This window comes from Epinephelus fuscoguttatus, linkage group LG13 (genome assembly GCF_011397635.1).
Source record: "Epinephelus fuscoguttatus linkage group LG13, E.fuscoguttatus.final_Chr_v1".
Lineage (NCBI taxonomy): Eukaryota > Metazoa > Chordata > Actinopteri > Perciformes > Serranidae > Epinephelus > Epinephelus fuscoguttatus.
The window spans coordinates 24,011,203-24,299,560 of NC_064764.1; the positions used below are offsets into that span (position 1 = coordinate 24,011,203).

Genomic DNA, 288,358 nt, shown 5'->3' on the forward strand with positions numbered 1-288,358 from the left:
TTTAATGAGAAGGAATGATTTCCTCCTGCACACTCACAACCACACTTGAAGTGAGTGAGCTGTAATGCCATCAATTTCCCCTCTCCCTGTCTCTCTCTCTCTCTCTCTCTCTCAAATTTTTTTTCACGAACTTATTAAAATGAAATATTGCCAACATTAATTCACAGGGATTATTTATTACATTTTAACAGGATTATGGTGTGCAAAGCTTGATTTGGGATTCACACCCTGTATTGTGATATCGTGGTTTAGCAGTCAAATTCTGCAGACTTGTTGTAATTAACGGTGGCAAAATAGATCATTGCCAAATGATACGTTGCTCCATGGCTAATCTTTGTGTACGGAAATGTTGGAATACTGAAGGATGCGTTCGGTGGATGGAAACTTGGATTCCGTCTCCATTGGTGGAGGGCGGACTGTCAGTCTGCATGCAGTACTTTTCTGTTAGCAAGGGCGTAGGTTTCATTTTAACACCGGATGGGGGGGACACATGAAATGGGGGGTTTGGAGGTCCTTCGCCAGAAAATTTCTTGAGCACCAAACAATTAATTTCCTGCATTCTTGTAAATTCTTATGCACCTGTTTGTGCCTTTTTTGCACCAATTTATGGTGTAGAAGTCCTCTGCTACTTTCAGGTTTTTAAGGAGGCACATATGCACATGTTCTAAATATTGAGGGGGACATGTCCCCTGCGTACCCCCCACAATCTACACCCATGTCTGTTTGAGATTCAAGTCCAAATTGCAGATTTCCTCTGTTTATGTTATTGAATTTTAAAGCATCAGGTGTAGAGGTGTCTAATAGAGCCGACATTGATCTCATGTCTTGCTGCTTTCCTTCACACACAGCTCTGCAAACATGGTGTAATGCACTGGAACAACCATATAGATGTCTCAGTAATGACGACTTAAAGAATACAAGTGTATGTACCTCGATGACAGCAAAGCAATAATTCGTATGGACACCTTATCATATTCAGCAGAAAATCCAACACGTCTTTAATCTCGAAACATGGCTGCTTCATGAAACGTACCATTAGTTATACTGATGAAGGAGCATGACTTCATACCTTAATTGGGAAGTAATGTGAAGGTCCTCAGAGCAAATCTATTATAAATGGTCCTAGTGCACATCACATGCAGGGGTCCTTCAGACATCCCTGTACTCTTAGCCACATCATCATGCTGCTCCTGGTCACATTGTGTTGTAGAAATTTTCCATGTTCTTTTGTTACCACCGAAAAAGGTTACATTGAAGGTAATGGCTTTTGAACATTGTATTTATACTTGCTTTGTTTGCTTGTGTGTGGGAAGAAAATGGATCTATAAAAGGATGTGAAACAGGGAAAGCAATCAAAAGTGTGGCCTTCACTCTCACTGTGCAGGTAACAAAAATGTTACAAGCTGCTGAAGTACCTGCAGACAGAGAGACATCTCTGTATCTCTCTCTTTCTGTCTCTTTGGAGCCACTGAGAGGTTCTTCTCTCTAAATGTTTTTCTTTATTGTTCCACATGCAAGATACATGGCTTTATTCAGCCTCCTCTTCTGCAAAGCAAATAGCTGCCCAAGTTACAATAGCAATTGAAAGTATTGGTATAAATCCTGAATCTTCAACAGGGGGTCCGAAGAGTTTCTTTGGGGGGTGGGGGGTTGCTAAATTACTGCTTGATGATTCAATTTAAGTGTTTTTGTGATTTTTGTGCCTATTCATGTGAGCTAGCTAATGCTAAATCACTGTGTTGTCGTTTTGTTTCACTCCCAGCATCTGTCAATAACACGGAGGTGAACTTCTTAAGTAATATTTACGTACTATTGAAACATATCACCTAGTTAGTGGAGGGTATACAGGGTATTTTTTTCTGGCTGCTTACATTATACCCCCCTATCAGCAAAAAAGCAACTGGAATATAGGAGAGCACTAACTTCCTGCTTTGTACTCCCAGCGTATCACCTACCACTACACCTCTGGCTGTATCATTATTCCAAATGTTGGATATTCTTGTGAGCCACAGTGGATTATTTTCCAACTTTTGAGCAAGAGCTTCTGGCACATCGTCGACCTTAAAAACCACTGGTGAAAGTGCAAAGGGTGAAGCTATCGCACCTAGCCTTGCCACAGCTTCTGCTGGCTTCACAGCTACAGGCAAACAAAAGAAGAGCCAAAAATATTCAGAGAATTATCTCAAGTGCAACTCAATTTTAGTCATGTAATAGGGTCCCTTCTCTGTCTGTCTTTCAGCTAAGGCCTGGGCCTTCATCAGGAGGTCTTCGACCCCTAGGGGTCCTCAGAGTTACTGCAAGGGGGGTGCCAAATTACTGCTTGATAATCAAAGTATTCATTTAAATTCAAAATCAATTAAAAAATTAAAATATGTCTAAAACCACATATTCACATTTACATTCGTCCAACATATTATTAGCAAAGATAAATTTGCCTAATATAATGCCCATTTAATTTACACAACATTAATGGTAGACTATTTGTTCGCCATGAGTCCATGAATCCTTGTGCAATCATGCAAGCTAGCTAACCCTTTTTTAATCAATGTGCGGCACCTATCCATATCAGTGAGGTGAACTCGTTAGCTAACAGTTATGCTCTATTGAAACATGGTAGGGTGACCATATTTTGATTTCCAAAAAAGACGACATTCGGCCGGCCACGACATAGCCTATTTAAATGATACTCGCAGTTTACTCAAAGATGCCTTATAATTTTAATATATTTAAAATTTATATGTATGGATAGAAAATTCAGTTATATTGCAAAATAATATCTCTCAAAGACAGAAATTCAGATAGACCCCAACAGGGGACACATACACACTCTAGAGTGTGGCGACGGTACCCGACAGGTCGGGACGGGTTTGGTCAAAAATGTAGCTATAAATTGTATTCGGGCTCAGGTCGGATACGGTCAGTTTTCAGTGAAAATGTAGTGTAAAAACAAATAAAATCCTATTGTCTGTCCTGTTTATTGCTTGGGCACTGTTATTTACATGACAACACCTGAACATAACACACACAGACACACATTGGCTGTTTGTTTCTACCTCTCCCCTCGCTGGAAGTCTCGGATCTCCAGCCGCCCGCCTCCACCTTGATTAAACGCTGAAAATAAAATAAAAGAGGGAGACAGGTTTTTCCTATTTTATCTTATTTTGTTTTATTTCTCCCTCTCCTCTCGCCTCCCACTCCCGTCTCAAACACGGAGGTCTCCCTCTCCGCAGCTGAGCACCCATGGCTCACGCCCAGCCTGTTAAATAGCCTGTAACCGTAACAACTGTGTGACACAAACTCAGTGCTTTGGTCATTAAATAATGTCGGGCTCGGTTCGGGTTCGGACAGAAATATGCGGCCCATGCCGCACTCGAACACACACACAAATACACGGAAAACCGGACATTATCATCAGTTTATAAAAAAAAAACCCGGACACCCCGGATGGGACGTGAAAAGTGGACATGTCCGGGCAAAAGAGGACATTTGGTCAGCCTAAGCCCAGGGGTCTCCAACGTTTTTCAGGCTATGGACACCTTAGCTGAAATAGAGATGGTGCAGGGACCATCTAATACATACATTGTATACAACTAAGTTGCACTTGATAATTCTCTGAATATTTTTGTGTCTTCTCTCATTTACGCTTGTCTGTAGCTACTAAGTTAGCAATCGTTGTCGTATGGCTAGGCGCATTAGCCTCACCCTCTGCACTTTTGTTGGTGGTTTCTGTGTGTCAGACTCTCTCGCTTGAAATCTTACAAAACAATCCACTGTGGCTCACAAAAATGTCCATACACTTGGAATTATAATACATCTAGTGGGCCAATATGTTTCAATAGTATGTAACTGTTAGCTAACAAGTTCATCTAGCCGTTATGGATAGGTGCTGCACAGTGATTTAGCGTTAGCTAGCCTTCATGAGAGCACAAGGATTCATGGATAACATTAGCCGATCATCAATGCTGTAAATTAAATGAGTCTTTTAATGAATAGGCCGAATCATCTTTGCTAATAATATGTTGGATCCATGTTAATATGTATTTTCAGACACATTTTAACTTTTGGAAAAAAATAACTTAAAACCAAATTATCAAGCAGTTATTTGGCAAGCTGTAGCTGCTAAGTTAGCAACAGGGATAGCATGGCTAGGTGGATTAGCCTCACCCTCTGTAATTTTGTTGGTGGTTTTTGAGGTGTGTGTGAGAGTCTCTTGCTTGAAATATTACAAACAATCCATTGTGGCTCACAAAAATGTCCGTACACTTGGAATAATAATACATAGACTATAAAAGGCCAATATGTTTCAATAGTACGTAACTGTTAGCAAACGAGTTCATCTCGCTGTTATGGATAGGTGCCGAGCAGTGATTTAGTGTTAGCTAGCTCACATGATTGCACAGAGATTCATGGCTAACAGTTATCATTAATGTTGTAAATTAAATGAGTTTTTTTAAAATAAATATGTCGATTTATCTTTGCTAATAACATGTTAGATTCATGTTCATATGTTTTGCCATTATGTATTTTAAGACACATTTTAACTTTTGGAAAAATATAACTTGGACCCACTGTTGAAGACCCAGTTGCCAATGAGTCCTTGGACCATGGAAAAATGCTGAAGGCCCCTGGTATAAATAGTAAAAGCAGACGCATATTGTACTGAAATGTAGCTACACATGACAGATGTGTGTAAAAGTCTGGAACTTTTAGCATTTTTTAATTCAAGCACACTGAAGTTGTATGAAAAATAAAATGGGTCAAGTGGAACAGTGCCCTTTGACAGTCCTTTTCAAAATGGAAGGAAACCTGGGAATAGCAGCATTTCTGTTTCTCAAAGACATGGCACCCATGCAAACTCTTAGAGGAGACACAAATGAACTTGAATGTCTAAAAGCAGACCTCTGCACTTTGATATTAGTGCAGACAGGTGTAAAAATATACATAGCCAACACAGAGCAATAATAAGAGATTTATGTATGTAGGGTGCAAAGGAAATGCCGAGCCGCTGCCTGCTGCTGTCAGGTTCATTTTCCTGTTGCGTCATTCACCGTGCCAGCGCACACTGAAGCCAAATATGGCAGAATCCTCTATTTCTCATACCACGTGCATCATGATCTCTTGTCAGGCAAACAGATGTCAGAGCACCATGGATTGTTGGATGTTTGTATGTGCATGTAAGAAATGAGTAAACAAGTTGAAATATTTCCCTCTTAATTTGATGCACAATGCATCCTGACAGCTAATTCAATTCATGCAGATTTAAGATCCAGTGTCACATGTCAGGTCCTTTCTGCTCAGATAAATAAGTTAGTTTAGTGGCAGGCGGCTAATAAGTCCGTATCGCCGCTCAATGCGGCGAATCAGGCGTTTCTGTTTGTCCTGTAATATTATCACCTCATTCTGACCCTATCTAACCTTTTACCTGTACAGTCAATACACTCAGAGGTGATAAAAGACCATGAGTGAATGGAGTATGTGTAATGTTGCAGCCAGCAGCGATTACAGAGGTAACATGAACACTTGGAAGCGATACTGAGACAGGGCTTTTTGTGCCTCCTAAATTGCTGGACAGCTCCAGGGCTGACATTTAAAACATAACATCACCAAACAAAAACACATTAAAAGAGAAAAGCTGAGCAGGGGGCTTTAAGCAAAACCTGAAATTCAAGTTTTGGCGAAGGCAACTGACCCAAATTTCCTGCCCCTTCTTCTCCTTAACATGCTTCTGCAAGCCTGGGCCCTGGGGTGACGTATCCCTTACACAGGGATTGCCAGTGCATTTACATAGCATGGTTAATGAGAGATCAACACCAGGAAAGCGCCTTGAATATAAAGCTTTCTTGTAAAAATAATGAGCGAGCGATTGATCCATACTCAAACAAGCCGGTTTGCTGAGTTAATACCAAAGGCAGATTATAGCCAGTGCCAAAAGTGCCCTGGCGTGCGACGCCTTTTGCTTAGAGGGTCCCCAAACTTGTCATCACATTAGCACATGGTCAAGGAGTACATCCTACCACTCTCATAATCTGCTTTCCTGCACAATTAGCCTTCTATAATAAGGCAGCTGCCTGACAGCCGGCAGGGAGAAAAGAGGAAAATCACTGAGTTTCACATAGGATGGATGGATCGTTTACTGCCACTGAAATTTAGACTCTGAGGCGATTCTCTCTCTAACTCATCACCTACTGCTGGTCCTCACATTAGCTCTGAACGTTATGACAACATGGAGGCTTGCTCTTCTTTATTGTGCCAAGCATCTATTGCACTTTGATGAAGCCAGACAAAGGAGGGTAAGGAGGGTGGAGGGGTGGAGGAGAGAGAGAGACAGAGAGAGAAAGAGAGAGCACCCATGGCCAGGGTAGATGTAGGGTGTTTTTTTTTTTAGCTCAGAAAATCTGAGAGAATCAGATGTTGGAGAGGGTAGAATGGCAGGGGATGGCAAGTTTTCTGAATAAAATAATAGATAATTTCATTCTGACAAAGGCGAGGAAACTATGGGCAAGAGAACAAAATAGCAGGAAGGGATGGAGAAGGGAAGGGGTTTGAAAAGAATAAGAAGAATTCAGTGCTGCTTCTTGCAAGGGAAAAGAAAAAAAAACATTGATGACACCCGGTTCCATTCTTCCGCTCTCCCCTTTCTCTGCTCCTCGCCTCGCAGCACGGCGGGCTAAGCTGGGAGCTGTAATGTCATTAAATTGCAAATGCTTTTTTTTCATTTCCGACACACACTGTTTACTTATCTGGCAAAAACATATGTTGGAAGGAATCCGTTAAATTCTGCCCATTGCCTTGGGTGAAAGTGCAATAGAAACGGGCCCACTGAGCTCCTTCTGTCGTCTCCTTTTAGCACTTTGCCTTATCTACAAGGCTGCTTAGCAGCAAACTGGCGAGTTCAATGAAAAATGAAGATACAGTGCAAGATTAGGGAAGAACAGTGAGGGGAGAAATGCTTGGAGAGAGGGTCATCCCATTGCAAATGATTTCACTCCTCTCCATCTGCATAAATGACTATTTTTAAGGCATCTCCAGCGTCTGTATATTTTTCTCACTCTGCCACACATTTAATTTCACGCCCCGTGTTCTGAATATGCTTAAATGCATATCTCTGATGCACCTTTAAGCCAGAGGAAAGAGGATGGGGGGGAGTGGGGAGGGTACGAAAGCAAAATTAAAGATAAAATGGTGTGATTTGCACTACAAGTCTATTACTTTATGGCATTTACATATAGTTTACCTCTGCAATTCCAAGATTTTTTTTCTACCACCTTCCTATCAGTATTTGGGCTTGTATAAATATGTATAAATCTTTGTTGAGAAAAAATAGAATTCCTAGCACTGCACTGGAAAGTTTGAAGGGTGCACTTTCTTGCTTCAACTTCTTCTCTTGCTCCCATGAGACTGTCAGCATATCTGCTGGGGGTGTTCTCTCCCTGCTTGCCCCAACAAAGACACAGGCTTCAAGCACTTTGTGCCCCATGATCCCCAGATACTCCTCCCCTCAGTGGAACGAGCGGGGAGAGGGATCCCGGGTCAAGGCTTGGCCATGGCTTTAGAGAAAGGGCCTGGCAAAGCCTGATGCAAGCGAGGAGCAGCATCCTTGTCAAACAAGTGGCTGAGCAGCTCTGTGAAACATGGACTCCAAGTATGTCCTGGAGATTGCCATATTTACAGAGGACCCCACGCGCACCTCTCTCACAGTGACATGATGAATAGTGGCTACATGTGTGCTGCTACTGCTATCAGGTGAATGTGTTGTTCTACAGAGGAAGTTTGAGCTGTGAGTGGAAAGCCCGCCCCTAACAGCAGAGGAGAGGAAGGCTGTGAATTGGCCTGGGAATGAAAAGGAGAGAGAGAGAGAGGCTATTCAGAGCACGATTCCTTTCCTTCATTGTCTGCCCGCTTAGATTTGAATACGCTCACTCAAAGCAGACGAGAAAAATGCTTCAGACCCTCGCATTGTTGGCTTTCTCTCTCTTCTTTTCTATTTGCAATTAAATGCATTTCAAATGGAACAACTGTACAGAAAGCATTTGTGATAAGAAGGAATTCCATTGCCTTTAACCTCCTTTGTAATGGCTTTGCAATTTCTGAGCACTCTTATTATGAGAATTGCACAATCAAAACATATCTTTGAATAGAAAATGCCATACAACTTAAGTATTGCTTCATTGAAAATTAAATTGCATTTAAAAATCATTTTTAGTCCTCTGTGTTCCTCGTTTCTTAAGCCAATCTTAGTGTTTCTGTTTTGTTGCTTTGTGTGTAACATTGTGCCTTGACAGGACCCTTGTGTCCCGAGCAGTATCACACACACTGGTCCTAAGCATGGGATGAGATCAGTCAATTAGAATTAATGTCATCTGGTCATTTACAGCTAAACACCCTCCGTATGCATTGTGTTTGCTTTGTGTGCAAAGCATCAACTGCAAAACCAATCTCATCCTCCAGACATGAATTTTTGAAGGATTTGAACGCTGTAAATAACTCCAAACCCTCTCTTACGAGGTTTACCCCTGGAGCACTTTGTAACTTATCAGGGCTGCCTTGTGCCTCCTCTAATGCTTGCATTATGCTCAAATGTAAATCGGTAAGCTGCCAGAGAGGTGGGCGGGAATCACTGAAGAAAGAATCACTGAAGGGTCTAGCCAATATTCTGATTGGGGCATAGCAAAATAAACAGTATAGTTTTGTTTTTTAAAAGCCAAGATGTTTAGTTTTTGTTGTTGTTTATGAACAAAAATCTACCACACTACTCTGTTATACTCACAAACAATAGTTACACAAAGTGACACCCCCACCCTTCGAAATATTACGACATTTGAAAAAGTTTCAAGGGTCGTAGGTTTTCATTTTCAAAATGCCAACACTAGTATTAAAGGAAACTCTAATATATTCTGAGTGAATGATGCCCAGGGGTCTGTTTTGTGTTTCTAATTTCCATCTCTAATGGTACAAGAGACTGATTAGTAATTAGGACAGACTCATTTAAACGCATGTAATGAGCATTATAGGTTTCCCATATACTGCGCACTTCATAGGGGTGAAAACGGATAGCATCTTCGTCAATTTGAACGCGTGTTGACCTTTAATGGATATTAATCTACTACACAATTCTGCATTCTGCGTGTCCTCGAATTGGCTTTATAGTGTAATGAGTATATCATCGGCATCTCCCAAATAATTGACCCCGAGCATGTTTCGCAGCATAACTATTAATCTTATTTTCCAGTGAATAATTTGATCACTTTGCCAGAGAAGTGGGTTATACAAGTACAAACTGGTGCAGAGGGATATGTGGCCCCTAGATATTAATTTGAAGATGGATAGGAGCCTTAAAGAGGATTAAAACTCTATGCAGGCAAGTCATTTCATACGGCTGCATACCACCCAGCCCACTGTATATACTGTCAGTCACCGCCTGGCATGGTTGAGATTTGAAATGGTGACAGTTAAAGTACAAAGATGTCCAATCCTAGACTATTTCATGGCATATTTCTTGGAGCATCCTGAAGGAAATGCAAACTGTTAGGGCCAGTCATTCCAGTGAACCGGGGCCACCAGAAACAGCAACACTGCCCCCCTGCTATTGTCTACGGACACTGCATCTCCCCCTCCGTCTGCACGGTATCACTCCTCCTCTCACACTAGAATGTACTGTCATAGGGAACGTAAAGGAGGCATGCTGCCACAACTACTGGTAATATTTGTATAGCACATTTTTAGATCTTTTTTTTTTTTTTACATTTGTGATTTCTTAATGCACATAATAGATTTTTTTTTAAAAAGCCACAAGTAGAAATGTCAACATAATTTCAGAAAAAGCATCACAAAAAGAGCTTTAAGAGATTTACACAGTGTTTTTTGGGTATATAAACAGAGGAAGTCTGCTATAAATATAAAAAATAAAACAGAGAAATTGATCAGACAAGTGGATTTAATGTTTTCTATCATAAAATAATCATTTTCAGTGGTGGAGACAGACGTGGAAGTTCTTAAGAATTAGGCAGGATGTTGATAAAATGCAAGGTTTTCTCTTAATGTTGGAATAATTACAAATATTCATTAGCTAAATGTATCTTTATAATTAATTAATCAGTTAGAGAAGCTGAAATAAAAGTGTTGTGTGGCATTATGCAATTTACAGGTGACCACATGACATGTTTTTTAAGCTTATTATGAACACAGGCAGCTTTTATTTTGAAAATCACCATCATATCTTATCTTATCTGTTTGATTTATTATAATTTTATCTGTGTATAGGTGATGTGCCATGCTGGAGGTGAGTCACAGCATTAACATGACCCCTTTAAGTTTAGTTTATGTGCATTTTTACAGGTGTTAAAACACATTTAAAAGAAATAAATTAAAAAGAATTTCAATATGGAGGAGAAATTCAAAAAGCCCAGCAGAGGCTGTGGAGTGGCTCCTCACATTACACATCATTAATGAAATAATTCCAAAATAAAAACAAGCAAAAATGTGAATGGGCCACTTTTCACCAGCTTCTGGGACCCTGAGCTCCGCTCTCTGTAAATGTACCTGAAGTGGGCCCAATTAAAAATTTAAAAGGGCCTTCTCTTATTTCGCACATATTCCTATGAAACATATGCAGAGTGGGTTAGGTGTTAAGTGCAACACTCACAGAGCTGTTAAGAAAATGGATGCATTTCTCCCTCCGCATAGTAACAAGTAGTTAATTCAAAAATGAATATTCACCTCTGTGTGTAAATCTCTTTGAAAGACTATTAACAGGATGGTGTCATTTGTCCTGCTTCAAAGATACATCATGGACTATTATGCACATCCTTATGTTGAGCTCGAGAGGGGGGACTCCATATGAAAAGACGATGAATAGGTGAAATGAGTTTCATAATGACTAAGTGATATGCAAATCAAAATCTGCTCTTTCCACTATTCATTTTGTATTTTGGTATAAATATCTTTCCATGATGTCACCTTAAAACATTCTTAGGTAATCATAAAAATATGTTAATACTCATTCTTATTATATTCTTAACTTATCAGCAGAAGTTTCCAATAATAATATATATATTTTTTATTAACACCCATCTCCCTTTTATTATAAAAAATATTTGGCATACACACAAACACATCTTTCATGCCATTATATGTGGTAGCTTGTTTCTTCATGGCTCTCTGGCACCATCCTGTGTTTCAGTAGGAATAATGGATTCTGTTTATTTGCACGTTCTGAAAAAAACATTTCTGGGTAGAAAAAAATCCCAACAGTCAGTTAAAATAATGCAAGCAAAAGTATCTGAAATAATAGTAATAATTTTGTTCAGATGATTTGACATTACATGGATATTTATGCAACACGCTGCAGTTTCATAAGGGGTTAATCTAATCAGATGACCGGTTCAATTCAATGTTTTTAATTAATTCAAATAATTTTAAATAAATTACTAAATTAAACCTATGCTTAATTATCACTGTTAGTTAATTATGTTTATTTAAAATTATGGTTCTGCTCTAATCTTTTGTATTTTTGAACATAATGATACCATTCAGCTGCTAGTATCTTTTTTAAGCATGAAAATACTCAAATTAAAGGATAAATCTTAAATTCAGTGACTTTTGCCTTCAAAACTGTAGCATTTACTTGCAGCATGTCTTTGTTCATAAGCACCGGTGTGTATTTGAAGTGCTTATTCAATTTAATTGTATTTTTTTAATTTCCCAAAATGTGTGCTAAACCTTTAAGTATGTTTTCATTTGATAACATTTGATTTGATCTCGTCTTTAATTTGATTTATGAATTTCTCATGCTCAAATTTATGCTAACATGCCAAGCCTTGACTATGATAAACAGCAATCAAGTCAAATTCATTAGGCTCACACACACACCCAGAGTCTGAGCTTTACTTTTCCTGTCACTTACACATTCACAGACGTTTTTTTTTTTTTTTTTTTTTTTTCTTACTGATGTTAATGTGAAATCATTTCTATAGAGACATTCCATCCGACTCCTTCCAGGAATTCTGCTCACTAATCCCATCAGGTGCAGTGAACCTCACAGGGTCTGTTGTGTAAAAGAATCAGTGGTCACACATGAGCTTTCTCATGAGGCCATGTTTATATGGACTCTCGTGTTTATCTGGCGCTTTAGAGGTATTTTGTTCTTGGACACTGATTTTAAATCTGTTCTCCAGTCATATAGGCTAATGACCCTGAAAAGAAGATTCGATGTGAAGATTTTAATGTGACCGAGGGATTCTGTGACCTAGATGGTTTGATGGTTGGTTGATGAACAGATGGTTCATCAAGGAGAAGAGTTTCCGAATGTTTTTGTATCTCTAAAGTTGCCTCAGTAATGAATTCATAGCTTTTATAACAACAATAATAAGTAAAACACTCCATAGTTTTCTCTCTGGTGCGGTGGAGTACAGACTCCCCTTAACTGTACTTAAGCTATCAGCAGTCACATGCCAGGCCACTGGAATGCATCAGAAGTGTGGAGTCAAAGAGACAAAGCATCAGGAGTTTCTCCCAATGTAAAGCTTCTTTGATGGGTGTGGAGCTCCTGCCTCCGAACAAAGACTGCTTACACAAAACTTGAGCTGAATCATATTCTCTCTTATTCATAAGGACAGGAAGAAAAAAAAAATCACGTCCATTCTCCGAGATCATGCCCTTCCACCATGACGTCTGACGAAAACACAGAGCAAGTGATTATCTTGTTTCTAGCCACAAGTACAACCTCATGGATGCTCCAGTGTGAGTGTGTGGGTAGTGGTGGATCTGACCTTTATGGCTTGAGTGTTAAAAACAAACAAAAAAATAAAACATGAGAAGGGAATAGTAGATGAGGGTATTCCTATTTATTTATCTGTGTTTTTAGCCCAAAAGGATTTCGTAAATTATTGATTTCCCCTCCTGAACTTGTTGCTCCAAGTCAAAATGAGCTCGACTCCATTTTTCAAAAAGGAAATTAATCTAGTAGGGGGTGCAAAGGCTACACAAAAACAAAATACACACAGATAATAATGCAACAGGGACAATCCATGAAAACTGTGTGTCCCGTTTCAAACCCGTATTACTGTTGGTGTTGAACGAGACGCTTGGTCACATGAAATCCAGTAACGTCTCCTCAGGATCATCCACTTGATTCTTCGAAGAATTCTTTGACGCAGTCAGATTCAGTTTTCTGCTAATCATAAACAGAGGAGGAATAATCTGGCTTCAGGGCGTTTTTGAGGTTCAGACTCTTTGAGCTCTTTGTTCTGAAATTTTTGGTGTAATCTAATCCATTGACAACAAATTGCACAATATTTACATTACTACTAACCCTCTCGAAAGTCAACACCATGTCTTCTTTAACTGTTGTCAAAATTCCATTATGCATGCAATGCAATATGTGTCAGTGCTGATTGGCTTTTTGCTAACTCTGTGTTGGAGTTCTTCAGAACAAAGAGCTATTTCATTAAACAACAATCTTCCAGTCATTTCTTAAAACTCAGTTTTACGGCTTCCCATGTATTTCTGTAAATGACATAGACACTATTACAAATTCACATGACTGATTTATTCGCTGAGACAAATTGAGATACCCAGTGGGGGAAGAAGTCATCAAATCCTTTACTAATTAAAAAAGCACCAATACAACAATGTGAAAATACTCCATTACAAGTAAAAGGCCTGCATCCTGCTGATATAATGATTCAGAAGTATTATAAGCAAAACATGCTTAAAAGTATTAGGAGTAGAATTACTGTGACTGATATATCATCATATGTGGCATTAATAGATTGTTCACGCCAATGCAGCAGTGTGTAGGTATCCGGTATAGCTCCAGTTTGGTTGCCACAACACGGCTGGAAATGTCCTGATGTCTTATGAAAAAAATACCTAGTTAAATTGCTGCAAACAAGGCTGGGAATTTCCCAACATCTCCTTATGAATACCCAGTTCTGCCCCGCTAATGTCCCAACCTAGTTCCACAAACATGATTGGAAATGCCTCGAGCTATACATATATATATATATATATATACATATACAGGTATACTAGGTTCAGTTGCCACAAACACGGCTGAAAATGTCCCAGTGTTTTGTTAAAAATAACCTGGTTTAATCACTACAAACATGGCTGGAAATGTCCCAACGTCTAGTTACAAATACCCTGTTTTACCCCACAAACATGGCTGGAACTGTCCAAATGTCTTGTTTAAAAACCTGCTTTTGTTTCTTGCCTATGTGTCACACCATTCACTATTCCCCTCTTTTCCTGATTAAAAACTTAGCTCATGTAATCCTAATCAGAACTACATCACTGTAGAGATGTTGATATGATACGTATAAAACATACAAATATATACTGTGGTTCATCATGGTTTGCAGAAATGTTTAATACCAACATTTTATTTTGGGGACTGGGCTGAAGATGATTAATGGAGTAGAAAGGAAGACAAAGGATTTGCCTCTCAAAATTTTAAATTTAGTGGAGTAAAAGTATAATGTAGCATCAAATAGAAGTAAAAGTGCCGCAAAATTGTACTTAGTCACTTTTCACCACAGTATATATCAGTATGGATAGTGTATGAAAAACGAGAAAATGATATTCTTTAAAACCAGAAAAAAGACCTACAGTTCCTACAGCTGCTCTTTCGTCATCTCACATGCACAGCACAGGGTGTCAGCTGAGACCTGGGGTGAAAAGTTTGATAGATGGAATATAAAGATGAGAATAAACCCGCTATAATAACAAGTTCCAAAAAAATCTTAAAACTGTAACTCCTCGCTGGATTAAAGTGATAATCCTTCATCATAATTTACATAACAGATTTACAGTAGGGGATCTGGCTCCAAATCTGATTTCCTCAGACAGTTCTCTTAATACAATAGATGAGAATGACTCAACGATGACACACTGTTTCTATTTCAAACGTGTTATCAGACTAATCTCTAAATGGTGTTTGTTCACACATCAGTACACCGTTTATTTTGTATTTGACCAATGTCTCCACAGGTGGCTGTACAATCTGCTCTGTCTGAGGCAAACTGGACTATTTTGCTTATTTCTTTTTAAATATTTGTTCTGATTTACTTAAAGTATAAATGAGACACAACTTAGTCATTGTAGTCATACAACACTTATTAGTTCCTTCGGGCACTTCCTTGGTATCCAGCCAGATCTTAGTCCAGCTCACAGCTCTGTTGTCAAGTGATGATCACAAGACCCAAGGCTTAATCCTCCCCAGCTCTACAAAAGCAAGAACAGAAATTACAGCCTTTCTTAATGTGCATGTAACCAGCTGGAACACAACATGATTTGGCTCTGAGTGTTGTTTCCACAGATGTTAAAACTATCACTGAATCTAATTTGAACATACACAACTGGGGGGCCGTGGCAGACTGAGATTCCACACTCTCGCGGGGGAACTAATTGGTCGTATTACCGCTGAAAGTTGATGTACAAACTGATTTGTCGCCACTGACTGGAGGAAACAAACAGGTAAAACATGAGAAACGCTCTGGGTCTTGGTCTTCTTTGTTTGCTCATCTGGCCTGAGCCTGCAGACGCTCAGTTTCCTCGAGTGTGCTGCACAGTTGAAGGCATTGTGTCCAAGCAGTGTTGCCCCGCTCTGGGCTCAGATCCTTCTAATGTGTGTGGCTCTCTGTCGGGGAGAGGAAGCTGCTCGACTGTTCGCGTCGACAGCAAACCCTGGGGAGGACCGTACAGGCTGAGAAACGTTGATGACAGAGAGAGGTGGCCGACCAAGTTCTTCAATCAGACTTGCAGATGCACCGGTGAGTCACGGTGTTATTAAGTAGCTCTTACGCTGAACCTTGCACAATCACCAACAACATCAACATGCTCTCTGTGTTGCAGGTAACTTTGCAGGGTACGACTGTGGTCAGTGCAAATTTGGCTGGACCGGATCGAACTGTGACCAGAGGAGAGCCCCTGTTGTACGGAAGAACATCCACTCCCTAACCCCCGCAGAGCTCCAGGAGTTCCTCGACGTCCTGGAACTGTCTAAGACCACCACCCACCCAGATTATGTCATTGCCACCCAGCACTGGCTGGGACTCCTGGGACCAAATGGAACTGATCCCCAGTTTGCCAACATCTCCATCTACGACTTCTTTGTCTGGCAACATTACTACTCTGTCCGAGACACTCTCCTGGGTAAATGAGCACATTTCTTGATAAAACATTATTGTAAATGGTTAGTTGATATTGTTGACTGGAATATCTTAATAACCACCACTTATTAATATTAGCTCTGGTGATGTACGACAGATAGTCATCATATATAGGAAATCACCTTTTTCCACTGGGTAACAGCCTTTTTAGCCCTGTTTAGGATTGTTCTAAATAATATATCTATATAGTTTTAACATTAATTTGAGGTATATATAATTATAGTATTTATAATAATATGCTTCAGTATTTTTTAAAGGAATCACATTTAGAAAAGCATCAGTAATAAAAATAAGTCATTTAAGTGGGACAGTGAGTTGTTTTGATTTTTGGTGGGGTTTTTGAACTGTGACTTTAATATCATTTTCTTGGTGATGTAACAAAAGTATTTTTTTTTTACTCATACATGAACTCAATAGTATCAATATTTCTTTTACATATATCAGTGTGTGATGTGCACTTTATTGTCTTGTGGTAATATAGCTCTCATCAAACACTTTGTTCCCCTGCAGGTCCAGGTCGTCCGTTCAAAGCCATTGACTTCTCACACAAAGGACCAGCGTTCATCACCTGGCACAGGTATCACCTCCTCAGCTTGGAGAGAGAGTTACAGGTATGTGCAAACAAATATCACAGTGAAACTTTCCCAGTTGATTACTTACATTAAGACAGTTATTTTTTGTATTAAAAGTTTTCTGAAATGTTATGTTTAACTATGAAAATGAGGCATTGTGTAATTAAATATGCACTGACTTGGATGAATTTCCATAACAGAAATCTAAACATAAAGACAGGTTCAAAATTCTTGTTTCTGTTTGTTGACATATTTAAGTCAATGGTTTTTAAAGAGTGGATTTGTGATATCTATTAATCACTTCATAAATCAGAAAATACTGTCAACAGCCATTAAAATAAATTTTAAAAAAAATTTTTTAGGGATACAATGTTATATAAATCAGGCTATGAATGATATATGAACCACTTAGGTAAAACCATTAGAATATGGATAGGAATAAAATTGGAAAGTCTGGTGCATGTAAATGCTGATGAAGTTGAGATTTTTGGTTCTAAGTATATGAAGAAAAGCTTATTTTGAGAAAATAGCTTTTAAATTATATGTTGTAAAATTCCATACCAAAAATAAGCCACTTCAGATAAAGGGGGTAAAATTTTAAGTAATGGATGTCACTAAAAACATCCCCCAGATTTTTAGTATAACAAGTTTTCTAAACTTTTATGTTTAAATATACAAATGAGGAATTATCTGATGAAGTGTGTGCTTTTTGCATAAATTTCCATAACAGAAATCTGAACTTAAATAAACTCATAAATGTGTATTTTGGATCTTTTCTTTACACTAGTTGAAAGAAGATGGTATGAAAGCAAAATAGCCCAAATTTTCAAAATTGAGCAGCACATTTAGATCTATGCTCTTCTCTTAAACTCATGTTTTTGTTGTTTGTTTTTTGGCATAAGTGGATGGGATCAATTAAAGTGCAAGGGATTATTTCTGATTAAACCAAATAACTGGAAATACAGAAGCTGACTCTTGTCACTGTGAAACCTCATATTTGTCATGTAGGGTGATCAGCTTTTCATTGTTTTATATATAATATTTGCTCATCATAAATTCAGCTATTGCTAAATACATTAGTGTCTAATACCTTGGAGATTCTTTGCAGACCACGGCTACATAAAAACCCTCTACAAATTGTTGCATTTCCTACACAATTTTTCCATCCAGTTTATCAATCAGTCACATTTTTGTGTTGACGTTCTAAGAAGCACAAATACATAGAATAACCTTCATGAAATAAACCTTATTTATATCACGTACAGGAGTTTTCTAATGTCACACTGTCCTTCGAGGAACAAAAACTTTAAGGGAACAGAAGATATTTATAATTCATGTTATACTTATGAATGTCAAAGACTTATAAGATGCACAGAAAGTCTGAGAGACAGGAAAGCTCAGGGAGGAGAAATCCTAGACCTGATCCAAACTGAAGTCACAGTGTAGCAATCAGAACTTGTTTATTTGCTGTCAAATGTGTTGATGTTGGTGACCAAAATAAACATTTTTATTAATAATGTAATATTAGTAAAATATGTGTGTTTCCTTGCAGAGACTGACCGGCAATGAGAACTTTGCAATCCCTTACTGGAACTTTGCCACGGGTCAAAGTGAGTGTGACGTGTGTACTGACTCTCTGCTGGGAGGCCAAAACCCCGACAACCCGTCCCTCATCAGCAACCAGTCCAGATTCTCCAGATGGGGGGTGGTATGTAACAGGTCAGCACAAGATATGGATGGGAGGGGACTTCATTATAATTGGTTGGACTGTGATGAAAAAAAACAAAAAACATTGTGGGGCAAATTAATATGTGTTTTAATTGGTTGAACTAGTGAAACATGTTAGTATTTTTCTCTTCCAGTTTGGACGAGTACAATCGCCTGGTGACTCTTTGCAATGGCACCGGTGAGGGTCCCATTCAGAGAGGGATAATGGATGGAGGTAACATGTCTCTGCCTACCATGAATGACGTCAGAAGCTGCCTGGGACTCAGGAACTTCGACAGCCCTCCGTACTTCACCAACTCCTCCTTTAGTTTCAGGTACAACTGTCTTGTTTATCATCAATAATAATTTTAAATGTTCACCTGCAATTCGCTCTGATTGAAGTGGTCAGAAATTATTTACATACTTTTTTCCTACTAATTTTTTAAAAAAAAACAACAACAATGTATTGAAGACATTTCTGGGTGTGTACCCCCACAGCGCTCAGGTGAGATTGAGGCTTTTTAAAAAGGTAGCAACCAAACCATGAGCACACGCATCCAAGAGGAAGTTAAAAAAATTGTGGACATAACGCCAAAAAACGCATATCGAGTTGTAACGTCGAGTGAAAATGCTCACTCCAAAATCAGATTTAATCTGGGGTTGGCTTTTACTTTTATTTTCCAAGCAGCAACCTCCGTAGCGGGAAAAATAAAGCCAACACGAAAGTGCAGAAAACGGCAGTTCCTCGAATGGCCACTTGAGGCTGGCTCCAGAAGCCAGTCAAACCCCATAGACCCCCGTGTTAAATGCCCCACTTTACAGCAGAAATAAACATGTTTACAGCCTGGTACAGTTTTGTTCTCAATAGCTAATTTCCCTCTTCATGATAAATGATAGATGTACAAGGGGTGAAGGAGTGAAACTCAACTTTTTACATTTTATTAAGGCCCAAAGTTAAGCATATTTAAGGGCGGGGCCGCTCCCCCACAGCTCCAACTTCTCACCCAAAAATGGTGACTTGTGACTCCAAAAAACCTAGATGGCAAATGCTGAAATGCTAATCTCAAGGCTTCAAATGGTAGCCCACAAGCCCATGGGTGATGTTACGGTAGCTGCATCTATTATTCATACAGTTTATGGTTTTACTGCTGTTCACATGCTGTGATTGGCATGATTGACAGCTGCATTACATACTAGTAGGGGTATTATACCAAACCTGAGGGTTCAAAATAGTTATCTACAAACCAATCGCTGATGTATGGTGGCTATATAATCTATGATTTGCATATAGTAAATCAACAATTCCTGCATACTGTACCTTGAACTTTAGAGACTTTTAGAGCACTTGGAGCAAAACTATTGTTTAACAGACTTTGTGCTGTGTGACCAACAGAAATGCTCTTGAAGGGTACGAAAAACCAGATGGAGAACTGGATGAATCGGTCAACAACCTCCACAACCTTGTCCACTCTCTGCTCAATGGAACCAGCTCTCTGTCCCACTCTGCTGCCAACGACCCCATCTTCGTGGTCAGACTCTGATTTCATGGTTTACCCTGAAATTATACAGCTGGTGTCTTTAAACTCACAGTGATTTTTCCTTTTTTTTTAATATCGCAGTTGCTCCATGCTTTCACTGATGCCATTTTTGACGAGTGGATGAGAAGGTTCATTCCATCCAACGCCACCTTCCCAGATGAGATGGCCCCCATTGGTCACAACAGGGACTACAACATGGTTCCTTTCTTCCCTCCGATCACCAACGAGGAGATATATCTTCCAGCTGATCAGCTGGGATATTCCTACTCCATTGCCCTGGATGGTGAGCAAGTGTTAAAATAATTATCTTAAAGGAATACTTCACCAAACAACCATTTGTACATTAGTAAATCATGCCCTGTTACCTTTAACGCCTCGATTCCACTTACGTACATGTACAGAGACGAGGCAACCGGAAGTCCATTCATTCCTATGGGAATATCTGTGATATCTGATGTGCCTGTGAAAGTCCTCCCCTCTGTGTTAGCTTAGCTAATAGGCTGCTAACTGGCTAATGGGCTATTTCCTTCAATTCAGTTACCTGTGTTGATTGTCAAGTGAGTTTGTGTAATGAAAAACAACTTGTTTATCTAGTCTGAACACATTGTGAATCTGAGTAATTTTATCCTGCTAAAATATGGTTATACATTATATACAGTCATATCGTCATTATGACTCATTCTGCCATTCATACGTCTTTTTAATTAAATATTTCAGAAAACATGCCGCATACGTGGCAGGTCATGTTATTGTCCTGGTAATGTTCCAAGCGCATTTTCCAAACTACTGGATGGCAAAAAAATAGCTAAAATTAGCCTCTCCCCCATGGCTACAGATAGTTTCTTTTAGGTTTCTAGCCATCCGTAAAGAAATGCACTTCCTTGCGTTGGACACTAGAGGCATCATCCGTATTTTTACTGATCTACAGACACTTGTCACATACATAAGTGGATATGAGGCGTAGGTCATGAAGAAACTTTTGTTTTCCCACTCCATGGATAACGGCAAACATATTACTTTAGGGACTGATTGGGGATCCCATTCATCAACAGCAAAATTAAATCAAAACATCAGTTTACAAAATCTCACACAACAGCAGAAACCAAGTCTCTTTTATCCGGTCATATGCTCAGTGCTTCCCAAACACATGCATTTTTGCAATACCTCAGTATTGGAATCTGGCTTTAAAGAGAGCATAGATAAGTTTCACTTTTAGTTCAGTTTTAAATAGTAAGGTTTTAGCAAAAATGCATGTGTTTAAGAGGTGCTTAGCATATGACTGGATAAATGACACTTGGATTATAGTGAAGGAAAGTTTTCTTCATGAATTCAAGGTAACACTGCATGACTAATTGACATACAGACGGTCATTTCGTGGGTGAAGTATTCCTTTGAGGAATGGCTTGACATATTTGGAATAAGCTTACCTTCTCTCACAATGTTAGATGAGAAAACTGTTTCTGCTCTCATGTGAGCACAGTAAACAAGCTAGGTTAGCTGATATTCGCATAAAGACTAGAAATAGCTAGCCTGGCTGACTTAACGTAACAAATCTGCATGGTGGCACCACTAAGGTTCTCCTACTGAAGTGGAAACAGACGACTTTTCAACTTTGCCCCCTCTCTAGCGTGTCCAAGTTTTAGTATTTTTGGCGCTGTTGTTACATAGAAATCGAATCACTTTCCGTTTTCCTCCGAGCCTAACTATCACAGTTTGCAAAGATACTTTGGTTGTTCCACCGTCTGCCATTTCTGCTACTGGGAATAGTACTGCAAAGAACTTTCACTGATACCTTTAGTAAATTGGGATATCTGCTGATAACAGGGAAAACAAAAGCACTGTCCTCTTTCTGTTTTGGTTACGCACTAGTTGACATACATTTATTTGTGCAAAAAAATCGAACCCTCATTTTCCTGGGAGATCGTAGCCAATGGCAGACAGATTCCATAATGGAAGTGCAGCTTATAGGGAACCAGTCTAGACGTTGATGGTGCCATTATTCTATACTTATTACATTGTGCAATCAATATTTGCTTCATAAACTTGAGTATTTCAACCTTAATAAGTCTGTTTAATCCATGCAACAAAATATCGAACTATTTTTTAGATAATCCATAGTAATCTTTGAAGTTCATTGAGCTCTTGAGAGCAAAGAAAAAGTCTTTTTTTGAGACGGCTGATGAAGTAGGGCAGAAACTCAAGTGTTTCCGTTGTTGTCTTATTCTTTATCTTTACAGTACATGCTTGCTAATGGCATCATCCTCTACTGTTAAAGTTGCTATAGATAACAACAGTAAGAGCTGTAAAGTTAGTTATGAAGTCAGATATGTCAGCTGAGTAATGTTGAGTCACTGATGTTGATCCACAGCCTCATCAAACCCTCATTTTAAATAAGACACATAATGACTGACACTTGCATATTGTTTTTTTTCCGCTGCAGAAAGGTTTCTATGAATATGTCTACCTGTGCTTGATCTTTACAGACGCAGATGGAGGGCCAGCTGTGTTTGTGCTGGGCTCCACTCTGGGGGGAGTCTTCATCGGTCTCCTGGTGCTTCTCCTTATCTTTGTGCTCTACCTGCGTCAGCGGAGAAACAGAGGCTTTGAACCTCTGATAAAAGCAGACTTCACAAATAGAAAGTACACAGAGGAAGCCTAGATTTCCCCTGTTGTTCTGAAACGCACTTCAATACTTATACATACCTAAGAGAGATGAAGCAGCCAATCACCGATGTTCTGTGCGCCTCACTGTGATGCGAGAGGAAAATTTTAATCCTGCCCATGAACTACACTTGTACTTTTTGGATGTCAAATCTAACATCATATAAGCCCAATTACTTGAATCATGTAACATCCAATTGAAAAATATGAATACAACTTAAAATGAATGTACACTTTAACTGGATTGGTAACGTTTGCTTTAGTGAGCCCATCCCCGTCACTGCCTGTTATTATAATGTACCTTTCTTAATTTCTCTGTAACAGCCACCACAAATACAATTCTATTGGAATGTTTTTAATAAATATTTATTCTCAAGAACAGTAACAAAACACAAATGCAATCATTGCAATTGCACCAGAAAACAATAAGGCATATTTGCTCAACTAGTTCTTCTTCCCCACTCAGTTTGAAATCAGATTCAAACTCCAGACAAACTTATTAGGATTCGACTTCATACAGAAATACATTGATCGTAAAAAGTGTTGACTTATAGCGTTTCCTGCTAATTATATTTTTCAGATCATTTGTCTGACCAGACATCCATTTTCAATATTTTATTGCAAAAATATTACCATTAAAAGTTCAATGATACAAAACATAAAAAGGGCATCCTGTAAGATCGATATTCATAATAAAGAATCCTTTTAAATGACACATTTGCCATATTTTCTCTATAGTTTTGTTCTTGCAGTGTGGATGCAAACGCTGACTCAAAATGCAATAAAGAAAAAGCTCAACAAATATTCACTGATATACTGCGAAGGGCGTAACACTGGCTAATTCCTTGGATATGTAAGCTTAGCTGGCTTGGTGGTTATGGAGCTGACGGGCTCTCAGAGAACAGTGGACGTGCATACAGGCTGGTTTTGTCCGCCCCCCTCAGCAGTGCCAGGCCTCTCACATTCTCTGTAAGTACGCTCTACTGAGGAGCTTCACTGAAGCATTCAGGCCTGTCCGGTCTCCACAGATTCTCATTTCACAGGTGACTGTGGTCGGCTTCAAGCCTGTCTGTGCTGCAGACATAACCATTCAAGCTTTACAGATAAATTTAGGGGCCCTTTCTTTGCATTTCCAGTAACCACTGTGTGCTGTTTGCTACTTCTTCTCTTAATAATTCCCTCACCTTTTAAATAACTGTGGTAATACATTTTCATTTAACTTTTTACTACTGTCTGACAGTATTTCAGTATTGTAGCATTTTAAATACTACAATGCACATTTAAATCACTATTTATCCAAAACTGTGAAAGCAGTTACAGGATAAGCTTTGGCTGTTCAATCACATATGCAAAAGTGGCACCTTTTTTTTTTGTTGCTGCACATATAAATCCAGAATTCCTAGAACTTCTAAAAACGTGTAATATTTGAGGAAGTACTTGTAGACTAGTCTGAGGATTCAGAAGAAAACAGCACCTCCTCTGTGTGTCAATAATTGCTCCATATTAATTCAGTCCAGGCTGTCTGCTCCTGAAGCCAAGCCTGAGAAACCAGCATGATATGAGAGTATTTTGCAGATAATAAATTTGTTGCAAGGCAAATGAGTATATAAAAAATGTCAGTCTTATCCCTTTTGACAAAATGCGAGTTTTAGCACAAGGCGGCTGTCGAACAGAGCAGATCCATGACCAACCCATGATATACTTAACCTACAATCTAGCCAGACATCATGGTTGAAATTGCGGTCAAACATAAGATGAAGCGACATGACAAAGTGGCTGCATCTGATCCAGAAACAAAGATGGATTTATGATGGCTTTGATGAATATCAACACAAGTCAATGATTGGCACATGAGTTAATGGCAATGGAACACGGGTTCAATTAAAATTTAAGATTTAAAGCACGTGTTCCTGGATGTTATTTATTTCAAAATATAATGTTAAACATATCTTCAACTTATTGTGCCTCTTTTAGGTGCATCAAATAACCACATTCTCAACATTTCTTCAACACACAAACAATTTTTGCATAAAAAAATCAAAACAATCAAAGTGCGTGTTATATTTTTCCACATGGAGACCTACATTAATACCTGCCATATGTGCAAGAAATCTCTGAAGCAGAGTTTGTCGGGTCGGCATCAGCGTTAGATGGTGAAGTGATGCCACAGAATGTCAAGTCTAAGGATGGCACTGCACGATCTTTGGGAAAGTGGGAAATCATGATGCATGACTGCTCTCTTTTTCAGAGCAGACTCCTCTAGCCTCCAGGCTGGCAGCCCGAATACTGTCTGCTTGACTGTAGCTCCAATCTGCCTGAATACAAAAACTGCAAAAAAAAAAAAAAAAAAAAAAAGAAGAAAAAAAAAGAAAAAGAACAGAAAGAAAAAAAACCCTGCTGTCCATGTTTAGCCGGTTCCTCCAGCATTATCTCCATTGTCGGTGGAGTGCCAGGGCTGAGAGGGCCAGAATGGTTGGCAGGGCTACAGAGGGTGCACGGAGCGGGGCAGAGTCATCCACAGGCCCGCTCCGGTCGGCTTCCACCACCGGGGCTTCGGTGGCAGCACCGTCCATGTCTGTAGGGCAGACTTCTGTGCAGCCGCTGCCACTTCCTGAGCCGCTGCCTTCATCACCTGCAACACCGTAACAAAACCCAGCCAGACTGAGCACATCACTGAAAATGTAAGCTTAACAATCCAACCAGATTTTACAATCCCAAGTTAAAAGTTAACTTTCTTATTTTTAAACCTAGACCCCATTTCCCGTGTGTTTGTGTCAAAGTGACTAATGGAGATAACAGTTTTTGAAAGTGGCCCAGTATTGAGCGAGAGCACTGCAGCCAACATCAGCAGAACAGGCTGCAATGAAACCGCTCGAGGCATTTGTGCACTGTCAATTTACGTCCATTAAAAGTGCTTTTTTTTGCCACTGATAGGCTCAGATTGTCTTTGCAAGTGTAGTACACTACAGAGATTTTTGTATTAAAGAGTAAGATCCTTTTCTGTTTAACCATAAACAGCCCGAAATTGCCATTTACAAACCCAGACTCTATTTAAATAAACAGTAATTTTAGGGTGTATAGATCTAGCACATTTTCACATCCAGCTGGGTGAATTAAGGGATTATTTCAACGAAACCAGCGTGGTTGATTGTTGGAACTATGGAAGGTGAACCGAGATGGTTTTTGTGAGGGTTTTTTTTTTGTTTCTGTTGACTTTAAATAAAGTGTGTTTTACAATGATACAATTATCATTTACTTAAATGGAGTCTGATGGGTTTGGTAAGAGCTTTTACTTTGGTTGATACGTGGCTGGTCACTGTTTTAGTTTAACAGTGCCCAGTGGTGTCAGGGGGAAACTAGCCGGGATGAGTATGAAAGTTATGGCGGTGAAAGTCCAAGTATGGCAGGTGGGAGGGGTGTTGGATAGGTCCAGCAACCAAGCCAAACCCTGTTTTTTTTTCCTAAATCCAACTACATGCTTTTGTTGCCTAAACCTAAACAACTGTGCATGAAGGCAAAATGTTGAGGGGAAAAAAAAAGTCAATTCACCGCATTGTACCGATGTAGTGCGTTTATTTTGAAAGAGAAACGGTAAATTTCCTGTGAAAACGGAAGTGTATTTTGACACAGTGTCCCAGAATGCCAACAACCAACGCACCCAGGGTACTTTTCACATTGTATCCGGACATTGGAAGACCTCTGTAAAGATGCTTTCCATATTATGCCACAATAGCAATCTAGAAAAATTGACTTTTTGTGGATGTAAATTGATGGTGCACAATTGCCCATTTATGTTACATGCATCACTGCGGTCTGTTTTGCTGTCTGCAGCGTTTTCTTTCAACACTGAACCAGCTTCAGAAACTGTTGTCTCCATTAGTCAATTAGACACAAAAGCATGTGAAATTAGGGTTCAGGTTGAAAAATACCAGAGTTACCCCTTTAAAGCTGCAATAAGGAGCATTTTTATATTAATGGTGGATCAAAAAATGATGTGTATGTATACAGGTGTCCTTAATAATGATGAACCCACAAAAAATTATCACCCAAGTTTGCAGATCCCTTCAGCTCTATGGAGCATTTTAGTGTCTTTCAGCTAATTGTTTTGGTTTTACTCTCATCAATCTCTAGCCTGGAAATCCAGACTCAAATCTAGAAAGATTTTGAGTCTGGCTCTCACCGATACACCCTTCCTACCCAAGGGGTGGCACTAACTGAGGCATTTCAAATGGCACTGCACGCAATTAGGTAGCATGATGGCCAATCAGAGCAAAAAACAAGATGACGTATTCATTGCACTAAGCCCCATTTGTTTGCCGAACAGTGGGGCTAACTGATATATTACACTTTTGCCGTATCCCTTCGGCAAACAGCAAAAACATCCTTCCTAGAAACAAAGGCTTCTAGGGCAGTCTTCTGTTCCTCTCTCAAGGAAAAAGATAAGTGTCGTTGGCTTAGCGTGTCTTCCAAAGCTAAACTGAATGGATGCGGTCCTTCGGCAGCTGCCATCTTGGCTGTTTACTTTTAGACTCCTACGGCTCAGCGCTGTTGTCATCATGTTACGCCCGCCCAGAGCCCGCGTCTGTCAGATAGACTGATCTGATTGGTCCGATAGGCAATTCAGCGGGCTCTGCTCGTCGGCATCTGGATTTCAAGGTTAATCAATCTCATCATTCATGATCATTCTCATCATTAGCGTCATTTATGGACGCAGTCTACCCAGCATCAAGCAGCAAGCAGAAAAAGTTAGCAACAAGCTGGTGAGCATATTGGAGCATTCAGACAGATATTTGTCTCCAGAGGTGGTCGAGACCCAACACAGAGCTAAAAGGAGAGTACTGAACTTCATCAACTCAGCACAAATTCCAAATTGTTGCTAATGCTGTTCTGCTAACAAGCTCACCATATCAGCTCCAAAGGTAATAATACAGTATGTCAGTGTTTTGTTCACAGCTTGTTTCTGATGCCCCCAAGTAGCTAAAAAAAATCAATGAATGGAGTTTCAACTATAAAATGACATATACAATATCAGTCTGTATTTGTTTGTGACTCAGTGCTCTCTGCAAATCCCAGAATGACTGTTGAAACAAATCTTTTCCCTGTGATGGATGGGCTTTTTTCGCAGTGAATTTAAATGAAGGAGAATTCTGCACATCCAATACGCTGCCTCCAAATCTTTCCATAACTGTCTTCATCAGAGTTTCACCACCTGTGTTAGTTATTTGCTCCTTCAGTGCCTCTTGTGGCTTTACTGATGTTGATTACCTCCGCCTCGAGATTGGGTAGTATTTCAAAGTAGACAGCTTATCAAGATGAGCGACAAGTTGGAGCACAGACTTAACCAGCCTGGGTGGAGCGGGCAAAGACTAAAAATACATTTCCTGCCTTAAGACAAAAACAAGCAGCTTGTCAGTTTGTGCATGGAGAAAAGGCAAATTGCTTACTTGAGTCTTGAAAGTAGATATCATTGCCGTTGTAAGCATTTTTCAGTTTGTTGGTCATCACTCTCAGAGCCATGATCTGCTGGCGGATGAAGGTGTCTGGGCGAGTGATGTCCACGACCACCTCTGGGTTATTCACCTGGTTGGTCAGTCCATCCTTTTGGACTTCAGGGAAGTACCTTTAGGTTAGAGATACAACAAATACAATACACTTGATGTCTTATCTTTGACAAGAAACTTGTTAAACATACAAAATGTTATTTTCTGCCATTAGGGTCTCTTAATCTAAGCAAAAATAAAAGACGTAGCAATGCTGTTGTTGCAGTCAGTTTCTCGTGGTTAGGACTCCTTCAGGTTTATTGTTCCAGAGCCAAATTTGCGGCAAACACACGGACCTGGTGATTCAAATCAGTAAAAACACTGAAGAAAGCATATTTATGTTTCTCCGATGCTGTTCAGCTTGTTGTGGAGGCGGTGCGAGCCCTCTACCTGCTAATGTATGCTCATCTTTTTTCTCTGACAACTTAAGATCCAAGTGTTCAGGAGCTTTTTGCCAGGAGCTGAATTATCACAGAGGTCTCCTTTACAAAACAAACAAATCCTGTGATTTAAACCGGTAAAAACACTGAATAAAGCAGTTTCTTGTTAAAAATGAGTGTTTCTCTGGCCCTGTTTGGAACGGGAGGGGCTGGAGCCAGGTTGCGCTAACGTTGTTTCTTTGGTAATTTAACATTTAGCCTAAAATCCCAGTATTTTTAGAGCTTTTTGTAGGCAGTTACAACCCTGATGCATGCATATGCAAAGGGCATATGACACCAAATCAAACAAACCATGTTCTTGATTAAAATGACAGATTTCTCAGGGTTTAAAAATGGTTGGAAACATATGGAATAATGTAAGTACGCTACTAAAAAAATATACATAACATTGGCCTTATTGTTTTTTGAGAGAACAGTTACAGTAGGGTGACTATATATATATCCAAGTTAAATTTAAGACTTTTTAAGACATTTTTAATACCACCTTATATGGAATTTAAGACCAAATCTACAATGGAAACACACATTATATAGCATATATATATATATGTGTGTGTGTGTGTGTGTGTGTGTGTGTGTGTGTATATGTGTTTGACACACATGTGTTTCCAAGTCAACACGCTGATGTCAGTTCAAAATGAACAGTAAGGAAAAATGACAACATTTAGGTGAGTTTAAGTTTAATTTGTTTAATGTAAAAAGAAAACAAAACCTTATCGCTGTCGTAAATACAATTCATTATTGCAATTATTTAGTTTGTCCAATGATTGTAAACGCTCACTGGATCTGTCAGGCTGGAGAAATTTTTGTGGTAATGTGCCCAAAAATATTTAAGAACCATTGAATCTGAATTTAAAACATTTTAAGACTTTTTAAGGACCTGTAGACACCCTGTGTATATTACGTTTTTAAAAAGGAGAAAGAATCCACTGAACACTCCAGACAAACTTATTAAAGACTCTGAGCTCTCTGAATTCTCATAATCTGAAGTCTTTAAGAATGATCAGAGAAAAGTTGAGGGTAGCCTGAGGACAAGACGTTTTGTTGTCTTAAGCTATGCGTGTAATCCTCATACAGTACTTGAGAATAGCTCTTTGAGGTTGTAACGTTTGCAAAACTTGACCCAATCATGTGGGCTAACGTTCTGACACACTTGGGAGACATTTCTCTGGGGAAAACATGTCAGCTGCCCGCATTCCTGTCTGATAAATAAGCAGTAGGCCATCATGTGAGGGCATTCCACACAACAGCATTTGTTTCCCATAAGCCCAGGTCACTGTGGGTGATATACACCTCTGAAATCTTGGAAACATTTCCACTGGTGATAGTTTTTTGTTCACAGAAAATAGCAGCAGCTTCCAGATCCAATATCAATACGCAGGGTTAAATGATCAGCTTTAAGCTTTATTCAAAGAATTTAAAATGTGAATGCTGAGTGAACGTCTTTTGATCGTACCGTTGATGTCATGAATGAAAGGAGCAGAAATCAATTCACTGTGACCTCAGCCATGGCTGCGGGCATTTGGAGCACTTACGCAAATATTTAGTGAAATCAGAACCGGGGTGCACCATGCTGGTTGCACATTTTAAATAAGAATAAAAACACAGTTTCATAAAATAACACTGACAAGCTTTTAAGAAGCAAGCTTTTAAGAAGCAAATTATAACATACACTAAAGAGAGAATCCAACGCAGAATGATCAGCTTCCTATCTGTTTAGTTGATGAATAACAGGCCAAGTATGCCAAGCTCTTGTGCAGCTTAGTTTAAATCTGTGAAAGTAAATAATCTGGCTCTTAATTCCAGGATTAGACTGATTAACAAAGCTGAACAGACTTTGGACTTCTCAGCAACCTTTTGTGTTAGTCTGTATTCGCCCCCGGGCCCTGGTGCACTTACCTGCCCTTGGTGTGTCCATTCCAGCACTCCTCATCGCTGGCATTTCCAGCGGTCACTCTGTCCTCCACGCACATCGCCTCGGGCAGGTTGGACCAAAATTTCTTTGACAGCTTCAGTTTTTCTTTTATGTCGACCACCTAAGCAAAGACAGGGGTCGTTACAATACGTGGAAACAAAGTCTGTGTTCCAGTGTAGTTGCAGCAGCTGGAAATATAAAAAAGAAACACGCACATTTGTACACAATCTGTTTAATAAGACATTATTTATCCCAAGCATGAACATAAGTAAAAAAGATAGCACAGAGTGTGACTGATGCCTTTTCTTTAACAAGTTGCTGACAACCCTCCCACACACCCTCACTCCTTTATTTACGCTGTAGCCCTCAAAGCATTACAACAATATTCCTAATTACCATATATCCTTGCAAACGCATCTGAGAGAAAATACACGCACTGAAAGATAACCTTGAAGTTTCTGGTAGATGACAAACGTTAGGTATGAATCTCGCATTTGTGTCGACTTAACCAGCTGAGCTTTAGTCTTTTCAGAAGTCATCTCATTTGTGAACTCATTATAAAACTGCCCCATCGTCACTTATTACCGCATCTTATCAAAGGGATTATAAATCTTGGGATTTAACCCTGAGACATCTTAACTGTCTCTGACTCCCCAAAAAAATGATTTGGGTTTAATTTTCCCTCCGCATCGACTATCGAATGTTTGCATCATGAAAAGTAAGACCATGCAGGCTCGCAGCAATAATTTCAGCTTGAATGTCAGACTTAAATGCTCCTTTGCATCCCGGCCATGTGACACAGTCAGATATCGTTTCCTGACTTGAGCCTGTTGAACTCCAATCTTTCATCAAACACAGAATTTGACATATTTCAGTGAAGCTGAGGGAAAGCCTGATAGCAGCAGGTTGGCCCCATTATCTTTTTCCGTCTGACTTGCTGTTGGCTTATGTGAAATTGTAGTGAACCTGAGCAGAACATGAAAGGTGCTGTACTGACTGTGTGACGCTGCTGTAGGCCCCGACTCTGCTTTTGATGTGTTAATCCTGTCACACTGATGCCAAAGCACTTCAGCAGCTCTGATACTGCCCAGAGGGTCAAGGCTGCACTCAATGCAAGAGATTGACTGGCAATGTTTGACTAAACCTCGCACATTAAGTTTAGTTTAACAAGTGAGAGATTCGCAGTATTTCTCGGGATCTGCTGGCAAAACCAGGACCTGTGAAAAGTGTGAATTAAACCGGGAATGACAAACTCACCTTTAGGTAATGCAAATATTTAATTAGCACCTCCACTAAACACAGCACTGCCATGTTTAATGTGGCTAAAAATAGATGAACAGTTCCCTTGATTAATGGGCTGAGATGGCAAACAGTGGCTTAATTATCACATTTCACAATATCCTATAATATCCTACATAAAGCTGTACTCAGAGTGACTGAACACTTAAGGTCTCCTATTGCAACGAACCACAACAAACACATAGTCTTAGCAGTTGTATAAAACTCCCAATTGAGACGGATAACTGAAAGAAATCCACTGAGATCTAAATAAAAGTACTTGAAAAAACCTCAAAAGTCCAGTGCTTAAAGGAGAAGAGTTTAAAAAGAAGAGAGAAAGCTGAGCCCTTTCTCACAATAATAAATATGCCTCTGGGAAAAGTCTGCCTCTCACTTCATTGCGCATTGGCCATGAATAAATAATACGACTGCAACAAGCAGCCCTGGCATGCAACCAGCTGCAGTGCTCACTAGATGGCACTATGTCTTTGAGGAATGGGCGACACATGAAAGCAACCAAAACGGGGAAACACAGAGGGAACCAAAGTGAGAAAATACATTTCAAATTGAACCCAATTATGTTTACTAATGATGTTTCTTTCACGTCAAACGTCACATTTACATGAATCTGCATGTTGTCTCATGTGAAGACTTCACTTGCCATGGCAACAGATGCAATTAGGAAGGCTAATGAAAGGCTTGCCTCCACACAAATCTACAGTATTAACAGGGAAACAGTGTCCACATTATCAACCCGGTACGGTGATGGTATGTGGGGAAGGAGAGAGCAAGTGTGTGTGGAGCAGCCGTCCTCATTATAATCAGCCTGCCTATTACTGACAGGGTTGATATTCTCATTAAAAATCACAATGAAGATCACAGGCAAAACAGCCCCCCTGTTCCCCTCACGTCAGGATATTACAGTGTATTTGTTTTCAGTGACAACGGAACAGATGACTATTATCATCAAGTGTGATAGCTATCTCAATTCATGGTGACATTAAAGGTGTTATTAGTGCGTGATACCTATGGTTCTCTAATAAGGGCTGACAAGGCAGTTGATAGAAACACTTACGCACTGGATGTGCGAGCCATGATCATATGTATTATAATTTTCCCCTTCAAAGGACCTCATGAGCTTGTGAACTTCGTTAGTAAAATATTAAAACACTGCCAATGTACAGTATGCATCTTAAGGTATTAGAAGTGCTGGGGAAAGACTTCTTTATGCATAAGCTGCGCAGATGTTTTCCACTGAGTTTGCTCTTATACTGATAGAGTGATGTTTTAAATATGACACATACCCATATTTCCACACACACTCCTGCTTAGCACATAAATGTGCTTATCGCTGTCAAGTGAAAAAACATGAGTCTCCAAATTTGGTAATTTTGAATTTTCTGAAAAACTGAGGGATTTGGTTTCCTGTCATGCTTTGATATAAACTCTCATATTTCTTGTTTGACAGCAAATGGGGGAAATGCATTAGGTTTACTGGAACAAACAAAGAACACTGACACAAATATTCACCTACATTAGCTGCACTATTGCTTCATATGATGTACATTATTGATTATTATACATGTAATATATTACATCAACACTTTTGACAGCCAATAAACAAGTTCTGATTGCTACACTGTAACTTCAGTTTGGATCTAGTCTAGGATTTCTCTTCCCTGAGCTTTCCTGTCTCTCGCTTTCATTTTTCAAATCGTCTTATAAGTCTTTGACAGTCATAAGTATTGCATAGATTATAAATATCTTGTGTTTGCTCTTGGAAGGACAGTATGACATTAGAAAACTCTTGTACATGATATAAGTAAGATTTACTTGAAGCTTATTCTCTGGTATGTACAGTATTTGTGCCTTTTAGAATTCATTCATTCTTTCCTGTTATCCTGTTAAGGGTCACAAGGGGGCTGGAGTCTATCCCAGCTGACACTGGATGAGAGGTGGGGTACACCCTGGACAGGTCGCCGGACTATCACAGGATTGACACATAGAGACAGACAACCATTCACACTCACATTCACACATATGGACAATTTAGAGTCACCAATTAACCTGCATGTCTTTGGACTGTGGGAGGAAGCCGGAGTACCCTTAGTCTCTTACACAGACGCTGATGATGTCAGCACGCTGGCTGAGGTAATGGAGGCTGGTCACGCGAGACTGATCACGGAGAGAACATGCAGAGTCTGCACAGAAGGGCTTGTTATATCATATTCAATATGACGTTGATTATCGGGTGCAGTCTGCTTTTTCCACCATTTTAGTTCACTTTTTGTAACTCTTACAATTATCTTACTCCTATTGTTACTCTATTAGGCACTGGTTTTGCTTTTGCTCCTTGAAAACACTTCTTATCTAGTATATTTTGCCAGATATTTAACTAGGCCCAGTGAGTGACCCTGACCCGGGGAACTCACTGGTTGTTCTGGTTGTGAATGTTAAATTGTGGCTACTGTACTTAGTGTTACTGTAATTTGAAGCCTTCTCTGGAACAAGAATTTCCTTAGGGATAAATAAAGTTCTATTGAACTGAAATGAATTGAATTCTTTAAAAATAAAAATATTGGCAATATTTAATTTTAATGACAAGTACTGTATTTTGCATTACAAGTTAGAGTAACTTTGTTAACTAAGAGTAACTTCCACGTTACAGTTGTAGTTTCGATTGTATGCTTTACTTGTGAGTGTATGAAGGCTATAAAGATTAAAGTGATCAAAAAACAGATAACACTTTCTATGAATGTCATGTTTTTAATGCATTATAAGACCATTCACGAGACATAATGCATTCATAGGCTTTATAAAACTCATTCATTCATTCATTCATTTTCCGTAACCGCTTAACCTGTTAGGCCGGAGGGAACACACGCTGACATGAGGAGAACATGCAAACTCTGCACAGACGGGCTCCCCTACACTGGGTTCGGACCAGGAACCCTCTGTAGCGAAATGAAGACTTTGAACAGGGTTTACAGAATATCATAAGTGATGGATATATTGTATCATACGTTCAGAATTTTTCCAAAACATACAATTCACATTTTCATTAAACTGACAATAACACCATCACACTAAACACTGTAGCCAATAGCAGAGAGACTGAGGTACTGGGAAACCTCCAAGGTCAGGTGTGCAAAAGAGAGTGAAGCAGTGTGCTATGGTAAGTCAGCATGTGAGCTCAGCCAAGCTACACATGGTAAAAATAAACTGAAAAATAACTCTTTCAACCCAAAATCAGTGCAGTCACAGTTTAAGGCTTTTATCCAGCAGCGAGGAAAGGCTGTAAACTTCGCTTTTTAACAATTACAAACCGAATATTACCTCAAGTCATTCAACCGACAACCAATAACATGAAATCTATGTTTTCTGCTCAGCCTGTATTCCAAAATTGGAAAATAAAGATGACTTTAATGATCACTATGGGTTTTTTATGTCTTACACTTTACTCGCAGCCAGCAAATACTGTAAATACATCCTCATAACTCTATTAAAGTAACCTTACACAGTGCTGTCCCTTTACTTAAAGCTCACAAAGTCATGCTGCAGCGTATTATTATTTAAGTGTACGAGCCATTATTCCTTTACAGTAACTCAGAATGTATAAACTGTTATGATAGAGCAGTTCTCTATGTGTCTATAACTCTCTGAGGTGATGGTAGTTATAATGTGGTGTGTAAAACAGGATTTTTTTCTCTTTTAACTTTAAATACATTATGTCTGCCTTATATAACATTAAATAAACCTTGTCATGCATGATTATAAACATGTGTAAAGCCTTACATATGTATTACAATGTCTCTTAAATGTGCTTATAATACAGACATTAACCATTATCGGAAGTGTTCCCAAAAATACTTGTATATCTTAAGATAAACAAATCTTTTAAAAGTCCATTAGACTATCTGAAATATTTAACATTTTGCTTTATGTCCCCATATTAAGTATTAATGAGCTGTCCACAAACATTTCATAAATGGTTTATAATACAGTATAATGCAGTGGTTCCCTATTGGTCCAGCCACGGGGTCCAGATTTCTCCTTAGTCATTAGTTCAAGGTCCACACAGTTTAATACATTCAGCGTCATACTTGCATTTGGCCATGTCATCGAGCTAGTTTGCTGTGTCTGTCAGGTAGGTGTCCATTAGTAACTTGCTCGACAGCAGGAAAAGGCACTTCAAAATAAAAGCTCTGTGCTGGAAATTCACTGTACTTAAAAATAACTGTGTTTTTTACAAACTTGACACGTTTGTGAGTCACTTCAGTCCATACGGAATGGACCCGGGACCTACTTTTGGACCATGACCCACTAGTTGGAAACCACTGTTAAAATGTACAGTATATGTCACATTTATAACTGTATGCTGTCATTCATTCACCAGACTCCACTTGGGAGTTACACAGGAGTTATATTTGTTGACCAGTACTGTATATTAATAAACACTAAGATCTGCTTACATTATAGTGTTTATTAAATCTAATATCCCACTTATGAATGCTTAATAGGAGGACTTACTCCAGTGCTGCAGGAAAAAAGACCTGCTCATTGGAGAAGTTTTGGTTTTCACAGTGATAAATGTAATTAAATAATTGATTTTACCTACAGTACAACCCCACTTACCTTATCATACTTCTTATTTTTTTTCTTTTACATAACCTAATTCCTCTCTTTTTATCTCTTTCGCAAATGACTATAATAGCACCATCACATCTTTGTGAAGTCACACCTTAATGTTGTGTCAGTTTCTGTCTTCTACTGTTTTACATTAAAAGAAAGAACAGAATAAATCTCCGCTTTGCCAAGGTCTTTACAAGGGAGGCTCATCCTACAGGGCCTCACATGGCCTTGCTCTCATTCTGTTTAATGCATCGCATCATCTATATTCTATATTTCTTAAAGGCATGATATATAATGTTTCCTGCAATTTTGTAAAAATGCATGTCTGGAGATGTCTTAATGAACAAACTGCGATACAGTATTCTGCTACACATTAAGGACTGTGAAGGTTCTCAGTCATCTGGATAGATATTTATTAAGTCAAAGGCACCTGGGTTTACCATTTTAGTATTAACAGTTTAATATAATTTTCATTCATTATAAAACAGAGAACCCAGTTGTCTTTGACTCACAGTATAGTAGTTCTGCTACATGTTCACATTAGGGATTTAGGGATTTGTCTTTCACTTTGCACAATATACTGAACACATCAGTGAAAATTATAATGTAAAGGAGAAGTGTGGCATTATTCTAGCATTATCAGTCAATAAATCCCAACAAAAGATCAAAATTAACACTGCTTTTATCTTGTGTTCAATACTTTCTGACTCCTGGAACCCATCTGTTGGATTTAGCATCAAACCCATTGGTCCCTGCTGAAAAATGTATATCTTTAAAAACAGTTTACACATATATAGTTTCATTGTAAAGAAGAAAAAAAAGGGCTCTGTGGTATTCAGCAAATGTTACTCAAACAGGAGTAAATAGCACTTTTGTTGGGGACTATTTTTAGCCGTGGATTAATACACATTTGGTGCTCAGGTGAGTATTCACAGGTACAGGTTGGTGTATGTGGGATAGTGTCAAAATCAAGACATATTAAACGAGTCCGAGACATGTCCAAGACCAGAGTGTATCGAGACCGAGCAGTCAGGCCAAGTCCAACACTGCAGCGCACACTTACGATAAAGTGTGGAACGATCCACATTCACACAAAAACATCCACAGAAAACAAAGATTCTGGGACTGGGTGATATGAAAATATCACAATATTTTTGACTAAATACCTCGTTTATCGATGTTGCAACAACACTGTAGCGTCAACTATTGGTGCTTTCACAAAACATTTACACAATGAGATTCTTTTTTTTAAAACAAATTATTACCAGTAATGTAGATATATTGACCAGGAGGGTAAAGCAAGGCTGCAACTAACAATTATTTTCATCTGTTGTTTATTTTCTTAATTAATCGTTTAGTTGTTTGGTTTATAAAATGTCAGAAAATGGTAAAAAAATGTTGATCAGTGTTCCCAAAAGCCCAAAATGACATCCTCAAATGTCTTGTTTTGTCCACAACCCAAAGATATTAAGTTTACTGTCATAGGGGAATAAAGAAACAAGAAAAAAAATATCACATTTAAGATGCTAGAATCAAAGATTCTTTACTTTTTCTTTCTTAAAAAACTACTTAAATTGTTGCAACTCTCAACACTTACAACTGCAATACAAAATCAACGGCGATATCAAGTCTCATGATATCAACAGTAATCAAAGTCTCAAATTAGAAATGAGTAAAGTTATTGGTTATATACTGATATCCCTGCAGTTGTGGTCTTGACTGGTCTTAAAATAAAATCCCGAGTTCTCTTTGACTGAAGCCAAGACAAGACCAAGTTAAACTGCGGCCAAGTCTGAGACGAGACCTCCAAAAAGCGCGCTTAAGACTGTGACTGATTTTGTGTACTACAACACTGATGTGAGATTGACTCAAAATTAAATACAGAAGCTGTGTTTATTGTAATAAAGGAATATGTCACCCAGTGCGTCCAGCTGATGTGATTTTAATAGTTTTTGGACAACAATACTGCTTCAGGGTACAGAGGAATACTGTGAGCTATATCAGGCTTTTTCTACAGAGATAATGAAAGGATTAATTCATTGTTGGTTCACATCTTTTCACGGGACTTGATAACAACGCCAAAAATACAAAATCTCACCAGACTTATCCTTTGAATGTTCTTGTGTTTGGCTTAAACAAGGACGGAGGCATGATTAAGCACCATTTTAAACCTTGAGGATGAAAAGCTGCAGCAAGGTGTAACTTTGCCTGCTCTTCTCTCCTTAGTCATATTTTTTCTCTTTCGCCCTCTGTCTCCCTGCTTCCTGTCAGGAACCATATATTACTCCATGCTGTTTCTCCGCTGGCCCTCTTGCTTTGACGCTGGTCTCGTCTTTCTTTGGTCTTCCTCTCTGTTACCATAGTCCTAAGTGAAAGTGAAGTTTTCATGGCTAGCTGACTCGTGATCTTAGACCAGACTTCTATTCTAAAAAGCTTTGTGGGAAAAAGGCCCCCGGTCTTTCTTTCAACTGTGATATAACAGAGTGCGCTCAGTCGTCTCTGGACTGTACAGCATCTGTCCTCTTCCATCTTTTCTCCTCCAGTACAACAATGGAAATGAGCTGCAGAGCATAATGGTAATTACTCGTATTTTTTCTGCCACATAAAGGTCCAGTGTCCAGGGGGATATATTGTCAGAGAAGGCATATTATATAAGTATGTTTGAGCCGTATATATATATATCGACATAGGGAGCGTCCTCTAGTCCACGGAGTCCACCATGTTGTACTGCCATGTTCCTACAGTAGCCTGAAATGGACAAACTCCTGGCTTTACATAGGGCCACTGGTGTTCTTGCATCGGCCACTGTAGTCAGCAGCCCTTCTGCATCGAGCAGAGTATGTGAAACTGCTTTATTATATACTGCGTTAGTTTTAGGTGCTTTCAGACGTAGAGTTGTCTTGCTTTGGTCTGAATCAGGGACTAGTTTTGTTACAAAGATGCATAATTGCCTAGAGTTGGTTCGTGTTCTCACAGCAGCATTTACAAGCGGACCGGATAATATACCTTGCATGAGAAAGCTGCTCTTGATTGGTCAGAATTTCCATGTGGGAAAAATCCAGGAAGTAAACAAAACGTTGAAGAAGAGTCACTTTCTAATGTCACAATGGAGGGACAACTACGCAGGTTGATTTTAGCGCTGCTCATCGTGGACTATATTGCTGTTATTGTTCATTTTAGTCAAACCATACAGTTTGAAAACAAGGCGCGGCTCCAACTAGAAAACAATGTTTTGATGCATTGGATGTGCTGAATGTGCATATTAAGGCAGTACAGGAGGAGGTGCACATTAATAATCCTCCAGGACTGTAACATGCTCATGTTTAACCCAAACAATGTGACATGTGACTGCAGTTGGTTCAGATCGAGGTCGGAACATGTTCTCACCACAAACAAACCGCACCAGAGATTGTTTGTAACCGGACCGAGACCACCTCTTCAAGAAAGTCTCAGTCCGGTTGTTTTGGTGTGCACCCGAGTGCGATTGCTGTGTTCACACCCGCCCAAACAAACCAACTTAGGGGGCAAACAAACTCGAGTTGGATTGAACCAAACCAAACAGGGCAGGTGTGAAAGCACCCTGTGAGGGGAAAAGACCTCAGCAGATAATTAGATTCTTAATGTCTGGATCTTAAGTAAGGAAAAAAGACGACCACTCGAGAGCAGGTGCTGGGCTACCTGCCCATCCATCATATGCTGAACAGAGTTGGAGAAACACTGATTTCTTCAGTAATTCAGCAGTATTCAGTGAGTTTACCTTTTTTTGCCTCATCCATTTGTTTTGAACACATAAAGACCTCTGCAGATAATCCAGCTCCCAATAAAAACTTCTTCTGAGCAATGAACATTGATGGAATTCTAACCAGGACAAGTTTCAGCTGGTTGCAATCTGCAATCCTCACCACTAGATGTCATTAAATCCCCCTAAATCTGACACACTGTTCCTTTAATGTATGATTCAGTTCAGTCATAATGCACTCAAATCAATCATCTAGAATTTCCTTCTCTGTCTATACCTGCTTTGTCTCCTTAGAAGCAGGGAAACAGGAAGTTTACCAAACAGCCAGAAGATTAATTCAGCTGTAAACAGAGCTGAAAAGTAGCACATAATGTATTACAGCTCACACAGCTTGACGTGCCATGATCCCAACATATCCTCACCTTTGCTTTTTTTCCCCCCATCAAATACATCCACCCAAACATACTGGATATACAGTACAATGTTTACCGGCTGTAAAAAAGTAATTGGCTAGCTTGAATGGACAAACATGAGGAAATGTTGACGGAGAATAATTATTTCCAAAAACAGCAGCATGAGTCAACGAGATAATGGTGTGAGCAGGCTTAAAGTCTGTGTTTACAGATACTCCAAGCATTTCTTGCAATATTTATCATCGGTCTTGTTGTCGCACGCAAACAGGCAAGTCATGGGTATTTCTGTTAACGGGGTGGCAGCTGTGCGCCACCTTTCAGCTCAGCACAGACGTGTGAGCGAACTGTGCTTTGACCAGTGGTTTTCAGATGCCCTTGCCTATTCTCAGATCAAAAGCTGACGTGTCACCGGCTTTGAAGCTGCAGTCACACTCCTGGCAACAGCACAATGTCAGCCGCCTAAGCTCTTATCTGGTTGTGGGATGATGCCCGGACGTGCTATCTGCCTTTCAATAAAAAAAAAAAATGTGGTCAGACTATCTCTGTAACTTTTAGTCTCAAAACACATCACGCTCACAGCGCTGCCAAAGCTGACCTACAGTGTTCAGCTGGCTGCTCTGTCAGCTGCTAAATCTCCCTTTCTCTCGCTCTCTCTCACACACACACACACACACACACAAAAACCCCAGCTTATCAGGCATTCTGTCTCACTCTAGTTATAACACCTCTATCTTGTTAAATTAACAATTAGTCCTTTTTCAAGCAACTATCTGGGGATGTCGTCGCAGCTTGACACAGAGTATATCCCTCTGCTGCAAGTCTGAGCTAAATTAGTGCATGTTCAATCTAATCATAGACTCTGCAGCAGGTCTCACCACTAAACCACAAGGGGCAGACAACTCCTCGATCAACTTATTTTCCCTGGCAACTGCTCCTCCTGTCTGCGTTAAAATAGTTTTTCATTTGATACGAATGCAGTATTCTTCCTGCATCTCAATTACAGAGGTCAGGGAGTCGGTTCTGCTCATACCAAGACCTTGGCCATGCAGTGAGTCTCTCCCTGACCAGTGACCACTTTGAGGACGGGCAGAATAGTTTCTCACAAGGAGGAAGGCCACAGTAAGAATAACTCTGCCTCTTCATCACATTCTTGATCACGTTATATTGTTGACCGAGCCAGTCCGAAAAACTAATACACTCTCCTGTCTCAGCCCGGGAGCGCTGTGTGGTCATGTAGCCAACAGATCGACTGCCACAGTGTCGAGTATCAGGGTGCTGACGCCCTGTGGGTGCATGTCCCTGGACACGGCTATTTAATCTGGTGTCTAACACGTCATAAAGTCCTCCTCATTGGTTCAGGTCTACTCATAAACAGCAGATCCTCTCAACCAAGACCTGCCATCTGGACTCTAAAGCACTTTTAGCACATTAAAAATCGGTAGAGTAGAAATAATATTGGCTAGGCCAAAGCATACCAAGTAAATGACCTCTGTGATAATGTTTTCAGTAGCAGCCCCCCACCCCCCTTTGTCAGGTCTTGTTTTGTCCTTGTCTGGATACATTCACCTCAAAGGTGACTGGCAGTGTTGCTTGGAGCAGGTAACTACCAGAGTGCATATAGATGTGGGCTGTTTTCATCCAATCAATACCCATCAACAGGGGACAGAAGCAAATATGTTTCCCCTCTGCGGCTTCACAATAGATGAGACTAGAAAGACATTGCCCAGCTGTTTATCTTGCACTACTCACACAGATGGGAAAGCTACACCAAAGCAAATCATGGTTAGAAAACAGCACGATCACTTGCAAACTAAAAATGTGGTTGGATATGACAGCGCAGCGGTGGCTTCTGTCCTCTGCTGCCGGGCCACACTTCCATGTGTTCATGATAAAGCCATTTTTAGCATCGTTCTGTGGGCCATTGCCCTTTTTTCAACTCTCAGCCGGAGCCACCCTCCTTGTTTCCCTTGATTACAGCTGATTATGTGCTGGCATAAATCTGCCACAGCAGAATACAACGACATGATTTAACACGGACATCACGACAAAGCCTCAGCGGCGGCAGTGCATATATCTTTCTTATATCTCCCGGTGACAGCACTGTCACTGACAGTGCTGCGAGATTGTTATTATGCTGCTTCCTGGGAGTGGATACTTGACATAAAGTGAAATTCTATTGTTATTCAGAACTGGCCATTATTTTGCATTTGTTTTGATTTTGCAGCCCAGGTTGTGAACAGTAGCAGAAATGCTGCGTGATCCATTTTAATGGTATATCTGACAGGGACTGAGGGGAGGATACAGATACTGTTGAGGCAACAAACAAACAAAAGAAATGAATATTTATTACTTATCAGTCTTACACTTATCTTACGATTTAAAAACTGCTGCTTTACAGCGCATTGATGTAGTTGCAAGCGTACATTATATTGCTGCCATACTGTCTGGCCATGTTGTCAAATTTGTTTTTGATTCCACACTTTCGTGAGAGAAAGCCGGATACTGAATTGAAATGCTCAGTCCTGCGACACCCTGGAGGCATAACTTTATTTTCAACTTCTACTTCGTAACTGTTATAGGACAAATAATTCATCATGCCTTTAATTTAATGTGACGGTGAATCTCTGTGTACCTTGAAAAACACACACAAAAAAGAAAAAGATAACGCTGTTTCCAAAAATAGATGCAGAAGCTGTGTTGTTACAAGAGATGCATAATTACAAACCCACTTTGGTCTCTTTAGGCTAATTTGATCAGGTTTGATCACTCTACTGAGTAATAATCCCCCAAAATGCATTACATTAAAAAAAAAAGTGGCTGAAACTAATGACTTGCAGCTATCTGTTGTGATTTTAGGAACATCTGTGGTAACCCAGTGGCTAAAATGAGTCAATACACAAGTGTTGGTGGAGTCCAACCTTAACTGGCCTCTAGCAAATTGCATTTTTGCCCATTTTTCACATGTCACAATCAGGCCTTTTCTCTTTTAAATGACAAATTGCTCTGTGTTGTAGTAGCTCATGTAATATTTACATACTGTCAATGGACAATAGGACATTCTCACCGGCCTGTTTTACATAATATTGCCTCAAACCATTTGCTCAGTCCCAAGGTATCTCCACACTTAAGCAACATGGTGTATCATAGTGAGCAGAATGCATCACACAATGATCCCACGGTGCAAAAAAAATGACAGAATATTGATGAAACAGTGGTGAGTCTGCGCTGGTGATTCGCCCAAGGCCACGATAGGAGAAGTTTGAAAAAGGGAGATGATTAAAGGGAAGCTATGCTCTGTGGAGAACAGAGCAATCATCGGCAGGCCTGCTTTCTCCCTGCTGCCCTTGTTCCCCAGAGAGGCAGGCAGCCTAGAGTGTAATGGGGCCAATGTGCCTCATTAATGTATTGACAGATATGAAAAGTAGCAGAGCCTTTATGGCACCAGCAGAGAAAGAGGGGGGACGATGCATGGATGATTTGAATAAAATCACTGAGCTTCTTTTGTGAGAAACTGTAGTCTTGGCATTATGACTGCTGGCTGACTTGGCCTCTGATTTTACTTTAAGAGGGGAGGAACTGTGAGATTCACAAATTGTACTCATAATGGTCAAGATGATGGCAAATTACAAAAAGAAAAAACTGAATCATTTTCATCAAGTCATTATAAAATAATGACTGTATTTTCAGAATGGGCAAATTAACTCTTAACCTCCTCATTATTTGCTCTCACTAGAAGTGACAGTTCACCCCAAATCCAAAAATGAATATGTTCCTCTTACCTGTAGTGCTAGTTATCTTGTTCTGGTGTGAGTTGCTGAGTGTTGGAGGTATCAGTCGTAGAAATGTCTGCCTTCTCTTTGTTTTGGAATAAGAGTGCACTTAACTTGTGGTGCTCAAATAATACATTTGAAAAACTGAACAGCAATGTCTCTTTTGAAAAATCATGACCCGGTTACCAATGGACAAGAGGATTGTGACTGTGCAAGATACAAACATTAATGGTGCCCTCCTCAGCTGAGCTGTAATATTAGTTAGCTCACTGGTGCTAGGTGAGCTAGCAGTAGATGCACGCTCACTTTTGCACAGTGTTGGCAAGTGTAGTTTGGTAGAAAGAAAATAGCTCCTACATGAAACTACTCACAACAAAGTCTGTGGATTATTTTGAGTAACCAGACGATGATTTCTGCCAAGAGACATTGCTGTTGAGTTTTTCAAATGTATTTTTTTGGCGCTTTGAGCACCACAAGCAGAGTGCTATATTCGAGAGAAGGTGGACATCTTTACAACTCATATCTCCAACACTTCACAACTCACACAAAAACAATCTGGATCAATAAACAGGACTACAGATAAGAAGAACAACATGTTTTTGAATTTGGGGTGAATTGTCCCTTTAATACACCATGTTAGTGGGTTTTCAACATTAATTTGAAACGGCAAAAGTTTCCAGAGCAGTGCAATCCAACTTCAGCATTTGGTTGTTTGTGGCTCTAGAAACCTAGACTCCATTTATGATTGTCATATCAAGTGTCTTACATTCACTTGGATAAAAATCCAGCATTAGAAACTCTTTTGTTAACACTTAAACACAAATGTACGTGCCTATATAAGCTGATCGTAATATGATTTACGAGTTTATAGAGCAGTGGTTCCCAACTGGTCCAGCCACTGGGTCCAGATTTCTACTTAGTCATTGTGTTGAGGTCCACACAGTTTAATACATTCAGCATCATACTTGTGTTTGGCCATGTTGTTGAGCTAGTTTGCTGTCTCTGTCAAGTAGCTGTCCACTAGTCACTCACTCTACAGCGGGAAACAGCACTTCAAAATACAAGCTCTGTGCCGGAAATTCACTGTACTCTAAAATAAAATGTTTTTTTACAAACTTGACACATTGGTGAGTCCCTTGCAGTCCATTCAGAATGGACCCATGACCCACTTTTGGATCCACCACTTGGAAACCACTGCTCTAAAGGGTTCCATCATCTGTGAACTTTTAACCTGCGGTGTATAATAAAGATGAGGTACAAATATATTCAACAGTCTTGACTTCATACAAAACTAGATGACTAAAGCACGATTTAACATCTGACACTGCTAAACTTTTCCATTCCATTCGGGGTTTGTATTCTTTGCTTTAAATGTGACGCCATTCAGATTTATAAAACTTTTAAATGCAAACCTCTGGATGTTATGAAATTGTACTTTGAACTAAAAGAGAGATTTCCAAAGCACTCTGAGTGCTTTAATAGAAAGCCTTTAATAATGCATTGCTGACACCTACAAATTCTCAGTAAAAACATTAACCAGGGTGTTAAATTAATTTAACACTTAAGAAGCACATGTCAATGAATTTCAGTGAGGATGGAAACCAGCAGGCAGATGTACTTCCTCTATCAGCAGCAGCCTTTCCTTCTCTGCTCTAGTTTAGTTTCCTTTTTTTTTTCATTATGGAAAGTGTGTTATAATTCCATCCCTATGGCTACTTGTGAATTTCTCATGGTAACTGCTACTCAAATGCACACAAATGAAATCAACTTTAAAAAAATAAATTGTAGAGCCATTTGCAGAACCAGTAGGATCAATAAGTAAACAGTATATATATATATATTTATATCTGCTGTATATATTTACATCTTACGTTATTCTTATCTATAGCCCTTTTGTATTTTTATTTGTTATTGTTTATCATAATCGTGTAGATCATTAACATGCTTTGGCAACATTGTATTGTATGCAATCATGGCAATTAAGATGCTTACAAGGGAGACACTGCAGATTTTCAACCAGCTTTGTATCATAACAGTGTGGGCAGCATGTGAAAGTGAACAGTGGTACACTTCCCTCCATCTTACCAGCACCCAGATCTCTCTGCTCATTTGCCAGCAAAAATCTGGTCAATTTTTTTTTTTTACTGGCTCTCGGACTATTGCTCAGACTACAGACATTACTTCCTCAGTTCTGTACACCCGCCACCACGGACACAAAGAGTATGGAAATGGATCAAGAGAGAGACCTGCCCCTATCTCTATATATCTTAAACTCTGATCAACAATAGATTTAGACAGCCCTGATGAAATATAAGCCAAGAATTTGTAACTGTATTGCCTAATTCTTACCTATAACACATATTTTAGTGCACAGCTTATCTGTACTATGACAGTCTGTGAATAAGAAATCGATGCCATACTATTTCCCGTACTGTAAAATTGGAGGAGGGAAAAATCTGAGATCAAACAATAAAACAAAGCATTCATTCATTCATTCATATTTTTCTATCCCAGCTGACATTAGGCGAGAGGCAGGGTACACCCTGGACAGACTGCCAGACTATCACAGGGCTGACACATAGAGACAGATAACCATTCACACCTACGGGCAGTTTAGTCTCCAATTAATCTAACCTAATGTCTTTGGCCTGTGGGAGGAAGCTGGAGTACCTGGAGGAAACCCACGCTGACATGGGGAGAACATGCAAGCTCCACACAGAGGGGCTTGAACCCCTACCCTAGGTTTGAACCAGGAACCCTCTTGCAGTGAGGCGACAATGCTAACCACTGTACCACGTGCTGCCCTATAACCAAGTAGTGCTGATAAAATATGAACCAAGATTCTGTTACTGCGTTGCCCACTTCTCACCTAAAATGTTTTCAGAAACAGAATTTAGTGCACTGTTGAACTGTAGTAAGAGATAGTTTGTTATCAGATTGCCGCCATATTGTTTTTCAGACAAACAACCCACATTTCATCACCCACCAGCGGGAGTGTTTATTGGTCCAGTGCTGCCCAGAGCACTCTAGTAGTTGTAGCACTTTACCTGTTTTCTCTGGTCATGTAGCACCAATATTCAAACATACTTGCATCTGTCTGCGGCATAGAGAGCTCAGTTTTATGAAAAGACTATCTTTCCAGCAGTGAAATACTTCTTTAATGTGAAACTGTTAAGTGCCTGTGTATGACTGGCCATTCCTCTCTGAGCATACTGACTACGGCTGCAACGATTAGTCGACTAATCGATGACTAATCGACTATCAAAATAATCAGTTACTATTTTAGTAGTCGACTAATCAGTTTGAGTCATTTTCATAGAAAAGTACTATAAAAGTACCCCAGAATACTCTTATGGCAGCTTTACACACTCTCCCATAACGGTGAACTAAAACCCTTTGGCATGAGTATGAAACAAGACATTAGATGACATCATTTTGGGGTTTGGGAGAGACAAACCGACATTTTTCAACATTTTAACACATTTTTTGATAAAATGATTAGTCGACTAATCAAAGAACTAATCGACAGATTAGTCGACAATAAAAATAATCATTAGTTGCAGCCCTAATCCTGACATGTGATCAATCATGTGATTGCTTGTTACTCCTAAAAGTTACTGCTACGCTCTGCTGTAAGTAGGACTGAGTTGCTGGACGAATGTGTCTTATTCTTCACTTTTGATGCAAAACTTTTTTTCTCCAGCTTTCTTACTGTACTTCACAGAACTTTGATCAATATGAGCCCAGAACTCACTTTATGACACAGAGCCCAGTTCCTATCCCTTTAAAGTTTACTTTCAACCACCTTGGGCCAGAGCTTAGGAAATTGTGAATGGTTTAAAGTTTAAGCATCTGAAATGCAGACACCTGTGCATGCATTTCATATATTTGGATTTGTTTGAGAGAAGAAATCGATATGATAAAATATTAATAGTGGTGATTTTAATGACTTCTATAACCCCTCTCTCCTAATTTCTAAGATACTATAGACGCCTGTGAGTTATTTATTTAGCACTAGGCTACAGCTTTCTGATTCTGTCAGTCTCCCCTGAAAACATTGCTTGTGTTGCCTTGTGAATGACAACAGTGAACTGTGGATGATAAGTATTCTATGGTTGTTGCACCTTTTGGCTTAGTACAGCATGTGTGATGTCTTTATCTCACTACAGGACCAAGGTCAAAAAGCTTTGGAGTACTGTAACGGCTGTAAACCCACTTCTCCCAGAGACTGACTGAAATGTGTCACTGTGGGATACGTCTCCTTGCATGTTCGTCAGACACATTATTTAATTATGCCCTTCCACCTGACACAAAGTGATGGCTGTGTAATAAGGGAGGACTCTGCTCTCTATTCAGCTACATACACAGCTCCTTTCGCTCTCTCAGGAGGCAAAGACTTTTTAGTCATGCAGTAAGAGAAGCACGCTCACTGCCACAACACTATCTGCTTTTTGTTATGATGTGTAATACATTTAGAAAGAGTAAGACCATGAAGTGTTCCTCCTCGAATTCATCTGCTATGGTGGATGTGATGATTTGTGGTTACTGGTTACCCTAAACAGGTTTTGATATAGCATAGATCTCTGAGGTTTATTCAAAACAAAGTGTGCAGTCTTGACTGAACAACTAAAGGCTCTTTACTGTGCATGAGGAGAGACTCATCTGCATAGTTAACACACCCACACACACTGGCCTTTCTCAAAACCTTTAGCGAGATTCAATAAGGTTGAATGCTCTTCTCAATGAAAGTCCTGCTCCACACTTACACAAGTACAAATACTGACAACTGAAAGCTGTCCAGTACAATGTCAGTCTGATCTGTTGGTCACTGAGCAGCTGCACTGGAGCAGTTGGAGGCTGCAACATGTTTTCACTTTCAACTTCAAATATGGCAGCTTGGTCAGTGTCTCAACACCTCCAGCTATGACCCTCTTGGTACCCCTCTTGCTTCACTTTGGACGAGTCAATTTCTGCTCATAACATTCTTAGGTTAAGCAACAAAACAACAAAACTACTTGGACAGGTTTAGAAATTTTGATGTGGGTTAAAGTAACTTTAGTTTGTAAAGTAAATTTGTTACAGTAACTAAACAAGTACATCGTGTGACATATGCCAGAAATTTCTTTACATGATTCAGAATCCTCAACATGACTTTTGGTTTCACAAGGGACACAAACACTGGTCTCCTGGGTGACTGTTGTGTGTTCATCCACCACCCTTCCCTCCAGCCCTGCTCAGAGTCTCTCGCACTTTCTACTACCTTACTGCCATGCACAGGGTTACACTGGAGTTAGAAGGGTGCCTTGTGTGTTGGTAACAGGAGCTGAGGGCCACTGACCAGGCTGGGAATGACAACAGATTGGGATGGTGAAGATTGGCAGTTCGATCCCTGGCTCCTCCAGTCCGCATGTCGAAGTATCCTTGGGCAAGATACTGAACTCCAAATTGCTCCTGATGGCTGTTCCATTGTTGTGCGAGAGTGTGTGAATGGTTATTGAGTAGCAGGTGGCACCATGTATGGTGGCTTTGAATGTGACATGTAGTGTAAAAGTGCTTTGAGTGGTCAGAAGACTAGAAAGGCGCTATACAAGTGAAGTCGATTTACCATTTACAATTTGTATGATAAAGTTAAGGATTAACTCTTAATGTAGGTCTGGTTAGTGGTGGATAAAATATTCGGATCCTACCTCTATAAGGTAAAAGTGGCAATACCACAACATATAAAGACTCCATTACATTACTCTCAGGTGGCTGCCACTTGGTCTTACCACAATGGTATTGAAAGATGTCCCATAATTTTAAAATGATTACTTACCTACTTAATTAAATTTTGACCATAAAACTGCAATAAAAAAAACAACACCTATAAAATGTTTATTTTAATTTTCTGATGTCTGTCTTCCATATTCATTAGTTTATGGGGTAGTAAAACAGCAAATTATTTTAAGAGTCGACTCTTTGAGGTGGAGAAAAACAAAACACTGATCTCTGATTTTCTGCTGAAAATAAAACTCTCCCGACAGCTGTGTTGGAGCTCAGAACCCATCCTGAGAATGTTACAAACTTTTATCATAAAAAAAACAATGTGCTAAATGCCAAACATCCAGGGTTCTTGCTGGTATTTTCCCCGGGAAACGGCACCAAATTTTAGGGAGAAAATCCTGGGAAGTCCCACAACCTCATTTCCTGGCATTCAACTGTCTCCCACACCAACTCCACCCTAGCACCCCTGCTTCTCTAACTGGCGATGAGCAGTAAACCTACATCAAGTTTTAAAATGTCCCTTTAAACCCTGTGGGTGATGGACACTGAGTCAGTAGATATAAGTAGATAATGCTTCAGCATGCCGGCTGTTTTGAGGCACTAATGTGCCGCTTGAAAAAAAAAGAGAACATTCAGTCCTATCCCTCCTGTGTGGGAACAAACGACGCAGATGCACATACAGTATGCCAGCGCCTTTAGGAATCTGCCTATTGTGAAATGTAGAGTGTCTGCATGTGGTGTACTGCCACAGTGCTGCACCACATGCAGACCACAGCAATCAGACCTGACTATCGATGTTAGAAATGGAGGTTACTTTTTCTTTCACTTCACCAACAGTAAACACAGCTGTTCGACGGGTAAACTTTGGTACACTCTGTGTTTTGGTCTTTCATGCTTAAAATACATCAAAAAGACCATCACTAGTGTAGAAGCATGACTAGTGTCTACTGCAACTGCACAGATGGTTAGCTTTAAAAGAGAAGTGATGATGAATTTAAAAAGCGAGAAATTATTGACCTTCAAATAAACCCGTGCACAATACCCAGTCACCAATGTACCTTTTCAATTACAGTTTGTTTTCCATGTTTCTCTGGTAATAAATAATTTAAGCTGGGCATAAATTGTATGATCTGAGCCTGTTTCTGACATAATTTTGGAGCCACGTGACGTAAAAGTCTGATTAAATTTCAGCTTCGTCTGGCATCTTTTGTCCTGTTTGATGCCTCATAATGTCCTCATATTGAGGACCAATCATGGCCCGATCAACTGCTGGCCGGCCGTCAGACGTTCAGATGAATTCCTGTGTCTCTGAGTTTTGGTCAGCCTTCATTAGGCTCTTGCACACTTGAAGTAGAGCCACAAATTGATTCACCAAGATTAGTGTCTTTTTTTCTCACTTGATCAATCGTACTATACACACCCAGCTGGTATGTTAGTGCTAATAACTTGCTAACATGTGTGTGTGTGTGCGTCAGTGTGACGTGTATATGAGGACATTCACTGGTACTCGCACCGACCTTATGAGGACATCACTGACTTATGAGGACAGTGCCCATGTCCTCACAAGCCAAGGGACAGAGAGAGGGAATCAGAGCTTTGACTGACACATTTTTGCAGAAATACACTTTTAAACTCTTTTTGGGACATCTGTATTAACAAAATTGTGAACGACACGTCCACTCGGAAACAAAGTCTTGCCTGCCCACAGCCCTGGAGCTGTCAAATTAATCATTATTGAAAATTATAAATAGCCAGAACAGTCTGCAGGGGCTGATGGGCCATTTTATTTTCTATTTCACATGTAGAGTGCATGTTCAGGTCGTGGTTTGACGATCATACCGTACAGTGTGAGCACATAAATCGTGAGCTTTGGCTGTACATTGCAGACAACATACTCCTACAGTAGGAGTTGGAATTTAACATCATTTCTAAAACAGGCTCAAATTGTAGAGTATATGCCCAGCTTAAAAAGTCAGAACAAATCTGTTTCTGCTAAAGGGGTGATTTACATTCAAAGATATATGTGGAATTTGTCAGCTTATCATTTTACAGCAGTCGTATATTTACGCTTGAGTGCCACCCTTCACCGCGGGAACTGTTTAATTTTTGGTAAAACAATGCCCTGAGCTGTTGTGCCACATATGCACTTCTGGACTATTTATTTTTGTGTGGTCTCAGAGAAAGTACAAGTTATGTTAGAATCTGTGGAATCTACATAATTGCATGGCTTGGGTAAGAGTCAGTAGATACAACAACTCAAGAGAAAGGAGCTGTGGACAGGCCCACTTTGCTTCCATTAAGCTGTATCCAAAACAAGAATGTTTCAGCGGCTTGACATGTTCCTGGACTGCAGCATTATAATGCCAGGGTCGAGATTTTGGGAAAGGAGTGGTTGCGCTTTTTTCCTGACAACTGACTTCACAAACCACGCACGGATGTTTTACTCAGTGTTTCCTACCGAACATGGCAAAGAATGAGAGAGGAAAACTATTGTGTGCATGAATATTCAGTTTTCCTTAATGTTATACTATTACAAGCTACCCGTGTACTAACTTTATGAATGAATAGTTCATCCTGACATAAAAGTGAGCAGAGACTAAAGGTGATATCGCAGTTTCTACCCCACACCATAAAAAAACTCAGCTTGATAGACTGTTGAGGGCAATCCAGTCTGATCTCTTACACCTAGCTGAAAAACTTCTACTTTTATTTTACACCCTTCACACACTTTCTCCTAATCGGAGTCATGGAAGGCTGAAGCCAAAGCACGGAAAAACCCTGGGCAGATCACTTGTCTTTCACAATGCTAACAAACACAGACAGACAATCACAGTCACACATAAGAGCACTGTATTGACCTGCATTTCTTTTTTTTTTGCAGGAAACTACCCAGAAAAAAGCAAACATGTTGAAAACCAAGATTAAACTGCAAAACTTTCTTGCTGTAAGGCAGCAGTTCTAAGCATTGATCCACCATGCAGCCACCTTTTCTTACTGAGAGGGCTAGCCAAGAGGATGGGAGTGATTGTCTCTTTCGAACATGAACCAACTACTGAAAGGCACATTGGCACGATTAGACAAGTAGCAGACCTGAGGATATAACGCACAACAAACTGTCCTTGATCTAATGTCACAGTAAGAGGAAGCGGCTTTTGGCTATTTTCAATAAAGTCCAGCTCTGCTCAGAAATATTTTAAGCCCACTTGGATGTTTGGCCTTCACTGTGCAGAATGATGTATGTGCAGAGTCGGACACTAGAAGGCTCTTTTCTTATAAATCAGCTGAAGGTTCCTCTGTGTTCACCCTAAATCTGAGTTTACAACATGTACACGAGGGCAAGATTTGTGACCTGTAGCTGTTATACAACAGGTACCAGTCTAAAAAAACAAGAGTGCACAGCTCAACTAAGGAGGTTTTTCTGGTTTCAGATTGTTTTGTTTGTAAAATCACCAAGCTGAATGCTCAGAGAAGTAAAACTATGCAGAAAAAAGCAAAGGTTTCGACAAAACCTCGAAAAATAAACACACAATTTTCTGTTTACCTTGTTAATCCTTATTTAGCAACCCCAGCATGGAAACCACTGTGAGTGTCTCGCCGTCTACATAAAAACTATTTCCTTCAATACTATGTAAAGTGTTTTTCTGTCTCGAATCGCTGCGGCAAGTTTAGACTAACCTTGAGGTGTATGCCTCAGTGCATGCTGGATAGCCACTGTTGATTGTTGACTTTGGTTTCCAAAAATGTTTATTTAAACCAACAGTACAAAAATGTGTGACAGGGTGAGACGGGCAGAGAGAGGAAGAAACGGCAGGAGTAATTTATATCTGCATGGATGCAAGGGAAGCTATATAATTTGTTGACGATTATAGCTTAGTCGTCACAGTCATCGAGTATCAGTGTGTACAGAAAAACATATGTATATATTTTTGAATATTGAGAGGCAGGTAAAAATTGGATTGAGAAAATTCTTGTAAAAATCTGATTTAGAAACATTTGTAATGCAGCAACAGACTCTATGGTACTATATTAACTAGCAAAGTGCACTAAGTAGAGTGCAGATCTCTGCCAGGCAGCTGCCAAAACTGACGGATGTGCTGCAGCACGTTTCAGAAGCATCCCAGAAAAATACACGTAGTTGTGTATTTGTGATGGAGCTGTGGCATGGTGCACAGAGCAGATAGGGTTCCTCTGCTAATAGGCACTGTATGCAGAATATAGATACAATGTAATTAAGAGGATTAATGTATCTTTAATAATAACAACACAGCGAGAAATCTTCAAGTCATGTCATATCTGGACTTTGAACTGTATTAACTTAATCTGTAGGCTACAGCACAACAAAGCAGGAAATAACAACAATAAACACAATTAAAATAGACAAAAATGAACCCATTAACCTCCATAGCCTACTTACTCACTTAGGGCAGAAGTCAAATATAAAGGAAAAATGGCAAAATCACCAAAATCAGACAGGCGAAATGCTCTTATTTTGAAACACTTTTGGTGTGGGGAGTTATGACGATGGACAGCAGACAGAACAAGAACGGGTTGCAGCCATGGTAGCCGAAACGCAGCACAGATGCGCCTGGTGAAACTGCCCCTCCAGGCTCCCTTACAGTTAGCCATAGATGTGTTGTGCAATGGACAGCGTGCAATTTGTTGGCTGATAGCGGTCTGTACATGTACTGTATGGAACTGAGTGTGCAGGACTGTGAATAGCGACAGCTCTATGTATGGACTGTATATATGTAGGAACTGTATGTATAAACTTTTTTTTGTATCTTTTAATGGCAGGTGTCGCATGTATCCAAGACAAATGTCCTTCTGGACAATAAACTCTATCTTATCTTTTCTTAAGATGGCAAACTTTAGTCGATCATATATATCGGTTATAGAATTAATCTACAAATGCTCTGGTTTGAAATGAGACCAAACTTTTTTTTAAGGATGAGTTTTTTAGCCATCAAGAAGGCCAAAATGTGTCCTACTACAGACAGTAATTCTTGTTTTTAGCTGAGGCAGTTTCCGGGTAGCTTGCCTCCCCTACCGGCTGATTAAGCAGAGTGAGGAGTCAGCAGTCAGTGATGGTATAAAACAGTCAATAAAACAATTTTTCAACAATTGTGAATCACCGCATCCACAAGAGGTCCTTGAGCATACAGTCATACTGTACATATGCGCACAAAATATTAGACTGATTGGTCCAGTAGTACTTCAGATTAGCTACGGACAGACAGATACACACATGTGCACACACACGACCCAATGCACAATATGATGATAATAATAATTATCAGGAGCTCAACTATATTTTCTCCTGTGTCGTCTCATTTTCTGGACAGTACTTGCAGCAGGATGACCTTGTTTAATGTGAACTGAGAACAGTTTTCTTCCTGTGCCAGTAAACACAAAAAGGGGAAAAAAAGATGTGAAAACCAGTTTGAATCAATGTTGTCCCTTTGAAAAATTCCAGGTATTTTCCAGTGAAATTCTGTGGAACCCCAAAAAGACATACATCTTATGTTGCATTAATGAAGAGAACGTTCTGAATCCATCAAGGATGTTGGAGCTGGCTGTTGAGAACTTGGGTTTCATTATTAATAATCAGGGAGTAGCGTGTACATGAATAACCATGTAATCACTGGTGATGTCTTAATTACTTATATAAAATATATTTGACACAACTATTTAAGAAAAATCCTCTGACATCTACATGGAAACAGGATCCACTGCTATTAACGGACATACAGTTACGGATCACAGGATTCATTTATTACAAACATTGTTCCCTTCAGGCTCCTTCCACCGCCTAGTCCTGTTTGTGTCTTGCTCTTATTGTTTATAGTGCCATCCTGCTAAAATGCGAAGCATGTATTACACCAGGGAGACAAAAAGGACCAATAAAACCACATGAAATTGAACTGCACCAAACTTGTTACAAATGTCAAATTAAAAGCTCCACCTCTTATCTATAATGCGCCTCAGAGCCTGACAGTTTGTTGTGCCTTTATCCCCTCTTTGGACTTTCAAATCTCCATTTCTCTCAGAGCTTTGAGGGCGTGTGCTCTGACAGAATGTCAGGCAATTAAACAGTCATGGCTCATTGAGCTGGAGGTGGGCCCGCTCCTCCAGGCTTCTCTATAGGCAACAGAAGAAATGAATGCAGGCACTCCTTGCCATCCCTTGCACATTCTTTGACTCACAAACTTAGCGGTAAATCCAGACAAGAAGTTCTTATCAAAGGACACTTTAAACAATTGTCAACCTTCACATGGCTGAGTAGTGTCACTGTCACAGGTAATTATCTTGTGCCAGGATGTAAACGGGGATGGTGTGTGGGACAACAAAGATGTAGCAGTCATGTCCCTGCAGCAAGATAAACACATACATGCTGCCACATTAATGATGGCACGAGGCGGCAGCTACACGAGACCAACAGCTTCACACCTATTCTGCGTGCACAGCACAGAGGTGTGAAAAAATAACAGGCAGCAGTTTCAATTAAGACATATACAGAGACAGAAAGCTTCAGGTAAACCACAGAATGGTTGTGTTTATGTGATATTTTGTCTGGTGTACCAGGCCTCCAAGAGCAGGTCAGAACCTGCATTTGAATTTTTGTAATTTGTTCATGCTGGACATGAAAAGAGAACCAAGAACCGTGGCCAAACTCTCCCACAGAAGTTACAGACTGACACCTATTTGTTCAAAGTGTGAGACCCTTTCAAAGAGATTACTAACAACCTACTGGGGTTCTGCAGTGCTGCTATATTACAGGGAGGAAGAAAGAAATGAGCTCATGAATAACAATGACTAATAAATTGCTTTTCATGAAAGACACCCACTGACCACCTGCCTCACCTTAACCCTAAAGAACCCCAGAGATACAACAGTAAGTGATGGGTAAGACATGTATTGCCTGATGCCACTACTCAGCTGTTTACAGGAAACGAATAATAGCATGGATCCTAATGCGACCTCAAATCAGCAGGACATCGAACAACCACTCTGGGTAAAGTAAAATCAGAGCTCTATTTCTAAGCACATTATACATGTTAGAAAATACTTGCTGAAAACATGAAAAGACTGGGATCATAATAGTACTGAGTTGTGGCTTGATGATGCACTTGAGCTGTCCTTAACATAACCCCTTTCCAATGCTACATAAAAACTCGAGTGCACAGCAACAGTGTTGTTTCGTTTACTCCCTGTGGGCATTGAGCTCACTATGTTTCACAAGCTCTCTAAGCTCTTTCAGTCTTATAAATACATTAATAAATAACTTTTTTAAATGCCACAATCATATGAATACAAGCAAAATAGCTGCCATTAATGTACCATTCATTCTTTCAGCTCAAAGCGGCTACCCGGCCCAGCAGTTATTGCTAACTGCTTTGGGTGTGTGCTTTGTGTAGTCCCTCCAGGATTCAGCAGGCTGTTTTTATGATTGCTGCCGCCTGAGTGCTTGGCAGTTATTCTAAAAAATTAAGATGCATGTTGCGATAGGCTTATTTTAAGAATTTTTTGCAGTGAAATGGTGGGGGCAAAATAGTTGTGCTGTTAAGAATCCATTAGCTGCTCTCCTCCTACTCTCTGCCTGGTTAGCACATGCTAACACAACAGCAGCAGCGAACATCTGACACCAAGCCATCAAACGGTCCCAATAATCTCACACTGAAACAGTCTGAGTGTCATTAAACCCATTAAAGGGATAGTGCACCCAAAAATTAAAATTCAGCTATTATCTACTCACCCATATGCTGAGGGAGGCTCTGGTGAAGTTTTAGAGTCCTCACAACACTTATGGAGATCCGAGGGGGAAGTGGGTAGCAGCACAACTGCACACCTAATGGCTGACGGCGACCCAGATTAAAACGTCCATGTCTCACGGTCTCCCGCAAGCGCACACATGTCAGCGCAGTGTACACAGAGGCAGTTAGAACTACAGGCTACATTGAGGTTAAAAGCAGAGTTCAGATGACGTTTTTCCAAACAACTTTTTATGTCGGGGCTTCAGGACACTTAGATCACTACGGACGAGCAGTATGGAGATATTTTGTGGTTTCAATTCTGTGTTCTTGGACGTTTTAATCTGGGGCACCGTCAGCCATTAGGTGTGCAGTTGTGCTGCTACCCACTTCCCCCTCGGATATCTGTAAGTGTTGTGAGGACTCTAAAACTTCACCTGATCCTCCATCGGCATATGGGTGAGTAGATAATGGCTGAATTTTCATTTTTGGGTGCATTATCCCTTTTACAAACACTGGGTAATGTTAGCTACGTGACGCTAACAGTTAGCCCTGTGGATGTGTGTGTGTGACTCCATTCCAGGCGGAGCAGTAGTCTCAGAGCGGAGCAGGGAAGGACTGAACAAATCAATAAGCTGGGTGCAGCTCTACAAAGAATCGAGATTTTATCCATTTCAAATGGTCAAATTTGCAGTAAAGTTGTGGTTATTGGACAGAATTGCAAGGTTGCACAAAATTCACAGGAGTCGGCTGAATTTCCATAAATTGTTGTCATCTTAAAGGAAAATTTCGGTTTATTTCAACCTGTCTCCTATCGTCCTAAATTTGTTTCAAGTGACTAGTGACATAAAAATAATAGTTAGCATGTTAGCCGTTAGCCTAGATACAGCCGGGGCGCATAGTAGCATCAGACCTGTTAAAATGTAAGTGAAAGGGCATACTTCAAGTGCAAAGTTAGTCCACTAAACAAATTTTTTTTTCCACAAAGACCGCCTCATATCGTTAGGATAAATGTCAGAGAACATATAGAAAACGACATGTAAATGTGTTGTCTTACCTTACTGGTGTGATGCCATGTTTGTTAGCTCTGCTTTCCAAAGCGTGGCTGAAATATCAAGAGAACATGCAGCGATCTCATACTGTGCCTGAAATCTCGGGAGCTCTAGATAAAGCCCAGCTGGATACTACTACATCCAGACCTTGAAAATAAGGCTGCAACCGGTCCCATTCCTTGCAACAGAGGCATTCCTCTTCTGTGGGCACTGGGGCACAGCATTCACAGGTACACCACCAATCTCCAGAGCAACGCAGCCTTGCAGCAGCCATTCCTCCTCTCTCATCCTCTAGCTGTTGCACCTCTCTCTCTCTCTCCTCCTCCGTTATTCAATTTCACGAAGCTCTTCATCAGTGTGTTCTGGCTCAAATAAATAAGGGCAGCCATCAAACTCTGCAAAATCAAATTCCTCCTCCACAAAGTCGAAGCCTGGCAAAATGTCAGCCATTATTCTATAAATCTTTCATAAAATAAATGAATGAACTTTTCAGGCTACTGTCCGGTTCTGCCTTCCAGCTGTTGCTGCTTGTTCTGGCGAGATTTCAGGCACAGTATGAGATCGCTGCTTGTTCTCGCGATATTTCGGCCACGCTTTGGAAAGCAGAGCTAAATGGTAAACAAACATGGCAGCACACCAGTAAGGTAAGACAACACATTTACATGTCATTTTCTATATGTTCTCTGACATTTATCCCAACGATATAAGGCGGTCTTTGTGGGAAAAAAAGCTTGTTTAGTGGACTAACTTTGCACTTGAAGGTTGCCCTTTCACTTACGTTTTAGCAGGTCTGACGCTACTATGCGCCCTGGCTGTATCTAGGCTAACAGCTAACATGCTAACTGTTATTTTTATGTCACTAGTCACTTGAAACAAATTTAGGACGATAGGAGACAGGCTGAAATAAACCGAAATTTTCCTTTAACATCCTGGAGGGAGTGTTGGTGCTAATGTTAGCTGCTAAGTGAGAGGCTGTCACTACTCACTCATCCTTCCGTTAATAACACATTATTTTGTGGGGTGACACACTCATAACACATATTCATTCTTGCTTTACCTGGACTTTAAATCATAAATATAACAAGAGGCTACTAATGAGTCCACACCACCTCTGCTGCTTAATTAGTGCATGCAACCATAATGAAGATCACTCCCTGCTGCAGGCTTCACTGGACCATAGCAAGTGGACAATAATTCTAACATAATCAACACCAGCAACACATGTTGCTGTTCACTGACCACAGTTTAGGGTTTAACACCTTAGTTCCCTCCAGGCTGGTCACAAAGCTTTAAGAAGCTGGGATTAAACATCTCACTGTACATGTGGATCCTTGAATTCCCAACAGGCAGACCCCAGGTGGTAAAAGTGAGCAGACACACATCTCCCACCCTCATCCGTAATACAGGAGCACCCCAGGGCTGCATTTGAGTCCCCTGCTGTACTTCCTGTACACCCACGATTATGTAGCCACTTCAGACTCCGACACCAACATTAAGTTTGCCGATGACGGAGGAGGAGCTTCTACCCTCGAGCCACATATACTGAATGATGACCCTGGCTTATCTTATGTATTTCTTCCACTAATAAATATTGAAGGAACTGATTGGTAAGAAATAAACTGGAATTGATTGATGTTTTTGGCAAAGTTGCACTTGTTACAGGACCAGTGATGATGCAGACCCTGTTGTGTTTGATATCAGTTTGCCTGCCTCATTGTACCACACCTTTTGTCACAAATCTTCTCTGAAGAACGTCATTGCTTTTATTTTTAAATGATTATTGCAAAAATGCTTCTTCCATTCTGTCAGTCTTTTTATAAACATGTCTGGTACAGTAGTAATTTCCTTTGATGAGATTATCTTATGTGAATCAGCAGTCTCAGCAGTCAGTAATAATGTGCCTATAAGCAGCAAAGACCCAGAGTAGCACATTTTCTACCTGCCAGTATGGTGGCTGTTAGATGCAGTCATGTCAACTGCAGGACCTCAATAGAAATACATCAAACATTTCATAAGCCACTGTGGGCTACACCGTAACTAGGCCACTCATGCATTTTCAGGACATTTTGCTGCGTGTTCTTGCCATGCCTTTGCTTTGCTCGCTATATGTTAACAACCACTGTTACTGTTAGGTGTGTGACAGCTAGAGGTAAGCTGCAGGGGTGACTTCACAGCAGATGTGTGTGGTATCTAGCATATGACCTCATCCAGTGTAAGTCAATGTTAGCTGAGCAAACCACTGCCACCATTAAAGGAGTTCAATATCACCACAGCGTGACTCATCACAACGGTGAGGGCTGACTCACTGCCTGAGTATAACTTTTACTATCTTTAGGTGAGAATAATAAATGCTGACTGGCACTTGACCACTGTGTTCTTTAATGCAATCAAAAACTATTCCAAACAAGCCCTTGATCTGCTTTAATTTATAAGATTAAACAGTGTAATGCTACTCATATTAAATACTCATGAGTTTCTAAACTGTTGAACTGAAGTCTTATGTTGTATTTAACACATATGAGGACAGTTTGAACAGCTGTTAAAGACATATCATACAGTATTTAAGGTAAGAATGGTGTTCTGTTCTGACTCTTTTTTTTAGCAGATTTTTATGACATTTCTGCCCTTACTCGATACTAAGAGAGACAGGAAACACGGGGAGATGAAGATTCTAAGTCATCCAGGTCATGGTAATCTTAACTGCTATATTGCAGGCAACTGGACTTGCTTGCGTTTCTTGAAGATGTTTCACCTCCCACAACGACACATAACATGGCCGGGTGGGTCAACAACTCACATGTGACCTTAACAACTCTGAAACTCAGAGCTCACACGTGACCTCAACAAGTCTGTAAGGCTTCACACCCACACAGAGCATAAAGCCTGTGGCTCCACAGCAGTCCATTAGACCTGAAGAAGCCTCTTGAATGAGAGGTGAAATGTATTCAAGAAACTCAAGCAAATCCAGTTGCCTACAATACGGCACTTAAGAGAAACACAGGAAGAGAGATGATGTGATACCGTGCAACTAAGGCTCACAACTTGAATCCAATCCTGAACGTTCTTAACCACTCAACCCAGCAGGATGCCCCTTTGCTAATTATTTCACCTAGCCCCTCTCAGACATGCACTGCAAACCAGATACCAGACCAGATACCAGATGAAGACATTACCCAGAGGAACTGCATGTGAGCACGCAAATGTCTGAATCAGTTGGATCGGACATTAAACAGACTTCACCCTGCCAGCTCCCTATTGCATTGTCCATGTAATGTCCGACGAGTGGGTGTGTGGATGACGTTTCTATCATGCAGTTTGCTTGAAACCAGAAGAGACAAACATCCAAGGGAGAAGAGGAAGGGTCATTTACACGATGATGATGACGGGAACTTGAACATGACTAAGCACCGTTGCTGACATTGTCAGAAAAATTCAAGGAACAAGAGTTTCTATTGTCAATGACTAAATTACGAACTGGCTATGTGACTGCGGTGTAATCTGCGTCATGTCCTGCCTCCTGCATGCTCTTTCCAGGCACCACCCCTCACCAAAACCATACAGAGTATTTCAAGTAGGTGAGAACACTTTTGGCACAGACAATCTCCTGTTGTGTGCTACACAGGAGAGTATTGACATTGTCTCAGTTCATATGAGGAAAGAGTCTTAATCTCATGTTTGTTGTTATGTTCATGTTTATTCAATATTTCTTTTGACAACCCATTATCAGAAAATTAATTCAGAGGGACCACAAATTTGCCACAAAAAACCCCCCACAGCAGTTGTTAGCTGTTTTATATTTCTTTGACTTTAAATATTGAAGTTATCTTACTACTAGTCCATACCTGAGGATGTGTTATGTATAGAGGAATAAGAAATCAAAAACAGTATATTAGAGGAGATGCAAAATGAGAGCACTGTAAATGCACTGTGTAATAAATATTAATGTAAGACAAACAATGCACACTGTATTTAGAAACATGCTTTATGGCAAACTACATGGAGCATAGTTTTGGCTGACGGCACGGAGGCACGCCGGCACAGGCACAGGCACAGGCACACACATACACACAACACGGAGAAAGAATGAAAGAAACAGTGCAAAGCGCAATGTTTAGTTTGTAATGTAATGTAATGTAGGCTAATGTCAGTAAAGTGAAAATACGTAACGGCTGGCTCGCACACACAGACATAGACACAGACGCGCGTTCGTTCAGTAAAATAATTACTTTACTCTTCAGCAAGTGTTGGTGCTTGAAATTGCATGTCCCAGCCATAAACTGTGGTCCGAGCACAGGTGTTTTCCAAGTGGTCTCCGCACATGTGCAGCTTACACTGCTATTGGTGCTAACAGTATGAATGGGTAGTGGAAAAACGTGAATATAAACAGTGGAAATGTGGGGAAAATGCAAAAATGGCATCGTGGCTGTCTGCACATGACCAAGATGAAAGCCTGTGTGCAAGTTCAGAGAAATAGGTCAAAGCAGTGAGGAGGAAAACAATGACGACAGACGGACGGAGGGACAGAGGGACAGAGGTTTCTCCATTTAATAGTAGAATATAATGACGAAAACTCTGTCTCTCTCTGTCTGTTCCACATTTTTTCCTCCTCACTGACTTGGTCAATCCATGCGAATTTTGGCACAGTGGTAGAGGGTCATGGAAGGATGGGAATGAAGCAATATTACATCAATTGGACCAAAGGGGGGCACTATATCAACCGACTGAAATTGCAAACTTTGAATGGGCATATCTCATGCCCCGTAGGTCTTAGGGACATGAAACTTGGCACAGAGATGCCTCTCCTCATGAGGAACAAATTTCCCTCTAGAACCCATAACTTCTGGTTATATAGAATTTCCGCCATTTTGATTTTTTTGAAAAACACTTAAAATGTAAAGTTCCCCCTTGGCAAAATTTGGAAAACTTACTAAAACTGAGCTTCTATAAGGCAATGAATATTGCGGGGGGGGGCTCATCACATAAAGGTGTATAACATCTCAAGGGTTTAGCCGTTCATCACGCAACTTTGTAGGCATATGACCACACATAATCTGAGGGGGCCCCTCCATTATTGACCTCATAAAACAAAATGGGGGCGCTAGAGAGCTAATTTCTTATCTAGGCCTAACCGCCACATCGATTTTTACTAAACTTGGTAGATATGTAGAACAGGATGCCTCAAGGTGACTGGAGAAATTTAACTCTAAGTGGCAACTGGGTGGCGCTATAACAACAGAAAAATGCTTAAAAATGGCTAAAATGCGACCAATCGCTGTGGCTCCCCCTGTGGACCAATGTTTGTTTGTTTTTCTAATTTTTGTTATGACTAAGTCATGGTATGGTATGCTGTACATAATCATGGAAACTGTCAGTGTGTCATTCTGTCTGTTCCACGTTTTTCTACTCGCTGACATGGTCAATCTATGTGAAACTGCACATAGGCGTTGAGGATTGGCATAGGTAGAAGGTGACAAAGCTACCAATGGGTATGGACTAGTATATAAAAAGTTACTGATATTGCATTTCTTGGACCACATGACGACTTGTATTACTAGTATGTAAAAGGGGTCTTTTATAATGATGATCCCATAGAGAATTATCACCTTGTTCTGCAGCTTCCCTCAGCTCAACTGAGCTTTGCAGTGTATTTCATCTCATTGTTTTGGTTTGAAGTCCCTGCAACTTTACTGTTTTGGTTCTCTCTCACCGCTCTGATCAGCAATGACTTTTGCAGACACAGCGGGCAGCTGTTTTCAGAGAAAAAGCTCTAATAAACCCACTCTACACTCTACCTGCTCAGCACCAAACAGCAGGCACACAAAGTTTAAAACTAGCTGGTGAACACTGTGGAACATTCAACAGCTAAGGAGACAGACTTTTTTTTCCCTCAAGAATTAGTGGAGACCAGAAACAAAGCTAAAGGCGGAGTGAATATTTGTCAAGTTTTCTGATCCGTGACTTAAAATGAATGCTAATGCAGCTCTGTTGTGATTTTCTCCTGACACCTGACTGCAGCTACATTGATGGATGTGAACCAGATCAAGCAAAAAGACAAAACAAGCATTTTCTTTTTCCACCCATAAAGCAAATAACCCCCCATTCCAGCGTATTACAGACATGTCACGATTTGCAGCTTCCTGCGGCCACTATAATCAGCATGGATCCCTCTGGCACACGGATGTTGATAATAGATTGTGCTCCTCAGGTACACTGGTCTAGTTATCGCATGTTAAAAATAAGCTGCTGTCACTGAGCTCCATCTTGTGAAATTTTCCGAGCAGGCTAATTGCCCAGTTATTCATGAGCAGTCTGGAGCCCCCACTTCACTGTACCATTACAGCAGATGCTGGTTTCAACACCCCCCCACTAACTCTTCACAGCTCTCCCCTCTGCCAGCTCTGACGAAGCAGGTCACCTGCTGATTGGTTGGCTTCCTCGAGGAGCTGACTCTATTAGCTATGGCAATGAGGGTCTTGGACTGGAATGTGTCTAGAATAGATGTGGTGGTAGACGAAGGTCCATATTGGATCTCAAGAGAGGAATCCTCAATAGCTGAGGACACCGTGGCATGTGTTTAACAATCCCTGTGGTGTTAGCAACTCAACAGTAAAATGCCATGTTTAACAACCGGTGAGTTTGATGCTATAATAAACCACAGCGGCCATTATCGAGGTCAGGACAGTTCCTGCTGTAGATCCCCTAATAAATTAAAAGACAGAATGCTCCTTCATTGCAAATATAATGAGACTAGGTGACACTGACTCCCATGTGAGATGGAAATGAGACGGTGACTGACTGGCACACCGAGTGCTGCATACCACTGGGATTTACAGGTCACGCTGCTTGTTTGCTGTAAACATCTAACACTTACAACACAATCCTACGTATCCCCCGACCACACAGTAATAAAACATCATAATGCATAAAACACTTTCAGAGTTCCAGCAAGAAAACAACTGAAATGAGTGTAAAAATGTTGAACCTTACACTGTGTTGCATCGCATTCCAAACAATCCTCTGGTTCGCAGCATAAAGGCAGGGAAACAGAAAGTCTTAATTAATTCAGTGTAGGTGGAAGAAATCGTTGACGGACATGCAAAGCTAGAAAGGCAACTGCTGTATATGAGACATCAAATATGTGTGGAGAATGAATTAGATTGTACAAAAACATAATTAGCATGGAATAAAACAAATAACTCATTTATAGATGTGGGATTCAGAGACCCAGATGGCAAAAAAATATGCTGCTTTTCAAATGAAGTGTTTATTAACTAAATAACCTATTATTAACCTGACGGAAAGCTCTGAGACTTTTGAATTAGCGTGTTTAAAACACTGTGGGCAAAACCGCCTTCCCACTACAGCGAATTAATAAATTTGCTCCTTTTCAAAGGTCAATAATGCAAAAAAATATTTGTTGGATTTCTAGTCGCTCTAAAAGCAACATAACTGAGACACAATTTGAAAAGATTTACTTGGAGAAGGGCTAGAGGGAAGAAAGGAAGGGCGCCGTGGCTGCAAAGGTAATCCATGATGAGAACTGTCTCTCAGCTGAATTGGTCTGTCAGCTCCGTGTTAACCTTTACCCTGATGCAGCATTTTAGGTTTCAAGGTTGTTTTAAATGGAAATCCATGTATCAAGATCCAATCCGACAAACATACAGCTAATCTGATAGAAAATAAAGGTGTGCTTTACAGCAAACAATTGATATGGTCAGCCTCACAAAATCTATCCATCTCTTCTTTCATCCCTTTCTTCTCTGTTTGCCAAGCACACAGAGATGAGAAGGGCACTGAACGCGGCGCACCACACCTTCCACTGCCCTCTTGGGGTAAAGCTGTTGATTCGTTAACAAACACAAATCGATAGAGGGGCCTGAATGGAGGACAAGTACAAAGAATTAATTTCCGGCTCCAGGGGCTTACGACGGCAAATCACCAGCTTTAATCAACAGTGTCAAGTCAGAAAGACAAATGATGTTTACACTGAAGCAATGTCTCGCCTGAAAACAGCAGCACTGGCTCTGTCTCCTTACCAGTCTGTCTAGGCTTGTGCCAGCTGCAGTGGTAGGCCGCTCCTCAGGGCTGTATGGCCTGAAGCGAGCGTTGAACACATCCGAAACACCACGGGTAGACCTAGTCATTCCTGCGGGTTTTGGCTGGCCACAGCCTTGAAAAACCTGCAATTACAAAAACATGGGCACCCAATTGTCAGGGGTTTAAATTACTTGGGAAGCGGAAAATAGGAAAAACACGCTGTTTTGTTAAGGTTTCGTGAAACATTTACACCACATTACCAACGTGACAGTGCTCTTCGTCAAGTTGATATAACCACGTTGATAGGTGATTCAACTAGGAGCTGTGACCAATGCTATTTAAGATGACAGAGTTAAGTTTTTACAGGCTTTTGGGAAAATACCACATATACTTAAACCATAAACTAAACAGCATCTGTTGCATGGGAAAGCCAACAGAGCATTTAGCTTTGAATGAGAACAGGCATTCAAATCTGCGTAGGCAGAAAGAATTCTTCACAACCACCTACATTTTTTTTTCTTTCTGACTACAATTTTGTGGGTAAAGAAAAATGCAGTAAAACACAGGAAACACATTAACTACTGTTAGTTGAACTAAGATTATCTGACCAAATTGAAACATATAATTCAAATTCAAGAACTAAACTTGGACATAATAAGAACGTGTTGTACTACACACCTTAGACACAGGCCAGTGCGACTTAGAGAAAGCTCCCCCGTTAGTTTTTTGCTTCAGCAGCCTGTCTGAGGTGTTACTTTAGTCGTGTGGAGGATAAACCTAATTGACATACCCTGTAGGAGACCTGGGCACTGTTATCTTGCATATTCATGATGGCCTCTGAAATCTTGACATCAATAGGCTCCATGACAGATTCAATGTTGAAAGGTCCCTCCAGCCTCTGTGCCACCAGCAGCAAAGCATCTGTCAAAACAGTGGTAAAAAAGGGTGGGGTGTGGGAAGGAGGGAGGAGATGGACACAGGAAGACATTCAGTTAAAGAAACACTTTTCACTGGTTTCTAAGTGGTCAAGTACTCCAGCCCTGTCACTTGGAAATTACTCTCAAATACTAATTAGAAACAGCAAATATGTTTTTGAGGGAAACGTAATGCTGAACGAATTAAGTTGTATTGAGGAAATGTTGCTAATCAATGTACCCCATTTTGGTGTGATCCTTGATTCAGATCTAAGCTTCAAGTCCCACATTAACAAGGTGACGAAAACATAATTCTCCCACCCCAGAAACATAGCTAATGTACGACCATTTCTAAATGAAAAAGATGCCGAGATGTTGATTCATGCCTTCATTTCAAGCCGCCTTGACCACTGTAACACATTTTTACTAGCCTCCCTAAAAATACCACTGAGAGACTTCAGCTCATTCAAAACTCTGCAGCTCAGTTATGAACCAGAGCCAAGAGAATAGAGCACATCAGGCCTGAGCTGCCCTGCACTGACTTCCTGTCACATTTAGAATTGATTTTAAGCTCCTCCCCCTTGTATACAAAGCCCTACATGGGCTAGGACAAAGCTACGTTGCTAACTCCCTTGTTAACTATTTGCTATCTTACTTGATTTTATGATTTATAGTTTTCCAACTCTATGATTTTATCAATCAGCTCTGTTTTATGTCCATTTTGTCTATTTTCATTTGAGCACTCAGGGTTTATACTGTCCACAATGTAAAGCATTCTGTGCTGCATTTCTTGCGTGAAAGGTGCTTTACAAATAAAGTTCATTATTATTATTATTTGTACATTATTTTGTAGCAGGTATGATGAAACTTTACGTTTCTCAACAACCTTGTGATGACGGTGTGGTTAGGTTTAGGTGTTTTTGCTTAAAATACCCACGTTTAGTGGAACAAAATCTGTTGAAGAAGCAGTGACAAGTTGGTGAAAAACACCCAGATTTGGTGGCTCAAATGCTGCTGGGAAATGGAGCTATGTGTTTGTGAAAGACACCCAGGTTTGGTGCCACAAACACATGTGGAAGCAATGTGATGGGCTGACCAAAAACAACCACTGATGCTGGTTTCAAACATTGTTCTGCAGTAGTCTGCAGCTTGGCAGGTATCTCACCTACATGACACGCCATCCAGCTTCCCCTCCAACTTTCAATGACAAAAGTCAGCTTATATATTACTCACTTTAGAAACACTGATTTGATATGTACTGTAATAAACAGAAACATATATTGCAAACATGTTCTTCTGGCTACTGTGCTGAGATATGTGGCAAGTTGCAAAATGTTAATACTAAACTTATCAGCAAAATGTCCATTGGCAACATATTTCATTTGTTTATATTTCATTCTTTTTTTTTTCTTCTATTAGGGCTGCTATGAAACTGCGCCTATTTGAGGTGACAAAAAAAAGTTTATCTTGGGTGCACTGGTACAATGGACAACCAAGAAAGGACAGCAGAGGAGATACCCACACACCAATGCAACTGGGCTGAAAACAAAAAACGTTCACAGGCACACAAAAAGTCAATTTATTTAATTAAATTTAATTTAATTTTAATTTTATATACTTTATTAATCCCTGAGGGGAAATTCAGTTTTTTCACTCTTGTTGTCAATTACACACAGGTCTGAAAGACACACACATGCACAAACAGGACCTATACATGCACTAAGTGGAGAGATCTCAGAGTGAGGAGGCTGCCCTTGGTCAGGTGCACCCAGCAGTTGGGGGGGTTTGGTGCCTTGCTCAAGGGCACCTCGGCAGTGCAGGAGGTGAACTGACAGCTCTCCAGCTACCAGTCCACACTCCATATTTGGTCCGAATGGGGACTTGAACAGGCGACCCTCAGGTAACGGCAACCCAAGTCCCTAGGGACTGAGCTACTGCCGCCTGAGCTACTCAATGCAAAACAAAGTCAATTTATTCAGGACATCTATGCACAAAAAAGGTGCAAAACGTAATACGAAAACTGAATAAAAACAGCAGCAAATGTTTCAGTCCTTAATTTTGACTTGACCAGTAGCACTGATAACAGTCAAGGACTGAAATGTCTGCTGCTGTTTTGTTGCACCTTCTTTTTGTGCACGGGTGTCCTAAATAAATTGACTTTCTTTTGCATTGATCTCAGCCTGTGAACCTTTTTTGTGGCTGTCCAGCCCAGTTGCATTGGTGTGCAGGTATCTCCTCTGCCATCCTTTCTTTCTTTATTCTATTAACATGTTATTGAAATCGCGACCTTTTCCTGACCTTAACAAAAGTGCCTCTCTTGCCTTAGCCTGACCACAGACAGGAGTCTGGACGTGAACCCGGAATTCTAGTGTCACAGTCCAGCGCTCTGTATGTCCGCCAACAACCCCAACCACCTCCCTGGGAATCCAGCACGGTTCATAACTGTAGTGTTTCATTAACTCCAAGTAACGTTGTCTCTGAACATAATCCAGGCAGCGATTACATAATCACCACAACGTAATTATGAATGTAATTTAGTGATATATAAACGTAATTTCTGGGAGGCAGGGTTGAGAACTCAAATAACCTTCAACATAGCAATTATTGTTACTTTTTTTTTTGTTTTTTTTTTTGTTTAAGCACTCCATGCAGCTATTTTAATTTACTTGGGCAATGGCTGCATTGGATGTATCATGTGGTCCTGCTCATATGCTTAGTTTAATACATTCCTGTCATGTCTGATGCGGCAGGATGTAATATTAGTAGCACTTGAGAGACTCAAGACTCGTTTTCTTTAAATAAGATTCACCTTTACTGTTATTGCAAAGAGTTCAGGGACTGAAACAACAAACTGCAGTTTAGCATCTAACCAGAAGTGCAATTAGAGTAATGCACATAGTATAGTGGTAATAGAATAAACAGCAGGGGTAGGTGTGAATAGAGACAAGATATTCACAGTATAAACAGTGTGAATATGTGCAGCAGTGACCAAAATATAAAGTGCAGGTGTGAGTATGAATACAATACACAGTGTGGACAGTTATTTAAATATGTAAGGGAAGAACATCTGTAGTACAGGTAAGTGTATGCACTTAAAAGGTAAAAATTAACAAAACCATCATATTCGCAGTGTTTCTGCATTTGCTTGTATTTTCTGTCTCTGCTTAATAATTGCTTGCATTTTGTTTATGTGGGTTTTCTGTATTTGCTGGTGTTTTTCTGTATTCAAAATGCTGTCCGAAATGCATAAGTTGTCAGACCGGTGTGAATGTTTTCTTCATTTGTTTCTGTTTTCTCACATTGCTTGTGTTTTCTTAAGTTGCAGCGTGTCAGGCTCTGTCAGCTCGCACAGAGAGTACAGAAACAAAAAGAGGGAGCAGGTTGACTCCACAGACAACTAAAAAAAATAGCATGTTAATTTCCACATTGCAGAGTTTTATTTCTTTGAGTTTTGTTAAAAGCTAAAATGCTATATCTACCTTATCCCCCTCCAGACATATTTCAAAGTGCGTAAAATTACTATGACTGATATATTATTTACCATGGTTTTCCCAAATTAAAAGTAAAAGAAAACGAACAAAAAACATGGAAGCCCTTCTACTATTTCTACCTCATTGAGAAAGAGGTGCGTTTGAATCTTAGATTTTAGGGAAGTGAGCAGACATCACCTCTTTCATTAGAGGAATGTGAAAACACCTCTCTAGTGACAATCTTGCACAGATACAAGTCAGTATTTTGTCCCATTTTTGGGGACACAACCATAAGAAAAACATATTTTTGAGTGGAAGGGGAGCAAAATTGGTTCCAGGTTTTCAAACGAGAGGATGCTGGCTTTCTCTGTCTTATAGTCTCACTGTAAACCAAATACTTCTGGGCTCTGACTAGGGCTGGGTGATATAGACAAAAATCCTATCTCAGTATTTACAGGCTAACTGGCAACACACAGTATATATCTCGGTATTTTCTATGACATGGGCTACATGTTTTCAGTTGCAAGTCACAAACACTTTTATAAATACAGCTGTGATCAAAATAAAATGCAAGGACAGGGATTTTATTCCTGCTTGAAAATACACAGCTGCACAACATATACATGACAAATTATGTGAAATAAATACCAGGGCTGTACGTTACTGATTTAGCACATAGCACTGCAGCACAAAACTATAGCATGAGTAGGTCTAAATCCATTGCAGTTTGGAACAACTAAAAATCTTTTGTGTGGGGAATTAAAACGTCATTTACCATGGCCTTTCAAATGAATCTAGTGCTGGAAAATGATTTAAAAAAATGTTATTAATTTAGGCTATTAATCTTATTTATGCACATAGCATCAACAGAGAGGCCAAGAAGGAATGAGAGACACTTCTGCGTTATATGTCTTGTATATGAAACGTCTGCATCCAGGCGCTGTCTCAGTGTCACACAATAGACTACAACTACCAAGAAGAATGGCGAAGCGCTATGATCCACCTCACACACAAACTAGCAGTGCAGCACTGGATTGCACGTGTGCTACTGCGGTAATTCCATCTCACAGAATGATTTAGCGTAGCACGTTCAACATATACATCGATGTCGCACTTTAGACTCATGAACAGATAGATGAGTAAGTGGGGCGGAGCTGTGTTGAGAATGAGAGAGGAGAGACGCACACTGGTATGTGTTACGTGACACAAACAGTGTTGTCTAAATTTATATCTTGCTTGAAAATATACCGATATATTGTACACAGTCATTGCAGTATATCGCCGAGCCCTTGTTCTGACTGTATGTTGAATAAACTAAGCAACTTCAAGACACCCATTTGAGTTTTGGAGAATTGTGATGCATATTTTATTATATGTTTGGATATTTAAAAGACTTAATTAATAAAGTGAAAAAAAAACAAGTGAAATAATAATGAAAATAATTTTTACCCTTCTAGACACTGTTTCACCAAAGGTCAAAGCTTCAAACAGCAAACTATTGTGTCTTGCCTTCTGATTACTCGACAGTGTTGTCAATTATCTCCTCCAACTCATCACAGTCCACCAACACACACTCATGAAGCATGAATGCTTCTTGTGGCAAATTCAATTTTTATGTAAATCAACTCAATCAAGTCAACAAAATGTTGTTATGCTGCATGCAACAAATAGTACTGATGAGTCATTGATTTAATAAAACATCTGAAAGCCAAGCATTTATTTACATGCGCAGCGGGCAATGAATACTATAAGGTCAATGGCTCATTAATATCCCTTTGTGGACACATGCCAGAAGGCCTCGCTGAACATGAGACACTTGCCATCATCACCTCCACAGAGTACATTTGTTTTTATTCTTTTCAAGTAACACCTCTGATCATTTTTAAAATGAATGCCTTGCAGTTGTACGTCTCCACCAACCAGTCAAGTTGCAGTTTATATCCATGTCTGTCCAGACTCATGTGCAACTATGACAGCTGACAATGCTTCAAATATGGATGTTGCTGCAAAGAAGCTACAAATTCTGAAATGTGGATGCTTCACACCCATTTCAAAACTGGCAGCACAGAATATCTTAACAATCAGCAAAGTTATAAGGTGGGCACCCAAGATTAGTGTCACCAATTCAGTATCTGACCAAATGTCTCCCCTTCTGTTCTGAGATACGAAGCTGAATAACGGCCAGAAAAGTGCTTTTGCAGAACACTGTGATGTCACCGTGAAGATGACCTTTTACCTTTTGATATAAGATGTCATCACTTCATCATTTTATCCCATCAGACATTTGTGTGAAGTCTTGTCATGATAAGCATATGATTTCTTGAGTTATGGCCAGACACGTGTTTTGTGAGGTCACAGTGACCTTTGACCTTTGACCACCAAATTCTAAATAGGTCATTTACATTGCCTAGAGTTGGTTTGTGTTCTCACGGCAGCATTTACAAGCAGACCAGATAAAATGCCTGCATGAGAAAGCTGCTCTTGATTGGTCAGAATTTCCATGTGGGAAAAATCCAGGAAGTAAACAAAACGTTGAAGAAGAGTACACTTGCAAGATAAATGTGACACTTTCTAATGTCACAATGGAGGGACAACTACGCAAGTTAATTTTAGCGCTGGTCATCGTGGACTATATTGCTGTCATTGTTCATTTTAGTCAAACCATACAGTTTGAAAACGAGGCGCGGCTCCAACTAGAAAACAATATTTTGATGCATTGGATGTGCTGAATGTGCATATTAAGGCAGTACAGGAGGAGGTGCACATTAATAATCCTCCAGGACTGTAACATGCTCATGTTTAACCCAAACAATGTGTCATGTGGCTGCAGTTGGTTCAGATCCAGGTCGGAACACGTTCTCACCACAAACGAACCGCACTAGAGTTCATTTGCAACCTGACCAAGACCACCTCTTCAAGAAGGTCTCAGTCTGGTTGTTTTGGTGTGATTGCTGTGTTCACACCTGCCCAAATAAACCGCACTCAGGGGGCAAACAAACTTGAGTTTGATTGAACTGAACCAAACAGGTGTGAAAGCACCCTAAGTGGACATTTTGCCAAATATATGAAAATCTCTCAAGGCGATTCTGAGATATCACCTTCACAAGAAGACCCTCTGACATTCAAAATCAAATCAGTTCATCACTGAGTCCAAGTGGATGTTTGTGCCAAATTTAAGGAAATTACCTCAAGGTGTTCTTGAGATATCACACTCACTGGAATGGGACTGACAAACAGAGGACCAACTTGGAAACATAATGCCTCTGGCCACAGCTGTCACCACATAAAAAGATGCATAAAAAGATGTTGCTTTGAAAATGTTCAATATTTACAGCTTTGATGGTTCAGATCTCACAGTAGCTCGAAGTAGATAAGCAACAGCTGTTGCCCCTTAAAGGTTAAGTGTGTTAATTGATATTTCTATGAAACAGAAACAGTGTTAAAGTGCTCTCAAGCCCACTGGATTTATTCACTAATGTGCCACAGTTTTTGTAATGGCAGTCCTGCATTTGAATGGTGTGCCACAGGGAGTTGGACATCACAAAACCACTAACTCATAACTGAGCGAGTCCCAGATCTGGAGACAGTACTTAAGTAGTCTGTCAGGAAAGGTTTCTCCATCCGTGGACCTCCCAGGACAAGACCTCACCAGCGGGCTGTCGTAATGACTCTATAATTACCTCCATACTAAATAACGTCATCCTGTCATTTGGAGACAACGGAAACAATGGCTTCTCACTTGACGCTTGTGACTGCCTTAACTGTTTATTTAATCTGCAGTAAAATGCAGTGAGCAGGAGTACTTGACATGTTTTTATTGACTTGCTGCTCCTATCACTCCACCCATCATTAGAGAATGCTATAATTTATTCCCAAACTGTGAAGAGATAGATAATATTCCAGAGACCGGACCAAAAAGCAATGTCTGAGCAGTGTGTAAAAACCATGCACCTTCAGTGAAAACAAAAGACTAACGAAAGACTCTGTGCAAAAGGAATCCAAGGACTTAAAGAGGATATAAGATACAAATACTGTACATTAACAAAAGAAAACAAATTATATTCCTGTTCTTTGACAGCAGGCTTGTCCAGCTTTTCATTCTGGTGGGACGTGAGATCACTAATGGCTGAAGAAAAGAGCTGAGAGACATTAGCGCAGCTCTGGCTCGATTTCCTTTCCAATTATGTCAAAGTCTGAGCCTTTGAAGAGCTCCTCTGTTTGTTAACATAGAAAAAATCTAATAGCCTGTGATGCTTGCAGAGATTTTAATATACAGACTACATCGGTGCCAAATGGTTTCCTGCAGTAGAACTTCAATCGCACCACTGTGCAACCATATGGTCTAAATGTAGACGACACCTGTACCGGCAGAAAAATCAAACACAAAAATTAAGATTTGCTACTACTAGACTATTGATCAGCTGCTACGTGTTTCTTGACACTGCACTGCAATTAAGGCCAAATGCTTTCTTTGTCTTCTTGTATTTCTTGAAAATAATCTGAACTTGGCATTGCCATACTGCTCGCTGTTTGATGTGATTATGATGTAAATTCATTCAACTGCCTCAGGTATGTCTGCTTACTTGATAACAAACACACACATAAAAAAAATGAATAAATAAATAAATAAAATCTCAATTCAAGCATAAGCTTGAAAACTGTCAAGCGCAAATACTGAAAATTTAGGTCAAGGGAGCCAACTGGGAACAACTCATATTTCATAATAAGAGAAAAGAAGAGTGCCTCTAGCATCAGAGACGATGGAAACCATGGTGACTTATCTGCAACTTATCAGATGGGCTTGACAAACAGAGAGAGCTGGGAACTTTGTCTTCATACATAACTGAGGGAGAGCAGACAGGGAGCGACAGGAACAGAGAGAGAGAGAGGGAGGAAGAAGGGAGCAGGAGGATGAGAAGTGCTGCTGATTGGGTTGAGTCAGGCCACGGTACGGCTCTGTCCCAGAGGAAGAGCTCCTGCACCGCATGTGGAAAAACTCTACCTACATAGAGAATTAATGACCGTCATTTATGAAGAGTGCATGAAGTCCGGTCCGCTGTGGCACGGCTGCCACTTTGAGCCAAATTTTCCCTGCATCACTGTTGCAGCGCTCAGATAGGCCACTGGCCAGCCGGAGGAAATCTTTTTATCATCACGACACAGCCATGCAAATAAACGCATCTCATCCTATTCTGAGCTGAGGGTTTAAAACAACAACTGAGACTGTGCCTGGATATAAAGACACCATGCCGTGAAATCACAGTGTGATCCAAATACTTTGTTTCATATCTGAGGTTAATATTTCAGTTTGTGATGTGAAACATGCTTATTTGTGCTGTCTTGCTAAACAGCCAAGAAAAAAAAAAAAAAAAAAAAAAATCGGAGGTAATATTACTCTGGCTCTGCCTCTTTATCGAGATTGATGTCCACTTAAATTCAGGCTATGTCAGCCAGCGGCAACCTCCAGCAGACAAGGACAAATAAGGAAAGTGAAAAGGCCCATCTATGGCTCTTTGCCTGTAAAGAGCTCCCCAGGATGAAAAATGGCTCTAGTGTAATTTGGATTCTGTAAAGCATAGCTCATCTGTGCTTCAGTCAACCAACTAATGGTGCTATATGAAACGGTATGAAAATGGAAAAGGAAAAAAAAATGCATGTTGTTCCTTGGTCACACTTTATCCTGATCAAAAAGTCCTTGAACATACACATATGTGCACAGACACACAGACACATTTCAACATGATGTTGAAAACAAGCTTTCACTTTTAAAGTACTAACGGCCATAAAACACAGACGTCACACGCAGACTGTCAAGAATTAATTTCTCTTTCGAAACCTTAAAAGCTGTTTCAAAATGATAATTTCGTCTTTTATATATATTAAAACATCTACAATAGAGGCTGAATTTCTCCATGGCTACCACTGACAGGCCAGTGGTAATTCTTGTCTTCCTTGTCAACCTCCAACGACTTGTTAAGGGCATTCACAGAAAATGACAAAACACTGCATATCAAAATACAAAGAGCATGTCATGATGTGGAGAATCAGCTTTGGCCTGACAGAGCTCACTGGCCTTACTTTAAATATACTAATGAATACTGAGCTAAAAGATCCATATTAAACACATCATGCTCTATAACACACACAACAGCCTGCATGTTGGAAAATGGTGGGAATCTTGGAGAGGTATGGATGGCGATGCTGGTCACTTTGGTCCGGACCAAAATATCTCAACTGAACTGCCCCTGAAATTTTGTCCAGGCATTCATGTTCCCCTGAGGGTGAATCCTACAGACATTTTTTTTTGTAGCAGATCAAAGTTTTCCCTGTGTGAAATATCTCTGGATGTACAGATGTTCATATTTCCAAGACAATGTATGCCAAGATTTTGATGATCCCCTGACCTCTTCTCTGGCACCTTCCTGGAGTCAACATTTGTGGTTCTGGTCGAGGTATCTCAACAACTACTGGATGGACTGCCATGAGATATGGTGCAGACAAACATGTGCATGTGGGGCAGCACGGTGGTGCAGTGGTTAGCGTTGTCGCCTCATAGCAAAAGGGTTCCTGGTTCAAACAGGGGTTGGGGGAGCATGTTCCTCCGTGTCAGCGTGGGTTTTCTGTGGGCATTCCTCCCACAGTCCAAAGACATGCAGGTTAACTGGTGACTTTAAATTGTCTGTAGGTGTGAATGTGACTGTGAATGGTTGTCTGTCTCTATGTGTCAGTTGGATATGAACAAATAAGAGCAGTACCACCAGAGATTGTGGGGGCAATGTAGTGTAGTTCAAGCAAGATAAGACTGTAGGACACAACCTAGACATTTTAAAAATGGTGGAACGAAACGGTATAGAAGTATATCAGCAGTATAGTGAAATGAATTCTCTGTCCAAATGCCGCCATGTATTTAATGGCCTCACAGACCACCGTCATCTACAATGCTGCCTACGTTAAAGGGTTCATTAATATGACTTCCTGCACCATCACCATGTTTACTTTAGTCAGAAACTTTTGAGTCTGCCCTTTAGTGTTGTCTATTGGATGTATCTACGCCTACATAAAGGACACATGGAAGTATGTCATCAGTGGCAGTCACAACATTTAAAATGTATGTATTTGCGTACATAAAGGGGGTAATAATGAGCCTTTCAGAGGATTTGCAATAACTTTGGTGATCCTCTGACCAAAATTACTATTTACCCTTTATCTTGTTTATAAGCAAATACCTGCAACTTTAATGCAGTAATTTGTGTTTACTGTTAATCAGCAGAAAATAGCATGCTAAAGTAAAATGGTGAACATGGAAAAAATCCTGCAAAACATTAGCATGTTGTCACTGTGAACATGTTAGCACGCCCTTGTTAGCATTTAGCTTAAAGCACAGTTGTATGTACGTACAGCTTTAGAGAGCTGCTAGCCTGTAGACACTTAAGGCCTTTGCACAACAAGTCCATTTTTTTCATATGCATTCGATAAAAATTGTTATGTTCAGAAACCAAGGCATTTTATTGGTTGGTTTTCTTCAAGAATTTACAAAATGGGAAAACACATTTCCTCCCTTGCTTCTCTCCTCTGGAGTTACCTCCCTGTCTGCTGCCACTCTCTACTTGCATCTTATTTATTTACTTAACCAGAAAAACCTCTTGAGAGTAAAAATCTCTTTTTCAAGAGTGTCCTGGCCAAGACAGGCAGCAATAAAAGTTACAGACAACACAGAGCAAAAATGCAGAATAAAAATGTACAGCTCTAAAAGCAGAAATATAAAACACAAGATAAGATTACTACAAAGAAAAGCCAGAAAGTATGATAATGAAATCTAGAAATCAACCATTAAAATGCAAGAAAGTCAACTACACATGAATACAAAGACCAGCTAATATACACTGTAACACTGACATATAGAAGATTGTGTACAAAAATCCTGCAACAGTGTTTTGAAACAGCCGAGAGGAACCAAAGAGTGCAACTAACTCCTTCTGCAGAAGATTCCACATATAAGGAAGTACAGACATAAATACTTGCTTAACAAACTCTGAATGTACCCTCAGTACAGACAATAAAAACATGTTCTGAGAACAGAAAGCATAGCTTAATGTACAGACATGAGTGTGCTGGAAGTGGGCCAAGAATAGCTCTGTAAACAAGAGTACGCCAATGAAAAAGTCTATGAAACTGTGAAGAGAACCAGCAAACCCGAGCATACAGGATACATTTGGCCCCCTGGCTACCCGAAGAGGCTGAGCTATCCCTACTCTGTCTTCACACTTAAGCTCCACATCAGTGATATCCTCCTCCTCGTTATCATCATCCATCTCAACAATACTAGTACTAAAGATGCTGTGTGCCCAGTTCCTCTTTATTGTTTTGGATGCATGCATCCCACAGGTTACAACAAATTGTCTTTGCTCTCTCTTGGTCTAACAACTCTAACAGCTTTTGATGGATGCGAACAAACGCAGAAAATAGAACCTGTTTCAAAAGCTAATAACAGATGAAAGTTCTGGAGATAGTGTGCAAGGGTGTTTACACATTTAGTCCCTTTAAAATGAACTGAACTCAGTCCTCCTAAAGTGCACCAAAAAGTGAACTGACAGAAAAGGGACTCAGTTCTTTTTGTGTTCACATTGCCAGTTCATTTGAAAGAGGACTCAGTTCTCTTACTGTTCAACTTCAGCTCTGATGGTGCCTCAGTCCTCTTTCTGTTCACACTATAGCCTATAATATTGGCGTAGTTTTGTTTTTACTTTGTTGTGGCACTGCAGTGCGGTTATGAAGCAACTTGCTTTCAGATGAACTTAAAATTGGAGTAAAACCTTTGTGTTTCTGTGCTGTAGACTGTTGCCATTTTAAGTGTTTTACATTCCACATCTGGAGACGTGCAGTTTCTTCCGCTCTGTGTTCACAAGGCACAGGTTGCGTGAACCGCACTGCGGACTTCAAGTGGACCAAAGTCAGACCAGCTATGAGTTCGGTTCACTTCAGAGGGGTCTGAGTTCTCTTGGAGTGTTCACATATGTCCATAAAATGCTGAGTCACAGCTCTGAGTGAGCTTAGAGGGCTGAAAAGGACCAAGTGTGAAAACATCCTAAAGGCGCATTCACACCAGGATAGTCCTGGTGACTCGGTTCAATTGGGCGGGAAATGCCGAAATATTTCACACCCTCATTTGGTTCAGTTCACTTTCACACTGCACTTTTTAAAGCGGACCCATTCGCCTGGACAACGTCACACAGTTACAACAGCTGCTTGTTTGAGGGCAGTATTGCTCGAAATGACCACTGACTAGTGGAAGAAAAAAAGCGTGAGGAAGAAGAAAACCCAACTCGTTGATTGGCAAGGACTGAAAATGGAAATCCATCCCCTTCAGCCGGCTTGGTCACCACAAAAACAAAATGCACTCTATGTCACTTCCTCTATTTGATTCACTTCCTTTTGTTAGTTCACTGGATAGTCCCTTTTGCATTTCCCACTGTAAGTGAACCGCCCCAGGGTTCACTTGCAAGTGAACCGAGACCCCCAGTTGTCAAGCGGACCAGGGCTCGCTCGTTAGGTCCGCACCAGAATGAATGAACCGAACTATCTGTGGAAGCGGACCAGGGTTTGTTTAAAGTGGACCAAATACTGCCAGTGTGAATGCATCCTGAATGTGACTTGTGACATGTGAGGTCATTTTTCTTTTCACCGTGCAACAATTTCAGATGAAAAATACAGACTGGGCTCGCAAAGGCCTTTAGTCATGTTTAAAAGTAAAGCATCGCAGACTCATCATGATTGTTTTCCATTATACCAGTACAGATCTGTAATGGAGTGATAACATTACTCTAAATAGGATGCAAGGCTAATAATGTAAAAGCCATATACTGGAGAAGCACTGATACTGTACTGCACTGCTAATGAAACTAAACAGCATAATCCAATAATGAGCCATTCTCAGGCAGATCGTGTTACTAATGGGGTCGGAGATGCCATGGAATTTCAATCTATGAACGCTGACAGGAATAGTTCAACTATTTTGCCCACAAATAGGTCGAACAAGTTCTTCCCCCAAGTCAGTATCCTTCCTTTCACTTTGTAAAATCCACGTTACAGGCCGCAGCACCACCCCAAAACTCAGACCTGGACAGGTTCAACAGCGAAGACAATGAAGCAGCTCGGAGCAAAGACAATGTTAGGCCTGGCTGCTCATAAATACACCACGGAGAATAATTCCCCTCTCTTCACGAAATTTCTCTCTTTCTGCAGATTCATAATTGCACAGGTGGGAAGTGAGTCTGTAATTAGATCTACTCAACCACATCTTCATGTAACTGTGAGTGATTAGGTAAGCAAAGAACTATAAAACAAAATGGAAATTAATGTTGTCGCTACAGATGCCTTTGCACATAAAACACAGCAAAAGCACAATGCTCATCCATTGCTGCCTTGTAAAGGAGCACAATATGCTCCGCAATATTTGTCTGACACCTTCACACAAATGATGTAAAAGGGTGGCACAGGCTGGGTCTATACTCTGCCAGAAATAACTCCAAAGTGTGGAAGCTATATAATGTGATGTAATTTTCTCAGCCCTCAATTTCACAGTTTTCTCACAGCTGGAAGCACTAATGGAAGACTTTAAGTTTTATTAATGGTCTCTACATGCCAAATATACTGCCAAAGGGGCAGTTCTAAAAGTAGCCTACACTTATTTAAAGGTGATTTCATATATTTTTACAGGATCAACAACCTTGTCAAGTGCCATTTCAAACCTGTCTCGAGGTAAATGGCCTTGAATTTTCAGACATTCACTCTATTATTAGTGAGGGCTGAGACTCTGGAAAGTAGCTTGCATGATTTTCAGACTAATATCCTGAACAGTTAGGAAGAAAACTAGAAGGCTTTTTTTTCTTCCAGGACAAAACAACACAACAAAGTTTGTTTCTGAACTGCAGAAATTAAATACTACAGTAAGCAGGATGGCTTTAAAGTCAAAAAACTATGGTCAGGCCAGCACCTTGCATGGCAGCTCCCTGCCAGTAGTGTGTTTGTGTGTGCATGAATGGGTGAATGACGAGTGGCAAAAACCTTTGCTATGTCTTAAATGGATTACTTCTATACTTACACCTTCTATTTTGAGTGCATGAGTGCATTCACACTGAGAAGTAAGGCAAAATGCAGTGCACTGTGAGTACCCTGGATGGTGCATGCGAGTGTGGACACTTCTCATCCTCAATGGTCACCATCTTGCCTACATAGTGGATGTGGCAGGACCACAAACACATTTCAGACTTGGGAAATAGCATCCAAGGAGACTACCACAGTGAACACTGAAGCATTGTACAGTTATACATGTGTATTTTTCACTTCCACGACACTGTTGTCAGATGAGACCATCAGTTTGGTCCCACAAATGATAACACAAATGCTAGTTAGCTAACAGTGGAATATTCAATCATCTGCCACTGATGGTACATGTGTTGTGGTGTAAGCTATATGAATAATTAAAATTCAATTAACGCCTGGTGGTTGTGCAAGTTTGGTTGCAATTTGCCAAGCAGAAGAAAAACTGTCAGATCTTGTAATCAGTCATTTCTGGTAAGTGCACAATGGCCATGTTTGATTTTAAACAATAATACCCTGTCAAAATTTGTGCATTACACTATGCACATAACGTCCAGCGTGCACTACATTTATGTGTGCTAATGGAAGCATCCAATTTTAGACAAAGTACTTGTAAAGCACTATATACATGTGGCCATTTGGCATTTACTGTAGTTGCAGCTGCCAGGATATTAGCTTCTGAACTTAAAGGAATAATTAACCATTTTGGAAGTATTTGACTTCTGGTGGAGAGTTAAATGGGAAGATCAATATCATTCTCATTACTGTCTGTTAAATACAAACTACTGCAAGCAACTGGTTGCCTTAGTTTAGCACAAAGGGCGAAAACGTCTGCCTACCAGCACTGCTAAAGTTCAGAAATCAACGTTATATCTTATGCGTTTAATCTATACAAAAACTGAAATGTATAAATGACAGTTCTATGATATATGGGTGGTTATATTACAGATTATTTCTTGGCCAAGACTGACAACCTCCTGGTACAGTGGATTTGCTTCCATCTTTTACAGTGTGGTTGCTTTAGTGAGGGATCACTTCGGCAGAACTGTGTCTGTCTGCTGATAAGTGCTGAGCAGGTAGTGTACTGTTGGCCTTTATGAAGTCTTTCAATTAAAACTGCTTCCTGCTATGGCAAAGAAAAAAAAATTGTATGAGAGCAGAGAGAGTGAACCAAAGTCAAGTTGCGGCTGGGCAGCTAGTGTAAACACTCAGCTGAAAATCATATTGAGCTCTGTAGAGCTGAGAGGAGCTACAGATTTGGGTGAACACTTTCTGTAGGTTCATCGCTATGAGCAACCATTTTTACAGTGTTGCATGTTTTTACATATTAATTTGATGCATTGTTATTATAAAAAAAAAATGATTATAGCTTTAAGACAAATTGCTTACTTGTAGACTTTTTCTTAAGGAAGCCTTACTTTAAGAGGACACAGCTTCTGCATGGCTGAAAAGTTTAAGGCTCACTGTTAAATTTCACCCTTCTGGTGAAATTCCTTTTCATTTAGCAGAAGTAATGTCTAACATAAATGTATTATAGCCTAAATTGCACTCAGAAAGAACAATAATCTAGATTCAAGCACCTTTATCTTGAATTTCTGAAGTTTCAACAGATTTTTTTAATAGATATTTTGTTTATACTATCAAATTTTACTAGTTTGTGGAAGATTTTTGCAGAGCAGCTTTGTATTTTCTTAACCCTTTGCCCATGGGTGGTGAAACAAGCCACTAAGATTAGGCAGTGCAAACAACCATTATAAATCCATTTAACTCCAAGGTGTGGGTGAAATGGCTTTTAGGCACTGCTGTTCTAAATCGCTGCTGTTCAAAAGCAACTATCCTCTGAATGGAAAATTCAGGTATACACAGGAAGGTAAAACATAGAACAGTGGCTGCAGCTAGACCGCAGGTGACACTAATTTTCTTTTGACATTACATCACATATTGGACCCCAAACAGGGCAAAGACAATGATGGCGAGCCGTATGAGTCTACATACTCAATTAATCTCCATTCCTTTAGCTGTGGGTGTCGCGTTTGTTTGAGGAGCTGAAATGTCAACTCAATATAAAGACCTGTGGCTGAATTTTGCTGCCTCTAAGAGTTCAAGCTCTCTGATTTCAAATCCACTGCAGCTCTCACTGCACAATCTGATGTGTTATTAGACACTCATCAGATGCAAGGCGGCTTTCCATCTCCCTATTTCTTGGAGGCCATCTAATAAATCCTTCAGGATGCAAAATACAGGATGAGCAAAGCGCAGAGGCTCATCAAGAAATCTGCAGACAATCATAGAAGTCAGTGACAACATATGAGACAACAGTTCTTTTAAAACAGGCAGAATAATTGAATATGTTTTCAACATAACTCATTATTTCCAGTGGTTGAATGTTGGGTACTTATATTGTAAACTTGGACTTCGCCACATTTCAGAAGGAAATACTGTACTCTAATATACACTAACCTGACCTTCCGACACCCCCCAAATTAACATCATTAGCTCTGTCATCACTACTGCTGTTGATTAGTGCTATTTTGTTTTGCGGAGTTAGCTGCTAACCTCTGGCTCAGCCACCTCCATGTTGAGAGCTGTGTACAGACAACTCAAATGTTCAAACTTTCATTTAAAAGGCCCCTTAAGATATTTTGCATACACAACATATGGAGTGCTTATAATGATATATATAATGATATGATACCTCGCTTGTTAACAGTATAAACAAGCAAGCAGCCCAATCAACTGATGGAGCAGCTGGTTGATGGAAGGGAGTCAGCTGATAGATCACATGATTCCTTTCTGTGCAAGCAACTGGTGAATCTCATTCATGGCGCCCTTTTTAAACTGCTCTGGCCTGCCTACTGTTGCTGCTTCCTCTGCAAGCTGCTTTGTAACCCACCTCCACCCCAGCTCCTCCTTTTCATGCTGTGTCTGACTTATCAATGTCATTTCTGTTTGTCATTGATGCTGCTCTGTTCTGTTCCCGGGGGGGTCTTTGCTGCTGCTCTCCCTGCCTTAGGCTTTCCATGTAGGTGCATTGAAGGGCAGGGAGGTTTGCTCTCTTTGCCTCAGGCTTTCCATGTAAGCACGTGGAAGGGCAGAGAGGTGCACTCTCTCTGCCTTAGGCTTTCCATGTAAGCACGTGGAAGGGCAGAGAGGTGTGCTTTCTCTGCCTTAAGGCTTTCAACATCGGCACATGGTGTGTACTCTTTCTGCCTAAAACTTTCTGCGTAGGCACATGGAAGAGGCTTTCTGCGTAGGCTAAGGAAAGGCAGAGAGGCCCCAGAACAGAGCCATACCGCCAAATATTATACTGCAAGTGGAAATAAAGTTTTCTTTGACTGAAGAGTTCCTGACTGAAGTACATTAATGAATTAGTCGATCGACAAAAAAAATAATAGGTAACTACTTTGATAACTGTTAAAGTCATTTTTTGTTTCATGTTTCCAGCTTCTCAAATGTGAGGATTCACAGTTTTATCGTTTTAATTATTTTAATATTTTTATCTGTTTCTAATAATTTTGAGGTTTGGACTGTTAGTTGGACATAATAAGCATTATGAAGGTTTCGCTCTGGGCTCTGGGTAATTGTAACAACATTTCTCTTTCTTTTTTTCCTCCCAGTTTTTACAATCAGTCCATTAATGGAAAAAATAATAAGCAGATTAGAAGTTGCAGTCCTGTAGTTTAAACTCACTCTACCTCATCCCACTGCAGTTTTAAAATGCTGCTCACACATTATTATACAGTAAAAATAATCTAATGATATAATATATGATAGTATATATGATAGTATTTTTTTGATGCAGGACTTTACTTGAAAGGAAGTATTTTTACAATGTGGTATAGTACTTTTACTTACATATAGGATCTTAATACTTCCTCTGCTGCTGATTATTTAATAATATAATTATTGTTTAATTAAAGGAGACTGCTGTCACAAGTTAATCAGTGGCTGTCACCATTCACAGAGACTCAGGCTTGCCACTGTAGTTCCATACGTACAATTACATTTCACAGGTACCAAACAGAGATGAGTTTCAGCTCTTTGTTTGCACTTGCTCTTTCACTCGCCCACTCATGTGCTCTCTGTCTCTCTCTTCCTTTGTCAGATCAGTTGGAGAGTTCGTTAAATCTATTTTAAACATTAATAATGCTGAATTAAACTCCTCTGCTTAATAGAAAAGCCTGATCGCTAAAGCTGAGCATTATCTGAGCCACTTTCAACTCTGTGGTCGGGACGAAGGTCTCTAAGCCAGGTCGGGTGATGTGTTTTGACCTATTCAGATTGGCTGCCAACGCATGTTTAACTCACGTCACTGTGTAGGAGTGAAAGGAGTATTAGTTTGCCATAATTATGGTAAAGTGTAAAGGTGTGAAATATATTCAGTGTTTGCTGGTAAAAGCACTGAATTCAAAACCCTTCAGCATCCTTGTGAGCAGAAAATATTTGTCTATTTGTGTGGTCTGACTTTCAGCCATAGGCTGTCCACTCACAGTGTGTTAGGGAAGGTTTTTCCACTCAATATTTTATTCATGAGGAATCTTTCACAAAGCAGAGGATATGTTGCTCTAGCTTGAATTTTCATAAACAGTGAGGTTGTGGCTGGCTCCAGTTACCATGTGAAACAAATCACCTAATTAAAAAGAAACGAGCAGATAGAATCGATGCAGATCACTTCCAATGTGGTGACATGTCTCTCCGGGGAGAACAGTAACAGCCTGTAAACACCAGTGCAACAAGACTGGGAAAAAAAAGACGTCAAGCAATTCACTTAAAAATGACTTTAAACCAATCTCCAGTCTCACTGTGGATATTATGAAGGTGCTGGAGGAAAAGTTCCATCACACATGTGACACTACCTGTCAACACACACACACACACACACAAAAAAAATGATAATGACACAAGGGGTGTAAACTGCAGTGGACAATATTCATCACCGCAGCATGTGACTGGTATTCAAACAACTTGAGAGGAAGAAGACATTTGTGCAGACAGCCTGATAAATAACATCAAAAAATGGATAAAAACAGACGGCTTCAGAACACGCTCCAACAAAAAGAATACCCAACCGGAAGAGTTTTTTAACAACACAAAGACACAAAGTAAACACGGTCAAAGTGATCATCTTAAAACAGATATCCAGTGATTTATGCAGACAACGTAATGCTCTATATATCCCAGAGGAGCTGGTGTGTGGGTCCTGATTATGTTCAGGTGCGGTGAACAGACTGACAGCTGTTCATCAGGCGCTCCATGCTTCAGCTAATTCATGTAATTAAAATCTAATACTGCTCTTAATCTCATCAAATTGTACATGTAATGTTTTTTAAAAAATGTTTATAATGATAAGCAAATCACTATTTATCACTGAAACCAAATTCTGGCATTTGCAATTTAGAAAGCATACAAATATACTGCTTAAAAACATACTGTAATTAGCATCTGGCTCCATAATGAATGCCATGAGCAAGTCACTGGAGGTCAGCAAGGATTTGTCCTCCAGTGGGAACAAATGGATTAGAGACTGGCTACTCAGCAGAGCCCATTTAATCCACTGTATGATTTATTCAGATTTGATTTATTCAGTGTAACATTAAGGAAGTAATACACATTACAAACTGACTCTTATAGGTGTCGTTGTAGCTGCTGCATGAACAAATACTTAGTAACATGACTGAGCAAAAATGTTTTATTTTAATATTAATAATGACATGACCCTCTGGAACAAAAGCTTTATTAGTTCCGGGAACAGCACCTTTCAGAATTAATCTAAAATGGCAAAGTGAGACAAGCGTATTTAAAATTGACCTGGGCCTCCTGGAGCATACAGTCGGCTCGTGTTTTAAATGAAAATTTTTGGTTATATCTTATTTACTTGTCGATTTAACCTCTTGCTCAGGGGCAAGCAAAACAAGCATATGCGAATGGGTATTTGATCTAAGGTTGTTAGTGGATACTTAAAAGCTTAGGCGGAGCAACCACAGCGACCACGCTCAGGGGTGCCCCCAACATAGATTCTTACAGCTGGGTTCAAAAACTGCAACACTAATGGTTTAAGCTATTAACCAGCCCACAAATTACAGTTACCAAACCACCATGTTTTGAAAGGCACATTACAACCACTAACAAAAATCTGCATTTTGGAACTAATAACAGCAAACTGTACAAACGACTTCATTCAGCACTAGGCATGATGGGAAATTTGGGTCGTTCCTACAACATGTTAGTACAAAGCCTTGTTTTGATCTGCTCCACTTTGCTGTTTGTGGTTTTTTTTTTTTTTGCTGTAAAATGGAGAGGAAGTACAAATTGGGTGCATTAAAACGCCGGGACACAAAGAGTAAGTAAAGTTTAATTCCATCCCGTGCTCCTCTTACATCATACTTCTTGTCTTTCTTGTCCTTTCAACACAACCGTGAGTAGGATGAAGTTTTGAGAAGTGACTGTCCATCTATCCATCTATTTTCAGCCGCTTATCAAGGACTGGGTCGCAGGGGCAGCAGGTGAAGCAAAGCACCCCAGACATCCCTCTCCCCCTGGGGGACCCCAAGGTGTTCCCAGGCCAGATGAGATATGTAATCCCTCCAGCGTGTTCTGGTTCTGCCCTGAGGCCTCCTACCAGTGGGACATGCCCGCAACACCTCTGATCCTGATCATGACCTGATCAGATGCCCCAACCACCTCAACTGACCCCTTTGACGCTAAGGAGCAGCGGCTCTACTCCAAGCTCCTTCCGGATGTCTGAGCTCCTTACCCAATCACTAAGTAAGCCCAGCCACCCTCCACGGAGGAAACATTTTGGCCGCATGTATACACGATCTCATTCTTTCGATGACTACCCAGAGCTCATGACAATATAGGTGAGGGTTGCGACATAGATGGACCAGTAAATCGACAGCTTTGCCTTCCAGCTCAGCTCCCTCTTCACCATGATGGTCAAGCGCAGAAGTGACCACGATAGGTACAAAATTTGTTAACCTGTTTGTATTATTTTATTCTATGGAGGATGGGGGAATACACAAATGGACTAGGCCAGAGACATGGTACTGAGACAGTGCACCTGGCCTGTCAGCATTCAGTATAGCGGCTACTAGACAGCTACATCCATCATAAGACAAAGCCATTTCACACCAAGCACAGATTGTTGTCTGAAAAATTTGCACAGAAACTTACAAAAACTTTTGTTGGTTCTTTGCACACACCCCTGTGGAACATCCTCTGGGGGAAACATTTGCAGACAGACATCAGATTCAGCAGATCTCTGCCTGCAAAATTATGTTTGACCAGTGAAATCCTTTGTTCTAACCAATGTCATACTCCAAGGTCAACCCGTTCCCACTCCGAAGTCGTTGAAATCTGGCGCTTAGGCATTGACTTGCAGCATCAGACACCAACGAAAAAGGTGTACTTTAATGTTGGCATGATACGTGGCGGGTTGCCGTTATAGTTTCATAAACACCAACTTTTACCCAGAAGAGCGGTGTTAGCATCCAGTAAGATTATAAAACCAAACCCTGTTGTTTTTTCTAAAACCTAAACACGTCCTTTTGTTGCCTAAACCCAACCATGTGCCTTTGTTGTTGAAGGAAAAAAAAAATAAAATGAATTTATTTTGAAAGAGACTGTATGTAAACATTACATTTCCCAAGAAAACGGAGGTGTATTTTGAAAGAAGACAATGCATGTCACAGGGAAACTTGACACAGTGTCTCAGAACCCAGGGTACCTTGCACGTCGTATCTGGACGTGGAAAGTCTATGGCCAAATGCCAATATGTGACAAGGTCAGAGTGAGAAATGTGTTGTCCACGTCATAGCTTGCTAACAAGATGGTAATGTAGCTGGTAAGCACTTGCTAGCTAGCATTATATGTTCGTCACGGCATGGGGCTAGCCACAACAGCTAGCGTTAGCATCAAATTTGGGGTCCAGTAAATTTTTTTTATTGTGTAGTTAATATTAACCCCTTAGACATTCTCTGTCTGGATAGTTTTTTTGTAGGGAAACTTTTTTTGTTTGTTTGTTTTTTTCTTGCAAAAATGGACGGAGCATGGCAATGCAGATAATTGACCACATTCACAGACCACATTTTCACATCACAAAGCTGAAAAATGGCTTTTATGATGGCAATTTTTCCATAATTCACTGCACACAAGCCTCAGCAACAATTCATTAATTTCAACTTAAGTGGAACATCAAATACAAACATTCAAAAATAAAACATTTAAACCAGTTTTTTTTTCTGTCACTATGAAAGTGCAGCACAGAAGCAAGAATTGCCAAATCAATTCAGAGACATTCTGAAACATTTCACAAGTCGGAGTCTATATCAGTGCAGCTGCTCTTCAAACACACATCTGTAGTAGCTTGCTTCTTCACTGCAGCACACTTATTATTATGGATACATGAGGGTGATGCCTGGTTAATATGAACTGGCGCTTTTTTGTGGTCTGAGTTCTGCCACAAGTTGGATTCATTAAATCAGAAGGTGTTATTTCCTGCAAGTGGAGTTGTCCAGTGATGTGTTGTAGAGAAAAATCATTGCTATCATGTGCACAGCCTCTAGGTTTAAAGGATTTCTCACTCTTTGGTTGGATTAGTTTTCACCTCCCCAATATCTTCTCTGGTCAGTGGAGCAGTTATATGATGTCGGTCTGAATGGATGCCACAGGAATCAAGATAAATATCTTTGCTTCATGTCTGTAGCGGCTCTGTGTCAGGACTCTTAGGTGTTTTCTCTATGAGCCTCTTTCGCCAAATCTACTTACTCTTCTTCAGTGAGCTGGTGTAACCCTTTTTTAGTTGACCTTACAAACAACAGCAGCCATGTCTGATTAATAATCATTTACTGTTATGTACAAGAACAACACATTTGCACAACACGATTTATATCAGCATCATCTGTATGGCATTACACATTAGACTAATCTGTCTGTGCTGAACATGACAGAGCCTTCCTGACAATTTAACACCGAGAGCCAAGTCAATACCTTTTTTTGTGGTTAGACCTTAAGATAATTGAAAATCCTTCATCCTATAACAAGCATGAAATGTCAGCGCCAAATGATATAGAAGTGGCATTTTATCTACACTGAGGAACAATAATCCAATTGACAAGAGCCCCGATGAAGACAGAGTGAACGCGGCTCCTCGATTAATGGCAGAAATGTAAAATTGTCAAATTCAAGTGGAGCCGTGTCGCAATTGTATTCCTCATTAGTGGAATGAATGTAGGACTTTCTAGTTAGACTATAATACACTTTGTCTTTCTGTGTAAGCATGAAGCGAGCTATTTTACTGACACTTAATTTATATTGTAATATATTAGAGGAGACACAGAGAGTGTCATGACACTGAAGAGGATAACTGTTTTTTAAATAGATGGATAGAGATTAAAGCTGGAGTGCTGAACTTTTGTCTCCCACCCTCTGGAAGTTAGAGTAATTACATAAACACTTTTGACATGAGCTTATAATGTATGGCTCAGGCTGAGCTTGCTTGAGTGTAACGGACGTGCATTTATATATAAAAGCAAAGCACTCCAGCTTTAACGTCACATAACCGACAGAGGAACTTAAAAACCCACTGACAGGTAAGGTGAATATGCAGTTTGGCCCATTGAAACTGTTACTGTCAGACATTAATTCAGCTTATGATGGTGCCCTGTTTACTTTGTTGATTGCTCATTGAGTGTGCTGTGACAGCTGTTCCTTGGCAACCAATTTTCTACATTGCTGGGCTTCAGGAGCAACAGGAGCAAAAGTAATAGCAGACCTGCAGTGAATTAATTTGCAATAGTTTTGTACTACAAATGTATTCAGCATTGGAGTTTTAAAATAAACACTTCAGGCAATGTCTTCAACTTTAACCATTTGTTGCAATTAGGAAATATGACACAAGAGTTCTTGTTTTTAAGTTTCTTGGTGTAAAGTTAACTGCATTTTTATCCCACTAACCCTGGTACAGCATGTAAAATTCATGACTGAGTCTCTGAACGTTCTCATTTGCAAAGCAGACACATCATCGTCTTCCTTCTACCGCTCAACAAGTTGACATTCGGTACAGCAAACTTGCCTCACTTTTATTTTTCTTGCTAATCATTAGGGATGCATGATATGGATTTTTCTCAGTTGGTACTGACAACTGATAATTACCTGCTTCTCATGGCTGATACAAATATGGAAACCGATAATTTCACCATTTTGGGATTTTAAAAAGAAGTTTATAACTTGCAGGTTATGCACACCTGAAGGTAAGACAGGCGAAGATGTAGTGAGCAAATATGGATGATTTATATTCCATACCTCTGACCACACCAAAACAAACAACAGTTCTGACTGTTCAAATGTTCTGTGTTTTTCTTGTTAAGTACATCAAAAAACTCCTCAAACATGCTTTATAGATAATACATTTTGCCAAGAAAGTCAAATGAAATGTTTCAAAATAATCCCTTAAATAAGAGATGTCAACACATTATACAGGAGTAATTGACACAAAAAGTAAACAGCATCCCTCAGTAGAAACGTTTTGTAGCGGGCGGTCCCTCTGCCTCTCAGCCGCTGGGAAACTACTGCTGCTGTGTGAGCTCTGCGCTAGCGACTGGGATAAAACCCTTGAGATGTACCATCTTATTTTCAAAGGGTTCCGAACATTTATCACAATCACCCCGGGTTTGACCCAGGAATTTTTCTGCTGTGAGGCGACTATGCCAACCACTGCACCACTGTGCCACCCACACTGTAGATTAGGGATGCACCGATCCAATATCTGGATCGAATATCGCCCTCAATATCATCAAAATAGATGGATCGGGTATCGGAAAATGCAACCTATACCTGAGGCGGTCCTTTCCCTTCAAATCTATTGCAACGCGAGCTACGTCACACTATTTCAACTGCTGTTGCACTTAGGAAAGTACTGTGTAGTCATCAATACCTGATGCCTCTAGTCTTTTCTGTTCTACATGTAAAGGTATATAGCTTTTTAGGTCAACCATGGTATCAGATCGGTATCTGGTATCAGCTGATACTCAAAGCATCGGGATCGGTATCGAAACTGAAAAAGCTGAATCGGTGCATCTCTGCTGTAAATTAATGAAATAAAATTTAGAAGTATGGTCATTTTACTGTACAGTAATCACAAAGGAATCCTTGCATGTTTATTACTGCATGTTGGTTCAATCACTTCTACAGTTGTGAATTTAATAATGAAAGGTCATGCGCTGTTGCTGCCACACAAAACAAGCCTAGAGGATATTCTATCTAAGCCTATCATGCTCTGCTGATATGCAGTGTGAGTTATTTATAAGTTTAGTTTATAAACTACTGAGCTAATACAATAATGTCACTTAATTAAAAAGACTGTCACTGTGAAAGTTTAATAAAACATTTTCTCACAAGGAATCTACATAGAAGATATTACATACTCTAAAGTACATAGTGCATGTATTAACAAATGAAATACAAGATAACTAATGTCAAACAAACAGAGGATTAAATAAAACTGATGGATCAGTGTGAACTAACAAACGCATCAACTAGCTGAACAGATATATCGAGACTCCATGTGTCAGATGCAGATAACTCTTCCTTCCATGAGAGTTCGTAAGGCAGTGGGCCAACTCGTGTATTTATCCACTCTTGTATGCAGTTTTATCGACTTCTGACTGAATTCTTTGGAATTTTAAACAGACATCAAATTTTTAATGATGTAGGTCAACTCGACACACAACACACCACAAATTTCCAACGTGCCTCGATGTGTCAGGAAAGATCAAATGTGGCACCCTGTGGTTTCTTTTAAGGACTTGAAAAACAGAGAAAGCCATGTTAAAATCTTAAATGAAACACATCAAAATAACGTTAGCAGCCATAATTAAGAATCCCATAAAACACAATCTATGAATTGACTGAATTAGTCTTGTGTATGTGCACTGTATCTCTTCACTGTTTTCCACAAGCCCAAGATAAGCTCAGAAATACAGTGGTGTCCCCATACAGGGTGACATGCTTGAGTCTGAATATGCTGTTTCATCATGGTCTTCCTCAAGTATCTTGGGGTCTGTTCACGAGTGAGGGTAGAATGGCGCGTGAGATGGATTTCCAGTTTGGTGCGGCATCCACAGTGATGTGCCCGCTGTGCTGGGCACTTGTCGTGAAGAGGGAGCTGAGCTGGAAGGTCCATCTACATCCCTACCCTCACCTATGGTCTTGAGCTCTGGGTAGTGACCGAAAGAATGAGGTTGCAGATATAAGCAGCCAAAATTAGTGTCCTCCATGGGGTGGCTGGGCTCAGCCTTAGAGATAGGGTAAGGAGTTTGGAGTTCTGAGCTTGGAGTAAAGCTGCTGCTCCTTCCCGTTGAAAGGGGCCAGTTGAGGTGGTTCGGACATCTGATCAGGATGCCTCTCGGGTCTGCCTCCCATTAGAGGTGTTCCTGGCACATCCCACTGGTAGGAGGCCAGGAGGCAGACCCAGAGCACGCTGGAGGGATAACATATCTCATCTGGCCTGGAACACCTTGGGGTCCCCCAGGAGGAGCTGGAAAGCGTTGCTGGGGAGAGGGACGTCTGGGGTGCTTTGCTAGGCCTGCTGCCCCCGTGACCTGGCCCCGAATAAGTGGATGAAAATGTATGGATGGATTTGCTATGTTCAGGATTTTAATGAGCGTGTACCCCCACAGCACTCAGGTGATGTCGGGGCTTCATAAAGCAGCAACTAGGCGCCAGACTATAAGCAGTAGCCATCCAACAGAGACGGTGCCAAAAAATGCAAATATAGTGAGGCAAAACACCAGCAAGAGTGAATCAGGGGTTGTCTTTTACTTTCACTTCAGCTGGCGCGTGTCTTTGCAAATAGTAACCAACAGTCCTGCGCAGTAAACCTTTAATTAAAAGCATGTACTGTATGTGTTTTCAGAAACATGTGTAGGCTTGTCTATTCTAAGAAATACATACTAAATGAGGTCTTGTGTAACAAGATGGAGTGGGCAGATAAAATATGTATTTGCGTTTATGGTTCATTTTCATAATGCTCACATATGCAGTGAACTATATCAGTAGCACGCAAGCTGCTGGAGTTGGTGAAGCTTGATCGTTCAAATAACACTGTGCTGAATTTACCCTCATTAAATACCAAAATGATCACTGAATTAAACACAGTAGGACATAGTATGAAGTTGGCTTTAAAGCCAAGCCTGCACCAAGCTATTTAACCTACCTCAGTGTTTGTCGACTTGGTTTAAAATCCAAGGATGTTAAACAGCAGTTGCCAGTTTTAGAAAACTTTGGCAGCACATAAATTAATGATAGCCTTTGTGATCTTTTTATTCAACCAGCTATCACTGCATGTTTCAAACAGTACAAAATGTCCACCAGAACTGTCGACTACCGCACTGCCCCAAAGTTAGCAAACTTCATTAATGTATGTTTACTTTCACTACACCCCCGCTTTTAAAAGAAAGTTCCCCAACAACTCCTTTCTCCTTCCACACTGCTGCTACACTGTGCTTGTTGAACATAAAGAACATTCAGGCCACCACAGATCATTCAAACAGATCTGCTTCCACATCAATAATAGTGGCTGTATGCATCCACAGCAAACACCCACAAATTCAGCTTTTTTCCCCCCTGCCTGTCAACCAAGGTACGGTCACAGAAATAAACTGTCAGACACCATGGATAAAGGTGTAGTACATACTGTGTTCTATCATCACAGTAATCTGTTAACAAGGTTATTCTCCAGTGCTTTGCAAAACAAACAAAACAACCCCTGACCTCACTGATTACCTGGGATGTGCGCAATTAGCTGACTAGTCCATTGCTACCCTCACTAGTCGGCACCAGAAATACAAGTCAGTTGAGCTTATTATTAAGATGCCCAGAGGGAAGCGGAAGGACTTTGGATCAGCATGCGAGACTAATCATGGGATCTTCAACAGCTCTTCCTCTCTGTCTCTTTCACACACACACGTACACAAACACACGTGCGCTCTCACGGATGCAACTGTGTGCAGGATGAGGCTGCAGCTGTCCACGGACGTTCAGCGTGGAAAGCATGCCCCAGCCTTTTTACACACAGTCAGGCTGAACAAGAGAAGTGCTTCTGGGGCCCATGGGAGATTGAGAGAGAGAGTAGCCTGGACGTATGTTTGTGTCAATTTGTGTGCACACTTGTGCAAGATAGAGTTAACGCATATTGTTTTTTGAATGGAAATGAATTGGGAGTTGTGATATTAAATACACAGTGAATAAACATTAACAGTTATTTGGTGAGTTGTCATATTTTGTTGGATAATTTGCAGTGTTCATAAAGCATGGAGCAAAGTGCTGCGTGTTTCGGCTACATTTAACATGCATTTTGGTTACTGAAAATGTGATTAACAATTTCAAATGGCTCTTATAATATGGTATCAATATTTTTCTTCACTTTTAATCAACTATTTACTATAATTTATTAACCTTTTAGATTAAAATGTGTCAAATTTTGACTGTTTTATGAGTGTTTTCTTCATTTCAGACTAGTTGGCTCGTCAGCTTCCATTTGAACATCAGGTAAATTAGTCTGCACGAACATCCCCAATGATTACCAACAAAACTAAGACTTAAACAAGAGGTCATATGCTTTGATAGATATTAAATTAAACAGTTTAATTCACTGAGGGTTTTTTTTTCCATTATGCACTTGTCATTTTCTCTCTGTCGTGAAACTCATTCCTCACATCTGTCCTCGACATCTACATCAAATATACATTAAAAGCACCACTGAGATATAGCTTCGATAATAAGACTGAATCAAATGACTGTGTAACGTGAATATGTTGGTAGCGCTGCTGATCCAACTGAGAATCAACCCTCTACCCTACGGCTCTTTGCAGCTTTCCACCCTCTTTGAGCGGCTCATTGTTTTGGTTCGTTGGTCCATATAGTCCCAGTGGCTCTCAAAAAGACTAGCATGAAACTTTTTGCAGCTGCTCTAAGGTCACAAGCTTGCAAAAGCTGGTTGTACACTACATGCCCCATGTAAAATGGCAGAGAGCCAAAGACGACGAGGGACTGGTGAGGAGGACCAAGAAAAAGAAAAAAACAAACATGAGGACCAACAAGAGCAAAAAGGGGAGTGAATACTTGAGGTACATTCATCAAGTGCTGGGAATCTGCTGGACATATAAGTAGGCGTTTGTTACTACACGTCTGATAAGCGAATAAAATATGAGGACTCTGCTGCTGTGAGTTTTAAGTCTTGGACTTACAGCTCCAGTTGGTAACTTTTATGAAAATAACTTTTTGCCATATTGTATGAAACTGACACAACATCCCTATAGTGGTACATTAGACAGTTAATCTGTGTAAAAAAACAAAACAAAAACATGCTCCTCTGAACCCTACTAGTGCTCTTAATTTGCAGGAATCAACCACAGCTGAATGAAAACAACCAATCAGAGCCAAGGAGTCTCTAATGCAGCTGTCAATCATATCAATCACTGCTTGTGAACATATTTGATCAGTGCTGCCTAGTTTGACAGTTTGACCGTGTTCACGAGTAATGATTGACATGATTGGAGGATGCGTTAAGCCCCATTTCCACCAAACACTTTTGGTATGGTACCTCTGGAACCATAAGTAACCCTTCAGACATGGTACCCAGACCCTAGGTTTGCTTAGCATTTCCACCGCAAACAGTACTCTTTCATGTGGGCTGGGTTGTTGTCACTTACTGCTCCGTCCAGCACTCACTGTATTTCCTCCTTTATCAGTCTGCACCTCATTTATCGTCCACAGAACGAGGTTGCATGCCGACGTTTTCAGAACTGCAGCAAACATTGCTGCAGTGAGAGACTCTCTCCATGGAATATTTAAAAATAGCGTGTTTGTGCATTTAGTCCTTCTCAGGCAAACTCAGGGATTTAGTGTCGCCGGAGCCCACAGGAACGACGCACCGCAACGCTTTTTTTCTCAAAGGATTAGAATATATGTTCAGTTCACATAATCTGGTTGAAATTAATATATATTTTTAAATGCTTGTAGATCCACTCATTACTAAAAGAGTATGTCATATAAAAACTAAAGTAATGGTCAAAGTTGCCACATTGAAATTTAAGGTGTGCTGATGGATCCATGTCATTGACTAATGCTTCAAGTAACTTTAGAAGTTAACGTTCCACCATAAAAGTCGCCGGCAGTCGGCCCAGTGAATTTTTTTTTTTTTTCTAAGACTCCACCTGCTGCGAGAGGCAGCATAACATCCTCTCATTTTATAGTTACAGTCTATTAATAAAACCCTCTACGGTATAAACAGTGGTTACGTGAGTATCAAAACCCGCCACAACTCAGCCCTGAGCAGAGTAGTCTGATTGGGCGGAAGTTCGCTGCATAGATCAGCCTCTCATTGGGTGGAACGAACCACCCGCTGAAGTCCCGCCCTACCACCTCCAGTTGCAGATTTCAACACGTGCTTTACTAACTTTTGCAGTGTTTGATCTTGCGGGGATGTAGCCATTTTTCTGCCATGGTTCGCTTCCTGTAGGCGATATTTTTGTGGGCATGTTACACCAAAACCTGTTTCCCCCGGGCAATATTTTTGCAAGCACACCGTTGCTGTGGCACGGCCCAGAACGATTGTGATTGGCTGAAAGAAATACAAGCAGCTGGGGCGTTTTTTTCTCCAATCTTAAAGTGAGAGTCGGCCCAGCCAGACCTTTCTTTTCTTGAGAAAGGTCTGGTGAGCGAGACTATGAGCAGAGTGACCGTCCTCTATTGACCAATCAACAGACTGCAGTGTTCACAGCTCCACCTTTCAGTACCAGATCTGTGTGCTAGGTACCCCAACAGAGGGGGGACCAAAAATGGGGACAGTAAAGAACTGTTCCATTGGTACCATCCACAACTTTTCACAGTGGAAATGGGAAAAAAGCAAACCGAATCGTATTGTACCGTACTGCTTGGCGGAACTCGGGGCTTTATACTCTGTGGCTCTGATTGATCCTTTTGTTGAAGCGTGGTGGATTCTTACAAATGCCAGTAGGAGCACTAGGAGGACGAGGAACATGACTTTTTACCATGGATTATCTGTCTCATGTACTGCTGTGTGGATATGATAGTCGCAGCAAATATGACAAAAACATATTTCTATTAAAGTTACCAACTACAAATTTAAGTCCCAGTGAAACACACTTAGAGCATCTTAATCTTCTGTTATATGAAATATTATGACATTACATATAAATGAAACCGAGTATGTGAGTAAGGGAATACTTTTGAGATGGATTTAATCAAATCTTTTGGGGCTTTTGATCGCTCAAAAGTGAGCATGACTTGCGAGCATTAGTTGTTGGAGAATCCTTAACCAGTGATGTTTGATCAGGAGGTGGAGGATGAGAGGAAATTAACAGAACAGATCTCAACAGCAGTCTATTGGAAATGCCAACAAGAAATTGTTTGTCAACTGCCATATAAACACACAGCTCTGATCCATGATATTACTCTGCTAGCTATAACAACCATTAGGTTCCACACTGGATTTTATATGAGGTGAGGGCTTAGCTGGTTACCCAAAATCCTGATTGATTGGAAACATTTGTGTAAACATCCTGGTATGCAGCATGAGTCATAAAAAAATATTATTATGTTTTACAAGAAGAGAAAAGAACATGATTTTCAAATTTAAATGCACAAACATGCCTTATGGTCATATATTTGGAGTATAACAAAATGGACACACAAACAGAACTTGCATTTTAAATTTTACTGTACCTTTAACTCTTCATTTGTGGATTTTAATGCTTTATTTGCCACAGGCTGGTGAGTAACAACCAGAGCTCTTTCTCATGTTCCTCACAGCAGCCTAGTCACGTTTTCACTGTCACCACTTCAGTTCAACCCTACAGGATGAGCCTATCTAAATGACAGCAGGAGTCATCCGTGTTAGGCATTCTATGAAATATTAAATAAATATATAAATATTACATTCATGTTTGTACTTTTTGTCTCTGAGCTGAACAAGTTCCCATTGAACTCCTCCTCACAAAACTTGACACTCCCCGCGGTGCACTTCTGCCCTATTACAAGTCCCCATTTAGCCCAGCAGGAGAGCAGAATCCCATGAATAAAATCTTTTCATGCCAGAAAACACTGATAGAAGAATGACAAATAAAGCAGCCTCTTATCTGAGGTCCCAATGTGTGTCAATGGAACTGATGTTGTCAAAACATGATAACAAGGCAGCACCAGCTGTAACCTCTCTTAAAATAGCAAGCCAAACTCAACAACGTAACACACCCATTTCTGCAATCCTGCAGGCTTACAAGGTAAACATTCTGACCTGAGGCGTATTTTCTACACTCTGTTTCTCATATTGATCCAGTTTGAACAAAACCATTGTAAAATGCTTTTCTACAGTTACATACATCCAGCTTGCTTGGGCCGAAATTAACACCAGGTATTGTGGAAGCAAAGAAAGGCCATTATAAATTGAGTCCTATTAGTATCTCAATACCCAACTGTGAAATGACATTGGGTGAGAGGCGGGGTACACCCTGGACAGGTCGCCAGACTATCACAGGGCTGACATATAGAGACAGACAAACATTCACACTCACATTCACACCTACGGACAATTTAAAGTCACCAGTTAGCCTGCATGTCTTTGGACTGTGGGAGGAAGCCACAGTACCCAGAGAAAACCCACGATGACACGGAGAACATGCAAACGCCACACAGAAGGGCTCCCCCACCCTGGTTCAAACCAGGAACACCCTTGCTGTGAAGCGACAATGCTAACCACTGCACCACCGTGATATTCAAATTCCAACACTAAGTATTAGAGGTTGACTGGTTATAGCTTGCAGACTGCAAAATTGGACAGGATGTAGTAGAACATCCTGGTATTTCTGGCATTCTGCCCTTGACATACTATGTAGTGGGACATACTAAATATTTTTCTGGCATGCTATACAGTATGGTAGTATGGGTATTGGAACGCACAATTTGACTGAGTGAATGCAGTCACCTCCTGTTTCAAATTAAAAGCTTTCATTCCAAAATAAAAGCCTCTGAGTGTTTTATACAAGGTCCAGCCATTTACAAGGTTTTGACCCAGTCTTGTATTTTATGGCTCATGAATCACTGATAAGATATTTTAAGTGAAAACACAAAACTATTTCATATTTAAATATCATGTTTCAAATTACACTTGCATTTTTTTCACCCCTGTCAAATAAGCCTTAATTACCAACTATTAAAAAGTAATCACAGTATTCATATACAAATATATATAATATATAAAAATGAGTCCGTCCTAGATTTTTTACAGTTAGTTTGATGTTCAGTTCCAGATTTATTTATTTATTACTTTGATATGGATTTTCAGTTCCAGATTTATATGATTATTTATGTATCTATTGCTTTGAGTTTAACATTCAATGATTCAGTTTTATTTTAAGCATTCATAACTTTGACTCAGATGTTCAGCTGAACAGTTATTCAGTTACTAATAAAGTCAAAGATTGTTCATTTCTGCATTTTTCTGCAGCGTTGGGTGATATTGGCTGATTAATCCGCAATTTTTTTTTTATTTTTTTTTTATTTATTTATTTTTTTGCTGGGACAAATTACTGTTATTATATCGGCCTTTAAAAATCCACAATCAGTCGACCTCTATTAAATGTTCAGTGGTGGCTCTGGTAAAAATATTAACATCTGTCTCGAAACACCCAAATCATTCATTTTCAAACTGTAAGGTGTCTACCAGACAAAAGGTGTGAAGCCACATTAAGTGATATTTGTGAGATTAAATTGAATGAAAAAAGGTTGCCTGCAGCTAATCTCATCCATTCAACACCCCTCTCTGCAGCTTTAAACTGCTTTCAGCTCTATTATACATTTGTTTGTCGGTCCAAAACACGCAGCTTTAAATATTATTTAACTCAAGCCCATTCTCAGAACAGCTTATACTGTTTTAAAGTCATTCTTGTTACTTACTGGTGTCAGCCTTCTATTAACATGCAACACTGTGCAAAGCAACACAGTTATAGCTGTTACACAACGGTGAATGGGAAGATTCACTCTAGAAATATCTCATTATCGCCACCGCTGATATAATGTTCTTTTTCCTCCCCATATCCATTACTCATATCCATCCACATCCATTAGACCAATTTCACCATACCGTAGAGCCATACATGCAGGCATTAATACATAGAAAAACATTTAATTGGTCTGATGGGAAATAACAGAACAGCAGGTGGAAAACAGCTGGAGTGCTGCTTGCAAAGACTTACCGATGTACAGGTTCCACTCTGGATCCAGATCAGCTTGATTGGCCAGGCAGCCCTTCATAACGTTCAGGCAGTAGTTCTTACAGGGTTTAACTGATGGCATGCCCTGACAAAAGGGGCAGTACAGCATCTTTGTCAGTGCTCGAATACATGCTGGAGTGCTGCTTACCTGCAAGAAGAAAGGGAGTGACAGCACCCATTAGCACCTGAACAGCTCCTTCAAAATCCATTATAAGCTGAATTATATTCAGTCAGTCAGTAACTGCATTATTTCCAGGAGGATTTAAATGTTTTCTTTTTACTTAATATAAAACTTAGTTTGCCAGATTGCACTTCAGTTAGGAGTCTTTGTCATTTTTAAATTTTTATCAGAATACTGCCATCTATTAAAAAAGTTGCCACAGTGCCACGAGAGATGAGACAAGAGAGACGTTCTACTGACCCAAGACTTCTGAACATTTGTTAGAGCTGTCAGTCACACTGTGTGTGATCACTGACAAACAATTTAACCCGCATTTAAATGTCTAAATATTTAATTATGAAAAATAGTTTTTTGCCCACTCATCAGCCAGAGTTAGCTGTCAAGCATTTTGTACTCCAGTTATTCATCTTTCTCTGTTTTTTTATGTCTAAGACTTCACATTCAAAAAGGATATGATACTAATGTGTGACCAGTGGAGCTTGAGAGGTTTCATCAGTCATCACACTAACTAATAAACAGCACTTACTATAGACAAGATCAGCATCAATACCACAGACACAATCTTTCTTCACAGCAATGAAATTTGATAAATCATGTTTAACACCTAAATTGAGCTACTTGTTCGGCTTGGGAGAAAGTAAGCATACAAAAGGAATAGATCTTTAACAGCATAACAACACACTGAAACATTTGATTGTTATGTTGTAACTAGACTGGTGTATAGATTATTGAGGAGACAGGCAATCTTGGAGCACACGTTTGATAAAACGGAGTTAAATCTCTCGGCATTTCAAGCTCTCTGTGTGTTTGCGGACGAGAAAAGGGGGAACACACATTTCCAGGAGGGCGTGTCCTTTTCAAAAATGCAAGAGGCGTTGCTTTGTTGCCGGCCGTTTTCGCCGGTGTGTTAAACGCACTTTAGAAAGGAGTGTCCCCAGACTATCAGAAGGCAGAAATCTCTGATTGTCTGGTGGCGAGACTAGGGTGCAACAGCCAATATTTTGGGAGATCTACACATGCGGGCCAAGACATCCTCTTTGGTGCACTGGACATTGTTTACAGTTCAATTAGCAACTTGAGACAGGTCCAGACAGCATTTTATTTATCTCCATAGTCAGATATCTGCATATGAATGCAGATTAATTATTAAAAAGCTAATAAAAAGCTGCAATGCTGTAGCCGATGGGTTCCAAGATGGCATTTTGGCCGATGCGTTCTCTTTTGCTCTCCACATTAACTGTTTACCTGCAGGTAACCTAATGATTGGTGATTGGTCAATACTACTCAAGCTACAAACAGACACCATAGTGCTTCGGATACCCAATCTGTACTGTCTCCTAGAGAGTCTGCTGTTGGGCTGCCCCCTAATAGTTGACCAAATGTTCGTCGTGCAGAAAGGTCATTAGTTGGCAAGTTTTCATTGGTCGCTTAGTTGCAGAAGAAAAGAAAAAAAAACCCATGAAACTCTATTAGGAGCTGCGCCTTGTCAACACAAATCAAAACCTATATGACTGGACCATGTGGGAATTTAATTTGAAAGGACAGACACAGGAAGTGACCACGCTCAGCAGTCAGAGAGGAGTCACGTTAATTTCCAGGGCTGGTACCTGCGGTTATTCCACAGGCTAGTTAGTAACATGTCGGGCAGGAAATCCAAAGTGTGGGATCATTTTGAGAAGGTGAAGGACGAACCCAAGGTGATATGTAAACTCATCTTCATTGGTCGACTACAAACATGATGTATCATCTGAAACATGTTAGTAGCTACATGTCTATTAGCCCACAGCGACATTAACAGGCGGCTCGCTCAGTGTGTGACGTGCACTTGTAGATAAAATATAGGCCTATATTAATGAAGTACGGTTTTGGATTTCTCTGTAATGTAGCACAGTGTTAACAATGTTACTGATACTATTCTTTCTCACACCTTTAACTCAAACCATTGTGTTGCCCCACCTAAAATATATCATTTAATAATTAAATTAGTATCGTAAACATGCGGGTGACTAGTCGACTAATGGCCTAAATGACAACTACTGGTCCACTAGGATAATTATTAGTCAGGGGCAGCCCTAATATGCTGATCGGTTTGTAGAAAGAAGTAGAATGGTAATGGAGTGGGCTACCAGAGGCTTCTCTGTTCACTTTCTCTTTATATTGGCTTTTGGTTTTAATTTGCACTGAGATCTCAAAACGCATAAATTGGGAAAAAAAAGATATTCAAAGCACAGCTGAATTGGGATAATGTTAATAATTCAAGGAAATATTTGGATGTATAAATCAACAATCACACTTGCATTGTTAGAAAAATTTGATTTAGAAATGCTGAAACTAAGTATTGCATTTCTGGACATGTGACCAATACAAACACAGATGTCTTACTTACAGTATGTTGTGTTCAAGAACTCCCTATGTATCTTACTACAGTATCTTAGTTCACAAGTCACAAATATATTAGTGGGGGAAATGTAAAGTTGCAAGTTTCCCAGATCACACCTTGCTGACACTTTTCAAATGTTTTTCAAGATAGATTATCACTCCAGACAGATTGATAACCATGAGAAAGTTGTGCAGTTCTAGAAACACCTTTGTCTTTTTAGGGAGAAGACAAATTAGAAGAATTTGCAGCCTAATGGGGCTCTGGGGAACAATGACTGAATAGCTGCTGATTCCACGTAGCTGATTCAAACCGAGCATTTATCTCATTCGGGCTCTTTTCTTGAAAAAGGCCAATGTTTGAGTGGCTAACTGTCCGAGGATGATGTATGGTGTAGAAATTGTAAACCCCTGGCTGAATCAGCTGTTCTCCAGCCGTGTTACATTCAGGCCATATGTCGGCTGTGTGTGTAAAGTGCAACATTTTATCAGTAATCCTCTGTTTTGCCATGTGTGAGCTAGTATGGTGACATTTCAGATGGCAAATAAAAACTTGACTGCTTGACCTAGTGAGGCTGATTTTATTAGATGATTTCCAAAGTGTGCTGCACTCACTATTCTTATCCTCAACAATCAAATGCCCTGTCAAGATGTCTGCAGTGAAAGCTCCTGGGTAGCAGCTAATGGACATTTTTCCCATGTTCCATGAAGCCTCAACAAGAGTCTTATTAAAAGTCTTTGAGTATGAAAACCCACCTTTTCAGAAGCACCCAGACTTCTGTCTCATTTTCTTTAAAACTATAAAAATGTAACTGTACTGTGGTGCCGAGGACACTCTTACTGTAGTAGTTTTATTAGAAGTGATGCACTCTTGAAGATGTCTAGCTCTTGATATATAGATACTGAATACACTCATTGTAAACTACTTTGGACAAAAGCTTTTTGCTAGATGAATTCAATATGAAGACCCTGAAGAGTAGAAGTTCCTATCACATTTTATAGCCTTATTGACTTTTGTGAATACACGTGTACATGCACAAGAAGATGGACACAAAAAGTCATTAAATGATTACATATATATATTTTTATCTAACCTTTATTTAACCAGAATAGGTCCAACTGAGATTATAAAGAAGAACCAGCTATACTATACTATAAATCATCGCAATGCAGTATGAGCTATGCATCCGCGTATCCTGTCTCCTGTCTTACCCTTTCCCCATATTCTGTACGAACATTTAGCACACACACACACACACACACACATCAAGATGACATACATCAAGCCACACAAAGACAATGCATGCGTTCAGTATATGAAATAGAAACTGAATGTGACTGCATTATCCAGCAGGATGAGGAATGTCATTCTTCTGTCACAGTGGAAACCTACAGACCTGACCACACAGGGATGCAAAGCTGCCATTCCTGTTTTAACTTGTAAAGCAGACCGACAGGATTGTTGTGTTGTTGTTGCTAGGCAAACAGAACGAGCCAATGGTTGACCACACAGAAAGCACTGAAATAAGCAGCCACATAAAATGTTATCAAATAGGCTGTGTGTTTTTACTTGCTGCACAACCAACTGCCCTCTCCATGGACAAAAATAAAGTTGAAGTTAAGTTGCATGGGACTTTTAAGTAGGGCTGGGTAATATATTGATAACACTGTGGTGGTACGGTGGTGCAGTGGTTAGTGTTGTTGCCTCACAGCAAGAGGCTTTCTGGTTCGAACCTGGGGTGGGGGGTTCGACCCCTGTGCAGAGTTTGCATGTTCTCCCTGTGTCAGTGTGGGTTTTCTCTGGGTACTCCGGCTTCCTCCCACAGTCCAAAAACATGCAGGTTAACTGGTGACTCTAAATTACCTGTAGGTGTGAATGTGAGTGTGAATGGTTGTCTGTCTCTATAGCCCCTTTTACACTGCCAGATTTTCCGCGAATGTTGGGCCGTTTTGCCGGCAAGCTGTGAGCGCTTAGATACACAGAGCCGGATTGGCGAGTTGATCCGAGGTACCCAATTTTCCGCCTCGTAGGGTAGTCATATTGGCGGAACTCTTTTAGTTTAAAAAGACCGAGGCAGCCTTCTGCAACGGGAGGGGCTGTTGATGACTTGTGGGAGGAGCTGTTGATGACGCCGCACGTGCGAGCCACAGGAAACAGCTGATAGCAGGAATTAGCAAGCAGCTAGGAGCAAGAGGGAAACACAAACCTGACAGACACTGTAAAGAGGAGCAAGTGAGGAAACAAAGAATTGCCCTCCTTGTCCTCGCAAATGAAGAGGCCATTAACTGTCAGATGACAGGAACGGTGAAGAACAGGCTGACTTACGAGAGAATCACCGAAGGACTGACCAGCCGCGGCTTACCTTGGAGTACGCTACTGTTTACGGCGCTGAGCTACACGTTTTGTTACTTGCTCACACCCTGCATTGCCCCAAAAAAGGCACATTCTGTATAAACAAAAGTAGGTAGGCAGCATTTTGCCACACTCCCCGATTTTATTTTTATACTGCCAATGCTGAAAAAAGACTAATTGGGCTTTCCTGCAAATTTGCACAACTCCTATCTAAAAAGGGCTTATGTGTCAGCTCTGTGATAGTCTGGCGACCTGTCCAGTGTGTAATCTAGCTCTTGCCCAATGTCAGCTAGGATAGGCTCCACGTCCTCCGCAACCCCTAACAGGATCAGCGGTTATGGAAAATGAATGAATTAATGAATTGCCATTATTGTCTCCTATGTTGATTAGATAGGTTGCTGGTGGTTGCTGTGGTGAAACAACACGTGTCACGTAACAAGTAGCTGGTTGAAGATAACATGTAGCCTGCAATAAAATAATAGGAAAAGCAGGAGTAACCTGCTATTCTCAAGATCTTTATCAGTACTGGTATATTTCTAATTATTTAAGTAAATAGATGTGTTGTTGTAAAGTACGTTGCTAAAGCTTAAAGGGGTTAGTTAAGTTAAGGGGAACTGCACAAGAAATATGTGAAATGAGTGGAAAAATTAACACACTGCTGAAGTTTCACTCTCAGTGGCATCTGACTGTGATAACTCATTTATCTATAAAGCAATTCTCTTAACAATGTAACAAGCCATTTACAATGAAACAGGAAGAATACAGCAACAGATGGTTAAAAAGCAAACAAAATCAGAATTGGATGACGTTTAAAATTCCATTAACTCCCCCCCAAAAGACCAGATTCAAAAGACGACTGAACGGCAAAGGCTCAGCCACTTTGTGTATTAAACAAAGATTTGGGACCCACTAAAAAGCTAAAAGGCTTTGCCAAAATATCTCAAGCAGCAATGATGCTTGTGGCGAAATGGCTGATCACACAGCAGGATCTTTTAAGCAATCTTGAAAATCTATTCTAAAACAGAGAGTTGAGTATGGTCAGAAAATATTTTATTATGATAAGCTTTCTTGGAATGTGATAAAAGTCTGGCAGCAGCATTTTGTCTTAGCTGAAGTCGCTGGATATTTCGCCTGGTAAGACTAAAATAAAGCAAGTGACAGTGGTGAGGCCTGGAGGAGATAAAAAAAACACTGATGACCTTCCCCAGGTCTGCAAATTACAGACGTGACCTGATCGTGGTGATATGTGTTAATGTTTGATGTGCCAGGACCCCTACCTCTACCTCTGCCCCGTGCTAAGTGTCATAAAGAGAGGACTGGAGGTATTTTTGTAGCTCTACAGAGTCAAACACACCCGCCCTGACTAACAGACAAACCTCACAGAGAACTGGTGTGACTTGTTACATATTAAGCTGACACCGAATATATTAAAAATGTTCCTGCCAACAACAATCACACCTGCAGGGCAGACTTAGAAAACAGACAGGAATCTGTTCTTAGCAGATTTAGAGGACAAATAATCATTGTTATCATTATTACTACTACTGTTATGATGATTATTATCAGTAGTAGTTGTAGTAGTAGTTCTGGTAACAGTAGTAGCAGTTACAGCTGGTTCGATTTCTGGATTTCCCTGTCCAGGTCCGATGTGTAAGCTTACATCAGTTTGATTTTATGTAAACCGGCTGATCCAGCATTTGATGTTATAACATGTTCTGGCAAATCAAGAAGTAGCCTACATCATCAACCTGTGCTGACGGCATCACAGTGCTGAATGCTACTCACATTGCATTAGCAATAAGCAACATGACAACGTGATTAACATGATATCATGTTTATAAATGGACTAACGGAGCCACTGGTGTCTGACAGGCCGCGTGCAATTTACTGCTTAGCTCAGGCCGATGTCTGCAACATGAAGGAGATCAAATTTTAGTAGAGGTGGGAGAGCGGCCATGCTATATTTGTTTACTGGAACGTTTATGTGTTTTTTAGGGGTGATGAGTTGAGTTAGTCTCTCAAGAAACTATGAACACATTTTGGATCTGAAGCAGATGATGTCCTAACCGGCTGCAAGCGCTGTTTTGACCTAAACTATCGCCAGATGACACGTTTCTTTTTGTTGTTTTTTTTTCCACAATTTTTTGGGGGCTTTTTGCCTTCAATGACAGGACTGTTTTTGAAGTGTGAAGGGAGAGGGGACGACATGCAGCAAAAGGCCACAAGCTGGAAGGGAGCTGGAAGTGCAGCAGGGATGCTGCCTTTACATGGGGAGCCCACTCTACCCACTGAGCTACTGGCCACCCTGGATTACTTTAAATGTGCTGTAATAATGACAAATAATGGCTGATTCATTAAGTTGAAATGAGGACTTATCTAGGCTACACCAGGGGTGCCAAACCGGCCCACCAAAGGGTCCAATCTGGCCGACTGGATGACTTTGCACACCTAATAGTGATGCACTTGTGAAGGGTAAGAGGTGCCAGGTTTCAGGAGCAAGTTAAACATTGTGTAGCTTTTTATTATATAAAATGCTGCTTCAGAGGTTTTTCCACCCCGACCAGAGTACAGTTATTTTCTTTCACTTTGGTTTGGTGTGGTGATGGAAATGTAATTCTTTAAACAAAGAAAGGGAAAGATCTGTAAACTAAAATGAGTTCGACACCCTGATCTACACAGTATCTTCGTATTTCACTGTAAAAACTAAATAAGGCATCAGCTGGCTACTTAACTTGTCTTTCACAGATAAGAAACAATAAATTGTGAAGACAATAAAGCCTCCACTAAAATAGCATTTTAAGTCTTGTGTGTGATTTATCCTGGCTTCATATGAGCAGAGGAAATCTCCGCTCAACGCCAGGCTAATGTATACAATGTAAAATGCCATAGGCTGGCGCTAATAACATTAGCATGTTGTATTTGCTTGGAAAACGTGATTAGTATAAGACAGTTGTTTTGTTGGTGAATGTTTTGAGTTGTAATGGAGCCAAGTTATGTGCCGTTACCTTTGCTACATGGTGCTGTTGTCCCTGGCTTCATATGAGAAGAGGAAAAGATCGCTAGACGCTAGGCTAATTCATACAATGTAAAATGCCATAGACTTGTGCTGATAACGTTAGCATGTTGTATTGGTGGGGGAAATGTGTCCAGATAAAGACAAGTGTTTGTCTGTCGGTTCTGCGATTTATAGAGAAGCCGGTTTGCATACTTGTGTTTAAAATTGTCTCTATTAAGCCATATTTAATGTGTGTTTTGAATCAACTATGTACATAAAGTTTGATTTGAACTAAACTTTACAGCACCTAACACAGTCCTCCACCGCCAACTAGTGTTTTGGAGGTGTAATTGAGTGGCACAGATACACTGCCGCAGAAGTAAAAATAACGTGCAGATTTTGTTTCCCCCCACGACTAATCAATTAGTTGAAGATTATGTGTGACTTTAGTCGACCAAGATTTTGTTTGGTTGACTACAGCCCTAATAAACACAAGTTTTCTGTTTGAAAAAGTAACGTTACAAACACCCAGGAAGATAGCAAGTAGGCTCATTTGATTTTTAAGTGGTTATGTCTTCAGTCTTATCGCGAGTGCACAGCTGATAGCTACTGATAGTTAACATGACAGTGTCATTATGTCCCACCCAGGGGCAGCTGCTGAGTCAAGTGGGACACCTGGTAAAATTTGATATACCGGTCCATTCTGGTGTTTGGCTTAGTATCAAACCAGTTTGTTCACACTAGCCCAGCCCTTGTAGTTGTGGAAGTAGCTCTTAATTCTTTTATTGTGTTAAAACACTCTAGAGAAACTCTGTCACTTTAAACCCTGTCAGTCTTTTGAAAAAATAATTCCTTTTCATTCATCATGAATCATCACATTAAGCTTTTAGCGATACAGTGGTATTTTAAAATGTGAGATGTCTGATATTTTATTCATAGAAATAAATGTTCTCTTCCCATACTCTAATAGCGCTACACAAATGCTTCCAAATAGTAATAACCAACACTAATAACAATAGATAGAAACGATAGAAATGCACAAATCAACTAATTATTTTCATTGTATTGTATGAAAGCAAAAAATGGAAGTAAGTGGCTGATATAATGAAAGACCCTACCGTGGCAATGGTTCACTGGCAACATACGTTGTAAAATACTGCCACATATTTTCATTTCACAAAGTCGATGCAGCCCATTAACAGTCACCGTGACTATAATAAAAAGACAGGACAATGTCGCCACATTGTTTATACCTTTACTTCTGTCAGATTCATTACCATCTCCATCTTACTTCAGCGAACGCATTCAGAAAACAAAAGTTGTTTGTTAAAATATTCTGAGTATCAATAAGCAGACAGATGATTATAAGATTTTAATCACTTCAGATAAACAGAAGCAGATGTACTGTTTGGGTAATGATCTGGGATAAGTACGGGCTGTGTTTGTGAGACGCAGACTCCAGACACGAGACTCTGCTCCCTCAAAGCTCCGCCGGGTTTTCTGTTTTGTCTCTTAAGCTGTGAAAAGCAATAAAGTACTACATCATCTACTTTAATTCAATATATATCCCAGTAGCAATAAGCATGGATGTCACATCTTGGAGGCGCTGTGCAACAGACACCTCTAGCAGGGTGTCTTATTCCATTATGCTTACACCCAATCCCTCATGATGAGTTTATACCCTGGGGATCAAAGGGCTGCAGTCCCAGACACATGACCTGGATCTCAGGTCCCACTGAAATGTCAAGAGGTGAAGCTGGGACATGCTGGCTTGTGAGAAACGCAGAGTGTAACCCAGTAAACGCATACTAACAACACATCCTCTGTGGCTGCTTCTAAATGAGCCTCGCCGCTACTACTGGTGAGGAGGGAACTGATACACTCAGTGAAGGGCACATGTTGAAAGTTCACTGAGTGCACCATGGTCGGGCTACAAGAAAACGAATGTTGGGTTTCTTGGAGATCTGCAGTGTTTTCTCCTCAGTGTCTTCCTCTCAGTCTCCAATGATTGGGGGTTACTATATTTTCATTGCCTTCTGTTTATATACTGTACAGCAGGTCTATAAATATGTATAATAGTGTTGCTAATCCAATCTTACTGATATCAATACAGTAGTGAAAAGAAACCAGGGTGGCTGGGGATTTGCAGCGTAGTGCTTATCAGGGCTTCTCTCGGCTCATAAGCAGGCGTGTAGAAACAGCCCTGTTGTTGTTGAGTGTGACTAAATCCAAGCCTTAGCCTCTTGCTTTCCCTTTAATCTTACTTTGTACATGATCAAAATTACACACACTCCCAGAGCAGTATGATATACTGCAGAAGCTGCATTGAGATTACATCGCATCAAACAGAATACTAAGGCTACAGCATGATTAATGGCTTCTGTATACTGGGTGAACAAATATTAGGAAGAAGAGCAATAAACAGTGATGGCACAAATTTCTTTTTTCTTCCTTTTCATTGTCTGGGCATTTCTCCTGAGCAATCCACATACCCTTCAACACTGCTTTCTAAACAACACCTGAACAAGCCGCCCCGAGCCCCAAACTTCATGAAGACATGCGCCAAGAGAGCTCACATTAGTCAGAAAAGTATCTGGGAGGAACTTGTTCACAGTGGAGGACCGTGGGGAAATGTGTGCTGCAAAAACACCAAACAAGACCTTGTGAAAATCTGTGTAGGATACACAGCAAGTCTTAATTTCAGCTGAGGTCAAATGCTGAGTGTTTTCCAACAGAATCAGCAAGTGCAATCACATAAATATGGGTTTGTTTAAAGCTTTGTAACTTTTAGAAAAAATAACTTTGTCATTTTTGCAGAAAGTGTTCCTATATACAGACTAGAGGTGCAACTATACATGTATTTGTATTGAACTAGTCAGTACTAGGCTTTGGTATGGTATGCATTACAAACCAAACAATACTCAGAACAATACTTTTATACCTGGTAAACAAAATATACAGCTTAAACTGTGTTTAACGTAATGGTCTCAGTGCCACTCTTGCCAACAAGGCAGCCCACATGACCGAACAGGCAACGTGCTGTCTGCCCCTTCCACCCCCAAACCAATACATGCTATGCTAGGCTAGCTTGTTGCATAATGGTTGGTAACGCCATTACCACACCAGAAACAGACGATCCTCCAGTACAGGTCTGGCATTTGCAAATACTTTGGTTTTGCTGTGAATTAAGAGGGTGATTGCAAGAGTGGTGAATAAAAGACAACAGTATGTCACATCTGCTACATAACATTAGGTGATGTCAGTGGGAACACTTCAAACATGCCCACCCATTTATGACGACGTCACTCCAGTGTGCCAATAGGTGGAACGAGACAAAAACAAGAAGCAACACAAATGCTACATGCTACTGTTATACCCACAGCATTTAAACTGATTCAAACAGGGCAAAAAAAAAATCACTGCAGTGATCAGTACATTTATAGCTGCAGGTATGAGACCCAACTCTGTAGCAGAGTCCTGCACTGGGTCGGGCAAAAACAGCTGATTTGCAGGTGGTTTTTAAAAAAACTTTTTTTCCCAGGTTCGGATCTGGGTGGAAAAAATAACATGCGGGTCGGATCATGGGTTTTAGATAAACACATCAGTCATTAGTTCGGTAAACTACAGATAACTATCTTGGTCATTATTTACTCTCTGAAGATCGCCTCCGCTATTTCGCAACGGTCATTGGTTCAGCTGTTTACACGCGTTTCACCATCTAATAACACAATTTGTGATTGGACGACAGAATCAACATGGCTGCCACCGTCTAACAAGCGCCGCTTCCAAAACAGTAAATAATTATTTAGGTATTTGAGAAATAAGTGGATAAAATGTATAACTATGACTTTATAATGTTACTGAAGTGTTTCCCTGATGGATTACTTCTCTCCTCGATGGATTCTAAAAACATGTGACGGCTCGTAACTGCTGAATGTCGCTCTGGACAGAAAGTAAGTCTATTATTACACATGTAAAGTTCCTTTACATAGATTAAAAGTTTAAAAGCATTAAACGTAACAAATAAGTGCTTTTACACTCGTATGGGAGAAGGACACAGAGGGTTGATGATGGAGCTGAAGTCAGGTTTTTATTGTGAGAGCTGCTTCATTCAGGTCGTTGTTTACTTAGTTCCACCTTAACTGTGGTGATACGCTGTTCAATATTCAGCCAATATGACCCAAAATGATTACTTTAAATCCAGGTTACGGGTTGGGCTGCGGGTCGTGTTTCAACGGGTCGGACTGGGTTGCAGTACTAATTGGCCTGATGCGCGGGTTTGCGGTTCGGGTGCAGGTTTGTACGTCGCCGGGTCAGGTCGGGGCGGAGGTTGAAAACTGGACCCGTGCAGGACTCTGCTCTGTAGTGGAAAACATAGACTTAACAAACATGTTTAATATATTCGAGCCCGGTTACAATATTCCATTACGAGCCCATTTCAGCCAGACTTTGTACAGATAAAAAAAAGAAAAGACAAATTGATTTAATACATTTTAAAATTCAGAAAACAAGGACATTTCTCCTGCATTTCAGAAACAGAATTATTTCTTGTTTGTACTAGTCCATACCCATTTGTAGCTTTGTCACCTTCTATCTATGCCAATCCTCAATGCCTATGTGCAGTTTTACATAGACTGACCATGTCAGTGAGTAGAAAAACGTGGGACTGACAGAATGACTGACTGACAGAATGACACACTGACAGTTTCCGTGATTATATACAGCATACCATACCATGACTTATCATACCAAAAATTAGAAAAAAACAACAAACACTTGGTCCACAGGGGAAGCAACAGCGATCGGTCGCATTTTAGCCATTTTTAAGCATTTTTCTGTTGTTATAGCGCCACCCAGTTGCCAATTAGAGTTAAATTTCTCCAGTCACCTTGAGGCGTCCTGTTCTACATATCTACCAAGTTTAGTAAAAATCAATATGGCGGTTAGGCCTAGATAAGAAATTAGCTCTCTAGCGCCCCCATTTTGTTTGATCGGGTCAATAATGGAGGGGGCCCCTCAGATTATGTGTGGTCATATGCCTACAAAGTTGCGTGGTGATGGGTGAAACCCTTGAGATGTTGTACACCTTTATGTGATGAGCCACGCCCCCCGCAATATTCATTGCCTTATAGAAGCTCAGTTTTAGTAAGTTTTCCAACTTTTGCCAAGAGGGAACTTTAGATATTGGTCCCTAGATTATGTTCACCGAGTCTCATGCAGATCAGTCAAACTTCCTAGGAAGAGATCGATTTTAAGTGTTTTTCAAAAAATTCAAAATGTCGGAAAATCTATATAACCGGAAGTTCTGGTTTCTTGAGGCAAATTTGTTCCTCATGAGGAGAGGCATCTCTGTGCAAAGTTTCATGTCTCTACGACATATGGGGCATGAGATATACCCATTCAAAGTTTGCAATTTCAATCGGTTGCTATAGTGCCCCCCTTTGGCCAATTGATGTAATGTTGCTTCATTCGCATCCTCCCATGACCCTCTACCACTGTGCCAAATGTAACATGAATTGACCAAGTCAGTGAGGAGAAAAACATGGAACAGACACACACACACCCACAGACAGAGTTTTCGTCATTATGTAGTAAGATATAAGGAGCTGTTTTTGTTTTATATGCTGCTGAGGAGACACCCTAGAAGGTATAGCTCCACCATTGTCAAAGTCAAAAAAGGATCATACTTTATGATGTTAGTTTTAATAAATAAATTAAAATAACAGCATAAAAAAAACAAAATTAAAAAAAATAATAAAATTTTAAAAATCACAGATATTTCTCTGACATTTCTACTTTTTGGCTACATCAGAGATGTACCATACCGTGACACCATGGTGTCGCATCTAACTGAACCCTGAATTTTGGGAATTGCTATACCACAGTAGCCCTCTTTTCAGATAATACGTAAAAAAAAAAAAAAAAAAAAAAAAAATTCTGGTTCCTCTGGCTCCTCATAGTGCTCCTGATGGCATTTGCAAGAATCCACCATGGCTGGATGAAAACAACCAATCAGAGCCAATAGGAGTGTCTAACACAGTGTCAGTCACTTGTGCACGCCCTGTGCTGCCAACAACAGCATACATGGCAAAGACAAGTCAACAGAGGAAGACCTGTGAAAGTGAGAGCAAACCTTTCCTCATCAGTCTTGTCATTGCCGTGCACACTGTTGTTGCCAAAGGCGGGATGGACAGGTTTTTCATTGCTGGTGGTTGTTTCTCAGCCATTGTGTTTGCAACGCTCCTCCTAAAGCCATGCACTGAAGATACTGAGCGTGACTGAGTGGGAGCATGTGTGGGGGAGGAGGGCTGAGCAGCGTGTGCATGAGCAGTGACTGACACTGCCTTGGAGACTCCTCCCGGGCCTGATTGGTTGTTTTTGTTCTGGCTCGGTGGATTCTTGCAAACGCCATTAGCAGCACAAGGAGACGTCAGGCGAACTTATTTTTCTCACAGATTATGTGTCTCATCTGCAACTGTTGGGATGTAGTGACAGTTTCAGCAAATGTGACAAAAAGTATAGATTTTTATAGGTTACCAAATGACCCTTTAAAGTTTAAAAAAGACATAAGCAAGTGATAAGGTGTTTTATAACCCAGTTAAAGTAGTAAAGTAGTAAGCACTGTTACCTTAGACACTCTCTGAGCCACCTCCCGGCCAACAGAGAGCCCTTGGACAAATGTTCGTGCAGCGATGAATGCCCGGGTAACCTGAGCCTTGAGCTTCCTGGGCACGTCTCCAAAGGGCTTGAGCTGGTCGGTGTACTTACTGATACACTCCAGATAGTCCTCAGTGATGACGTACTGGGAGTTAAGCAGCGTGAACATACGCTCCAGCAGCCGCGACCAAAAGTCATTAAGCATTTCCTCCAGGTTAACATTCCCTCCCGTGTAATAGCGCTTCAGCTCTGAAAACAGGTTCTCAAAGACCTCTGAGTTCTGCATGTAAGGCTTGCCATAAGTCCTCACAAACATCTCATTCAGGGACCTCTCCGTGTTCTCCAGCAGCTCCAGGAAGAATTCTGGGTTAGGAGGAAAAGAAAAAGTGTTACTGATTATGTGATTTTCCTTCATGTGTGACCATGTTAGTGTAAATTATAACATACATGGCATGCATAGATACGCTTTGATAAAGATGCACAGGGACCCTTAGTTTGTGATTAAAATAGAAATGCTGCAAAATTACATTAACTGCGTCTGATTGCAAGATAGAACGCCGCTTAAAAGGGAAGTGTGCTTGATTGCGATGCCGACGGCAGATACGGCTGCAACCAAAAAACAAAAAACAAAATAGCAAATCAATTAGGGCTTCTGATCTTGATTTCATTTTGAAGAGACTTCACAGCTTTGTTGATTTTTATCTTCAGTAAACTACTTTTGACATTGCGATGGGATTCTTCCTCATATATATTTCTGGAAAGCAATAAGCTCTGTGTTTACAGTGCATGAGGCCTATATTGTCCATATATCACCCTGTAAACCCAAAATACATTCCTGTACCTTGATTGAGAGGATATATTGCTGAATGATTTCCTATATACTGATTCAGAGTATTGCTCCTTATGCTGGAAGCACAAGGGCTGTCAGATGATTTGCAAGAAATGATCCTTCAATATTATTGTGACTCCAAAATACAGTTTGTCTCCGGGGTTTGCAGCCATTCTCCGTTTTAGGCATCACTTGTTGTTTGCCTCATGACCTCTATGACTCACCACAAATTGGGAAGAGATGATAATATTTCTGACCATCTGCTATCCATAATGATAGTCCTCGCTTTCAAGGACCAAGATTAAAATTTAAATAGGCTTCAAAACCCTGCACATTTAACTGCAAAGTGAAATAGTTCAAGACTAGGCAGAGGAGACTCCACACCCATAAACTGTGCTGGAGGTTACAGAAAGTCTATTATATTCCTTAGTTATTGTCTTTTATAGGGCAATATTTCCTATTTGAAGCTTTAAAGCAGAATTAATTGATTTTTTTGGCCATGTGTAGACAGCGGAAAGCTATAAATACAATATTGACACATTATCACCTCATAAAGTTGATATGGTGAACATGTTGGCAAACAGTCACCTTTTTACACATCTACAAGACACATTAGCATTTCTTTAGTGTTTCTGGACACCATACAAGTTTAAATCCAATATTCATTCGCCTTTCCTTAGGAGCTTTTTATTATTAGTCATACCTCTACTATTATTATTATACACATGATTATTACTGTCACATACACAAATAGTTTATCAGCCAATCACGTGGCAGCAGCTCAGTGCATTTAGGCATGTAGACATGGTCAAGACAACCAAAGTTCAAACCGAGTACAGAATGGGGAAAAAAGGTGATTTAAGTGACTTTGAATGTGGCATGGTTGTTGGTGCCAGACGGGTTGGTCTGTCAGAAACTGCTGATCTACTGGGGTTTTCACACACAACCATCTCTAGGGTTTACAGAGGATGGTACCAAAAAGAGGAAATATCCAGTGAGCAGCAGTTCTCTGGGTGAAAATGCCTTGTTGATGCCAGAGGTCAGAGGAGAATGGCCAGACTGGTTCAAGATGATAGAAAGGCAACAGCAACTCAAATAACCACTGGTTACAACCAAGGTCTGCAGAAGACCATCTCTGAACCAACAACACGTCCAACCTTGAAGCAGATGGGCTACAGCAGCAGAAGACCACACCAGGTGCCACTCCTGTCAGCTAACAACAGGAAACTGAGGCTACAGTTCACACAGGCTCACCAAAACTGGACAATAGAAGATTGGAGAAACGTTGCCTGGTCTGATGAGTCTGGATTTCTGCTGCCACATTCAGATGGTAGGGTCATAAACAACATGAAAGCATGGATCCATCCTGCCTTGTATCAACGGTTCAGGCTGCTGGTGGTGGTGTAATGGTGTGGGGGATATTTTCTTGGCACACTTTGGGCCCCTTAGCACCAACTGAGCATGGTTTAAACACCACAGCCTACCTGAGTATTGTTGCTGACTGTGTCCATCCCTTTATGACCACAGTGTACCCATCTTCTGATGGCTACTTCCAGCAGGATAACGCACCATGTCACAAAGCTCAAATCATCTCAAACTGGTTTCTTGAACATGACAATGAGTTCACTGTACTCCAATGGCCTCCACAGTCACCAGATCTCAATCCAATAGAGCACCTTTGGGATGTGGTGGAACGGGAGATTCACATCATGGATGTGCAGCCGACACATCTGCAGCGACTGTGTGATGCTATCATGTCAATAGGGACCAAAATCTATGAGGAATGTTCCAGCATTAAAACTAGCCAGCAATAAAACTGAACTGAATTCAACTGAAATGAAATGAATTTCCGTTCTGTTTTCCGTTCTCTGCCAACGTCTGACATAAACACAGTGTTAAATGCTGCTCTATGTTCAACAGCGAGTCGCTAACTATGTCTGTCTACCTGTGTCATGCAGGTAATGCACAGTGGGATTATCAGCTACCTGCTGCATCTGAAACAAGGCTGATGAGAGCCAAAAAAAAAAAAAAAAAAACAGTAAAAGTTACAGGCCACAAAATCAAAACAACGAACTGACAGTCCCTACGAGACCTTGCAGAGTTCAGGTGATAATTCTCTGTGGGTTGGTCACTCAAGCAACACCTTTCACATTACACATAGACCATTGATCTATTGCTAATATAAAAATATTAATTAGGGCAGTTTCTTGGTCTCTAATTTCACTGCCGTATGGACTAATATAAAGAGCAGTGACGGTGTGAACAAAGCCAGCAGTAAAACATTAAAAAGGTGGGGGTAATTAAAAATAATGAGCTGCGTGGGTTGTCCCTGTAACAGCGTGCCAGCTCTTACCATGAACCTCAGTGATTTTTCTCTACATTTTACAGTGACTGCCACCCCTGTATATATCACAATCAGCATGGTCTGAATTTGCATCTTAAAAGAAATCCATGGTAGCTGGGTCACGTGACAACATTACCACCACAAGATCCATTCTGCCCCTTTGAGCCATTCACATCACAGTCACTTCAGTGGCTCTGACAAAACTGTAATGGATTTGAAGTGGTCATCAGGGCCAGGCAATAAAGGTGAAATTATGATTGCAGCTGGTGAGAAACAAAATGGCATGAGTCTGCACGATACCACAACAAAACACACGCGGATCAAGACCTGCTTGTGCTGCATACAAACGAAAAGTAAAATATAAAATAAATGCGTCATCTGCATGGCAGTAGAACACACAGGGTCTTCTTTCATAGTGTTATCACCTGATTGAGACAAATATATTTTTATTTTTAGCTGCAACCAGCAGCTTCTATAACTCACTTGATGTCAGCTTGGAGGGTAAAGGTCACACTTGCTACAGAAGAAATGCTCGACTCTAATCCCTCATAAATCTGCTCCACATTCGATTTAGCACATGCAACATGCATATTAAAGCCTCTCTATTCTTATCACAATTAAATATTGTTAATTACCACATCTTACCAGGTATCAGTGAGACTTAACTGTAAGACGTCCTCTGGGGATCTGATTGAATTAGCTTCACTCTCACACATTTTTTCCTGCTATCTTAAGAGGATATGACTTGCATACTTGCAGTATGCAGAGCTTGTGATGTTGGTCAAAGTAATTCTTGAGACTAAAGTAAATGAAAGACTACAGTGAGCAGTTCTTTAAATATGCAAAGCTTCCAAGCATGATTTGTGCTTCAGAGACTCGTTGTTGGTAATGAAAATAGTCAGTGGTGCTGAGCGATATGCACGCTGATTAATGACAGCTTCAAAACTAATTTCACTTTTAAAGAATGTGCATTTTAGGGGAAAAAAAACATCTTAATGCAGTCAGGTTCTTTGCCCAACGTGTCTACTGAAATATTAATTGAATATAATGAATGTAATTAAGGCAGAATTTATTGTTAATGTGGACAGTATATTTGATATGATTCTAAGCTCTGTTTTGGAGTGATTACGATGAATAATTACATAATGGATGAGCTCAGTATAATTCAGTGACTAATATATTTAGTTAAAAACAGACATCTTAATCTAATTATGGAAAATTCATGAGAGGGATCGTATTTTACAATAACAAATTTAGCAAAATGTCAGAGACTAAAATTATCGGGAAAGTTTACATAAATCCTAACACATCTTAGTAATTAAGAGGTCTGTTCAAATAAATGGCTGTAGGAGCTGCAAACACAGGATAATGATGCTGAAATGCTGGACAGGGCTGATTCTAATACCCTCAACTTGCAGAGAGTTCATTACATTTCGCTGATAAAGCTCAGTTTGGCTCCAATTCCTCACTGTGTGCACAGAGCTGCGCAGAGGTTACACAGAGCCATTCTCTCTGTGATAAAGAGAAAGCCTGTGTTCCTGTGCTTTCATAGATGCTTGCTCTCGCAGAAACCTACTGATGGATGCTCTCCTAGATGTCAGAGATGTCAGTAGTAGTCTCAGTTTCAGCAATCTTGAAACAAGAGCGTTCCTATTTTAAATCTCCGAGCCATATGGAAAAAAGGCAATCTGCGTTCTTTTCATTTGGAACAGAGCCTTGCATAGCCAGACCTATCTCCACCACTCTGTGTTAGAGAGAGGTCTGAAATCACTGATTATCTTTCTGCTATAGGGGAAAAAATGCCTTGGTTTGTTTTTGCTTCTTTAAACCAATTATAAGCCCCGTTTCCACCAAGCAGTATGATTCAGTTCAGTTCATTTCAGTATGCTTTTTTTCTGTCTCCACTGTGAAAAGTTGTGGATGGTACCAATGGAACCGTTCCATGCGTCCCCATGTTTGGTCCCCCCTCTGCTGGGGTACCTAGCACACAGATCTGGTACTAAAAGGTGGAGCTGTGAACACTGCAGTCTGTTGATTGGTCAATAGCAGACAGTCGCTCTGCTCAGGGCTGAGTTGTGGCTGGTTTTGAGGCTCATGTAACCACTGTTCATACCGTGGAGGGTTTTATCAGTAGACTGTAACTATAAAATGAAAGGATGTTTTGCTGCCTCTTGCAGCAGCTGGAGTCTGAGAAAAAAAAATTCTCTGGGCCGATTGCCGGCGACTTTTAAGGTGGAACGTTAACTTGTAATCTTACTCAATGCATGAGCTGACAACGTGAATCCATCAACACACCTTAAATTTCACTGTGACAACTTTGACCATCACTTTAGTTCTTATATGACATATAGTGGATCTTGAAATGTTCATATATATTAATTGTCTGCATATATTTTAATCATCACTCAGAGGAAAAAAAAAGCATCTCGGAGCGTCGCTCCTTTGGGCTCTGGCAACACTAAACCCATGAGCTTGCCTTAGAAGGACTAAATGCACTAACCCACTATTCTTAAATTGAGAGAGACTCTCACTGCAACCTGTATTATTTTGTTCTGAAAATGTCGGCGTGCAGCCATGTTCTGTGGACGATAAACAAGGTGCAAAATTCCATCTGTGTCAACGGTAAGGAGGAAATACAGTGAGTGCTGGACGGAGCAGTGAGTGACAACAACCCTGTCCACATTATGAGGACTGTTAGCGGTGGAAGCGCTTGGGTCTGGGCACCATATCTGAAGGGTTACTTTTGGTTCCAAAGATACCATACCGAAAGTGTTAGGTAGAAACAGGGCTATAGTGGTCTCTTGCAAAATAATGTCGAGGGTGAACTTGTTTTGGCCACAAAAACATTAACAGTCACATGTCACTGTGTGAATCAACTTTTAGTGATAAAAAAGACAAAGATAATTTGATAATCTGACCTAGAGGTGAAGCCTTCAGCTCTGAGGAAACCCACTGGACCCATTAAAACCCCAGACACTTTGCTGACTGTATATGTGGCTCTACAAGAGCATTATTACCGCAATATCACAGAAGCTCATTTGAAGTGGAAGGGACCGGTATATTAGTGAAGTCACTGTCAATGGTGCCAGAGTTTAAAGATGTGGCCAATCAACTCGGACTGGTCATGTCAGAAAATAAATCAACACTGGGAGCATGGGAGCCTGGACTTTCCGAGGTGCATTCACATTACGTTTAATCTGTGGATTTTTTACAACAATTCACCAAAAGAATGAAGCTGACATGTCTTATTGCATGATCCAAATCTTCATCAAAACGTGCCACTATCAGCGTGTAGGTTGTTAGCTCGGAAGTTGTTGTTGCGGTTTCACATAGTGACAGAGATTTGGAAATGGTAACATGCAGATAGCACAAGGAAGGGAGAATGCCGGCTGAAATCAGTGCCCAATGGCAGTCTTTTCCCCACAGTCTACATCCAGTGAGTCACACTTTTTTATAAGAAAACCAGCATTTGGAGGCACTGTGGAGCATGTAACTGACGGAGGAAGCTGTGGATGGGATGACATCTACTGTGAGGACCCTCGTGGGAAGTGGCCTGCAGAATTAATTACTGCAAAGCCTCCTGAACTGTGACCAGCCATAACTTAGGAGGATAAAAAGGGGTTTGTTTTCCACCACAATTCACTTTTCTTCAGTTGAGTAATTACAATCTTTGATAATAAAACACAGTCTGGTGAGGAAACTGTGGCACTGGCTTCCTGGATCACATTTTCACTGGACCACATTGGACATTCAGTGCCGGCAGAAATCCATATATAGTTGTGCACAAACAAAGTCATCACAAGCATTTATCATGCTGCAATCAACACCTAAAATGGGTATCCATGTCATAATCCGCAGGTTAATAGCCCTTTTTTTTAAACATCAGGAAATTTTCAGCTTCACATCTTTGAGCAATTACAACTGGCAAGATGCTTTTTGAGAAGGACATGGGATGGATATCTCAAAATGTGTGTTAACCTGTCTCAGACAAAATCCATATGTACAGTATTTGGACACAAGTAGCTAAAGGGTATAAACGGGGCCTCAGACTGCAAGTGCAATCTAAGAATCGATACAATGAGGCCATGTAATTACTGCAAAATCTCAGGAACATAGCAGATAATTTGTTCACCTTCATTTATCAAAGCAGAGCTCTCAGTAAAACCCTCCGTAATCAGTCCTAACAGAGATTTTTGTGATAACTTCAGGCAGAAATGAATACAGTTGCAGAGGCTTTCTTGACAAAAATGTGATGTTATTCGAGTCACTTTTCATTCATTTTGTTGTAAATGGTCTGAAAAGGCAACTTTGGAAGAAATAAGGTCATATGGATAAAAATATTATAATGTTTGATCATAGGTCTGCGCTACAAACAAAGTTCAACATACCCAGTTATCTGGCTTCACTAACCCATTGGCCTTTTGGGTAACCAGTATCATGAAGCTGGTTATCAACTAGCATAGTCAATTCTGGGTTTTCCTATCTAGCCAGGAGCGCATTCATGTGAAAGAGGAACAGTTGCTAATTACGAGCAGAACACAACTTGCAGAAAAAACTGTCTAATTCGCAAAAAATTATAATTTTAATGCTGCAATGTTTCCTTGATTAGACCTTCATCAGTCAAATTGTTTTGTAACAAAGAGAAGCCATCTTATGTCGGAGTGGTTTTGAGTTTGCAATTAGTCACATTACTCACGTGCAGTGGAAAGGCGTAAATAACAGACATCAATCTGTGTAACAATCAACAATATTATACACAGAGATAAAGGAATAAAGAAGTAAAAACCACCTACTGTTGTTAAATTGCACTCTAAAAAAATATACACATGCAAATCTTGCAAATATATGTTTCCAAATCTTGCAGCTACATTAGAAAATGAACCTGTGGGGGTACGTTTACATGGAGAGTGAGCATCAGTACACAAATAGGAACTCTTATGGTGCGTTCCATATAGATCTTACCCTTAGTAAGACGGTAGGAAAGGAAAAATTACACAGCAACACGACATGACACGCCTCTTTGAGTCGGTGCTACCAGTAGTGGTCTCGTACGAACTCAGAGGACTACGAGTTTCGAAAAGCTGACGAAAGCAAAGATGGCTGCGCCCTATATTTACCATAAGTGGCTGTGCTCTTTACTATTATTTTTACTGTTTATCAAAATTGAGTCTTCATTTTAATTACTCGTACACATTATAATGGCTTATGGGAATGTTTTATGATGTGTTGTTGTGCGTGGAATGTGTTGTGTGTGTTGTTTATTTGTTGGTGTTGGTGAAAGTAGCTAGCAGTGATGCTAATAATAAAGGCTCCGCTACTGCAATAGTGACAACTGCTTTCTTGGAGGCATTCGTCTCTGTTTAGGTTTGGGTCGTATATGGTACAAACGCAAACGGGGACGCATATCGCCAACAAGAAGTTACAACCTCATCTTGAGTCTCACCACTCGTAGCAAATGGAATCAGTAAATGGATCACAGCATTAATTACAAGCGACATCATCAAACCCATGAATGAAGTATCCTACTTCACATGATATGAGATGAGACGGTTTTAGTAATTACCTGCAGGAATGTTCTAGTTTAGGGACAGCAAAAGACATATTCTTCAGGGTGAGATGTTAACAACAGTCTACAATCTTACAGCAGAAGATGATAGAAAAGAAGTTAATGACTAATGAAGAAAATCTGAACGAAATGTTGCATTTATAATTACAGGATCCAATTAATAGTGTATGCATTATTTTTCTAAGAAAGACAATCTTTTTTTTGTCTTTCTTTTTTTCCAGTTCATCACAGAGGTGTTTGGAGTCATTATAAGCTGCAGCGATAGAATCAGAGTGTTAAAGCAGTCAGACTGTCAACTATCACTTCAGGAATAAAATAAATCTGGCACAATTAAAATGCAGCGAAAATCAACTCATCAGTCTGTAAAATCTCTGCCTGTCGACTTATGCTAGCTAGGCTGAAGTTCTCAAATGTAAACACCAGTAAGCATTAAGGATGGATGGAGATGATGGGCACAGCTGAACTGGTATCCTGCTAGCCATTGTACAGGGTGACCTCTGTGCTGCATCAGTGTCCAACGATATTATATAAGGACTGGTGTGTCAGTGGGAATGTGAGGTGCCGTGCCTGTCCTGCTGCGGCTGCAGAGTGGTGCTGCCTGCGTATGAGGAGCGGCCACGCAACTGTCTTGCTGGGTTCGGAATATCTGGACAGTTAAATCATTCCACATCCAGACACGAGAACCATTTGGAAACATGGGCAATTATAAAGCAGCAGCAAACAACGTAAGAAGATGTAAAATTGACTAAATTATAGTGCAAGTGTTAAAGGAGCTGATGGGATCCCATTTCACTAGAGCTGTACTTGGTATAATTTCATGTGTCAAATAAATGATGAGTGGAAATAGAAAGCCTGGACTCTTTTTACCTGTCACTCAGGACTTTTGTCTATGTCGGTCTGTTAATTATTTTTTCAGTGATCTGACTGGCCAGTGGTCGGGTGTTGACAAGTTGTGATCCCATCCTCTTAAGTTAACCAACTCCAGAGCAGGTTAGCTGTCCAGCATAAGTTGCCATGTGGTAAAAAGTGAGCTTTGTGGTGCTGAAAACTGACGGTTAACCCTGAAGTAACTTTGCTAACCCCAAGCCCTCCTCTGTAGTACAGGCCTCTGGGCTTGTCAAATTGGTTCTGAATAAGATTATTAAATGCATTCGTAAGCATCCTTCCAATTTGAGCACTTTTTTTTGTGCAGAAATATTATGGAACTGCTCAAAAATGCAGGAAACTGGTTGAATTTGCATTAATTTTTGTGAATATAAAATGAAAAATTCCTTGAGGGACTAAATAATGCTAAAATGTTGCATAGCAAAAAATGCTCTACTGTTGTAAGTACTATCGTTGGTAGCTCCTGTGCAATGAAATTTATATGTGGTGACTATTTTACAAGATACAACTTTGAGTGCAGCATTGTTTTTCATGGCCATACACTAATGAAATAAAGAGCCAGATGCACTCAGAGAAAGTTAATGAATTCGGTACAAGAAGATTTTCAGATCATTTATTAGATATTGTCTATGTAAAACACATTCCTGCAAGCAACACACTGTCAAAAGTATCAGTAATTTATCTGTGAAGCAACCCTGAGTAAACTGCAAAAAAATGAGTTGTTTGGCCCTCATGCAGCAGAATAAACAGCCTGTTATCTCCAGCAGAGACGCTAGTGTCTTCTCCTACAGGACCACAGCCAGTCAGAGAGGAAGCTCATCTCTCACTTTGTGATTACTGAAACTGCATTACGACACCACACGGCTTGGCTTGCAACCTACTTGAGCTCTCATGCCTGTACATGAAACCGGCAATTTTACTGGCAAAAGGAGCACTTCTAATTCCACATGTCAGTCACAAGTGGATCATTGATTGGTCTGACAGGAGGCGGGCGTCTATAAAGAGCTGCTCCGAGTATTATGCTCCTGCACAGAACATGACGGGCTGACCTTTTATGTCTTCATTTTTGCGCGTTAATTCTTGTAGCCTGCCTATTGTGAGTCACACAGTGGCAGTTAAAAAATCACAGCTGGTGAGTCAAGCCAAAAAAAAAGGTTTAATCTGATGCAATCTAATGTAATAAGATTCTACTTCTTTGTATTTGAAAGTTACCATATCCAACTCTTTAACATGAGGAAGAAAACAGATCTTGTGATACAGTGCTGATTCTGAAACGTTCACAGGGATTTGGCATACTGTCCTAAAATCGAAGTGAAATCTTCTGTGTTTCCATTAACCTTGCAGCTTGTCCATCAGAAATCCCACAGAGAAGGATAACCGAAAACCCTGTAGTGCACAATGGCACTGTGGCGTTTCTACTTGAATACTCTTCAAGTCTTCAAATGGATAGCCCAACAGGACTTCCTAACTAAAGAAGGCTTTTGCTGAGCAAGCATGCCCTTTTCAGCGCTGCCCAGCTTTACATTTATCTAGTCAAACACATCCACACCTGGTAGCTGGCCAGCACATTGCGGCCTTCTATTGTTGGCAGCTTTGAGGAGTAATTTAGGGTTAAGTGCTTTGCTCAAGGGCACATCAACAATGGCTGCTGAGGGAAGAGAAAAAAGATAAGACTTTATGTTCCAACGTTCCAATACCAATAACAGTATCACAGGTGCTTCCAATACTGCCTAAAAGTCTCTGGGGTATCAGTGAGTCCCAATAAACTGACACCAAGAAATAAATAATTGTAAGAGAAACACTCATATTTATTCATAATTTCTTTAACGGCATGTCAGTGACTCCAAAAACTAAATCTGAATCCCAAATTTGAAAACCAAAAATGAACCCTGGTGAACAGCACTCAAATACTTGGGTCCAGCCCAATAGCTACAACTTTAGGTATCGAAATCCATATAGCACTTAAGTCAAAGACAAATTTCCCTTCCCCAGGGACAATAAAGTATATCATACCGTATCATACCGTATCGTATCGTATCGTATCGTATTGCACCGTAGTTTATCGTATCATATCGTACACATAGTTGCCACCTTCCACACATTAAAACTGACCTAGAGTCAGTCGGCTATTGAGAGAAGTTTGCCTAAAGAGCTATCTGTCAGAGAAAGGTTTCTTGGTTAAATGGTTACATGGTTTCGCTTGAAATAAAGGCAAAGCTCTCCCATGTGCCTTCAGTCAATATGCCTGAATCCAAAATGTCCACCTTCTGGACTTGCGGACTGAGCCCTCGCAGACTTCAGACGTACGTAAAGTCTGCAAGGGCAGAGACGCAAGCAGCTGATAGACAGCCCTGGAGACTGTTCTACTCGTTGCCATGGAGCAACAATTACTATCATTGTAACTGTTGTCATATTCTGTCTGCTCATCTGTCCCTGTAATTAACAAGATATAAATCCCAAGTATAGGGTTTGTTTTGTGGGTGAACAGAGTACATTTCTATATAACATATAGACTGCAGATGTTCATATACAGAGATGGTTGTAAAAAAGGACTGGGCTATGACTAAGAAAATTGGGTAGTCCTTTTAGTTACATCAGAAGATCTTCTTTTGTTGTTTTTCTGCCACTTTTCTCACCTATATATTTGGCATTACACTGCACTACCTATAGGGTAGGCTGCAATAATCCACGATGCATTTTGATTCCCCTGTATAAGTCTATATTCCTACATATTTCTGCATCATGATGTTGATTATTATTTCTGGCCTACACGATTCACATATTGTCTTAATAGGCTACAGTAATTATTTTACTTTGACATAGGCTTAGTTTTTTTCGTCAGCTATTGAAAAGAAGTACCAGGTCACGTCAGTATTGCAATTTATTGTGGATTATTAAATCAGTGAAGTCTGCTGATGTCTGCACCCCAAGCGGACTCTGGAAGTCTGCAGAAAGTCCACTGGAGGCCCCTTGTGGCCTGGATGAATTGTGAATTTGGATAACCTAAGCCCTCCCACACTCCCAGAACTCGTAGAGTCTGCAAGTGCAGTACACTCCGGACATTTGGATTGAGCCTATGACACCAACGTAATACTGAGTGAACTTTACTCAGTATAGTTTTTTATTTAAGTCTTAGTGTTTTACCTATAGATTGTCACAAATTAATTGCATATGACATTCAAAGGATACATTATTAACAATCAGTGTCAAATAATGACGTGAATATAAAACAGAGTTAGAGCAGATTATAACACTTCATATACATATTTCTTTGGGTAAATAATCCTACAAAATCATTACAGGAGGTCAAGACAAGCCATTGTCTTTTGTGGTTTTCTACTCAAAGGTAAGCAGACATTGCATTTGTGTCAGTTTTGACTCAAATATTTTTAGTGTGTAACAACAGAACTGATGCCAGTTTGTGCCGGTTACCAAATACGCCTATTGTCTTTATAAACTGAAAGGATTTTTTTTTTTTTTTTTTTTGGACAAGCAATTACAGCGTGGGTCTGTAACTCCAAAGAGTATCAATTGTGGAGGGTGGACCACATTAATATTCTGTTTGGCTTCCCAGTATCATGCTGTTCATGGTCAGAGGAGGGCCAACAATTGATTAGCAATTAAGACCCCTGACTTAGTGTTTAACGAGCAAGTGGAGAAGAATGCTCTGTGCCAGCCATTTATCTAATTTCTCTGAGCAGGTGTTTCCTGGGGTCTTAGGGATAGAATCAGTGAAAACAATGAGAATACTCAGACGTGATTATTGAGACATAAATCAGCAAACAGTCAAAATGCATTAATAAACTGCAGTAATTGTGGCTGTGTCTCTGCCACTGATTTTTCAGACGATGTTATTTCTCTCTTAGATTCACACAGCTGTGCTGTGCAACACGGGTTGTTGTGGATATTTCTGTATTTGTGCTCGGTTGGTCTTGGCATAGTCGAGACTGTGCCCTCTCGCTGTGACACGTAGGCTGTGGTGTCAGGTATGCGTGGGCTGGCCAGCTACTGTCAGCTACAGTAACACTCATCACAAGCTCTGCATAAAGAGAATACACACATACACTGACTCCGTGTAGGTGGGACTCCAGAGCCAGGTGCTAAATAGATGGTAAAGAGCATCTAAATGATCTAACAGCTCTGTATTGTTTGGATATTTAACTACGTGTTCAGACTCAGTATCAAGGCCAACACAATTATTTTGGTAACACTGCTTTAAGAACAGAAAATACTGCTTGAGGAGTCGGAAAAAAGCAGAATCTTACTTACAAATGATGCTTAAAATACTTAAGATGCATTTTTGGTTTCTGAGTGTCTCCTGCTCAAAAACACAAAGTTTTAAACATTCAGATTCAACTAACGATGCATAAAGATAAGGGTGGAATTCAAATCCAGCAATCAATATCTCAGATTTCCAGAGCGGTTGGTCAGCCGAGACCCTCAGCAGACACAAAGTCTCCAGACAGCAGAGGGCTACAGAGCTGAAACCTGCATATGGCATCTGCTTTGACGCTGATGAAATTATGGAGAATGGCAGCAAACCCCAAGAGGAACAGAGGTGCCTGGAGTCATGCGTCTAAGTGCTGCTAGACAAACCCCATTTCCTCCCTCACTGGAGTCCTCCTTATGACATTCACTATCCTGACACCGGCTGATCAAAGTAACACTTATTTATTTATGCGCGCTTCCAGGAATCACATGTGGGCTAAAGAAGTGTATATTCCTGGAAAAAAGAAAACAGGCAGACATCACCATGGCATTGTGACATTGAGTTTCTGGGCAATGTGCAATCATCCGAGAGTTGCAAGCTGTAACTGATAGTATTTGTTTCATATAATATGTTGGATAGTTTGAAAAAAAATGAGCACAGAAAGACAAGGCATTGACTGGTGAGTATTGAATTGCGCTATTAATCACTCAAACATTATTCAGTTGTTGACAGTGGATATATTTAGATAGCCCAATATGAAAATCTGTGCTTCGACCTACTTTTGGACAAAGATTAGAATTACTTTGGATTAACTGACTCTTTGAGAGCGCTGCTGTTCAATGCTGAGATCTGAGAAGAGGTTATATTCATGTTGACATAATGCGTCTTATTTTATTTATTTATATGGACAGCATGTTAACAGATCATACAACAAGCTGTGAATGGTGAAAAGGTGAATGTCAGCAGAAAGAGATGCTGACACAGTGTGCATCGTGTAACAGTCGTATAATGTGGACCTAAATAACCCCACATCTCATAAAAATGTGTTATTAATGTTAGGAAAGCACCAATTTATTTGCCGTACATCTATAGCACCCGATATTTGCCTTGTTGACTGCCTATCTGCAAATAAGATGACATTCACTGATGGCAGTGGCCAACTTTTTTCTGTTATGTCACATTAATTTTTGTGCAGGCTAAAAGGAAGGCTCCAGATTTACAGCATCCTGCCATCCTGAAGACAATAGAAAACATGCTTTGGATGAAAAGATATCTTCCCCCGGATGCCTTCTGGACAAAAACAAAAGCTGTAAACTCACCATCAATGTGTCAGGAAACACTTATTTTTGTCCTCATATGACGACATCACATTCTGGGTTTGTTGCACCTTATACGTCATTCTACTTAACTTAGACCTTTGTCCTTGATTGTGGACACTTTTTGTGCTATCTAGTGGCAGCAAAAGCACAATACACTAATCCATGTAAAAACAAAGATGGCGGCCATCTCTGCCAAGTCAGTCGGCAGCTGATCCCGAAACAAAAGTGGACAAGGTACAAAACCTGGGGAATTGCCCATGGGTCTGACAGCCCACTGGTCCGACATCCCATTGTTCCGACTATATTAAACACATTGTTCCGAAGTCCACTCTGAAATCATCATGATGCCCTGTGGTTGAGGTCTGGTTAGGTTTAGGCACAAAAACCACTTGGTTAGGGTTAGGAGAAGATCATGGTGTGGGTTAAAATGAAAAAGAAAGTGACAAACACATAAGCTGTGAGCCTGCTTCGCCTCAAGCCTTTCCCAGCTGACCCAGAGCCGGTCGCGGCGCACCATCAAGGCAGAATTACACCCGCCAGGAGCCATTCAGCACCGCGGACCGTCGGACTAATGGGATGTCGGACCAATGACACGGACCCCAAAACCTGACCTTGTTTATTTACGATTAATAATGTTTGTAGTTTGATATGGCAACTAATTTGACCAATTTTAGCAACAGTAATTATGTTTTAGAATCGTCTCATTTGAGGACGCTGGAACTTTATTATCGTCTTGTTTGAGGATGTGGGGAATAATTAGGTGAGACAGACTGTTCCTACAGACAAAGCATTCCTTGCTTGGAGTGTGGAACAAGGAAAATTCATGCTTCTTGTTTCTAAATGAACAAATCACAAGACTTTGTTGCAATTAAATAAAACAAAATTTGTTGCATTATGCGTAATTTAGTTTTTGCACAACAATGTTCAGGTGAACAGTTTTATACTTTATTACACACTTGTGACTGTTTAGATAAACCCATTATCCCCATACTGTATGAGGACATCATTTTTTTCTCCAATACTACTTCCTGTTCAAAGACAATATTTAGTTTTTATCCTTATCAGGTCCTACTGAGCCTAGATAGATAGGGGATATTAAAAAAATGCACACCAAACAGAAGCTGAGGTCTCAGGAGGATATAATGTGTTTGAACTCTGTTCACAAAGAGAAAGCATTGGACGAAGATAAATTCTAATGTTGTCATGTGTTCAAATGTAACGAGAAGCTTAAATACAGTGGTTTTGTTTGAAGGAGAAATTTGTTGATGCTTTCACAACAGTTGAAGCAGTTTAATTAAGTTTTTTTTTTTTCAGGTCAAAGAAAGTTAAATTAGTTAATTAATTAAAGTTTTCATAAATTTGTATAATTGAATTTAGGCTCATTCACAGATAAAGGGCTGAATGACTTTAAAACAGTTCAGTTATTTTTTATAAAAAGATTTTTTTTTTGTTTACGTGGCACAAAACGGGTGAATAAATACCAACCAAAACAAAATAAACAACCACAAATGAAAAAACATCAGTACTGGCTATCAACAAAATTGTTGACTTAGACATCAGTATCAGTATTGGCTCAGAATTTCACAATTCGTGCATCCCTAATTTACATGATGGAATCATTAGGGGTGGGAATCACCAAAGGATCCACGATTCAATATAATCACGATACTTAAGTACAATATTATTGAGGTTCAGGTGAAGTTTCAGAGTCCTCACATCCCTTGCGGAGATCCAAGGGGAGAGTGGGTAGCAACACTACTCCACCTAATGGAGGTTTACGGTGCCCCAGATTCAAACGTCCAAAAACACATAATTGAAACCACAAAATATCTCCATACTGCTCGTCCGTAGTGATCCAAGTGTCCTGAAGCCACGACATAAAAGGTTGTTTGGAAAAATGTCATTTAAACTCTGTCTGGGATGTGAGGACTCTAAAACTTCACCAGAGCCTCCCTCGGCATATGGGTGAGTAGATAATGGCTGAATTTTCATTTTTGGGTGCACTATCCCTTTAAGCAATTTTTGCAGCAGCAGCAAAATGTCTCTAGTGTACTGAAAAAGCAATTGATTATATTATTCTCGTAGGCCACCTAAAGTTAAATTTGTATTTGTGATATTAATAATTCATTTAATTAAAAAAAATCAATACTTGGCACTGAGTATCAATACGATACTGTCACACAAAAATATCATGATACTATGCTGTATCGATTTTTTCCCGCATCTCTAGGATTCATAGGAAATATTCTGTGGTGGAAAATAAGCCTTAAAATAAAACCCCAAATAACAGACAAGGACATGAAATCAGATATCCTGAGGTTTGCCAGTACTGCTGCTCCATAACCATTGAAGATGGGGAAAAAAAGTGTGACCTTTTATTAAAAACAACAACACATTTGTTGTATTGTAGTGTTGATAAAGTCAATTTTGCATTATTAGTCTGAGAACCCTTTGCTCTGTATTGGAAGTACAATTACTACTCAAAACCAATTTTGTATTCAGATGTAATTCAAGATTCATGGCCCCTGGTCCTCTCCATTTTCACAGACTGTCATTTTGCAATTTAAATTCCAAGATGACAAGCAAGCAAATAGATTTAAAATACAAAGCAGAAAAAAATGTCAGCAGACGCACAGTTATAAGACGCCTGATTTACTAATAAGTCTCAAAATTCGATTTTTGCACGTGTTACAACATGAAAGCAGGAGGGTTGTTTTTATTCTAATATTTATGGAAAGTGTGATGCAGGAAGGAAAGATTCTGTATTAATGACAATAAATGAGATCCATACGATACACAATAAATGAGACTGATTAGTGCTTATAGATGAAAACATGTTAAGTACAGTACATAACACCATGTTATTCTGATGATTCTGCTCCTTATGTTGCTTCTAGTTGTCTGAAGAATAGACCTCCACAAAAGTCTAGGCACATATTAAAAGCATCTTCAAACTTTAAACAAGATTTTTATATTTTGTGGTCTCAACATTTCTACCTTCTTTCTCCTGTAAAGCACTTTGTGTCCACTCTGTTGGAAAGTGCTATAATAAATAAAGTGTGCTTATAGTGGCACTGAAGAATTGCCCATTCATTCAGTCAAGGTTGCCAAAGTATGATGGTTACATGGTTGCAGCTTTGCTGTTTCTTCATAACAAGACATGGATGTTTTTAAACTAAACGTTTATCAAGTGCAGGGAGCAAAACCTTGACCCAGGGTTTATTGCATATACAGCATTATGACAAGTACTAATAATAATAGTGGCTACCGTCTTATGTGTCTCATCATGCTTAATGCACATTAAAGGAAACATTCACCCCAAAATCAAAAACAAATATTTTATCTCTTACCTGTAGTGCTGTTTATCAGTAGATTGTTTTGATGTGAGTTTGCTGAGTGATGGAGATGTCTGCCTTCTCTGGAATATAATGGAACTAGACGGCACTCGGCTTGTGGTGCCCAAAAATATATTTCAAAAACCAGACAGCAATGTCTCTTTGCAGAAATGATGACCTGCTTACTCAAGATATTCTACAGACCTTGTTGTGAGCAGTTTCATATAGGAACTATTTTATTTCTACTGAACTGCACCCGCCAACCTTATCATTGTGTGGAAGGAAGTGTGCATCTACTGCTAGCTAATCTAGCACCACTGAGCTCGCTAATGTTACAGCTTAGCAAAGGAGCAGGATGAGGTACTGTTCACATTTAAACTCATTCCAGTATGTGTAATTTGGTACCCAACACTACCTTATTTTCCTTTGTCTGTACTAACAAAATTCAGTTTTTGAACAAGCTGCATGGTGATGTAGTCGGCTAAGAAGCAATTCTACTCCTCTGCTCTTTTCTAATCACACATGGAGCTAATCTTCTGTCTCTGTCTGTTCGTGAGTGTATGTGTGTTTGCCTGCTTAGCAGTTGCTGAAAAATACAGAAAAGAAACTGGACCAGATGCCGACACTACCGCAGCAGATCAGGACTGTAGTTTTAGTTTTGGCTAAGCCATCGGAGTGGCTATGGAGCTTTGTGGCTCGCTTCCCAGCTTTTGGGCGCTTCCGCCTCCTGTCTGAAGTTGAACCCAGCGGTTCCACGGAGCTCCTCTGCCGGCCTCGGAGCTCCATGGCTGGCTTCCAGGTTTCCGGGAACCTCTTGTCTAGATCCAGTGATCAGTGTCTCGGCAGTGCCAATGTAAATCAGTTGGTGTCCCTAAAAGTTCCAAGTTCTGTACCCAACCCTACCAAGGAGGAAACCGTTAATGATTACACCTTGCACTGTCATGAGCACAAGACTCTCATCCATGAGTAGATGCACACTTCCTTCTGCGCAGTGATACGGTTGGCAGGCGTAGTTCAGTAGAAGGAAACTAGTTTCTACATGAAACTTCTCACAACAAAGTCTGTGGATTATCTTGTCATGACTTCTAGAAAGAGACATTGCTGTTGAGTTTCTTTTTGGAGAGAAGGCTACTGTACAGGCGATATCACCAACACTCGGCAACTCACACCAAAACAATCTAGATTGATAAATAACAACTACAGGTAACAGGAAATAATATGTGTTTTGATTTTGTGGTGAACTGTCCCTTTAAGAAAGCATTCAATATCCGTTAATTAATAAAAGGATCCATTAGGGAATTTTTCTTTAGAAGATTTTTTCCTTCCATTCAGTTGGAAAGAGAATTCAGTTACAGTAATCTTTAAAATGTTTCTGGGTGATAACTCATAAAAAGGTTTTCCGCTGCATTTCTAATAAATCGTTTGACAATGCTGACAGGTGGCTATGCTTGACAATTTTCGTCTCCACCACCCTTCACTTTTGTCCACAGTGATAAGCTTCAGCTTCCCACACAGTGTAATGTTTGGAGCTGGAGGGATTATTATTTCTCATTAAACTGTAACAAGAAGGAGCTGACTCCATAGAGAAGGATACCAACAGGGAGAGGTGGAGAGGTACACTGAGCCTCAGTTCAGTAATGAGTACATCCCCTCCCATAGCGGAAGCTTAGTGGATGTGTGATGGTCAAGACAGTCACCATGGGGCTACGACAAGATCACACACAGCACCAGACCACCAAACAGCCTTAATAATGCAGAGTTTGGCTCTGTACCGCTGTTCAAGCTGTCAATCTGCTGTGCAAGAAGCCATGTTTGTCTAATCCAACAAGAGGGTTCTCCACTCCAAGGCATATTAATGAGATTTTCACATCTCGTCTCCTCTTGAGGGAGGACAGCTACAGAACTACAAACAGTGAACCTTTTCAAATTAACACATAGTCTAAATCCTTTGATTTTCCTTTTTGCAGCATTTTGTTCTACGGTGAATGACCATTTAAAACGCTTGAATAAAAGAGGAGAAATGGGAAAATTAATCAGCATTAAGTAAAAAATAGAAGACTTACCATCAAATCTTTTATGTCTGGAAACAAAGGTGCTTCTCAATTCATGACTTGTTTCATCAACCAGATTCTCAAAGTCCTGCTTGCTCTGTTGGCCAAATTTGTCCTCCATTTCCTGGGTGCAACATGTGTTTCCCTGAGGACATACACGAAGATGTTCACCTGCAACAGAGACGAAAACAAGAGTTTTTGTATCCATGCTGAAAGTGACACTGACTATACACAGTCTAAATGTAACATGACTGGAGTATAATGTCATGTATAACATGGACAAAGTTTTTTGTTTAAAGGCCTTTAATATGAGAGGGTCTCATGTTAGAAGCCTCTGTTTTTAAAGAAATTAGAACCTTCAACTTCAGTACATTTTTAAAACTCACAGGAAATTCTGTCACACCAATCCTGAGCTCTCATTCCGGCAGGTCCGGTGCTTAAAACTACACAATAATTCAATAAAACTTTTACAGCACCAGCTCCTATTTTGAACACATAATCATTGGAGCTGATAACAGTATTTAACTTTATATTTTCCTATATAGTCTTCCATGTAAGGGGAGAAAATGTGCAGGGTTGCGGTCCCAAATAGCCACCATCAGGTCTTAATTACACACAGTGCATTCAAATTAACAGTTTGCTAAACCTCACCGCCACTTAGCTACTGTTGCTATGCCTGTCAAGCTGTTTGTTCTTGCAGGGCACATGTGCCATTTATAATGATAGCTATGGCAGAATTGTAGCTCAAAATTCTTAGAATGACTTATTTTTAATCAATGGGTCCTTGATTTCAGACAGAGTGGACAAGAGCAGGCATCTCATTTCTAGCTGGTGACTGTTGATTATGTCACTAGTAGATTTAATCAGCTGTAGCTAGCCGCAGCTCATTCAGTCTACCAATCAGCAGCCACAGGGAACCATAAATGAGCTGTAAATGGGTACCTAACAACCACTGATCCCCATTGTTTGTCCGGAGAACTCCTTCTACTTTGTTTTGTTGTACATGACAAAACTTGACCACATAAGTTAAATTCTTTTCAAAATTCACAAATACTCTAGTGTCTGGCTTAGGGCTGCCACGATTAGTCGACTAATTGATGACTAATCAACTATTAAAATAATCGGTGACTATTTTAGTAGTCGACTAATCGGTTTGAGTCATTTTTCATAGAAAAGTACTATAAAAGTACCCCAAAATACTCTTACTGCAGCTTCTTTCGTTCAGATATTGGCAGCTTTACACACTCTCCCGTGACAGTGAACTAAAACCCTTTGGCGTGAGTATGAAACAAGACATTAGATGACATAATTTTGGGGTTTGGGCGAGACAGACCGACATTTTAACACGTTTTTCGATGAAATGATTAGTCGACTAATCGAAGAAATAATCGACAGCCCGCCCACAACTTATTCTTGCACTCCTCCTCAGATAAACATCATACATAACTTTCCATGTGTGTGGGTGTGATTTCCTGCCGTATCCCAAAACTTGCGCCTATTTTCATCTTAATACTTGGTGTTTGACCACAACTTGTACCTGACAGGGAAACGACACCTGTTTCCCAACACTGTCTTTTGTTTTTAGGTCATTCTGTTCTTGTCACTCTGTTCCATTCAAGGTTACTCAATTTTTAGTAAACATGTTTTGCTTCCAACTTGACCTTAAGGGTCAAATACTTCTAGGCCTTTTGACCACTGCAGGGCCAGAACAGCCTTGCCCAAGGGTTCAACTAGATGCCTAGACTAAGAGATGCCAGGTTTTAGTAGTAAGGTTACCAATGCTGACTTCATGTAAAATTCTGCTTTAGAGGCTTTTTCCATCATGACCAGAACAGTTTTCTGATTTAACAATGAATACTTACTGGTGCTATGTTTAAAGCTATTGAACACTGGGCAAAAAAAGTCAATCAGCAGCTTCAGATCAAAACAATCTATATCAGGCAATGTGTGAATAAATGTGTAGTACCAGTGAGAAGTAGACAGACTGAATGTGGAATAATAGACATATCGTTGACACTTATTGTTCTTGAGACATGCCATGCTGTTCATCTGTTATGTAAAAGGATGGACGTCTATAGAATATAATTCTTCACACAACAAAAGGGAAAATACTGGAGCTGATGTTACTATGCAATGATTTTATTGGTCCGGCCCATCTGAGATCAAATTGATTGGGCTGTATGTGGCCGATGAACTAAAATGAAATTGACATGCTCTGGTTTAACCCATTCACACTTTTTCCTTGTGTTTTTGTTTTTGTTTCCAAATACCCTGCAAAACCAAAGCCATGGTGTATGTAACATTTTGTGGTGTCTCTCTTGAGATATGGCACCACAAAGGAGCCGGTAATGAAATACAGTAGCAAACAAAAGTGGGATTTATTGGCCACCATTTTGTGATGTCAAATCTAACTATGTGTAATATTTCAGTATACTCAAATGGGGGAACCTCAGTTTGTTAGATATCCTTTTAAACATTTGAACACTTTTTAGCACAAAGCTATATGAAAAATATAAAGGGGTAAGCGTAGATGTGCTTAAACCACCTGCCAATGAATTACAGTTATTCTTATTCCATATTAACCCTTGGTAGTTCACAAACCAACTGACCAACTGAAATTCTTGTCAGTGACCATTTACCTCCACTTAAAATTTGATATGCAATTTCACTTTAAATTTTCTCTGAACAGAAACTTAGTTGCTAATTTCAGAAATGGACAGAGTAAAACAATGCCTGCCCTTTTACCTTGTAGGATTTTTAAAATGATTTTGTGTGGGAGAGGAACACTGGTAGTGTTTCTCATTTCGTCTGACAATAAGAGGTACTCCTTGCAAGGGCTTATCAAAGTTGAGCCAGTGGGGAGAACAGATAATACATTCCTTTAAAATATTCTCTGGCATTACATAATTGATGACATTGGGAAAATACTGAAGTGAATCAAAAGTTAATGATCTACATCATTTCATTTCCCCAAGCAGCCATTTTAGAAGAGCCACAGATAAAGCACACTCCGACTTTAGCAGCATTTATTTCTCCATTTGACAGTCCAAAATTTTTGGAAGTATACTGACGACAAAAGATTTGAGAGAGCACAAAACAAATTTGAGCGCTACTCAATCTGCAAGTCAACGACTGGGAATTGTGCGAATCCATTTGACCTAATTTGAAGTGGAAGTGAGGTCTCCTGTGCCCTCTGCTTTCAAAATGAAAGCATTGTTTTTAACCACCTGGTGAAGACAAAGCAGTATTTGGTGTCCATCTTATCTTAAAAATCAAAATGCTTAGTGACACTGAACTCCCGTCACATATTTATGAATGAAGCTGACTGTTACTTCTGAGCAGAATGTTACCCTAAAAAATCTAAAAAGCCTCATATGAAGTGTTTGTATTGCTCTGAAGAGATCCCACTATCCTCACAGGTTAAAGAGAAAACCAAAATTACTGCCTCACAGTTGTATGCCTCCGCCAACCAGTCAGGTTGCTCTTTACATCCATGCCTTTTCAGAATCCTATGCAGCCATGAAAGCAGACAATACATCTAATATGAATGATGCTGCAAAGAAGCTACGCATTCTAAAACGTGGATGCTTCACACACATCTTTAACCCGGCAGCACAGAAGATCTATAGATCAGCACAGTTTCAAGATGGACACCAAAGATTAGTCTCACCAATTCAGCATCAGACAAAATGTCTTCACTTCTGTTCCTGTGTTATGATGTTGAATGATGGTGAGAAAAGTGCTTCTGCAGAATGTTATGATGTCACAGTGAAGCTGTCCTTTGACCTTTTGGATATAAAACATCAATTTATCCTGTAAGATATTTGTGTGACATTTGGTTGTAGTTAGCGTATGAATTCTTGAATTATGGCGAAAAACCTGTTTTGGTCACATTGACCTTGACATTGTGAGTTATCTCATCAGTTCATCCTTGAGTTCAGGTGGAAGTTTGTGCCAAATTTAAAAAAAAATCCTTCAAGGTGTTCCTGAGATATTGAGTTCACAAGAATGTGACAAATGTGAGGTCACAGTAACCATGACCTTTAACAACTAAAATCTAAACGGTTCATTCTGGAGTCAAGGGGGATGTTTGTTCCGAATTTAAGGAAATTACCTCAAGGCTTTCTTGAGATACTGAGTTCATGAGGATGGGACAACTGCGAGGTCACAGTAACCTTGACCTTTGACCACCAAAATATAATCAGTCCATTTTTAGGTCCAGGAGGATGTTTGTTCCATATCTGAGGAAATTCCCTCCTTCTTGAGAGTGTGGATCGACCGATATGGTTTTTTCAGAGCCGATGCCGATACCGATTATTATAAAACAGAGATATCAATAGCTGATATTTACAACCGATATGTCTGCTGTAAAAATAAATTTGCCACAGAATTAAAAAAATAAACACTGACAAAGAAACACCAGAGGCAGGATAAAAACTCTGAATAAAGAACGAAATTTTAGATCTTTCAATAAATAGGAAAATAAATAAATTAAAAATAAATAAATGAGTAAGGAAGATGAAGAATATGCCAGCTGAATAAAAACAAATTAATAAAAATAAATAAATACACAATAATCATGAATACAAAATTTAAAAAATAGAATGAAAAACAATTAAAAAATAATAATAATCATAAAATAAATAAAGGAGAGCTCAATTAAAAGCCAGGCTAAAAAAGTAGGTCTTGAGTTTGCTTTTAAGAGCCTAGAGTGGTATGTGTGGGCAGTGAGAAGCACGCCAGAGGCAAAAGCCCAGCCCAGCTAAGGAAAACAAAACTGTATATTGGCAAATTGGTGGAAAAAAATCACTGATACCGATAACCCTAAAAATTCATAATATCTGCCCCGATAATCAGGCAGGTCGATTATCTGTCAACCTCTACTTGAGATATCACATTTTTCCCCTGTTAAAAGTTTTTTTTGGGGGAGTTTTTCCTTATCTGCTACGAGGGTCCAAAGGACAGAGGGATGTCGTATGCTGTAAAGCCCTGTGAGGCAAATTGTGATATGTGATATTGGGCTTTATAAATAAAATTGAAAATTGATTTACAAGAAGAGAACAGATGGACAGACTGACAACTCAAAAACACAATCTTTCGGCCACGCCTGTTGCCAGTATGGAGGCTTGATCATAATAATACATTTATTATGGGCTGTGGCCACATTCAGAGACAACATTTTCAGAATATGCGTGACACAAATCCGACATACCGGTATGATAAACTAGGAGACGGTAAGGGGACCAGTTGGATCGTTTGAATTTGGTTCAGCTTCAATCTACAGTGCAGATCCACATGCCCACAGTGATAAAAACTGTAGGCTGAACTATAATGCATACAGGTATATAAATCATGTGTCTTAAATCGTCATGTGACTTATAAGAATGATATTTCACCAGTTGTCCCCTGCACATATATTACAATCATATTTCTTTTCCCTCCACAAAGCACAATCAGATTTCAGTTTCCCCTCAAAAAAAGGTGGATCTAATGTACATCATCTACAATCAGCATGAGCTTCCAATCAGGCGAGCAGCTGTAAGCAGATGGCAGCTGTAAAATTCTCGCTGCATGCAGCAACAGATAGATTGCACAGCAGCAGAACAAGAAATGGATTTCACTTAGTGAGCACCACACTGAGTGAGCAACAATATGATATGAGCACGAGATCATTTTGCACATTGCCATCTATAAATGGTAACATGAGACAACATCTTAAAGATTCAGACTGCAACACCCAGAATTTGTGGAACATGTAATGAGCAAACTGCACCCAGCACTGTCATGTTTACAGCCAGCAAACTCTTCTACAAAAAAAAAAAAAAAATACCACAGTGAAAGATAAAGTGTTCCAACATATATTTATATAAATTGATTCTGAATAATTTCACTCAACTCCTACATAGTATCACAGCACAGACCAATAAAGCTGTCTATAAATGCTGCACCCTTGTGCATACATATATTCAGCATTCACAGCTGCAGAGTTTTGACCTTTTGATGACTTCAGGAAATGTATAAGCACTTGCTGGGGTCTTGCAGATTAAAAACATATCAAGAAACACATACAGAATGGTGTGTGGCAAATTAATATCAATCAAACAAAATCAAACAGCAATTTTACATCTGTATAGTACACTATGAAGCAGAATAGGCAACCCAAAACAGTATTAGGTTAAGCTAAATACTTAACCCTATAGAAATCAACTACAACACTGAAGCATATAAGTAAGGGATGCATGATATATATATTGTGCCGATAAATTATCGACCAATAATGGGACATTTTTAAAATCATGCATTATTCCGATAATTAGTTCCGATAATACGTAGCCATACTGCTCTTATTGACTTAACAAGGGCGGCACCTATACTGTGGTAGATGTACCTTTAATCTTGGTTTGCTAGCTGCCAATACACACAGACAAGAACAACAACACACAACAACGTCTTCCACAGTTCCAGAGGAAGACAATGGGATTGCGCCGAGGGTCTGATCTCAGACCGCCCGATACAGGTTAGACACAGCTGAAGGACTGACTCCAAAGTGTTAGCACAACTAATTATTAGCAGCATCCAACATCCAACACCAAGCTTTTTAAAGGCTCGACACTGTTGTTAAACTTATTGATAACCGCTAGCTGTGTGATGCTACAGTTAGCGAATATTTGTATCGTTACCTGGCGACCCAGTCTGAAGCACGTCTCTCTCACAATTTCCCTCTCTGTTACCGTTAACTATAAATTTAATACTGATTAAAAGTCATTTTACTTTCACATCCTTGTATTAATTATGTTCATCTAGTGTAGGGTCATATGGGGGCACAGGCGTTGAGGGGAGGTCATTTGACGTCAGTTGTACATAAACTACAGGTTATACACTTCTTTTTAGTATACAAAAATGTGAAATTATCAGTTGTCATATCAATTATCGGCCATGAGAAGCAGGTAATTATCAGTCATCGGATGAAAAAATCTGTATCGGTGCATCCCAATAGAAGTATTGTAAGACTAAATAAAAAAGGTCTACAACTTTCAACTTTTTGTTAAGTGGAACAGTCTCTCTATAACACAGGAAAACATGATTTATGTTTGTCCTCTATTGAACTTAATATCAGCTGACAAAAAAATAAAAGAAAAGCTGTGCATGCAATGCTGATAATTTCATTTAAATGACGTCCGGTAAGTACAGCAATGTTTGTATAGCATGTGTGGGGGGTGTTGGTGTACGTGTTGCACATTGGGGGCAGTGAGAGACGCAGGAAGAATGAGTTGCCGGCTAAGGCAGCACAGGCTTGTGAAAAATAACAACAGTGCAGTTAATTTCTCTTTTCTCTCCATAAACTGAACATAAATCTTATTTTAACAGACAGATTAACTGTAGGCTACAGGGAATGGCAAGTAGCGAGGGAACATCTTTGTGTGTGTTGCTCGGCACAGGACTAAACAGAAGGCGGTGAAGAGAAAAACACTTGTCTTATGTCCTGTTTATGTTGTATGAAATTTGACTTTTAAATTGTGTCATTATTTTCACCATGGGTGTTTGCTTTCTATCAAAAAGCGTCTTTATTTGCATGGAATTCAAATGTGTGATTAAGAGTGTGTCATTATTTTCATAACGGGAGTTTGTCTATAAATGTACGCAACATTAATGTTCTATGTCATTTCACAATAGGCAGTGGGTTTTGTCAAGCATGTGAATGGGGAGTGCGTAATTTCCTTGAAAAGTACATTTTTATGGTTCTGTAAAAGTGTCCAAATATTACAGTAGACACTGTCAAACTAAGGAGACATTTACACACAGTATAATCTAGGGTGTGCAATGCATCCCCACAAAAAGGCTTTGATCTCAGAAGAAAGGGAGACTCCGGTGCAAATATGTCACTGGAACATCCAGGTGGACCTCCCATTGCAGATGTTAGGTCGAATAAGGGCCTCTGTGAGGATCATAATTACAGCATCCTAACCCCGCTCTCCGCTGATCACGCTTGCACCGACTAACTGAAAGCAGCCGAAATTTGTATTTAAAATCCCTTATTTAAAAATAAAGTTACGGATGGATTTAGGAACTTCATTAATATCACACACCATCTACCGGCAAGTCCCTTGGGCTACACGTTTGGAGTGCAGCCTTTTCATCAGATATGTCATGAGGAGAAAAAAATCCATCTTGACACAACAAACCTACGGTGTGCTACAGCAGTCTCAACAGAGCAAAAACATCACTTAAAAATAAGACTGTCGTACATCAACATATGGGAAGGAGCTTTCAAGGGACTTCCTCACTCAGCAAAGTGCCACAACCTTGCTTACCAAGGTTAAAGCAGCACTGTGGCTTCCCAGATAATTCATCTTGTAGAGCGCAGAACACACATTAGCAACAGACAGGATGGAGTGTGGGCCAGACAGTTCTTTTACAGCAAAGAAAAACTGCTGCATCTCAGTTTGTTATAAAGACTTCACAGCAAATTAGATTTTCTGGCGTTATTCTTTATTGCGTCAACATAAAAAACACTGAAACCAGCGATGAATTAATTCTACCAACAAGTATGGCCTGCACCAGAAGTCTGATAGAGCAGATTCATTTTTGCCATAGACCTCTATTGTAGTCTAAAAACTAATACTAAGGCATTAGCGGCTTCACAATGAACATGACACTGCACATTATTATGAGTCAACCCAAAAGCTCAATTCATGGGGCTTGAAATAATCCCATCAACTATTTTTAAACCTTTCTTAAATACATATTTCAAAATATGCTGCTCTACATGCTGTCCATGTAACCTTTGGGAGAATCTTAAGATGCATGAACACCACAGACTGGAAAATAATGGGCATAGCCACAGTGACATCACCCATTTGTTCATGGACTCCCATTCTGAAGCCTCGAGTTTGACAGTGAGGGGCTGGATCTGATTTAGAAGCCGAGGACACTACCAGTAGACAGCCTGTCAATCAAAGCAGCCGGCCCTTAATTATGCATAACTTTAAGTCTTAACAAAACATAAGCGGGTGAGTTATATAAAAATTAAACCCTGTGCAGTTGTCGTCAAGGCGAAATTAGCTATAGAGACCAAAACTGTTTTTGTATCAGGCTGTAAACATGTTTATTTCTGCTGTAGAGTTGGACATTTTCACAAAACTATGGGGATTGAATGGCTGCTGGAGCCAGTCTCAAGTGGCCATTCAAAGAACTGCAGTCATTGGCACATCTATGTTGCATTTTTCAGGCCTGGAGGATGCCACTTGATGAACACACATGTGCACAAACAACTGGAACACCCCGGCAACCACCTATGAAAGGTTGCTCTTGAAATGTACTACTAGTTACCCTGTTAAAATGTAATAAATCCATCAATTTGACTATTTGTAAAACTTAAAAGTAATGTCAATTATTACATTTGATTACGCATTTTTCAAACTGGGCAATAAGGCTGAAAAATATCTGGAAATAGGCTACACCAAAAGACGGCATTCCTGCATGCCAAAAAGATGCCAAGCTTAAGAATGAACTGTTAAATTCTATGTATAAATGTTTCACCTCTTTTGTAGTTACCAACATTTTGTATGGAACTGTAATTTATTTACATTTTTTTCTCAGTAACTGCAACTGATTACAATTACATTTATTTTGTAATTTAATTACATGTAACTAGTTATGCCCGCTCAATGGTAACAGCCAGAGCACCATAGAATCACATAAACCATAGCAACCAACGGGGAAACCTTGGCAAACACTGTAACACTTGCAATATCCTGGTAACTCCCTTTAGAGTCCAGCTGAAATCAAACTGCATTAAACTGAACTCATTTCCCCCTATTTTTTCATCATTATTATTTTTTACATTAAAGTCAGACACCCCAAGTGTAAACATAAGTTTTTTCAAGCACTGGTAAATTTTGAGATGTTGGGCTATTTTGCTTTGATAATGTGTCTTCTTTCAGACTAGTGTAAAGAAAACATCTAAAATGCACATTTAAGTATTTAGTTTAGATTTCTGTTTGGGAAATCCATGCAAAAAGCTTGTATTTAATTAGTTAAATACAATTAATTAGTATTTACAAACTTGTGATACAAAAAACAATTGTCTTAAAGTGAGTAAGCAGCAGGTGAAGGTTTACTGGCATATATATTAGTTAGATTTTTTACTCAAGTGTCTATCTTTGTCTAAAAATGTATGGAATTTGACAATACATATTTTTTAAAGGCTGTTTTCCCAAAATGTGTTTTTACCCTCATACTCTGAGCCGAATCTCAACTTCAGTTGCACTTACATTCACCAGATTTTCCAGATTTCTTCCTGTCTATTATCTGAAGGTTTCTACACAGTTCAAAAACACTCATAGCCTGGTTAACATAACATTTCATTCCTCAAAACATGGCATTTTTTTTTTTTTGAGATATCCGAAATTCCCTCTGTAAAAATCTTTGACACTGATATGTCAGCAAAAAAGACAACAATTTTTAACCTGACTGTATCTAATGTTCAGGTTTTTGTCCTGGGAATGCAGCAATTTTTTTGTCATTTGCATATCTAAAACATAAAATTTCAGTTTCATGTACTTGTAATTTGACCCCAAAACTTGTAATTTCACCTTTTCCACCTGGGGTGTCTCCCCCTAATTTAGTTTACCGTAAGATATCCATCTAACGTTGCACAGTCAGAGAACTTGCAGCCAATCAAATCTTTGACTAAAGTAATGTACAAACATCAGTGTTGTTCAGTCTGCCACACAACACCAGACGAACGGTTACAACCCACATTAGCTTTCCTAACTAACCTAAAAAACGTGAACTCATGTCTTGTCTTCTACCTTAGCTTGCTGAAGGAGGAACCAAACAAACATCTATCATGGATGAGTGTGTTATCAATGTCATTTTGTAACATTAATCTAAACCTGCAACACATTAAACAGCATGTAACGTTAACGCTTAACCCTCCTGCAAATGTCACTTTATTCATGACTTGTAAACTACTGCACAGTGTAGCTTTGTTTACTTGGGTGCAGTTTCCCTGCACGCATTCAGATGTAGCTCAGGCTGCTGTCAGTCAAACACGGACATCACCATGACCCTCCTGGGTGGCCAAGCCAGGGCCCACGATCACAAGGTTCACCTGGGTCACACTCTACCTTCTACCCTCTATTTTTACCCTAAAGTCAATTTTACTGTTCTTTACTGCAATGGTGATGTGGTACTTGAAAAGGTGGGTGTACTACTAGGTAAATGTAACCTAGGAGGAAATGGAGGAAACTTGAATGATAGGTGGGTATACTGTACTGTAAATGGCTAGAAAAAGAGGTGGGTTTACCCTGTATACCTGTGTATACCATTCACTACACCACTGCACTACTATATTCTGTATGTTAAGATTTAATAACATGCAGTGGACTACTCATCTGCCTTTTTTTAACCCCTCTTTTTGTACTTATACTCTTAACTTTAACATCCCTTGGACGATTATTTGCTCATTCCACAACACAGCACTTTCACAATTTTTACGCCTTCCTATATTTTTTCATATTCTATTGTAAAATGTCTAAATTCTATTTCAAAGTCCTTGTATGTGCAAACCTACTTAACAATAAACGATTTCTGATTTTGATTCTGGTGACAGTGTGGTGTTCCTACAGTGTTGTCTCGCTGTTACCCCTTAAAAGAACTCCTTGACATTCATTTTGCTTTGTTCTTTTGGCGGATTTAGTCTTTTCAATTATTTCTTAAAACAAAGAGAAAACAAATTTGTGGTTAATTTTATAGTTAACGACTGCAAAAAAAAGCTGCACAATACATCTGACGTAGATCTTTTTTCATAGGTACTGTGCTACAGTTGATAAAGGCTAAACTACTGCAAAATGGGGAAAATAAATAAATCTGTTGCACTGACATGTTAAGGCTGAGAAGCTCTTTTGTAAATGTTGTGTGTGTGTTCTATTTATTTCTGAGTCGTTGGCAGGTTTGCCACGTATGACACAGAAAAGGATGGATATCTAAAAATGGACATTAATTTAGTTTGTTGTCTGGAGTTAACTGAATAATTCATTTTCCTGGAGTTGAACCAGCAGCAAGCATCTTTGAGAAACACACAGTGCAAGGTAAGTTTACAAAAAAAAAAAAAAAAAGACAAGAGTGACGTCTGCTAATCTTAGCATACGGGACAGGACTGCTCATGTTATTCATACTGTAGTCAAATCGTTGACAGCGATGTAGGTATTTTTGTTGCTTGCTCATTCTCATTTTCTACACATTTCTTTAATCCTTCCACCCTTTTCTTCATCTCAAAGTACACGTAACACTCTTATTCTTCTTACAGTCAATACTCCGTCAGCTGCTTCTCGACTTGAAAGCTTTTTCCAGCAGTAAAATTCATCGAACAGCTTCTCCAGCAGTTGATCGTGCTGCATTTTCTTCAGAAAAGGCACTTAACTCCTGGAGTGACTAAATTTGGGATATAATTTTCTGCTTACTTTTTAGTATCACCTCTAAAAAAATCTAAGTATATAATGGAGGAGGGGAAAAAGCCTTGCAGCATAATCCACTTCTCTGTCATTGATTGGTGTGCCCAGTCCCAGTAAGTTAAAGTCACACTTGTGAACAGTAGCTGTGGTCTGCTACACTGGAGACAATATACACATATGTCGCTGTTTCATAGCTTTGGGAGAAGGGATTAAAAAAATCTGCGGCGCCATGAGTAGATGGAGATAAGAGTTGACGATGCCCTCAAGTCCATTGCCAGACTTTATTGGCGGGATACAGTTCCATTGTTGCATTTCTATGGAAGTCAGCAAGTTTCTCCAAATAAACTGTAAACTGGCACCGACACAGTCCTGTATTTTCTACCATTTAAGTACACTGCACAACTACAACACATAAACACCTAATCTACTGTTATGGCCGCAGCTTTAGGCGGAGGTGAAACATTAAACAGCTTGTCGGTGTTGCTTAATTGTCCTCCTGTCTCTCGTTGACAGACATGCAGACACGCACCATAAAAAACAGAGCCAGTTAGTTTTTTGTGTAACATCACAGAAGTTCGGATGCCTGTATGGATTTTAAAATATGTTTTCTATGATGAAGTTTACGAGAGCTGTAAGATTTTTATCAGCTCTTCTATCACCCCAGGTCCCATCTTTGGAACGGAGAGACAGAGCGATGTGAGTGTGACCCATGAGAGTTGCAAAGGGGTTTGTGGAAACAGTTGTGAAAACAAAAGTGTTCTTCAAGTAAATGTCTTAGCACAGCTTTGGGATAGCTTGTTTCTTTACACATTGGCTCTGCACCAAGTTGAGTCTTATGCAGATGGGGTGTTGTTTGTTTTTTCGCTGAGTATGGTACCAAGTCTGATTTCCACCTGAAGCTGTCTGTGATCCTTAGCAGCCATACTTCAGCAGCAAAGGGGGCTTTATTTCTCCCACTAACAGCCTTGTATCTAAGGTGGCCTTTGGCAAGTCACTCCAAAGGAAAAGAGCTTGGAGGGTGAAAAAAAGAGACTTGTCCTGGCCTGACCTCACTGTACCAACCTGCTCCCTGTCCTTTATTTGTCCGGGGCCAACAGCAGGATGCATAACTTCGCTTTGCATTGAGCCGCGGCACCAGATGTTTAACATGCATAGAGAGCAGTGGATCCTGCTCGCATTAACATATTAATAACAAAACAAGAAGCGGATTCAATACATGATAATGTTATGTCACCAGTGTTAACCATGCACCAAAACTGTGAAAAATGTAAATGAGAGAGATTTACGCATGCACACGGTGATTTATTAACACCTATACAAGCTGTCATCATAAGTCGCAATTATTTCATGTCACTCCCATGTCTGTAATCAAATGAAGTGTCAGTCAAATCAGCCAGCTCATTATCACTGCTGATAAAGCTCTGCAAAAAATATTTAAATTCTTCCTGCACTGCAGAGATGCACTCACATTTTGCAATGTAGCCTATATCTGCCATGTGATTGGATTTCAGCACTGATTATTTCTTTTTATGGACTGCAAATACAGCACAGATAGCACTGTAAACCTTTTCCCAACCTTCATCAGGGTTTTTCACATGTAAGGTTTCTCGATGGGAATTTGTTTGTGTACTTGTCCAACATTAAACATCAATGCTATTTGGCTCCGTCTTGCAGAGGCACGCAGGTAAAGCAAATTAAATGTGACAAATTTAGTCGAGAGGGCATATATAGGGAGGATGCAATCAACAAAAATAACACCTCCATGTCCCTTTAGAAAAGAAAAAAAAAAAAGAACATGACTTTAGAAATAGTTATGTCGCCTGTGATATGCTCTGTCGAGCACTACGGTGTTTTTCAGTCTATATGAAGACTGCAAGTGCTGTAGGACCAAGTTCAGGCACATACCAGCAAAGGCAGGCCAACTCTCAGAAGTATTCATCAGTGTACCTGGCCAAAGAGACCCACAGCATATGTGCTCTGCCATCTGCTGTGTCCCATGGTTCCCCCTGACAAACTTTTTATGGGTTCACACTCAGACCTAATGAGATCAGCATTCCTTGTGTCAGTGCAGCTTCTTCGGCTTGTCACATCACTTCATCACCTAAAGGCAACTGTAAGGTCATCCCAATTCTGGAAGTTTTTTAAAGATATAGTCCTACAGTTAGTTTCCTCTCATGTCGAGCATACACCAGAGGACTTTGAAAAGACTTATTAAAGACTAAAGTCTGACTCCCTCTCACATCTAAAGTAAATGTGATGTTTTTTTGTCACACACACTGTAAGTTTTACAAAGACTGGGGATCTTGCAGGGTCACTATTTACAAGTCTACAGCTAGATTCCTTTTGAGATTATTTCCCATCCTGCTCTTGGTGGAAAACTCTGCACCAAATTCCCATTATTAAGGCATATTAACAATTCCTTTCATGTCCACAAAAACACATAACTCTAGAAACACAAGATCAAATTGGTATAATCTATTAAGATTTAATAGATTAAGATTTCTCATTAAAATAAGTGCTGGTGGGTGGATCAGATTCACACTAAATTACCGTAAAACATCACTTAAAAGCCTAGTCTCAATTAAATGCCCAGTCTTGTTCACTAGCCTGGTGTAGCGACACTTTTGACAAATAAAGGCCTGTCTCAATTACAAGCCTGGTCTGGTTGCCAAGCATTTATAGAAGTTCTCTGGATTATAAAACCAGGTTGTTTTACTGAAACCATGAGCACCAGAGAAGACTGTAAGTCATTCAGATTTACCAATTACACAGAAAGTTATTTATATGCCTTTAGTCTGTAAGGGTCCACTGATCAAAGGGATCAGAGTGTTTTTCATAAAATTTTATCCAAGTAATCAATATTGTTGTAACAGGATAAAGTGTTGTATAGGTATGCCGGGTGCCGAAATCCTTAGGTGCCGTGAAACAAGTGTCATAACATCATCAATATGTTCGTCAAAGCCTAATTTTTTAAAAAGTAATATTTGTACTGGTTTCAATAAACAATTTATACCCTAGCATTTCCCATATTTGCGGAGCAACAGTTTTGTGTAAAAGGAATTAAAGGCCTGTCCCATATAGAGGCCTGTCGAGTTCAGTGACTAAAGCAAATAATGGCCTGGGCTACTAATTGAAGTTTTACAATAAAACCCAGCTGTTATTCAGTCCACAACTCCGCCACTTTCTCCTCCTTTTCCACAGCCCAAGAGAATTGAGACTTGTTCATGTTCTTGCGCCTCCCAGGTTCCCCTTCATGTTTACTGTCTGTCTAGTTTGCTGCTTCCTGTTTGGTGCTGGAGAAAGCGCAGCAATTCTTCTCTATTTGTACGCGCCAAGACTAAAAACTTACAGTAATATTAAACATGTTTGATTTTGTCGAACAGCGAGATGTGAAAACAACTCAAGATGGCTCTGACTGACTTTTACAACCACCTTGCACCAAACAATCGAGGTCATGGGAGTGTGCACCAACTGAGGTAAAATGATTTTATTGCAACATTGGAAATTTGCCTGCAGCAGTGAAATCACTTGAAAAGTTGTTTGGTGTAAGGCTGGCATTAGATTAAGAGTCCATGTGTTTATGACAGAACTTTCCAATTCCTTCATATAATGGTCAATTTTCAGTCAACAAACACTCTGGACACCTCCATTAGTCATCAATAAATTATTAAAAAACTGACATGTTAGTTGGGTGTTTCTTTAAACAACACTAAGTCTTCCCAGAATATTTCAAACCAAGAGTTAAGTCCAAGTTTCTGCCCATGTTTCTCCTACCAAACCCTTTTGTTGCCATCATGCATGATTTTATTCAGTGCATTTTGCCTTGTCTTTTTTATCAGTCATCTTGGTGATCTGGGATTTATCCACTTAATTTCAGCAAAGACGGTCACTTGTTTGAAGAAAAACGGATAGAACCACATGAAAAGCAAGTGGAATAAAGTCATTTTATGTCAATTAAATTTGACTTGCTTACTGTGGGCCCCGCAATGGCTCAGTCGATGTTTGCTTAGGTAAGACTATCTGTCCAAGGCTAATCCAATTCCCCGCCTTGCCAGATGGGCAACAGGGTCGGCCTTCAACCGGTTCGAGCTGCATACAAAATACTGCACTCATTTCAAATCCAAAAATACAGCACTGCTTATTTCTGTTATCATATAGGCAGCTTCTGCTCAACTTCTTCAGAGTTTCCAGCTGATGGGCTTGAGCCATTCTCAGCGGACGTTTTCCCTGATAGATATCTTGTTGCAAAATCTGAGCTAAAAGAGTTTTAGGCAGACCGTCATGAGACTAAAGTTATTTTAGCCACATGATTGAATTCACGAACACAAACATAAAGCAGAGAGGAGGCAGATTACGAACGCTGGCTAACTGTGATGTCTCGAGACGTGTGCATGGTCAGGCTAACCATGAGTGAATGAGCAAATGCATGGTCAAAATGAATGAATTAATCAGTCTAACTGCAAGGAAGTAAGTGGGTGGATATACTGTAGCTGTTTGAATGTATTAATATGCAAGTTATTTTCTCGCTTCATGAGCATCACATCCAGAAATGATACCCTGTAAGGATCTCATTATATCTGCCTGAAAACAGACGAAGATCGCTCAATCGTTTCACCTCCTTGTTAAAAATAAATCAAGAGGTTAGCTAGAGGTTGCTGTAAATTATTGTTCTATCCAATACTCATCACATTCACTCAGTGTCATGTGCTCGCACACATCCAAGGCACTTGTGTACACAGTTTGTGTTTCACCCCCCAGTCTACAGCACAGTGAAACATGTCCTCTAACTGATGGATAATCAGACTTAAGCAAGGAAAGTACAATACGATCACATCCTCAGGAACTACAGTACAGGAGGATGAAATTCAATAGATGTGAACATCAGCACGGATCTATAAATCTGTGTATTCCACACAGTCTTTCCTTTACACTTTTAATAATGTCTCTGGAGGGTTTTGTGTACAGAATAGCCAAGTTTCTTGCGCAAGTTAGAACTTGCATCAATCAAAACTGAATGACATTATTCCTATCACATTTTGGGTCATGTCAGAAGTCATAATGAAAGGCATGCTCGTGTTTTAAATAACTGGGGGATGCTGATACAGAGGAGTATGTGTCCTTGGGTGAATGAGGACAGGTTCAAGAGGAAATGAATTCTCACTGACATAAAACAGTCTACAATAAAAGCAGCACAGTACAATGGTATGATGGTATTCTTCATCCTCAGGAGAGTCAGCGTGAAGGGAAAAAGGACAGGAATAAAGATGTTGGAACAGTTTCATACTCCCAGCAAATGTGTCAGTGTTTTCTTTTTTTGAATATGTCAAAATATTCCACTGCAACATGCCATGTGCAAGGCTGTGTGCATGATAAAACAGCCAAGTGTTGACTCAACGGTCTGGCGTTTCATATTGAAATATTTTTAAATGTACGATAAAGAAATCTCTTTGAGGAGGGAAATATAAATGCATAGCCGGCCTCTGTCACTGCAGAAGAAACATTTTTAAGAGGCTTTGAAGAAGTTGTTGTGGAGAAATAGGTTTTCTAGACAATATTTATATATATATGTATATACCGTATAAGTTAATGGTCCCCAAAAAACTGGGCTTCACTGTGACATTTGAACTAAAACCGCTTTTGAAGCTGCAATTACAGTATACCTATTCCTCTGGGTTCAAAAATGAAAAGTCTAGGTACTGAAGTACAGAGGGGTGATGGTATAATTACAGTTGGCTGAACCCCTTTTATAAAATAATAATTTACTCAACTGAAAGAAAATTAATGAACTATTTTAATAACTGGGCAAATGTTTCAATCAGTTTCCGTTAAAAATATTTTCTTTGTCATTGTAAAGTTCTCGGTATATGTCACCTTAAGCTCTGGGAAACTGCAATAACCATTAATTGAGAAGTAATCAGCAGATAAATTGACATAAAGATATTATATAGTTATTGAGATATTAGACTATATATCGTCTTAGATTTTGGATATCGTTGTATGGTGATATGGCATAAATGGTGGGTTTTTTCCTTGTTTTAAAAGCTGAGCTACAGTAAAGTTATCTAAAGGTATAAATTTACCTGACGTTTGTTTTATTCAGTGCTTGCCGTAACCAAATTAGTCGTTACATCCACATTATTGAGCCAAAATCTCATTGTGTTAATATTTTTATTTGGTCGCAAATATTGTTACATTTGATTTTGTCTCCCAGTCCAAGCATTAATGAAGTGCTTTTGAGGAGATTTAAAAATATCTAGATATGTATCGTGTATTGAGATATAGCCTAAAAATGTTGTGATATCATTTTCAGGACATATCGCCCAGCACTACCCTGCAGTACTCCAAAGTGCCTCCAGGGGTACCTGTGCCCCATTTACATTTCAACTTGGGATGGGCATGAGTACTTGAGTATTTGATTTGGATGTCAGTATTCGTTCAACTTGTAGAGCAATCACTGCCCAACTTCCCACATGTGAATATACATTTTAAGCACTTTTTTAAAGGATAACTTCGGTATTTTTCAACCTGGGCCCTATTTCCCCATGTGTATGTGTGCGTATGATTCATAGGTACAACTCATTCTAAAATTGGCTCATTATTGAGGGAGGTGGATGCAACCGGGAGCCGCGAAATGAGCTAAAACGGTAACGGGGGCAAATGCGTCCCGTGTAAGCCTGCACATTAAAAGTGCTTTTTTTCACCACTGAAAAAAATATTAAAAATATTAAATTTACCAAAATAAAATCTCCCCATAATGAATACAGAAACAAGTATGAACACATAAAAAAAGCAACAGCAAAATATGAACAAATACAAAAAGATGGATTTGGTGAAATATAAACCTATTGCAATTATACATTGGTTACACAAGCAGACCTTGAACTGACCGGGAGAGGAGCGGCTCCAGACTCCGGAAATGGTCCTTCAGTGCTGTGTCTAACCTATATACCGGTAGCGACAGAATATTTGCTGATTCTTCTTAAGTAAACTTTGAATTTATGGTTAAATAGGCTAATTGAAGTCCAGTTGTTCAATAAATAAATTTCAAATTCTACTTGTATTCCAATATAATTCCAAGTATTTGAATATTAAAGTTACTTAAACTCCCCATCCAAGTTTCTGCAACTCTGTGGTTACTGTGTGGTTATGTTGTTTCAGCACAAAAACTACTCAGTAATGGTTAGGAAAAGATTATATGTTGGCTTACAATAGCCACTTTTATTGGCACAGTCACAGTTGGAAATGCCAAAAAAGCATCCAGTTTTGTTGTTTGTTGGTCTCAAACAGTAGTCCACACAGTGTCGTTCAGCTTGGCAGCCATCTCATCTCGGTGTCACACCATCTACTGTATCCTCACCTTCTTCTCCTGATGAAGTCTGCTCATATACATGTCCGAACTACGTCACTTTAGAAATGTTGATGTGTATGAAATCTGCAAATGTAACATATCCATGGTTTGCAGAAACGTCTGGTGACTGGGCGACTGCATTACATGGTACACTGAGGCAATCCCCTACATGTAAAACAATACACAATGGCTAGATTTCACCCCGTATAAATCTTTGCCAAGAAGATAAATATACAACCAAAAGTACAATACGTTTGACCCTGAGGGTAATAGCTATGGAATATTCATGTGCCATACCCTTCTGCAAAGTGCACCAATATCATTACAGCTAAGATTAATGTATAGATTTCCCTAACACCATGTGCAGCACATTTAGGAATGACAAGCAGCGCATAATCAGCATATGTAGCACTATGTCTGGCTTTGATATTTATTGAGGAGTATGTAATAAAAAGCCTAGTGGAGGCATGAGAAGGCCGGTGTGGATATTCGATCCACACGGGCAGCACGCCTAGAAGCCCCTGAGAATGAGACATGAGCAGGCAAGCCACTCTCTCTGCGTCGACTTGCTAAGTGGAGCATGGCAGAGGACTGAACTACAGGTAGCAGCTGGTGGCTGTTTGGAGACCTGGAGGGCCTTGAGACCTGCACTGATCATTACCTTTCACACAGCATTTACAGCTTAGTTTACAGACACTGGCCATTATTAGCCCTGCTACCTTGTTACAGTGAAAGTGTCCTCTAGTCAGCAGGCTGCCTAAGTGAGAGGGAGAGGACACAACCGCAGAACACAGAGCCCCCCAGCACGGCGGCTGGCTGGAACGCACCAAACTGAGGCGTCCTCAGGAGCAGTGTAAAGGCAAGCATCCTCTCCAGTTGCACATCATGTCTAGTCAGACGCTGTCAACAAGACAGGAGTGGCAGACTTGTGGCTAAAGATAGATCCAACGACAGCGACGAGGCATTCAAGGGGGCTTTGTTTCATGACGGCTGGGTCTTTGACAGGCAGATGAGGTGTCAGGGAAAAGTACCAGCTATACGTCACAGCCAAGAGCCTGAATTTGATCCTCGTGTCAATGTAGAGATGCACATTGATCCTGAGGATTGTTTTCGAAAAAAGTGGAATTTTGTCAACTACTGGAAAACGTGTAAACAACCCTAAATAAATAAACAGAATCACACAAGGTAGTCAGATATCAAGCAAGAGATATGTGTCAAAAATATGTCTGAATAAAAACGCCAGTCATCTGATAATCTTACACATACAGAACAATGTAACTCTTGCAGGCGAGAAAAAATATGACAGCCGATCTCTCAATTTATTCGAGGTAACACCTCTCAACTACCTTTCATTTCAATCTGAGGAAATGAAACAGTCCATTTTGAGCTGAATGGTATATGAACAGAATTATGTCCACTGATTTGATTTGGTTGAAAGAGATGTAACCCACCAAAAGGAGCTGAATGCTTCTATTTCTGTAACAAATCAGGCATGTGGCATGTGTAGTGTACTGGTCAAAAGTTTTTTAAAAAAGAAAGAAAGAATTAAAAAAAAGTAGGATCAGTGACTAGAGGAAATGTGTTTATGGCAGCTTGTTAAATGAGCAATGAAAAAGCTCCTTCTCAGTGGCTCCAGGTTAGAATTTAATTGGACAGTTGTTGACAGGAACTAATAGATCAAAATAACATCTATTCAATCTCTTGTTGACAACAGGAGCACTCATTCTTTCACATTTCAAATGATTCTTAAACCATGAAACAGCTATTGCCATGCCGTCTCAGGAGAATCACTTCAATCCATTCCCCTTGTTTTTCACAGTAGATTTATCTCAAACAATGACAAACATTAATTCTTTATGGCTGCGTTCGCGCCATCATTCCCTCACTAACCTACATGATAACAGCTGCTTATCAACGGTATAAACAAGGCACGTCGGGCTTACAGCATTGGTCAGGCTTCAATAACCCGGCATCTCTTTCATGCGCTTTTGTTTCCGCTCTTAATGCATTCGGAAATTATAAAGGAGCGAGATTTGTCGCTATATTGAAACAAACGAAAGTCAACTTTAAACATCTGAATAACGATTTCCCTCCCTCACATAATATGCACTGTAAATTAGCAACACAAACGGCATTGTTAATAACTGCCAGCCAGAACTCCCTTCTGGGTTTAAAATGTGTAGGCTGTATCAACGTCTCGGCAACCTGGGTTATGAGAAACAGAGAGTTGGACATAAACCCCGCTGAAGGCCACAAACAAATAAACAGAAAGCTTGGGTCACAGACAGGATTAGGGTTTAGAAATATTACCCAGAAACTACTTTCAGTGTTAAAAAAAAAAAGAAAGAAAGTAAGCCTGAAGACATGAGTTTTCCTCCTTTTGGAAAGAAACACATCAAAATTCACAGACATCTTTGCAGCACTGGTGCACAGACTGTACCGTAGGTTCCAGACTGACAGAATGAAATAACATTGGCTTTGCACTGTTGGTCAGACAAAATAATCTAATTGCATGGCTTTATGAAGGTGATCGTGCGAGCGGTCCACTTCTGTATTGCATTTGTAGACATCAAATGGCCCTTACATGACTGACGGGGACAGACACTGCGAATATCCACCTGCTGGTGAATTAAAGCCAATATAGAGTATAATAAAAGAACAGATACTGTGCATTTACAGAGAATGGATGCGTGATCAACCGTTCATTCAACTGTTCCAATCATGTATGTAAAGAAATGTCAAGATAATGAACCCAGCCTAAAGGTGACACATCTCTGATATAAGGTCAACTAAACATTCGCCTCAAAATTCTATAGTTGAAAAGTATACTATGCAGGACTTGTGTAGATTCATACAGAAGTAATCCCTCTCAATCATCCCTTATGACCCAATGGAAGTGTGTGGTGGTGTATTTATCTGCACAAACTCCATCTCTGCCTGTATTTTCTTATTTTCCTCTTATTTTGTTATGTTCAGGTTGTTCCTGGACTCAGTGTGCAGGTGAGGTCAGAACCAAAATCAATACGCCCCGCGCTCTCACAGTATTCTAAAGATGTTGTTTCCCGAGGTTTGATCCGAACTAGGGGGAAAAAAGGGCCTTTAAATACCTTCCTCTGAGAATAATTTTCAGAATGCCCTGAAATTGTCGGAGCTGATTACTATCGGGGAGTTTAAGTCCGTTTTAAAGGATAGAGGAAATAGCACCTTCAGTCAGTTTGACTGCTCTTTAAATTTTCAAAATCGTTTTAGAAAATTGCACACATTTAAGTTTTAGAATAGTTTTTTTCTTTGTATTGCAGTTTAACTGGATGTTGTGCTTGCTCATTTGTGGTGGACAGATCAAGTTGTTTGCTTGTGGTTATTGTTTTAACAATGCTTATCTGTCTTTCTAAGCTTTATTTATCAAGGAGAGACCAACTGAGAGCTGAGCTGTCTTTTGCAACAGTGTCCTGCAGAGCTGGTTCCAAAACGAGAGATTGGTTTTCACTTTCAGTGGTAATACTGTTAATAAGCAGTGACAGGAAACTCCTGCATAGTTTGCCTTTAAAGCCCATGAAAACTTGGTTTCATATTTCTCAGTAGCATTAATTTTTCATGACTACATGAGCAACAATAAAATTAAAGTTAGGTGGGAAAACATTTGTAGTTATTAATTATTTAGAGTTTGAACACTCAAAACTATTTGTTAATCTGCTTCAGCAGACTGTGCAGGTGAGGTTTGATCAGATTTGATTGACAGTGCTACGAAAGCGCGCTCAGTAACGTGCAGATCTCCACCAGGCAGCCACGTTTCGGCTGCAACATGGCCACCAGAGCTGACCAGACACTAAGCAGCTCCCTCCCGGCTGCCTTACAGGCAAGATAGCAGAGACGAGAACAAAAGTGTTTTTTTTTTTCATCTTGTATTGTGCATAACATAAGTGAATCATAACATACTAGGTCTAGTATTAATCTGCAGATGCTCCACTTCACAATAGCCCCTTTTACACTGCCAGATTTTCCACGAATGTTGGGCCGTTTTGCCGGCAAGCTGCGAGCGTTTAGACACACAGAGCCGGATTGGCGAGTTGATCCGAGGTGCCCAATTTTCCACCTCGTAGGGTAGTCATATTGGCGGAACGCTTTTAGTTTAAACAGACCAAGGCGCCCTTCTGCAACGGAAGGGACTGTTGATGACTTGTGGGAGGAGCTGTTGATGACGCTGCATGTGCGGCCCACTGGCGGTGGATAAACAGGAAACAGCTGATAGCAGGAATTAGTGAGCAGCTAGTAGCAAGAGGAAAAGCAAACCTGACATACACTGTAAAGATGAGCAACTGGGGAGACAAGGAATTGCGCGCCCTCCTTGTCCTCACAAACGAAGACGCCGTTAACTGTCAAATGACGGGGACGGTGAAGAACGGGCCGACTTACGAGAGAATCACTGAAGGACTGACTAGCCGCAGCTTCTCTCCCACGTCACTGTTTACATCACATGCTGAGCTACACATTTTGTTACTTGCTCACGCCCCCCATTGCCCTGAAAAAGGCGCATTCTGTATAAACAAAAGTAGGTAGGCGGCATTTTGTCGCACTCCCCGATTTTGCTTTTATACTGCCAATTCTGCAAGAAGACTGATTGGGCTTTCCTGCCAATTTGCACAATTCCTATTTAAAAAGGGCAAACGTTTCTATGGATGTCTTATTTTGAGCCATGATGAAGGCCAAAATGTGGCCTGCAACTGATGGCAAAGCTACTTTTTTTAGCCAAGATGATTCCTGGAAATGCCTTTTGTTCTATACTTCTACTGCACAATTTTATTGAGGACTTGCAGCCCCTGCTGGCCGGTTAGGAGGAGTAACAAGTCAGCAGTGGTATAAAACAGTTGGTGGGGCAGCCGTGGCTCCGATAAAAAGATCAGCTTTACGACCCCCAGTCTCCTCCAGTCCGCATGTCAAAGTATCCTTGGTCAAGATATTGAACCCCAAATTGCTCCCAATGGCTGCTCCATTGGTGTGCGAGTGTGTATGAATGGTTACTGAGAAGCAGGTGGCACCATAAATGGTAGCTTCGGCCACCAGTGTGTAAATGGGTGTGTGAATGGGTCAGTAATATGAAAGCGTTTGGTTAGTGGTTAGAAGACTAGAAAGGCGCTATACAAGTATCGTCCATTTACCATTTGCAGTCCATTCAACAGTCTATAAATCAGGGTTTTTTTAACAAGTGTGAATCACTGCAACAATGAGAGATTCTTGAGCATTCAATCATACATATGCACACAAAATATGAGGCTGATTGGTCCAGCAGAGTGTGAGAATGGTGGTGGACAGACAGATACACACACCATATTCGGACAAGAGGGTGAAGCTGGAGAGGAGTGAGGGGCGGATCTGACTTATAGATTGAATTGGAAGAGATAACTGAGCTTGCTTACAGTTCGGGGTGTCGGGTGAACAGCTTTACAGAGGTCTTTTTTATGATAGTGGCCAATGGGGAACATGTTTTTGGGGGCTGCAGGGGACTTTTTCACTGCAATAGCATGAGGGACCATTGAGCAAAATTTGCTGCAAGGCTGAGCAGTGTTCCTGGGGGCCTGCAACTCACAGACAACCTGTCACTCAAAGCAGCCACATCCTTAAATATGTGTAACTTTAAACCTTAATAAAATGTAAACAGGTGAGTTCTATAAAATTCACTCCCTGTACAATTGTCATGAAGAAGGAAAAACACAGGCTGTGAACATGTTTATTTCTGCTGTAAAGTTTTAACATGGGGCTCTATGGGGATTGACTGTCTCCCAGAGTCAGCCTCAAGTGGCCATTTGGGGAACTGCAGCTTTTGGCACTTCTATGTTGACTTCATTTCACAGCCCCAAAGGTTGCTGCTTGGCACACACACACAGACACACAGCCAAATGCATGATCCCCTCAAGGCTCACCCTTGGCAGAGATAACAACAAGAATAGTAATGGCAAAACCACCAATACCGAAATCTCAAATGTGGAGTGAAGAAAACTATTCAAACTTTGGTAGAAAGTTTCAGGTTCATGCTGAACCCCACGGCTCACAGTGAGAAACTGACAGAGAAAATAATTTTACAGCGCCTTTAATGCAGAGCTACTGAGTTAAACAGCGTTAAACTGAGCAGGTGTACCAAATACACCTCTGTCCTCCGTATAAAACTTTATTTAATGGTAAAGCTCATTGTATCTCATCTTTTTTTTTTAAAATAATATACACACACATATATCTATATCTATCTATATATCTATATATCTATATAGATATATAGATACACACATATATATATATATATATATATAAAATTAATCTATGCTTTGATATGCTTTGAGTGTTGTGTTCTGCCTCCAGCTCTACAGCCCTGAAGCACTTGCGGGACACAATGTTTCCTACAGCTCTCCGAGGGAACACCTGCAGAGAGAGCCCATCATGAGGCCATTTTGGCATTCATGAGTATGATTGATGACACAGAGATGGAGGCAGCGTTTGAGAAATCCCCTCTGCTGCGGGAAAAGTGATGATTGTTTGGATTCTTCTCCCTGATAGTGCCCCCCTCTGCTTCTCAGTAGGACACATTCACATTACATTATAGAGCAGAAAGCAGCCTCAAACACTGGTGCTAGCCTATACGAACTCAAACAATAACCGCTAATCCCTAAAGTCTAATTATCTGCAATTCTATTACAAATGTTTTGATGTTTGTGGGGTGAAATCTAAAAGCGTAAACAAACCATAAAACCATCTGAAGCTGCGGCCCCTTTATGGGCGTTGCTCCCAGATCTATCTCCACGTGTGAGTGACAGGAAGGTCACGATAATCTGACGATACATCACAGCAACACTGGCGTATGCTGCGGGGGCTAACAAAGTCACCTGGCCATTCCCTCTGCAGGCACTCCCATTTAGCCCTTTTTAATCCTCTCCATCCCATTACATGACAGCAGAGAACCTGTGCACATTACACGCTTCGGCAGAGATCATTTGCCTCGTTGTGCAGGCAGCCAAGGATCACATAAAATATCAGCACCGTTATTTCTGTCCCATCTCCATCTCCTGGCTGGGAGTAAACAGAGCTGGCCGTCAAAAGATAGCGTAGAATATGACATGCTAAGAAGTTCCATTGAATCCAGCAGTCGGCTGTGTGACTCACTTTCCATATCTTGCCATCTTACCTCAGACGTTGGGTAATCCACTGAGTGGAAACTGAGACAGCAGGGGCAAGACTGCAGAGTGCAGGTCTGATCTTTAAGCAGAGTGGTCAAAAAGTGGATTTTGAAAGGCCAAAATTTGAGGAATACTATAACAGTTGAATTAAATAGATATAAGTTAAGTCTGCTGGGGAGAGGGGAGATGCTCAGGGCAGTTTAAGATTCGCGGACACTTAAAGACTTTTAGTGCAATCCGCAAGTTCATGCTCCCGTGGTTTAAAATGCCTTCACCACGTAGCTGCTGACAGCCTCCAGCCTCCAGCCTCCAGTCTCCAGCCTGGCCTGGTCAGCAGGCAGAATCATCGCCTAAGTCTTGTGGAATTACTGTACCAACTGAGCCTTTAGGCTTCGGATCATAACAACATTTCTGTCAATAACACTGACTCCACTGCTGTCATTCCACCTGACCTGGTTCCTTCTGTTTGACCAAACACAAGAGCAAAAAAAAATATGGGATTGTAAGCTTTTCTTTTTTCTTTTTTTTTTGCTTTGTGAGAAACATATTGTTGCAGTGGCTGAGCAGTCTAAGTGGTGCTGAGCACAATAATACCCTTCTGTTTTTCCCTCTATTGTATTTGTAGAAAGTGCTTTATAGAAACATACAGTACGATCATAATGTGAAAAGCGACAACTAATTTGAATAAAAAACAGTGAAATCTGGGGAAAAAAAGGCAAACAGTTCTTAATGAAACAAACAACAGTCATCAACATAAATGTGATTAAGAATTTAACAGTGGTCTAATGGGATTAATTAACTCTTAACGGATTACGTAAATCAAAAAAAATGTGGCATACACATGTATAAGAGCAATTTAGTGGCTTCTGTCTAATTTGACGTCTAACACGGTCTCTAATGACATCTTAGATCAGAGGCAGCAGGAGCACACACACACACACACACACACACATCTCTCTGCCACTACAATTTGATGCTCAAGTCTCAGATAACGACAGAGATTTCAAGAAATCAAACAGCAAAGAGCAGCCATTTAAAACGGAGCACATGGAAGCAACGAAGGCATCATTTGTAGGGGTGGACCGGTAACATGAAGGTTGACGTTTTTGCCAAATCGTCAGGGAGTTAATAGAGTGTGATGGCAGCTGTAAGGCTGACAGGAACAATAAGCTACACGGGAAGCTTTAAGAGCCGCCCTGCACCAGGTCCCACAAGGACCGACTAATCTACACGTGCTGGAATATTAACTCTCGAGTAATGTTGTCGCCGAAGATGCTCTCCACATGCCACATGGGGTGTGCGCTCTTAACTACTTCAGTGCCTCCTCCTGAACAGCTAATATTACAAACCTGCTAGAAAATAATAACTATAAAGGCTCAAGGGTGTGGGTTTTGTCTCAATATTGTTGGGCACGTGTGAAACAGGTGGTTTGGGGGGCCCCCAGCAGAAAATTTTGAGCATAAAACACTTAATTTCCTGCATTCTGGGGAATTTGATGCACCAATTTGTGCCTTTTCTGCCTCCGTTATGGTGTCAACATCCCTGTCCTCTAAATACTGAGGGTCCCCCCTTGAAATCTGCACCTGTGTAAAGGCTACATAAGTTTGTGTGCAGTATTCATGTTTTAATCCGTCCGTAAAACCCTTAAATGTAGTTGAGCATTCTCTTTTGTCCTTGGTAGATGTTTTTACTGTACATTAATCCTATTTCTATAGTGCAATTAAGCGTGTTTTAAGTACTGAGTGCACTTTAGTTAGAGAAAGTGCATACTTCATTGATAATTCAAAGCGATGTCTGATTTATCCAAAGAGTAAAATACTAAACTCTAGTGACTCTACTTTCAATAGACTCAGTGGAAATAGTACAAAAAAAGTAATGTACCATTCATGAGATATAATTTAATACCAGCTCATTTTATTCATCCTCCAGAGTTGAAACAGTAAAAAATGTATTCCTGCTCCTGTTCCTTTTTTTTTAAAACAGAAGACGTTTAAAATAAATTAACTTTAAGCATTTCCACCTTCAGTCAAGATTTAGCTTAGCTCGATTATTGTTTGCATGAGTGAGAGGCAATAAGTCGCAAGCCTGAAGGGCATGCCCATCACCGTGTGAATTTGCTGAGGTGTTGATAATGCGTTGTCTCTCCGGCAGACACGTAAGGTTATGACTCATTCAAAGACCACATCAAAAGACGTTTATTCAGGGTGACAACGTTCGGAGATGAGAGAGATTGAATTTTTCACTCATTTGGGAGATTAGTTGTGATGTCAGGGACATGGATCCAAAGGATTTAATCAGTTAGTTATTCAACCCATCTCTGAACAGGTGTGCCTGTTATCAAATATGCAGCCTTTTGCTTGTGCCAGATTCTCTGCTTTATAGAGAGAATGATTGGCCCTGGAGCACAACAATGACGACCCGGAGAGACAACTCAGCTGAGGCAAAAAACACAACCTTTTTATTCCTAATTACTTTTCTTCAGATTCAGACATATTCACATCGCATCAACATGCCAGTCAAAGGGCTTCTACTGAACAATATTTAACAATTTATCTGCTGATATATAAAATATTGTTGCAGTAGAACATTTTTTTTTAATGACCTGAACTGCTGACACAGAAAGCACAGGTGTAGATTTCGGGTTGATGCAGGGGACACAGCCCCATCAATATATCCCCACTGGCACCAGACCTCAAAGTGACATCAGACATTGAATTTTGGTCACCCGACAATCGAATATTAACGTTGAAAGACACAAATAGCGAGCTGGGTTACAACATATGCATTTGTCCCCTCCAATAAAAGCATGAAAGTATCAGAGGACTTCTATTTTGACAAAATTAAAGACATTTACACCATTTACTGATGCAGAAAATGCACAAATTGGTACATCAAATTGACCAGAAAGTGTTTGAGGCTCAGAATTCTCAATTTTCCAAATCCAGCCCTTGACAGAATGCATTTATATCCACTTTGCAAAAACTATGCATTTATTTGGACTCTTATGTCAGACAGACATTAAATTTTAGATTTTAGTTGGAATGAAAATCCGATTGACAATGTTTTAAATACCTGACAATGTTAGAATTTCACATTGTGTGGTTGTTAACACTATAATGTTTTGCAGACGTTGGGTTTTGTTCTTCATACCTCATGACTAAATGTCTTTATTCTAGGTCAAGATGACGTTGGCATGAGACGACTGGAAGACGTTGGATTTTGGTTACTTAACACAACTTAAAACCAACAAAATATCAGCATCACCTGTCATCAGTATTCTACGTCCGTTTTGATTGGCATTAGATGTCTGGACATTAAATTTTAGTCACCTGATGATAATCTAAATTCAACCAAATATCAGTTTGAAGACATGCATGCATTTGTCCCTCCAATGAAAGCATGAAAGTAGAGTTTTTATTTTGACAAAATAAAAGACATTTAAACCAGTAAGTGATGCAGAAAATGCACAAATTGATGTGTCAAATTCCCCAGAGTGCAGGAAATAAAGTGCTTGATGCTCAAAATCTTCAATTTTCCCAATATCAAAACAAAACCTCGGCCTTGACAGAATGTATTTATATCCACTTTGCAAAAATCTGCATTTAGAAAATTGTTTTTAAAAATATTTTTACTTAAGTCTGCAGTCCTGACAGTCCAACTACACACGATTAAACCTGTTTGGATGTATTATCTCTGTCCAGTTTGCATGCTTCACCTGCACAGGACACACACATGCAACCAGATCTAAAATGTAACACTCATCCTATGAGGTATTTGACATACCTGCTCCAAAGGGGTAGCAGTGGCTGAGATTATACAGTTGACTCATGTATATGGACTGCTACTGAAGCACTCCAAGAGCCAGCAGCTGTTCCACTTCACCTTATCACTTAATTTTCGCAGGACAGGAGTTAATCTGCACAGTTGATCATTCATTATCTCTGCTTGGTTAGCACAGTCACAGACCTCTACTGGACACAGGTCTTACCCGCACAGCTGCCTGGAGGTGGGAGGACTCTTTACACATTCAGTATCGATGCTGGCTGATTGGATATTGTTATCGCAGCATGATTGTATGAATCAGTAAACCAGCTCACATTAACTGCAAGCTGGGTTCAGGCGCTTTAAATGAGAGGAGTTTTCCCTGATTACAGCAGGCCTGTCACTTCTCTGGTGCAGGCTGCAGGGTGCAGGAGGCTGCGCCAGCTGTTGGTCACCATCCAGTTAGGTCAATTAAGACTATTTTGGTAATTCAGTATATCCCCCCTGTGTGTGTGTGTGTGTGGTTTGGAAACTTTGGTCAGTTAGACTTGCAGCAACTTAGCGAGTGACAGGTGGTTGAGGTGCTGTCTAACAGATTCGCCTAATGCAGTGACAGGCTGCAGCATTTAACCACCTACAGTCACACTTTGCATCATAAATGAGTTGCAATGGGATATTTGGGGATTTTTAACTTTCCAATCCAGAGTGTGACACTACATATAGATTAAATATAGACACAAAAGCATGCGCTTATTCCCGCAGGCAGCTCCCAGTGGTGTGCTCTGCAGGTTTGAGCCTCACAGACGGGTCGCCCCTGAGTCCAGCCTTACCTGGGATCTCCTGAAGAGGAACATGTGCGAAGCTGAAGCCTCTCCCGATACAAGCCTCCCTCACCTCGCTGCAGTTCCGTGCCTTAAAATCAGCTCTTGCTGCAACAGACAGCACAGAAAAAGTGCAAATGATAGTCTCTAGTCTGAGCATTGTTCACTTCTGTGGAGATCCTTGTTGTTAAAGGTCTGCAGTATATCCTTGCAGGGAATAAAAAAAAAAAAATAATAAATAAAAAACTCCCCTGCAGTAGATCCGCAGGTACTTAATGACTGGGCGTTTAATGGTTGCAACTCAACTATTAGTCCCAACACATTTCCCCAAAGCCCAAAACGTGTTTCTATCTCAAGCGAGAATGATTAAAAGTCCCCAGGCGCCGCAGAGAAAGCCGAGTGCAAGTGTGGAGGTGCCACATGAATCCAGGCAGCGCGTTTCCCCGGCGTGTTGACTCAACTTCGCTGAGCAGACGAAGCCCCCTGGTCGCTGTGTTGGAGTGGAAATGCTGTGTGGAGGGGAGCGCGCCGTGTTCACATCAGATGCACCGGCGAGGCAGAGCGGGACGCAAAATACGGAGTGGAATCCAGCCTCATCCATTTCACCGGGGGCTGCAGGTCGGCAGCTACAGACAGAGATGTAGTAGAAATAAATAAGAACAAACACATGCGGTGGGAGGGTGGGTGAGCTGTGGGATGCAATAAAAACCTGTCACATATTGAAATAGGTAATTGAATCAGCTACACAACATATCTCCACAGCTTTACCTGGACTTCTATTAGCTACAGAAAGACCTTAAGACCAGGGCCGTAATCATCTGTTTAACACTGGGGGCCCCCACCCAATACTGAATCTTTTTAATGATATACCATACTATGATTTTTTTGTGTGACTTTTTGTGACATTTTTACAGCATACTAAGACTTAATTTCTCCTAACTTTTTGGGATCAGTAGGACCTGATAAGTATAAAAAACTAAACATGTCAGTGATAGTAAAGACCCAATATCCTAAAACGAGATGATAAGAAAGTCCAAATGTCCTCAAACAAGATGATAATAAAATCCCAATGTAAAGTCCCAGTGTCCTCAAATGAGACCATAAGAAAGTCAAAATATCCAAAAATGAGAAGATAATAAAGTCCCAATATCCTAAAACGAGATGATAAGAAAGTCCCAATGTCCTCAAACAAGATGATAATAAAGTCCCAGTGTCCTCAAATGAGACCATAAGAAGGTCAAAATATCCTAAAACGAGATGATAATAAAGTCCCAATATCCTAAAACGAGATGATAATAAAGTCCCAGTGTCCTTCAGTGAGCTAATGTTAAGTTCCCAATGTCTTCGAACAAGTACAGTCTAATCAACAGTATCTCAGTTTGTTACTGTTGCTAAAATTGGTCAAATTTGTTGCCATATCAAACTATAAGCATTATTAATCATAAATAAACAAGTCTCAACCATAAAATGTGATCAGGTTTTGGACCTTGTTTTCTTTTGTGTCAGGATCAGCTGCAGACTGACTTGGCAGAGATGGCCGCCATCTTGTTTTTACATGGATTAGTGTATTGTGATTTTACTACCACTAGATGGCGCAAAAAGTGTCCAAGAACAAGGACAACAGGTTTGAGTTAAGTAGAATGAAGTATAAGGTCCAGTGAACCCAAAATGTGACGTCCTCACAGGAGGACACAGGGTCTCAGGAGGATAACACTCAAATTACATTCTAATTTTTCACTTTTCATACGTCTGAAAGTAATAAAATAGAGACAGTACAGTGTTTGACACTGATTGTATCCACAGTAGTCAAGCAACAGCTTCTGCTGGGTTACGGCAACACCACTTAATCAAACCACACTGAGAACTGCAGTGCACCAGTAGTAGTAGAATTGGTAATAACAGTGGCAGTTATGATTAGGATGACATTTGCTAATGATTATTTGGACAGCAGTGTGCTGTTGCCTTTTGTAGCATAGCATTTTTTTAATCAATACTTTGTGGGGGGGATATTGTCAGCATAGTGTAAACCCTGTAGGAATACTTTTTCATTTAAATGAGCATTTCAATAACATTTGAATATTTCTGCAGTGTAAAAATTGGTTTATTCGCCTTCTATTTTATGTCTCTAAATATGATTTGTAACACTGAACCAACCTTCATTTGGCCTTTCATGTTGTTATGTTCCAGTGATGGTGATTTTACTGCATTCAGTAAATGTAAATACTGACCTTTTTTTTTTCTCTTCTCACATCCATGCGACACCAAAGCGAAACACCAGTTGCACGGTATCAAACTGTATTAACTAGAGGATGTAAAGGATGTGATGAGGACCAGAAGGCAAGCTTTCATGGCTTTATTGATTTTGGAAGAGCTTGATCCGAGGGTAGCTCAACAGTGGATTAACATGGCTGCCATCGCTGTGCACAAGGTTCCCATTGGTATGGGATGCCACATTTTGAAAGGTGCTTTAAAGTGACTTGTTTCAGACGGGGAAACAGCACTGGACGATTCAGGATCAAATATCCAAATCCACAAAGACAATGCTTTCAGGAAAGAGAGTCAGTAGTGTAGAAATGTTTTTAAAATACTTTATGTCCATTGTTGGTGCAATACGTCCTTTGACCACAGGAGCAGTTGTGCATCTTCATGAGCTCGAAACGACAGCGTTGACATTGCAGACTTCAGTGGGGGATTAAATTCAGAAATTGTGTTGGACTGCCACACAGAAACCAGAGTTTGAATCAGTACACACATAATTCTTGAACCATATGCACACTCTCATGTATCTATCTGAGATGATTGGAGTGTGTACATGGTCTCATTTTAAACATTAAAAATTGTTTAATACTATTGTTCGTGTAATCTAAGGTGCAAATGTAGTCTCATATGCTGACATTGGCTCATCTGAGCAACCCTACAGCTCCCTTCAAGAATCCTCTGCTCTACTTTTTTTAGTGAGACTTTTTGACCTGGACATGTCACAGTTAATTAATGTATCTAACTTTGAAACTCTGGGGACAGTTTCATCCAAATGAAAATTTTTAATACAATGAAAAATTAATTTCATGGGAAATTCTCTGTTAAGATAGCTGTCAAGTTGCCTAACTAGACTTTAAAGTGCTGCAGGAAGAGTTTCTGTCTGTATGTGTGTGTGTGTGTGTGTGTGCACATGAGTGCTGCCTGTGCACACCATTCCTAATACAATGTATGCATATTTTATTTTCAGATGCATTGCATTGCCAAAACGTGTTTTTACTCCAGCTCTTCTGGGAATCCCACGCAACTCTCAGACTAGCCAGAGAGATGTAGTCCCTCCTGTGTGTTCTGAGTTTATCTTGGGGTCTCCTTCCAGCTGGTCATACCCAGCACTCCTCCAAAGGAAGGTGTTAAAAAAACAGTCAGTCACAAACTCAAGTGCAGTTAAAAGACTGAGGATGTACTAAAAAATTGAGTTTTACTATCTTGGCAACGCTACAAACAGTTCTTGGCAAAACAGTAAACACTGCAGCAGTTGAGGTGACTAAACTATAACTTTGGCAATTGCTTGACAGTGCAGGAAGCATCAAACAGAAATGAATTATACTCCAAACTCTCACACTGCAGCTATGAAGAACACATAAGCAAAGGCAGAGTAAAGACATTGCAACCAAGAGAAATAACTCACATGATCCAACACTTACACAGGTTCAGTTCACTTACAGCTGCTTCAGCACCTTGGAGAGCACCACATCCTCACCAGGTACCTGAAACACCTCATGTGAAAAGGCAGCTTTGAGATCATTTCACATTGCTGAAACTTCTCAGCATGTCTCAGAAACAATCCACCTGTGGAGACACCTTGATTGACGGCCTCTGTTTGCAGCCTTATGCTTTTGGTCATCAGCCAGAAGTTATGGGGGTCGAAACATCTTCACATGATTCAGCATGCATCGCTGCAGCTGGGACCCCTGGCTGGTAAATGCTTGGATGAGTCAGCTGATGATCAGTCTTCCATATCATATCAGTAGGTGGGGATCTTGTTATACACCAGGGTGCACACCAGGTTACATTGTTTTATACACCTTGTGTGAGGGGTTTTAGCACATGTTTTACATTGTTTAATATGTATTTTATGTGTTTTATATTTAGGTCCGTGTGTGCAGCGATTCACCAAGCTGCAAGACCATTGCTGCAGTTGCCAGTTCAGTTTCAGTATAGCTCAGTTCTGTGAATTAACCTAACTTAGTATTTACTGTGCATGTGCAGTTGGCTCAGTGAGAGGAGGAAAAATAAGCCAGGATTATTTAGCTGAGAAGGTTTCCAGCTACGTCAAGAGCGGAACAAGTTTTGATTGTATCCTACGAGTGGAGAAATACACAAGTGTTCTCTTCTCAGAAAAGCTGAGGGGGATTTGTGTTTTTGGATGGAAATTGATATGGAGAATGTAGATAAACTGAGAAACCCAGATGACCTGATTTCTGCTTTTCCCTAGAGTCATGACAACAGAGACAAGAAATTTACTGAATATCTGAATGGGAGCCAAAGTGTTCCACCTGACTGGACTGATGTCATATATGTGGCAAGTACAGAACATGCTTGACTCCACGCCAAGATTATGAGCGCAGCTGTCTCTCAATGTATGGGGACGAAATGACTCATAGCAGCTCCCACAAGTACGTCTTTACCAAATCTTCAGGATGTGTAAAAAGTGATACTATTATGATCCCTTCATCATCACTGTTGGAGTGAAACTAGTCATGCCTGTCTGTGTGTCCAGTTGTTGCAGAATTGATAGTGATTGTTGGGGATTCGTCAACATGTGAAGCTCTAGTGAAAGTTCAGTCGGGAAGACAACACTTTTCATGCTCAGGCTGTAAGTTTTCGCTATCTCTAGATGTCATTGTCTGGGTCTGTCAACTGAGTCACAATCAACCAATAGCACAGCAACACCTTCTCCATCAGCCTATCATTTTACTGCTCCTCATTTTAAATATGGTCCTTTCTCTGCCATAGTTCTTTCTTGCTGTGGTCGTGCATGCCCTCCACCTCCCTATCACCACGTAGTCTTTACAGATTCATCCAACACATTCTCACTCCGACCTTGTCACATATTGACATTTGCTCATGGGCTTTTCACGTCCACATATGCAAGGTACCCTGGGTGTGTTGGTTGTTGACGTTCTGGGACACCATGTCAAGGTCTGCCTGTTACATGCATTGTCCTTCATCAGTACAACACCGCAAATTGATGTTTTTTTTTTCCCCCCTCAACAAGTACGCATGGTTGGGTTTAGGCAACAAAAGCATGTGGTTAGGTTTAGGAAAGAAGAACAATGTTTGGCTTTAGAATCTTACGAGATGTGAACTCCACTCTCTCGGGTGAAGGTCTGTGTTGCCTTGCAGCAACCACTGCCTTAACTTTTGTCCTTGTCCCACTGCGTTTCCCCCTCATGCCGCTGGCTGCCGTTAAACTATAAAGGCAACTGGCAGCATTGACGCCTAGTTTTGTTGGTTTCTGATGCCGCAAGTCACTGCCCAAGAGCTGGATGTCACAGACTTCGGAGTGACACTGGGCTCATTCAACAGCGTCATCTGCCTCAGCAGTCAGCAGCCTCAGAGTCATCAGCCACCACCACCACCAACACCAGTGTCTGGACTCCATGGGGGATTTATCTTGCTGCTGCTTAGATGTCCCTTGGTCACAAAATATCTCCCGCTGGTGTCCAAGCGCCAAAGACTTCTGTTAAATCTTAATCAGTACAAATCATCTGTTAATGTATTCTCATATTTCATATTAAATATTATCTTTAATTCATTCTGCTGTCTCTTCTGACTGAAATGCAGTCTTAGGCAGTGTAATGGGGGATCAGTAAGAGGGTCAGCGGCTACTACCAAGGGGCATTGCGCATACATTTTGTTTCAACACTGGGGGAGGGCATATGAAGGAAAAGAAGTGCATCAAACACTTATCTTCCTGCATGCATCAAGTTATGGTGGAAATGTCTTTATGTATGTAAAGGAAACTCAAAATGCAGGCGCAAGCTGACAATGCACATTTGGTTCTCCTGTATCTCATACATTGTGTGTTTTCTCTTGTGCTGATAAACCATGTTTCTTGGCGCGAGCTAGTTTTCAGACCATATTATGAACACAAATTTTGCTTTTTAAAAAAGTGATGGAGGCAAAATTGGGCTCTTAAATAAGTGGTGGGGACATGTCTCCAGTGTAAAGTACGCTGATGAGAACGCCTTTGTTTTTGCCCTCTCCTTGCTTTAAAGAATGTGACTCATTCAGTAGATATGGTAAGTTTGCATGTGCACTTGAAACTATGCTTATCTAAGTGTTTAATTCTCGACTGGTTCCCAGTCTCTAGCCTCGAACGCATCACATGAAGTATTTGTGTTTGGACAGCTAGCCTTGAACCCTTGCAATGCTTACTAAAATTTGGAGAACTTTTGGCAGGTATAGTTGAGACTTGTGGTATCAAAAGTCTTTCCAAGCTTTATTCCCTTATAATACTTGCCATTGCTATTGTTGAAATAAAAGACTTACTTAAATCATAACAGTGAGTCAAAAGAACCAACCACAGTTATTTCATTTATTAACCTCAAGGACCTGTGGTCTTCTTTATATGTATTCGTCACAGCAAAGCATTAGTCCAATTAGGATGTTTATATACAGTACTTATAGGGCTGTTTCATTAGTAATCCTGGGTTTATGCTTTGATTCACAGTCTGATTAACAAAACACACACACACAAAACATTTCAAAGTCAGCATTCAATTTGATGTAATTTTCATGTTATGGAGCTACTCCTGCAGGCTACAATCTTGTGGCTATGTTTTTGCATAATATTCAGAGAAATATGTGTTACCAGCTACTCATTTCACAGACGCATTAGGATAGAGCATGTACATGAATAGTTTCCCAGAGAAAGACACACCACTCTGCAGTGGAGCTGAAAGCACATGAGGTTAACTTAGAGAGTCAGCATGGGACAAAAACATCTGTATTGTAACATATGGTGACATGGTTTGCGATGATATGTCTCTAATACACAGACACCATTAGTGCTATATGTTCTGTTGTGATGCTACAGCAGATGTGTTCCTCTCTTTTCGCTGCAGACATTAAACCTTTTGTCAGCTTATCACTGAATCACATTGGCATTTGAATAAACAAATTTGTGTTCCTTTAAAAGTGTGTTTTACATGTTCCCTGTATATGCATGTATCACATCCATCCGCACATCCATTCATTCACTCTACTGCTTTATTTTGGATGTTGAGTCACGTAGCCGTCGCTGTAATTCAAACATGTTAACTGGATTAACCGCATTGAAAATACTGTATGGAAGGTTGTTCAAATAAACCTTTAAAGCCATTCTTGGACCTCTGTAAAATGCTTCCTATTATTTCTGCCAGTTATCATACCAGATCATCTGCATGGATAAACATCGGTGCACCCACAGTATATTCTGAGCTCAGCAAAACTGCCTTTTCATACAATGCACCCTGGCCTTGGAATAATCTCACAAGATCAAGTTCTCCTACAGCCTCTATTATATTACCACCACTTTAAAAAAAAATGTCTCATGAAGAATGTAACTGTTTATAATGGGAAAATATTATTTCAAAACGTTTCTTTCAAAGAGGTGATCTAAGTATCCAGTGGCACCCCCAAAAATCCTTGGGTGGCACATCAAAACCAAAAGCCATAACTGAATTTAAAGAGCTCTGTTATGCTGTTGTAGTATATAGGCTAGTTGAATGCTATGTTAGTGTGACAGTTAATGGTATACTATGCAGGAATTTTTGGTTATTGTATGTAAAGACAACATTTAAATTCAGCTCCTCCTCCCTACACTGCTTATGCACACACGGCAAGATACTACTGTGGGAATGTTACATGTGTTGTAATGGAAAAGTGAATACTTAGCAAGCTAACTAAGCTAACTGCCAGCACCATACACTGTATAATAAAGACGGTCATGTTAGTGGATGGGACATCAGCCAAACTAGAAGGTCAAAGTACACGTCAAATACATTTTTCCCGAAGATGGTTTCTGTCATTTTTCTGTATGTTCAAGTGCTAATTTTTCTGATAAGTTTGGTTTAAAGGGGGTTTGATGTCATGATTGACAGCTGTGTGTGCTAATGCAGTGCCTGTGATCAAAGGGACTGCTCGCAATTGGTCAGACGACAGGAAGTCAATATCGCAGAGATCACGCCTGTGCAGATTCCGGCTCCAAATGACGTCACCAGCACATGATATCAGCAGTCGTTTACAGAATACTTAATTTTGCACAGTGGGAGGAAGTAAGGAAATGTCATCCATCTTTATATACACTTATTGGCTGGCACCTACTTGTCCAACAGTAAACGGTCCAACTCTGCATTGCACTTAATCCTCTCCTTCAGTGCTCGCTAGCAAAGTGAAAGTTAGCCCAAGCTTTGTTCAGTTAGTCCACCTCGCTATAGTTGCTATTTGTGAGTGCTGTGTCCGTGATTTTTGTGGCTTCCTCTTAGATGAATGCTGCCTGGTGGCTACCTACCTTATAGCACCATAGGCTGCCCTACAAATCAATATTAATCACTGTATGGGTAATTGAATTGAATTGAATTGAATATGTAGGGGTCTCTGTTTGTCTCTCTCTCAGCTAAGGGGTCCTTGGTCTGAAAAAAGGATGTTGAAGAACCCTGTATAAGGTGATCCATTGCCCTTAAAATAGGCTGGTTGCTGAGTTCCTTGAAAGGACAAATATGCTGCTTTAATTTGAAGAGTACATTGATTGGAAGGGAAAAAACATTTATGGGAAACAAGGGAAACAGTACTCAGAGATCTCAGGGTCTTTTCAGTTATTTTCAAGAGAGCGGTGAAAATAACTGCCCCCATCCACCCCTTGGGAGTGCCTTTAAATTGTGCACTGTAATTTAGTCCCTTGTTTTTTTGCATCTTCTTATGCTCAAAAACAACAAAATATTGTGGAAGTATTGTATTATTGATTAATTTAAGATTCCCACACCTTCTAGAGAGGATTCATGAGTGATAAAAAAGAGACAGAGATAAGAGAGAGCTAAGCGATAAACAACTGTAGTCACAGACAGTAATATATGTTGATAATCACCGACCTAAAGTCTTTGTTTATCGCTATGAACCACACAAACCTCCTTAACACCCCTTCCGAAATATGATAAACAGCAAATCTTAAACCAAAAATACTTTTTAAAAATCTTTTATTCTCTCTCTGAGGCGCTTCAAGTGAAAGAAACTCACCACACACCACCACTTCAAACTGACAGCCTCTGAGCAGGCAGTTATAAATCATCTACTTTTAACTATCTTATGCAGTGAACTTCTCAACCTGCCAAACCAACCCTCCCCTCACTGGGGAACTCCGAACATTTAGAAACTGGGAACAAAGTGCATACCAAAAAGTTTTAGTGTTTGTGTTTGTGGGCTGTTGTTTTTTTCCAGCCTCTTAAAAATTCTTATTTGATGTCTATTTTTTAGTTGTATTTTCTGGCATTGAAAAAAAAAAAAAGGAAATGTTTCCTGGGAGAAATAGCCTGCGTGAGGCTATACTCTCCGCAACTGTGTCCCCATTCAAATATCTCTGAGATGTGAAAACAGGCTTTTGCATGAGTAGTCTGGAGCTGTGGGGAGACATAACATCTCCCGCTGCCCTGAACAGATGCTCAGAGGACAGGAACTCTTAATCCACTCCCAGTGAAATGAGATGCTGTGTTTCAGCCGAGGACCCACTGAGGGAGGAATAAACAAACACTGGCTTCACCCATGCTAAATTAGTAATCAGAGTAATTAGACAGTTCTCGAGCCCGAGGGGTTATCCAGCCACCAAACCCTTGACTGTGTACACCCACTCCCAAAGCCTGCACTGGGAGTAAGCACCTGTGTTTTTACTCCAGAGGAGGTTTTTATCAAATCGCTTGTAGAGCTCATCTTGAAATTGCTATTGCCAAGACCTCCACCTGAGACCGCTTCGCCCTGGCTGTCCTTACAAGGAGCGTGAGGCTCAAAACAATGTCATGGCTACTATAATAAGTCTGCAATTTCAGGTGGAATATGCTATAGAAATAAAATCTGTTTTAACCGACGCACTTATTCTTATTCTAAACCACAAGTGTGTCTGAAGTGCAGAAAGGTGAAGTATTAAACGTTGTCATTACTCACAGTGAACAGATCGTGAATTACTATAGATAGATAGATAGATAGATAGATAGATAGATATCTTATTGCACTACACATACAAAAACAGATATACAAAGGGATTGAGAATGTAAGCATAGGAATAAAAACATATGAATGAAAGCACACAGAAGTCAAATGATAGCCTGGTGCATAAGGCTAACAGAGCCAGTGACCTGCAGTCCAACAGAGTTTGTAGAAGGTGCTTACAAATAAAAACTGTGTGAAATAAGGAACAAAGAATGCTGGAAAACATAAAATACAACATGCAATAATAATAGGAATATCTAAATAATAACAAATGCAAATAGAGGTACTGAAAGAAGTTTTCGGTTTTAGTATAAGCACAAAAAAAAAATCTGAAGTTCAATTTCAGTTTAAAGGTCCAGTGTGTGGGATTTGGAGGCATCTGTTGGCAGAAATTGTACATAATATTTCATCTATGTTTTGATTAGTTTAGAATCAGCTGAAAATAAGACTTTGCCCAAAATGGACAAACCAAACAGTGGCTCTAGATAGGGCCATCCGTGCTTTTGTGACAGCCACAGTAGCTCAAGTGTACACACTTAGTTCTGCATTCTCACTGCTAGAGGTCACTAAATCCCACACACTGGACCTTTAAATGCTGAGTGAAATTCTGAAAGTATTGGAAGTGTCATTTGAAGCGTAAGAGATGAAATCAGTTGGAATGTCAGTTTGAAGTGTAAAATATGAAAGCAGTTCAAGTGTCAGTTGGTGTGTAAATGGTGAAAGTAGTTGATGTGTAAGTCACAAGAGTGTATTACCCATTTCCCACCGAAATCTGTGCATGTATGCAGGTTTTTTTTAAACATGGGAAAACCTTTTAAAAATAGGCAAAAGTCTCTTTTCCCATTGCCAGTAAACCAGTCACCGCACTTTTGGCGTCATGGATGGGCTGTAAAACAGCTTAGTAAGCAGTAGAAAGCTGCATGGAGGCCAGTGACTTACTCTCTTACTACAACTGTTACTTATTTAGATTTTCTTTCAAACTTTGTGTTGACTAAATATTAAATAATGTTTGAGAGCCACAAAAACAGACTGCATTTTGTGGCAGCGGGATATTGCAGGGGCTAAAATTAGCCCATCCACCTGGGTGTCATATTTCCATCACTGCTGGTGGAATAGGGGCTTTAGTTCAAATTTCATTTGAAGTTTAAGTTAATTAATAAGACAGCTGAATCTCCTGTGAAGGTAAAGAGATTCATGTTGATACTGCATATACTGTAATATATTATATTATATTATATTATATTATATTATATTATGAGTTTAAACAGTATCCCTGTAGAGATAACATGACTCAATAAAAACTCAAAAAATGAAACGCCACACTTATACACACTTCTTTTAGCTGCAGATTGTAATCATGTTTAAAAGGAACTAATCACATCCAACAACAGGCGCTAAGCTAATTGCCGTCACCTAAAATCAAGTCAAGTGATTCTAATTAAATCAGTTTAAACTACATTTTCACAGAAGGTTTCCTTATTACATATTTTACTGTGCAGCCTCAAGTGAGAGTAATAACCCACTTTTGTCATGCATTAACCACTGTAATGTTTATGATCTATTTTTCAAAAGGTTCAGATTAGGGCAAAGAAATTCAAATAATTTAAAGACCTTAATTATACTCTGGAAAGAAATGAAAATGTTAATTAATTGGATGAAACCTTAAGTCATAAGACCCTTGATAATTTCAGGTTGTTCCTCCATGATGGATGGCTCTGCAAGGGTGAAACTCAAGAACGTCTAAGATAACCTTAAAAGACCTCCACACCTTATAAATACACCACTGACGCTGGGATGAAACTACTGTACAGAAACTTTCTCTTGTTCCTTTCTAGTACTGTTGTCATCCACATAATACTTCTTAAGTGCATTAACTGTTCATTGTATAAAAACATGCACACCTGGCACCAGACGGATACTTGTTCGCTGTAAGGTGTTGAATAATTCCCACAAAGTGAATTATTCGGATTTGTTATGACACTAATTAAATGTCACATTTGTACCCACACCTTCCAGGTACATATAAAAGTGTGAAGATTGAGGCATGTGTGATGAAATTGTGCGTCTCTGACAGTGTCAGCGCTCCTCTCCTTCTTCTGTAAAGTATGGCCAGAGAGGTCCCACACATTCTCCACAAGCCTGCGGCAAGGGAAGACTCTGAATATGTTTTCATTACTCATTCTTCATCACCCTGGCAATTGTTCATTGCATTAGAAACAAACATGTCTTTGGGGCATGTCTTGGGCAGAGTATGAGAAATGAATCCATTATGTAATGAAGAACGATCAAAATACAGTATGCAAATACAGCAAACAACAAAACACATTTTCTCCTTGATGAATCCTGTGTGTCTGCTACGGCTGACTGCAGCATAGTCCTGTTTAGGTAGCACCATCCAAACCAAAATGTAGTAAAACCTCAAAAGCATAAATGAAATGAATACACTTACAAAATTCCTTTTTGCATGGGAATCAAGAACCGGTTCCAAATTGTCTGATCACTTGGAATCGTATGCCTCCAACCTTATCAACTCCTTTTTTATCAATGCTGGCATGTTTGTCTGACAGCTGCTCATCGCAAAACAGTGATTTCAAACTTTGGCGTCTATGCTGCTGCAAACTTCCAACAAAAAGGAGTCATGGTGGAGAGGAAGAAACAATTTAAGTGTGACTTCATTTCACAAAGAAAGCTGACAACAGTGCTGTTTGTAATGTCTGTAAAGTGATTATTTGGAGTAAGAATGGATTACTAAACTGGCCTACCGGGCCCAGAGGTCCATAGTGTCAAGGCCCCCCTGGCCTTACTCTGCAATATGCCACTCAAACTGAAAGGTACTGACCACAGAGACACTCAGAAAGACCACAAAAAAAAACGAGCAGATGTGCCCTTTTGGCTGCCCCCTTGATTAACAAAAATGAGCGGATGTGCCCTTTTGGCTGCCCTCTTGAGTGATCAGAACAAGACAATGCACCCTATTGGATGAAAACGAGCAGCTGCGCTCTTTTGGCTGCCCTCTTGTCCCTGTGTCATGCAGTAGGTGCCCTTTTTTCCTTTTTGCCCCTGCCCTTCAAACATCCTGAGTCCGTCACTGCTTCTAAGACAAGGACTATGTCATCAGTGCAGGGCGTGATGGTTGTTTCGAGGGCTATCTAACTTAGCCATTTTACGTTGGACGAAGTGTAGTGCGTGACCATTCATGGTTTAGCCCTGTGGAAGGAGATGTGTTGAATTCTGCTGACAGCAATATCTCCAGGTATACCGGCACGACTGCTAATGTGGGTAGCTTGCATGCTACAGAACAGGTAGCAAAACTGTGGGAGAGACAAATGCGAGAGGGGCAGTCACGAAATCTGAAGCTGGAGGCACAGATGTGAACAGCTATGTGTCTCAACTGTCCACTTGTGTTCAGATCACCAAAACGCATTTCAATAACAGGCTCAAAGAGACACAAAATTACCCCAAAAAGACACAAAACCACACAATTACGACTACAAAGACATGAAAAACAACAACAAAACAGGGGCAAAATTACCACAAAGTCTGTGTGTCTTGCCCCTGTGTAAGAGAGGTGGTGGGGCTTTTTGTACATCTGTGCCCACGAGCCAATTGTCTCAAATCCACCTATGGTCGGAAACACCAGTAAGGTGCTGAAACAGCGTTCTACACAGCATGGGCTTAAATTCCAGGAATGCCATGTATTTGACACACTGTGCACACGTATGTCCATTACTGAGGGTAAATACACAATAAGCTGTCAGGGTTAGTAGATTTATTGTTTATAAAATAATAATATAACAGTTGTGCTGATGCTGAAAACATGTGTGGGCCTAGTTTTTGCTCCACACAGAATATTGACCAGGAATCTGTTAAGGGAACTGATAAAGAACTAACCCAATGAACAGATCTGACAAAGGCATTGGCGTCATTAAAATCTTATAAAGCCCCATCCTTATTATTCTCTACAGTCTTGTACAAAGTAAAGCTCAAGCACTTCCCCCCCTTGGACCTGCTGACTTGGAAAATGAATTAGCATTCTCTTAACATTGGATTGCAGTCTAATGTGAATGTGGACCACCGTGAGGAGAGGAATTCCACCTGACAGAACCTGCAAACACTAGCAAACAGCCAGGGTAAAGCAATAAAGCTGGGTAGATTAGCACATAAAGATAAGTGTGCTGTCATTAGGCCTGACCATTTCAATGATTTATCTCCAGTCTGATGGCCCTGGCTGCCCCAGTCTAGTCTGGGCTCTTTTATGGTAGTGCTGTTTAAAGACCGTGGGTTTGTTTCAAGTGCAAACACTTAGCTGGCCATGATTAAGAACCTTTCATTATGTGGCTGTAGATTTTGCCAATATCTGATGACTGATTGCATAAACATGTGCTCATAATTGAATTTAATGATGAGTAAATAAGGTTATTCTCTGCAATTACTCTCTTGTTTCACGTTCAAGACACAGACTGCAAAAGCACAGTTTTAAAACAACGGGGAAAAAAATCCATCAATAAAATCATCCATTTATGGTAAGTGACACTGCATTAACCTGCTTTTAAAAGAAATCCTTATATCATACCACCGCTGACAATTTATGTGCCCCTCTATTTCCCAGGCTTGCACGTGAGTTAAAAGTCATCCGTTTTCAACCAGCGACTTGTTATTTTATATCTGCATTTGGATCTTCATGGGATTTCTTCATTCTACTGATGTTCAGCAAGACAGATTTAATATGCTGTGCCATCCTTCAAGCTTTGCCCCTTCCCTCCTCCCAGGGCATCTAATGCAGCATAATGAATCAGTGGCAGATACTCTTAGATGAAGCCTGCATGTGTCAGCGTCAACAGTATGGATCTCTGAAACTTTCAGAAATGATCCAAAACACGTTATGCATCTGTACACTTCGGCGCCACTTGTTCTAAATGTCAGGTGAATTTTTAAAGACGTGCGCTGAACTGACTAATTGCTCAGTGTCACCTGCTCAGAGCAACTGAAATAAATGGCAAACAGCATGTCTAAAAATGATGGTTGTGTAACTCCGCAGTCAAACACAAATGTCACAATAATAAACGCATCATAAAATCAATAGGCTCCAGGGTGAGATCAGGTTTATCCTCTTTTTCTTATTCATCTGGTCACAATTGCCTTAAATTGTGGCATAAATGTCTGTTAAAAGCAAAAAACCACACAAACAAGACCTGAAAGATATTGTTTTGGTTGTGCCATTGTCTAATATAATGAGTAGCGCTCACAGAAAATTTTCACAGGGGTGGCCAGATGGGGCCACTGAAAATTTGGGGTGGAACACCAAAACCACCAAAACCAAAAGTCAGAGGTGATATTTATAATTGATATACGTTCTTATTTTACAGTTAATATTACATATGCGTGTAGACTTATACTGGTGCAGTGGACATTTTGAGTTCAACAATAATCCTGTTATAATACGTTATGTACTGATACATTTAAGATTATTCATTGTTCCTCAGATAGGTTGGTTATTCTTTTCCCTAAAAGGACAAATATACAGTTTTAATTCAAAGCAGTACTTTGATTTTAAGGAACAAAACATTTACTGTGAACAAACCTTCTCCTGTTTTGGGAAGACTCATGAGTACCCACAGAACCCATTTTCATTCAGACATCTTGAGGTGAGAGTTCAAGGGACCCCTTAGAAAATGACAATGCCAGTTTCTTCCTTTACCAAAATTTAGCCTAACTTCCTGACAAGCTGTGCCAACATTGCTGGTACCAATGGTTGCCTCAGGCTCATTTCACATGATACAACTACCTAGCTTGAAAACTGAGCACACCACAGCCTCTTAAAGACAGTAATGTCCCCAGCTATGCAGAATTTTTAATGTATAGACTCATACAAAAGTAATCCCTCTAAATCACTTATGACCCACTCTCAGTGTGTGTTAGTGAATGTATCTGCAGAAACTCTGTCCTCTGCCTGTACTTGTTCTTATTCTTACTTTGCTGTGTTAGGTTCATTCTTGGGCTTTATAAAAGGATTGCGACCAGGTGCCAGACCATAAACGGCACGAACAAGTTATGAAAATTGCAGACACAGAAGAAAAAGAAAAAAGCAAATCTGCTGGCTTTCACTTTCACTGGCGATACTGCTTACAAAAAGTAGCCAACAATTTCTGCACAGTGTACCTTTAAATACCTGATATTATTACAAAATACAGATTTGTGTTAATACATCAGTGGTTTTCAAACTTTTTGTGCCTGGGCACACATATTTTGGGCAAGCCAAAATCTCTGTGCTCAATAGCTTCTGTAACATGTGTTATAACTCACACATCACAACATAAGACAATAAAAATGAAAAAACAAGACAGCTAGCTTTCGTGATATTGTCTACCGACTTCCTCTTTACTTTCAGTGGTAGGTCATCTTCACTGGTGCTTTGTTGTAATTTGCTCTGTACAACAAAGTGATCCATTGTCCCACTCAAGACTTTCTCCTTCTAAATGTTATCATCCCTCACACTGGCTGCCAATCAGGGCTTTTAATGTGTCACACACTTATAATTTCTAGGCGCAAACAGCGACACATAGGTTCCCCTAGAAGGTTTTTTAAATGAAATGAAATGAAATTACATTTTCAAATTTGCCTCTTACTTAGGAAATGGGTGCATGCAACATACTGACGCAGTCAATTAAAAAAGTCATTCATAATTTCTTTGTGTAGGTCCAGTTGAATATTGCAGTATTAATGTGTGGTTATCACAAAATCCCACGGCACACCTGGATTAGCATCACTGCACACCACTATGCCACAGAACCACCATGTATGACGTCAAATAACTGTATTGTTTGTTTGAAGTGTCAGACCAATAAAACAGATTTGAGAATTTGATAGGGGATGATATTCCAGTCTCCTTTAAGGGGATAACTTTGTGTACACACACCCTGTACTCCCCACTGTAACACTAAACGTTGAGTCGAATAGATACACATAGATATACATTTTATTGTCCCCTTGGGGGACTTGGATTCTGCATAACTAGACCCATCAACACATATGGACACACACTACCAGCAAACTGAAGACATCACAACATCAAAGAGAGCATAAAAATACAAAAATACACACCCGGAGGCATCAATCAGTCAGCTTTGGTTTTGCTCTGCAGTGCAGCTTCTGTAACCTCTGCTTATTTTAGGCTACGGTTTAAAATTCCAATACAGGCACAAAGGAGTTTGGGTTACCAGCAGACCAGTGCCACTGTTTGCTCAGGGTAACAGGCAATAACAAACTGATACTGGACCCTGAACTGATTTAACATCTTCCAACAAGGATGATCCAAAGCAGACTGGTGATGACGTTTTTCCCATCACTAAAGTTTCATCCTTTTCTGAACGCCTAGAACCTGGCACCGCACATCGCCCAGACAACCCAGCTGAACTCGAGGCAACGTTTGGCTGGTGACTTCGGTTTTTCATTCAGCACGGCAGACTGACATTCATCACGACTGTGCCGTCATGAACAGTAGCAGGATGGATCAATACAACCCAATTAGAAACACAGTATCTCTCGGATCAAAGGCCTACTCCGATCTTAGGAATCTGACTACTCGACAATACGTTAATATAGAACCCAGTTGTTCTAGTGACAGCAGCATCCCATCCTTTGACACTCCTCCACCGCCACTGCTAGAATACCAACAGTCTTTCATTGTTATAGCCCTTATGCAATCAATTTCAATCTAAGGCTAGTGGTCAATCACTCTCCGATGGCGGACACACAGAGCCTGCAAATAAGAGCGGTGGGTATAGGCTTGACAAAGCTCCTGGAGTCCGACGCTTCTTTTCTGTCTGAGGTCTGTTGTGCTGGGCTGAGCAGACTATAGCACAGGGGGTTGTAAACAACACAGCTGGGACAAACAAACCAAATCCTGACACTCCTTGGCTCCTCTCTGGTTTAATCCTTCTCTAGCTCTGTATCTGCCAGAAACCATAATGATTTGGACTATTCTGGGCGCCTGGAAGATGTTCTGAAAATATATTGCAAGTCAAATTACCTGTGGGAATCGGTAAGACACAACACACCTGATGGCTTATAAACACAGATAAGACAAGATGGATGGGAATGGAGGAGCACGGAAATCCAAACAGTGCTGTAACTGAAATGTCCAAGTAAGCGCACAGATATCATGTGTTTCATTTGCGTTGTCGTGTGCGATTACACCATGTATGCATGTTAATGTGTGTGCATGTTTGTATGCGTATAGTGGGTTGGGGTTCCTATTTGCCACCAAGGTCCAAGAGGCAGGTTCCGACATGAAAATCACTTCACTGCTCTAAAAAATCAAAGTTTACACAACAGCAGCCTGACAGTCAAGGTCTGGCTATTGCAGGCATTTCTTTACTGGTTACCTGTAAACGAACTTCAGCTGGATACTTCAATCTGTCGCTCCTGTCTGAAAAATCAGTCAAAGAGACTCCTAAAATTGCGACAGAATGATGCAAAAAACACCTCCCACTGCTCGCTCTATTATTTTCATTTTATTTTTAAGTCAAATTACAGCATGTGCCAAAATATATTTATATTTTCAAAGCCCCCTCACCAGGGATATCCTCGGTGTTTTGTCTCCGACGACAGCATCTCCCTGCCCGCTGTAATAAATGTGAGGAAAAATATCATTGTCTGCCTTTCAGTGCCTCAATAAAGGCCAGAAAAGTTGATTGTGTATTTCACACATGCACCAGCGAGAGAATTTTGTATATGTTGCTCTACCCCAGGCACTGCACCAAAATGTTCTGGCACACTTCTCAAGATAAATCAGTTTCAGTGCCAAGTGTCTAGCCAGCTACACATTTTGGATATAATTAACAGTGTTTGGTGTTTCCTATTTTGTGCTGGGAAAAGTTTCCATTGGTGTGTAAATTTGTTTTCGTGGCAGATGGTACACATACCTGAGCAAAAACTTCTGGGGCTTAAAACAGAAAGCCAAAAATCACAGTTCCTCAAATGGCCACTTGAGGCTGGCACCAAATGCGAGTCAATCGCTAGAGACCAGTAGAAACACACTTCCCTCTACACGGCCAAGTCCTGCAGGGGTCTGATTTTCAAGACCTGTTACTGCACCACAACCGCAATATGCAACACAACACACAACAATTAATTTTGCAACCCAACCAGCTCACAAAAGATCTTCGGTCCGACCCGAAACCATGGGCTATTTAACTTCTTCAGTTAGGCAGCATGTTTAAAGTGATTAATTTGGGACATTTCATACATGTGAAGGTAAGATATTATATTTTAAAATAAATCTAATTCAGGAAAAAACATTTTACTGAGTATTTTTTTGCGTATTCTCATAACATTGAGTAACTTGTTAGTTAGTACAAAAAAACGCAGTTCCTCAAATGGCCACTTGAGGCTGACTCCAAAAGCGAGTCGGTCTCCATAGACCCCCATGTTAAAATGCCCAACTTTACAGCAGCACAAAACATGTTTACAGCCTGGTACAAAAAACGGTTTTGGTCTCTTTAGCTAATTTCCCCGTTCATGACAACTGTACAGGAGGTTAATTCTTTTATAACTCATCCTTTAAATGTTATTAAGGCTACAGATAATTAAGGGTTTGGCTGCTTTAACTGACAGGTGGATGTGTTGACAAGCTGCTACCACAATAGCTTTAGTTAGGTAGCGTAACCATTGCATAACCGGCTGCTTGAGGCTAGCTCAAAAATCCCCGTAGACCCCAGTGTTAAAAATGCCCAACTTCACAATGAAAATAAAGCTGTTTATAGCCTGGTACAGAGAATGATTTTTGTCTCTATAGCCCCTTTTACACTGCCAGATTTTCCGCAAACGTTGGGCTGTTTTGCCGGTGAGCTGCGAGCGTTTAGACACACAGAGCCAGATTGGCGAGTTGATCCGAGGTGCCCAATTTTCTGCCTCGTAGGGTGGTCATATTGGCGGAACCTTTTTAGTTTAAACAGACCGAGGATATATATTCACAACTTAAGTTAATTTCTATGAAAAACCCTTTTGATTCTTTTGATCTGCTGACCTTACAGACTAGAGGAACATGAGTAACTTACAGGGTAATCGACGAATTTGAGGTAGTCAACAACCCAGTTTTATACATCTGAAGAATTAAAAAAAAAAAATGAACTGCTTGGCAACCAGACCAGGCGTGTAATTTAGACAGGTGTTTATTTGTAGAATGTGTAATGTGTAGCTACACTGTGCCTATAACCTGTTTTTTAGCCTTAGTCAAACTTTTCTGTCGTAATCTTGGTCCATGTTGCAACATCAAAGCATTTCGTCTTCACTCATGGGCCTGTCATGTGTTGAGGCTGCATGTGTGTCTCATTGGATATGATAGCTTAATAATGACCTGGGTTTTTTTGCATGTGCCTGCACCAGACTAATAACTGGTCAGGAATGTCATGAAGTCTTAAATTGATACACTTGAGCATTTCTGAGTTCCAGGTGAAAATGTTCTATCTGACACGCCCTGAAAACAAATCAAAAAGCTGTGAACAAGTCCAGAGGGGCCTGTGAATCTTCTTCTGATTAAAGTGAATTTCCATCAAGGAAGTGACACGCTCTGAGAATTCAACACTGCCAGTATGCAAGGGTCCAGGCACCTTGGGGACCCCAAGTCTAATTTGCTTCAAACCTAAAAGGCAGATAATAGTGCTGATCTGACAGCCAGCCAATTCCCAGCTTCCCTCATCAAGAATACATTCAATTTCAAACATCAAACTGCTTGCAACAAAAATGAAAAACCCTTTGAATGAATGAGAGCTGGATGTGGGGGGAAAACCTTAAGGAATCCTTGATATACTTGACAAGTTTGAAACACTATTAGCCTCAATATTCTGAGTGTATGTATGGTCCAACATTTTAATTAGGTGATGTTTGATTTGAAAGTCACAAACTTATTCAAGCTCAAGCAAAAAGTTAATTTCTTTATCTAAGTATTTGAGTAAAAGGTGAGATTGAGATCAAATGTTTTACTGTCATCTTGCGCTCTGGTACTTCTCCAACTGACATAGTTCCTTTGGCTAAATCCTGTCACATCTAAGTGCAAGTTTCAGTACAGCGAACACACTGAGTATGTTGTCAAGCATGACATTTACATTTAGGAGTAAATTATATGCATCATTCCTTTTACTCTAGATTTCAGGAGAACATATTATAGAGCCAATATCAGAGGGACTTTTTTCTCAATTGAAGGAGCAGTGTGTAGGATTTAGTGGCATTTGCGGTAGAAGACCTGCACATATTAACGACACATTCTAAGGTAAAGAAAATATGACAATTTCTATTTTCAGCAATTTATACACCAAAGAAAACGTGTAGTGTAGTGGAGGGCATACATAGGTATATGGGGCATACGCACATCTTTTTCAGAGAGCCAGAAAGCCATCAGAATATATAGGAGATTATACGACAGCTAATTTCAACAAAGCAATTTGACTGGATAAGAGGCATTTCATAACACAAACCCAAACACAAAGAAATGAACAATGCATCAGACAGAGTATAACAGCACTGGGACTCTTTTTTTTAATGTTGCAGTGACATGTAATTTTTGATTTTTGTCACAATTATTCAAAGCAACACTTTTTTTTTTTTTTTTAATGTTTCCATGATAATTAATACTTTTTTTTTTTTTCTTTGGTGCAAAATTAACACAGTAGTGTCTTTACAGGTACAAAACAAAAAACAAACAGGTTGACTAGGTATAAATGTAAAAAACATAGAAAACCAAATAAGGATAATTCTAAAGAAAAAAAAATAAAATTATAATAATATATACTGAATAATGAGTGATGATTATATGATGGAAAAGGAGTAATGAAAAAATAAATAAAAATAAAGTAAATAAATAAATAATCAGCTGTTGCAGCATGAGGCTGGGGGCTCTGGCAGATGTTGAGGGCTGGCTACTCTATAGCTATCTGTGTAGGTGTGTGTAGGTGGAGGCATCGGAGCACATATTATAGAGCCAATATCAGTGGGACGTTTCCTTACACTTAAAGGGGCAGTGTGATCTGTGGTCGATGATCTGTAGATACAAATGACTCATTTTAAGATAACAAAAATACACTTTTATTTTTAAGCTTATTATACACTTAAAAGAACCTGTTGAGAGAAGCTGCTGATTATACACCATCACCCTCTTTTTCTGGTAATTTACAGTATACCAACCTATCAACCAAAAAGCCATCAGAATAAAGGAGATTATACGAGTCAGTTTCAACCAAGCAATTTGACTGGATAAGACATAACAGCATTTGGAGTTTTAACTATGAACATATCACCCTTTCTTCAGGTGTTATGAACATTAAAAATGAATTAGCCTACATTGAGGTTCATTGTAACAAATTTTGCACCCCAAAGAGGAGCATAGTTCCACAAATAATATTTGAGTTAAATAATGAATAGTCATCAGAATTTGATTAAGCCTGGATACTTCACTGAAAAATCTGCAGGTATGCTCATGTGACTTTAAAAGATGTCGCAACATGCTGTCTGATCAAGCTGTAAGCTCACTGGCATCACACGTCTGTCACCAAAGTGACTGTCAACAGAGTCTTATTCCACTGGCTGCATGATAAGTGGAGACACACAGATAAATGTACATGATAAGAAAGTAGCTGGTCTGTTGCGGAGCCAAATAAATCATTAAATAAACAAACAAATCATAATCTGTTGTTGCTTTTTTACTGTAAATGTATAAATTGGGCTTAGAGAGTTGTTGTATGAAAGCAAAGTCACACTTGAGGTTGTGCTGCTGTACTGCATATCTGCAAGGCTGTGATTATTTTCAGCACTTGGCCTGTGAACTTGTGCCTTTGACTGAATCACAGCCGTACTGATAGTTAGTACAACAGCACTACCTCTCGTGTGATATGGCTTTAAGCCTATACCCACTTTCCCCACAGTCACCTACCCATCTATATAGCAGTACAACCAACACATGAAATACCACTACACCAATGATGAAAACATACTCATCATATTATATTCAATTTCTGCCAATATATCGCCTTAAGTCACACACACTGGATCTTTAATTCATCCAGTTAACAATAGGATTTCTTAACTAAACACAAATAAATGTACAGAATATATTGGCTCTCATATAGGTACTCCAATCCTACATCAAATAATTGCAAGGTGGCACTAATGAAGCCCTTGCAAGCCTTTACCACAACTAAATGCTAAGTAAACTCAAGTGAAGTCAGTTTCATTTTTATAGCACGTTTCATACGACAAGCATAAACTCAATGTGCCTGAGATACATCATACATTTAAAACATGAAATATCATGTAAGATAGTAAAATATTATAAATATGGAAAAACAAGCAGGACATGATAAAAAAACAAAATAAAAAGGTATTATTATTAAAATTATTCTTAAAAAAAGGGAGATTATAACAACAATAACACTAATTCCTAAAACAAAATAAAAATACACGAACTAAAAGCTTGTGAAAAAAGAGAACACTGTTGTAGCAGACCATAGTTAATGTGGGATAGAATTCAAGAGAGAGGGACCGTAATGACTAAAAACACCATGAGCTGACTGAGAGTTGATTTCAGGTCCAATGAGTAGACCTTTATTTGATGATCTAAGGGATCTCTCTGGTGTGCACTCTGTGAGCAACGTAGGAAGGAGCTAAACCATTAAAACATTAAAAAGAAGTATTTAAAAATCAATACGTTGTTTTATTGGGAGCCAGTGAAGAGAAGATAAAATAAGAGTTACTGTATGTGGTGGTTGGAGGCCACCCTGTTGCATTCAAAGTCAGTTAGCTCACATGGTTCGCTCCATTTCTGTTCTCTGTGTTACAGAGAGCTTTAGTGTTATCTTTGGGCAGCTAAACCAATTTAAGATACTATGGTCATGGTTAAACATTTCAAAAAAGTCACAGCTCACTTTATCTGACATTCATATGAAACGCTTGAAATGAACATTACTGGCAGTAGAGAGGGTTTGGATCATTTCATACTGTACATGAAATCAATTCCAGCACAGTGAAAGACAAAAAAATGATGTAATTCAAGGGCGAGAAGATAATACAATTAAAATGTAAATGGAGCATTAATTGACTCCTATCCATGGCCGAGAAATTGCATCAGCAATCGACAGATTTCTGGCGGTTTACAGTGGCCTGTAAATGAAATAAATAAGCCAGCCAGTACAACCAGCTAATTAAAGAAGAGAGCTGAAGGGTCGGAGCACAGATCGAATGGCCACTTTGAAAAGGAAGGTCTGAAGCCTTAAGTTATCGCACCTTTTAACATTATTACATCCTTAACTTGAGGCTGGGGTGGAAGATTATTATAGAATGTATACATAAAATGAAAAGTGGTTGTTATAAAATATAGCCATCTCACAGTGAGGGGGATATGTGTGTGTTATTTTGCAGCATAACACCCAGTTACGTGATAGTCCTGAAAGCTTTAGCACTTAGCCCTGCATCCTCCTCCTTCCTTGTGGCCTTGGTACTCTACTCGTTAGTGAAAATAGAAAAGAGAAGAGAGATACTTTCTCAGCTGGTCACTGGTGTTTGGCAGACAAACGTTTGTCACTGAGAGTTTATTATAAGTCTTGGAAATTACTTGGTAGTTTTATTTTATATATTCTGTTTTATATCTCCTTGCAGGGATCAATTAAGTGTTTCCAATTTCTGGTAAATCATTTGGACATATCACACAACGTATGATAGTTTGACCATCTTATACAGCTTTTCACATTTTGTCTGTGAAGACTGTCAAGTCAGCCTTGCATCAATGACCATTTCTGTGTCTCAAATCACGTGCTTCTGTACTTAGACTTAATTTTTGGAGTGCATAAGTGTGTTCACACTGAGAAGTATGGAACAGTGCAGAGCACTGTGAGTACCCAGATGGTGCACTCAAAACAGTCAAAAAGTTGAGTGTGGAACTATGGACACTTAATGGTCACCATCTTGGCTACGTAGCGAAAGGGGAGGGACCACTTTCAAACAGGAAATGGCCGCCGAGGACTGTGCGACCATGAACGTCGCTGCATTGTACAAATACATGTGTTTTGTGCACTAAGCACCACTATACTGTTATAAGGTATAAGCCAGCAGTATGTTTATTGGGTTAATTTAGCAGTCTGTAATGATTTGGTACCGCGAACGATAACGCAAATACTCATGCTAGTTTGCTAACGAGCTAATTTGCGGTCGTCTTTTCCATTGAGTGCACAACGGCTGTGTTTGGTTTGAGACAACACTACCCTGTCAAAATTTGCGCACTACGCCAATGAGTACATAGTGCACACACTATACAGTGCCGAAGTCACGCCCCTTCCGGTAGAGCTCATGGGACCTTAGATTGGAAAAAATATGAATGGCAGTGAATGGGGAGAGCAATATTATCTTTTGTTCCCGTTTGAGTTGCGACATGAAATCTAAATATGTTGTTAATGAATTTAAAACTTAAATTTTAAGGTCAAGAAAGTCATACTTTGTGGTGAAACTGTTGAGATACTGTTGAGCTCTACTGAGCTCTACTGAGCTGCTGGCTGAGACAAACAGCCCCTCCTCTCTCTACACCAGCATGTAACCAGCCAAGCTGGCGGAGCCAAATACAGGACACACGCCAAATCATCCACATCATCAGCCTGATTTGAATAAATTTTCCAGAACTTTGATGTGTGGTGGAAGCCAGGAATTCTTTTACCCAGGTAAATAAATCCCTGGTAATAAAAGCTCCTGGAAATGTTGGTGGAAAAGGAGCTCTGGACTCTATTTTCCCATGTTTTTGTGTCAAAGGGGGAAATATATTTGACCCCAAAGTCCAGTTTGTCTGATTAGTGTGAACACTGTGTACCCTACCAGGGCACAGTGCATTGATCTGTACTCAAATCCACAGGAAAAGGTTGTCTCTAGAGCATGCTTCATGTGTACTCCTCTAAAATACACCTCAGATGTCAACACCAGCTGTACCAAAACACAGAAGTGGACTGTTATTTAATGCAACTACAAGGAGTTTTTAACCGGTTATGAAACAGTCTCAATTTAACACTGATGCCTCATATTAGAAAGCAACACAGCCTGCCGCAGACAGACCCAAATCTGGTGTTGCTGCCTCCTTCGACCTGCAATCGAAGCTCCAGTGGGAGACGCAGCGGCTCCTCCTTCGCCCAGGAGCAAAGCTTTGCCTTGCTGCTCCCTCCGGCCCCCCTGATGATGGTCTCCAGGGCAGCAGTGTCTGTCTGCGGCGCCCTTTTTTTTATACTGCAGCACAACGAAAATGTCACATGCACATGTCATAGGGACATATCTCTCCCAAATATCCAGCTGCTACTGAATGAATTCCCCCACCAATGCTGAAATGGAACCTACCTTGACTCCAAACTATTACCGACACTCTCCTAATCTCACTCATGTTTTCACCATTTTCTTCCTGCAACAAGTCAGCTCTTGTGTGATTTCAGAACTAGACTTCCTGTTAGCAAGACTTGGGCACCAAACCGGAACAATTGAAAGTCAGGGAAGATGTTTTTGTTCTCTTTAGGTTTTTTTCTGCAATGTTGTAAGACTCATTATAACCGTTTGAGCCTGTTAGTTGTGAAAATGAGTACTTCTATTGGATGTAAATTAACCGGCCACGCCTGCCCCATTGTAGTCTGTTTCGCCGCTGCAGCTCTCACTCTCAATGCTGGACCAATTTCAAAACTTCCCACAAGTAACTTGGACACCAAAACATGAGAAAATAGAGTCCAGGTTGAAGGATATTGGAGTTTCCCTTGAACAGAGAGAGCAAATGAATGCTGCATGACTCTGTTTTTGTTTTCACAGTCTATTTTTGTACATTGCTCTTTTGTATTCCTGTCAGATCTTTTTATTTACATCAGTTTTCAGTATAGGGTGTTGGTAGCAGATGTCACTGAGCGTGTGTCAGATGACTGTGTCCTTTCTCCTCGCTGCAGTTGGTGGTAATTGAGTGAACATTTACCTCCCTCTGGTTTGCTCTGTGCGTGTGAGTGTGTGTGTGTGTGTGCTGTTTCAGTTTTAGTGGCACTCTTCTGGCTTCACTTGGCCTGAGGTAACCATCTGAGGTCTATCAGAGTTTTATAGTTTTTGTAAGATTATTTGTACTTTTTATGTGATACTAACACAGGCCAGCATTAACTTGTTGGCTCGCTGTGCAGGATTTGGCAACTCTGTAGACTGCAACCAGATTACAGTGCCATTATTTGGTGTATACAGAGTATCAACGCAATACTTATCTGCATATTCTGAGACAAATGTGTAAGTGCTGTAATGAAAGAGTAATCTCAGGGTATACAATAATAAAACAGTTGCTTTTTCATCCGTTTTTTAAAGGGACAGTTCACCCCAAAATCAAAAACACATATTTTGCCTCTTACCTGTAGTGCTATTTATCAGTCTGGATAGTTTTGGTGTGAGCTGCCAAGTGCTGGAGATATCAGCCGTAGAGATGTCTGCCTTCTCTTGAATATAATGGAACTAGATGGCACTCGGCTTGTGGTGCTCAAAGCACCAAATAATACATTTGAAAAACTCACCAGCAATGTCTCTTTTCAGAAATTACAACCCTGTTACTCAAGATAATCCACAGACCTTGTTGTGAGCAGTTTCATGTAGGAACTATTTGCTTTCTACCGAACTACACCCGCCAACTCTTTAACTAATTTTGTTAGGCAGCACGTTTAGATTGAATAATCTGAGACATTTCATGCACGTGAAACTAAGATATTATGATTTAAAACAAATTTAATTCAGGAAATACCATTTTAATTTATATTTCTTGCTAGTTCTCATAATATTCAGCAGCACATCACAGTTAACGTGCCTGTTAGTAACGCACATAATTGAAGAAGCTCTCATATTCCAGTAGGAGCCGACAGAGCCAGCAATCAAAGTCAGCAGTCACAGGATTACAACATTAGAACATTATGTTAAATCATCAGTAATCTCATTTTATTTTAATATATTTATCATTTATTGGACTTGCATGTTTTTTTTTTGCCCAGAACCAAACCTGGAAACAAAATCAAGACAAAATAACACCTATGAATCATCTTTGTTTGTGGGTCACCTGCTGGGTACCCGACGTGATGCAGTACCCTGCTGTGCAGTAATATGGTTGGTCGGTGTAGTTTGGTGAAAAGAAAGAAGTTCCAACAAGAAACTGCTCACAGCAAGGTCTGTGGATTATCTTGAGCAACTGGGTCATGATTTCTGAGAAGACACATTGCTGGTGAGTTTTTCAAATGTATTATTTGGTGCTCTGAGCACCACATGCCGAGTGCCATCTAGTTCTGTTATATTAGAGAGAGGGCAGACATCTCTATGGCTGATATCTCCAGCACTCAGCAACTCACACCAAAACAATGTAGACTGATGAATATATCTACAGGTAAGAGGAAAAATACGCATTCTTGATTTGTGGGTGAACTGTCCCTTTAAGGCACCTAGAATTTTAATAAATGAGAGTAATGTTACATAGCTTGGCGTACCACTGCATTTGTCCATCCTAAACTTAAGTCCACATCAGTCTTCATTTACAAACCTACTCAGTTTCTCGGGGCTCTTTTGCTCAGTTACAGTGAGATGATGTGAACTTGCTCAGTTCACGCTCCATTACCAGGATGGTGCTGCCACAGAGGTTACAGCTCATTAATTCAAAGCCTGTATGACTTGTACTGAAATGATGGAGGTTAAGACTTTGGCTCTTCTTTTGCAGACAAATAGATAGACCTCGTAGGAGATGCTATGCGCATAGATTCCATTATTGTGTACGGTTTTTATTGGTGAATGTACAATAAAATGATGCTCACCTGTCTGATGAGCTGATATAGCTTGTGGTGAATATCCCTTTTAATGTAAAAACATCTTTTTGTTTTCTAAGGAAAACACAGTCAGCCTGAAACAAAACATTATAGAAGCACTTATGCGGCTTTAGATACGCCTGGAAAACAAACCACCCACTAATTCATCAATACACTCCTGAAAGCCTCTTGTTTTCATGTAATCCCACGCGTTTCTATAGTTGGAGTTCTTTGATTTCCCCTGTTCTGTTACATTGAAATGCACACACAAAGCACTTCACATCTCTACATTAGCGGGAGTTTGCTGTGTAAAGAGTGCCGTATCTGCTCTGGTATGTTGTAAAAGAGTGAAGGACTGCGCCAGAGAGGGACACCATGATAAACTTTACTGTAGTCTTCAAAATGTTTGTCTCGATGTGCTGTGATGGCTGTCTCTCTAGTAGGCAAGTCACTTTAGTCCTCTCAAAATTTACTCTGGCAGCATCGCCAAGTTTCTTGTCAAAACTGTCAATGAACAATAAATCTCGACCAGACTCTACGAGCACTCTTTGGATCACATTAGCAGAGAGACTGACTCTTACATCTAGGACAAAGGGCATGCCAGCAGTTGTGTGCGTACCACAGGAGATCTCTCCAATCTACATTCAGAACTGCCTCGCAGCACTTATGAAATGTAGTGGAACAGAGAGCTGTTGCTGAAAGGAAATATTAGTTTATTTCTGAAAAATGGTACATCTTTAGCAGCAGCCAGTGATGTGTGTCATCCAGAGTTAGCCCCAGCTGTCTCATTTGACATTGCCTGCGGGGGTACGAGTGTCAAGTGTGATGTTCAGACAAGTGGGGTCAAACCATCAATTCTCCAGACTGAAGATGGTGACAGATAATTGCTCGCAGCTTCACTTTGTAAACTTTCAGAGGATGGAGCTGAAATATGCTAATTCCGACAGAGTAATTAGGAGACAAAGTAATCTAATGGTAGCTCAGAGGGGGGACGCTCTTTGTCATGAGAAATTATATGATTCATTGGCCAATGTGGAACTGTAAACGCGTCTTTTCACTGAGAGTGAGGTCGGAGGAGTAGTGCAAATTCTCTTACATGGCTTCAGCATTTACATGTAGAAATATGTAGAATTACATAAGTGACAATGTGTTGTACTGAAGCACCCACAGAGCCCAGAGGTACACTCTTTGTCAAACCTTGCAGGTGCTTTATTCTATCATTCCAGTTTTTCATGACTTTGTCAATTAGTTTGTTACAAATGACTTCATATCATTGTTTTCTGTTCCTGTTTCAGTTAGTTTTTAGAAGAACCAAACAATATATTGGGGTTGTGGAGGATCCCAGTCAAGACCATTTACACCTATTCCCTATTGAGTTCATGTTTGCCCTGGGTCTTAATTTAATGTATCACACACTTTAGGGGGGTAGGGGCCCTCTGTCAGTCATTTTGAAGGAGACACACCTAGAATTTCCTCCTGTGCTCTGTTGATGACCTTAACACTGCTCTGCCTAAAGGCTCAGACACACCAAACTGACTTCGGCAAGCTAGCATGTTCTGCGCTGTCGTGAAAGGAAATAACTCTTTACACCAGCAGGCAGTGGCAGTCTGTATTTTTCATTATAAAGCCCAGTTCAGACCAAAGATTCACGCCGAGACGAGTTGAAACATGCACCTGCCGGTTCACACCAATGCAACTAGACGAGACTGTGTATCATCTCTATGCAACAACTCTCTGTACCTCCGGTCTGTTTGCAGCTTTTCAGGCTTATTTTGTGGCTGAATATTTAGCGGCTTGAAATATGAATGAGCATAGTTATAGTAAGATACTGGCTACAGTTGCATTTGTAGTAGAGATGAAATGGCAAAAAACAAACAAGACGAGCATCAGATGGACTGTGTTAGTGATCAGTCCACCACAATAATATAAGTAAGCAGTGCCAATTACTTAGTCAATGAGAATGTGTATGCGCAAAGGGGCATATAAGCAACCACCATCTGACACCAGCTTACGTGCAGACGGAAACAGAGGGCTTGGCGGGGACAGAGACAGAACACCATCAGCCAGCTTGAGTGGAGCTCAGACAGACAGTTCACACCACCGCAACTTTTTTCTGCAACGTTTGTCACGAATTTTTGGTCTGAACTGGGCTTAAAAGTGAAACTGGAAGACTGACAGGATGGATTGCTAGTTAGCCAGCTAGCACATTGACAACACAACGTAATGTTGAAGAACAAAATTGACAATGACACAAAAAATATGATCCCTATCTGCCATAGAGCTCAGTGGCTTGAAGACATAATCGTACCGAATAAAACACATTTGTTTTTATCTCGTCTCGCTCCCTCTTGACATTAGGTGTTTGTTTACTTTCCTCACTTCTGTTTCTCTTCTCCTGCACTGAGCTGAACTGCTAGTCAGAATGATTTCACTCACTATCTAAGGCGCCAGACATTGACAAACTGTGGCTTGGTGTGCCAGGACCCTACATTAAGATGATTGTCAAAGTCAACTAGCTGTAACTTCACCTTAACTATCCTTAGATAACACGTGTTTTCTGATGATATTAATTACATGAATTCTGAGTTATTGTATGCTAAATGTGTTGGTAAAATGAATTAAATTGACTTTTACTGTGCTTTAACGACACAGGATGAACCAGTTTAGACATAGAAGCAGACAATATGATGCGTCACGCAGAGAAATATAATCTGACTAATTCCAGCCACTACACTGAAGTCTAAAAATGGCCTGAGCTTTCTCCCGTTATCAAAATGCTGCTTAATTATAGTTGACACATGGAGATCGGTTTTGTAAATCACTGAGGTCTTCTGCTTCTCACCCACAGAGCCCACAACAGTACATAAGATGCAGTGTTACAAGACCACTTTTTTCCCCCCTTTGAGACAATTTATTAATTAATGAGGCACTGCTAAGAGGCGTGTGTGTTTCTCCTCTCCGTCGCTTTCCACGGAGAAAATCAATGTGTCATTTGAGCTGTCAGTAAATCTTACCTGCCAAGAGCTTTCATTTCCCAGAGACCTCTGTATCAAACATTTCATATATTGTGCAGGAAGACAAATGTCAGGCGATGAGATTACATCCCCCACACAGATGGTTCAAGAGCATGGCGCATGTATCAAAGAACTTTTAATAACTTCTTACGCTTCTTAGAGGATTAATACACTGTTTTCAACCTTATGGTTCAAGCTACAATTACAGTGCATGGTGCAAACTCTGTCCAAGGCTTTCAGGAGCAACCCAGATTGACAATTCAATGGCAAACATCACTGTCAGAGCTCGTGAGGGTCAGGCAGGTGGAGATGTGAATGACTCATGTTACCTCGGGTGACCTGACTTCACAACTCTCCTCAAACCCCTCGTCAGACAGCGCTCGGCATCGCTGAACAAGAGAGCCAGAGAGGGAGACTGAAATAAAGCAGCTATAACAAGTAAATGTTTCCTGATCTATTTATCACTGCAGCAAACAATAAAATCAGCGAAGCATTCCTTGAGTTGATCTCTGTGTCACTGTGACATTCTCATAGACAGATTATCATCCATGAGTGTGGAAGTTAAAAGATTTAATACCGAAAGGAGGTTTTCTTCAAGCGGACGTCATACTGTACGTGCTCGGGGAGAATGTGTTCTTTGAGGGGAAATGAGTTATGCTCAGACCTAAAATGAGAGCTTTGCCTCTCTTCGATTGAACATAACTCTCGCAGTGAAATGCCTTAAGTGAGATAAGGCTAAGCCAATGTTTCATGTTGCCATTATAAAACATAAGAATGGGCTGAAAAGACTCAAGCTGCAATCTTTTCTCTTCTTTGTCTGTTGGAAAATAAATAGATATTTCTCTCAAATGTATTTCATGTCTCGCAGACACACAGTGTCGCAGAGTGTGCTGTCATTTATCTAACATTTCAGCGTTGTTGTTGTTGTTGTTGTTGGCCATGACTAGTGGTGTAACTGAGGACAAACAGTGAGGTGTGGTTGACTGAGGAGTAAGGACGCCTCAGCCTGTGTGCTATTCTTGTAAAAGAGTGCATATGCTTTCAGCTAACTCAGTAAACAGAAAATGTGTGGTGTGCATCAATAACGCTGATGTTCCAACAGAAGTTAAAATGAAACAATAGTTGAGGTAGATGGTAGAATCCATTTAAAATGTAAGACCACATTCACCAATTTCTTTTTAATTAGGATCCTCGCTTCAAAGTATTCTTTCTCTTTTTGTTTTTTTTAGGGAGCAAATACATTAGAAGGATTTCTGTATTGGCTCTCACTTGATCCACCATCTGCCACTCACAAACCCTTTGAAAACATTCACTGTATTTGTTCTGGAAGCAGCCTGCTTCCTGTTTTGTGTTATACAGTAATCCACCAGATTTCCCCCACAAAACCCAGTCTGGTGGCAAAATACTGTAAAAAAAAATGCTGCATGCGAGGGCCATTTTCTTGTGGTTAAAATGCTATGCAGCACAAGCTGACCATTGCTAAAGAGCTACTTTACTGTGCAGGGAGGTATAGCTGGATTTCACAGTGTAGTAAGCCTACTGGCTGTGATCTGTGACTGCTGAACCACCAACTGTGCTCCCTTTGTTGCTTTGTTGCTAAGTGGGGAAAAAAAGAGAAGCAAATTGTAGAACTACTTATATTATAGTGTTTACCAACATGATAGAGATACTGTATCAAACACATCTTATTTATGACAAATTAATGATAAAATAGGGTACAGTGTTTGCAGAACAACATGTAGGACTTCTTTAAGACTTCACTGGCAGAGCAGATCGTTTGCCAGTGCCTCTCAAACTGTTACAAATTAGGTAATATGAGGATTTTTTGATCTACAACCATAGTTAAGGTTCGGCTCAGGTTAGCCACAACAATGCTTGGTTAGAGTCAGGAAAAGATCATGTTTGTGAGCCCAAGATTTATCACCTGACTCTGCAGTTCCCCTCAGATCTATGGAGCATTTTAGCATCCCTCTGCTCACTGCTGTTTTATTTTTACAGCCCGCAGCTTTACTGTTTTAGTTCGCTGTTACTGCCATCATCAACCTGTTTTCTGCAGCAGCTGGCAGTTGTTTACAAAAGTTTAAAAGTGTTTTGTAAAGTGGTCAAAGTTTTATTTAACCCACTATACTTTACAGTACGCTACATGTGCTTATACAAGCCACTAGCTAAATGCTAACACATATATGCTCAAAGGAATACTTCAACACCAAAATGGCCATTTGTATTTCAATAGCTCGCCCCAAGTTAAGCTGAATTTGTGGGAAAAAAAAATGTCTTTTTCGAATGCCTCCAGTGAATAAAAGATCCCGAAAGGGAAAATTCTTGATGAATTTAAGTCATCAGGGTCCGCATTTAACAACAGCAACAAGGGTCTCATGTATACAGTTGTATGTTCAGTACTTCCCAAACAGACAGCCCTTTCCGAAGGGGAAATGAATGAAAAGTAAAACTTATATACTCTTTTTAAAGCCAGACTCCATTGACAAAAATGGCAATTTTACTTCGTTGTACACAGAGCAGCTAGTCTACTGCTGCCTCGATCAGTTAGTTGTTTGTGTTACTGTGTGACTTTGGTGTTTGAAAGGGTTCGCTTGGATTCACCGAAGTCACCCAATAAGACAAAAAAACTAGCCAATCAAGGCAGCAGTATACCAGCAGCTCTTGTTCTCAGCGACTTAAAATCGTTGTTTTTGTCGATGAAGTCTGGCTTTAAGGAGAGCACGGATAAGTTTCACTTTTAGTTCAGCTCCCTATCAGAAAGTGCTGTCTGTTTAGGGAGTGAATGAGACTTGGATTATACTGTACAATTGTATTAGAATTTGTAAAGGAATATTTTGATGTAGTTTTGCTGTTGTTTAACGTTGTTTAACTATGACCCTTATTCATCAAGATTTTTTCTGTGTTTTTGGATTCTTTGTTTACCGGACACATGCAAGATAAACAATGTTTTCTTCATGCATTCAACACAATACTGGGTGAGTAACTGATATACAAATGGTCATTTGAGGGTGAAGTATTCCTTTAAGTAGTTCAGTTCTGATGGGATAACACACATGAAATGTTATATACATCCAACAAAGATCAGTGCACACCAGAGAAATGCAAACGTCAAGATCTTTCCACAAACAGCAGCTAATCTTGTAGCGCCGGTGTTCATGAATGGGACCAAAAGCCCAGATGGTACATTTTGGCTAGATCAAACCATATAATGCTGATGGAATACACACAGGTGTTTCACCACCATTTGCCCTGTGTGGCATTTCAACAACCCAAACCCAAAGAGACAGTAGCCAGTTTCACTGCCATCCAGCTTTTCTAAATCCATAAAAAGACATTATGTTCCTCCATACTGCAATTTGGACAGAAAATACTAAGACAGCTGCTACAGTACAGGTATGTCCTGAACAGCATCATTCGATGTGGCTGACAAAAGGCTGCCTACAAAGTACACACTGACAAATACAGCAGAACACCATAGTTGCACAGACCAGATATCAATGTCCCCTGAGTAACAAGCCTGAAATTGTCTCTCAGACTGCAGGGCCAGAAAACTGGAGAGCAGTTGGTGCTTCAACATCTGCAGTGCTGAAACCTTTGCCAGTACTATCTTACTGGCCGGCCTACTGGAAATTAGTTGAGCAGATGAAAAAGATTGGAGGGTTTTTCAAGCCAAAGGGAACTTTGACTCCCTATGGACAGGAAATGAGAGACAGGTGACAGTAGGGGTGAGTGAAAAATAGGACACAGATTGGTAGCTGTGAAATAGTGTGGTTAAAGACATTTCATGTGATTTAGGAGCCCTGTATATAACCACAGCAGTGCTCTTTCTTGCACATGATGCCTTTGGGGCCCTGCTTGAAACTGTAGCCTCCCACAGTCATGCCCAAACTGGCCTATATTTTACAAGGACGTTTATTTATTTATTTGATCCACACATAACTTGCAACCATTGTTGATGGTCCAAATCATACATGTATGTGGTGTTATATAGGAGTAATTATATTGTAATAGTTTTAGGGTGAAGTCAGGTAATTTGTGGCATCAGGTATAAAGGTACACATGGTTTTACATGTTGTTGTTGTTGTTTTTTTTAATATCAGCAGCCAATCACCAAACATGTTACTACATGGGCTTTACATGGAACAATTATAATGACTGGTCTGAGATAACTAGGACAGGCACATAGATTCTAAATGTCTCTGGTCCTAGAACTTACAAGGTAAGCCATGTGGCACGCTGATCGTCTTTTTTTTTTTTTGGTGATAAAAGTGCTGCAGCTAAATCAACAAAGGTGGATGCAGGGTGTTGCATTTTATTAACTGTGACTTATAATCTTTTTTTTTTCCACAATACAGTGTACTTTTTATGGGAAAGGGTGCCTAGTGAGTACTCAGTGCATTCAGGTAAAATGGGGACAAAATATTAAGCTAAACTGGGACATTATATTGAAGTGAAATCAGTGTGTCTTTAGGCTACCAGGTGCCATGGAATCATGAGTAATGCCATGGTGTGGATCCCTGTCATATTACAGACAGAGTTAGCCATAACAGTTAAACACATGCAAGCACACACACACATGTCCATTGTAGACAATATGACACCAAAGAAAAAGGCAGCAAAAGACCAGGGGATTTTTCAATGAATTGTTAGGCTACATTAAAGCTACAGTTTGTAACTTTATGAAAATTACTTTGTGTCACATTTGCTGAAAATATCACTATATTCTGAAAAAAGTACATGAGACAGATGAAAAAAAGACACGTCCTTCCCTCTCTTCCTACCACCTCTAGAATCAGACCACGGCAAGAACAACCAGAGTTGAGGAGTTGATGCCGCTGTCAATCATGTCAATCACCCCATGAACTGCGGTCAAACTGTCAAACTAGGCAGCGCTGATGAAATATGAATCCGGATTTTGTTACTGCATTGCCTGTTTCTCACCTCAAATGTTTTCAGTAATATATTTTACTGTACTGTTTAGCTGTTAAATGAGAAAGTTGGTCCAGCTGGTGGGCGGAGCTTGATACTGCCATTTCATTGTTTCCAACATGGCAGCCAGGTCACAAACGCTCTCACTGTACAGCTAAACAGTACACTACACATCAGCGCTGCCTAGTTTGACCGCAGTTTATGAGCAATGATTGCGTTGATTGACAGCTGTGAGACTCCTTGGCTCCAATTGGTTGTTTTTGTTTGTATGGAGTAATAACATTAGAAATGCTACAAGGCAATAGAGTTGGCAGCAAAATATGATTTTATTCTCAGACTATTTTTTCATTAAGTGCTGGTTGAATATAATGAAGTTATTTATTTTATAAAAATTGCCAACTTCAGCTTTAATGATTTAATGAATAAATGACTGATAAATGGATTTAATTGTTTACAAAACAAACAAATGTGGCTGTCCCATTTTACCTGAACATGTCAGCAGAGTGATGTAGAGGTTCTTGATATTTTAAAGGTCTAAAGATTCTAAAGCATTTAACCTGGCAACATACTTTCCCGACTGAAATTTAACACAGATACATGACAAGTTCTAAAAGACTATGATTATGATATGTAAACAACTGCCATATTTGCTGTGTTTAAGTTGTTTACTTAAATGACTTACTGTGAGAAAGCTACGCTCCATGTGGTCCCATTGATGCAGACCATTTCTAGATAAAACCCCCACAGCAGGTTCAATAAATGCTTCTGTCAGACAAAAAACAAACAGTTATAAATCACCTATGAAGCCTTATCATGATCCGCGTATTCCAACAAAACATTCCTCATACATTCCTAAATGTCAGACGATCTAAAGCCAGTGAAATATTTATTCCAAACACATTATCTCATCAATAGATACGCACATCTGCCATCACAGGTAGATAACAAATGGCTGCTCTGCTGTATTAAAGGTAAACAAAATAGTGTTTCTTTTCAATTACGTTTTCAAGAAGTGTTTTCATACACAGTAAGCTCCTAAATACACATCTCTGTCTATGCTGATTTCAGTTTTACTCACATTCACACACTCAGTGGATTGTTTTACCCTCTTTTTTAAAAGGTGTCTGGACCAAACCTTAGGAAAACATGTTATAAAATTAAAAAATGTTATGTCATGTAATGTTATGTATGTAAATGTTACTAGGTGAGGCTTTATGCTATGGCCCCCTTGTGTTTTCCAACTAAGTTACAGTTCTGGTCATCTGCAGCATCTTTTTCAAGAAAATATTAAAGCAAGGATACAAATTATTTTACTTAAAGCCTCAGTGTGTAAAAATGGTGAGTAACAGTGACATCAGCAGTTAAATTCTAGATTGCAGGGCTCACTCACGATCACTCGCTCGCCCCTCCCGTCAGTAAGTGACGGTGGCCTCGTAGGATAAAAAGCCTTGCGCAGACAGCAGAGATCCATCCGCGAGTTTTTCGAGTTTTTCAGGAGTAGGCCTATCTAAACCATGTTACGATGTTGTAGCGACCCTGCAGTAAATGTTCTGTTATAATGTCACTGCTCTGTGAGTTAATGACATGTTTGGGATTGAATGAGTATAGGTAGGATGGCGGGGTGCGAGTGTGACGGGAATGAGGACTGTGTGAGTGTGCTTGCTGGTGTGTGTATGAGCAAGCTGGAGGAGAGAGCAGGAGTGCACAGTTAGAGTTACAGCTAAGTTCTTGTTTGTTGGTTGTTTTGGCGTAGTTACGGCCAACAGTAACCTGTACTGTTCAGTAATAAACGGTAGTTTGCCGAATAACTGCATCATCCTTTCCACACGTCCTGGCGGACACTACAATATGTTATATGTAGTTACCAGTGACATATAGGTTATCTGTGAGATATAACGTTATGTTAGGAGTGTTTTATCTCTAATTGTTTTGGTAACACGAGCAAACATTAGCACAGTAATGCTAAAATAACACGTTTTATGTGATAGTCACAGCACAGTGTGGCAAATATAGGTTGGTACGATTATAATATATGCATTTCCAGAGTGTTCTTCCACAAGAGTTCAAATAAAATAAGCAACGCCAATATTCACTGGCGTTTTGTCCCATCCTCACTTATCTGATCTTTTTCTTTTATTTGGTGGCGTGGTTTCCCTCTTACAGGGCAAAACATATGTGTGGTCCTCCATTTAAAGTGCAACAGAATCATAAAAGTACAAAGCAGGTTCATGCAGATGCGCCCCGGATTGAGCTTCACCTTCTCTGTCTCCAGTGACGGCAAGTTCTAGGTAAATGTGAAGCGCGTATATCCTTTTCGGGCCACTGTATTCAAATATGGCGACGCAAGACGGCAGCCTCCAGCAGACCACACCCTGCCTGTGTAGAGAAATCATTCTAAGCCTATGAGAAAGCTTCCATTTGTATGTGAATTGCATTACACGTTAGGAAATATATATTTACGAAAGCAAGAGTTGATATTTGCTAATAAACAACCACGTAAATTACACATTGTAACTTTAAGTGTGTAGAGACTTAAATAACACAGTGACAGACACACTTACAGTGACACTTATGAGTGTTACCTTGCAAATGAGGACATAAATGTACATGTACTAAAAATGGAGCACGAACAGCTTTCAGTTTACTTTGGATGTGCTTTGGATAGGTGTTTCAGGTGAATTTAAATTAATATAACAAGTATTAAAATTAAGATCTTCAAAATTTTAGGATTTTTTGGGGGGTAACCCTAACCCTAACCCTAACCCCCAAATTACCTGATTTCACCCTACTTATGGTTGAAATATCTTTATTTTTAAGCACAGCACAGTCACATAATGTGACATCGGTCTAATTTCTAATTTTTACTGAAATATTAGGCCATAAATAATACATTTCATTCAAGCTGGAAAAGCAGTGTATTAGTGAGTAAGAATTATGTACTTGGGATTACTGATATGATTATTACTAACTCAAATAAACCACCAGGGTCCATCTTGACATCACAACAGATCAGGTGTGTGTACAGTATATCAAGCAGGCAGAAGATTGTTTCCTAATCTCGAATGGACATTCTTTGAATTCTGCGCGTGTCTCGCTTCACAAGCCACACAGTCAGCAAGTGTTCTGGCACAAAAGATTGTGATTAAGCTCCTTGTGAAAACTCCTCATCAACCTGCTCAGAAAATTAATTGTTTTTCATGGCTAATTCAAAAGTGCATTAGCATAAATTGACAGCTGCGGTGTGCCATATGCATACGTAAAACTGGAGTTCATTCTCCGGTCGGGCACGATCCTGGAGATAGAGCCACGGTTAACTCACAGAGGTCAGCTGAAGGAGCAGACCCCCGTCAGAGTGAATGCCAGCAGTGGATTGCAGCCTCAGCAGCGCGGCTGACACAGGCTTTTTTGTGTCTGTTAGCAGATTGAAACAATCCCCCGAGACACAACATCAACACACGCAAGGTCCCTTCTGAATATTCAATAAGGGCCTGCAAGTACTAAGAGGAGCTAACCAGGTTTCTGTAAAATCAGTCACACCCTGATAGCCATGCAAGTACTTCTATCAAGCTCTCCAGGTTAAAGACTCTTCAAGCAAAAACACAAATTGATAGCTGCCGAATTGTGACCATCAGGAGTGCCACATATTACTGTTTAGTTAGAAGCGGACACAGTTGGGGCCGGGTAATTACTATCAGGACAAGAGTCTGTGTTCGGGATTTGCGTTGATTAAGTGTTTGAGGCCATCTGCAGAGAATTGGGGGCTATTAAATTTTGATGAAACCAACAACAGCCAAAACCTCCATGAAGAATGACTCACACTCCAACTCATACATCCTTTTTCTCTGAAATCCTTGACAAAGTCAACAACAATAATTGCACCAGGGAACCCAACAAATTTAAGTGCGCACAAACAGACTCCCATCAGTCTGATCCTCAAGGATTCACAGCATATTGATTATCTTGTTTCGTGCTAGACATCGGTTGTTACTCAGAGGAACGGAGAGAGCACATTGCATCCAGGCAACGAATGAAAAGTCTTGTTAATTTGGCCGTTACGTCCTATATCATCTTCTCTAATCCAGGGAGAGTGCAGGGCAATAACTGCTCACAATAAAAGGTCAGTTTTGCATACGCCTGAGCTGAAAAATACCAGCCACGGGTTAAGGGGCAAGTAAAATGTCTATGATTTCTAGTCATGGATGAAGAAAGAGCGACAGAGAGAGAGAGGGAGGGAGGGAGAAAGGCTGAACTCTGAATACAGATTAAGGAGGAATAGGTCCACGAGATGAACAACACAATCAAGCAGAAAGCCCGGCACTTCTCGCAAAGAACACTTTTGTGCTGAGAGAATTGCGTCTTAATTAGAGTCTGCCTTTGAATGACTTGAGACAACTGGCATCTGCAAAGAGACAGCCGTTCATTTCCCATGGCTGTGCAGCTCATGGACAAATATTCTCTTATCGCCACCTCATAGCAAATGTAATGACATGTCCCAAACAACATACTGAAATATTTAATAACCTGAGCATGTCATCAGACGTTCTGTTATAATGAGGATTTCTGTTCTATTGTAACATGGCTGACAAAAGCATAAAGGAAGGTTTTTCTTTATATCTACACTAAACTGAGACAATCTTACCATTTACTCTATGTGTATTAAAATGAATGACTTCTTTTCAGCTTCTATTTTGGGTGAAAAAATATGGTATTGATAAAACAAGACTGACAGTCGACACCCAGAGAGGCTGCACCTCTCTGCACTGTGGTGCTTTGAGCTAAATGCAACCGTTGACGTTAACATGCTCATTATAAGAATGCTGACATGCTCATAACAAGCAGGTTCAACGTTTATGATAGCCACCATCTTACGTTAGCATATTAGCATGCTAACATTTGCTACATCAAACATACAAACAGCTGAGGCTGATGGAAATCTCATTATACAGCATTTTATCACAAAATGTTTGCTTGGCAATGTCCTATCGATATGTAAACAAGTCTCAATTATTTTATTGTATAGATTATTAATATTACAAATACAAATTAAACTTTTAATAGCCTACTAGAAATGGTAAAATAAATTGCTTTTACAGTCTGCTAGATACATTTTGCTGCAATAAAAATGACTTAAGTGAGATTAACAGACTGAAAACTTAATCTTATTAGATAAAAACAGATGCCTGCAAAGTCTGCCTTGCTCTAAAAAAAGTAATAAATCACAAGATATCGCAATATTTGTTATTTGAAATATTCAGCATATTGCAACACTTTTAAAATCGCAATGATACTGTTTCATGACTTTAGTATCAGGGACTGGTTGCACAAAACACATAAGTATGACATTTAAGGCTTAATTTCTCCTTAGCTGAGGGACTTACACAGTTGCACAGAATCCCTTAAATGGCCAGTGTGTAATATTTGGCATGGTTTATTGTCAATCTGAATCTGAATCTGAATATTCTACCCATTAATATGTTTATACAAGTGTATAATCACTATAAAATAAAATTTGTTTGGTTTTCGTAGTCTTATAATTATGCTTTTACATATATATATATATATATATATATATATATATATATATATAAGGCAGCCCGAGCGGACAATCCAGCCAGCCAGAGAACACGTTTCACGTGTATAAATGAACCAACGAAGACAGCGGAAGGAAGGAAGACGGAGGAGGAAACAGCAGAGAGTGTTAGTAGTTCGTTGATAGAGAGTAGTGAAAAGTTTTTTTAGTTATAAAGTTTGTGAATGGACCACACTTACCACGCAACAGGAGAGAATGAACCCAAACCGTCATCTGTGAGGAAAAGAAGATGCAACTTCACTCCCTGTGATGCACTCTCTGCGGCGCTTTTCCTCCTAATGATATATCTCCCCAACAATCGTAGCACCGAATCCCATTCTGTGCAGCCAAATGGGAGCAGAGGATTCAGCTTCTCTTCTCGCCCGCTCAGCATCCAACACATGGAGTTCCTCATCTGTATGCTCCGGCTCAAACAGGTATGGCTCTGGGTCTGTGTCCGCTACAAGAAACTCTTCAAAATCGCGTTCAAAGTCGTCCATTGCAGCTACTATAGTCCGAAGATATTGCTAGGCTAAACAGCTGAGCTCTGTTTACCGGCTACGCTGTCAGTCAGTGTGCGGGCTGGACATTGGTGGAGCAGAGAGGGCAGGGGGTGCCCACTCGGTACTGTAAGTGAGTATGTGTGTATGAAGTGTGTGTGTTACGTTAGAAGAGTCAGAGTTTGGGACTGAGTCTATTACCCCCTGGAGTGTTACCGGAGTTTTTGGAGTGCTCAAATAAACTGGCCTTTTTCCCGAACGCTACTCTGGTCTCCTGCTCGTGAGGGATTCATTACAATATCGTAACATGGCTTAGATTTCTAAATAAATACTCACCTCAACGCTAGATAGACCTACTCCTGAAAAACTTGTGTCTGCGCAAGGCTTTTTGTCCCTACGAGGCCACCGTCATTTACCCGACAGGAGGGGTGAGCGAGTGAGCCCTGCAATCTGGAATTTGACCACTGATGTCACTGTTTTCAACCCATTTTACACACTGGCCCTTTAAAAGGTTTCCTTAGTTAAGACAAACATTAACTCATTTACTGTGTTGAAAGAGATTTTACAGTGTAAAAGTTTCCATGTAGATTGTTTGTTTGCTTGGACTCACTTTTGTGATGCCTGTTATCGTCTCACAAAGTTGGCTTACAGTTAGATAGCGAAAAAATGCCAAAAGAAAAGAAGACAAGAAAACCATATTGGTCAGAGGAGGAGAAGATTTTACTTCTGGAGGAGTATAATCATAGAAAGCAAATACTACAAAGTGAATTTGATCCCCAAATACCGGAAAACCTAACCTCAAATCTGGCTGTTAAGAGGTAACTTTTTTTTTTTTTTTTTTTTTTTTTAACCTTGCTTTGGTTGCGGTCCAGAGATAAGACCAATACAAGGAGAAAACCATAAATACTTAAGTAAACATTTTAAGAAAACCTTAAGGAGAAGACTTAGGGTGTTGTCTTTTATTGAGAGGAAACCTTAACTAGGACTTTAAGGAAAATCTTAAGGTGTTTTGTGCAACCTGGCCCCTGGATAATATCAAATTGTGGTGACAGTCTTTTGGTCAGCCAATTATTTCTAACATCAGTCCCACAAATATCGACCGCATGGTGGCGCTAGAGGGAAGGTTAAGAGATGAACAAAGTCATTAGAGGTCATTCATTCCCTGAGAACCACGGGGGTCTGTAGGGGAGCAATTGGAACAAGGCGCAGTTGTAACATCTCAAAGACACAAGACAGAACCATGAAATTCATTCTGCACATGGTCTGTGATGCCAAAGGAAAAATGGATGTCTCTTTCAGTTTTGTTTTTATGTTTGCGTAATTATATCATTAATTTAGTGTTTTAATTAAACTGAAATTAACTGTAAAATGGAAATTGAATCGTTACAACTATATCTATATTCTTGAACATTTATTGTGGTTCTTTATATTTCTATGAAGGCATTACATGTGTTTTTACAATTGCCCCTGCACATATAGGCAGATGCAACCCTTGACTTCTAGTGTTTCAATCAATATTGTGACTCTAACATTGCCTTTGGGAACATATGATAACTGCTAACTCATAGAGCACAGACACAAGTTACCCACATAAAGTTGTTTCCAAAGAGCTCAAGAGATTTTTAAATAATTATATCAAAACCAAAAACTGTTCCAACTGCCCCTGGTCTCTCTTACAAAATGTCATGGCAGTCCATCTAGTTGTTGTTGAAAAATTTCCGTCTGGACCAAAGATGTGGACTGACATTGTCATCCCTAGAGCCATACCGCCAGCATGGCTTAAACACTGGAGCAGAATTTTAATGTGCATATGCAAAATGGGCGACAATTGTGATCCATCCTCTGAGTGGTTTATCTAAATATTCTGTATCTGAAACATGGATGAATGCCGTATCAGCTGACCTCTGACACAGTTTGGCTACATTAGCACAACCTGAAAACACCAGGTGCCATCCACCTGACATCCCACGATCACGCGGCAATCTGTGTCTAATAAAGGCATAAGATTTTCTAGACATCAGAGTAAATAGAGGTTGCTAGAGCAATCAGCACGGGCTGACAAGCAGGAATGCATCTTTGAGTTCATGTCCTTTCTGGATGCTTCCCATTTATCTCGACTGTCAAGTAAAGAGGACATGATAATGAAAGGTGAACACTCCAGTGAATGGCTCTCTCTGCCAGCCTACCATGCAATGCAGAATAATGAAAACTCTGCTCATTGGCCTGAGCTCGGCTCGGTGGATGTGTGTGTGTGTGTGGGTGTGTGTGTGTGGTACTAGTAGTAGTAGAAGGACAGGTGGAGCATTTATCATGTGAAATTATGTAGCACCTACCAGCTTATGACAATAGAATTTATGGCAAAAAGCAGCAGAAAGCATCCTTTCAAATTTAATGACATGCAGCAATATTCAGAATGATTAAAAAAAAGAATAAATAAAAAAACCCTACAAAAATACTGTCTCAATTTTCTACATTACTGTCTTAATATTCTTTTCTTTTTTTTTAAAGTTAACCTCTAGTTATCCAATTAATTTGCACTGGTTTCTTTATTTACCCTTATTAAGGACCCATCAAATACTAAATTTAACTTGTCATCTACCTTTACACAATTAAAAAATTGTCCGGAGTTGAAACATTTCTAATGTTTAAATCTGCATGTTGTTTCATTCAGTTTGTAGCCTATCATTTCAGTCACCATTCAACTCATTGGCCGCTTGAGATAAGCACTTGATTAGGTGTACAGATACCTCCCTCTGCTGGAGGAAGAGGGTAATTGCACATTAAAAGGAACAATCAAAATCAACAGAAACTGGTGCCAGAATTAAAACACACTGGACTAAGCTTACCCCCAGTTAAACACTGACAGGTCTTACATTACCAGAATTAATACCCACCAACATCTACATCAAATTTTAAGTTGTTTTTTTTAATTATTTTTTTTCAAAAATTGTGAAACACCTGCTGTACACGCAAAACTTCCAAATGTCCACACATAATTTAAAAACACATTACTAATAATCAACAGAGGACATCTAAATGCTTAACAGTTTTTTCTTATTCCACAAAACAATGTTTTAATATATCCAAAAAATGCATTTTATTATTAGATGTATTACAGCAGATATCATTATTTGATTCAGTAAAATATTTATGACCTTATAACAGTAGTCTAATGCATTGTTTTCCAGGCATCTCTGCAATGACTTCACTTGAAAGGAGGTTTTTCTTTGGGGAAAATGTAAAAAGGAACGTCACAGAGCTGGTAATGAGGACACATCTTGACTTTAAAGGGAGGTGTACTGGATACACATCCTTGATACCTTCATTCCCAATGAGATGAAGGAGATTTTATTTGTTTGTGTGTTCTGTAGTAAACAAAATGTGTTTTCTTGGATTCTCATAATTTAATATCCCATATCACAAGACACTGTGCCTGAGAGGTTGTGACTCTCCCTGCTGGGGTGTACTTGTTGATTGTGGTCACATTCAGTTAAACCCACTTGTGTATTTTGTTTGTGAAATCGTCAGAACACACGCTGATGAAGGGCGTTTTGCTTGAAACATCCATTTGGCAATATTAAAATGTCTAATTGGAGTGTTGTTCTAATGTTTCCTTTTTTATTACAATACCTCGCCCAACCATTCACCAAGCTTACAAGGCATCTACAAGCCAAAGACTGAGTTTAGCCCTCATTTAACAAAATAGCAGTTTGAGGAACATGGCAAGAACAGGGTGTTTACAGGTATCAGCATCACAGTTAAATGTAATGCTTTCTAAGACCCATTCAAGACACTTAACCAAATTTAGGACAGATTTTTGGACAAATCATGTTTGATTTATTTAAGCGCTGTGGCAAGAAGTATTTGTGGTCTTTTGCAGAGGTAAGTGTTATGTAAGAATATGGTTATTAGAGAGAGCCAAGTCAATCTACATTTTGAAAACAGGTAAGTTAAGTAAAATGACCGTTTTAGATTTTTTTTTTTTTTTTAAACAATTTGAAACATTAGAAATGTGGGCTTTTACATAGAAAGGCTTCAGTCGTTTTCACAAAAGGAAATTAAAAAATAGATAAATGAAATTTCACAAACTGTAGTAGTTAAGACCTCACAAATTCAAATTTAAGACTATTTAATGACTTATAAGGCCTCATGTTAAGACTTCTGAAGGCCCCTGTAGACACCCTGAAGAATATTGCGTAGAAGTACAATTTCGTAAAGGTACAATTATGAAAAAAAAGAAAGTTTTTGGCTGCTGAGTTACTTTGGAGACTTTAAAAATGAGGGAAAATGAATAAAAAGCATCAGTTATCTTAGAAATTGAGAACAGATTTTACATTCACCTCCATTACAAAACAAACTGATTTCCTATGGAACAAAAACATTTTCTTGTTCTGCAAAAAATAAACCACAAAAAGGAGGAACATGGATTTTTTTTTTTTTTTTTTTTTACAATTATGACAAATATTTTCTTTGCAGCAAAACACCCTTTATTCTTTAAATCTGCTCAGACCGCCAACAAAGGAATCAATGAGTTACATATATGGTGAAAAAGTAACAAATACCTCAGTGAGCTGAAGACAATTTTATTTTTGTATATTTCACACACTTTCAGAAACCTAAAAGAAAAAATTAGACCTCTACTTTATATTCAATTGACAGAAACAAGTGGTGGCTTAGCTCTGAAGTAGTAACTTACATGTAGCAGCTCCATTGTTCAAGACACAGCACGACACACATGATAGAGTTGGTGACATAAGGATAATAACTCCAAAGTCCAGTGGAAACGTATCCACGCTGCATGTGGGCCATTTCACAGGAGAACTTTGTGCAGAACAATTCCCCATGTCCTCAACAGGCCGGGACAAGTGCAATACCACATGAGTAAAGAGCATTGCTACCTCTCCCAACCTGCACAGAAAGGGATCACCTCGGACGGATTCATTTCAGTTCTATGATCAGTTTTGCATGGATTTGCACAGCAGTATAACGAAAAGCTGAAAGCAAACCAGCAAAACTAACCAGAGACCCATGTGCGTGTGCTGCCTTTGCAGTTTTCCTCCAAGAAGAAACACGTGTCTAGGAGTACTTTAAGTGCTCACACTGCAGTAGAATTCAATAAAACTACCTGCACTATAAGCACTTTAATACTACTGAAACATCTCTTTGGCCTGTTAAGCTGTAGTGGAAACCTGATTGACCATTGCGGAGGAAGAAACAATAATCAGAGGATTCAGAGGGAAACACAGGCCGCCGTCAGTTTTGCATAGATTTGCACAACTTATTTTTTCTTGCAGCGCAACTATGCAAAACTAACAGAGAACTGCAAGTGTACGTACACACACACACACACACACACACACACACACACACACACACACACAAACAAACAAACAGACGAGTCCCAGCTCCTTATGCCAGAAGGAGCACTTAGGGCAGTAGATGCTAGTCTACTTCACTATCTGCACTAGATGCACCTTAGCATAAGCACGAGTGGAAGGCATGCAAGCACAAGCTGTACTGAATGATACCTATTAAACAATGAGTTGTAACAATGGTCCACTTTCAAAGACACATATAAACTTTACATTATTAGGTCTGTATATCCCTGTAATTATTCCATTATAAGAGTAAAAAAAACTCTACAGCAGATTTCATGAACTGCTGAACGCTGAAATGTCATTATTAACACTGACAGGAATTAAAGCACGTCTGACAAGAGGGGCCTCACTCCAGACAGTTCCCTCACTCAGCAGCAGCAGGGGGCCGAGCATCACAGCGGGATAGCGACGAGGTCCTGCCAGATGTGTATTCAGGTGTGTATTTGTATTCGGTCCATCCCGTAAGAGCGCAAGCCACTCGTGTCTGTCCGTACGCCTGCTCCTTTAGTCCCCATTATCAGAATAGTGCTGAAAGTGCCTTCACTGCAGTAGACTTTTAGAAAACTACCTGCACTGTAAGCACTTTGACACTACAGTGACTTCAAACCGTTCGTGAGGCTGGTCTTTCAATCGCAGTCTGAATTGGGACGCCTTTAAATCCACAATGAAGGGGCTTTCCGGGGAGGATACAGATGTGCACATGGGTTCTGCAAGCATAAATGAGACACAGCATCAAAAGTGTGTTCGGAAATTCAGCTCAGGGCTGTAATTTATGATTTCATTATCACCTAAAACACATTGTTTGATTAATAATTTATTGTGTAGTCTAAGAAATTGCGAAAATGTTGGTCTCAAGTTTGCAAAGGCCAGGTGAACAACACGCCAAAACCTGCAGATAATGAATCTACAGTGACATAAAAACAGGGACAAGCAGTACATCCTCACATTTAACACACTGGAGCCACAGAACAGCAGACATTTTTGCCTGATAAAAGATTCATAAGAAAGGACAATTATCAGAGACTTAAAGTGATCAGACAGTTAGGCATTGCCTCAGATTGTGACCAATGAGTGATACAAGTTACACAACAACAAGTAACAACAAGTTAAATAGACTTGTTTGGTAACCTTTACTGAGGTCATGTTTGCAGCACTGTTTGTCTCTTAAACATTTACTCTCATTTCTGAAGTTACATCTTAAGAAAATGGGCCAGTGTTGCTGCAGACAGGTCAACTATGTGCACATTTTGCACACCTTAATTTCTTGCATCTTCAACTGCTTCACTGAATTTGGAATATTACATGTGCAGCATAAAGATGACAAACTTTGGATAGATCCTGCAAAATATGTTTGCATTTCACTTGAAAGTAACACTACAGCTAAAAGAAATCATCCTATAGTTGTGCCAGTGATTATAGGTCTGATTCATCGACAATTTCAGATACTCTTCCTTGCACAATGCCCCTAATATCCCGAGGACGGATACATCATCCTACCCGCCTAATTGCCCAATACTGCGTATTTTGATGCAGATTTAAGTCAAGAAAACAATCGGGAAACTTTTGTGACATGGTGCATGAGTGTTAAAAACAACAGAGAAACACCCACATGTCGAAATGCCTTCAATAGCAAAGTTCAATGGGAAACCTGAGTGTGAACCAGGGCTGCTAGAGGATAGCAACACTTGCGCTCCAGTCACATTGCTGCACCCCTCCCCCACGCGCTAACATGGCGCCCAGGAGTCCGCATTTTGAGCGTTTTATAAACCTGCTTCCACCGACTGGATATCACAATATAAGTACAGCTAAATTAGTAAGCTTTAAATGTCTGTGCACTGAACACTGAAATCAGGTGCGTGCGAAACTTGCGCCTCATTATGACTGGGCGCACCAAGCGCACGACACAAGCTCCTCCAAACTTGAGCCAGAATCCACTCCAGCACACAACAAGCTAGTAGTACCCGAGGGCTCCATCAAAACACTTCAATGCGAGCATGTGCTAGCCAAACATGCTAACGCGTGCAACCTGCGGGCACGGCTAGCTCCCAGAAAGACTGTTATCCACGCAACATTTATAAAGCCAAATCTAAAGTATATATTAAACCACGGCATGTGGGCAAATAGCTATAAAAAGATGCACTAAGTTAGCAAGCTAATGTTAGCTAACACCCTCTATCCACTCTACAGCATCGCATTCTCTTATGTTAGCCAACTTAGCTAGCTTAGTTTAGCTTACCCACGCAAGCTAACGCAAATTAAGTATGAATGCGTGTTCCCGTGTGTTTGTGGACACTGATATTCCCGCTTTAAGCACACATACTGTGATAAATAAAGCCAGTGTCAATAATACAACTTGATATCTTCTCGTTGCTGTGTTAGCATTAGCATTAGCAGGTGGCTAGCGCAGCAGCTCGCGGGATAGCAAAGGCGCGCGGCCTGCTGCAAACCCCATGTGCTGCTGCTTTGTTCTGGAGGCACTTTTAAGTGTACACTACGGCGCACAAACGGACTGAGAACTTAATACTCTCGTCAACATGTGGCCGACAACCGGGAGCAGACGAGTCTATAACTCGCAGCTGCTAGCAAAGTGTGTAACGCGTTATTTTTTTTCACGAGTGGGTATCACTTCCCCGAGGTACCGACTTGAGGTGCAACAGCAACACATGCTTTTCAAATCTCCCTCATTCTCCCAACCATGGAGGAGAGGTTGCCATGCGATGCGCCCCTTTTACAACATTGTTTTTCCAAACGCGGAAATTGGACGATTAAAACGTGTTTTTTCTCCCTCCGTGTAAAACGTGAAAGTGTGGCTCCGGTGTCGCCAACAGCGCCGAGCATTTTCACTTTCCTGACATTTCCCGCATCTCCCGAAAAAGGCTAACAACAGGTTTCTTGCCAAATAACATGCGCGTAATAAGACACTAGCTTCTAAAAAATCCACCATCTTCACTCACTTGTTCAGACTTACCGTTTACTCACACTGTTTCAGGGGGGGCTCTGCAAAACTGAGAAAAGAAAACAGACTTGGTAAATTGAGTCGCAGCTAGGACGTATAATCCAAAAAGCACAACCATGTGCTACTATTATGATTTGCGAGGAGTTTGTGAATCGTAGTAAGATTGCGAAAGTGGCGCGAGTAGAGTCTAGGTTTAACCATGTGGTGAATGAAGGGCGGCTCCCAGCCAGCGTAGCTAAACCCCAACTCCTTCATTAGCATAAATCAACTACTTCCTCTCCAAGTGCGACTCTCAAGTTTCAGCACTTGATTCAGGCTGTTGATAAACACGCAGAGGAGTCGACACACACAAACTTAGTCCTCATTAGGAGAAAAATAAAACGAAATAAACAAAAACATCAACATCAAAACAAGAGTTGCGCAAGTCGACGCCCATAAAGTTTTGCAACCTGATTTTTTTTTCAGATGTTTTCCTGCGTAATGTGAAGACAAGTTGTGTCGTGATAAACACTAGAAATTAATATATTCTTTTATATTAACGAAAAATCATTTACCCAACTAATAAGTTATGTACTGGCATCATGGCACACACTGTTTACCACATTGGATATGTTATTTTTTTCTTACAGGATATGTATTTCTACTATTTTTCTTGTTTACTAGCTGCACAATATTTGAAGATTTTGTATTGTAATATCAAACAATTTAACCATTTAATTCATTATAAAAACTTGCATCATATTTATATGGTGAGACTTGCACAGTTGCTTCACAAATAAAACAGAATTGTTGGCTTGATGGGCCTACATAAAAAAATGATTTACTGCCGTATAATTATAGTATTTTATGAAAACAATAACTTGATGTAGTGGTGTCTAGTTTTCTTTTTATTCTTCTTTTATTTCATTTTATATTTTGGACACTATAAGATTTAACTAATATAAGCTATACATTACATAAACATAGGCCTAAGTATAGGGTCAGAATGTTAACAATAGACATTAAAAGAAGGACAAATAAACAGGTTACTTTAATTTATGAGAAGAATGAATTGATGCTAATTTGTTGTCTAGTTTGTTCAACCTGCTGTTTATTCTTTTTTATTTCATTTGGACACTGTTAGATTTGAACTAATATAGGCTATACATAACATAAACATAGGCCGTACTATAGGGTCAGAATATCAATACGCCTTTAAAGATGAACAAATAAAAAGTTTACTTTATGAAAACAATACATTGATGTACTGGTGTCTAATTTGTTTTATTCTTCCTTTTTTTCTTTCATTTGAGAATATGGACACTATAATACAGGCTATACATGACATAAACATAGGCCTAACCATAGGGTCAGGATGTTAACAATTCACCTTTAAAGGACAAATACAAAAGGTTACTTTATGAAAACAATAAATTGATGCTAATTTGTTGTCTTATTTGTTCATACAACCTTTCAACCATTCTTCTTCTTCTTTTTAATTTTATTTGATATTTTGGACACTATTAGGTTTTAACTAATATAGCCTAGTCAAGTCAAGTCAGTTTATTTATTTAGCACATTTAAAAACAACAGATGTTGACCAAAGTGCTTCACATAACACAGAAATTATCAATCAAAAACAACAAAAAACAAAGCAAAAAACACAGTCATAAATAAGAAGATATAGTAAATTAGTAAAGGCAAGTAATATCTTGGTGAGCTAACAAATAAAACATACAATCGAATAAACACCAGAGCCTATCTACACGATAACAATTAAAAGGCTAAAGAAAAAAGGTGAGTCTTCAGACGTGCTTTGAAGACTTTGATGGAGGGGGAAGTTCTAATATTTAGTGGCAAACTAAACCACAATTCTGGGCCGACAACTGAAAATGCACGATCACCTTTGGTTTTTAACTTGGTGCGTGGAATGAGGAGCAGTGATTGGTCAGCAGATCTAAGGGGTCTGGAGGTGGAATAGGGGATGACCATATCAGAAATGTACCCTGGTGACAGTCCATGCAGTGCTTTAAAAACAAATAAAAGGATCTTAAGCCTGTAAGCCAAGCTTATACATAACATAAACAAAGGCGTAATACATGGTCAGCATGTTAGCTATACACCTTAAAACAAGAACAAATAAAAAGGTTACTTTATGACAGCAATACATTGATGCAGTGGTGCCTAATTGCTGTTTATTCTTCCTCCTCTTCTTTTTAATTTCATCTGATATTTTGGACACTATATTATAGGCTATACATAACATAAACACAGGCCTAACTATAGGGTCAGGATGTTAACAATAGGCCTACACCGTAGAAGAAGAACAAATGAAAAGGTTACTTTACTTTATGATAACAATAAATTGATGCAGTGGTGTCCAATTTGTACATGCAGTTTGCTGTTTCTTCTTTTTTTTTAATTAATTTTTTTATTCAATTTTTTATTTCATCTTGACACTATTAGGTTTTAACTAATATAGGCTACACATAACATAAACATATGCCTAACTATAGGGTCAGAATATTAACAATACACCTCAAAAGAAGAACAAATAAAAAGAATAGTTTACCTGAATGAATTTGTACGAAATGTTAACTTTACTCCGATAAAGTATTGTGAATATTTTGCGATATGTTATGAGCAGTTGTGATGTTTGTAAGACATATAGGCCAGGTATAATAACTAGATTTAAAGATATAGGCCTACAAGTAATACAAGGTAGAATATTGCAACAAAAATGATTTGATTACTGATTAAGTGCTGCGCTACAGCATATCTGAACTGAATACAGTGTCAAACATATTTGCAGTGTATATGCACAACTAATAATTAAATCATCTTTAATACATTTTTTTTTTCATTAAAATAGCATAATGTGATTTTGGTTGATGTTATTTTCTGATTTCCATCATTATAATTTGTATCAACATTTCACAACAAAACTTACAGTAATGTTAAATAAAACTACAAAGCCAGTGCCGATTTAATGTGGCTTGCTTTTGTGTTACACTGAAACCATAAATAACTCTCTGAATCAAGGCCACATAATTTGTATTCTACATTTTTTACAACATGCAGCCGGTTAGCATCAGAATAAAACTTGATTTCAGTCAATATCTTGATGCACATGTACTTAGAGACTTTAATAAAAATAAATGTAACTGCCACCAACATAAAAGTGTCTGTTGCATCAGCTTCTCTGTGAAAGGGCATGTGGAGTGTTCTTCCTTTAAGTTGGAATGGGGTTGTCTAGTTCACCTTTCACCTCTTGATTCAGTCATGTGTGAAGTCACAAAATGGAGGCAGAGGATTTCAAGTTGCCCCCCTGCCCACACAGATGTAAAATACAAGATTGTTAGAAAGTAGAGCAGTTTAAATGTACAAACTATTAGTTACTGTGTTTTGTCAAAAAAAGGAATAAAAAGTGATGACAAAATTAGATTAAAAAAAAAACAGTAAACAAATATGGAAATTATGTTAAACCGATTATTATAAAGAGATGAAATTTCTAAAGTGCTTTTCTGCTGGATGGCATAAACACTTCATGTTTTCTGCTGTTAAAGGTCTGATGAATGCTTTAGTTTTTGGTAACAACATCAATTATGTGAAGCGTAGACTATGTCTGAATTTTAAAAATTATTTCTCACTTATCAAACACTAGAGGACATAATTGATCAACAGGGAAGAAAGAGAAAGAGTTTGCTTTCAACAAATTAAACATATATCACAGGCCCATTTTAATGTCTGACCTTTCACTGAGATTAATTCAGTTTAAAAATATAGATAGCTAAAAAAAATGCTATGTGGTAATATATCCAATGCAATATGATGAATGCAAAAACAACAGTTTGACAAGATATCGGCTTCTTTACACAATTTAAAACAATACAAGCCATTACTCAACTTAAAAAGTTATTTCTCAGCCACTGAAACAAAAAGGGAGAAACTCAGATGCCGAAGGTTTAAAACAGCGCAGCCATTGCTTCCTATAGCAGAAAGGATAAAACATTTATGTGCTCAGTAATGTTTGATGATTTATGTACATTGCCAAAGTGATAACGCATTATGTTTCTGTCAGAAGGGATTCCCTACAGCGCACAAAAAATATCCAACAGAGTCTAGAGTCAACAACAAAAATGCTTAGGTTTAACTGGGGCTGATTAAATCTTCATGTGTTTTAGACTTGGTATGATTAAAAGTAAGAACACCAGTACTAATACATCTGTGTTCAGCATACTTAAAATATTTGATTAAGTCTTTACTCTCAGCAGAAATTCTTTGTATAGAAATAATAACATAGTTTCATAAAAATCTAAAAGCTCGAAATTGATTCATTAATTTGAGTGTTTGCACCATTTTAGTTCTTTTTTCGTAATTCTTGTACTTATCGTACTCCTATTGTTACTCTAGTAGGCACTGGTTTTTGCTTTTTGCTCCTTGAAAGCACATCTTGTCATGTATTTTTGTATATCTTGCCCGATACTTAATACTCTATTGTTCTAAAACTGGGCCCAGTAAGTGACCCTGACCCAGGGAACCCACTTGTTGTCTGGCTGATACTGGTTGTGAGTTGTTAAAATTGTGGTTACTCCACTTAGTGTTAATGTAATTTGAAGCATTCTCTGGCACAATAATTTTCTTTGGGAAGTTCTATTGAAATAAATGAATTGCACTGAATTGAAATCAGTGTATGCACTAAGATAATTCAAATATGTGTTACAGTTGGGTGAACTGAAGGGGATTTTTTCCAATTAAACTGCTCCAAAATTATGTTTAAGTTTTATTCTGTTTCAGAAAATGCACAAGGAACAATGTGCAATTGGGCAAAATAGAAAAACCAAAGTAACAAAGTAACAAATGACTTGTTTGTTTTAAAGGAGATTTTTTTTTTTTGACAAAAAAAGTCTTGCGTTAAAGAATGCATGTTATAATTATTATATAATTATGCAACATGTAAAAGTACTGGTTTGGTGTTATAATGGTATGCTAAACAATTTAAATTATACATTTATGGTAGGTCTATGTGACATACCATAAATAAAGTCTTTTTCAAATATCTCTTTCAGCATTTTAGTTTTGAAAAAATTATGTTAAACAAATGTTTGCTAAAAGTCTTAAAACCTGTTGGTGCAAGAGCTGTAACTGGTGATACTATGCTAACTTTGTTTTATGGTAATGTTTTTTCTTCTTCCTTCTCCGATTTGCGTTTCGTCGTCATATCTTTTGAACCTACCCGGCTGCCGTAGGTCAAACTGTGTGTGTTCAGTTATGGCTGCTCTCTACGGAAGTCACATCAAGCTGCCACAATAAAGTTACAGCATAAGTCGGACACGATACTTTACAGTTATTTATTATACCACCTAACAGTGACAGTGGAATTTCCCATAGATTATTAACGTCTGTACATCACAGTATGATATGCTAACTATTTTTAGCTAATCATTGGCTACACAGTTTAGCTAACAACGCCTTTTTCTTTTAATTTAAAGGTTAAAGTACTCGAGTTCCGGTGTAACTGTAGCATGTGTTAGCTTAACGCTTCATCTCCCTGTAACCTCATGAGGCTTCTACATGTTCATACTGTAATGGCTGTCAACAGCCCCGTTTTAATGCTGGATAGTTAAAGGTAAGCTCAGCGGTGTAGTTTCAGGACATTTAAATGTATGTAATGTGATTTATTTTGGATTCAGTTCTGCCGAGCACTTAGCATGCTAAGTTAGCTGCTGACTGACAGCACACTCCCATTCTACAATGAGGCTGTTAGCTCTTGTACTGTTTGACAAACTACTGTAACATGCATGTTATAGCCCAGCACTGAATAATTATGCAAAGAAGGTGTCTTATAGTTTAATAAAAATATGTGGCAGTCAGCTAATGTTACTGTAATGTGGTCATGGTTTAGATTGAAGAGGCAAATTGACAACAGTTAGACTTATAAGTAGTAGCACGTCCATACATGTGTAACCTGGGTGTTTGAATTCAAAGTTTTACACTTTATTTATATGCTAAAATTATTGTGTGTGTGTGTGTGTGTGTGTGTATATATATATATATATTTATATTAATTCACTTATCCCACGTATCCCAATTTTCTGGCTGTAAATATTTATTAACAGCTATTATAGCTGGTGTTGTACATAGAAATATAAGTAACAGTGAATGTTAAGTGTGTTTTATTCATGATTTTTATGAAGGGAAATTTTCTACTTACTTATATCATACTGTGCTGGACCCTGGATGTGAAATATACAATTTCATTCATATTTGTGACAGTTATCATGTTTGATCTAACAAACATTTTGAACTGTAATGTGCCATAAATGTTACAAACTTTATACTATACACTTAAAACATGCGCATGTTTTTATTTTATGCCTTTATTTAAATCAAAATTGAGTGGCTGAAAACTGGACACTCTTATTATTTCCATATCTGCCTTTCACCTTTTTTAAATAATAATAATACCTTTATTTATATAGCACAATTTATGCATAAAATGCAATACAAAATGCTGAACATACGAGACAAAAACATTTGAGATACAGATACATTTTTTTTATAAAAATATAGAATAAAAGAATAAACAAACAAAAAATAAAAAATAAATTAAAATTTAGTTGAAACTACAGGTTGAGCTAAGATAAAATAACCATCAGTTAAAAATACATCAGGAGAAAGCAATGGTAAGAAGATGTGACTTAAGATTACGTTTTAAAGTTTTAACAGATGTAGAGCCTCTAAGAACCTCAGGCAGTCCAAGGAAATTGAAAAGCACTATTTTGTAGGCTTTTGACTAAATTTGAAGGGATATTTTCTACAGATAGAATAAATCCTCTCAAATGACAATAAATAGCAGTTTGCAATAAATTATTGACAGGCATCCTAGAAATTGCATGTTTGGTCGATTTAATTTGCCGTTTGCCAGCTGTCTTTTAAAATCATGCCTTTGCCTTTTTAGTCTGGCAGATTAATGGCAGCCTTCGTGCTGTGTCGACGGGTGCCCAGGCTACGCTGCCTCCCAGGCTTGAGGAAGGACTTCACCAAGGCTCAGCATGTGCCTGTCAAACAAGAAGATGAGACTGATGATCATGAGGGGAAGAAAGGAATACTGCAACACCAGGAAGCCTCTCCCCAAGGAGACTACAGGCTGTATTACAACCCCTCCTCATATCATCACTCCGTGAGGAACTCTGCAACCTCCTGGAGCCAAACAGATAATGATGAGGATGATCAGTGTCTCCCTACTCTCGCACCTTCCTTCTGGCAACAGAGCAATCGCTATAGTGTGAGTTGCTCGCGGCAGCTGTCCAGCTCGAAAAACACACTTCTTGACTTGGCTTTCAACAAAGACCCTGAACCTGAGATGCCATCAGTTTCACCGTATCACAGAGAACCCACACAGCCAGATGTTAAAGTAGATTCACGTGCCTTCATGAAATGCCGGCCTGAATATGCCTCCACGACCCTGGACTTCACCCAGCGGCCTCACCCAATCGAATGGAAAGAGGCCCTGCGGCTGCTCCAAAAAGTGGCCGTTTTAAGAGGCAGCATGAAGCCATCGGATGTGTCTCAGTTTTTTGTGGAGCTCAGCCACTTGCACCGAGACAAGATGTCATTAGTGAGGAGTGACCAACGCTTTGTGATACTCCTCCGATATTCTGTTGAACACCTTCGCCTCTTAACTCAACCTCAGCTGCTGGAGGTGCTGCAGTCATTTGTGTGGCTGAAAATGCCCTCTGACCACACTGTGCTCTCGCTTTATGAGGCAGAGCTGAGCCGCCGGGCCGACCAGATGAGTTTACACCAGCTACTGTTCGCTGCTGACTTGTGGCGCTGTATTGGTAGGCAGGTACCCCAGTTCTTACAGCACCTCTTTGATTCAGTCCGCCTGCATGTGGGACAGATGGGGGTTCCTGAGCTGGTGCAGCTGTTATATATAATGGGAGAGGCGAGGCAGTGCCCAAAAGACCTGATCTATCCTGTAGAGCAGCTCCTCATGCGTCATTTGCAGCAACTCCACCCTGAGGAGGTTGGTACTGTGTGCTTGGGGATTTTTAAAACCCAGACTTCACTATCTGAGAGTGCAGTGACTCATATTTTTGATAAGGCACACTCTTTTGTGGAGGAGATGAGCGACTTTGCCATCGTGAATGTGCTGAAATTACTGCGTTTTAGCTACCTGCTTCACAAGACGTGGCTGCAGGCCATGGCACGGGAAGTTCCTAAACGGGCCCACAGGATGGGTGTCAAGGGGCTGATGCACGTGGCACTGACCTGTTCAGCGCTGCATTACCACGATGATAACATCCTACTGGCAATTGCTGAGAGAGTTCCCTCCTTGGTACCACACTGTAGGAGCAAAGACTCGTGCAAACTGCTGTGGGCCTTTGGCACATTAGGGTTTCTGCCAGGCCAGAACCCAAGCTTCTATCCGAGCCTTACAGAGGCCCTGAGAATAAGGAAAGCTGAATTCCAGCGATACCCAGAGCATCTGCTTACTGGTCTTCTAGGCCTGGCCTTTGTCTCTAAATTCCCAGAGGACCTAATTACATTAGCTTTGAGTCCTGAATTTGTCAACTTGGCACTGAAATCCGCACAGCTGGAGCTGAAAAAAGACTTGTTCACTTTAGATGAAACCGTGGCTCTAGAGTTGCCTCGGTGGAGTGGCCCGCGGCTAAGCAGTGAACTGAGAGAGGAGGTGGCAGAAATGCTGTGGAAATTTGCTCAATCAGACGTGTGCCAGAAAGCAGAGGTTCTGGAGGCAGAATCTGTGCTGCAGGATCTGCTCGGAGGAGAGAAGTTTGTGTGTAAGAGAATGATTCTCCCCCACACTCGCTCCATCGACCTGGAAGTACATCTCAACTCCAGTGGACAGCCGGTACCTGTGAACCCAGCATCCCACACAGTCACACTCACCCCGGAGAATACATCATCCACATTTCCTTCTTATCAAGGTTGGGGGCGAATGAATGTAGGAGTAACTATAACTGAGGATCTTTTGGCACAGATAATAAATGCAAAAAACACCACAGAACCTTTAACCCCGTCTCCCACAGCTGAGCCTGCATCTCTGCACAGAGTTGAGCCCGACGAAGGTGGGAGACTGTTTGACACAGGGCTAGATCTGACCAGTGATATCATAAAAACTCTTGCCAAACCCAGCAGTCGAGGCTCAGCCCCTCAGGACACCAACGGCACGGTCAAACTCGCTATCCAAGTTTCCAGCAGGAACCACTACTGCTACCGCTCACAGCAGTTGCTGGGCCTTCATGCCATGAAGAGGAGGCACTTGAAGTTGGCAGGCTACACGGTTGTAGAGCTCAGCTACCAGGAGTGGGCTCCCATGCTGAGGAAGAGCAGGGCCGAGAAGCTGGCTCACCTGCACTGCAAAATCTACAACGGTCTGCAATGATTCTGTGACCTTCAGCAGGCAAAAAAAGAACATTCACAGCAAACTGGGACGGCAAACTATGTTGGCACTTTGGCTTCAGGGCAATCTGTAGTTTGTTATGAGTGTGTGCAAAGCACAGAAAAGGATCTATTCAGAGGAGGAACAGATGTTTATCTCAACCCACCATTGACTTTTTGTACATGTTTAGTCATTTCAAGACACTTTTGTGAAAATAAAGCTATGAAAAAGTGCTTTGCTCCTCACTGTCCTGGTCATGATTGTGGTATGATGTCATCACACATAGAAGTTATACTGGTTTGTATTTATTATCTAAATTTTCTTTATTGTCTTGAATGTGCAAATTCCTTCCAGGATCTGTGGAAGAGTTTACAGAAACAATGTTTTACATCATACTTAATCACACTCCCTCATGCATGATGGTCTTCTCAGAGGTCAGTGCATCTGCTCAAGTGTTTTTAAACTGTGGGCTGCTTTGCACACCAAAGGTCGAACTTGATCTTTTTAGCTGATGTGAACGTAGCAGACTAGTGTTGTTTTTTGGTGGCTGCTCACGAAGGCTAGAATCTGTTATGTAATTTGATAAATGATTAAAACCCTCCATCGCAATTTACCAGTGATGCAGAACCTGTTAATTACATATCTCAAACAGACTCATCTGCTTATTGTTGCAGGCCTGGTTGGAAATAGTGAGTGAAATTCCCCAGTGGAGGTGAATGTGTTTTGTTCTACAGTTCAGTTTTTGAGTTTTATTTTCCTTTCAACAATGCTTCTGAACCAGGGTGTTGGGCTGTTCTTTTAATGTTCCAAGCGAAATTGGCCCCCTGTATTTCTGAAGCTGTTTGGAAGATTTTCTTTCTTCATGACTAGTATGGCAATGACTACAAATAAGGTCTTTTTTTTTTTTAAAATGGTGGGCCTATTTCAAAGCCCTGTGGCAGCTGGAATTGATTACTGGCCTGCCTTTATATGACTACCAGCTTTTATTTGTGTGTGTGTGTGTGTGTGTTTTTAAACCAAGTTTTTAAAAATGAAATTACTTGAACATTTTTAAAGAAGAACTCTACAGTCTAAGTTATGGTTAACACTTTACTTAAAGGTATCTACATAAGAGTGTCATAACTATGACACGACATGGTCATGAACCTGTCATGAACATTATGTACATGTCATAAACGTTTATGACTGCTGTCATTAAGTGTCATTCGGGTTTTGTAATGACAAGTTGACATTGTTTGGGTTGTCTTGATTATGACAACTTGACATTAATCAAAGTGACATTACCAGAAGTTGTCTTTATGTTAATGTCGAGTTGTCATTATAAGGACATCCCAAACAACTTTAATGTCAACTTGTCATGACAAAGACAACTTCTGGTAATGTCACTTTGATTAATGTCAAGTTGTGGACTGACGTGTTGTGAAAAGTGTCAGGAAACCCTGGATCAAAAAACTTTGAAAGAGTAGTAGCTGCAATTGTGTATTTTTGACACATTTATAGCTTTCAGCTGCTTTTGAGTAGTATTAATAGTTAACACCTTAGTAGTGTGACGCATTCTATTTAAATATGTGTTTATTCACAAGATGGACAAAATAACAGGATTTTATAGTACAATGTAAATCAATACTGCAACCCTAAAATGCATGGTTAGCTCAAAAGATATAAGATGTTGAAGGCTTCACAAAAATCTACATTCCTCAATGTGAAACATGATTTCTAACGCAGATCATGCACAACTGTAAACACAACCTCTGCAACTGTCTGAGCATACCAAGTGACAGACTGGACACAGGCTCGCTGACTCTGGGAAATGAGTCCTTTCACACTGGGACACAATTGATGTTCCCATGCTCAACTCCTCCGTGCGGCGAGAAGATGACTTTGCTCTGGAGGTCATCTGTCCGTCTTTCATTCCACCACTGCAGCGGCATCGGGGGGTGTTCACAGATGTCGCTGTTTGTATTTTCACCTGTGCTGCAGAGGTAGGAAGAAGTTGTTTTTGTTCTTTGACACGTTATTGATAGGATATTGTTCTATCACCTTGCATGAGCATCGAGTGGTGTGGAACAACAGAAGTGGCTTGGTGGTTGAGCTGTCACATCACATTTGTTTAAGTTTTTACAGATTTATTTTGACTGACAACACAACTTGTGAATGCGGCGCAATTCAAAACAGCCCAAGGTCTGAGATGGCTTCCATCAAGTTATGTAAATGTGTTTGTCCAAAAACATGAAAAAACATCACTTTGGTCTTTTCAGAGAACCCAGACAAAATTGATTTCTAGTTGATGGACATTGTTTCATTTAATAGACTTGCAAAACAATGAAAAATTTGAAAAAATAATTTGGTGTAAAACAAAGCGCTGTTTACGTATACAGGTCTGGGCACATCCGTAAACAGGATATCCTTGTGACTTCCTGAAGAAAAAGCTGTGATGAGACCTTGGTGTGTGCTGGAGAGACTACAGGTATGTTGTGTTCCCCTTAAAATGTTTCTCCTTTCCCTCCCTTCCCCCTCCTTTCCTTTGTGACCCAGAAACCAATGTTAGTGCTTCCATTTTGCCAGCTGTCCCAATACTGAGACAAAAACAGCTTCAAGGTCTCTGAGTAGGAGTCATTGTCTGAGGGAAAGGCAGTATTTTCAAAGGCACGTCCATTAATAAGCAGACACAACAAGCATAAAAGCTTTATATATATATGTGCTATATATATATATATATATATATATATATATAGTATAAACATTGTTACAACATGAACTGTACAGCCCCGTATCTGTTCAAATCTCTTTGTTGACTGTAAGTACAATAGGAAAATAGAAAACATGACAGAATGCCTCATGTTATAATCTATTATTAGACTAGAAATTCAGGCTAGGACCACAGTAGCAGATACACATAATATCAGCAAACTTCCTAATTCTTTTTATTTCTGTTTTCTTACCTTACTTCCTTTAAAGCAGATGTGCCAAACATACGGCCTGGGGTCAGAACCGGCCCGCCAATTGGTCCGATCCGGCCCACTGGACGGCTTTGCACACCTAATAGTGATGCTATTACCTGTGGAGGCTAAGAGGTGCCAGGTTTCAGGAGCAAGATAAACCGTGAGTAGCTTTCTTCACTTCTGTTTGGTGCAGTAATGTCTGGATGACTACACAGTAGTGGAAATGTAAAGAAAAATGCACATGTAATGACAGTGAGTAGTCGACTGACTGAATGTGGAAGAACTGAGAAGACATCACAGGCTGTTTGTCATCTGTTTTGTGAATGGATGAGCATATTTAAAATCTAATTGTCTTGTCTGTTTAAATGTCTTTAAACAAAAAAGATTAAAGACTCCATTAAAAAATGGAGGTGTTTGTTATTTATAGGATATTTTTATAGGATATATAATGGTTTTACCGGTCTGGCCCACCTGCGATAAAATCGGACTGTATGCGGCCCATGAACTAAAATGAGTTTGACCCTGCTTTAAAGGGAAACACCACCTAAATGAAGAATTCCAGTTTCTTATTTCCATGGCCTATGAAAGTTCAATCAATATTTGTGAACATGAGCCAGAAACTCATCTTTTCTTCTTCTCAGTTCTGAAACATACCCAGTTGGCCTCCGATGTCATTAGATGGTGATGGTTGCTTGAGTTTAGGTTGTGACGTCAGGCGACCAAAATGCAATGTCAGGACGTCTACTGCCAAGGTCAGTTTGACGTAGAATATTGACGACAGATGACATTGATATTTTGTTGGTCTTAAGTTGTGTTGTTAAGTAACCCAAAACCCAATGTCTTCCAAATGCGTCATGCCAAAGACATCTTGACGTAGAATGACAACATTCAGTTGTAGAGTATGGAGAACTGTTATTGAAACTCAGCATATCCACAGACACCTGGCAGCTGCACATTCTTATACCCATAATAGTAATTTAGCAACCACAGCGGTACAACTAAACACCACATCGTTACAGTTCAACGGACTATTGCAAACAAAAAAAGCCCGGCCCATGACCTCTTAAAGCTTTCAGCTTCATTGCTGACCCTGGCTAACGTGTGTTTGTGTGACACAATTTCTGACATAGATTCCCTCCACTTGAAGATCTGGAGGTTATGCACTCTTCCAGAATTTGAGGATCACTCGAGCAGCTGTGACGACCCCTACATCGATCACAACAAGGTCATGTTTTGATACATTGGGTAATACTGTTTGGTCCCCCATAAGGCATAACCATGGTGATTTAACCCGATTTTTAATCCGAGCAAAATTTAGTGACCCTCCAATGTAAGAGTCCAATGTCTTCCTGACGTCAGATTGATGTCCAGTGCCAGCTGAGTAAAACATACCCATATACTCAGAACATTCCCCTCTTTGTACTAGATGACTTCACAAATGTAAGTTTTAGCTTTGTAGTTTTGGATGTGGGAAAGAGTTCTTGTTTACTTATGTATTTGAGCAACTGTCTTAGACCGCAGGAGTGATGTATGAATTTTAAGAATGGGCGTAGTTTCCCTTTAAGTTAATGGGCGTCAACTGGTATGAAGGGAGGAAAGGAAATGAGCAGTGGGAAAGACATATTCAATCAACTCTGCATCTGCCAGCGTGTGTGGGAGCACTCGATGACCCCCTCAGGAGAAGCCGGAGGAGGCTGCTGGGAACAGTGACATTCTGGTTGCTCTGTTGCTCCCTGATCAGGATGAATGAGAGGCGAATGAATGGGTAGAGAGGTGTCACAGACTGTGTTACAGACTGCCAGCAGAGGGCACTCTCACCTTAGGAAACTGCACATCCACAATATCTCTGACTGACTATGAAATAGTCCTGTGACTCCTTGATATTTTTGTGTAATATTCTCATCATGCAACTCACGTTAATATGAATGCAGGGTGTGAATCACTGTGTTCAGATAACAGTTTTAACAAGCTCGGAAAAACATAATAAAGAGACACCCATTTTACGTTTTGTCAATATTACAAGTTTTTTAACAGTATAATTAATTTGCAGAGGCAACAAAAGAGACGGAAACACATCTGAGCACAGTAGGTACATTTTAACAAGGTGGAGACGAGACAATAAATACCACTCCTATTCTTTGCAGATCTGAAAAACTATAAAAGAGAATTCACATTTTTGAGCACTTTCAAGTCGGTGCTACCCCTGCAGCTACAAATTTCACACTTCTGGCTGTGCAGGAAGCACGCTTTTGAAGTTGAGATGATTCAGTTTCTCATTTAGCACCATTTTCTTTGGATTTAAATGCAACTCATTGGATAACCAAATAAATCCCTTATCCGCGCAGGGAGAGAAAGAGTTACCGCTGTCACTGATGTTGTGTCAGCTCTATTATGTTTTCACGTTGATGCTAACAAGGGCAAACATGTTTGGGGAATAGGGACTGCCTGCCACATCGCACTAGTTTCAACAGAGTGTGTGGAGTAATGGGACTGATTATCGGCTTAGATTGGATCATTATGCTGTTGTTATACTGTATTCTGAGTAATCTACCAAGAAAGGTGCTAAACGTTCTCTTATTTGTTCATGACTCACTGATGACAAGAAATTTATGGAGCTGTTAACTTGCTATAAACAAAGGTAAGTAACTAGAGAATAATCATTAGGCTTAGACTCTATTTTCAAACGTGACCAGTATTTCACCCGTTAATGGAAGAGGCTCTGGTAGAGTGAATGCTCTCTCAGTAATCCCCGTCTTATTTGCATTTCAATTCTTTTGCCTTTCTCAGCCTGGAAACTAATCCAGCGCAGTCTGAATGTTGCCTAAATTTGCATCAACATTTAAGTTATCTCACCACAGAGCTACTACTGTCTGTCTGCTATAATTCCTTAACTTAGCTTATTGTAGGAGGCAGACAAATCCTAATGTCACATATTTTTTAAGCGTTTATGCAACACCCCATACCGCTGCTTGTCACAGGAAGATCCACTTCATAGACTTAATCGAGTTCGAGTGCAAATGATTTTTCCCTGGAGAGCGATGACAAATGAACCCCATCACAATTTTGCACGATGATGGCACTAACTACTCCTGGCTGTCTCTGTATCACCCCCTCTCAGTGCCACTTCCTTTCTGACCCCTTTCGGTGGCACTCAATAATGTGTCTGGATCCTTGCCTTTAAGATTCCAAACACACACACTCTGCTAAACCAACTGCTGCAGGAGCGCCACTGATAGGGAGTGTTTGCATTCAGCTCTTGTCTTTGCTGCTATTGATAGACCTTTATTAACTTAACCAAGTTCAAGATTTGCTTTTTGGCTCCTCGTTTTATTAGGGGATAAACCTTTTTACCCAAAGAGCATAATGGATTTGGATTATTAGTGTTGGATTTTTGGCACTTTAAAAAATAAATAAAAATGAAGTTTGCAAGGGATTTCTTGTGCTACTACACAAGCTACAGTCTCCTATGGATTGAAAATATATGATATAAACATCTAACCAGGAGCACTGACATTTAATTAAAGCATTTCACATGACATAGCAATGGGGCACTAAAGATTTCAATTTTCATCCATAGAAACATGATCAATTAGTGTCAAGCAACTTAGCAAGCAGACATACATAAATAAGATCATGTTCTGACTGAGGGCAGCCTCTAGCTTATTGAGTAGAGTGTCCTCCCCATGGAGGCTGTAGGAGTTTGCATGTTCTTTCTGTGTCAGCGTGGGTTTTCTCTGAGTACTCCAGCTTCCTCCCACAGTCCAAAGACATGCAGATTAATTGGTGACTCTAAATTGCCCGTAGGTGTGAATGTGAGTGTGAATGGTTGTCTGTCTCAATGTATTAGCCCTGCAATAGTCTGGCGCCCTGTCCAGGGTGTACCCTGTCTCTTACCCATTGTCAGCTGGGATAGGCTCCAGCCCCCTTGTAACCCTCGAGAGGATAAGCGGTTACGAAAATGGATGGGTGGATGTTCTGACTGTGATCACTCTCTTGTCCCTTTTACACAGCCTCTTCAAGGTGTGAATTTCACACAGTTATGCTGCCTCACTGTTCTGTTTAAAAAGTTACAATCGCAGAACAGGGGGACAGAGTTGTCTCGCCTTTGAGGCCGGCATCAGCGCCAAAATGATTTCTGTATAAACAGGACAGCCAGCAGGACAGCATCAAGGGTGGCAGGGTTGTGACATTTTGATGACCTTTTATGTGTGCAACCCACTGCAGGAGATTTAAAAAGTAGCAGGTAGCAATCGGGAGCTAACTCGAAGAAGAAAAGCAGCTGAAAATGTCCACAAATTGGAAAAACAATGAGGTCCTGAGGCTCCAAATTTTCCTCCAACTAGAGGACAGGATTAGCCGCTGTGTAACAAAGATGGTAAATAATTGTTAATGCCAAATAAATGACATTGTTATTGTTTATAAAGTACTGCCAACACATATATGTTATATGTCACACAAGAGGCTGATGCTGCCATTGTTTTGTTCTGTGCAAAAATGCAAAGGCGGCATGTAGAAGGGACTTCATAGCAGCTCTATAATGCAATCTCTGTGTAGAAAGGGCTACCGATGAACCTAGATGAACTACAGTTGGTGCCCCCCGCTACTGTCCAACTGATTAGCATTAGATCTTTGGATAATTTTCCCTCTTATTATTATTACTTTTATGTAAATTTTATTTGTTTACAGGCAGCCGGCTTTTTCGCCTGAAGGAAGATCTGCCACTGCATAAAATTACCCATCATGACCAGAAGGCACATTAAAGAAAGAAGTTTGAACACAAACAACAGTAGTAGTGATAACATGCAGCTTGGCTACTTAGTTCAAAAGTTCAGTCGAAATAAACATTTGCTAAGGAGAGATTCCAGTAATTAAAGCATATGCTGTCGTAATTAAAATTCCCCTCGATCATTCTGCGAGGACTATTTTTAGCATTCTTGTAAAAGATGAAGGTGTGGAGGGGGGGGGGGCAGTTCTGTGTTTTGTAATTAACATTATGTGTCCCCCTCCCTGTGTGAGATAAGTTCAAGATGGCACTTGTGCAAACAGCATTGTGTTGCATAACCACATTGCTGCGCCTCTACACTCATCATTTGGTCACACAGATCATTACTGCTCAAAGCAGGATTGATGTAAGCTCACTAAACACAGTGTGCACAGCAGAGCCACTGTAATACAGTTTCACCATGGCATTTGCAGAGGGGGTGTGCCATTAAAAAAACTCCATAATAATGTGAATTCTGGCTGAAATATCAGGAGGCATTTCGCGGTTAGTTTAGGTTTATGGCATGGCAGTGCTACAACATGTCTAAACATCACAATGTTTAATTTTCTCATTATAAAAAAATCCCAATTTTGTTACTATTTATAGCTGCAAGAGCTGCTCTGTGTATTTGTGAACTGTAATTGCTTCTCTATATTGTAGTTACACTGTTACTGGTGGGGTCCGCCTTGCTGCGGGATTCAAATTTGCTCCCCATACACAAGGGATTCACAGGAAATGATAGATGTAAATTTTTAACGTGATGTGGGAGACAAAAGCTGGTGTCAGGCAACATTGTTAACTATCCTCTTTATAAAAATAATGAAGCTCAGCCCACAGTTTGTCAGGGTGTGCTGTATACAGAAATGCAACTACATTTCAGGCAGAGTAGCCTCTCATGGTGTGTTTGCTGCCCCCGTTGGTTGACTGAAATCTTAAAGGTATACAATGCAGGATTTTCCTAATAATATGTAATAGGTTCCGAAATAACCCCTTTCAATCATCACTTATGACCCACTCTCAGTACGTGGCAGTGAGGCTCTGGCCTCTGCGTGCATTTTCTTTTTCTTGTGTCTTTTTTTTTTTCTTTGTGGTCGGGACACTGCTGGGCACAGCGTGTAGGTGAGGTCAGGACTTTATAAAAAGGTTGCCACCAGGTGCCACACAGTAAGCAGCAAGCCTCCAAGAGGAAGCTACAAAATTCGGGGACACAGCACTGAAACAACATAAATAAAGTAAAACACCAAGCAGACAAAGCTTGTTCCAAAAAAGAGTGAATCTGAGGTTGACATTCACTTTCACTGATGTTGTTTACAGACAGTAATTGACAATTCCTACATAAACCTGCATTAATTGAGTTTTTGCACAATTAGAGGTAGCCCACTAAGTTGTAACAGTACATAAAATCACCTTAATTAAGCAAATGTGTTGGCAAACAAATACCTTCTTGGCCAACCTTCCAGAGCTGTCTAGCCACCCTGGTCAATGTAAATCTGATATTCACTCACCACCCTATTGGATCTTTTTTGGGCTTTACCAGCCCCCAAGGGAAAATCTGCCTCTTCAGTTGCTAAATACTCCATTATATTGACCAAGTTGTTGTTAATCGTTTCTCTCTGCTGTCTGGTGCTGGGTAGGTGCACAGCCACTTGCACAAGCTGGAAGCATTGTTGAAGTGTCCGGTGCCAGGTGCAGGCTAAAACCAAAACAAACTGCCAAAAGACTTTTAAATGCTCCATGGAGCTAAGGGGGGACTGTTGAGTCAGGTGGTAATTACTTGTTGGTTTGTCATAAGTTACATTACATGTAATCATTTTTCTATTTTTGATGTAAAAATGGAAACTTTGCTTTCAACCTTTGATTTGCTTTGACTTTGATTTTCAACCAGCTCTGTGTCACTGATGAACAGTCAACAGATGAACAGTGTTCCCCACCCATCCTCAGCAATTAAGCTAAGGATTTTTTCAGGCACTGGGGGCACAGGAGGAAGCCAAACACTGTTCATCTGCACACACTTCCCACATAGAGCTGATTGAAAGTTTCAGATTCAGGTTCAGATTCAGATGTCTTCATTGTCATTGTACAAACATACAACGCAATTCAGGTGCACTCAAGGACTGGGCTCATATATAAAAATAAGTAATAAATAGTAATAAAAGACATAAATGCCTCCATTTCACTCACATTCTACACAGTTGTAGATACTATACACTCATTGCCAACGTATGCAGTTAAAATAGGAAAGAAGTTATAATTCCCTTTTGATATAAGTTACTGATTAGTGAATTAGTGCAACTTTAAAGTGAAATATGTGTAAATCAAACAATTATGTCATGTAATGCCTGTTTTTGACCCTCAAAATCGCGTTAGTAAGTCCCTTCATGTGTGCCTTTGAATGCTAAAGACAACGCAGTGTGCCTTGTGTTCCAAAGAATGCACGAGAATGCCCACAAGATCTGGCAAGATTATTTTGAGAGCTTCAGATGGAAAAATAGATGAATTTATTCTTTACATGAATATTGAATGGTTTGGGCTTAAAATTTTCAACAACAGCTGAGTCACTGCGTTCAAACTTCAGTGTGAAACATAATCAGGATGTTTGCTCTGCAGGATGGGCGAAGATGAGAAACAGCTGCAGTGGACAGACTAGGACTTGCAATTTTGGCATGGATCAATGACATCCTTATTTTAGGCACATTTAGCAAAAGCTCAGTGCACCATCAGAAGCACATATATCAGAATACAGAGGCACAGAGTCATTGCCTAAGAGATACCAAGGGCATGATGATCACTGGAGTACGTTCAGGTCCTAATTAAACAGTAGGCTGTTTTACAATCTATTAATAACACTGTATGCCCTGACAACCTTGGTTAAATCATGTGGACAAACAAAATTGATGTCTAAACATAAATGAATATCAACATGATCAAATGTTCTAACTCTTGAGCTTTGTTGATATTTCACTGTTAAGCTATTCCAAAGATGATCATCGTTTCTGCCTCCCTTCCATGTTTAATTTACTTCAATCGGTAATTTCAAAATGCAGCGTACAATTTTGACACATAGAAGATCTCTTAATGCAAACCATCTCCCAGACTAATTATCCAAATAAATTACCAGATTGCTGTAAAACAAATACACAGCATGTCAAAGAAATCCTCAAATTTCAAATGAATTGTCCATAGGGATTTATTCCTAATACATCTCCACTGATGACTGTCTTGTGCTGAGATACTAAAGGCACTTTGTCCCCAGATGCCCACAGCAGAAAATGAAACACTGAAAGGCGCCACTCATTATGTTAATGTTTGTTAATGTCTGTCTTTCACACTCGAAGCTTATCAAGCAAACACATTCAGCATCCTGGTTAATATCAGTGCGTGGCTATATTTAATGTTGGCACTTGCAATGAGATTCGAGGACATGTGGTTCTTGTGTCTGACAAATTCATAGCGTATTCATGTTATGTATGAGTGTAATTTTTAGTGCTATCATAAATAGAAGCAGAAATGGCACAAAGAGGTGATGCAGGAATTGCAACATCAGGAACTGGAACAAACATCCGACCATGAAAGTTAAATCCCACATGCCTCTGACGTAAATGCATTTCCTCTATTCTATGTAATCAGCTTCAGCTTTTTGATCTCAAAATTGTTTTTTAATCATAAGATAGAAATGCAAAAAATACAGCAATAGCAAATTTGTCTCATGAATTGAAGAAGTGTATTATCCTTTAATGGTTGTACCACACAGTGATGCACAGCCTGAGTTAAACGTGTCCACGTCCTTTGCTTTCAAGCGCGTGGAAACCATCTTCTGCTTAATGGGAGTTCATATTTTAGTCTGTAATTAGACTGTAGTAACCCTCGCAGACAAATTCAAAGTGACGGGTTAACTATTGCGTAATGATTAATTACATTATCCTGAACGCACAGGGATCAGGTAAACACAGAGACAGAGACAGGAGCACAAGCAGCACACTAACAAGCAGACAGGCATGCACGCGCACGCACGCATTTGTAAATGAATTCCGTCCTTACTACATTATATTATCAAGAGGCACGCCGGAGAAGACAGTTGATGAAAGAGCTGGAGAAATTTAAAATCTTTCCAATGTTCCGTCTTCCTTTTTGTAAATAATTTATGAATTTTACAGTACATTCACATTGCCTTGACATTGCAAAAACACTGTGCTCTGCTGCACATTATTGTAGAACATTTCCATTTCATGACCGTGACGATGTGGGGAGAAAAAGGAGATGGGAATTGTGACGGTGTGTTGTAATGCTATTCATTTACACAGTAGACTGTGTTAGGAGCACTGCCTTTCTGAGTCATACCCACCTCATGACAAATAATGACTAATGGCCATTTTGACAGAAGTGGTGTGCAAGAAAGACATTTTTTTTTCTCTGCGCTACAGTAGATGCCAAAGTGCTGCTATTGGACTGAGAGGAACATTTTAAATGGGTGCTCAGCTATCACAAGGCCACAGTGGACAGTAAATAAGAGGGTCTACCAAAATGGAAAGGACAAATGTCAAGGTGCACACCAAAACATTGTAGAGAAACGTCATAGTCAAAAGAGAGACGGAAAAATAGAAGCTATTTTGAGTTACCCAGAAATGTCAAACCTTAAAAACTGAGGTTCCAAAGCAGCCTTGTATTACACATATTCTTTTACATTCCCAGAATCTAAAATCAATGACACTCAGAACTAGTGAAGGACATACACTGTTGTCTTCCTCCCTCACTGTACTGCAGCACCGTTCTAAGCCGACGCAGGTTTATACGGCTGTCAGAACCACGTATTTAATGGATTTGACTGTATGGCAACCCAAAGTGGTTGACCTCATTCCTGAGGATTGATGCATTATGGGACCTTCTGATCAGAAAGGGGTTTTAATAATTTCTGTCTTCGTGGCTTATTGCTTATCAACGTATCCTGCTGCTGATTAGGCTCCATTCCTGCTTTAATCCGGACAACTTAATTATACAGGAGATGTCAGACTCCCAAGGACGCTCTTATTTTGAGTGTGGCAAATCCAAGTGTGAATATTTGATGTTGCCATAGAAAGTCAAGTCTCCTGGGAGGTGGGAAAGGACATAAATGCAGGGTGAATGTGATTTATACATGCATGAAAAAATCTCATGTTCAAAGATTGATAATCTCAGCTGCACCACCCTGTATATATACCCTACAGTCTAATGATTTTTCTCATAGTGAACACTGTTTATATCTTTATCATACTGTCTGTAATATCTGTGAATAAACAAAGAGTCCATAAATAACACCTGCAATTATCACAGCAGGTGCTGCTACTGTACGAGCAGGAGCTCAGCTTTATTAATGTAGTTAATATGCTTCCGTCCCAATAATAAAATTGTAGTGTGAGACCATACAAGAGGTGGTATAAGTTGCTATAGCAACCAACCTTTTCCCTGCTTGACTGTTTTCCTGTGAGTGGATGTTGCTTTGATGTGGTAGCCAGTGGCTAGGTGAGGAGTTTAACTGTGTTATAACCAGTGGGAGAATCCCCCCTGTGGCTACAAGAACCCATCGAGATCACAATCAACACTCTGATTAAAATGAAGGGAAATGTGTCACATCTGTTCAAGTATCATCTTATGGGAATCGGTTGCTATCTTTGAAAGGTCTGGAGCATTTCCACTGCATGACATTTAAAAGGACACAGACACAAAAGGACACCTTGCTGTTCTAGTTTTAAAAACCTGCTTTGTTTTCTTCCTTTTTTTGCAGGATTGCTCTGACATTTTGAATTAAAAGATACTATAAATATGCATGTAAACCTCCACACAAACTCAGGTGTTTTCAAATATGCAGGATATGGGATGAATTATTAACCGACATTGTGAAATCTAAAATAGTGTCTTTGAATAATTCATCCTACATTCTTATGTGTTTTATGTTGCCAACTGGTGTGGAGATTGATTTGTTATCACACGTTGTTAGAGTATTTGTATTGATTTTGAAATCACTTTAAACCCATTACTTTTTAATTTGTTTGCTGCGCACAGGAGCTGCATCAACTCAAAACAGCTTCCAGGAGGTTCCTTACACACCCGGTGAGCTCAGCTGCAGCAGGTGGCTGCAGTGTTACAAAATAGATGCAAATATTGTTCTTTCATGCTTTCCAGAGGGGCAATCACTTAGTTTACACCTGAGTGTGTCGCCACAAGAATGTACTGTATTTTCAAGGGCCCTCGTAGAGCTGTGCGTTTGTGCCTGTGGTGGTAAACTCACATTTGTCTGTGACAATAAACAAGAATACAGCCAGACTGCCTTTTGGTCATTACAAGAAATCTATCTTTTTCTCTGTATCACACACACACAGTCAACACATTAGGCTGCTTTGGGTTTTATGAAGATTAAATCTTTATTTAATCTTTCAATTTCAATTACAGTCAAAGAGTATTATCTAGCCTACACGTACAGGACATCTTCCTTTCTCGTGTCACCCTGGCTGAATGTTGTGTTGAGTGATGGAGTGTGTCAGGCCTGCAGTCACCTGAGCTGCTGAAGCTGATGCTGCAGTAGCAGATACAGCTGTGTTCAAGACTCATCGGGGACTGGCAGTGTTCTCTTCGGATGCGTTCTGGAGTATTTTAGTGCTAACCTCAGCTATATGGCATTAGTTTTGTGTTAAGCGCAGTACTTTTTTGCTTTGTTAGTGAACTTGGATTATCATATTCACCATCTAAGTTTCATGTTTTAGCATACTGACATCTGTTTGCGAAGGTTAATGGATCACCAAAGTGATTACAATTCATTCTAAGTAATGTCGGTAACAAATGTAATGGAAATTTTTCCAATAGTTGTCTACACATTTCACTCAAAACCACAGATGTGAACCTCATGGTGTTACAAGAGGAAGTCAGGAGATCATCAAAATTAGTAGGATTCCTTGTCTGGGAACTATGAATGTTTGTATAAAATTTTGTGCAATTCATTGAGTAGTTGTTGAGATATTTTACCAGATAAGTAAGGGGTTGACCTGCTGGTGGTGCTTCAAGAAAAGTCAGGGAATCGCCACAGTAAATGATTTGTTTGTTTGAAATTTTATGCACAATCCATCCAGTAGTAGAGTCGCGGGTTTGTTAACTGTCTTAAATTTAAAAGAGGAATTAAAATGCAGTGGCTGAGATGCACAAGCGTGAACCCAAAAGCAAGACACAGAGTGTTTGAGTCAAGTAAAACTTCTCGTTTAATGAGGTCCAAAAGCAGGAAAGGGTCATTACCCATCCTGTTCTCATCCCAACTGTCAAATACTCAGTTTTTCAGTGGACCTAAATGTCAAAATATGACGTGCTAGGAAGAAGAAGAAGATATACTTTATTAATCCGCGAGAGGAAATTCAAGTTTTCACTTTGTTGCCACATACACACAGGCCTGGAATACACACACATGCCCAAACAGGATATATACATGCACTAAATGGAGACATGTCGGAGGGGGGGCCCAGAGCAGTTGGGGATTCGGTGCCTTACTCAACCGTATGTCAGTGGTGAATGGACCCAGGAAGTGAGCTGGCTGCTAGCTACCAGTCCATGCTCCATAGTTGTTCCAGACAGGGACTTGAACCGGCGACTCTCCGGTCCCTCACCCAAGTCCCCATGACCTGAGCTACTGCCTCCTATGTTGGCTTTAGATGTTCACTTACAGGGCTCAATTGACACTTGATACATGCATTCAAAATAAGCTTCTCTTTTCACAGTTTCTGCTCGTTATATATAGTCTTTTGCAAAATAAACTTACTACAAAGGTAAAACAAAAGTACATGATTAGGTTTCGAAATTAACATCATGGTTTGGTTTAAAATAAGCACAGTTCTTATGAACATTATGTCACATCACGTGATATACATCATGTAGCATTCATTACTAATGTACCATCCTACACATACCAGTACACTTCTTTGTTCTCAATCAGCTTTTGGTTTCACATGAGAAACAAACTGGGCTCACGGGTGAAAGTCCGGTGTTTGTTTGACCGTCCTAAAGGGACTTTCTTTGCTCTATATGTTATGCTGGTTGCCTGCAGCAGCTATTTTGAATGCTGCTGGTGCTGGTGCGAGTTCAGTTGTGGCCTGAGGCATCAGAAATAGCCGCTGCCCGGTGCCTACACACTGCCTTGACAGGTGCCTCTGTACATCAGTGTCTGACATGGAGATCATCAACAAAGCGATGTTGTGAGTAGGACCGGGCTGCATAACCAGGCAAACTGGGAAGCAGGTGAGTGTTTGGGCAGGATGATGGAAATCGTGGGAAAAGGAGTTACTGGAGAGCAGGATGGAGTGGCTGGATCTGAAATGACAGGTTCAGTTAGTATATGATGGAAAATAGAGCAAGCAGCAGAGTGAATGTTATGGAGCCAGCTGGAGTAGTAGAAATATCTGTCTGTTGTATGTCCGTGTGCCCTTTGCAAATCTCGAGAACTGTCCAATCTACATTACACTTGGCAAGTGTAATGCCTGTCAATTTGAACATGCCATACATTGAATATTAATAAATTGCCCTCCTGCATCTGCACATATTCTTACTCTTTATATTGCTGGTAGTTGTGGGCAGCTGGTGTGTTTCATAATGCCGTGAAAGGTGTCTGTGTGCTTTGGTATCTGACTCAGAAGTCCACTGACAAAAGTGTTGGTATTTGATGAGTTTTATTGTTGCCTGCTGTGTCACACCTGCTGCCGCTGGTGTGAAAGGTGCCTCTTTGTGTTGGCATCTGACGCCAAGATGACCTTCACAGTGGTGGTATTTGACGAGTTGCAAGAAGGAATGGGCTGTTTGAACGGGCACTGCACTAGTAAAATCAAGTTTGCAATCATTTAAATATCGGTGAGACTTTACAATAAGGTACACAAAAAACGAGTAGTAACTAACGAACTATTGTGGACCGAATGATGAACTTAAGGTGTGCTACACCTGCCCTGTTTGGTTCAGTTCAATGAAACTCAAGTTTGTTTGCCCCCTAAGTGTATTTTGTCCGGGCAGGTGTGAACACAGCACTTGCACTCGGGTGCGCACCAAAACAACCAGCCCAAGACCTTGAAGAGGTGGTCTCTGTCAAATGAACTCTGGTGCGGTTCGTTTGTGGTGAGAACGCTTTCCGACCTCAATCTGAACCAACTGCAGTCACATGACACATTGTTTGGGTAAAACAAGCATAAGTCCTGGAGAATTATTAATGTGCACCTCCTCCTGTACTGCCTTAATATGCACATTCAGCACATCCAATGCATCAAAACATTGTTTTCTAGTTGGAGCCGCGCCTCTTTTTCAAACTGTATGGTTTGACTAAAATGAACAATGACAGCAATATAGTCCACGATGAGCAGCGCTAAAATCAACCTGCGTAGTTGTCCCTCCATTGTGACATTAGAAAGTGTCACATTTATCTTGCAAGTGTACTCTTCTTCAACGTTTGCTTTACTTCCTGGATTTTTCCTGCCTATTCTGGCCAATCAAGAGCAGCTTTCTTGCGCAAGGCATTTAATCTGGTCCATTTGTAAATGTTGCCATGGGAACACGAACCAACTCTGGGCAATTATGCAGCTTTGTAACAAATTAGTCCCTGATTCAGACCAAAGCAACTCTAGGTCTGAAAGCACCCTAAGTGTTAGGTAATGGTCAGTTCTTGTGTAACTCCCAATCAAATGTCATACAGTAGCTAATTAGTTAAAGGCGCTGTATGTAAGAATGTGGTCAAAACAGTTACTGCACTCAAATTCAAAATACCGCCGCGAGTCGTAGATTAGTCGTAGTCGAGATTTGAGGTTGCTGGACAGCGGCACGCTGGAGACTGATTTGTTTGCCCACGGGCGGCTGCCGTGTCGCCACGTCCTTGATCTTCGGTTTTCCAGCGGACTGTTCAACCAAGTCCGGCTTCTCTGCTGCTAACGCTGCTGCCGGGATACAGCTGAGGAGCCGGCTGCTAATGCTATGTACTGGGACACTGCTAATGCTGCTTGCCGTGCTGCTGTAGCTCAGTCGTAACGATAACTGATGCGGAGACTCTACTGACTGCGTGACTAGTAGATGGCGGTGGGTGGCGCAACAGGCCAAAACACAAATTCAAAACATAAACATGATTTGCGGACCATAAAAATTTTGGCTGTACTATTGTTGTCGGTGAGATCAGTATGTTATATGAACATTATTCCTTAGTCTCTGTGACATATTAGGATGATTTTATGACTATTTGCTTTAGATTTCTTACATATCCACCTTATTTTTCACGGAAACACAGAGGCAAAACAGAACGCAGCCAGCTTGTTGTTTACCTTGTTGAGTTTAGCTATATATAATTTTTCACGTCACTATATCACCGTTTAGACTAATCTGATGTTTGTAAAGTCTATAAACACAATGATCGAACAAACGTTAGTATTTCTGTGTGCACGTTTTGTTTGTAATTTATAACATGGTTATCGTAGATTAGCTGGGCTAACCGTTAGCTGTTAGCCGTTAGCGGTGTCTGTAACTCAATAAACGGTCTGTGAAAAAAATATTTTTTCCAGCGCATGTCTTACTTACAACATGATTGAGCTAACTGGAGTAGTTTCATGTGGTATCCGACAACGGGAGGCTTTTAACGGATGATGTCCTGATGTTAGCTTTGCTGCTAGTGTTAGCTGTCCCTGTCAGCTGCAGCCACTGCTGCTTTCTAGACATCGTGATTTCCCAAAACTGAATAAATACCACACACAGCAACACAAGACTGCTTTGCTAGCTCAATCATGTTGTAATGGCTGGATGGTTGATGCGTACATGCTGATTCGGGTGCTATAGAGCCGATCCGCGCATCACTGTGGCTTAATAATCAACTCAGTCAATAAAAACAACCCGTCCTGTGTTAGGAGTGTATATCACTGACAGAAAGAAAGAAAGAAAGAAAGAAAAGGGAAAAAAAGATAGAAAAGCAGCGTACACCTCACATATTTATTTCTCACAGTTGCGCACACGTTTGGCTGGCATGCGTCTGTGTGTCGAGGGTGCGAGCCGCAGCTTCAGCTGCTCAGGTAGAGAGGCTGTGTAGCCTGGTGTTTTTTCGCTGATTCGGTTCTGGAGGTTCTCTGCTGGTACACTGGAGACGGGGATCAAGCAGTTTGTCTCACTCGGGATAGATTGTGCTTTTTTTGGTTCATAGTTTTTGATTGACATGCGATTTATTTGCGTTTAGAGGGAATAAATTTCCATTATAACGGAAACGTGGACACAGTTATCTTTTTTTTTTTTTTTTAAAGATATTTTTTGGGGCTTTTTAGCCTTTAATGTATAGGACAGACAAGCGTGAAGGGGGAAGAGAGAGAGGGAGTGACATGCAGCAAAGGGCCACAGGCTGGAGTCGAACCTGGGCCGCTGCGGCAACAGCCTTGTACATGGGGCACCTGCTCTGCCACTAAGCCACCAGCACCCCTGGACACAGTTATCTATATAAAATACACAGACTAACTAACTAACTAACTGATTGACTAACATAAACAACTGAAAATTGAAAAAAATTAGCTTGCACCGTTAGCTCCGGTAAGGGAAAGCATGAGGGAAAGTGGCTGACCGGAAGTCACGCACAAAAAAACGGAAGTTGATCACTGTTTACTTCCGTGTTTGAAAATAAGGTGGATAGCTCCTTTAATATATAATTAGATAATTAGTTGATTGATAATGACTGAGGAAACTGCTCGTTTTTGTGTATCTTATTGTAAAGTATTACTAAGTATACTGTTGCTGTATGCTGCTTAAATGTAATTGGTCAGTATAGATAACGATGAATATACTCATTATGTACAAAAATTCTGAATGAAGTCCACTGTTTCACTGTTTCACCAAATTAGCCATCTGAAATACTTTCATCAACAGAATATCTAGATATTTTCAGTTGACTATTATTCAAAAATCAACAGATGAAGGGTATAGGTCAGCCTCAAGGCCATTTGTTTTCAATTACTTGTGTAAGATTCATAATCACAGCACTGTTGGCAGATTACTATGATAAGGTTTAGTGTTGGCACATACTGTGAGAGGGTTTGGAGTTTAAAGCAACTTGGTATGCTTAAAAGCAGCTATTTGATGATTTTTTTTATTTCACTGTGACATCTTTCAAATTATTCAAAAGGCATAAGTTTTTGTTTGTAGAAAAGTGAAACAATCCTTGTCAAAACTGCTGAAGTCTTTTAGTGGTTGGTTGGACATATCTGACATGTCTTTTGGGAAATCTGGGAAATCTTGGCAGTCAACCAACAATAGCCTGTCAATTATCCAGTCAACAGTGAACAACTGAAGTAGTGTCTTACATAAATTGCTGTGAGCTTCATCAGTATTACCAGAGCTGACACAAGCTGGCAGCGGGTCTTCTCAGTCTTTTTGGCTTGTTAGGAGTTGCGTAGCTGCACAATACTTAACACAAGGAAGAACTTGAAAGAACTGTTTTGATGCACTTGCCACCAGCCCGCAGTACACAGCCTTCAGCAAATAATGCTTCCCAGTGTAGTTAATGAGGAAAGATATGAATGGTCAAATGCAGCTAATGCTGAGGCATTGAGTTACCACTCTTTGAAGTGCAGCTTTTTGAATATTAATGATATTCATGACCTATTTGCTACTTCACTTTATGTAAATTCCCGATGGCCTCGTTGCCCTAATGCATTCATAGAGGATATGAGGATGCTGTTGGCACGACGATAATATAATTAATAAGGGAGTGTGAGCATAAACTTTGTAACAGGAAGCAAGGATTTGGCTTTAACGCTGCATCCACAGTTCTTTTGGACGTCTGAACAATTGTGAAAATGAGCGTCAAAGTCAGGATCTCATTATATTACAACAAAAAAAAAAAAACTCTAGGTGAAGACATTTGTTTGACAGCTTGTATATGGCGGTGCTCCCTGGGGTTCAGAAGATGGTTACCCAACACCCCCACCTTGCCATCTGTCTGGATCCATTGTAGCTTGTTGTAAATCCCACAAGGATACTCACAGCGAAGAGAGACAGAAACACGGAAAAGTGCTTTTAGGAACCACAGCACACCCTCAGCCTGTCACGAGAGCTGAGTATGACATGAGAGTCTTGCTATGCCTTGAACTATATACTGCTTAAAGAGTTATCTTCAAGTTTAAATATAATAGTGTCTGAGTTGCCACCAACTTAACACAGAGGAAAGTTTTTTTCTATTTGTGTTTGTAGACAATGCTGTGTACATAAATATCTCTTACCGAGACGCACTGAGACGTGGTTATACATAAATAGGATGATCAATGAGGCTGCAGTCACAGTTAAATAAACAGCGCCGCTATTATAGATACTCAGACGACTGGGTGCTGTAAGTAATGGCGGTCGATGAAATAGGAACAGGAAAAACAGATAAGAAAAATACGAAAACTGAAGAATAACTAGAAGGTATTTATGTGTTTCTATGAGACATCTTTAGGAAAACAGTGATTTAAGTGGACAGTAGCCTCTGTCTGACATGTCAGGGTTTATGCAGTTTTATAAACCATGTTCTGTGCGGTGAAATTACTGAACAAGATGCCAAAAGCATTTGAAGTGATGAGGGTCACAGGAGGTTCTCCTGTCACCCCAAGTGTCTATTCTGCTGCAGTGTCCTTGAGCAAGATAGCGAATCCTTATCAACTCAGTAGGTGTCGCATCATTTATCTGACACCGTGCCAGGGTGAAAATAACGCACAAGACCCACCAAAAAAAAAAAGGATTAACTTGTATATGACTTTCATTCATATTGCCTAAATGTGGATATTACAAGACCATATTTTCCCCAAAACTTTTAAGATATATTATGCAGGATTTTTATTACAAAACAGTGACTCATGCTGAGGTAATCCCTCTCAGTCATCACTTATAACCCACTACAACTGTGTGGTGGTGTATTTCTCTGCACAGATTCTGCCTTCTGTCTGATTTTTCTTATTTTCTTTGTTCTGGACGTTTATGGGCATATAACCCTGCAGCACTGAGGTGAGGTCAGGGCTTTATAAAAAAGTAAAAAAAAAAAAAAAAAAAAATGCAAACATAGGGAGGTGAAACACCGAACTAGAATAAATCTTGGGTTGGCTTTTACTTTCACTTTCACCAGTGGGCATGTTTACAGCCTGTTCTTACTCCCAACTCGTCAAATACCACCACTGTGTCAGCGATTTTGGCTTCAGATAGCGTTGCAGTATGATACACAGCAGGTGGCGGCTATTTCTGATGCCACCGGAAAGTACTATTATACTAAGTAGTATGAAGAGCAAGGAAAGTCTGTATGGGGCTGATGGGAGTGGGTCAGACAACCACTGGACTTTCATGCGGTCTGCCACTGTTTGTGTCCACAGTGAAACTTAAGGTCAGTGGTGTCATTTTAATAACAAGGTAGTGTGCTAGTATGTGTTGCACGCTACACTAGTGTGGCTTAAAGTACTAACATAATGTCAAGTGCTTTTGTTGCCTCAGCCTAAGAAAATAAACCTACAAAGTGTTTAACCCAGGCAGTATATTTTGAGACATTTCCTGTGAAAACTGAAGCTTAATTTGAAAGGGCACAATGCATATAACCAGCATTAGTTGAGTAGCTGTCCGTGAATGTCCAAAACTGATGCAGGAGTCTACCTAGCTCATCTGATTTTGACATTTAGGTCCACTGGTATTTGATGAATTGGGATGAGAATGGGTTGCATCTGCAAACAGTAACTGACAAGGGTGAATTAATAAAAGTGAATCCAGTTTCTCACAGCAAAGAGACACCGCACTCACAAACCATTTAAACTTCTGAACACACATCTACAGCTACATGTACTTTGCCTCTGAGCACAATAGCGAAATAAGCGGCCTGGGTGCCTGCTGGTATTTGCTGCAGTGAGCTCGACTTCATTTAGCAGGCTGCGATTGAGGTTTTCAGATATTTCCATACTAATGCACAGCCCTGAAGATCAAGTCTTTTCCAATCTGTCCACGGGAACTTCAGTTCTGACAATCATGGACTAATAATGGCTCAGAAATCATCAGACGGGACATTTTTTAAATTCTGGGGTGGTGTGTGTTTCTATGCTTAGTTGGCATCAATTCCACTCACCCAAAATCTGTTATAAAATTGCCCATTGTGAGGTTTAAACCTTAACTGTGTCACTCCATTAGAAGGTATGCAGGACTGAAGTAATGTTACATAAACTCATACAGGCCATCAGACCATATTTAGCAAAATATGTAATGACTCTTTCTCTGCAAGTGAAGTCCTCAAAGAAATGCGCAATAGGAATTATGTTAGGGGAATAATTATCATAACAAGTCTCTCCCACAAAGGTTTGGTCAGATTAACTGCTCCTTGTCAGAACAAACTGAACATTTGAGCATTTGCAGGCGAGTGGTTAGCCGCCTTCCTCCAGCTGTCGGCTTGGTTTTATGAGATGGTCAGGAGAGAGAAGAAGGAAATGTGCAACAGTGCAGCAATAGCTGCATTTAAATTCAGGCTGCCACAGTACATGGGCAATCTATAATAGTGCACTCACACATCATAGCACTTGATTCAAAGCCGAGTCAGATTTATGTTGGTGTGTGAAATTATGAGTCTTCGAAGAAAATATTTCATGGAATAATATGAAATGTGACTATAGATTGTTTTTAGTTGTGAAATTGTGTTTTCTATTTAAAGCACAGTGTGATTGTATTTAGATTTTAAAACTAATTGTATAATCTTTCCAGGGAGTCATATTCAAATGGTCAGTGTAGAAAATCATGCCCTCTTCAACTGTCTCTGATCTTGAGTATACCATTATTGTTCTGGCAGGGCTGCTTTCTCATTGTGAGATTTGTGTCTCTCCCTCTCTCTCAACTGAGTGAGGAAACACAAACAGGGCCCTTTCAGGTCACATCTTTTTCAAATCAAGAGGAGACACTGCTATAGTGGATCACCCTGGTGTGCCGCATTTATAAATAAACCCGCCATGAGACAGGAAACCGATTCGGTGTTTTCGACGTAAAAGCACATTTTACATCATTTTCCCAAACGCGGTACATTGTCCATCGAGGCCTGTTTGTTGGCACTATAAATTACAGGCTAAAGTGTGCCAGTCTGTTGTGGCAGTTATAGTGACACTTCAGGCCAAGAACCAAGAGAAGGACATGCCCTTGATGCGCCGAAGAGCCATGAGGAAAATGGACTGATAAAAAGAGGGTGGATATCAGGCACGGACAGAGGTTAATGCGAGATGAGCGACTCTGCAGGGCAGTGTACGAGCTGCACAATGTGCTTAGTGACTGAGGGAGGGACAACATATTCAGAGTGAATCATTTTGAATTGGGGAGCATTATTAATTGTCTGGGTACTGGCAGGAAATCTCCGAGAATGATATTATGCAAACAGCTAACAGTCTGACATTGTAATACAGAGCACTCAAGAGCTACGAAAAGCCTCTTATAAACATCAATTCACTGTATTCACAACACAACATTTTATTTCACCTTTTGCCAAAGCTTTTCTTTTTTCATGATGCGAAATATCATTCTCATGTTTAGTGTAGAGCACCATAAATGGGAGGATGAAGCGGGATTTTGTCACTTTTCTCAGGTTGGCACTTATAAGCCTGGATAAGCCCTCATAAATATTAGTGTGTCTCGCACATACTGTTTCCAGTTGTTGCAAATATACTGGCAAAGTTTAGCACATCCTGAATCCAAATCCCCCCCTCTCTTGGTTCTGTAAATACGACTCCACCCCAGCAGCATGAAATTTCTCTTCAAATTAATCTAACACAATGGACCTTGCTTTGACACACAGCAGACACTGCACAGGCACACCGGACACAGATAAATGTCAGTTTATGTTCAAGATGTAATGCATCAATTATTACTGAGGCCCTTTACCTTGCTGGCGAGCTGCATGGAAGATTTTGAAACAAAAACGCTGAAAGACGAAAAGAGTGGATAAAGGTATTGCCACATTGGTTGGCTGAAGTCCTTGAGGCAAGCATGAATACACTCTGAGTCAATAATTTATGCACCCAGACACACACATTCAAGCACACACACACACAAAGTGAGAAAGAGAGAAACGGAGCATTGGCACACAGGGAAACAGAAGACCGAAAAAAGCTTCAGGGACAGGAACATAGTCTGAGACTAACAACTGGAAGACATACATATGTTGCCAGATGTGAGATTCTGCTCTTCACTGTGAAAGAAATAGAGACATATCATGGAGGTTTGAGTCAGTGGTGTTTTCCACTGTGTTTGTTCGCCTGATGTAAGCAGATAGTAAAGGTTTTTCCTTTGGTTAATGCTTACAGTCATATGCTGTCTTCACACTGCCTGACACATCTCTTCAAGCTTACATAATGTAGATCTGCCCTAATTTCCCTCTCCCTTGCAGAATTGGGGTCTTCAAGCAGCTAAGCAACATAACACCATCAATCTGACAAGCAGATTGAGTCAAAGGTGATCCACGGCGGTTTGTTGTCTTATTAAAATGGACATTTTTCAGACACAGACGCTCTGTTTGTCAGTCACGCCTAGATGCAGCGCGGGGCAACCCATTCCACGCAAGTCAGCTTTCAATGTGTACAATTTAGAGACATGCAACATACAGTAATCACATAAATGTCAAAAAGCTGAGTTACAAATTAGTCCGCCCTCTGTGTCAGCGTATACCTCTTGGACTGGAATTGTTTTTCTTCTGTGTCAGGTAATTGGACGTTTCCATGGATACTGCGACGTCTGCTAAGAATATAGTTTCCCCCTGCAAGTGTCTGTGCATGCAGATGTGTTCATATTGCACAGTTACAGTAAGGTCACACATCCTTATTCCAGCTTTGTGCACATCACAATTGACACAACAAATGCATCCTTTTGTTGCTGCGAGATGCACAAGAACAAACATTTTGAATTCAGACATGCACGAGAAAGTCATATTTGTACAAAAGTACATTTTGTGATACCGCCGTGGGCCTTTTCTGCCACTTCTGTTTGTGCAGCTGTCTGAACGCTGTAGGCATCAGATAATCATTTCATTTATACATGAGAGAATTGATCGTTTAAGTTCTTCGTCAGAATGTCTTTGGGTGAAACTGAGGCATCATACAGTACTAACTATGCCATCTCAATGTTGATTATGCAACACAGCCCTTTGCATTACTCCCCATTTGCCTAATTGAAACCATGACAATGGCTTGATCTGAACATTTGAATTGGATATTGTAATTTTAGTAATGTCCTGAAAAATGCCAATGGGGGCTCTGTGCAACATTTTCAAAGCTGCCCTCCCTGTGCACTATGACATTTGCTTCACACACACCACTGTTTAGAGGGTGAAGGGAACACAGAAGCAAGGGTATACCAAATGAATGCATATCTTTTATTCATCAGCTAAACAACTAAAGAAACAGCACATTGCAGATATATTTACCCCACATATTCCTAGTTGTACTGTGTTTTTTTTTTGCAATAAGAGACCAGGTTTTTGCTTTTCAGAGCCGATGCGAGTTTGCATGGAAATGCTGATGTTGTGTTCTATTTACAAATCAGAGGTTGACATAGAAAATCACCGTTTCATATGAGAACCAAACCAAATGAACAGAAGCGAACATAAACGTCGGAGTAAGAGTAAGACACTAACTGGATCTCTTGTTTGCAAATTAAACATGTGCACACATATACAGGACAGTCACGTTTCAATTGAACATATTTTTGGATTATCAGTATTTGCAGTCCCACGTGTGACAAATATCGGCATTTGGTCATCGATTACAAAAAGCTGCAGGAGCAAAACATATTACAAATGTCTGTTATATACAGTGTGTTTCACCACACAGTTGCCTTTGTAAGAAACATGACAAATAAAATGTTAGAAGTGTTCCTCCAAACACTGGCAAAGTCAACTGTTTGCTCTTTTTGTGATGTGATATTTTCTCATCTGTCGCATTAGTTTGGTTGCACAAGATTTACCACACACTTGCTGCCACTGCTCACAATAAAAAACCCTTTGTGTGTTTATGTCTGTGCAGGTTTACAGTGTTTTCACCACTAACTTCACAGCAATACATTGTGTTTTTTTTTTTTAAAAAAAAGAAAAAACGTACATGTAACAAAATACAAACCTGTGCAGGTTTACATCGTGCTGCACTGTGTCGATTTCATTTCATTTGTTCTGATGAATTTCCCAAAGTGCACACACAGGTCAAGTGACAAAAGAATCACAGCATGACTCTGAAACATGTGAAAGGCAACAAACCAAGACTGTATACTTGATAAACAGCATGACTAATGCTGCAGTGTAATACATGGTGACATGCAGACAGAGTCCAGATACACCATGTCCTCTAATTAGCTGAGTTAAGATGACAGGTTCAGTGCATAATACTGCATATGAGGTGAATTTACTCTGTGTATTAAACTCTCAGGGAAAGTCCCATCTCTGGGCTGCTCACACTATTGACCCGGAAATCGGTTCGACTGCATTATGACCGGATGATGTGCTTAGATTTCCTTTTAGAGCATAGGACATTTTTATGCATAAAGACAACTCTAACCACTCAAGCATTCATTTGTTGTGCTTTTCAATCTAATAGCTAAAGCTCTTGGAGACCTTAAAACATTTGTAACACTACCCATCAACCCCCCAATAAAAAGAGAGAAACAAAGGCTGCTAATTGCAGTCACATTGCCAGATTTCAACCCTGCACCGAACAGATGAGAGCAAACAATGCCAAATAATGAGACTTCTTCATTGTGATGCAATACACAAAAATCCACTCAGTATTCCCCCAGACACTGGCAAACACATGTAATTAAAAATATATGAAGTTTTAGAAAAATGAATTATCCAAAATGTGGTACAAAAGTACCTCTGAATATTCATGGGTGTTAAATTTCAAATAAACATTTACGGGATGTTATAATATTATTATTAAGTGTCGTGTTTGAGTGTCGGTTGGTGACTGAGAGGATGAGCTGTTGGCGTTTTGTACAGATTGTCTAAGTATGCTCTATATCTATGCATAGTGCAAGATTCTTCAACATGTGGTGCTTTTAATGTACGTCTATGGCTATATGCACGTGTGACCATACTGTGCATTTCAGAAAGTGACATCATTGTTAACCTGTAGAAGTCAATAGTGCATTTTCTTGTAACAGAAAACAAAAAGAGAGAAAATATTTGTATAAAAATAAGCAGTCATTTAAAATATGTTTAACCGTATATGGGCCTGGGGTCGAAGAGACCTGACAGATGTTCAGCTGGATTTCAAACAGAAATACATGGAGATACAATGGACTCTTATTATATCGCAATTCTACTCAAATACATTGCAACTGGGAGACATTTTTTAAGTGTATTCAGATGTACAATAAAGAAAATGTTTCTAAGGGTACAAAAAACACAGGGTAGTGCTTTGATGTACTCCTCTGAGTGTCAAACTTTGCATATATTATAAGCTAATTTTTTGTGAGGAGCTTTGGTTCTGGTACAAATAAATAAAGACACTCATTACAATTCGTCAGTGTGTTTTCAAGCTGTATGTTTGCCAGAAAATACACATTTGTGACATGCCATATTGCCCATTAAAGCTCATTTTCTTTCAGTTACAATACATCTGAATACAGCTGGCGTCTGTTAGTTACAACACTTTTTGAGTACAGTTACAATACATGAATATTTAACTCAACACAAGTGCAACATGTGCCCATAAAATCCACAAGTGCAGTTGGTTTCAGACACTGGGGAGGCTCTGAGGGAACACCACAGATTTTCACAGATTACTCCACAGTATATGCGCCGGGTCAGTTCAGTATATTTTTAGGATACATTAATTATTCGCTCCCAAATCTGCAAACAAGAGAGCAGAGATTTACTGGCCTCATAATCTGTGATTTAAGATATTACATTGGAATTTGTTTTATGATCTCATGCATTTAATATGATCATCCCAGAGCTGTGCACGCTGGAGGAAAAACTGCCTCGCTAAATGTGTCTGACACCATTTTTCACTGGAGCACCATTTTCTAACAGATGTGTGGCTCTTGTCAGCACCTACATGCAGGTCAAATACGTGCTGATATTTGAATTTACTCTCAGAATAAATTTGATTCCGCCTCTATAAACTCAACTTGACAGAACTGGGAGCCATACGTACAACTGTAACAAATACCTAGGTTATTTTGGGATGAGAACATATTATCTGCATGCTTCATTAACACTCATGAAATGCAGCTAATTTGAGAGTAAAAGCTCAGTCTCACATTACTGTCAATGAAACAGCTCCAGGATGCATTTTATGTAGGGATGAGTCATAAGAGCCCCAAATTTCTGGTTGTTTGCTCATATTTACAAATTCAAACATAACTGTTAAACACCATAGGGCTAAAGGGATAAGTGATACTTTAAAATGAGCAGTGTTCCCCTTTATTACCCAATACTGTGACACATGATTCCCAGAAATGTGTTCTGCATTGTACCAATAAAGGTGTTGAAATAGTTCTGCCTGTTTTTTAAACATGGTCTGATTCCTGATTGAAATGGATACATTGCATTAGTGCATCCATTTGGACCGTGCAGGGGTCAAGTCTCTTAAAACTGTGTGAATGTCGTTCGTTTTTCAAGGACCTCAAGGTAGTCAGGGTCAATATGAAGCTTTGCTTTCAGCTCCCAGTACTCGCTCCTGTTGGGCTCCACATACACAGTACTTGGTGCCGCACAATAGAGTATTGTCTGTTGTATTCTGTCTGGGTGCACGTATTGATGCCTTGCATCAAAGTCTGAGGTATACTGACTTGATGAATGTGCTGCATGCCTGCATGGCAACGTATTGCTGTAGCGTGTGTGCTTGTCAGGCTCGAGTACATCTCTGTAGTAGCACTGATCGTCTTGGTGAGGGCTGGAGGGCTTGTTAAGAGGCTCTGGAGTGGTGGCACTGTACTCCGAGCTCATTACATTACTGGCTGCCTCTTCATCCGAGTTACCCAAAAAAGCGCCGCTCAACTCATCAAAGTCTCTAAATCCATCCGCTAATTTGCTGTCCGTCGGGGTCTGGGCGTGAGTTCTGCATGTGGATTCTGTAGGAGGTGGGATGTACTCGTATACATGTCCAGCAGATGTTCTGACTTTGGGAATGGATCCCTTTTTGTAAAGGCCATATTCCATGTTGAGAGAGCTGATGCAAGCGTTCATGGAGTTGTTGTGCTCGTTTTGGCTCTTCTGACGTCTCTTTTTCATGACCACAAACAACCCTGCAGCCACAAACACTGACACAATGAACATAAGGAGAAGGGCAAGAATCATCACAGATAAAGGAATGGTGCTGTATTGTGTGTCAGAGTCCAAGGATGTTTCTATGGTGATAGTGCTGCCAGGGAACGATTCTTCAGAGGGGGGGATCATTGAGGCAAGTATATCAGAGTTATTAGGGCAGAAATTAGCTGTCTTAATGTATCTCATATCTTCCCCAGCTAACCTCTTAGGCGAGCCACAGATGACATTGTTTACAACCGTGCCTGTGCTAAGCTGCTCCAGCCACATCTTCAGCTCCAGTATGCTACAAGAGCAATCCCAGGGGTTCTCAAACAAATCAACTTGCACCAGCGCTGTAAGCTGATCGAGCACACCGCTGACCGGCAGGTATCGCAGGTGGTTGTTGCGAAGATTTAGTCTGGCTAATGTCAGACCAATAAATGTCCCCACGGGTAGAGTTTTCAAAAGGTTATTGTTGAGAAAAAGAAGCTGAAGTTTGGGCACATACTGAAAGGTGTTCGAAGCAACCTCTTTAATGACGTTGTACTCTAAATATAAGAACTGCAGGGACTCTAGTCCATAGAACATCTCTGCTGCAAGATGGTCAATCAGATTCCCGTTAAGGTACAGTCGTCTTAGATGTGTCAAATCGCCAAAAGCTCTGTCATGTATGCGAGATACTCGATTGTTACCAAGATGAAGCAAATCTAATCCAGTCGCTTCGATAAAGTCTGATCGGCGCACCACTGGGATATAATTCCCTGTTAGATACATCTTTTTGGGATTGTATGGTTTGGGATTTAAGTCAGAGATATGCTCAATCTTTCGCTCCTGACAGTTCACATTTAGACCGAGGTCTGAAATTTGAAGGTTGCAAGTGCAGGCAGTTGGGCAATCTAAAGGCACGGGGGATTTGGTTTGATATGAAATAATTTGCCCATAATTTTGTGGTTTATTAGATGGGATGCGAGCAGTGGGCCTTGATTTTAATTTGCCTGACTGGCGAGGTCCCTTAGTGGGTCTTGATGAGGACCGTGCAATCCCAGATGAGGTGAAGGAGGCTGTGACTAGAGCTGGCGTGGTCCTATAGTATGCATCGGTGCTCAAATGTGGCAGGGGTGGCATCTCATATTCAGCTATGGCTCTCCTCGGGCACAGTTCCTGTTTCGAAACCTCATCAAGATCTCTCCCATGAAGCCGGAAAGGGAACTCACAAACAACATCGCCGACCAAAGCTGTGTACGATATGCTCTCGAGCCAAGTTTTGAGAGCTATCAGCTCACACGAACAGTTCCACGGGTTCTCCTCCAGCTGCAACTCCACAACGCTGTTCATGTGCTCCAGCAGACCTGAGTAGGGGAGCACTTTGAGCTGATTCCCCCTTAAGTCCAAATGAGTCAGTGGTACATACTGGAAAATGTTCACAGGCAGAGTAGATATTAAGTTGTCATTTAGAATCAGGACCTCCAGATGTCGAAGCCTGCTCAAGGCATTAGGCGCCACATGAGTGATATAATTGTAATCAATTTGTAGATATTCCAGACTTTCAAGGCCAAAGAAAAACTCTTCCTTCAAGGCATCGATTTTGTTATTGTTGAGATGCAATCGTTTTAATCCCTGAAGTCCATTAAAAGCTCCTGCTTCAACCTCAGATATGTCATTATTTCCCAGATGTAATATTGTAAGTCCTTTGTACTCGACAAAATCATTGGCAGATAGCTTTTTCAAAAGATTCCCTGTAAGCAGCAGATGATACTGGGAGAAGTACACTGGGCTTATGTCTGAGAGGCTCACAACTCCTTTGTTTTCACAGCTTACTGTGAGGATCCCCTCTCTTTCCTCGCAGCCACACAGTCTCTGACATATTTCTCCATAACTGCCAAACATCTCAACAGTGCACACTGACGTTGCACTTAGCAAAACATAGGAAATCCAAAGATGCATTTTCCTGCAAAATGATGGCCCCGAGCTCACAGTCCTGCTAAGGTATCCTCAATGTCATCTAGAAATAAAAGACATACATGGTGATGTAAAAACAGGCAGACTGCAATGAAAGCAACTTCCACACAACAAGCTGCATGAGTCAAAGGTTCATTTGCTGTTAGCCAGGGGTAACTTCTGGCTGTGTGGCTGCTGATTTTAAAATGGCTCAAACAAAGCAGGATAGAAAGCAACTCCTTCAAGCTATGTAAATAACAAAAAAAGCAAGGTCAAAGCAAGACATAAGCACAAAACAATGGTCTAAATCCGCTGTGATGGGGGGGAGCCACGTCGCATTTGCTGGTTAAGACATCAAAACGTAATTAAATACTGCTTCGAATTGAAAGATGTGTAAATTACAGAAGGTTAGCTGAGATTTTGCAGCACAGCGCACGCCTTGTCAGACATAAGACAGCCAGCATAATTTCTAAGTCCTGGTGGAAATACATACCTCACGCACATTGATGAAGATGCAGGCTCGTTTGGGTATTTCAGCGCATCTTTCCTGTTTAATCCGTCAACACGAAAAGAGGGAAACAGGATCTATTGAGTGCGAGCGCGCTCGTCGCCTCTAATGCACCGGAGAGGATGAAAGAAACGCTGATCAACCATAACTGCCAAATGCTTCTCTTTTACCACGCGGTGCCGGAGGAGACACAGCTATGCCTGGTAACAAAGTTGCTTATTTGCTCTCTCTGTCTCTCCCACTCTTTCTCCCTCTCTCTCTCCGCGGACGCACACGCACGCAGCGACGCGCGCTCGCTCGGTGGTCGGGAGGATGTCAAGTCATTTCATGCACAAAGAATCAGCTCACTGGAGCATCGAGATACATCCCCCCAAAAGATGTTGACCTACCTACAGGAAGGATGTCCCAAAAAAATAAATAAATAAATAAAAATCAATAATTCACCGGGCCAGGCGCGCCCATGTGTCCAAGCGGGTTGTTAAACCCCTTATCATGTTATTCATCCTGAAAACAAATCCTCCACTGGAATGCCAAGTTACACCAGTTTTTCATCATCTGTCAGTCCTGCCATGTCAGGTAGCTCCAGAGCGAGAGTTTTAGACACAAAAACAGATCAAACACTGGTGACAGTGAGTCTTGATTACATCTTTCCAGCATCATGCTGGCAGAGCAGTTTATTTACATCTCTGCTGCTATTTTTGGACATCTCACCTGAGAAAAGCTGTTGATCAAGCAGTGCTGGACCTAGCACAGTTAGAGCCCAAGGCAAAGTTCCCCTGGTGCCCCCTGCCCTCCCAGCACCACCACAGGAATAATAAAGAGCTAATGAGAAATCTTACGCCTTCTTATTCTCTCTGTACTGCCTTTTTCCTTTTTAGTTTCTCTTCTTAAGCCTGGGCCACACTGCCTGCATGAGCAGTAGAGGACAGCTACCTCGCTGAACTGCTGTGGCTCGCACACGTGCAGTGTTCACACAGACGGCGTTGCTGCTGCAGGACTGCCTGCAGCTATCAGTACTCTTCTTTAATAATTAAAAGCAGGAAATCCACTAATTTATGGAGCCATGCACGCCACTGCATTGTCGACCACACGGTCCCACAAGTATTCCACAGTAAAAAGCCTTGTGTTGACAAATGAAGGCATTCTGTTGACAGGAACATAGTCTGAGGGCTTTTATTGTGAAATGGTAACAGGAAAGATTGAATAAAAATAAGTATATTTTTTCATGCCTGTGACAGATATAGACATTAAACACTATAATTATAAAAAGACCATTTTCACCGAAATAAATAGGACACATTCTCACTCTGACCTTGTCACATATCAATGTTTGGTCATGGACTTTCCACGTCCAGATACAACTTGAAAGGTTCCTCGGGTGCGTTGGTTGTTGATGCTCTGGGACGCAGTGTCAAGTTCTGCCTGTTACATACATTGGCTTCTTTCAAAATACACTTCCGTTTTCACAGGAAATTAACCATTTACATACCGTCTCTTTCAAAATAAATGCACTACATCAGTACAACACTGCAAATTGACGTTTTTTCCCTTCTACAACAAACACACATGGTTGGGTTTAGGCAACAAAAGAACGTGGTTAGGTTTAGGTATGAAGAACAGGGTTTGGCTTTATAATCTTACAGGACATTAACACAGCTCTCCTGGGTGAAAGTCCGTGTTTGTTGGACCCATCCACTACCCCTCCCACCCGCCCCACTTTAACTTAGGATCTTGTCCTGCCGTGTTTCCCCCTGATGCTACCAGGCAATGGTGACCGGCCACATATCATGCAGATGTTAAAGGACAGCTTTTTTCATTGGTGTGTGACACCGCAAGTCATTGCCCAAGTGCCGGATTTTGACGACTTCGGAGTGAGACCAGGTTGGAATATCTAGATGTTCTGCAGCAAAGTAGCAGCCACACTGTGCCCACACAGGCAGTGTGGCTGCTCTAACCTGTTAACATGGGCAAAGCCCCCCCCCCCAGCGTTCGGCAACACGCGCTGCTCATGCAGGCAGTGTGGCCTGGGCATAATGCTCCACTCCACCCCCACCACCCATCAATGCTCCAGCAAGCTCTGACTACATGATGATTCACTGATGAACACACTGGGTTAAACACCTTAGTCAGGACTAGATGTAGTACCCCTACTACAGCCTGACCATGAGGCACCCCACGCTTATTACAAAAGGATGAAAATCTAATGAAAAATCATCATAAATGAGTAACTTTGCTTACAAACAATATTAATAAATAACAGCGACAACAACAACAACAAAAAAACATAGCGTGTACAAATGTTGTCCTCTCCTGTTTTCTTTTTTGGAAGTGTGCCACAGATGGCTTTTGCCTTTTTGATGCCCCCCTTCTGTGTGGCGCCCTAGGCAGTTGCTGTATCGTCTATAAGAAGATCCACCACTGTGATCAAGTCACAGTGCAAAAAGCCTTTGCTGATCACACTTTCTGTCCACATCTCCTCAGCCAGTCAGAGGTCAGGGGTTGTCGAGTTTTAACGGCTTATGGTTCAGTTAGAACATCCTGGCAAAATCCAGGTAGCAGCAAACCCTTAAATAAACTGTCACAGGGATCCCATTCCAGCTCATGAAAAGCAGCACTAAAGTGCTTATATGGTCTGTGCAGAGCAGCCTTAATAATCATGTCATGCACTGCCTAATGCATGAACAACACACTCGGGCTTTGCCATGGTAGGCTGTGTATTGATCAACCCCCCCCCCCGGTGGCAGCTGAAAAGCTTGCAAATTAGGAGTAATACTCTTAAAATGGTGCAATATACACCTGTTGGTTTATTAAAATTAAATAGTAAACTATGAGTCACACCTCGTATGACTCATTGCCCTTATTGAGTTTGTTTTCACCTGATCTTAATGAAAACCAAACAGTTCTGGCACCGGTTCTCACAGCGGGATAATTAGAGTGAATTATTCAACTCTCTCGTTTTCATTTATTTATCAGACGTAGCATCTGAGCCGGTGGCACATGTTGCATACGAAATGTCGTGTCACCTCGGCGACAGAGCAAAAGGTAAAGAAAAAGACCTGTCAGGCCCGTCTCAACCTGACGTGGCAGCGCTCATGTGGAAACATGTCAAGTATTGCGTTGTATATCGCTGTGTCCTCGTGGAGCTGTATCCATCATCCTCCCCACTTGGCTCTTGCTCACATGGGAGGAGAGGCAGGCACATCAGGGACACTGCCTGTGGCTCTTATTAAAGAGTATGAAGGCTGTATTCAGCCTGCATGCAATTCATTTGTGCTTCTGTTTCCTCTGCCTTTAGAGGTTTGCGCTGCATATTGGGCTAGCCCCTCAGCATTAGCTAAACCCTGTCATTACACCACTATTTCTGCATAAATTAGCATTTATGTTCGTTGAAATATGATAAGCAAATTGTGCAGCTGGCACAAAATAGCTGTCATCACAAACATCTGAATGAGAGGAATCAGGTTTATTTTTTGAATAGCAAATTTAGGTTGTGTGAATTTTGTGTCTGTACATTTTGTTTATACTCTCACATATGTCTGCCTCCCTCTCTCTGCAATATGATAATTCATGCTGTTCATCCATGGTCACAATTGTGCAGAGGGAACATGAGGCACACACAGGCGATGCATGATACGAGCCTCATTTACTATCTCTCCAAGTCTTCCACGACACTGAACATAATCTTCACCAACTGGGAGCAGAAGACAGCTACTCTTCACACACACACACACACACACACACACACACACACACACACGCACACACACACACACATGCAAAAGGAATCAGCATAACAAATGACTGGAAGAAAATGATGATGACTAACAATTATGTGCTCCAAGGTCAGAAATACACAAATGGAGTTGGAGCAGTGCCACAGAGGATGATGGGTAGTGCCTCTGATATATGTTCCTTACAGATGGTGCGTCGTACTTTGTCATCTGTGTCCAGCTGGAGCGTACAAGAACACTCGGTATCCCGGTGAACTTTTCTGCTATTGTCTGGCAGGAACATTACTGTCAGGGCTTTTGCAAGCTTTTGTTGCATCAGAAGCGATGCTGCGCGGCGAACAACTTGACAGCACAGAGCTTTTTAAGATTATTGTGTCAACACATTATGCAGGATTCTTTTTTTTTTCCTGGTAGTGTAATAGTACTATCTTAGTTTCAGACTCCACAGAGAACACTCCAAAGCTCTTGGCCTTATGAATATTTGCTCAAGTGATCTGCTTATAAAGTGATGCAATATGGAAAAAGACAGAAAACATGATTTTATGACCATTTCCTGCACTTTAAATTAAATCTGTATTTGCAGGCCTGTGTAGGAGTCCCTACTACTGAAACAACCTGTGACCAAAAAGACGGTGAGATGGTCAGATGGGGCTTCTGAGAGGCAGCTTCAAAGCAAGTGGCAGGGAAGAGTAGGCTGCGAGGGGAGGACATTGCAGGCTGCCTGACACACTGCATCATGCATAATGTTTGTTCATCGGGGAGGTGCAATGTTTTCCCAACAAGTCCCGCATCACCCCTGAACTGAAGCAGCTACTGAGTGACAGAAAGAGGTCTTTCATGTCAGGGACAAAGAAGAACCACGGTGGGTAAAGAAACAGCAGAAGAGGAGGATCAGGGAGGGCAGGGACTGTTACAGGAGGAGGACTGAGGACAGGCTGCAGCAGAAGAATGTGAGCGAGTTTGTAGGAGCATGAAAAACATCTTTGGTTACAAGAAATCTAACAGCAGGCAGTCTGAGAACATGCCTTCCAGAGTATCTCTGGTCTCCCTGGAGGAGGTTGGGGGAGAGAAAAGATGATGGCCACATTATCAGCCATCATGGACGACACCTCTCACCCCCCCAGCATGGATCCCTAAGTGCCCAGGGCAGCTACTTCGCTGGCAGGCAGCTCCATAAATAAAGGCACACTACGACATGTTTTTCATCTCTGCTGCCACAAGGCTCTACAATCCCCACTATTCTCAGCAGACCATAAAACCCACCATCAACCATACTTAAAAGCAGGGTTTGAACTATTAATACGAGCATCCACTTATTATTGTCATCCAGCACGATCGGCTCAAATGTATATGAGGCTTTTTACTTTGTCTTTGCTCCATTCAAATTCTACTTGTTACATATTTTATCCATCTAGTCTGTTATCTGTGAACACTCTGAGTGCACTCTCATACATCTTTATTTTCACACACTGTATCTAAGACTGCGTGGTAATATGACTTTATGTTGTGCATCTGTTGTGCACTTAATTCCTTGAAATCCTTGAAATTCAATTTAGTGTATCTTGTTTTCTATAACCAAGATGAGCTTTTCTCGAGGTTGTTTGCAACAGCGTAGGTTTTGTTTCAACAATGGAGGGGGACACATGAAATGGAGGATTTGGGGGTCCTCCATCTGATAATTTGGAGCATCAAGCACTTCATTTGCTGCATTCATTTGAATATTTATGCACCAATTTGTGCCTTTTCTGCAAGTTATGGTGTAATGTCTTAATCCTCTGCTGCTTCCATGTTTTTATTTGGAGGGACAGATGCACATGTTCTAAATATTGTGGGGGACATGTCTCCTGCGTCCCTCCAAAATCTACACCTATGGTTGTTTGGAAGCACACAGGGCATCTTCGTCTTTTAAGCTACCCCTGCACAGAGTCCACCAAATCACATGCTCGTACTTCCTCTGCCACACCACTCAATCCTTAGAGCCTGGTCTCACTCCGAAGTCGTCGAAATCTGACACTTGGGCAGTAACTTGCAACATCACAAAGCAACAAAAATGGCGTCTTTTAACATCGGCATGATACGTGGCCCGTTGCTGTTATAGTTTAACAGCGTCCAGTGGCATTGGGGGAAACACTGCGGGACAAGGATGGAAGTTAAGATGGTGAAAGTCCGACTGGGGCAGCTGAGAGGGGTAATGGATGGACTTTCACCCAAGAGAGCGGTGTTTTTGTCCCGCAAGATTCCAAAGCCAAACCCTGTTCTTTTTTCCTAAACTCAACCATGTGTGTTTGTTGTTGAAGGGGGAAAAAAGTTAGTTTACGGCATTGTGCCAATGTTGTGTGTTTATTTTGAAAGATACTGAATGTAAACAATAAATTTCCTGTGAAAGCAGAACTGTATTTTGAAAGAAGACAATGCATGTAACAGGCAGAACTTGACACAGCGTCCCAGAACGTCAACAACCAATGCACCTGGGGTATCTTTCACGTCGAATCTGACCAAATGTCGGTATGTGGCAAGGTCGGAGTTAGAATGTGTTGATCCTGACCCACTCAGACCTCAGACATGCCCCCTAACACCACATCGTCAAGAACTGCTATTGAACTGGGCTCCTGGACTTACGATTTGCCCGTTTTATAATTAACATATTTCCCATCTGCAACTGCTATTACACCCTCAGCCACCTGAATGATCTCTCTTTGAGTTAATGCTCCTCTGTTATCTTATAGTATTTCTTCAAAGCCTCCCCCTCCTTCTTTTTGAGGAGGAGAGTGTGGGGGGTTGTTTCCTCCTTCTCTCAGAGAGCTGAGTCATAAAGTGTTGCTGTTGTGAGCCTGTAAAGCCCATTGAGATATTGATGTAGTATTAGGAGACACAAATAAACTTGATGATGGTGGACAATTGTGGCTTGATTAAATTTCTTGTTGACTTTATCTCTAATATCACAGCACAATTTTGTTGTGTTTATGTATTGATATATGGCATTGTTAGTGTATATATATTTTAGGTATATATTCCTTTTATGAGCTATAACATTTCTTCCTTTTTTTCTGGACTGCCCTGCTGCTGTGACACTTTAATATTCCCCCGTGGGATCTATAAAGTTTTTCTTATTTCATGGTAGCCATAATTTCACATACTCAGGATCATAACATTTTTATATCAAGGGCCTGTCAATAGATACTCATCTAATCGTGGATGTCCGTCGACGCCTTAGAAGAAGACTTGTGTTATTTATGATGTGAGTGGCAATAATGTCTTTGAAGTCTTTCATTCATGCCAGTTAAGAACCTGTCGCTCTCCCACATTTTGGCAGAGACCTCTTGGTTTGAATGATGGCTGGTGGTGCATGAGCTCCAATGTGGGACAACACTGCTCCTAACAAGAATTAGAGCCTTTGTTTTTATGCTAGCTGCTATGGCACCACCTGTTGGCCAAATTCAAGAAATACAAAAGAAGGGGAGGAAAGACAAATAGAGGATTGTACCTGAGAGTAAGCGCAGGTTAATGATGCTTGTCTCCAGATGTATCATCATATATGAGCCGAATAAAACTGATGCACACAGCCTCTGTCATTATATTCTCTGAATATAAAAAATATATTGCAAATAATTGCAATCACTGAATTCAAATGACTGATTTGACTATTTTATAGCTGATCCATACAGGTGGGATGAAAAGTCGGCCCATGCTGCTGCTGTATCTCTCCATAATTGCATGGCTGCAAAGAGAATAACAAGAAGAAAGCAAAAAGAAGTCATTACTGTTCATTACAGGTCAGGTCACATGAAATTACACTTGCAAGATTAGAAATTGACAAAAGAGAAAACTACTGAACCTCGTTAACGACTAAAGTGTGACCTAAAGAATATAAGAGAACTGCCTACTGAAGAGGTGAATATACATCTGAAGTCGTGGGGTCAAATAGAACCATTAAATAATTAAAACCAACAGACCTCACCATGGTGAGAAAAGAAAACGCTGTTTGGTATCTTTGAGTGTGACTGTTTCATTCCTGTAACATATAGTAAGATGAAATAGCTGGTAGTTACTGCCCTTTGCTTCAATTTGATCTCTGACAAGCTTCACTCGACCAGCTGCGAGTTTATAATGACTCATAAACATATAATGTATTTTAACAGAAAACGTGTATCGAATGACTGCTCTGTTGTTGTTACTTTGCATCTGTCTATTTAATTAAATTTTCTTATACTTGTATTTGATTCTTATTCTTTTACCAGTTCTTACGCTCTTAGGGCCGTTTCGACGCACGCAACGTGAGCAAGCAACGTGAGCAAGCAGCGCAAGCAAGCAGCGCAAGCAAGCAACGCAAGCGACGCAAGCAACACTTGAAATGCAATACATCGTTCGCGCAGTAGGGGGTAGCAGAGTCCGCAGTACATGCCGGCTAGCTAGTACTGCTATGTTATTAGATTGCAGGGCACTAGAACTGTCATATAAATGTGGGTGTGCCTGTACGAATTCGCAAAGTTTTTCCTCCTCGCCTGCCATATTTCATACCTGCTTCTTCTAGTTAATTTCAAGTAAGTCACTTGCATTATCACCCCCGCTGGCAACGCATGGCATTACACGTGTCGCTGCGTCGTGTATCAAAAAAATGGACAACACATTTTGAGACGCAAGTAGGCCTACGCGTCATGGCGGCCACTGCGTCTTGATGCGTTCCAGTGCGTTCATATCTGCGTACCTTTGCGTCGACTAAGAAATGGCCCTTAATCTTATTAGTATAACAGAGGTGTGGACTGAAGTCACATGTCTTGGCCTTGAGTTACAAATTTGATGACTTCAGACTGCACTTAACAAAATGAAAAATGACTTGCGACTCATCTTGGACTTAAACACCAATGACCAGTGGCTTCACTTTGACTTGAGCCTTTTTATAATAATACATAATAATAAACTGTATCTATATAGCACCTTTCACACAAGAAATGCAGTTGTAAAGCTATAAATCATATCAATTAAGATTTTAAGAGTTGCAGCAGCGTGAAGCATAAATAGAAAGTATAAGCATAAGAGTTTCAGACCTGTAAAAGAAGTCAGAACTGGTTAAAGTCTAAGTAAACAGATACATTTTTAGCTTTCTTTTAAAAATACTTAGCAAGCTAGCTCCCCTGATATCTATAGGTAGTGTGTTCCATAGCTTTGGGGCATAACTGACAAAGGCTGCATCCCTGATCTTCTTCCGGCTGTTGCTGGGAACTTCCAAGGAACCAGCATGTTTATTTAATGTTTATGTGTATAGGGATGAGTATGTAGCATACATAAATGCCACACCACAGCATTTATAGCCTGAGCTAATTTGCAATGCCTGTCCCCAGCTGGGCCTTAAGTTACAAGTCAGCAACAAGAACACAAGTAACAGTGCAAAGTACAGATAGAACAACACAAGACACAAACTGCAATACATAATTAGCACCATAGAATAGGAAGCACCAAATTATTCATGACTGCATAACTGATTCCTCGTTAAAAAGTGTTTCAGTTTGAGTTTAAAGTGATTTAAATCAGGATCTTGAGTTCTGTAGATAAAGACTGCCACAGCCAGAAAAGTTGTATGTCCAAAAGAGGATTTACACAGGGGAACCTTACAAGTTAACAGGGGAGTTTTGACTTGAACATTTTTGATACCTTCCCCCAAAACCAAAGGTAAAAACTTGGATGAAACAAGTATCCGGTTCAGATAATCCACTTTTTACCAGTACAAATATCATATGAGTATAATGTGTTATTAGCTGTACTCATGATAAAGGAAAATCCTCACATTTAATAAATTATTTCATGATAAAAAATGATTTGAAGCTCAATTCTGAGGTTGTTCTGTAATTAGTTTCCTCATAGGTAATAATATTGTAATTTCTCACAGGTAACAAATGTTGCTTCTAATTAATCAATATAAATTTCAGGCCTTGAAATATCAACCTTTGAAATGGTGTACTCTTACATGCACAATAAATGTTGCAGCTTCTGATTAGTGACCTGATGAAGAGCTGGTAGGCTTGAAATGTTGTCCTTTTATACTATGATGATAGAATAAAGTATATACATATACATTTCAGGCTTAAAATAACAACTTCAGTGTAAGCCACACCCGTATTTGTTTAAACCCCACCCAATTCTGGCACAAACCACGCCCATTCTGAGTACAGATACCAAGGGTCTGTCCCAAGTCTCTAATTTTTATAGTGCTACTGCTAGCTCCTCGCTTGAACCGGAAGTCGTTCGAGGTCCACCATCTTCCAGGCCGTCCTAAGTCTCTTATTTGTGCAGCGAGGAGCTCGCACTAGGAGCTAGCAGCAAGCTTTAAGCAGCCACGAGCTAGGATGGTCGAGAGCTTCCTATCCGGAAGAGTTTTTCAGGTGAACGCCATGACGTATAAATACCCGCCCTCTACATCTGGCACATTTGAACGAGATGGCGAAGAAACAGTACAAGAGTAAGTACCCGTTACATGCATTCTTTGCAATGAATCACTGACTATGTTGAATGATGGTGAGTTAATTGAATGATAGTGCTCATCACAGTGACAGTGGAATAGCAGGTCTACAGACCGTTCTGTAATTGCACAAACTTCGACAAATGACTCAATAACAATGGTAATACATGCAAAAGTGTGTGATCAGAGTCATGACGGCGGGGGTTGGGGGCTACTGTTTTGGTCAGCGAATATAATGAGACTTGGGATGTACCCATAGTAACGCCAGACGCTGTCTGCTTTACGAAGCAGATCCAGCGGTGTTGCCGTCATCAGGAATGGACGTCGCTTCACGTGACGCTTCAGTGGAAAGGACGTCTCATGTCTCTTAAACCGACAATGCTCACTCATCGCTCCTAGCGCTAGCTCCTCGCATTTTTTCCTAGGTGGGAGGGGCTAAACGGCTAGCAAAATCGGCTAGGTAAGATAACTAGCAGTAATTTAAGAGACTTGGGACAGACCCCAATAATCTAGTTGGTTAAACAGATACAGACACAGATACAGATAACGGTGTACTCACTCATTGCTTAAACAATATGTTACTGAAAAAGTGTGTCACAAATGAATTTTTTTCCTTTCATTTCCTGAGTCAACTAATGTTAATGTTAATCTTTTTAATTCCTTTGGACATAAAACATACAACAACATACAATATTACTTTAAAGGAAGTCTTACAGAAAATGTCTTACAAATATTTCATTTTTCCAATATGAGATATGACAAATACAAGACAGGACGGAAACATACACATTTCATCATGTTGCACTTGTTGCAACAAACTTATTTTAACAAATAAATATGATTTTTAAAAAGCATTCATGATTTTTTGTAAATCTAATTTAGTGTCACTCTGTTGTTAGACTGGCTTTACATTTGGTGAGGAGTGCATTTTGACTTGTTTAGGACTTGATACTCAAAGGTTAGGACTTGGAACTTGACTTGGGTCTTGAGTGCAAAGACTGACTTGTGACTTGCAAAACAATGACTTAGTCTCACCTCTGTAGGATGATATATGACATGGCAATTATTCTTTAGCTGACCTGAACTAAACCAATCTAGAAAATAACATGCAGTTCCACCTCAAGCCTCAAGGTGTCACTGCTGACTTAGGAAAGAATTTTGTTTGGTTTACCCTGACTACTCCTTCCTTTGTTATCCCTCTCCATCACAACAAGATGAGGACATTTAATGATTCAAACTGGAATCCATATATAAAGTATTCTGGACTGAATATGTCAAACAAAAGCTCATAAAATCACTGATTCAGTGTGAATGTGCTGACGCCAAAAACTGTCACATGATTGAAATCATAATGCAAATCTTGATGCTCTGATTTGTAGCTTAAGGTGGCATTTGTTTGGAGGTAATGACCTGATTGTTCAGCACATTGCAGGTTCATTTTAGAGTGCACTTACCCTTTAAGTCTGTCAAATACTAGCAACACAGCTCAGGGAAAATAACCTCTCATAATTTGATCATAAATTCTGCACATTTCATTTCATCCTGTCACACACATTTTCAAGTAAAACAACCAAAAGTTAATTTGGTTGTGCAGGGGGGGAAACACACACACACACACACACACACACACACACACACACACACACACACACACACACACACACTAATTAGCGTTTAAGCATTTTAGAAACACCATGACAGGAAGCAAAAAAATAATGTCGTTTCACTTGGCTGAAAAATAATATCCAAAAACACTGTGAGCCGCCACTTGAAAAATGCTACATGTTCTGGTTGTGGAAATCAGAGGGGTTGTCTGAAAGCACAGCTGTTTACTGTCTTCACAGCTCCTGCTTAGGGCTGATGGGAGCAAGATAAAGTCTTGACATGTTCACTAAGGTCAATTGCTGTGTGGTGTCTGTATGTACCCAGATACCAGGAGGGCTTCCTACCCTCTTAATTAAATACTACATCCACCTTATCTCAGTTCCTCATGCTGACAAGACTCTCCTGCAAACTAAAGACATCTTTTCTTTGGCTGACAGATCAAATGCTAATGAATAAACAAACAAGCAGAAATCACCACGCAAGCCGAGAATGAACAACTGTGCTGAGGCTCTCTGAGGACTGCAAAAACCACACTGCTAATCTGATGCAGAAAGATCTCTGCGGCTTTATCTTTGACTCCGATGACTCAAGAGCCGAGGTAATTACCTTGGTCAGAGAGGTCGTGGTGGAACATAATGGAAAAGTAAGTGTGCGGGGAGTTGAACTTAGTTACATTTAACCAAGTCGGAGCAAGGACGCTGAATGAAATTACCAGAGAAAGAGGAATATGTCAGCTGTGTGATCTTCTTAAATCAGTAAGGGAGCGGAGACGAGAGACACAGCTGCGTTTGTGTTGTCGTTCAATTACCGTGACCTACATGTGTGACAATCAAAATTTGACAGTTTTGTCATTTTGTCTTTGGAGTAATTGTTTTAAAATTAAATCCTGGCTAACATGGAGCTACTTTGATTGTCGAGTGTTGATACTTTGCCTACTTTTCCCCACAGAAACAGGTTGTTACAGAATTCCCCACAGAGAAGAGACAAACAGTGGATTGTAAAAGTGTGGCAGCAGGGTACTTGAGCTTTATTTAGCTATGTGCCTTTAATTCTCAGGGGGATTGGGTGCAACGTTGATTGTTCACAGCCACAGCATTAAAAAAAAATGGAGGCCTCTATGATGTTGCCACGGTAACACACATTGTGCCTTTAATGACAGCCTCTGCTCACATCTTTTGGGTGATCATTTGCAGCCATGATAGTATCCAACTCGCACTGCACAGCCTCTCTGTGCTGAATAAGTCATGGGGTTGCATATGTCTTACTCATTTACTATGCATTTCATAATGGGAAACATATTGTGTCATTCACTTGTTTACACATGCTAATTAGGCACCCATGCAGTGTGTACATTTGCATGCATGTTGTGTCATGTTGTCTGACAGTGTGCCGCTGTATGTTTAAGACTTTGTACGTGTTTGCATGTGTGTATCAACACGTTGCTGCGGTTTGCTTGGCGTCATGTCCCTGTTCCACACCAGCAATGATCATTCGGCTGACCATCACCCCTCTCCCTGCTCTCATGTGGATTTAGTTATAAGGCTGGGGAGAGCACAGGCTGAGATGACATAAACAGCATGAGTATTTCCATCACGTTTATCAGACCATCCACCATCCAAACAGTTATGGAGTTGCTTTCATTTTCTGCTCATATTTGTATAGCCTTAGGCAGTAACCCAGAGTAATACCTAGTGGCAGGCAGGACTCAGATAGTTGTACATCACTGACGTTTTAATGTCTTTACTCAATTAAGGTGAGAGTGCATGTTTGTGAAATGTTATTCCACCTAATAGCCCAGGTTTCTTGCTGCCATTCATAATCAATATTTCATCTGGATATGCATAGAAATAGGAGCATGCGCCGGTGTATTCATTTAGCCTGGATTCTCTGTATAAGATGACAGTCTGCGCTGCATACTTAATTGCAAATTCAAAGGATGAGGGGATAATAACTTGTGTGTGCTTGCACACGTGCAAATGTGTGAGAATCTGCAGCCGGCAATACATCTCAAGGTCTTCCTAAAATAGAGACAAATTTTCATTTTAACACATTATCACCCCATTAAGTCATTTGGAAATTGGTACCGAGCAGTCTCTTGAAAGCTCAGTCTGTTCATCTCAGCACTGAGCTCTATGGACTTTATTTATGCTTACCTTGAGGCATCTGCGTGTGTTTGTGCGGTTTCTTTAAAACCTCCTTCAGTAAGCAACGGTGGTGTTATGAGGATTCGAGAAGCACACATCGCTATGAGTTTAGAGATAATCTTTGGAAGTAGAGTTTTGGCCTCAGTACACCTTTGCTCAAAGAAAAGGTTTGTGTTTCGTTTAAGCTCCTGGAAATGACACGCTCCACGCTTTTGCTTCCTTAAAACAATGTTCTTTTGGGGGTTTATTTTGACCTGTTGGAATTTCAAAGAGAGAATATTCCAGCTGTGGGCTACCTCTAGGACCTCAAATACTTAAAAGGACCGTGTATTCGCATGTTTGGGGATTGTTTTGGGGCCTTCACGAAGACTTCAAAGAATAATGGGATAATTATTGCACTTACCACCAGAGGGAAAGAGAAAGGGAGAGAGGCAGACACACACACACACACACACTGAGACAGATAGACAGAGAAAGAGAGAGGGAGGGAGTAATGAGTGTTCAAAATAGACAATAAATCTAATAGCGTGCAAATTGAATGGAAATATGCTTTCACAGGAACATCAAATCTGTGATTATTATTATCAACTTTGATGCTGTGATCTTGTCTTTTTTTAGAGGGGGTTATTTAATGAGAATTCGGAGTTTGAAATTGCTGTAAGAAATGTTGAGTGTTCAGCCCAGGTAACACAAAAAAACAGCTGGTGCAAGCGCGGCTGATAGCAGCATGCTCACACTGATTAAATTGCAATCGATTGCTGCAAAATGTCAGGAAACGCCAGGGTCTAGTGCCATTTAATGTGCGTCAGATGAGGGCTGAAGGTAAGGGTCTGTGTTATCACTCATATGTCACAGAATGTGGGGAATGACAGGGTGGTGCCAGGAGTTTAATTGGCGTTAACACTCGTGGTGTAGAGTGCTGGCTGAGTCTCCAAGGCAATGCCCAGTCAATGTGAGTCAAGAGAAGCACTCAACAGGCTTTGAAGGGAAGCAGTTATATTTACTTACTGAGATGGATTTTGGGGGGAATTTTTTATAAAGCCTTACAACAGTCTGGAGAGTGATGGGAGGCATGAAGTTCAAAAGAAATAAAAACAGAAAACAATAACTTGAGTACACAGACATCAGGATCAGTCAACACTGGGGCTCTCCTGAGCAAAAGAAATCCTTCGCTGATAAAAACTGACTTTATTGACTAATAAAACAGAGCCTATGATCAATATGCCTGTAAATTGCTTTTGTTGGATAAGGCGCCACTTGAGCTGAATAAATATAATCATGCAAAATAGCCTCCCTAGATCTATTGGTTATCTCAGACCTATTCATACATGTTGCTGTTACTGCAGCAGAGGCAAGTTACTATGGAATAACTTGTGTAGAAAAACAATTGCAAACACAAATGAAGAGCAAAACGACAAAGCAATTGACCTAAAAGCATCTCAGCTGACAAAAACCATAAATACTAATTAGCCTCCAGTAATTGACCAAGAGGGGGCGGCCAGCCCTGGTCAACCTGCTCAGTTAAAGGTATCAAAGACATGAGAAGATTATTCTTTTGGATTACCTAAATGGCTTTGCAGGGAAAAAGCCATTAATCAAAGGCACCCACTGCTCAGGAAATAGCTCCATAGAAAATATCTACAACCTTCTCATTTCGGTGCGGAGATTTCTGGCGAAGCTATAAAGCACGGTGTCATGAATGACTGGCCCCACTCCAAACCCATTAATGATGTGATGATTGAACTCTCATTCACAGAATAACCCAAGACACTCAAAATGTCATATCAGGTTTGTCAGCAAGGTTCGTTCTGACAGACCAAGGTCACATGCTGTAGATGTCGATGCCTTGATGTCGCTTGTTAACTTTTTGAGTAACAATGCGCTCATAATTCTGGCAAATGATAGACAGCCTTTGCATGCACATACCTCACAGACCTGGACCTTTAATCATGTCGACCGTACATAATCATTTCCAGAGCACATCAAGTTGTCCAGGAAACAAAACCTGACTCATACTGTATGTTGGCCCATTAACTGCTGTCAAACAGAATAAATGTGACATACAGTATATAAGAGCTACGCCGAAACACTCATTTTAGAAACATTATACACCACCTCAACGGCATCAGCACAGAGACAATGAATCTATTTCCCTTGAGAATTTGTTGTCATGAATTTCATGGTCATATAAATTTCCTGATGATAAGTCACTCTCTCTGCCTCTGCCAGTAATGCTCTGTTTCATTCATGTAAAACACTCTCCTCTGGATGTTGTCCTCCTTTGAGTCGACTGGGAGGATCCTCCAAAATTCCCACACGAAGCATGACAGATAAATAAAATGGAATTCAGTTGGAAGTTGTCTCAAACAACAGATAATTTATTCTCCTTTTGTTTCCTTGTTTTTCTTCCTCTCTGCAAGGGGTAGGGAACATGTGTGAAGTGCCGGCTAATTCATCACACGGCAAAACAGAAGATTATCTGATGAACACCATGCATATCATAGATGTATGTGAATAATAAGCCCTTACTGCTGGCACGCATATGCATAATGGTGAAGTTAAAACTCTTTAGGACTTGCAAAGCTGCAAGAGTAATGAACGAGGTGGAGTGGGTGGATGAGAGGGTGAACTGGATGTGGGGGAAGGTGTTTTGTGTGTTATTTTGCATTTTTCTGTCTGTCGGTTGTGTTTGTGCCGTGCCGTGCTGTGTGAATGGAAGGAGAAGCTAATACAAAGCTGGCCACAAAAAAGACATTATTCATATCCTATGAGTGAATTTGTAGCTTTAAGCTATCGTTTTTTATCAAGTTCCAGTTCTGATGATAGTTTCTGAGCTTTAAATTCTCTATAAGTCTGCGCTACATCGTTTCTCAGAAGATGCAATGTTATTAGATTACTTTTTTCCACTGAAACGGCCAATTACTCTCTGCACTGTGGCACTGCTTCCTATCAGTTTTTGGCCTGGGGAGGCCGAGGACAAGAACAAGTTTCCGGGGGGTCAGAGTGCTATCAAAGCCGTATGGGACTGGTAGTTGTTGAATGCTGAGAAAATAATTGCTGCTTTATTTTAGTGCTGAAAATATGAGGTGATAGGTGCAAGCAGTGCCGGCCTTAGCAGATCCAGCGCCATAGGCGAGCTCCCCCTGCCTTTGATATTTAGTGTATTTATTACAAACCAGTCTAAAAGCTAATCAGAAATCAACACAAATAAACAATAATCTAACAAACAATAATAATATAAAAAATACAGCATGTGCAAGTTTGCAAATTTTATCCACTTCTTTTGTTTTTTGTTTTTTTTTGGAATGTGCTCCACCACCCTGTTCTCACCCCAACGTGTCAAATACTGCCGACGTAAACAGCAAAATATGACATGCTAGTTACCCTCCTGCAACTGTTCTGGGACAGCTTGTCAATTGTTGTTACATAAATTCTGTCCTTTCAAAATACACTTCGATTTTTCCAACACATTCTCACTCCGACCTTGTCGCATACTGACGTTTGGTCATGGACTTTCCACGTCCAGATACGATAAGAAAAGTAAGGTGGTTGTTGATGTTCTGGGACGCCATGTCAAGTTCTACCTGTTGCATTGTCTTCTTTCAAAATACACTTCCGTTTTCACAGGAAATTAACCGTTTACATACAGTCTCTTTCAAAATAAACACACCACATCGGCACAACACCGCAAAGATGTTTTTTTTCCTTCAACAACAAAAACACGTGGTTAGGTTTCAGAAAAAGAATAGGGTTTGGCTTCGGAATCTTACGGGACAAGAACACTGCTTTCTTGGGTGAAAGTCGGTGTTTGTTGGACCCATCCACCCCCCTCACACCTGCCCTACGCGGACTTTCGCCACTTTGGTTCTTGTCCCGCTGCATTTCCCTCCAATGCCGCCAAGTGCCGTTAAACTATGATGCGTATCATGCCAACGGTAAAGGATGGCTTTTTTCGGCAGTATCTGACGCCGCAAGTCACTGCTCAAGTGCCGGATTTCGATGACTTCGGAGTGAGGCCAGGTTGGTTTTTCACAGGAAATGTAGTTTCTGCAGGTTACATGCAGGACTACATTTATTCATTTACATAACGTAACGCAACGGAACGCAATGCAATGCAACGTAACCTTGTCAGGGAACTGCCCATTGGTCCGACAGCCCATTGGTCCGACATCCCATTGTTCCGGCCATGTTAAACCCATTGTTCTGAAGTCCATTCCAAAATCATCATGATGCCCTGTGGTTGAGGTCTTGTTAGGTTTAGGCACAAAAACCACTTGGTTAGGGTCAGGAAAAGATCATGGTGTGGGTTAAAATGAAAAAGAAAGTGACAAACACATAGGCCGTGAGCCTGCTCCGCCTCAAGCCTTTCGCAGCTGACCCAGAGCCGGTCGCGGCGCACAATCAAGGTAGAAATACTCCCGCTGAGAGCCGTTCAGCACCGCGGACCGTCAGACTAATGGGATGTCAGACCAATGACATGGACCCACCTTGTCATGTCACATGACGCAGCATCACCACATCTCATGTGATGTCACACAAGTCATGTGACATATATTACTACTACAGCATCCTACACATACTAGCACACCACACTGATATGATAATAACTCCACTGACCTTTGGTTTCATACGGGAGATGAACAGCGGGCTCCTGGATGAAAGTCCACAGTTTGTTTGACCCATCCACCTCCCCTCTTACCCACCCTATACGGACTTTACCACTCTTTATACTTCTATGTAGTTGTGCGTGGCATTACAAACTCTTGCCAGCTGGTGCATTTTATAACACCGTGGGGAGTGCCTTTGTTCATAGGTATTGCAGACGTCAAGTGATATTTAACAACTTCAGTTGTTGGCCTCTGCATCAACAACCAAGATGGCTCCCCCAGCTTACAAAAATAGACAGAAGATCTGTGTCACCCAATGTGTAGTTAGATTTCTGGGGAGGTGCACGTCAGGCTACAGCATAGGGTCGACGTAGATCTGTAGGTACAGTGTTGATTTGACGCAGAAGTATCAATCCTGCATTATACAGATGTCAATTAAACATTGTTGCTACCTCCCGTGGCGGCCTGAATGTGAGACTATTCTGTCCCCCCATTCTGCGATCGTGCCTCATAAACAGCACGGTGAGGCAGCATAGCAGCATGATATCCCCTCCAACAGGCAGTATTAAAGGGCCTTGTGTCACCTGTAGGAGAATCTGTCACTGATAGCAAGACTAACTTTAGCTTAGCATATTGGGTAGAAAACCCCAGTTATCATATTACAGCTTTTCAGAAAGGCTATAAAAGAAAGACTGTCTGAGAAAATGTTTTGTGGAGCCGAGGCCAGTAGAACAAAGGCTAGCTTGGAAAAAGGGTGAGACTTCTGCGCTCCATGCAAAACTGCCTTAAGATAAAGTTCTTAAAGTGGCTGTCAGATGCTGCACTGAAGTCAATAGGGAAACTCCCGCAAGAGGTTCTTCACTGCTCCCTTTTATTTCCCTCAGCCTGAGAAAAACAGCACTGTCCTGAAAGGAAGGAGATATTGCAGTCCCCACATGTCCTTTCTCCAGTAATATTTTAAAGATGACACTCAATTCAGGTGTCAGTTCCAACCATTGTCACTTCATTATATGGCAAGCTTTTCTTTTAGCTGGCCTATTTCAGAGCTGTGGTTGTCTCTTCTCAGCTCCTGATTCCTCTGCCACACTTGACCCCATGATGTGTTTCCATCAAGGTCAGGGAGACGTGGTTTTAAAAGAAAAAAAAAAAAACACAACATTGTATTCAGATCCAGCTCTAATCTCCTTTCTCAAGATGACGGGGGGGAAGGATCACATATGACGGAAGAGTCTTTATAATGGATTGGAATATAAAAAAAGATGACGAGAGCCCACGCAATCACTCCACCCTCTGGTGCAAGAACTAAATCCCCAAAGGAAACTCCTCATAAACATTCGATTTGTTCAAGGCTGCTCAAAATGTGTTCAGTTTCTCATTTATTGTACCTTTGGTGCATATCCAGTGGAGCGCTGTGGTAGCATGTCGGCCAATCAAATAACCTGGAAACAGGTTTCCTGCTCCTGCCATGACTGCCATCATTTCCACCCCTCTGACAGGCCTTCCAATTCAATTCGGTTTAATCTCGCTAAATTATACATTGAATTAATTGTATATTAATTTAATTTCATTTGGGTTTAATCAGAGGCATGATTTGTTTGTTTGGATCAGCAGGAAGGGTTCATAGAGAGGCTGGATTGTGGGATTTAAACGTCATGCTGGATGGTTACGTTTCATATCCCTCACTAAAGGGAGAAAAAATAAGGGATCAAGGGAATGTAAATGCTCCCTCACCTCATCTAAGCCAGAATGAAACTCCACTTTGGCTGCCATTTTCATCCACACATGTGGAGTTTTCAGGAAAGGGACTGGTGAAAAGAACACATTTGCCTTCACAAATTGCATGAAATCCTGCCCGGGATTTAGTGATAAGGGTTTGGGGCTTGAGGAGACACACACATTCTGTCGGGGAAGCTTTTGGTAGATGCCATTAAAGCGTTTTTTTCATCCGCAGTAAAATAGTGACCTTGAGGAGGCAGTTGCCTAATTACCAAGGTTATAATATTCAGAACGATTAGAGTAATAGTGTTTTTTTTTTTAAAGTTGTTTTTTTTCTGGGTTAGATGCTGCGTCCTTGTTGCAGACAGACCGTAATGAGAATTGAAATGAGAGTGGATTGGACAGGAGGTATTGCATCACTGTCTGATGCGGAGACTTCAGTCGGTGCCAGTTAAAGCATGCAGGTTTGAAATGGGGATGCAGCTCATTTTAGTCGAGCTGCCTCTGCTTTTGGCTTTGTTCTGGCGTTGGGTAAACAGTAAACAGACCCCGCATGATCTGACTTTAAATGTTTGACGGTGTAATTATTTCCAAAAAGGACTATTTGCAAAACTTAACTGAAGAATGTAACATTTTACTGAGACAAATTCTGGGGAGGAGGGCGGCCAGATGGACAAGAAACAGAGCAGTGGATCTCACTGTAGCTGCGGCTCTGGGGGTCAATATTGCAAACAGTGTTTCGACTCCAACACAAATAATTTTGATCCTAGTGCTCCCACTGATCCAAACATTTACTTATCCAGATTTACTTCCAGTTATTGCCTGAAAAGACAAAGCAGGCCTTTGCCCAGCAGAGTGTGGATGCTGTTACTGGATGTGCCGTGTGATCGGCGATTTAGCATTTGACACGCTTGTCTGTCAACTCGTTCTTTGATGGTGTTTTATCGCTTTGTGCACCTACTGACACGAGTTTAAGATTCAGGTCAACGTCGAGACCTTTTTAACCTCTAATCAGCATAGATGTTGCACCGTGCAAGCACTGAGGTTTCCGGCTTTAATTATGGACTATTATTATCATTGTGGGATGAACGCAGAGGTCACTGAATCTTTACAAATTGACCCTCACAACTCTGCTTTTGTTCTCCGCTTAGACTAATGTTCTTCTTGAGGTTTCAGAAGGAGGATAAATAAAGAGCAATGCATCTTTCACTCCTACATCTTACTATCATCTGTGTAGAAATGAGCAGGAGCGGCAATGAAGGGCTATTTATTGTCCATTAATAGATACTTCCAAGGGCACGCAGGCTGTTACAGGGAAAACTCATCTGTCTTCATGGTTTTGGTTTGGTTTTCATATAGCACAGTGACGATGAACAGGATTGAAAAGAGAGATATAATACCATTGCATGCAATTAGATTCAGACCCATGCAAGAGCTGAAAATGGATGATTTCCCAGGGGGTTGTACTAATCCACTCAAGTGCCATGGCACCTTGTCATGCACTTCTTTAAACAAATCATATTTTTATCTTGGCGTAAGGTCACCCTATTTACATGCATTTCTGCGGCTGCCAAAATTATTAGTTGGCGTTACTTCTTAAAACACTGCAGCCTGTTCTTGGTAGCAATTTACCTTAACTGGGCATTCATAATGGATCCATTACACGTCTATAAATGTACTGTGCTTGTGAAACAACAGCACCACAGGACATCCATGTCAAGTCTCAAAATTGCATTGTGTTTGATGAATGCATGTAGCGAGACTCCATCATCAAGCAGCTGCTGGTGAAAATGAAAAGAGTGGCAACATTCATCAACACTTGCACATAAATTCCAGTGTGTAGGGTGTTTTGTGACTAAATAGTTGACGCATAATCACGCACACCGCGGTAATAATGTGTTCCTTTGTAATAACACTGACGCTTACCATGTGTTAACCTCTGCTGATATGAGCTGTGTCAGCGGCTACATGGAGCTACTTGATTCTCATGCTTGCCCCACTTACAAAAGGAAACCTTGACTTTTGGGTCAAAGTATGGGGGCTGCTATAACTGGCCTATAATAGCTCATATAGACAAATGCTCTCATTATGAGGTTAAGAGGCTTGGCTTGCTGTGATATTTACCCGACTTGCACAGCGTTATGGTTAACCTACTTTCGCTCATTCAAAGAGGGAGGGGGTAGCTGGCAGCTGCTTTTCATACTTTTATGCCAGCGGACTGATCTATCTGTGGGTGAAACACCACGATAGGTGGATAAGGATATTCTCTTAAATGCTTTATTTATGATGACAGAGCTTCTCATTTGAAAAGGGTATCAAAGTTGCATGAAAACAGCTTAACCTATGTGCCCTAACCAGAGTATGGCTAATCGAGAAGATTATCTGCGGACACAAAGCTGCTGCTGGCGTGTGAGAGACTTTAAATTACCCAGTCTACCAGTTGCTGCAACCAGTGAACCTTTAATGTGTATTGCTCTCAGATTGCTCGGCTGATTTGTAACCAAAAGATGACCCAGAAAACTTCATTTCAGTCACAGCGCGACATGTTTAATGTTTTATTGACTGGGCTGCATCGTGTAATGATAAAGCTGTGGCTTACTCATCCCTGGCTAACAATATAAACATTCTTTCACAAGCATTTTAATTCACGGAAAACTGTAGCATATCAGTAGAATGGAAAAATCCATATGTAGCATGTTTAAACAAACTAAGGATAAACAAATCAAAATAGCCAATTACTGTGAACACTGCACTACAGCAGAAAGCTGTGTGTTGAGGACAGTGGGAGAAAAGGCAAGGTCATAATTTGAGTTCCAGTGCTAATTTAAGAGTCGAAAACTTGATGGAGAAATAATAATTAAAATCAATAAATTATTAGTGTTTGCCCATTTTCCCATAACAGCTCTGACACATCTATAATTTTGCCTTCATTTGACATAAAATATGAAACATATCTGAGACAGGTAGTCCATTCAAGTCAACTCTCATCTCTGTTTCATATCCATTTTCAGCGGTGCTCTGACACCTTAGACTTAAAGGCTCCATACAGGCGTTTTCAGTTATTCTGCCGTATCAGACCTCTGTTGGATGTGAGGTCCCCAAACTCTCATGTACTAATAATCATAACGGTGTAAATTGACTGACCCTAACAGGTGCAATAAAGCAGGAGAGTGAGGGAGATGTCAGTGGAGCACTCGTCTGTACACACCCACACAGTCCTCAGGCGAGGTTTAATCAGCCAAAATGAGTGAAAACACCTGGGTGGACCACGGGTGCATAAGGGCTTTAATGTCAGTGGAAGTGCTGCAAAACAGCCAACTTTTGAATACAAGGAAAAACTACTTTACATCCTCTTCATAGCATGCATATTGGCTTATTTTTGTCTTGTGGGTTTGATTTTCTGACAATATTTGTCACAAATGCAATGCCCTTTAAGAGCTGACACTCAAATCAAGGATTTTAGAGTGTCTTTGAATGCACTGAGAGGGGCTGAGTTTAGTCACAACCAAACTGCAACACAGTGAGCAGTAAAAATAAGTACATGTGCAGTGTGACATTGCAGCTCTTCTATCTAAAGGATGTTTCAGCTCTCTACAAATTGATTTGAAAAACAAATTGAAATGCATGGAAACTAATGGCTGCCTGTTACAAGTGGGAATCCACCGTCAATGTAAATCCTGCGTGCTGTATATACAGTAGCCTATATAAACATGTACACCCACACATACTGTACATAATCACCCAGTCTTTGTCTATCCATTCAGGATGTATTTATTTCCACTAATTGTATAGTTTAAGACCTATTAAACCCCTGGATTGTATGTAGACAATTTTTTTTGAGTTGGTCTTCACTCTTTTTACTTTCATGGACCCCTTTAAAGACTGTATCTTAAATAGATTCCCTTTCAATGTGCAATGGAAGCCTGAAGGCTCAGACAGGAATGGAGTGATCGAGCTCATTCTGTTCAAAAGATATGGACTGTCAAATATGTCTTGTGCACTTGTGACTTCCATCCCCATCATGGGGTTGATTGCCCCTGTGTTGGGAAAAATGGAGGTGATCTTAAAAATGAATTCAGAAAGTTTCATTTCATTAAAATTTTGAAATTTTCCCACTGAAATGCAACAAAAGAACATATGCATTCCTACTGGTACATTTTCATCCTTATATATAAGATTATAAAGACCAAAACAAAGAACAATACCTGTGACCAACAACCCAATAAAGAGAATGACTAGCAACTGGGATTTTTTTGCTGCTGACAAAACTAGCAGCCACGTGTTGTAGCCTAGCTTAGCTCTAGCTACGTAAACTAAAGCTCTCCCTTTATCAGCCCCTCAAGGATGTTGTGATTACACACAGTTATCGCAAATTCAGCCAATTCCTATTCTGCATGACCTTGCAATCATGTCTAAGCACTGTAAGTTGACAGCAAATTTGACTATTTAAAACTGTTGACATTTAATTTCACTGTGGAGCTTTGTGTAGTGTATTGATTCAGTCAAGGAGAGGGGCAAGGAGAGCAAGAGGGGAGCAGCTCCCTGAGACAGTCTTTTAGCATCATCGGTGATCAGCTCCCACCATCATCACAAACAGGTCCTAAATCTGTGGGAAACACTGAATGCTCATAACAATAGGCTCCGAATCCGAGACAGCATCACAACTATTTTGGCAGACTTCATTTGCCCCTGTGGTTTTATTCCAAAAAATGAATAAATGCATTGCAACATCCATCACAGTTTTTAGACATTTCAGGCCACAGCGATCACAAAAACAGCCTGCAAAATCTTGGAGAAACTGCTTCATACTTCTTAATGGTAATAATTGTTATATAATAATAATTCTTATAAACCCACTTTGTAAAAGCCTAGAGAGAGAAACACAGAAGAGATGGACAGTTACATTTGGACCAACCCGGTCTCACTCCGAAGTTGTCGAAATCCAGCGCTTGGGCAGTGACTTGCAGCCTCAGACAGTGACAAAATAAAGCCATCCTTTCACGTTGGCATGTGGTTGCTGATATAGTTTAAAGGAGCTCAGTGGTGTTAGGGGAAGATGCGGCGGGCAAGAACGAAAGTAAAGGTGACAAATGTCCAAGTAGGGTGGACATGAGAGGTGGCTGATGGGTCAAACAAACACAGACCAAGATTACAAAGCATTATTTTTTCTCTCTCTTATTCTTTTATTGCCTAAACCTAACCATGTGTTCTTATTGCCTAATGCTGCATTCCCGAGCATTGGGAGCTACATCCAGATTGTCTGGAATCTGGCATTCCAGACGATCAATGTTGAACGTAAACAACAAACATGGAGGACCGCAGATCCAGGTACAACCAGATATCGCTATGTAAAGTAATTGGGCATTTACATTTCACTGTGTATCGTCATGGAAAGACACTATAGCAACATATTTTCACACTGACAGCGTGCAGAACGAGTTGTGTTAACATTACAGTGTGTAATGTAACCACATACATGCAGAGAATTATAGTTTATCTTGACGTGGAAAGTCCATGACCAAACGTCGATATGTGACGAGATCAGAGTGAGAATGTG

The 288,358-nt window shown here is 40.2% G+C and overlaps 4 protein-coding genes across 4 annotated transcripts; 2 read left to right on the plus strand and 2 right to left on the minus strand.

Annotated features, from left to right (window-relative positions):
• The first annotated feature begins 15,132 nt into the window (after window positions 1-15,132).
• Window positions 15,133-22,965, plus strand: dct (dopachrome tautomerase). Its single transcript, XM_049594598.1, has 8 exons — window positions 15,133-15,770; window positions 15,853-16,152; window positions 16,680-16,780; window positions 18,294-18,460; window positions 18,604-18,783; window positions 19,842-19,977; window positions 20,068-20,269; window positions 22,470-22,965. Exons 1-8 carry the CDS (start codon window positions 15,482-15,484, stop codon window positions 22,643-22,645), a joined length of 1,551 nt encoding a protein of 516 aa, XP_049450555.1. The 5' UTR covers window positions 15,133-15,481; the 3' UTR covers window positions 22,646-22,965.
• Window positions 22,966-22,997: 32 nt separating this feature from the next.
• Window positions 22,998-169,894, minus strand: LOC125899927 (glypican-6-like). The gene is made up of 9 exons (XM_049594597.1): window positions 169,409-169,894; window positions 137,860-138,018; window positions 117,280-117,671; window positions 102,729-102,894; window positions 67,765-67,895; window positions 66,974-67,117; window positions 30,527-30,663; window positions 28,092-28,267; window positions 22,998-25,279 (listed from the first exon to the last, which is right to left on the minus strand). Exons 1-9 carry the CDS (start codon window positions 169,557-169,559, stop codon window positions 25,074-25,076), a joined length of 1,662 nt encoding a protein of 553 aa, XP_049450554.1. The 5' UTR covers window positions 169,560-169,894; the 3' UTR covers window positions 22,998-25,073.
• Window positions 169,895-226,157: 56,263 nt separating this feature from the next.
• LOC125900130 (FAST kinase domain-containing protein 5, mitochondrial) lies at window positions 226,158-230,734 on the plus strand. Its single transcript, XM_049594922.1, has 2 exons — window positions 226,158-226,383; window positions 227,716-230,734. The coding sequence occupies exon 2, from the start codon at window positions 227,728-227,730 to the stop codon at window positions 230,167-230,169; it is 2,442 nt and encodes an 813-aa protein (XP_049450879.1). The 5' UTR covers window positions 226,158-226,383; window positions 227,716-227,727; the 3' UTR covers window positions 230,170-230,734.
• Window positions 230,735-256,264: 25,530 nt separating this feature from the next.
• Window positions 256,265-262,841, minus strand: slitrk5b (SLIT and NTRK-like family, member 5b). Its single transcript, XM_049594941.1, has 2 exons — window positions 262,530-262,841; window positions 256,265-262,100 (listed from the first exon to the last, which is right to left on the minus strand). The coding sequence occupies exon 2, from the start codon at window positions 262,040-262,042 to the stop codon at window positions 259,439-259,441; it is 2,604 nt and encodes an 867-aa protein (XP_049450898.1). The 5' UTR covers window positions 262,043-262,100; window positions 262,530-262,841; the 3' UTR covers window positions 256,265-259,438.
• Between the last annotated feature and the right edge of the window lie 25,517 nt (window positions 262,842-288,358).

Bases quoted from the DNA above. Each gene is read 5' to 3' on its own strand.
- LOC125899927 (XM_049594597.1), bottom strand. From the start codon at position 169,559: ATGCTCAGACTAGAGACTATCATTTGCACTTTTTCTGTGCTGTCTGTT. The intron at 67,118-67,764 runs GTATGTCAATTA...TTGTAATTGCAG, and splicing joins GTGCCCAGGTCTCCTACAGG to GTTTTTCAAGGCTGTGGCCA. The intron at 25,280-28,091 runs GTAAGCAATTTG...ACGGTGTTGCAG, and splicing joins TATCTACTTTCAAGACTCAA to GTGATGAAGGCAGCGGCTCA.
- dct (XM_049594598.1), top strand. From the start codon at position 15,482: ATGAGAAACGCTCTGGGTCTTGGTCTTCTTTGTTTGCTCATCTGGCCT. The intron at 18,461-18,603 runs GTCAGCACAAGA...TTTCTCTTCCAG, and splicing joins TGGGGGGTGGTATGTAACAG to TTTGGACGAGTACAATCGCC. The intron at 19,978-20,067 runs GTCAGACTCTGA...TTAATATCGCAG, and splicing joins CCAACGACCCCATCTTCGTG to TTGCTCCATGCTTTCACTGA.
- slitrk5b (XM_049594941.1), bottom strand. From the start codon at position 262,042: ATGCATCTTTGGATTTCCTATGTTTTGCTAAGTGCAACGTCAGTGTGC.
- LOC125900130 (XM_049594922.1), top strand. From the start codon at position 227,728: ATGGCAGCCTTCGTGCTGTGTCGACGGGTGCCCAGGCTACGCTGCCTC.